This window comes from Oenanthe melanoleuca, chromosome 14 (assembly GCF_029582105.1).
Source record: "Oenanthe melanoleuca isolate GR-GAL-2019-014 chromosome 14, OMel1.0, whole genome shotgun sequence".
NCBI classification, from domain to species: Eukaryota; Metazoa; Chordata; class Aves; order Passeriformes; family Muscicapidae; genus Oenanthe; species Oenanthe melanoleuca.
In genome coordinates, this window is record NC_079348.1 from 15302186 (window position 1) to 15567111 (window position 264926).

Genomic DNA, 264926 nt, shown 5'->3' on the forward strand with positions numbered 1-264926 from the left:
AGTATGTATCTGTGGCCTGTGTGACTCCTCCAGCTGCCTGTGCTGCTGGCTGCTTTTCTCTGCCCTTATCTCTTCCCTGCAAGCCTGAGCCAGGTTTTTATGCAGCTGTCAGGGAGCAACACCAGGGACAGCCCTGCTTTGGGAGGTTATTATCCCTGTGTGCCCATGATTTAACTGCACAGTCTGAGAGTGGGGAGAACATTTTGAAGTGGGATGAAATAACCTGGCAATTTCCATCGATCCAGGGGGTTAAAACTGGAATTGGATTTCAGGAGCATGCACATCTCATGCTGCTCCAAAAAGGGACAGATGCTGATCAGCTGCTGCAGGTGGTTTGCTGGATCAGCACTGGCATCTCTGTGCTGGGGGCTGGGGCTGCTTCTGTGCTGCCACGTTGGATTTGGTGGTGATTCCAGCTCTGCTTCCTAGGTGCTTCTCTGGGAAGGTGAATTTTCATACAATCATAGGCAGTACCCATGAGGATCATGAGTCCAGCCCCTGGGCATCCCTGGTATCCAAACAGTCCTGGAGCTCTGGCAGCCTCGGGGCTGTGCCCATTCCCTGGGGAGCCTGGGCAGTGCCAGCACCCTCTGGGGAAGAACCTTTGCTGATATCCAACCTAAACCTCCCCTGGCACAGCTCCAGCCATTCCCTGTCCCTGTCCCAGGGAGCAGGGATTGGAGCTGTCCCTCAGGAGGAGCTGCAGCCCAGGTGAGCTCTGTGCTCCATCTCCTCCAGCTGAACAAACCAAGTGCCCTCAGCCTCTGCTCCTATGGCTTCCCTTCCAAATCCTTCCCCATCCTTGCAGTGCAACAATCTCCCTATATGATTCTATGTTATTTCCAAGAAAGAGGGCATTTTAATTTAATTTGAGAATGAGAGTATTTTACCTTAATTTGGGCAGCACATCTGGGTTTGCTACTGGAATTAGAGTAGTTGTGCTAAGTGATACATTGGGTAAATCAGAAAATTGATGTGGCTGGCTTGTGGTAGGTATCAGCACAGAAGTGTGTGAGTAATGCAATAGAGCTGGCAATTACAGCAAAGTGCCTGCTTAGACTGAAATTATTGAGCCTCTTGCACACTCTGCACTTTATTACAGCTGTGTTGAGATGTAGGACTTTGCAGAGGGCTCCACAGCTCTGCCAGCAAGTATGTGTTGCTCCCAGAGCTGTGCTGTTCCCAGGAGCTGGCTCCAGGGACCTCCAGATGTGTTTCTCCAGGGCACTGGGCACCAGAGAGGACCTGCAGTGTTGTGTCACTGTGGGCTCATGTTTGCACAGAGCACAGGCACATTTAGAATCAAGATGAAATGCTTTGATGGATTCTGGGTGGAATAATTTAGATTGGAAAAGTCCTCCAAGATAATTGGGTCTGACTGTTACCTCAGCACTGCCAAGCCCACTCTATGTACACTCACAGAGAAAGATTTCTTTCCAATATCCCATCTCATTCTGCCCATGGTCAGTGGGAAGCCATTCCCCCTTGTTCTGCCATTCTAAAGTCCCTCTGCAGCTCTCCTGGAGCCCCTTTAGGCCCTGGAAGGGGCTCTGAGGTGTCCCTGGAGCCTTCTCTTCTCCAGGTGAGCACCCCCAGCTCTCCCAGCCTGGCTCCAGAGGGGCTCCAGCCCTTGGAACATCTCCATGGGCTCCTCCAAATTTGTTCCAATATCTCTTGTGCATCTGTTTCTTAAATCAGTTCATCCTTGTATTTAACATATTTCTTCACATGCACATGTTGATAATTGGTTTGGAACATCCTGTGAAATAATGTATTCCAATTTTATTTTTATAGCTATCCCAAAACATTTGATGATTCTTTGGTATGCTGGGTTAACCAGCAGTGAAAAATTTGGCCTCAGTCATTTTGGGTGTATTTAAAATAGGGTGGAAGAAGTTTACTTTCTAAACCCCAAGAAGTAGCGCTCAGAATTTTAAAAAAACATAGAGATTATTTAAATTCTTCTGAATTGGCTGAAAGATTTGACTGGGAGCTGATGTGTGTTGTCAGTGGCCAGTTTTCAGCAGTTTGGAAAATTCCTGTCCCAAAGTCCTTTGAAGTCCCCACGGTGCTTTCAGGTGACTTCCCAGGTAACTTGGAGAGGCCAGTCCCTCCCCAGCTACCACTAGGAGAAGGGTAGTAAGAAATTCTCCTTCACCTGACCTGAGCACACAGGTGTTCTTGGGGGATTAGGAAGCTTTCTCTCACCCAGTTTTGGGAATCTCAGCAGGTATTTTTCCCTTGTGGGGAGAGGGACTCTGATGACAACAGAATGGGAACTGGGTTACCAGGACTCCCATGGTGGAATGACCCCTCTGGCACAGGACAGCCTGGGATGAGCAGGCAGCAGTGCCTCCTGCTCCAGGCTCTGCTCCTGATGAGCTGCTCAGGCTCCAGCTCCTCCTTTGGCCCACCTGGCAGCTTTTCTAGACTGTTCTGCTGTTGTCACTGCTCCATGTCACACCTCCAGTCTAGGACTCCACCCTGCATCCTGCACTCCGTTCTCTGCTCCAGAACTCTGCGTGGAGTTCTGCTCTCCAGGTACCAGCCAGCCTGGAAAGGGACAAAGAGAAAGGGAGCCTTAAACCAGCCAAGGTTTTGCTTGTAGAGATGCTCCCACAATGGCTTAAAGCTGTTTTAATTGCTTCCCCAAACACTGGGAGGTCAGGTACTGGTGAGCATCCCTGGTGCTGTTCTGGAGGAGGGATGAGCTATGGAAGTGGGGCTGAAGGAGGAGCAGGATGGGCTCTGCATCAGCTACTGAGTGAGTGGCTTTTAGGGATGCAGCTCACAGAAGAGCCAGGGCTGGAAAATGGATGTTTTTAACTGGTGTTGAGTGGTCTAGGTGTGGAGTGAAACGGGAGAAATACAGTGAGGGTCCTCTTGGACTGTAGGAGTGGATGGAGGAGCTGTCAGCTCAGAAGAACCCCCTTTTCCTCTTTCCCTGCTGCTGCCTATCCATATTTAAGAAGTGTAATTGGAGCAAAAGCTGCCTGGGGAAGCCACAGAGACGTAACCAGATCTGGTTTGCTCACCATGGGCTCAGCAGCTTCGGGACTGGGGGCTGCAAGGCATCTCTGGGAATGGTGCAAGGGCCACCTCCAGGGCTGTCTGGCTTGTCCCACTGTGCTGGCTGGCCACAGGACCTGGAGGAGAAGCTTCCTGGTTCACACTTAGGGTGTCTGAGGTGCTGGGATGTAGCTGTGATGATTTCTGCCTGAAAAAGCATTGTGGTTGTTTGCAAGCTGGGACTGGTGCTGGTTCCCACATCTGTGATGGCTTCACTGTGTTTGGAGGATTTTGAAATGGGGAATGTTGGTCTCTAGGGCCCAAAGCAGTACGTGCACAGGAATGTGTGAGGTGACCCAGACAACCAGGCTGTATTTGACTTGTGGGTATTTTCTCCTCCCAAATGCTGCAGCCAGAGGTGTGAGATGCTGTGCCAGGGTTGGGTGATGGCTGTGCAGCCGTGCTCAGCATCTCCAGGTCCCAGCGCCGTGTGGGTTTGATTCCTGCTTTAACATCTCCTCCAAAGCTCCTCTTAAAAATCAGTTTATGTCTCTGCAAATTAAACCACTGTTCGCTTATGAAGTGTTTCATTCCACTGATAAGTGGAAGTGGAAGCTGTGGCATCGCTGAGTTCGTGGCTGCAAACCCCAGCACAGCAGATTGTTAATGTGACATTAGAGTTCAGCAGTATCTTGGCAATTGCCTCTGCTGCCTAATAGGAGGCACCGTGCTCCTCTGGGAGCCAGCTGGTGTGACAGCCCTGTCTGAAGGGCTGGCCACTCATTCTTTGAGCCTGAGGGCTGTTCCACGTCCCTGGGGCAAAGGAGACAGCCCTTCCCTTGCCCCAAGGCACCAGCACCAAAGCAGAGGAGTGATGTGGGAGCTTGTGGTGCCTCTGCACCAGCACTGGTTGTGCTTTCAGCCACATGGGTCCCAGTCAGCCGGGTCCAAGTGACTGGGGTAGCTGGGGGGGCTGTGGGGCTGAAATCTGCTTTTTGAGCACAGATGGAGGTGTTTATGAGCTGTCAGGCTTTGGTACCTTCGATGCCAGCATCCCCAGCTTCCCCAGCGGTTTCAGAAGGTAGCATTTCCTCCTGTTTGTTTTCCAGGTGAGCACTGTTGGGCTCCCGGACTGAGCTCTGCAGCCTTGCTGGGAGCCTGACTCCCTGCCAGGAGCTGTGGCTCCTACCTACCCCCACCGCAGGGAACTGCAGATGTGTGCTGTCCCTGCCTGTAGGGTGTCCCCCGTGCAGCTGGAATGCTGGGGAAGCCTGGCTTGTTCCTTGGATTTTGTGTCTGTTGAATGCTCCCGCTTTGCCCTTTCGTCCCCAAACAGTTTTGCTTTGCAAATGCCAAAGGAGGATCCCTGGGGCAGCGTCGCTGCTCCTCTGCCCTCCCAACAGGTGATGAGAGGAAGAGGAAAGAGAGGGATTCAAATGAACAGCGCTCTTCCTCTCCGCTCTTGCTGCTGCCCTGTCCAGCCCCCTGTGCTGTTGCCTTGGCTTAGGCAGCAGCAGTGCCATCCCCGCTGCCGGGTGACCCCGCTGACACTCCAAGGTGTGTGTGCCTCAGCCCAGTTTCCTCCGGGAGGGCCGTGCTGTGCCTTCTTCCATGGCAGGGAAAGAGGAGTTTGTCCCCCTCTGCTCCGATCTCCCCCTCGGCTGCTCCCCGCTGCCTCCCGCCAGCCCCTCTGCTCTCCCCCGGCTGCTCCGCTCCGCTCCGGCTCATCTGACCTCCTCTGGCGTGTTGCATTTCACCGCGCTCGGTAACGGGGAGCCGATGGCAGATAAGAGGGGTGACCGTGCCAGTGTTCGCGGCTCCCGCTGCGCGCCGCAGCCGGCGGATGCTCTGCCCTCCGCTCAAGCCCACCGAGCGCCCCGGACCGTCCCCAGCCGCGGCGGAGCCCCTCGCAGGGAGCAGGTGGGAGCCGGGGGAGGGTGGCTGTGCGGGAGCAGCTTTATTTCCCAGCTGCCAGAGGGGAGCAGCCCCGCTCTCCCTCCCCGTGTGTGCCGGGGGAGCTCCCGGTGTGCCTGCCCGTGGAGGGTCCCCGCGGGCACGGAGCCCCCGAGCATCGCCAGCCCCCTGCTTTGTGTGCAGGGCTGCGCTTGCGGGATGAACGGCAGCGCCCGGAGCGGGGAGCCGGGGTGGGGATGCTGCCGACAAATTCTGCCCCCTCAAAAAGCGCGGACGGGCACCGTGGCTGTGCCGGTCACAGAGTGTCCCTGGGCCGTGCTCCGCGGGGCGCACCCGGCTGCTCAGGCGTTTCATTCCCAGGGGAAAGCTGAGCCGGAGTCTACAGGAAAAGAAAGAAAATAAGGGAGGAGGGAAGCGAAGGTCAGGAAGGGCTTTCGGCGGCAGATGGCTGTCCCTGGTGGCGAGGGGGCTGCTTGCAGGGGGTGGCTCTGAGCAGGGAAATAGCAATGAATGCAGGTTGTTTATTTTTTAACATGGCATCCACACCGGAGGGATAAAAGGGTGTTCAGGCAGCTTGGGGCTCTGCCAGCTGAGTTACCACCAGTTTTTCTTGCTGTTTCCTCTCTTGGCATGGCTGAGAGTCGCCTCAGACACCCCTTCCCCTGATACGCTTCACTGACTTGATCTGGCTTTGCTCCGTGGGGCTGGAGCAAGGTTTGGGTGGTTTTTTTCCGAAGCCCTTGTTTTTTCTCCGCCCAGCTAGCGTCAGGCGCTGAGGATGCAGAGACAAGTGCTCCTGACTAGGGGAGGGCTGGCAGGAGGATTTCCCTTCGGGTTCGCAGCATTCCCGTGTCTGCTGTCTGCTGTGGAGAGGCTTTGTGCTGGAGCGTGGGGAGCAGAGCTCACAGGTGACCTCTACCTGGATCAACCTCGCTTGCTTTAAATGCCTGTCCCTCTCCTTAGGCTCAGGTGTTTGGTGACAGGCTGGAAAGTCATGGTAGGTAGGTGCTGCTGGCAGCTGAGGGTGCCTTCGGCTCTGGAAAACAGGGAGGGAGGAAAACTGGTGGACTCTGAATAGCCTTGGGAAGAGCAAGTGGGCATCCTCTCCACGCTGTAAGAGCAGACCCTTTGGAAATTCATCGAGCAGCCGATTTCTTGAGGTTTCTCATCGCCACTGAGATCAGACCTCATCCCCTTCCTCATCTGAGGGCCACCACAGCCACGCTGAGCCGCCTGCTCAGAGGGCAGCTCCTCCAGCCTGCCCAGTGCCACTCAGCCTGGGGGCTCGCAGAGGTCTGCCAGCGCCACCGAGGGACCCTTTCCAGCGAGCTCTTTTAAATTTTTTCCTCTTCCTCCTTCACTCAGCTCTGCAGCATCACATGAAATACATGTGCAGCCACCAGCTGCCCTGAGCTGGGACCCGTGCTTGGCTCAGGGAGAAGGGCTTAGCACCCTCCATCTGAGGGCTCACTGGAACATGCTGTGGACTGTCCAAGTCACTGGTGGCTGAGCTGCTCCTGCCCTGTGCTGGTCCCGCAGCCCTGCTCCCTCCGGTGCCAGGGGCTGGCAGCAGGCACGGCCGGCGTGTAGCATGCACCAGTGTGCCCAGGGACACAGGGACACCGGGAGCCATGGCCTCGTTTGGGAAGCTGACGGAGTATTTCAGCCTGAGGAAGTCGAGGCCGGAGCTGCGCTCCCGGCGCTGGGGCCGGCGCAGCGGGAGCTGCTGCTGTAGTGTCACCGAGTGCAGGTACGGGCTGGCAGTGACCGACTGTCCTGGTGCCTCCGTGTGTGCCTGGGGCTGTGGGATGGGATGTGCAATCCTCGCTGCTTTGCTTTGTGTTTATCTCTCTTGGGGCTGGGAGGGGGCTGGGAGCGAGCCAAGGGCTCTGGAAGCATCACCCCGTTTCTGTCTGGGGGTCCCACATCCCTCAGTGCTGCGGGATGACTCTGACACGCTCTGTCACCTGGCATCCCTGCCCAGGGCAGGTCCCAGGTGTTGGTGCCACATCCTGGGTGTCTGCTGGGTGACCACGTGCACCTCTGCCTGGTGCTCCCTGCTGTGCCACTGCACTGTCCCCTCATCAGAGGAGCGAGGTCATTGCACCAAAATCACCCTTCCTTCCACCTGCCCCGTGCAGAAGCCTCTCTGCAGGGGCAGCAAGAAGTGCCTTCTCAGGGGAAGTGGAATCTGGATGTACGAGGTGCTGATGGAGCCTCCTGTCATGTAGGAAGGGTCTGGGCAGTGGAGAGGGGAGCTCCTCTGGGCAGACAGGCACACGGTTCATCAGCGCTTGTTTGGGGTATGGATTGAAGAGGGGATCACAGAGGGGATGGGGAGGGCGGCATTTGGGCTGACTGGAAATGCTCTAGGAGTGTGTGAGCGCTCAGAGTTGTGTTGGGGGGCTTGCACACATCCTTGTTTTGCATGTAAACACAGTTACTGCAATTAAGAAAATTGCTCTGTTCCTGTGTGGCTTCTCCTCGGATGTTTCATGCAGCCTGTAGGACAGGGCTAGCACTCAGTGCTGCCCTTCCCCATTTGTGTGGGCTCAGCCTGAGCAGCGTGTCCCCAGATCTCCTGCTGACCTGCAGACAGTGCCCCCCTGCTGCTGTGGGGTGTAGGTCTGTGTAGGGACACACAGAGCAAAAAAACCCGCCGAGGTACCACCAAGGAAGGTACACTTGCCTTCCTCCCTGCTCGTTGAGCAGTTTGTTCTCTGTCAGGTAATTAAAATATCTCCAGATTCGGATGCAGCTGGAGCCCTGGTGCTGGTGTTGCTGTGAGGTGTGCACAGCCACCACTGTCTCCCTTCCTCCCTGGGGCTTGAACAGGAGTCGCCTCTTCCCCACTCACTCGTTTCTCCAGAAACATTCTTGGTGGAGCCAGGAGCTTTGTTCTGCTCCTTTTTGGGGTTGTGGACAGAAACCCTGGTTTCTGCCCTCAGGTTTTGGCTGTGCTGGTGTGGAGCTGGGTGTGAGGAAGGTGTGTAGTCCAGGTGCTGCTGAGCACAGTACATGCTGGGGTTTGCTGTGTGCCAGTGCCTGGCCCCAGGGAGAGGAGGTGGTGCTGCCCCATGCAGGGTGCTACAGTCCTGGACCTGGGGGTTTGGGGTCGTTGAGTTGGGTGGTTTCCTCTGTAATGGGAGATGTCATGGTGCCTTCCTAGCTCTGGGACATGAGCCACATGTGAGCCACACAGAAGTGGCATTGATGGTGTGTAGCTCATGTACCAAATTTTCCAGGAGATGCTGGCTATGGATGTGGACTCTGAGCATCCTGCTCTGGTGGAAGGCATTCCTGGTATCATCATGGCAGGGAGTGGGATGGGATGAGCTTTAAGGTCCCTTCATCCCAAACCATTCTGTGTCCGAGTTGTCCCTCGTGCAGGACTGTGGCTCAGTGTGGATCAGATGTGGCCACCAGGGCCACTGCCTGCCAGGGCTTAGTTCTGGGGCTGGTGATTCTTTTCCCCCAGCAGAGATCCTGTGCATGCCCAGGTGCTCTGCCGTGGCCAAGCTGGAGTTGCACAGAGCTGTTTTGCCCCCTGGGCCGTGCAGCTGCTCCAGGGCAGCTCCCCTGGGCTGGATCACAGTGTGTGGACAGATTTCCTGGTGTCCCTGACCCCAAGTGACAGGGCTCATGCACCTGTGGATGCTGAGCCCGTTGCCTTGATTGCCACGGTTGATAATGAAAGTAAAACTAAGTGTTGATTGAAGTGTGGGGTGCTTTGAAATCAGTGTCACTTGTCACCCCAGCTGCTGGAGCTTCTGCCTGTCCCCCTCCCCCCCAGTGTGTGTACCTTGAGGAGCCCCAGGAAATCTCCAGGGCTGGGATCCAAAAGCCAATGCAATGCAGCTGCTGCAATGTCTGGCCCTGCCCTTGCTCTAGATGGTGCTCCTTCCAGCTCTGCTGATCAACTTTCTGCTTTTACTTCACTTCTTCACTCTGTTGTGGGCCAGCGAAGCTTGGAGATAAGATCCTCAGCTCCCACTTTCCACAAGCATGAAGGTACCAGAGATCCTGCAGCAGGGTTCAGCCCTCAGCACAGCCCTGCCCTGGTCCTGCTCAGGGCTGCCAGGCTCCCACCATGCTTCCCAAGGCTGCATAATCCTCTGGGACCACAGGAACAGACGTAGGCAGGCACTCAGTCAAGAGCATGCACTGACTGGAGTTATTAAATTCTAAATATAGTGGTCCCACGCATTCTCATAGGACCTCACAGAAATCAGCAGGTGTGCAGTTACGGTTTTAAATAATATTCCTGCATTTTTAAACTACGCCTCCAGATAAAGCAACATGAGTGAGCTGGGATGAGTAAGTCTGCTGGGCTTGAGAATTTGTGGGCTCCAACTTGTGTGCAGAAGGGGAGCCCAGCAGGAGATCATCTCACTCGAGGTGCTTTTGGGCAAAGGCTCTGCTTGCAGGAGCTCTTCTGCCCCCACCTGTGGCACAGAGTGTCCTGGTTTGTCCCTCTGTGCTGTGTCAGCCTGAGCCCTGTGCTGCAGGTGGGGCTGTGCCACAGCTGCCTCCTCCTTAAATCGATCACCTGGATGGTTGTCCCTGGGAGGCCCCAGTGACAAGGTGGGGATCAGGGTGTCCCCTGTGCAGCTCTGCTGGGGCAGGGGCTGCCAGTGGGAGTGAGCTCCCCAGCCAAGCCCAGCCCAAGGGTACAGCTGATTTACTTGCAGCAATTTTTTTTCGGTCTAGCAGGGGCAGTGATGGATGAAGGAGAAGCTCCAGGTGACAGCTCTGGAGCAGGAGGGTTTGGTGAGGGATGCAAGCTGGGAGCATCGCAGGGCTGTGAGGGTTTGTCTGCAGAGCTGGCTGCAGGGCCTGTGGCTGAAGCACAGGAGGGGCTGGGGGTGCTTGCTGAGCTCTGGGGGGTTGTTTTTGTGTTATCTTGTGGTGCCAGCCTTTGAGGTGCTTGTGCCCAGCTCTGTGTTGTCAGGAAGGGCACAGGAGATCTGCTCTGGGATGGAGGAGAAATGGAAGGGAAAGGCAAATTGCACTCAGTGGCTCTTCTTTTGGTGAGCTATTTGTAAACTGGAAGGTCTGGACAACTGACTTTGGGTTCCTGAAGCTTTTGCCAAGTGGATCAGAATGTCCCTGTTGTGTTGTTGTGCTGTCACTGGGCTGAGAGAGGGCCCTGCCCTGCTGTGAACGAGCCAGGGAGGCTCCGGGGGAATGGAACTCTCTGGAGCTTGGTGGCACTTCCCAGGCTGCTGTTGGCTGTCAGGTAGCAGTGAACCAACCTGGCAGAGCACTGGGCTGGGCCCCTGGGGCCTGCAGTGATTCTGGGAGGACAGGGATCCCCTATCAGAGTTAGCAGGTGTGGGAGAATTTCTCAAGGACGCTCTTGGAGCTGCTGTCAGTCTGGGTGCAATGCAGGAAAGCAGAACTGCCTGAGAATGCCAGTTCTACCACCACAGAGGTGACCTGCAACAGTAGCTAATTCATTAAAAAATCATTAAAAATCCCAATTGAAAGTTGCTAAAAATCCCAAGTCCTGTCCAGCGGTGGCATTTGATAGAAATTTTCTCCTCTAGGCAGGAACTTGTGAAGTGACTCAGTGGCTTTCACTGTTGACCCAGGACTGTTCTGAGATAGATCCCTTCCCTGGCTTTAGGAAGTCGATGCCTATTCCCTCTTTGACCTGTCCCCTTCTCTGTGGTCCCTGAGGCCCCACAGAGTCCCCACAGAGGGGCTTTGATGAGTTCCTCAGGGGATCACTGCCTAGCTATGGAAAAGAAGATATGGGGGAGATTAGTGCCTAGGTTTGGATCCTGCATCCTGCTCCTGGGGGGCACCTTCAGCCCTGGAGGCAGCAGAGCTGACACCCCCCAAAACCCTGGGGGTGAAACCATGTGTGCTCAGTGGCTGCAGGAGAGGAGCTTCCTCTGCCTTGGGGTGGCCTCTGGTGAAAGCCAGGGAAGCTCAGCGTGGGGAAGGGGGAGGAGAGGAGTTTGGCTCTTCTGGGCCTGCAGGGTGGCAGCTTTAGGGTTCTGCTGCCTTTTCTCTCAAAGTACCCGAGCTGGAAGTTGGTGTTAATTAACAATGAATTAGATTATGTAAGAATTGAATTACATAAAAATTCCAACCTGCTGGACCTGTTTTTTGCCATGCCATTAGATAATCTCCAGCTGAAGAAGGGGTGCTTGGGGTGATGCTCCATCTGTGCACTCCTGGGGGGCAGAGGCAGGTCCAAGCATTCCTGTTGCTCCCAGGGTCAGAGCCTGTCCCAAGCCTTGTAGGAAGCTGGACCAAGAGCTGCTTTTTGCCATGGGGAGCTGTTACCCCCACTCCTTCAGGTTTCTTTACCACATTGATACCCTGATCCATGTCCTCAGTGTGCAGTGTGATGGGCTGTGAGGTGGGGAGGGGTGGTGGGGAATGTTTTCCTGGCAGGATTGTGCTTAGTTGTTTTTGGGTGCTTAAAAATATCTCCTCAGCTCTGACAGCACGTCTGTGTTCAAGCACACAATTGTGGTGGGGGACAGAAGGAACTGGCAAGTTTTGGACTGGGGAAATTGCACCGAGGGAACAGCTCCTGTGTTAGCAGCACACAGGGTGAGACAGGTAAAGATGGCACATAAAGATGCCCAAAGGGGTGACTCCTACATGGCTGAGAGTTTGACTGACTTTTCCTGCTTTGTTTTTGGCACGTTTTGAACAAAACCCTTCTGCTTCCAAGTGACATGTCCATATGGAAAGATATCTGCATTTTAAAGGGAGAAAACTAGCAAGGAACTTGGAAGTGTTTTGGGTTAAGTGGGAAGTTTCCACTTAGAATTAGTCAATAAGGTGCTTGTGACACTTGTACTCCAAACTTCCCAGTGCTCACACCTCCCTTGCCTGCTGAAACACCAGCAGGAAAACGTGTGGCTGCATGGATTCCCATCTTTTGCTGCAACAGACCATTGTAACCTGTTAACAAATGGATGTCCATCACCAGTGCATGGAAGTGGTCAGTGCTTGTGCTGGAAGTCCTAACTCCGGTGTGGGTGACTCAGCCCATGCCTGTTTCACAGAGCATCCATTAATCCTCTTAACTGGAACAGGCAGCCGAGCCTCAGCACTTTCACAGTTTGGCTGGGCAACAATGAGGGAAAGAGCTTCAGGAGCTGGAGCTGGGAACTTCAGCCTCATTCAGCTGGAGGCTGGAAGTGTGGTGACAGGTTTTGGGGTGCCTGGGGCTGCACAGCTCTGTGGGGCTGTCTTCAAAGGCAGCCTGTGTCCTCTTGGGTGAGGCTTGTTTGGAATGATGCTCCAAAGACTGGAGACCTTTTGCCATGGAGACAGGCTGAGAGCTGGAGAAAAGAAGGCTCTGAGGAGACCTTAGAGCCCCTTCCAGTGCCTAAAGGGAGATTATAAAAAGAGGGAGAGTGACTTTTTACATGGGCAGACAGTGCTAGGACAAGGGGGTGATGGTTTTAAACTACAAGAGGGGAGATTTAGATATTGGGAAGGAATTGTTCCATGTGAGGATGCTGAGGCCCTGGCACAGGGTGCCCAGAGCAGCTGTGGCTGCCCCTGGATCCCTGGCAGTGCCCAAGGCCAGGTTGGATGGGGCTTGGAGCAGCCTGGGACAGTGGGAGGTGTCCCTGCCCATGGCAGGGGTGGGATGGGATGAGCTTTAAGGTCCCTTCCACCCCAAACCATTGCATGGTTCTGTGCTGTTTCCCACCTGCCCTGTGTGGTTGTGCCTGCTGGGGTCCCTTGTTCCCTTCAGCTCACAGAGGTGCTGGTGTCTCTGGGTGCTGGTGTCTGTGGTGAGCTGCAGGACTGACCCTTCCTCCCCTCTGCTGTGCCACCCTCCCCAGGCTGTGTCCCCGGTGTCTCATGACAATGACAAGCTGTCAGACATGAACAACTGTGAGCAGAGTGGCAGTGTCACGGGAGGAAGTGACATTTAGCTTTTGTTGCTTGATTGAGCTGCCTGGGTTTTGTAAATTAAACCTGAAGAAGCCTTTTGGCTTTGTTCTCCCTGCTGTTGGCAGCACCGTGCCTGGGATCTGTCAGGAACAGAGCAAGAAGTGTGTCTCCCCAACAGAGCTGTCCTGGCAAGGGGCCTCTCCCCCAGACCTTGGCTGCTCTTGGTTCTCTGTGCTTCCTGTGCACAGGGGGACACCTGGGTGCATTCCCAGCTCCAGCTCCCCTGGCTGTGGTCTCAGCTGCACAGAGCTCCTGCTGTCTGTGGGCTGTGGCTCTGTCCCCTCCTGTGCTGTTGGGGTGCAGGGGGAGGTGATGTGGACAGAGCCAGGGATGCTCTGGGCCTCTGCCTCTTCCTGCTCCTCAAAAACCTGCTCCCATGGCAGTGTGTAGAGGGATGTTAAAGATCTGTCCCATAAAAGTGTGGCCTGGGAGCTGGCAGGGAAAGCCTCCTGAACCTGACAGACCACATCTGAGCTCTCAAGGTCATCTTTTTGGGGTTCAGGGCCGTATTTTAGCTAAAAACAAGGATTGCACCCAGTGTTCTCCCTTTCTGCCTGGCTTCCAGTCTCCTTTGAAGGCCAGTCTTTGGGATGGGAGATGAGCTTGGGAGCTGCCTAATTTCTGCACAAGCTGAAGCTCATCTTTGCCTGAATTAGGCAGAAAAAGATGAATGGGTATCCTTTATTTTGGAGTGGTAGCTGGATGGGGTAGTGGGAGGAAGAGAATGGAACTGGTATTAGGAGGAATTACAGAGCGTGACTGCAGGAGCTGGCTCCTTCAGCAGAAAGCCTTGGCCTGTGAGTCACACTTTGCTGGAAAGGCTGTTGGATTCCTAATTCCCACTGGTTTGGCACTGAGTCACAGCTGGGTGGAGGCGCAGGTAGGAAACAGAAGCCCCAGCAATGACACCGGGAGAGAAGGGAGGAAGTGATTCCAGACAGCAGTGGGAATGTTAGCAGCTTCTGAGAGAAGGGGTGGCTGCTGGGGAAAATTCTGAATGGGATTGCTCTGGGTGCCCTCCTCTGCCTGCTCCTGACTGCACAGGGCAGCCCCCGGGGTGTGGGGGGACACTGGGCAGCCCCCGGGATGTGGGGGGACACTGGGCAGCCCCCAGAATTTGGGGGGACACTGGGCAGCCCCCGGGGTGTGGGGGGACACTGGGCAGTCCCAGGATGTGGTGGGGGGACACCTGTGAGCCCCTGGGTGCAAGGGAACACTGGGCAGCCCAGGTCCTGGCTGGGTGGCAGGGTGGCTTTGTCACTCTGCTCCAGGTGGGAGTTGGGGGCCCTGGCGGGCACAGGGAAGCTGTGGGTGCTCCTGCCCCATAGCACCTGGGAAATGTCCCCCTGCAGTGGCATCACCTGGGGGTGGAGGGAGGGGGTTGGTGTCTGTGTCACACTGAGCTGAGTGGCAGCGGGGACAGGGGAAGGATGAAAGTGTCAGAGCTGTGGGTGCCTGTGGGATGGTGGCAGAGCCTGGAAGCAGGGAGGAGATGCCACTGGGATTTGGAGGTGTCTGGGCACAGAATATCCTCTGCCCATGCCCCTGGTGCAGGAGCCCAGCACGCTCCTGCAGGGAAGTTTGGGGATGTTCTGTCCTTCAAGCAGCCCCTTGGTGGGGGAGAGCCCCCCCCCTGGGAGGAGAGGGCTGCTCCAGGGACAGCTCCAGGTGATGCTGTCCTGCAGGAGGTGGGCTCAGCCAGCTCAGGGGGAGCTGGGGAGGAAGGGAGAGGAGATATATCAACAAAAGAGATTTTCTCTGGACCCACGAAGAAGCATTTCAAAGAGGAAAGGAAAAAAGGACACTACTGTTGGGAATATTTCAAATGGGAAAACTAGAATACTTACTTTAATAATTAAAACATTTTTTCCCCACAAAAATTCTGTGGTTTTTTTCCTGTAGGAATAGTTGGCAATTATACAAATTAATGCAAGATATTTTTAGTTTTAATTTTTGGATTTTTTTGTGATGGAAAGAAGGCAGGTGGAAATAAGCAGCTCCTCCTGGTTCCCTGGTGGGGGGGGGAGCAGAGCAGAGCCCCCACCCCAGGCAGCCCCTTCAGTGGGGTGTGGGTGCTGCTGCCTGGAGCATCCATGTGCTTCCAGAGGTGTTTGGAAGCCCCTTGAGCTGGTTTTTGTTCCTGTTGGCTGCCTGGATGCTTCAGGCCCTCTGCTGCCTGCCCTGTGTGCAGGATTTGTGTGCCTGTCCTTGGTACATCAATGTTTTGGCTGCAAATCCATGTTTGTAGAAAAACTGGAAAGCTCCAGTGCATTTTATGTTGCTTTAAAGAACAAATAGATAAAATTTATCTCAGAATCCCAGGATGGTTTAAGCTGGAATGGAGCTTTCAGCTCACCTTGTTCTGACCCCATGGGCAGGGACACCTTCCACTATCCCATCCAAGCTGGCCTTGGACACCTCCAGGGATGGGGCAGGCACAAATTCCTGACTGGGAGAGTGGGTGGCTATTCCAGCTGAGGATTTTAGGGGATGTTTTTCCTGCAGCAGGGATGTGTTTCCCCTGGCAGAACCTGGCTCTGCCTTCCTCTGTGGGTGCTGAGCTGCAGCTGCTCACAGAAGTGCAGAGTCCCCATCCCTGGAAGCACTAAAAAAATGTGTGGATGTGGCACTTGAGGACATGGAAAATTATGGTGGTGCTGGGTTGGTTGTTGGATTTTAGAATCTTAGAGGTCTTTTCCAACCTTGATGATTCTGTCATTCTCCAGACAGCCTGGCAGCTGAAGCTGTGTCTGGAATAGGAAGTTTTTGGGCTTTGCTTCCTTGCACCCCGTGGGCAGCCCCCAGCCCAGCCCCATGGGTCAGTCCCTGCTCTGCAGTGGGGCCCTGGGGCTGGCTGGGACCCAGACCTGGTTCTGCCCTGGAGGAATCCTGTCCTGAGTGCTGCTGCCCAGGCTGCCCTTCCTCTGGGCTGTTTTGGGGCTGCTTGCTCCTGTTCTTCCCCTCACAAGACAGATAAACTCCATTTTCCTGGCCATGAGCATCTGCTGGTCTTTGCCAGAGCTCTGCTGCCAGCTCCCCTCAACCCTCATTAATCCTGCACTGAAAACCCTCTTTTTAAGGAATTTTACTGTGATACACTGGGAGCATAACAATTTTTTCCTGTTCATTGAGCTTGCCTCTCTGACCATGGTGGTGACCTGCCTCTTGTGCTTCAGAGGAAAATGAAAAGCAGCCTAAGGCTCTGGTTGAAAGGTGGTACCCAGGAAGGTTTAAAACAACAACATAACCTGTGATTGATTATAAATCTGCTTTTTTACCAAAACATATATGAGTAGTTATTTTTGCCAGGGATTAATAGTCAGAGATGGATCAGCACCTCCAGTGCTGGCAAACTTGGTCCTGCTGCAGAAATTATAGGATTTCAAGCAAACCAAGCAGCTCCACCAGCTGTCTGGAGTGTCTTTCTGTGCTGGAGCACATCAAATTCAGGCCTGAAGCATCTCCCCTGTGGTTGTCAGGAGCAGCAGTATCCTTTCCAAATGATCTCAGCAGCTTTTTGTCTCCTCTGTCGTGTGACTTGGATTTTGAAGCAACAGGGGAGACCAGTCCTGTGTCATGAGACTGGGAATGGGACCAGCAGCTGGGGGTTGTGGTGCAGGAGCCTCTGGGCTCCAGCCCTGCTCCAGGGATTCTGTTGGGAATGGGGGGCAATGGGAGGACGGCAGGAGGTGGGTGCTGGAGGTGACTGTGATGCTGAACCCCTTCACATCCAGCCTGCAAGGTGTTTGTAAATGCAAAGCAGGCAGTTGTGTTACGTTATATATCTTGTAAATGAGCCAACCTTTAAATAACAGAGCCGGATGTTTGTCATCCATTCCTTGTTCTTCATTAGCTTTTGTCTCAAAAATGTTTCAGACGAGACAAGGGATACATAAACACCACAGAACAAAAGAGAGGAGCCAGGGCACAATGTCTGTGGCCTGATCTGGGGAACCTGGGGAATGGGAGGCATTTGCTCTGTCCTGGCCTTGCAGGTCACCGGAGTGTGGTGGGTCCTGCTGAGGTGGCAGTGAGCCTCTGTCCTTCCTCCTTCCTGTGCTCTGTCCTTCCTTCCTTCCCGTGCTCTGTCCTTCCTTCCTGTGCTCTGTCTTTCATTCCTTCCTTCCTTCCCGTGCTCTGTCCTTCCTTTCTGTTCTCTGTCCTTCCTTCCTGTGCTCTGTCCTTCCTTCCTGCGCTCTGTCCTTCCTTCCTGTCCTCTGTCCTTCCTCCTTCCTGTCCTCTGTCCTTCCTTTCTGCGCTCTGTCCTTCCTTCCTTCCTGCACTCTGTCCTTCCTTCCCATGCTCTGTCCTTCCTTCCCGCGCTCTGTCCTTCCTTCCCGCGCTCTGTCCTTCCTTCCTTCCTGCGCTCTGTCCTTCCTTCCCGTGCTCTGTCCTTCCTTCCTGCGCTCTGTCCTTCCTTCCTGCGCTCTGTCCTTCCTTCCTGCGCTCTGTCCTTCCTTCCCGTGCTCTGTCCTTCCTTCCTGTCCTCTGTCCTTCCTTCCTTCCCGCGCTCTGTCCTTCCTTCCTTCGCTCTATCCTTCATTTCCGTGCTCCTTCCTTCCGTCCTTCCTGCCCTCCGTCCTTCCCTCCCAGGCGCTGCTCCTGCTCTGCTCACTCTGCCCCTGCTGTGTTCCCAGCCAGGCTTTTCTGTGCCCCTCAGGGCTGGCCAGGCCCTGCTATCCCCGGGGTCACATCCTGCTCTTGAGCTGACTTTCAGCATGGAAGGAGCTTCCTTCTGCATCTCAAACACCCTTCTTTGTAATCCTCAGCCCTACTCCTGGAGAGCGATCCCTGAGCCTGGGACATCCCAGATGCCTTTGGGGCCATCCTGTCTGCTTCCTCTGGACTGCATAGCCTGGCTATAAGCACGGGGACACGGGGACAGTCACCACACTGCTCCCTGAGGATGCAGGTCACGCTCTGGAGCTGCCAGGAGGGAGGATGCTCCTCTGCTTCACTGTTGTGCTGAGATTCATTTCACCTTTGTCTGCCATCTCTCCCCATTTATCAGAGAACTACGTGAGCAGGATTAAAGTTCATGTTCCATGAATCTTCCTGCTTCTTTCCCTGGCCCTAGGGAATTTTTGTTTTTGGACTTTTTGTAGTTCAGGAGCTGCTCCAGCAGGTCTGAGCTGGGCTCTGCCAGAGCCTTCCCACGCACCTGGTCCCTGCTCTGCCCCTGTTAATGGGGTGTGATCAGGGCAGCAGGAGGGCGGGGAGTGCCCAGGGCTCCTCTCCCCTGCAGGATGTGGAGGGGATGGTCTGGTGGCACCACAGGGACAGAGAGGGCAGGGTGACCACCAGCAAGGACCCCGTGGGGTGCTCCAGGGCTGGGGGAGGAGGGAGCATCACCCTGCCTGGGGATGTCATTCACTGCCTGCGACAGAGCTGGAAAAAAGGTTCTTTTAACAAAAAAACCAACATACTTTTGAATGAATGAATGGCAGTGTCTGGCTCCAATGTATTTCCTTATCCGTTCAACAATTGGATTCCAGTGAATGGTGAAATGGAGGCGTTGCTACAAAACACAGCCCCAGCTCACAGTTTGTGAGTGCTGACGTGAAGGGTTTGTGTTTTTTCACCTTGTTTCCCTGGGGATGGCTTTGCCCAGCTTGGTGTGCCAGGATGTCGTGGTGCCAGGGGTGAGTAGCAGCAGCAGCTCTTTAGCACTGGGGAAATACCTGGTGGGAGAGAGGCTGTGGGCAGTGACACTGGCTGTCACACACCCAGGAGCTCAGGGCTTTTCAGACAGCATCTGCCACAAAATGAACTCCTGGTCCTTTTCAGGGCTCCCAACCCCCTGGGTGCTGGGAGCAGGGCTGGGCTTCAGGCACAGGGGCTCATAGCAGGGAGTGGTGCTGAATCCTCCTCCAGGCAGCTCTGAAATGTTTTCCTGAGGAATGCCCTTGGCACCAGGAGTGTGTGACCCCCTGTCCTGCCCTCCCACATCCCTCCAAATCAAAATGCAGTTTGTAGGGACAGGAGCCATTGTTCCCTGGATGCTGGCAGTGTTTAGTTCAGTGCTCGGGCAATGGCCCCGCTGCAGAGATGCTCTGCAAGTTGGAAAGGTGGCAGGAGAAAAAGCTTTTGGAAACCAGCTGGTGGAAATCATGGTATTTACCAGCTCACAGCTGAGCCTGGGAAGGTATTTTTATAGCTTCACATGGTTGGTTTTCTCCTTTTCTGAACTTGCACACTGAATGCTGTTCTGGGTTTTGTTTTGCTTTGAAACTGTCTCACAGTCAGATGTAAGATGCTCTGTTTCAGCTCTCATTTTCTACTCTTCACACACATAAAACAGCCAGCTAGAAAGGAAGGTGTTTTGTTTGGGTGTTTTTTGAATGCAAAGGGAAGATTTCTCAGTGATTTTCTCTGGCTTTGTCATCCACAGGGTCACTGGAAATAGTGCCAGTGACTCATGGGTTTGCTCACAGCCGATAAGGTTTGCAGAGCAAACTGGTGATTTGAACAGGTAAGGATGCTCTGTGAAGGCTCAGCTCTGCCAAAATCCTCAGGCTTTGGTTTCCAAGGCTACTCTGTGTGTTAGCACTTGACTTCTTCCTCTCACACTCCTTCCCTAGGCTTCACCACTGCTGTGTGATCCCCTTAAACCACACTCCCTGCCCTCCAGGGGGTCCTGCCACTGCTTTAGGTGTTGGACTGCCCTGAGCTGCATCCCAGGGGCTGCTGCCCCTGCTGCCCCTTCTTCTGTCCAGAAAGAGCTTCTGGGGCACAGCAGCCTCCTGTGCTTCCCCTCTCCCTCACTGCTGCTTCTCCTTCAGAGCCCTTTTGCAGAAAGCAGCTGCAGGTAGATGTTGGCTTGTCTCCTGCTGTCAGGGTGGGGATGGAGGAGATCCTTGCTGAAATCTCTGCTCAGCCCCAGGCTCACAGCAGAGCTTACACCCAGTGTGCATGCCTGGGGTGTCAGAGGCACAGTGGTGCCTTGCCTGGGGCTTTGGGAGCTGGGCTGGCCTGGTTCAGCCCAGCCTGGTGGGGTATCCCAGCTGCTTCCTGCAGGAGCAAGTTCTGTGTCTGGGCAGGGACACAAAGTGAGCTGAGGCACCATGGCAGGACAGGAGGAATCCTGTGCCATGGAGCTGAGCACTGTGGGGAAACCTCACAATCCCAGAAGGGTTTGGGTTGGAAGGAGCCTTAAAGCTCATCTTGTTATACCCCTGCCATGGGAAGGGACACCTTCCACTGCCCCAGGTGGCTCCAGGCTCTGTCCAGCCTGGTCTGGGACACTTCAGGGATGCAGGGGCAGCCACAGCTTCGCTGGGCACCCTGTGCCAGGGCCTCAACAGCCCTCAGCCAAGAATTCCTTCCCAGTATCCCATCCATCCCTGCCCTCTGGCAGTGGGAAGCCATTCCTTGTGTCCTGTCACTCCACAGGAGTGACACAGCTCGTCTCCAGCTCTCCTGGAGCCCCTTTAGGCCCTGGAAGGGGCTCTGAGGTGTCCCTGGAGCCTTCTCTTCTCCAGGTGAGCACCCCCAGCTCTCCCAGCCTGGCTCCAGAGCAGAGGGGCTCCAGCCCTCAAAACAGCTTTGTGGTCTCCTCTGGACTTGTTCCAGCAGTCCCACTTCCATGTCATGCTGAGGCCCCAGAGCTGGATGCAGTGCTCCTCCTGCCCTGGCTGTTTAACACCCTTGTTTGCCTTTGGGACTGTGACCCTTTGGGACCTGTGTTCTCCCCCATACCTGTCACACCCAGCTGCATCTCCACCAGCTGTTTCAGGAATGGATGTGGGTATTTTGTTGATTTGTTTCCATTTTGCAGCCGTTGTTTGTGCACCCCCTCTCCCCACACCCTGCTTTGAGAGGGGGTTTGGTGGGTAATGGCTCCTCCTGCTTTGTAACATCTCCCATTTTCCTGAATCCAGCTGGAACCCTTGCCGAGTTTTTAAGGTCAGGTTGCTAAGTTACACCTCCTTGGAGGAGCGGGCTGAGAAGTGAGTGAGCAGCCACGGGCTGGTGTCCCTGTGCAATAACTGAGCTCTCCTGGCCCCTGTTCCTGCCACCCTCTCAGCATGTACCCCAAACCTTCTGCTTTATCACTTCCTTTGCTCGGTAGATTTAGTGAATTTATTACCTGGGGGGGTAGGGGAGCCCCCTCCAGTTACCTGTGGGATGTGGTGATGCAGGAGGAGGGGCAGCCCTCTCTGTCTATTTTTGGGTTGAGTTTTGGGGCTGTGAACTCTTTGGGACACGTGTTGTCCCCCTTGGATCTTGGAAGTAGCCTCACATGTTCCTCACAGGGCAGTCACCAAGCCACAGCTCTGGAGCAGGTGGGCAAGGTCTGGAGTTGCTGCTGCCCTGCTGCTCTTTCCCTCCTTAGTCTTCCTGCCCAGATTAACTCCTCTTCTCCTTGCTGTGTTCCACCAGCAGCCTGCCTCTGGGAATGGATTAGCACAGAGGCTGCCCAGGTTTGTGTCAGAGCTGCTGGCACTGGGTGCTGTGGCAGGATGAAGGCTTCCCTGTTCCCAGGAGTGGGACTCTCTGGAGAGTCACCATCCTCGGGCATTTCCAGGACACGTGCAGGAGGTGTCCTTGCTTTGTTCCTGGGCAAATCATACAAATCAGTGAGGCTTATTGGGGTCCTTTTTGGCTTGTGTGAGCAGTGGGTTTAGGGGTATTTTCCCCTTCTGCTGCCCTTTCTGGTCTGCTGGGGTTCTGCTGGGGCTGCTGTGGTAGCTCCCCTATCCTGCCCTGGGAAGCTGCAGACTCCACACTCTCTGGGTTGGGCTGGAAGTGCCCTCTGGAGAGCAGCTTCTCCCACACAGAAATGAGCAGGAGCTGGCTTTTAATTTGCAGTAAACTTTTCTTTCTCCCTCCCTTCCCCTCTGAGCCCTTCCCCTCTCTTTCCTGGGTTGGAGAAGGATGTCACCATGGGGAAGGTGCTGGACACAGTACAGCTTTGGAGATGAGTTCTCCTCTTCCCGTGCTGCTGGGTGTCAGGGGCTGCTGGAGCAGCCTGGCACGGTCACTGCTGCCCCACAGCTGTCCCTGGGGCTGGGGCAGGGACCTGCCCCTGCTGATGTTCCCACATTTCCCCATCTGGCTGCAGATTGGGGCTGACAGAGCTGTCACTGGGCTCCTGCCTGAGCTCTCACAGCCAGCCAGGAGGATTTTTCCACCCGTGTCATGACTCGATTATGTGCTCTCCTTCCTACCCAAATGCTGAACGCAGCTAAATATACACTGTAACAGTGTTGATTGTGGCTTTTCTAATTGAGCTTTACACTCCATCAGGGATCTTTACTAATGGGATGTAGCATCCTTGATAGCACCCAGCTGGGATGCCTGCTTGGGAAGCAGACGGAGATGCAATGTGACTTCCTGGTGCTGTCAGGTCCCGCCTGGCGCTGGCTGCTGAGCCTCTGAGCTGTGCACCAGCTCTGCTTTGGGCTGGGATAGGCTGAATTTTCTCCCCCTCACTGGTCCAGGGCTGTGTTTTAGATTCAGGATGAGAACAGTAGATAACACACTGGTGGTTTTGTTGTTGCTGGAGAATGCTCCCCCTAACTCCAGGACTTTTGCATTTCCCATGCTCTTCCATTGGGGAAGTGACAAGAACTGGGAGGGATCGTGGCCAAGACAGAGGGATATTCCAGACCATGGAATGTCATACCCAGTGTGGAAACTGGGGGGTTGGCTGGGAGAGGTTTACTGCTGCTGAGGAACAGACTGGGGTTTTTGGGTGGTGAGAGACTGTATTGGGCACCACTTATCTATCTGGGATTATATTCCTCTCTCTCTTTTTCTTATTTTCATTGCAGTAATAACAATGACAACAATAATAATGATAATAATAATAAACACCACCACCAACTCTATTTCAATCATTACCTCAGCTCATGGGTTTTACCTTTTCCATGGGGGATTGGGATGAATGAGGGGCTGTGTGGTGCTTATGTGCCAGCTGTGGTTCAACAGTAGCAAGTGGGATAGTAAATCCATGGAGCTGAATTGTGCTTGGGAATTTGAGTTCAGATTTCAGAGCTGAAAAGGTTTCTAGCTGCTTTGCTTTTTCTGACAATATAAATTGCTGCCTGAAGATACATAGCTTGAAAATTGCTTCTCTAACAGAGTGAATTCTTTTGGTTTTTTTCCCCCATGTGACTGTTGTGAGTGGCCCTGTGAGCACAAAAGGAACGGGAGCACTAAAATGCTAATGAGGTTCTGCAGGTGATGGAGCTGCACACAGGTATCCTGGGATTTACATGCACAGAAAAAGGAATGTTTTGAACTCATTTATGCAGCACAGCGATGTGTTAAGCTCTGTCCCTGTTGCCTTGTGCCAGTGAAATATGTTAGGATGAGAGATACAAATGTTCTGCTGGAATGGAAACTGCTTGGGAAGCTAATTCTGGCTTTGTATCTCCTGGCACAGCTTGTTTCCATGCTGATCCCACTGAAGCGTGGGGCCTGGGGTGGCAGGATGGTGCTGAGTGCCTGGCATGGCTGTGGCACTGCTGTCCCTGCCCCAACCCCAGAGAGCAGCAGAGCAGCAGCAGCTGGGAATTGAGAGAGAATGTGATTGATTTATCTCCATTTTCATTGCAATAATAGCAATAACAAAAATAATAATGATAATAATATACACCACCAACAACTCTATTTCAATTATTACCTCAACTCATGGCTCTTACCTTTTCCTGATTCTCCTCTACAGCAGAGCAGCAGCACGTGGGAAATGAGAGAGAATGTGGTTGATTTATACCAACAAACTGCTGACCTCATGTCACAATGTGCTGCCCAGCCCTGCTGTGGGGGATGTGCTGTGTCTGAGGGCTTGGTGTGACCTGTGTCCCTGGAGGTGGCACTGCTCTGGGTGTGACCTGTGTCCCTGGAGGTGGCACTGCTCTGGGTGTGACCTGTGTCCCTGGAGGTGGCTGCATGGCACTGTGGCACCGCTCTGGGTGTGCTGTGTCCCTGGAGGTGGCACTGCTCTGGGTGTGACCTGTGTCCCTGGAGGTGGCACTGCTCTGGGTGTGACCTGTGTCCCTGGAGGTGGCACCGCTCTGGGTGTGCTGTGTCCCTGGAGGTGGCACTGCTCTGGGTGTGACCTGTGTCCCTGGAGGTGGCACTGCTCTGGGTGTGACCTGTGTCCCTGGAGGTGGCACCGCTCTGGGTGTGCTGTGTCCCTGGAGGTGGCACCGCTCTGGGTGTGCTGTGTCCCTGGAGGTGGCACTGCTCTGGGTGTGACCTGTGTCCCTGGAGGTGGCACCGCTCTGGGTGTGCTGTGTCCCTGGAGGTGGCACTGCTCTGGGTGTGACCTGTGTCCCTGGAGGTGGCACTGCTCTGGGTGTGACCTGTGTCCCTGGAGGTGGCACCGCTCTGGGTGTGCTGTGTCCCTGGAGGTGGCACCGCTCTGGGTGTGCTGTGTCCCTGGAGGTGGCACTGCTCTGGGTGTGCTGTGTCCCTGGAGGTGGCTGCATGGCACCACCATGGCACCACTCTGGCCCTGTGCCTGCTCTCCTGAGTGATATTGGACTGGCACCACTTGGGAGCTGCTGCCATCTGGAGTGGGAGTGAGGACCCATGGTGACACAGTGACAGTTGGGAGCTTTGGCAAGATAGACTCTGCCTGTGTGACCCTGAGCACTGGAGTGTGAAATGGAGTAAAATTTAGTGGTGGAAATGCAGGGAGGCAGAGGAATTGCCCTGCTGTCTGCACCAGGAGCTCAAGTCTGCATCATCATCAGGAGCCCCTCTGCTCTGGAGCCAGGCTGGGAGAGCTGGGGGTGCTCACCTGGAGAAGAGAAGGCTCCAGGGACACCTCAGAGCCCCTTCCAGGGCCTAAAGGGGCTCTAGGAGAGCTGCAGAGGGACTGGGGACAAGGGATGGAGGGACAGGACACAGGGAATGGCTCCCACTGCCAGAGGGCAGGGCTGGATGGGATATTGGGAAGGAATTGTTCCCTGGGAGGGTGGGCAGGCCCTGGCACAGGGTGCCCAGAGCAGCTGTGGCTGCCCCTGGATCCCTGGCAGTGCCCAAGGCCAGGCTGGATGGGGCTTGGAGCAGCCTGGGACAGTGGGAGGTGTCCCTGGACATGGCTGGGGTGGAATGGGATGAGCTTTAAGGTTCCCTCCAACCCAGACCATTTGGGGATTCTGTGGTGCTCCAGGATGGGTGGGGAAAGCTCAGTCCAAGATAGAGGGAGGGCAGTGAGGGGTGTGGAAACATCCATAGGGAAATGAAAGCTAATTTTGTGAGAGGAGACTGAAAGAACTTGCGTTAATCAGCCTTGAAAAATGCAGGCAGAAAGGGGCTGGAACTTCATTATGATGAAAATTAATCATGGGAGCAAACACCATTGAGGAGGGATAATTATTTAAGCTAAAGGTTAATATTGGCACGAGAACAAATGAGCATAAGCGGTGAAGAATTGAGTTTTAGATGGGAATTTGAAGGATCTGTACCATTCATTATGAGATTTGCCCATGGCAGGGGGTTGGAATATGATCTTTAAGGTCCCAACCCATACCACTCTGTGGTTCTGTGATTTTTTGGAACAGCCTTGTAGTGTGCTGGGAAGCTCTTTTGGGCTCAGCTGTGGATTCTGTGAAAGCAGTGGAACAAGGGACAGCCTTGGGGTGACCCTCAGCACAGGACACCCTCCAACAGTGCTGGGCTCTGCTCCTTTTTATTGCATTTCTGGGATCCCTGGAGCATGGCCTGGGCCAGTGTCATCCCTGAGGGGTCACCTGAGGACCATCCCCTGGCTCTGGCTGGAGCAGGAGGAGGGGGCTGTGCTCTCATGCCCCTGCAGGCCTGGGCTGCCTCTGGGCTTTGGGAAGAGGAAGCATGTGGCCATGCTGACACATGGATGTGTGTCCTGGTCACCCCTGCAGATCTGGAGCCCCATCATCAAACTCAGTTGTATTAATTTATGTTTCTCCATGTTCCATGACCATGTGTTCCTGGGGACCTCTGCAGTCCCTGCTGTGTGAGTCTGGCTTTCTGGAGTCTGGACCTTCCCTAGTACCTGTCCAGTGACCTGTTTTCTACCTCAAATCCCTTTCTGGTGTTGTGGGTTTCACTGTCCCAAGGGAAATCTTTATCCCTTCAGTCTTGAACAGTCTGGTTTCTTTATTTGGTTAATTCAGGTTATCTGGGAGTTTTGAGGTGGGCTGAGGGCTTGAATTCTTTTTGTGCTGGTTGTGCCTTGCAGCTCAAGATGCAAATCCTAACTACAGTACATGGCCAGGGGAGAAGGCTTTGCTGGCAGAGGGTGCAGTGTGGTGCAGAGTCAGCTGTGCCCAGGTGGGCAACAGGCTGGTGGGACCTGGCCTCTACCAGCCATGGTGTGGCCACAGGCCCAGGACAGTGACCAGCCCCTGTGCTGGGCACTGCTGAGGCACCTCCAGTCCTGGGGTGCTGATCATGGAGAGCTTTTGCAACTGGAACAATTCCATGATTCCATGAACGGTGCTATACTGCGTGTGTGTCACAGAGGGGTCCTGGCTGAGGGACCTCTCCCACCTCCTGAACAGCCCCTTCCCTGTGTCCTGTCCCTCCTGAACACCCCCTTCCCTGTGTCCTGTCCCTCCTGAACAGCCCCTGCCCTGTGCTCTGTCCCCCCTCCTGAAGCTGTGCCCTGTGCTCTGTCCCCCCTCCTGAAGCTGTGCCCTGTGCTCTGTCCCCCCGAAGCCGTGCCCTGTGCTCTGTGCCCCCTGAAGCTGTGCCCTGTGCTCTGTGCCCCCTGAAGCTGTTCTCTGTCCCTCCTGAAGCCGTGCCCTGTTCTCTCTCCCCCCTGAAGCTGTTCTCTGTCCCCTGAAGCCGTGCCCTGTTCTCTCTCCCCCCTGAAGCTGTTCTCTGTCCCCTGAAGCCGTGCCCTGTTCTCTCTCCCCCCTGAAGCTGTTCTCTGTCCCCCTGAAGCCGTGCCCTGTGCTCTGTGCCCCCTGAAGCTGTTCTCTGTCCCCCCTGAAGCCGTGCCCTGTGCTCTGTCCCCCCTGAAGCCGTGCCCTGTGCTCTGTGCCCCCTGAAGCTGTTCTCTGTCCCCCCTGAAGCCGTGCCCTGTGCTCTGTGCCCCCTGAAGCTGTTCTCTGTCCCCCCTGAAGCCGTGCCCTGTGCTCTGTCCCCCCTGAAGCCGTGCCCTGTGCTCTGTGCCCCCTGAAGCTGTTCTCTGTCCCCCTGAAGCCGTGCCCTGTTCTCTCTCCCCCCTGAAGCTGTTCTCTGTCCCCCTGAAGCCGTGCCCTGTGCTCTGTCCCGCAGGTCCCTGGACAGGAGGCCGCAGCGGCCGCTGCTGGGGAAGTCCCGGACGCTGCCCAGCATCCCGCAGTCGCCGGTGCTGAGCCGGCTGCCCCTGCTGGAGCCCGCAGCCTGCAGGGACGAGATGCCCGAGCAGAAGCCCTACAAGAAGCCCTCGGCCTCTGAGCACCAGAAGGGCTGCACGGTCCCTTCTGCCGGTGAGTGCAGGGCGGGCGCCCACACCTCTGTGGCTGCAGGATCCCAGCAAAGCTTTCCTGCTTCTCCAGGGCACAAATCCAGCTCCAGCCCGCCTGGGGTTCATTCTGCTCTGAAAATAGCCCTTCTTGGTCTGGGGGTTTTGCCCCTGGTTGAGTCTGTCTTTGAGCTTGATACATGCACTTCCCCATCGTTCATACTGTGCTGGTGAAAAAGAAGAGTTGGTTGTTGGAGGCCACCCCAGGTGGGGAGGTGACACTTGGAGCCTTCTGCCCGAGGGTGCTGGGGTGAGCTGCTACCCTGGGGCCTCCTTGGTCAATGCAACAGGCGCAGGTGCCTCTTTTCTGTGTCACAAAGCAGCTTCAGGGCACTTGTGGCTGGTCTCCACCAGCAGTGGTGGCAGGAACACCATCGCTGTGCTCTTCCCACAGCCCTGGCCCTGGAGATATTCAAATGCTCCCAGCCTAACACTGTGTGTTGCCCTTTGAGCCCTGAGGATTTTTGTCATGTTCTCCTACTCTCATGCTGATCCTGATGAAATACTAATATGGCTGGGCCAGCTGCTCTGAGCAAGTTTATTGGCAAAGCTGCTGATGGCCAAAGTGTTTCAGTGCTGTTGGTGCCAGCAGAACCACGCTGGGACTATAAAAGTGACGGGAAAGGGGATTATTAACACTGAAACAAAGATAAGGCCTGGAAGCCAGGGCTGACAGTCCAGTGCTGAATAAAATCCTTATAAAACAACTCCCTTCAAACAGCACCCTTGGATTTTTTTTTATTTTTATGGTTTTTTTTTAAATTATCCCTCTCACAGTCAGATCCCTGTGTTGCTCAGCAGAGCAGCTGTCCAAACCCTGGATTAATTTTGATGCTTTGCAGGCTGCATTTCATTTCCTGGCGCTACTAATTCTCCCAAAAGTTGTGCACAGAGCAGATCTTTGCACATCACTGAGCCAGTTTGGTGAGGATCACCCTTGGGCACACCAGGGAGCAGCTGCTTCTGGTCCAGCTCCTGGCCTGTGCTGGAGAATGCAGCTCCTGTAGATGAGAAACGAGACCAAAAGCAGCAAAATCCTTGGGGAACTGGGATCAGTGAGAGCAGATGTGGCCCAGCTGCTCTGTAGGATTTGAAACTCAGCTCCTCATGCCTGGCTGAGGTGCCATGCACAGAGGTGTGGGTGCAGCAGGTGAATCCTTCCCCTCCTTCAGCACATGGCCTTGGCCCTCCCTTGCTCAGGGCAGCAGAGCAGTGGGGGCTGTCTCTGGGTGAGCTGTGGGGCTGGCAGGGGACAGTCCCAAGGGCACAGAGTGGCACAGGCAGTGGCTGGGCCATCTCAGGTGAGCGTGGGGGCAGGTTCCTCTTTTCACGTGCCAGTTCCCTGCGTGTCCCCTGTGTCTCCTGTGTCAGTGTTCCCTGCTGCGCTCCCAGAGCGATGCTGTCTCACAATGGCAGTCAGGATCTGCCTCCGATTGATGTGTTTGTGCATGGAATAATCACAGCTTTCAAACAGCACTTCCTGTGTTGTGTGAGGTGACATTTGGAGAGGAGCAGCAGCAGCTTATTAAGTTGAAAGTAGGGGAGGAAAAATCTACACGATGCTTGAAGTGCTGTGCTCTGGGTTGCCTCTTTCATGGAATGGTTTGGGTTTGAGTTTGGGTTGGAAGGGACCTTCCAGATAATCTTGTTCCAACCCCTGTCATGAGCAGAGACACCTTCCACTATCCCAGGTTGCTCCAAGACTCATCCAGTCTGGCCTTGGAAACTGCCAGGGATCCAGGGGCAGCCACAGCTGCTCTGGGCACCCTGTGCCAGGGCCTGCCCACCCTCCCAGGGAACAATTCCTTCCTAATGTCCAATCTAGTCCTGCCCTTCTGACAATGTATGTAGGTGGTTCCTCCTCTGGTGGCTTGTAGTCCAGCCTGTGTCTCATCATATTCCATGTAATCCCCACAGGCTTTCTGGGTAAACTGGACTGCACTGCTGAATTGGGGCTTAGGGCCATTATCTGCTTTAAATCCCAGAAGTGTTCTGCTCCTTAGCCCTGGTATAGTGGGATCAGGGTCGTTCAGAGGCTGGGTTTTTCAGAAATGAGAGATAAAGGATGTTGCCTTGGTAAGAGGCTGCAGGAGGGGGAGAACCCCTGGAGGCAGTCCTGTGAGATGCCCTTTTGGGTTAATAATTGAGAAAAGGCTTTTATTGATTGTTTGTCATGGCTTGAGCAGTGATTTTTGCTGAGGGGAGGAGGGAGGGCAAGTTCCAGATGTAAAGAGGAGACTGGCGACAAAAAGCAGGCAGCAGTCTGAGCCGAAGGCAGAAGAGCGCAGCAGTGATATTGTGGAAACATCTCCTGTTGCTTTGTTGTTTTTCCCTTTTGTTGCAATGAAATGTGGCCAGTCCTTCCCTGGGATGGTGCCAGCTGTCCTCTGCCACTGCTGCCACTGTCTCAGTGCTAGTGAGGTTTGTCCCCGGGGCTCAGCCCTGCACTGCTGCATCCTGTTGCTGCTTGTGTTGGCGGGTTGAGAAGGGAGGTCTGCCTTCTGTCCTTCATGGGGCTGTTGATTTGCTCCTGGTTGTGCCATAAAGGGTTTTGTTCTTTTTTTCTGCAGGAGGAGATAGCAGTAAATCCTTTTGTAATCTGTAACACTTGTGATGCCTCATTTTTCCCATTCACAAAGCAAGATTTCAAGGCCAGGTTGGACAGGGCTTGGAGCAACCTGATGAAGTGGAAGGTGTCCCTGCCCATGGCAGGAACTTGGAAGGAGATGAGCTTTAAGCTTCCTTCCAACAAAAAGCATTCCATGATTGTGACTGTATTTGGATGATTCCTGCCAGGAAGATTGTGGGGCTGTGGGTACCTGGGGTGGGCAGGTTGGGTACAGGGGCTGTTGTCTGGGATTTGTGGGAGGGACCTGTGCTCTGAGTGAGTTCCCAGCATCTGTGGGGTGGCCAGAGGGGATCCAGGGATGCCCACGGAGCATCCCCAGAGCTGGCTGGGGGGGTAGGACACGTGTGGTCATGCTCTGAGGGGAGGCCTGTCCTTGTCCTCGGCAGGGGAGGCCTGGCGGCTGGAGGATGACTGCTCGGAGCCCCCCAGGGCCGCCCAGCTGGGCACGGCCGTGCAGGACGCCCCCTTCAGCCACTTCCGCAGCCGCTCGTGCTACATGAGGAAGAGCCTGTCCGTGGACAACCACCTGGGCTCCCTGAGCTGCGCCGTGCACCCGGCCGAGAGCAAGGCCGAGCGCGTCCGGACCAAGCTGCGGCGGCAGTTCGTGAGTATCGGGCCCTGGGCCCCACGTGCACGCGCTGCTTCCCAAAAACACTGACATCTTGGGGAGCTGTTTTTGTGCCCAGCGTTAGTAAAACAACAGAAAGAGAGGCTGCTCCAGAGTGGCGCAGCAGATGGAGGCGGCAGCTCGGCTTTGCCCAGCCCGTGACGGGGTCCTGTGCCCCTGCTCCCCATGGGCTCCCACAGCTCTGGGCAGCGCTGCTCGGCTGGGGGAGGCCTGGGACGAGGCCTGCGCTCTGGGCACTGCTGTCCAAAGCACAGGACAAGGCTGAAAGTGGGTAATGAGTTTTCCTGTCCTCAGCTTTGTGTCCTTGAGGAACTGCACCTTCCCAAAGGTTTGCAGGGGCCACTGGTGAGGGGCTGGGGAAACGATGAGCCAGCACCAAGTCCCTGGGGCAGCTCAGACCTTCCTGGCCCTTGGGAGCTCTGGGAGGACAGCAGGGATGCGACAGGGCTGCCCTGCCGCTCTGGGAGCCTCTGATCAATGTTTAATGGGCTCTGCCTCTTCCCCTTCCCAGAGACACCCAACTCCGGGGTTCAGATGTCCTTCCCCCGCCTCTTTGCCCACTCAGGGTTGTAATGAGGGCTCAGGTGTCGCTGTGGTGAGAAGCACTCGGTGTTGATTGGCAATGGCTGAGAGAGTCGGCACAATGGGAATGGGGCAGGGAACGGGCTGAGGCAGCACAGCTCACCCTGCCCCAGGCACAGACTTCTGTGTCCCGGGAGAAGGGCTGCTCCCTCTGGGCTCACATGCACTGGGGGTTTCTCCTGGTGTAGCTGGGCAGTGTGGCTCTGGGGGCTCACCCTCCCAGCTTGTGTCTGCATTGTTGGATGTAGGCAGCACTTTTGTCCCAGGAGGGCAGCTCCGGTCCTGCAGCGTGCTGGGGCAGCAGTGGGTGCAGGGGTGAGTGTGTGGGAGCTGCTCACAGTCCCAGCACTGCCAGTGAACCTTCTGTGTGGGAACTGCTGCCTCAGGCTCAGGAAGCACTTGGAACTTCAGCAATGGAGATCAGCACAAGCAGGATGGGGCACCTGATAAGCAGCTGAAAGATGCTGGAGATGTTTAAGACGAGGCGGCCCTGCTGTGGGGTAAGGAACTGCTTTTTCTGCCTGCCTGGATCTGTGGCTCCAAGCTGTACACAAAAGAGCAGGAGGGTGCTGAGATGTTTGGGATCATTGTCTTTCAGAGAAGTTTTTCCAGTATCTCTGTTGGACCTGTTCCCCACAGCCTCTGTGCTGCCCTGGAGATGGGCAAAAGGTGTGGAAGCACTTGTGTTTTAAGCACAGTGTCCTGGTACCTACAGAGAACTGGCTTCTGCCCTTCCAGTGGGGCAGCTCCCTGCCCCTCCCTGCTTGGTGCCGTGCCAGCACCTCTCTGTGCTGTCTGTGGCCAGTTTGATTTGGCCTTCGACTTACTCAGATTTTGGGGACCTTTAGTTTTCTTTGGTGTAACCACAGAGCTGACTGTCAAGGAACAGAGCAGGTTTTTTGTAGAACGTGGAGATGTGGGGTTGTTTTTTCCTTGCTAAATTATTTCTGGCTCATTCTGATATAAGAATTGTTGCTGTAGTCTCAGCCATGGGCTTTGACCTTGTGAGACCTGCTGAGAAAAGCAGACTCATCCTACATGGAAAGGGCTTCCAGAGGGCCCTTCAGCAGAGGCAGAAAGTGTGGAGGAAGGTGTACTGGCTGAGGCTTGGGCCAGTACAGCACGAGCATTCCCAACACAGCCCCAGAGCCTGGTTTGTAAGTTCAAAGTACAGATCCTGCCAAGCTGGGGAAGTTATTTCCAGGAACAGTTCTGGGCTCTGTGTTCTCCAGGGCTGGGTTAGTTGCTTTCCATCTTTGTGCTGGAGGTGTTGCAGCTTCCCCTGGGTATGTGTTGTGCCCTGACACTGGCTCTGCCCAGCCCTGCTGGGGGAGGAGTTGCTGCTGGGTCTGCTCTCCTCATGCATGGCACAGCACACACAGGAGAGAGCACGATTTGCTGTATCACAGTGGCTCATCTTTTAGGAAGAAGCCAGATTCATTTTTCTGAGCTGTTGCAGTTCCCCAGCCTGTAATGTCGATTTCTGGTTTTGCTGTTTCCATGCTGACAGTCTAAGCCACCTTTGCTGTGTGATGCAGCTGCTTGGCTTGGTTTTAAAATTCCCCAAAACCAGGATTTTGGGAATTGCTGGAAGAGGGGAGAGGCTGTTGAGGCTTTGGGTGGGCCCCTGCCGTGGCAGGGGGGATGGTGATGGGGCAGAGCTATTGCCCGTGTGCACCCAGTGCTGTGTGGCCACCTCACACCTGTGTGATCAGGTGCTGCCTAACCAAGGCTTCCTGCTGGCTATGGGCACCTGAGCTTGTCCAAGGGAGAATTTGCTATAATTTATATGAGAGCATTGGAGTGTGGCTTCCCTGCTCCCCATGCTCTGACGTGCTGGATGCTGCCAGGGCTGCTGAAGCATCTTTCAGCGCAGGGGGAGTACCTGCAAATCCTGCCTGGCCCCACTGTCCTGGAACAGCTGCTCTTCTTGTGCCTGCCAGAGGCCAGCACACCTGCCTTCCTCCTAGAGCACTGGGGAGGGTGGAATTTCTCCAGCCATGTCACTAGTGGCAGGTGTCTGCAGTCCCACTCTGCTGTCTGATGGATCTGCACGTACAGATTACTGGAATTTGCATAATTTGAATTTTAAATGAATTCCAATTTTTGTGATTGTCAGAACGAGTTTTCTTTCTAATAAGCCTTTCCTTTTAACTCCTCCAAGGCCTGTAGTGCTGTCAGCATTCCTGCCTTGGAGACAGGGGAGCAGCTGATTGCTTTTGACATCTGTCTCTCACTTGGATCCCCTGCCTTGTCCCAGTCACTCCAGCTGTGACAGAGACAGCGACCATGGCCAGGCTGAGACTGTGCTCTGTGACTTTGGGCATGTTGTTTGGGGTCACTGGGTGATGGCCAAGGGACTGTTTTGGTTTTGTGCCCAGCTGGCTCCTGATATGGGCAGCAGGAGTAGGGATGGGACCTTCTGCAATATCCCTTGCTGGGGGAGGAGAAGTGAGACACAGCTGAGTTGCAGACTGTGCTGATCTCCTTGTCTTCACTGGAAAACTGGTCATTAAAGGTAGAGTTAACCCTGTTAAACTCAGCATTAACCTTACAGAGCATTAAAAGAGGTCACCAGGGCTGAGTCACTCTCTGTGGTGGCTGCTGGGAGAGTCCATGCAGACTGCAGCAGGGCTCTGAGGGAATTGTGCTCTTCCCTTTTCCCCATGGGAATTTCAAGTTCTTTATATCTAGGCTAGTCATTCTGGCATTGCCCACTCATTTTGTGATGTTATGGCACAGATCTTGCTGCCTCTGAAGAGGAGGAGCCAGCAGTGCCTGGGGTCCCACATGCTGACCCAGCTTGGTTTGAGGGCTCTGCCCTGACCCCTCTGCAGCTGCTCTCTGAGCATCGTGCAGGAGTAGCCCAGTTTGTGCAGTGGAGGTGGAGGAGAGCAGCCCTTGGCATTGCCATGGTGTCCCTGGTGCTGCCCCAGCTGCCCTGGCACTTCTGCTTGCTGTAGTTCCTGCAAGTTTCAAGTAGGTGACTCAAGGTTGTGTTGCTTTTCTGCCTCTGCACTAATTAATTTTACTCGGTGCTCTCATGCACTAATTTATTTTTTAATTATTATTATTATTTGTGTGTGGTATTTTTCCAGGCAGTGATTCTCATATGAAATGTCTGTGCCCTACAGGAAACACTTTGACTCTGTTTGTCTTGGGAGTTCTACAGATGAGCTGAGCAGAGGAAATCCCTGCCTGACAAAGTGATGATGACAGAGACAAGGTGAATTGGGGTAGCAGAGCCTGAGAAGGGAGGCAGTGAGGGGAGGAGCTCACTGTGTGGCAGAGACCTGGTTACACCTGGTGCTCACTGACAGCATCTGGGCTGGCACCAGCTGACAGGTACCTTGTCCAGGTTTTCCTATTCCAGTGATCAACCCAGAAATGCCACCTGTTGCTGGAGGTCACTGCAATGATGTTGGGGAGTGCAGGAACTGCCTCAGCCCAGAGCAGCACCAGTCCAAGGGGTGTGATTATCCTGCTCTGGGTTTTCGGTGCCAGGTGAGCTGGAGACAAGGTAGGACCTTGGTAGAACCCATCTGTGTGTTATCCCAGTGGTTTGGTCTGGTTCCTAAGTGTGCAGGGACCTTCCCAAGTTGGCTGGGTGATTTCAGAAAAGATCAGCAAGCAGGCAGAGGATTCCTGGCTGTGTCTGTAGTTCATTGTGATAAAAATAAAGGAATATATAAAAGTAGAATCACAGGGTAGTTTGGTTAAAACTACCTACTACTACTCCCAACCCCTGTCATGAGCAGGGACACCTTCCACGGTCCCAGGTTGCTCCAAGCCCCATCCAACTTGGCCTTGGACATTTCCAGGGATGGGCAGCCACAGCTTCTCTGGGTTGGAGAAATGGCCATGTGAGAGGCAGGTCAGCTGTTCTTGGTGAGGAGGTGGAGCAGAGAGATCATCCTGGAGAGAGTCATCCTGGACCTCCACACGACTGCCTCAGCTCCCAGAGCAGAGTGGCAGTGCCTGCCTGAGGGAGGTTATTGCAAAGGCAGGTGATGTTTGAGCTCTGTGTATCACTCCTGTGCCCTGCCCCTCCTCCCCACACTGCTCACTTGCCGACTGTTGTTCACTGAGTGCTGAACAGAGAAACCCAAAGCTGATAAATGATGTGTTTGGAGCCAGAGAGCGACTCGTTCCCTGGAGAGCAGTCCCTGGGAGCTGGGAAGAGGCTCCCTGTGAATCACCCCACTTTGCAAATTAGTGTGGGAGTCAGCAGGCACAGCAAGGCTGGAAACCCGGCTCATTTCTCTGGTGAACGTGGTTTTATTTATATCAGCAGCTTGTGACGTCCCAGCTGGCGCTTCGTGTGCCTGTAGTAAAGCAGGGATGCTCAGGAAGAGCCCAGCGTGCTGTGGGACTGCTCTCAGCATTCCCACACTAAGGGAGGTGTCTCCTGTGGGAGGAATTCCAAAGTAGAGCAGCAGTTTGTGGGGAATGCTGGTAGAGAGGGGCCTCTGGTGGGGTTGGGGACAGTGTGAGACATCCCACTTTGTCAAAGCCAGGCTGAGAGCAGGCATCTGTGACAGTCCGTGTGAACTGGGGTGGGTGAGGCCTCTCCTGTTTGCTGAGAGAAAGGTGGGCCCAGTGCTGGGAAGGTTGAGGGCACAGGAATCTAAAACTAACATACAGAAGATGTGGGATACTGAGCTTGAAACTGGAAGGGATTTGTTGCTGAGGACCAGACTTTGGTGTTGCAGGGCAGGTACTAGTTACACTGACATGCCATTTTCCAAGAAAATATGAAGGCTGGCTTTGATCCTAACCTGGGCCTTTCCAAATAACTTATGCAAACTCCCACGAGATAACCTCTGGATTGAAAATATAGCAACCACAGTGAGAAACCAGCAGGCTGTCCCTGCAGAGCCGCAGTGTTTGCTCCCTCTGCTGGCTTTGCTCTGGTGAGGAGAGCTGGATCCACCTGCAGGGTGGCAGGGCTGTGGAGCAGGGGGCAGCCCACAGCTGGCAGAGACAAGAGCAGCAGCTCCAGCGAGCCCCTGTGCAACATCCTGCACCCAAACCGGCTGCACAAGCACAGGCTGGGCAGGGAATGGATCAAGGGAAGCCCTGAGTGGGACTTACAGGTGTTGTTAGATGAGGGTTGGACCTGCCCTGGCTGTGAGCACCCAGAACCCTCCAAGCCTGGGCTGATCCCCCAGCATGGGCAGCAGGGGAGGGAAGGATTCTGCCCCACTCAGGTGAGACCCCACCCCAGAGCTGCCCCAGCCCTGGGCCAACAGCACAAGGCTGTGTGTTGGAGCTAGTGAGTTAGGGGATTTTCTGAATTCTTTAGAGAGAAATTAGAGTGTAGGGATTGAATTAAAGCTTTTGGATGTATTGAAGTACATTAAGTTACTCACACATAAGGCAGAAGTGTAAGTTTAAGTTTTAGGATAAGTGAGTCAGTAAGTAAGTTTTAGTATGAGCTTTAGTGCTTTTAGTAAGTAAAAAGCTTTAAATGTTAAGAAGTGCAAGTTCTAGTGAAAGTTAGAAAACATACTGATATTTTCAGTAGAGGCTTTAAGACTGTAGTTGTCGACAGTACTTAAACATAATAAAGCTATAGTGAGAATATTGCTTACATTTTTTAGTTAAAACAAGGTAGGTTGTATGTGTAGTCTGTAGCTGCTGGAGAGAATCCAGGGGAGCCATGGAGATGCTCCAAGGGCTGGAGCCCCTCTTCTCTGGAGTCAGGCTGGGAGAGCTGGGGGTGCTCACCTGGAGAAGGCTCCAGGGACACCTCAGAGCCCCTTCCAGGGCCTAAAGGGGCTCCAGGAGAGCTGCAGAGGGACTGGGGACAAGGGATGGAGGGACAGGACACAGGGAATGGCTCCCACTGCCAGAGGGCAGGGCTGGATGGGATATTGGGAAGGAATTGTTCCCTGGGAGGGTGGGGAGGCCCACGGAAGCTGTGGCTGCCCCTGGATCCCTGGAAGTGTCCAAGGCCAGGGTGGACAGGGCTTGGAGCAGCCTGGGACAGTGGAAGGTGTCCCTGCCATGGCAGGGGGTTGGGATGAGTTTTAAAAGGCCTTCCAATCCAATCCATTCTATGATTCTATGAAGTTTTCAGCTTCTGATGTGTTACTATTTATATTTCTGCACAAGGAACATCAACTGCTCAGTGAGCAGCAGGGCTGAGGAGGAGGAGAGCAGAGTAGTTTGCCAACTTCCAATTTTACTCTGCTTCTACAAGCGAGACTCACCAAAAATGTGCACTGTGTCCTTTGGTATGTGAAGTTTGTGTGAAAAAAGAAAATTACTGCAGTGATTTAAAATAAGTGAGACACTATTTTGTGAGCTGGAGTATTCTTCTTCTGTGGTAGGACTGGAGTCTTAGTGAAAGTCAGAAGATTTTTTGGGTTGGAACTGCAGCCCTGTCTGGGCTCTTGGCAGTGCAGGGTGGGCTGGGGATGCTTTGGGCTGCAGCCAGCAATGGTCCAGCTGTGTGGAAAACCAAATGCTTTTGGCTCCATCCTCCATGCTGAGCATGAGGGCTTGTGCTGGCACGACCCAGATCGGTGTCTGGGTGGTACGAGGGGATGCTTCACCTTCTCCATCTGCCTTTGACTGGTTGTCCCCTCCCAGCAGCTGGCTGTGATGGTGACAGTGGCCACATGTCTGCTGCCCAGGCCCTTCCTGGCCTTCCCATCCAGCAAGAGAGGTCCTGGCTGCTGGGGCTGTTCCTGTTAGTCCCAAAGTTCCTGGATGCAGGCAGGTCACTGGTCACTGCTCAGATCAGGTGTACTAAATCCCATCCTCTGCTGCCCATGGGGCCTCTTAGTCCACCTGCAGTCCTTCCTTTTGTTTCCTGGGAGATATATGCCTCAACTTTTCCTCCTGAGCCTGTTGCAGTCGTTTCCTAGATCTCAGAAAGGAAATCTGCCTGTTGTAGTGTGTCCTCTTACAGCTCAGACCCACAGTCTGCAGCTCTTCAGGTCCTCTTGGTGTGAGGGAGCCAGGTGTCCCAGGTCTGTGAGCAAATAGTGCAATCCCCATGTGCCTTGCCTGCACAGCTGGAGCGTGCCAGTGAAGAAAGTGCTTTGACAGCCTGAGGTTTAAATCCTTCAGAGCACTTTCCTTACAAGCACATTCCTGCAGGGAAGTGCTGGTGCCTGAATGAGCCCTTTGGGACACAGCTGTGGCTTCATAGAGATTCAGGTGGATTCAGCTGCAGGACTGGGTGCAGTGGTTGTGTGGAGGTGGCACTTCGTGTGTGCAGGGTGCCATCAGCTGCTGCTGCAGAGCCTCTCTGGGTGCAGCCTGCCTGGGATGCTCTGGAGAATTCCCCAGAGGGCTGTGAGGCAGTTTTTGCATGAGGAACCTTGGAGCTCTGAGCTGCTCGGCAGCACTGGAGCTTGGCTGCATTAATAGCAGTGTGCTGCAGCAGCAGCAGTGGTTGCAGCAGTAGCAGTGTGTTGAAGCAGCAGCAGCAGTGTGCAGCAGTAGCAGTGTGCAGCAGCAGCAGTGTGCAGCAGCAGCAGTGTGCAGCAGCAGCAGTGTGCAGCAGCAGTGTGCTGCAGTAGCAGTGTGCTGCAGTAGCAGTGTGCAACAGCAGCAGTGTGCTGCAGCAGCAGCAGTGTACAGCAGCAGCAGTGTGCAGCAGCAGCAGTGTGCAGCAGCAGTGTGCAGCAGCAGCAGTGTGCTGCAGCAGCAGTGTGCAGCAGCAGCAGTGTGCAGCAGCAGCAGTGTGCAGCAGCAGCAGTGTGCTGCAGTAGCAGTGTGCAGCAGCAGCAGTGTGCAGCAGCAGCAGCAGTGTGCTGCAGTAGCAGTGTGCAGCAGCAGCAGTGTGCAGCAGCAGCAGTGTGCAGCAGCAGCAGTGTGCTGCAGTAGCAGTGTGCAGCAGCAGTAGCAGTGTGCAGCAGCAACAGCAGTGTGCTGCAGCAGTAGCAGTATGCAGCAGTAGCAGTGTGCAGCAGCAGCAGTGTGCAGCAGCAGCAGTGTGCTGCAGTAGCAGTGTGCAGCAGCAGTGTGCAGCAGTAGCAGCAGTGTGCAGCAGTAGCAGTGTGCAGCAGTAGCAGCAGTGTGCAGCAGCAGTAGCAGTGTGCAGCAGTAGCAGCAGTGTGCAGCAGTAGCAGTGTGCAGCAACAGCAGTGTGCAGTAGCAGTGTGCAGCAGCAGCAGTGTGCAGCAGTAGCAGCAGTGTGTTGCTGCAGCAGTAGCAGTGTGTTGCTGCAGCAGTAGCAGTGTGTTTCTGCAGCAGTAGCAGTGTGTTGCTGCAGCAGTAGCAGTGTGTTGCTGCAGCAGTAGCAGCAGTGTGTTGCTGCAGCAGCAGTAGCAGTGTGTTGCTGCAGTAGCAGCAGTGTGCTGCCAGAGGTCTCTGCAGCACCACGCTTCACACATCCAGCCCACACATGCTGCTCCCTGGCTGCTCCAACTTTCCTTACTTCCTCTGGCTCAAGTGCTAGATTTTACCTGAGTTCTCAGCCTCTGAATCATGGGATTCCAGACTGGTTTGAATTGGAATGGACATTAAAGCTCATCCCATCCCACCCCTGCAGGAACACCTTCCACGATCCCAGGTTGCTCCAAGCCCTGTCCAACCTGTCCGTGGATACTACCAGGAGCCCAGGGGCAGCCACAGCTTCTCTGGGCACCCTGCACCAGGACCTGCCCACTCACAGCTGAGAATTCCTGACCAATTTATCATTGATCCCTGCCCTCTTGCAGTAGAAAACCATTCCCTGTGTCCTGTCACTCCAAGTCCTTGCCTAAAGCCCTCTCCTGCTGTCTTGTACCTCACAATTTCCCCATTCCTTATGCCTTGAAGTCTGTGGGAACCTCCCAAGGCTCCTCACAGCACTGGGAGGTCACTGTGTCAGCAGCCAGTGGTCACATCTGACTGTCCATCATTAGTGAGCACTGTCAGGACTCTGTGCTGTCCCTGCCCATGGAGCCAGGGCTCAGCTCTTTGCTGCTGCCCACTCTCCAGGGTGACCTGTGAGCAGGTGAGTGGTGGGACATGACACTGGTGCTCCTGGAACGTGCTTGTCCTGCTGCAGGTCCCAGCACCTCATGCAGGGTTTGCTGCTGGCTGCGTATTGCTGATCTCAGCTGGGGCAGGAGGGACTTTGGGAGGCTGTCGTTACAGACCAGAACTCGATGTGGCCATAGCTTTTGTGGCACACAGGTAGCCTTAGCTGCCCCTCCTGCCCTGCATCTCCCATGGGGCTCACAGTGACAGAGCCAACATTCAGCTGTCCCCTGGCAGGGGGGTGTGGCAGGACAGTGGCACCCTGCTCCATGGGACACTGGCAGGTACAGGGCAGAGCTGTCTGTCCCACTGGGGTTTCCACGTGTTTGCTTTCCCCCTTTGTTGCATGGTACCCACCCTGGCACACAGGAACCCGTGGGCACCGTGGGTTGGGACACAAGCTGGAGCTGGTTCAGCTTCTTGGGGGAGGCTGACAGTGGAAGGTCTGGTGGGGATTGGGGCTGGAGAGAGCTCTCTGCATCCCAGGGTCCCTGGCAGGGCCCCCACAGCTTCTCTCCCTCTCCAAGAGGCTTGTGGGGATGGCTGACCCTTCCTGAGGAGCATAGCTCAGGAAGGAGCTGGCAGTGATCTCAAAGGGACCTGGAGGTTGGAGATTATGTGGAGCATTTCCTGTGGGAACAGGCTGATGTCTGGGGTCAGGTGTCACCCTGCTCTGACTGCAGCAGCAGCCTCGGTGCACTTGGGAAAGATGGAAAAAGAAAGGATCCTGAAACCTAAGAGCTACTTAGGTTCTGGTTTTACTCCAAGAATAGAAACAAAGACGATGGATTTGCATCACCAGGAGCAACTTGAGGAGGGAGGAGGAAGTGATGGGACCTCACTAGTGACAGGAATGTGCTGGCAAGAGGAGGGCCCCAGTGACAGGGAGGCGGTTTGACCTGGGGGCTCCTATTAGCATTTTGTTCATCTCACTTGTGTTTTATTTTTTAATGCTGAGTTGCTGAGGTTCAGCAACTGCACCTTATCTCTGTAAGGGAGCACTTGCAGTGGCAGAGGGTGACCAGGCTGCTGCACAGAGGAAGGTGCCTTTGCAGGTGCCCCATTTGCATAGTCAGGTCTTGATCTCCCAGAAAAAAAACAGGACATTTATCTGTCTCTGCACTGGCTATTTACATGTCACATGTAAAGCTGTTTTTCCTCCTTCCTGCTGCTGCAGTCACCTCTCCAGTCAGCCCAGTCCCACAGAGGACTGAGAACAGCCACAGTGGGGTGGTAGAGGGATTTCTGTGAGACCCTCAGACCCTCACCCTGAGGGAGGAGGGCTGGGATGAGGAGGGAAGGGATGGATGCTTTGTCTGTGGAGCTCTTGACACTTGTTTAGTGGCAAGGGGTGTGTTTGTTGCTGGCCTGCTGAACCTGTCCTTGCTGAAGCCTCTGGGCAGCCCAGGAGAAGAGGACCTGACACCCAGGAGCAACTGGCAGGGGAGCAAGAAGGCTGAGAGATGTTTTTGGAGAAACCTGTTTCTTTGGCTGTTACAGAGGTGACTTTCCAAGGTGGAGAGGAACTTTTCTGAGATGTCTGGCTCAGCATGACAGCATTTGCCTTCTGGATGTCCCTGTTCCCTGACAGCAGAAATGCCCAGCCTTGTGATAAGTTTCAGCACTTCTGGACACTTTGAGGAAAGCAGGATGAAACAGCTGTCCCAGAATCACCCTATATGCTCACAGTGCCCCTGTAGGGGTGGTGGGATCCTGGAAAGACCCCAGTTTCAACTTGGGGTGTTGGGGTCTTGACACTCTTGTCCAGGCCCCTGTTACCTCCTGGGGAGAGAGGGAGGAAACATTGCTGGAGCAGGTCAGGGATGGAGCTTCATGCTAGGAAGCTCCAAGGGACATTGATGGGTCCCTGCTGGGCCTGGGCCCTGGTTCAGCCCCTGCTGCATTCCCCTCTGGCAGTAACTGGGGCCAGGGAGGAGCCACACACTGGGCTGTGGCACCTGGGCTGGGAGGGAGCTCGTGCCCACCCTGGTTGGGGTTTGTGCTGATTCCCTATTTGTGGAGGTCATTCTCTTTCAGTCATTGGCCTCTGCATCTTTGGGTTCCCCTTTCAGGCTTGAAAGTCAGTATCAAACCCTATAGCTCTGCTGATCAGCCAGTTTTTGTCCAAGTGACCATTCACTGTTCCTTGTGGCCACCAGGTATTCTGGTGACATCTGCAGCATTGGCTCTGCAACAGTTTGTTGTATAGTGGTGGAAGGATGGAGCACTGGCTGCCCCAAAAGTAGAGAAAATAGAGTCCTAGTGCCTAGGAGGGGGTTTGTTCTGACTGCAGCCCTTTGCTTGCTGTGAAAAGGCAACAAGTCCTTTGTCCTGGGATTGAGCCTTGTGATGCTCCAAAAGGAGCACACAGACCACAGTTGCTGGAAGCCTTTCTGTTGTTGAGCCAATGGGAAGGATTTTTGCAGAAAGCAGGAGGTGTGCCTGGAGAGTCCAGGGGACTTTGGGTGAATCCAACCTTTCCCCCAGAGCTCTGGCTGGTCTGGGGTTCTGTGTGCTTTTACCAAGAGCCTCAGGGTGATGCTTTGTTCATCTCACTTCTGGAAAGCACCAAAGAGACTGCCCAGAGAATTTGCAGAGTTTCCCTCACTGGGGATATTCAAAACCCACCTGGACACAATCCTGGGCTGTGTGCTCTGGGATGACTCTGCTTGAGCAGGGAGGTGGGATCAGATGACCCCTCCTGTGGTCTTTCCAACCTGAACTATTCTGGCATTCTGTAACAATACTGGTGGTCTGATCCAGATTTCCTAACCTTTCTGCATTGAGCCTGTGAGGAGGCACCTCCTCAGGGAGGTGCAGCCCTTCTGCCATTTTTCATCTTCTTCCTGAGATGGCATTGCCACCAGAGAGCCTTTGGATGTGATTATGCATGGCCTGGTACAACAGCAATGTACCACGTACAAAGCAATGTTCTGGCATCTGGGAAGCCAAGAGAGCAAACTGCAAATCTTCAGCTTGAGTGCTGCTGTGAGTGAATCAATAACTGCAGCAGCCCTGGACATTGCCTGCTCTGAGTCCTACAGGACACAGGGAGCTGGAGCAGCTGAACATGGCATGAGCAAAGCTCTGTCAGCTGGGCATGTTCTCCTGCAGGTGTCAAAGCAACCAACCAACCAACCAACCAGCTAACCAGCCAACCAACCAATCTGGGTTTAACTCCTGCCACATTCAGAAGATCAGAGTGTTTTCCGTACCTACCCTGGCACAGGCATCCCCAGATGATGTCACTGAGCTCCTTCTGGGGGGTGTCTGTCCTGCCTCCAGGTGGGTGTTTGTCCAGCCAGGGTTCTGCTTCTGGGTGGCCAGTTCTTGCTTACAGTGGTGGCTGGGAGCTGCAGCCATCTGTGCGTTTGAGCCAGATTTTCATGGGAATCCTCAGGAACTGCGGTGTGGTGAAACAGATCTGCCCCAGCAGATGTGCCTGGGGGTATGGATGGATCTGTTTGTTCTTGCGGAGCTCCTTTCAGCTTTGCCAGGATGAGCCTGCTCCTGTCAGGCCTGCAGTGCTTGAGACAGCAGCAGGCATGGCTTGCTCTGGGGCCAGGCTTTGTCCTGCATTGTGGGAGCTCTCCTGGGAGCATTCTGAGATCTGCCAGGCAGGATGGGCACTGCTGGGCATGCAGAGCCTCTGCTGCTTTTCCATCCCACAGTTGCTTTCAGTTCACTCTTTTTTTCTGTGTGTGGGTCTAACTAAAGCCCAGTTGCCTCCCTTAGGAGAGCATTGGGGAAGCCATGAGAGGCACCAAGTGTGCTGCAAAGTCCTTATTGAAGGAATCAGTGCCCTTGCTGAGGAAAGACAGGTTTCTCATCCTGGCGAGGAAATAGATAACAAAATTACTGTCACAGAGTGGTGGTGCAAAATATCCTGCATTTGGAGACCTCTCCCAAACAGTGATAAGCCACCTCTTTTTTGTGCAGGCCTCCTTGGCCACAAAAAGGCATTTAGATCAGCAGCAAAGCCAAATTTTGGTCCAGGAACGTGAAGGGTTTTACTTTTCAGGTTCTTCTTGCAGAGGGTAGACCTTTATTTAGTCTTGGTTTTGTTTAGCAGTTCCCATCACACACAGACTTGCACCCTCACACCCTTGGACATGTCTCCTTTCTCCAGGACCATCCAACACCCCCACAGGCATCACTCCCCCTTCCCAAAAAGTTATTGTTCCTAGAAAACAGAGCAGCTCTGCTGGAATGTTAATTGGGGGAAGTGAATAACCAGGGCTCCCCTCTGCCTAACCTTCCCCAGCCCCCTCTTAACAAGCAAATTGCATTTATTTAGGCATTGTAGGTCCTGTCTCTCCTCCCCTGGGCAGACTGAAGTGTCCATTGTGCAGCTCTGCCTTGGGATTTGCTGCCATTTGTTCAAGGAATGTTTTTTCAAAGAAAGGCAATTTTAAGGAGGATGGGGGGTACAACTCCCTATTCTCTCTTGCTGCTGGGACAGATGAGTTATGGTGGGCAGAGGTGGGCACAGGAGTGGGTTTGTCACTGCTGCTGTTCCCAGGGTCACTCAGGCTTCATGCATGGGAGAGAATGTGAGTGTTTCCCTGTCTTTCCTTGTTGAGGCTGTGGAGGAGACAGGGAATGTGAAATCTAGCCCGTGTCTGTAGTGGGTAGCAAATGGATCATGTGTGGGTGCTCAGGGGACTGCTCCCTGCCAGCTGTGGGGCCTGGGTCCCCATCCCACCTCCTGCCAGCCCAGAGTGGCACTGCAGGGCTGGGACCAAGCCTGTGCCTGTGGGGAGAGGTTTTCCCAGCGAGGATGTGGTTTGAGGCCATCCCTGAAAAGCCACTAACCCATCCCAGGGGGACTGTGGGTTCATGTCTGTGTTTGTCAGTGGTGAATGCTCCATGGAGTGCAGCCCTGACAGCTCCTCCCAGCCCCAGGCTGTGGGTTGTGGCAGAGGTGGCAATTCCCACAGGTGTGCACAGCTGGCTGGGGAGCCCCAGCTGTGGGGCTGGGCTGGGGGCAGCTGCCCCTCGTCAGAGCTCAGACATCCCATGGTGAAAAGGCTGCAGGGCAAGTTTGCAGGCTTGGAGGTGTGTTTATTCATGCAGGCATCAATATTTTTGTTTTCCTGCTCACTGGGCTTTGGATTCACCTGTTGAACCAGTGGGAGGGGCTTTAGAATCACAGAACCACAGAATGGTTTGGGTTGAAAGGGACTTTAAATCTCATCTCATTCCACCCCTGCCATGGGCAGGGACCCCTGCCACTATCCCAGGCTGCTCCAGGCCCCATCCAAGCTGGCTATGGGCACATCCAGGGATCCAGGGGCAGCTACAGCTTCTCTGGGCACCCTGTGCCAGGGCCTGCCCACCCTCACAGGAAAGGATTTTGTCCCAATATCCCATCCATCCCTGCCCTCTGGCAGTGGGAAGCTTTTCCCCCTTGTGCTGTCCCTCCATCCAAAGCCCTTCTCCATCTTTCCAGTGCCCCTTGAAGTTACTGGAAGGGGCTCTGAGGTCTCCTTTTGATGGTGACTGGAGATGTGGATGCCCTTGGCTCCCCACCTCGTGCTGGTTACATCACAACTGTCCCAGATGTCACAGCCCAGCTGGGCTTGGACTCACCACATGTGGAGCAAGTTCTTTGCTTAGATGAAACCCTGAAATTTTAGTTACAAATGGGATTGGCTGGTGGGGCATCTCTGGTGCTGTTTATTTTGACACTGAATTTGTCATGCAGGATGTTTGCACAGGTAATTCCAGTCCCACAGCAGCCTCCTGTGGTACCATGCAGGTGTGGGGCTTGCTGGGAGGCTTTTGGCAGAAAGGGGGGTCCTGGCTTTGCAGAAGGACAAAGGCTGATGAGCTATGGAATCCTAGAGGCTCCAGATTGGTGGTAGTGGAGAGGAGAGGTTATTCCTGATTCTTTCCATAATAGGGAACTGGCCCTTTTTTTAATGTACAGTGGTTTTTATTGTGTCAGCATTCTGCATTTGGTGATGTTAAGTGGCCCCAGGATTGATGTGGGAACCTGATGCAGTGTTTGAAGGGAGCTTTGTCTTGTGGTCCTGTGGTGGAGATAGAGGGGAGGCAAGGGGATGTCAGGAGTGGGCTGGCCTTGGAGGTGCTCCCTGGAGCTGGGCGAGGGAGAGCACCAGGAACGGTGCTCTGGGGGTCTTGGGAACCTCAAAACTCAAATGTCCCCAGAGAAATATCAAATATTGTGGGGGAATCTGTAGAAGGGGATACAGAGAGTTTGCAAGTTTGAGGGCTCAAGCAAACCCTCGGAACACCTGTCTCCCTCCATGTGCAAACCTGTTTGGGGATCATGGAATGATAAAGATTGGAAAAACTCTTCAAGATCGAGTCCAACTGTTAACCCAGCACCACTGTGTTCACCACTAACCATGTCCCCATGTGTCACATCCACAGGTATTTAAAATTGCCCAAGGGATGGTGACTTCACCACTGTCCTGGACAGCCTGAGCCAGTGCCTAACTGCTCATTCCATGAATAAATTATCCCCAATATCCAATCTAAACTTCCCCTGGCACAATTTGAGGCCATTTCCTCTCATCCTTGTTCCCTGGGATCAAAGCCTGACCCTCACCTGGTTGCACCCTCCTGTCAGGGAGCTGTGGAGAGCCAGAAAATCCCTGTGCAAGAGAAGAGGATGGAGCCCTTCCCAGTGTGGGGCAGCTGGGTCCCTCCCTTCTGGAGCCTGATGGATGTAGATGCTCTGTTGGGATCCAAGTACTGCACTGCAGTGGGCAGCAAAATGGATTTGATTCCCACTGAGAGTATAAGCACCATGTAACTTTGAAGCTTGATGTGCAACAGTTTGTTATGACACAGGAAGGTGTTGCTGGAACTGACTGCTGGAGCCATGCCTCTCACAGATTTTGGTCTCCAAGGCTGTCAGGACTGTCCATGTGTCCACCCTGATGTTCCACCCACAACTGTGGCAGCCTGGAGCCCAAAGGAGAGGCTGGCTGTGCTCTGGGAGGCTCAAAAACCACTTTTTCCCCTGACTGGTTTGGTTATTTTTATTTCTGAAGCTTACACTTTGGAAGCACATTATCCTCATCCCATCACTTCTAGGCAAGCGATAATTCCACAAAGTAATTAAAATTAAAGCAGGTAATTCTGCAGAAATAGCATTGGATTTAAAACTGAGACTTCAGTCCAGATCTCTGACACAATGTCCTACAGGATCTCAAGCCCTTGGAAAGAAAATTCCTTGTGATGTGTGCTGAGTTTTGGCAAGCAGGCCTGGGAGGTGGCGAGCACTGCACAGCTCCCAGCAGCACGAGGGACGAGGTTTGTGCTGGCCTGGTGCTCAGCCCAGTCTTGTACTCAGTCACAAAGTACAAAACAGAATCACAGAGTATCTTGAGTAGGACCCAAAAGATCACTGAGTCCAGCTCCTGCTCCTGCACAGACACACCAACAATCCCACCCTGTGCATCCCCAAACACTCCTGGAGCTCTGGCAGCCTCAGGGCTGTGCCCATTCCCTGGGCAGCCTGGGCAGTGCCAGCACCCTCTGGGGAGGAAGAGCCTTTCCTGATATCCAACCTGAACCTCCCCTGGCACAGCTCCAGCCATTCCCTGGTCCTGTCCCTGGTCACAGGGAGCAGAGATTGGAGCTGCAGCCCCAGTGCTCCTCCTGGGAAAGCTTTAGACCTGATGAGATTCCTTCTGCAAAGCAAGCCTCTGGAAGCTCTGGATGGCTCCTGCTTTCCAGTTCTCTTTCCCACGTGGCACACAGTGCTTTGCACTGATGGGTATCACTGCCTGCTCCGTGTGCAGTTGCTTGGAGCATCTGAGTGTGCAGAAAACACCTGAGAGGCAGCAGAGGCAAGTGTTGGACACTTGGGAAGGGTCCTTAGCCTGCTTGGCAGCAGCAGCCCCTGCAGAGCCCCTCTTTAACAGGGCTGGTGTTTGATGTTGAGTGTAGCAACAGCAGTGCTGCATGGGGACTTGCACCCCTCCCTGGGAACCCCTGCCCTGTGGTGCCACCCCTGCATTCAGGTTGCACAAAGCGAGCAGTTCCATCCTCTGCACGGATCAAACCCCACAGATTTCCTTCAGCTCGAGTGTCTGTGCGGCTCCAGCCCCTCTCTGTCACCCAGCCTGTCCTTCCCTCTAGCCCTTGTCTCTGCCCTCCATCCCTCACCTCTACCTCTCCTGTCCCCTTTGCTCCCCCGCTGCTCAGTGCTGGGCATGCTTTGGCAGAGCAGGGAGAGGTGCAGGCAGCATTCCCATGGCTGGGATTCAGTGGGAGAGGCACTGTGCTGGCAGGAGGAGGAGGCAGGTCCTGGCTGTACTCATCCCCTCCTTTTTTCAGTGCAAAGGAGGGAGAGCAGCAGCTGAACCAGACCGAATTCTAGGCCTTGTCTTCTGCAGTAGGAGACTCTTTGTTGTTCATGTGCTGCTGATTTGTATATTCATGATTAAACCTGCAGCTGTCCAGTGCTGGGAGGATTTGGGATGAATTAGAATGACAAGAGACATGGTCTTTACAAATAAAGTAATCATTTCTCCCTGCACTTCACATTCATCCCCTTTCAAAGGGTCCCTGTGTGACGCAGATTTGCTGCACTTTGATGCCGGGACTGCTGGGAGATGTCTGGATCTTGCAGTGCTCTTTATTCCCGTGGCAGCCGTGGGTGCAGTGACGTGGGAGGAAGGGGCAGTGTGTTAAATGGTCTGATAGTTTCTAATGGTGTCAAATTCTGCCATTTTAATTGGGACTTTCATGCTGGAGAAGAATTGAAAGGGGAAGATGGGCGTGAAAATCGCTGCCGTGGGCCTCTGTTCCTCCTCAGCGTTCCTGTCGGGTGCTTGTTGATCAAGCTCCCTCCCCATGGTCCTGCTTCCCCTCCCACCAGAGCTTAATCCTCTGCCATGGCATCCCTGTGTTGCCATGGAAATTGCCATCTGCTGGCTTGGGTGCTTCACCTCTCCCTGCTGGAGCCTTGGAGCTGGGGGTGACCATGGGGAGGTGACATGGTTCCTGCTGGACCTGTGACATGGTTCCTGCTGGGGGAGGTGACATGGTTCCTGTTGGAGAGGTGACATGGTTCCTGCTGGGGAGGTGACATTGTTCCTGTTGGAGAGGTGACATTGTTCCTGCTGGAGAGTGACATTGTTCCTGCTGGGAGGTGACATTGTTCCTGTTGGGGAGGTGACATTGTTCCTGTTGGAGAGGTGACATGGTTCCTGTTGGGGAGGTGACATTGTTCCTGTTGGAGAGGTGACATGGTTCCTCCTGGGAGGTGACATTGTTCCTGCTGGGAGGTGACATTGTTCCTGCTGGGAGGTGACATGGTTCCTGCTGGACCTGTGACTGGTACTTTGTGGCTGGAGGCCAGCATGTGCCCTGCAGCAGCAGGGGGCTTGGACACGGGTGGCATCAGCAGCACTCCCATCTGGCACATTATAGTTGTGCCTTTGACTTTTTATTGGTGTCTGAAGTTTGACAGTCAGGAGAAGTGGTGGTCTGCGCTGCTGGTGGCAGTGTGGGTGGTTGGTCACTCCCTAGCCCCTGTTTTCCATGACCAAACAGTTGTGCTCCTCCTGTTCCCAGGAGCAGTAGCCTACATCCACACTGCCATTGCCTTAGGGTGAGGTTCTTCCTCACCCACAGCTCATGCTAAAGGTTCCTGCAGTGACTGCAGCTTCTGGTCCTCACCCTCCTGGAGTCTGAGAGTGTGAGGTGTTTGCTCATTTAAAGTTCCCCAGGGATGCCTGGTCCCTTCCCGAGGTGGTGATAGGAGCAGTTGATCCATTCCTGGCATGGCATGAAGGGTTTGTGGAAATTGGGGTGAGCCCTGGCCCAAGGCCATATGGGTGGCATAGGAACCCAGTTTCCAGGCTGTGGGACCTGCCTGACTGGGGCAGCAGAGCAGTGTGCATGTGATGGTATTGAATGCTTTTCCCAAGCTCCACTGAGGAGCATTGAAGGCCCAAGCCAAGAATTCCAGCATGAGAGGAAGGCTCAGTGGGGCACTTGAGGTTTCTCTGGGTCCCTGTGTGGGGATGGTGGTGTCTGGGAGCTCTCAGGGTGATCTCTGACTGGCTTCTGCTGCACAGTGGTGGTCAGGGGCTCGTGGGCACATCTTGCAGGAGGTTGGTGGTCATGCCCAAAGGGCTGGGCAAGGGCAGCTCTACCATGGCTGGCACAGGCTGTTGTGGCAGTGGTGGGTGACAGATATGTGGTGCAGCATTGTCTTCAGCACCAGGACTAGATGGAAGGTGATCCACTGGATCCTGGTCTTACTGGTACCCAAGGCCAGGCTGGATGGGGCTTGGAGCAGCCTGGGATAGTGGAAGGTGTCCCTGCCCGTGGCAGGGGTTGGAATGGGATGGGCTTTAAGGTCCCTTCCAACCCAAACTATCCTAAGATTCTAAAGCAAAAATTGATAGGGCTACATGGAAAAGCTGGAAGTCATGTAGTAGGTAGAAAGTGTTTTTATTTCTGTGTTTTCTAATCAAAAGCCAAACAGACTATAGTTTTACAGTCATCTATGTGATTTAAATGAAACCATAAAACATCACCATTTCCCAATAAAAAGCTTTTGACATAGTAGCTGCAAAGCTCCCAGGAACAAAAATTCTCTTTGAATAAAATGCAGGGCACACATTTTGGAAGAGTGGGTTGAGTAAGCCCACAAGCTGGTTTTTTTCCCCTTTAAATAGCACATTTGGAAGATAAGAAAGTAGAAGAAACATTATTTGATAGTAGGTCTGTTCCTGGAGGGAAGCACATGGAGCACGTGGGGTGTTTGCTGTGCCTGTGGTATATAGAGCTGGAAGGATGTGTGGTGGGGAGGGCTGGGCAAGGCCGAGATCTTCATCCCCCTTTTTAGGCAGCACATGTGTTGTTATTAGAAGCTGGCTTGGGAAGCCATAAACAGAGCAAAGTTTGCTTCGTTGCCAACCCAGATGAGATAAAATAGTTTTATAGAGATTTATGGGGATAATAAACTATGTAGGGAAGTTTATGACACGTCTAGCTGTGATCAGTGAACCTTTAAAGGGTTTATTGGGCAGGGATGTTGTCTGCCATGGATAAGCCTTGTGTGGTGTTAGAATAGTTGGAATTGTGCTGTTGGTGTAAAATACTTTTATTTAAATCATATATTTGTCTCTTCCCAGAGCCTCTCCATAAATGAGCCTGGCAGAAACTGTGCGCCAGGGGGAGGATTGGTGATCAGTCACCTCCAAATTTTTGTCCAAACAAGAGATGAAGCTGAGGGAGATCAGCTGCAGGAACACATCACCGAGCACCTTGTGCAGTACAAGGTTGTGTCAGCTTCTAGTGCTTAAAACTGGGATAAACTGAATTTCTGACCCTTAGCCATTCATTCAGGGTTTCTGATTGCCTAGATAAGCATGTGTCTTCCTGCAAGTAACCAAATAATACCAGTATTCAGTACTGCCTGTACTGAATAAAAAGGACAGTGGTGGAAAATGTGCAGATTGGAGTGCAGGACAGGTCTGCTGTGGGAGGATGCTGAACTGACCATCTCCTGCCTGTGCCAAGGGAGCTCAGATGTGAGAACAGTCTGGGATTCTCCATGTAGGAACCTGGACCAGCACAGGAGAGCTGAGAGTGAAACCACAGACTCTGGCAAATCTGAGATGACAGAAGTGCATGGCTGTGGGAGAAATCCCAACTCCCATTCTAGCAGAGTACCACCTGGATACTCTGGCTTTGCACAGACTTGGTCTACTAAATGGTCTCTGAAATCTTGAAGTAAAGGCAGCCTGTGTTGGGTTTTAGGCAAGTTCTGTGTAGAAGCAACCGCTTTACAGTTAAGTGAAGTGACCACAGGAGATGAGAGGTGGCTTTGGAATGGGTCTGTGTCCTGAGGTTGTCCCAGCTCACTCTTTGCTGCTCACCAGCAAAGTCCCAGTGGGACCCCTGGGCTCTGCAGCAGCCTGGCCACATCAGCTCTTGCCTTCCTCACTCATGTTCCATATCCAACAAGCATTAGGTGTCATTAACTGCTTTGATTCTTGCCCACAGCTGGGGGATTTTATGGGGAATTATGTTCCTTTCCATCTCTTGCTGTTAGTCTGTGTGGAGCAGAAGGGAACTGGGAAGAGGCTGCAAGGGAGTGACAGGGCTGTCATAGTCATTGAGCTGGGCACCTGAGCACTTCCCCCAGTGCAGAGGGGGTGAGCAAGTCGTGAGGATGGAGTCCCCATGTTGTGTTCCCCATCCCCAAATGCAGATATAGCCTCCAGATCTCCCTGTACTACTTCACCTCACTTTTCCTTATGCTTGGTACCTTAGGAAACCTTTTTCTTCTTTCTGTGTATTTTTAAAGCAAGGGAAAGCTGGCTCTGATGTTCCCAGGCTAGGGCAGTGATTTTAGATCACATTGTCATTTCTGCAGGGGGGTTTTGTCCCTCTTGCACCCACTGCTCACACAGGGTGCAGGTCTCCACAGACAGTGATAATCTGGTCAGTGCTGCCTTCCCACCAGCTGGAGCTTCCCTGCCCTCTCACTGTGCTGCTGGTGCTTGCTGATCTGTAGCTCTGCAGAATTTGTGCTGCCTGGTTGTCCTGGCTTGAAGGACAGGTGTCTACTGATAAAGGCAGAAGCTTTTACTTTGAAATAGAGACCTTAATTCAACTCCCCCCAAGTATTATAATTGTTTGAATCAAGGACTCTCAGGCAGAGATAAGGGGGTAGGAATAACAGCTCTTTTACTAATATATCTAACCGTACAAGCAGAAACAACAGCAGTTGTTAAAATTACCAACAGAACAGAACAGATAACTGGGTTCCAGCCCTTTGTTTAGCTGCAGGCACACTCTCTCTCACTCGGTCCCGGTGCTGCAGCCGCAGCAAAGCCCGGCAGCTGCAGAGAGCAGGCGGGAGCGGAGGCGGGAGGGGCGGCAGCGGCCGCGCCGGTCTCGGGTGGGAGCGGCTGGAGAGGGCAGCTCCTCGCTCACCGTTGGGTTCTGGTGCTCAGCTGTGTCCGCAGAGGCAGGAGGCTGGAACGGGGCAGATGCAGGGCAGGTGATCGCAGAGGGTCTGGCTCTCCGGCCTTCGGCCGCGTGGCTCCAGACCGGGGGATCCTCCTCCGAGCTCCCAGAAACACGAGTCCCCTCCGGAAGCACGAGTGCCCTCTGGAAGCTGCTCCCACCTACCCCTTTGTCTAGAGTCCTCAAAAGTCCTGGGTGTAACCAGGCCAGCTCCATTGGCATGATAATGGGAATAATTCTTTAAATTGACACAGTAATAGAAAAACACTCAACCCCCAACATTATCCACCCCAAATTTTTCCCATGCCAACATGCTACAGAAAATTAAAACTTTTAAATCATATACATACATGCAGTTACAGGCAGAGTATCATAGATAGTTCACCCTAGAACAAGGTCTCCTTGGGGTATGCATCAGGTTTCTCCATCCTTTTGCATCACCCAACAAGTGCAACCTGGTCCTTGAGCGAAAACCACCCCACGAACAGGATTGTCTTTGCTGGAGGCAGAGTTCACCCAAACAGTTTTTCCTAACTTGCCTCTCAGGTGTACCACTGGGACCTTATCTCCATCTGGTGTTCCCAAGGGCTCAGACTGGGCAGGGCCTGCTCGGTTAGTGGAACCTTGGGTATTCACTAACCATGGGGCCTTTGGTAGATTGATCTCCCAGTTCTTGAAAGTCCCCCCACCAAGTGCCTTTAAGGTGGTTTTAAGCAGGCCATTGCACCGTTCGACTTTCCCAGCTGCTGGTGCATGGTAGGGAATATGATACACCCACTCAATGCCGTGTTCTCTAGCCCAGGTGCTTATAAGGCTATTTTTGAAATAAGTCCCGATGTCTGACTCAATTCTCTCAGGGGATACCATGCCTCCAGAGGACTTGCTTTTCCAGGCCCAGGATGGTGTTCCGAGCAGGGGCGTGAGGCACAGGGTCGGTCTCCAAGCACCCGGTGGTGGTTTCCACCATGGTCAGCATGTAGCGCCTGCCCTGGCGGGTCTGAGGCAGTGTGATGTAGTCCATCTGCCAGGCCTCTCCGTACTTGTACTTGGACCACCGCCCCCCATACCAGAGGGGCTTCACCTGCTTGGCTTGCTGTTGCTGCTGTTCAAGGGGAATAAGGTATCTTTAGTTTTCTAAGCACAAAATTGATTTACATGAGATTTTCCCTGTAGCTCTGGGAGGTGATCTCCACTTGTGATCTGCAGAGTGCCTGGAGGTGGGAGCAGAGCTTGCCTGTGGGGGGATTGACAGTGCAGGGATGGAGCCACATCCTCTGAGCCTGGCAGGGCTGAAGCAGGATGGGCTCCATAGGAATGGTCCAGTGGGACCTGAGCATTGGCCAAGGAAGACAGAATTATAGAATGGATTGGGTTGGAAGGGACCTTAAAGCTCATCTCATCCAATCCCCTGCCATGGGGACACCTTCCACTATCCCAGGTTGCTCCAAGCCCCATCCAACCTGCCTTGGACAATTCCAGGGGTCCAGGGGCAGCCACAGCTGCTCTGGGCATCCTGTGCCAGGGCCTGCCCACCCTCCCAGGAACAATTCCTTCCCAATATCCCATCCAGCCCTGCCCTCTGGCAGTAGGAAGTCATTCCCCTCGATCCTGTCACTGTCTACTTGCATGGAAAGCCTCTCTCCCTTCTTTTTATAACCCCCTTTAGGTACTGAAAGGGGTCTGTGGTGTCCCTGGAACCTTCTCCAGGTGAGCACCCCCAGCTCTCCCAGCCTGGCTCCAGATCAGAGGGGCTCCAGCCCTTGGAGCATCTCCCTGGCTCCCCTGAACTGGCTCCAACAAGTCCCACACATGGGTGCTGAAGGTCTGGCTGGAAAGTCTCTGGACTAGACTGATTCTCCCTCTAAACTCTGCTTTATTTTGTTTTTTTAATGAGCTTGTCCTTTTTTTTGCAATGCACAAGGATTGTATGAAATGCCTCCTCTGTGGTGGTCCCTGCAGAGGTTCAGTGTGTGCCCTGTGAGGAAGTGTGGTGGTGGTGGTGGTGGTTTGCTTCGCTCATGTTGTCACGTCTTCCTTCAGTTATAGGATAAATATTAATACCACAACCACCCACTAACTAGGCACTGCCTGCCATGGCTTATCATCCCAGCCCTGGGTTCTTGGAAAAACTTTACAACACCCTTAAGTTTAAAACAAACACACGTGAAACCCAGTCCCTCTGGGTCTATTAGGGCTGACCAGCAAATGTGTATTTCATTACCCAAAATATGCTGGTAGACCCAGCAGAGTGAGTGAGCCAAGGGGAAGTAGACCTGCAAAACAATTTGGATAAAATACAAAATGTGATTTTTATTTTTCCACCCCTCCAGTTTCTCTTCTTGATTTCTCCTGCCATGAATTCCTGGGTAAAGACTTGCATTTCTGAGGGAAGCTCGGGCGCCAAGCTGGGAGACGAATTGCACAGCCCGGGCCCAGGAATGGCAGGAGTGAACCAGTGGGCGGTCACAGAACACTGTGTGTTTATTTTTATTTATTTTTTCTTCTCAATGGTGTCAGTGCTTGGCTCCAGGTGCCTTGAGGACAGAGTTTTGTCCCTTCATGGTGTTGTCCCTCCATGGTTGAGAGTCCTGTTGGGGTGCTGCCATGGGAGCAGAGCTTTTCTGGACTGGCATCCTGGGGGAGGAGAGCCAGGACAAGGGTGTTCCTGCTCTGGCACAGCAGAGACCTGCATGGCTGGGGACCATGGAGCTTGGCTGTGCCTGGGTCTGGCTCATCCACCAAAAAGAGAAGAGATTTAGACGAGATACTGGGAAGAAATTCTTGGTTGGGTGGGTGGTGAGGCCCTGCCACAGGTTGCTCAGGGAACCTTGGAAGTGTCCAAGGCCAGCTTGGATGGGGCTTGGAGCACCCTGGGATAGTGGGAGGTGTCCCTGCCAATGGCAGAGGGTTGGAGTGAGATGAGTTTTGGGGTCTTTTCCAACCCAAACCATTCTGGGATTCTGTGACTCGCATATGATCAGCAGGTGTGGCTCCAAGGTCGGCCCCATCCATGCAGAGTATCTGGGATGAGAACTGGTAACACCCAGCCCTCCATTTATCCAGCCTGGTGCAAATTACAGCCATCAGGGCTCCCCTTTCATCCCTTCTTGGTGGGCTTGGCAGCGAAAGCGCCTGCCTTTTCCAGTGGGATTTTCAAGGCGTTCATTACTTTGCAGTGTTGATGATATCTCCTGGTGCTTGGAAGGATTTGGTCATCCAGGCTGTGCTGCACAAGGATCCTGTGTTGGCCTGATGTGCAGGGGAGGCCGAGGCCCAGCCCATTTCCATGGGCTTCGAAGAGCCACACAGCAAAATGTGCCTAAAGAGTTATCTGCCTTTTTGGGGGAAATATTTTGCCTTTGGATGACTGGCTCATTGTTCATGTGGAGCAATGATTTTTTATTCAGTAATGTCCACATATCCCACTGCTCTCCCTCCAAGAAAAACACAGTGAGCTGTGTCACCAGCTCCACCAGACTGGTCTCACGGAGCGGAGCCGGCTGGTGGCTCCACGCAGGGAGTGTTATTGCATGTGAGAAGGTGAGTCACCAGCAGGGCTTTGGGCAGCAGCAGCTCAGGGCATTTTCTCTGCCTGCTTTGGGACAATTTAACAGAGATATGTCAACTGCACCCCATTTTTCACATGGGAAAATAGGTGGGGAACCAATAGTTCACCAAATTAAAGAAAATTCCTCCATTCCAAGTAATATGAAGAATGGTAGTGGCCACACTTGTGAGCTCTACCATCTGTTGTTTATTTTGGTGGTGCTGGGAAAGGGGGAATTTGGTCACAATTGGGGAAAACCTGCAGAAGAGATCAGTGATGGGAGAGTGGGAGAGCACTGGGAATGGCTTCAGGAGAGGCAAAGCAAAAACCACCCCCCAGGTGTGCAAACATCATGGAGGGGTCAAAGAGCTGAGAATCCCAGTCCCTTCCCATCCTGGCTGCATGGGCCTTGGAGCAGCATGGTCTGTGGAAGGTGTCCCTGCCCGTGGCAGGAGTTTGGAATGAGATGAGTTTCAAGGTCTCTTTCAGTCCAGACCAGTCTGGGGTTCTGTGATTTGTGGCTTTACCCTTTGCTCTGGGGATGAAGGAGATGCTGAGCAGCACCAAGGCAGAAAAGCCTGTCCCTGTGGTGAGATTTAGCTCAGGCCTTTGTCTTCCTCCACAGCGGATGACTCTGGACAGAGAGACTGGCCTGCCAGAGTTCTGAGCCCCTGGGGATGAGCAGGATGGGCAGGATCTGTGTGAGCATCACTGGGCTGGGCTGTGGGAGAAGACCACCCTCTGCATCTCACCTTGCAGTCCTGCATGGCTGCTGTGAATGGCCCAACCCAAGCACTGGGAGCTGTGCAGGAATCTGTGTGTTCAGCTGGGTGAGCAGGGTGTGTTTTATTGGCTCTGGATGGACCCACTGCTGCCCTGGGAGTTGCTGCGGTGGCTGAGCACTGGGACACTGATTTTTCAGTGGGTTGCAAAGGGGCTGTGATTCAGCACTGGCTGCATTTGTTAAAATGAACCAGTTTAACTCAGGATGCAGAATTCCTGACAAACTGCTTTTCAGTATTCGTCTGCAGTGTGTGATAAGGTGGTGACCTGCGTACCTTAGCAGGTTTCTTTACAAATTAATTCATTAGACTCACAGTTCACCTTTCAGTATCTACCTCAGTCTAAACCCTCCACACTTCCAGTGCAGCGATGTGTGACCTGGTGCAGCTGCTGGGCTTGGGTGGCCCCATGTGCTCCTGGTGGTGGCTCCTGCTGTCCCCAAGCCACACCAGGGCTTTGCTGGTGGCAGCAGGAGGTGCTGTGCTCTTCCTTTTGCTTTTAGAATTTTCGGATTTCTAGTGCAGGAATGTTAAGAAGAAGATTTTGTGGTTATTTTTCTCCTGTGTGTGAAGTAGCTGTGCCCAAGTGTATTGGGTGGAAGTGGGAGGAAGAATGGAGACTGGGATCCTTCCCTGAGTTAATGTAGATGGAGACCAGAGCCCAGGGATGGAGGATGTGCTTTGCCTTCCTCTGGAGTGGAGCAGAGGAGCTCTGCCGTGGTGGGACTGGGGGAGGAGAACAAGTGCAAGGGCCTGTGGGGCCAGTGGGGTCCCCCAGCAGGGGCTGTGGGTGCTGGGCCTGCAGCCTCAGCTCTGGGACCAGTGTTGGTGCAGGAGGGAATGACTTGTGCTGTGGGGGGGGGGGAAGAGGTTCTGGAAGTTCCACCTGGCTGGTGAAAGCCCTTGCCTTGGCTTTGGACTTTTTCTGTGCCTGTTCCTTCCCTTACTGTTTTCACTCCACTTGTGCTGGCACCAAGTTTCTCCATGCTGGCAGAGCCTCCTGGTCATGTTCCCAATGTCCAGCTTTCCTGTGGCCTTTTGCCCTTTTCTGGTCTGCTAAGAAGGGAAGGGTTTAACCCCCTAACCCAGACTGTGCAGCAGGTGGTCCTTCTTTTTTCTTCTTCTCTCTTTTCACATCCTTCAGACCTCCAGTGAGCACCTCCCCTGTGCCAGCCCCTTCTGGAGTGCTGGGCTGATCCCTATGCTGGGAGGAAGTTGCCTGTGTTGGGAGCACAATCCCAGGATGGTTTGGGTTGGAAGGGACCTTAAAGCCCATCCTGTTCCACCACCCTACCATGGGCAGGGACACCTTCCACTAGACAGATTGCTCTAGAGCCTTACACTGACAAGGCTTCCCAGTGGTGGAAGAGCATCACTGCAGTGATGGCTGGGCTGGCTGAGGGCAGAAGACCCTGCCCTGTGTGACCAGAGGGCTCAGCAGCACAGCTCTGGGGCTCGTGTGCCTCCTGGGCTCACCGACTGGCATCCTGCCCCTGTCCATGTCAGCAGGTCAGGGACTTGGAATTGACTTCTGGAAGCTGGATTCTCCTTTGAGGAGAACACAGCAGCACAGATCTTGATGGCTTCAGTACATGTTTCTTGGAGAAGCACACAGGCTGCCTGGGCACACAGGCTGCTATCCCACCAATTTTTTTTTAAGCGTTTTTTCTGTTAGGAACAAAGTGCCTGACTCTAGAGCCTTCTTAAATTTTCTATTGGGATCAGGAGCCTGTGTTTCCTCTTTTAGAAGCAGAAGGGATGTCATTTTTCATGGGCAGAACCACAAAATCTGTCCCTGCACAAGGTGGTGTCTGGGAAGTTTCTTCCTGGTCTCTTCCCCAGTGCTGCTGCTTTTCATATTTTAACCTGGCGGCATCTCCTGCCATTATCTGCTCCTCCCTGCTCAGTGTGAAGAAAATGGGCCTGTAAGTGCAACCACAGCAAGGAAAGGTTGTGCTGTGGTCTGACCTGGTTTTTGGGCTTTTCCCAAAGCAAGCAATCCTGCATGTTGGGTACTGGGTGCCCTGTTACAGTTGCACAAGCTGGGGCAAGATAAAGGAGGGATTTCCTCAGGGGTTTTTCTGGGGATAGCTGTGGGAAGGAGCCTGGAGCCTGTGTCCCACTCTGAACTGCCCAGATGTTGTCATTCCTTGTGGGGGAACATGAGCTCAGTATCTGCCCAAGACCACATGCACAGAGAGTCCAGACTCAGAGTCTCCAGGTGCTCAAGATCCAAGTTTACTCAGCAGCCTGTGCTACCTGGGGGGTTCCCTGTGTGAGTCCAGAGTGGGTTTAGTTAAACACCCTCCCGTAGGAGCTGTGTATGTGGCTGCTTCTGTGAGCCAGGAGTGTCTGAGCAGGGTGGCTGTGTCTGCAGGGCTGTTACCCTGCAGAAATAGTTTCCTATAAATAAACAAACAGAGAAAGGAGTTGCTGCTGCAGGGTGTCCCTGCACACAGGCTCTGGTGTGTCTGCAAACCCTCGTGTGTAAATAAGCTCACTGACAAGAACAGGGTGAAGTGGCCTGTCTGGGGAGGGGTCTTTGAAGGGAGGATGGGATGGTGGAGCAGGTTGATTCCTCCAGAGCCCACAGCAGGTATTGAGCCTCCCTCCTCTCCTTGGGTGGATGGAGGGTTTATCCATGGTGGGGGTGGGCTCCAGTAGTGGCCCATGGTGACACCATGGCTCAGACAGAGCCAGAAATGGAGAAGGGACTCCTGGTGTCCTGCTTCACTGGTAAGGAGCTGGTTTGCTGGGAGCTGCTCTGCTCCAGCTGGCCCTCCCAAGGGATGTGGCCATGACTCAGAGCAGGGTCAGGTCTGGGGGGAGTGGGGCTGGGGCTTCCTGGGGACAGGGGCAGCTGTGCTCCCAACTGTGACCATGGCTGTTGGATCAGGAGAGACACAGTGCCCAAAGGGAAACCTGCTTTGGCTTTGGGAAGCACTGCTGGACTTGAAGAGATCATGGAAACATGGAATGGTTTGGTTTGGAGAGGACCTTAAAGACCATCTCATTTCAGCCCCTGCCATGGGCAGGGACACCTTCCACTGTCCCAGGCTGCTCCAACCCCATCCAGCCTGGCCTTGGGCACTGCCAGGGATCCAGGGGCAGCCACAGCTGCTCTGGGCCTCCCCACCCTCCCAGGGAACAATTCCTTCCCAATATCCCATCCAGCCCTGCCCTCTGGCAGTGGGAGCCATTCCCTGTGTCCTGTCCCTCCATCCCTTGTCCCCAGTCCCTGTGCAGCTCTCCTGGAGCCCCTTTAGGCCCTGGAAGGGGCTCTGAGGTGTCCCTGGAGCCTTTTCTTCTCCAGGTGAGCACCCCCAGCTCTCCCAGCCTGGCTCCAGAGCAGAGGGGCTCCAGCCCTTGGAGCATCTCCCTGGCCCCCCTGGACTCTCTCCAGCAGCTCCATGTCCCCTTAGTGCTGGTGTCCCCAGAGCTGGAGGCAGCTCTGCAGGTGAGGTCCTTCCAGATGGAGCAGAGGCACAGAACCCCCCTCTGTGCCTGCTGCCCACACTGGGGAAATGCTGTGTGGAGCTGCTTCCAGAAGGTGTAATGCAGATTCCTGGATCTGGAACCAGTCTGCTCCTGTGCTTCCCCTGCCCCGTGCAGGTGCTTGTGCCACTGCTAAATGAAAATGGTGTCTTTGCCTGTACCTGTGGGCAGTGCCAGGGCACAGGTGCAGGAGAGCTCTTTCCCAGCCTGGAGCCCAGAGAGCTGTGATGTCCTGGTGGCTCCTCCCAACAGGGCATGTAATTGCTCTTCCTCGTAGAACTGCTGAGTGAACCCAAGCAGCTGTTTGGCTAAGCTGGGCTGCAGAGGGCACAGCCCTTTGGGAGGCTCTGGGCTCTGCTGGTGGAGTTGGAGAGGGGTTTGGAGGAGTAAAGGTGGGAGGAGAAAGGAGAAAGGGTGGGAAGGGAGAAAGGGGGTTGAGACAGCAGGAGTCCCTGGGGCAGGAGGAGGACAGGGGCAGAGGGGCTTGAGATGAGTAGGAGGAGCACCCCACATTTGGAAACCCCAGGGAGGGGCTCCCATCTTTTCTCTAGTGCCACTTGTTACTGCATCATCCTTAAGGGGCTCATAAAAATGAGGGAGAGGGACTTTTTGTATGGGTAGGGAGGATGCTCTTAAACTGCCAGAGGGCAGGGATAGCTGTGATGTAGGAAAGAAATCCTTCCCTGTGAGGGTGGGGAGGTTGCCCAGAGAAGCTGTGTCTGCCTCTGGATCCTCCAGGCCACGTTGGATGGGGCTTGGAGCATCCTGGTCTAGTGGAAGGTGTCCCTGCCCATGGCAGGGGGTGGGATGAGATGAGGTTTTAAAGTCTTTTCCAACCCAAACCATTCCATGATTCTATCTCAGGTGTTGGGAGCTGGCAGCTCCAAGGTGCCCCATCCCCTCCCAGCTGGTTCAGCCCCTGCTCAGTGAGTGGAGCTGTCACAGCAGCCCAGCCCCTCTGCTGGCACAGGGACACAGCTGGGCTCTCTCTCAGCTCCAGGCTCCCTGCAGAGTCCTTTGTCCTTTATTCCCATTTGCCACTTGTGTGTCTGTACTCTGGGGAGCACTCTTGCCTCTCCCTGCACATCCCACACAGGATGCTTAGAGCATGTGCAGCTCACTCTGGAGGCACAGGAACACTTTCCCATCAGTGGTGCTCCTTTTCTCCTGCCCTTCACCAACTTGGTTAGAAGCAATTTTGTGGACAAGCCACAATTTCAGTTTGTAATTTGTTTGTCAGTGGCTCTGGGATGGAATTCCTCCATTGAATGCTTTTCCCTGGCTACCTGTGTGTGTTTCAGGGCAGAAGGAGGCACTGATGCTCAGGTGTGCTGGGAGCTGTGCACCTGTGTGCTCACAGGGGTGTTGAAGATCCCTTACCCAGAGCAACTGCTTGATTTCAAGGCTCCACGTGCTCAGTGGGAACAAGTGAAGAGACACTTTGACTGTCCTGCTTTTTCTTTTCCCTTTCTCAAGAGAGATTGAAAGGAGAGATTTAGATGACCACAAGTGTGCTCAAGTGGTTGTGGAGCAAAAGCATCCCTTAGGAAGAGCTGACACAGATTTTCTTTGCTGGAGCTGCAGAGCCTGGCAGTGCTCAGGTGCCTCAACACAGCAAAGCTCTCCCTGATTTTCATCCTGCCCCTTCCTGAGCTGCCCCAGCACCCTCTTCCAGAGGTGACCATCTTCATCCCCATCAAGTGTGAATATATGAGCTGGATTTTGGCTGGCAATGCCCCCTTGCAAAAGGCTGCATTGTCCAGACTGCTCCCAGCCCAGAGGATGCTCCAGGCTTGTTTTCCTTTCATGGCTCTACTTTTCTGCCACAGTGGAGGGAGGAATGCTACCTTACAGCCTCCATGGGTTGTGCTGGTTGGCTTGGCTCAGCAGGGACATGTTTCTCAAGCTGGGTGCTGCTTTGGTCCAGGGGACTGTGACCTGTCCTCCTCTGTGCCTGTGTGGGTGTGTGGCAGCTGCTTGAGCCTGGTTCAGATAAAGGCATGGGATGAAAGGGCTCTGAGCTGCTGGCAGTGAGATGGGATGAAAGCAGTGGCTGCAGCCTGGCGTGCCAGAGCTGCCATCTGAGCCACCAAAAACCTTACCTTGGAGCACCAGGAGTGGGGCAGGTTGCTCTTTTCGATGTGTTTCTTCTAAGCACATGCCTTGCAGAGTCCTGGACAGTGGGGAGAAGGGAGTGGAGTGTTTTTCCCTTTGCCAGTGCCACTGGTGACAGAAGGGCCACATTCTGTGCCCAGCTGCTGGTGCCAGCAGTCTGTGGAGGAGCCATGTTTATGCTGCCCTGAGTGGGATCCAGGGGTTTGGAGATGTGATGCTCTCTGTTCCTGGAGTTTTCCAAATACCATTCAGCTTTCTGGGCTATTTGGGGAGAGGAGCAGCTTTCCCAGTATCAGCACAGCCAGCCAGGGTGCTTGCTTGGAGAGGAGGGGTCTCTTTGGGAGAGGTGTCCTTGGCAAGGCCTTGGCTCTCCTGTGCTTCCCAAGGTCTGGCTGCCCTTTCTCTTTCCAGCTCATTCACTGCTTGCTGCATTTGAATCTCGTTATTCAGCCCCTCCTTTGTGGGAACACCCAGTGATGGGGTCCTGGACAGGGCTGGGGGCACAGGATGCCGTGGGGCTCAGTGAAAGCTGAGTGTGGATGTGTGGGACACAAAACACGCTGCAAGCCCTGAGAGCTCCAGCTGTGATGCTCAGAGCTGTCATAAGCTGATCGAAACCAGATTATCGGCATCCATCACAGATCTTAAAGGGTCCTTCTCACTTCTTGGGACTTGTGAGGCTGTGACCGCCACATCCTTGTCTGGTCCAGGAGGAGGAAACTCTGAGCTGAGGGGATCCAGGGGTGGGAATGAGAGCCATGGGAGAAGCGCTGGTGGTCCCGCTGTGAGGGCAGTGGAATGGTGTTAAATGTCATTTTAATGGGGACAGCAGCCCCCTAAATGGAGCAAAATGCAACATGAGATGAACCAAAGCCGTGTTAATGGTGGAAAATGTCTATGGCTTTTAAAAACAAATACTGCTGTGGGATTTGGGCTGTGTGTCACAGGAGACCCTGAAAGGTTGGCCCTTGGCTTGGCCCAAGAAAACAGGAGAAAAGCTCCTGGCTACTGGAATGTCTCTGTTGAACATTGGGTGGTGGGACAGAGGAGGGAGGGAGAGGAACACTTACACAGGATTTGCCTCAGATCAGCAACGATGGAGAAAAGGGAGCAGGGAGAGGGGAGGGAGAATTTTTCTATCATTGTAGTTGTGGGGGGTAAAGGGAAAGCCAGACCTTCCCCCTCTAGAGTACCCCATCCTGTGGATTTAAACTCTGGCTTTAAAAGGAGAATAAAAAATAATGAGGACATGGATAGATGGTTTCTTTTTATCTCTACAACTGAAGAGATAAATGTGACATTAATTATGTGACACAGCTTTGAAAATCATTATGTATCTCTGGTTTTTTTTTTAAGGGGTTTCAGATTTCTGTCTGGGAATAATAAAGAAGGACAATTTGAAAAAAAAACCCAACAACTTTAAAGATGATCTGTAGGGAGAGTTGATTGTCTTAATTTTCCCTTCTGTGCATGAAGCTTGTTCAGCTCTCCCGTCTCTTGCATTGAGTGGGTGCGGGTGTGCAGGAGCTGTGAGGAGGGAGAGCCAGGAGGGTTTAACAGGACAAAATGTGCTTTGGGACAGTGGGGGTGAGATGGGACCATGGAGGGGGAGGCACTGAGCTCTGCACCCCTCTGCCCCCAGGAGAGATGACAGCAGCACTGGGTAAGCAGCTTGTGATGCTCCTGCAGGCAGCTGCCTCCTGAGCTGGGGTGGGATGGGCAGGGAGACCATCAGGTGGGTGAGCTTTGTGATGGCATTTGAAGTGCTGGTTGTAGGATCATTTAGGTTGGAAAAGCCCTTTAATTTCAAGTCTAGCCAGAAACAGGGGACTGCAAGGCCACTACTAAAATATGTCCCCAAGTGCCACCTTATCATGGAATAATCACAGAATCCCAGGATAGTTTGGGAAGAGACCTTAAAGCTTGTCTTGTTCCACCCCCTGCCATGGACAGGGACACCTCCCACTGTCCCAGGCTGCTCCAAGCCCCATCCAGCCTGGCCTTGGACACTGCCAGGGATCCAGGGGCAGCCACAGCTGCTCTGGGCACCCTGTGCCAGGGCCTGCCCACCCTCCCAGGAACAATTCCTTCCCAATATCTCATCCAGCCCTGCCCTCTGGCAGTAGGAAGCCATTCCCTGTGTCCTGTCCCTCCATCCCTTGTCCCCAGTCCCTCTCCAGCTCTCCTGGAGCCCCTTTAGGCCCTGGAAGGGGCTCTGAGGTGTCCCTGGATCCTTCTCTTCTCCAGGTGAGCACCCCCAGCTCTCCCAGCCTGGCTCCAGAGCAGAGGGGCTCCAGCCCTTGGAGCATCTCCATGGGCTCCCCTGAACTCACTTTCCTGTGCTGGGGGCCCTGAGCTAGAGGCAGCTCTGCAGGTGGGGTCTCACCTGAGTGGGGCAGAATTCCCCCCCCCCTGCTGCCCGTGCTCTGGGATCAGCCCAGCACACACAGGGTTTCTGGGTGCACACAGCTGGGCCATGCCTGCTTTCTCATCCATCAGCACCCCCACTCCTCCTGCTCAGGGCTTCTCTTGATCCATTCTCCTGTTCTTGTGCTGGGGATTGCCCTGACCCTTGCCATGGGCACTGTAGCTGCACAGTGCCAGGGGTTCAGGCTGCAGGGATCAGCATATTTCACGAGCTGGAGCTCAGGAGCTGTGACCTGTGGGTCTGCAGGGCTCAAGCTTGCACAGCATGATGCTGCCTAAAAACCAGCCTGCCCCGTGGCTTACCATAACTTCATTGAGGTTGAGCTTGGATCCCTCTGTATCCTGCTCTGATCAGCCTCTACAGGGGGAATTTTTGTTTCAGAGGGCAAAGATTCCCGAAGTGTGGTGTTGGCTTGATATCTTACCCATCTGCTGTTTTGGTGAGGAACCTGCTGCCCTGGGCTCCCTGTATGGGGGACAGTGCAGGTTCTGCTCCACTGCCAGGGGACATGGGAGCTCTGACTCTCCTGCCCAGGGTGCACCAGGCCCCCATAGCCCTGCACCACTGCTCACCCATGCAGCCAGTGCCACTCTTCAGTTTGGCATGAGCTCTGCTGTGAACCTGTCCTGGTGGGACCTTCCTGTCCCATTTCTCAGTCTCTCCGTGGATGGGCATTTCTACTGGGCAAGCAGACACCTGGGTGAGGAGCAGAGAGGGCTCCCTGCTGCCCATCAAAGCCCACCCCAGTGGCAAAGAGTCACTGTGCTTTGCAGGTGATGGGGACACAGACAGGACAATGCCATGGTCACAGCAGGGAAAGGCAGCAGGGAAACACTCTTGTGAGAAAACAGGGAGGTTCCTGCTGGTGTCAGTGCCCTCCCCTCCAGCACCAAATAAATTCTGGGAACATGTCCCAAAGAAACACCCCCCTGAGTTTGGGTGGTTTGGGTGTCTAGAGTCCACAGTGGCTTTAGGATTTTTATAACGTTCATCTGCACTGGATGACGAAAGGCTAATAACTCCCGGCTGGGAGCTCCTGAGGGAATTCCATCTTGCTGCCAGAGATGGGCTCCAGGGAAAAGCCAGGCAGCTCAGCTCCCTTCTCCAGGGGGGATTTTTCTCCTGCCTCATGCCTGGTGGCTGCGAGTCTGATGCAGCTGAGCCTGTTCCACCTCGGCATCTTCCCAAGGCAGGATGGTGCCGTGTCTCCCTCCTGCTCCCGCCGATGGGTGGTGGCCGGGCCGCCGCAGGAGCTGCAGGATTATGTCACCTCTGCGGTGGCTCCCGCTGTGCCCTGGCTGCTCTCGGCCCCGGTGGCCCCGCGTCACCTCCCGCACAGGCCCTGCTAATATTTGCTTTATGACACATCCCTGATAGTGCTTAGTGTGTGCTCAGCCAGTGCCTAGAACTCAGCAGCGCCGGCAGGACGTCAGACCAACAATAACAAAAAGAAATCACTCCCCCCTTTCCGTCGGGGGTGTATTTAGTGGTTGCTGTGCAGGAGCCCCCAGGAGAAGCCGAGGTGTTTATTGGGGCCAGCCCTGTCCCCCCGGGGCTGCCCACAGGCTGGTGCTGCTGTTCCCCCCGGGCTCGGTCACGGCGGCTGCAGAGCCCCGGTCACCCTCCGGCTGCTTGTCAGCAGCTCCCTAAATCCTGCCCTCTAAATCCTGGGCTCTCCTGCCCTCGCCCAGCGTGGACTTGAACTTTCCTTGGAACGCAGGGAGCGAGCGGAGCCCACCCAGAAGGTTTTGATGAGGGGAAGGGGGAGGCCGAGGGATGCCCCCCTTGTGGTGCTCCCCCTCCAGCCTCAAACACTGGCTCTCATTTATCTCGGGAGCGATGGCACTTGTCCCGTGCTGCCTCCCCAGCCTCCTCCCAGATGGAATTTTAAACACTCCAACCTCAGCCACCACCTTTCAGCTCCAAAGTTTTCTGAAGAAACAGAAGTGTGTGAGCTGTGGGGTCATTCTTCCTGCTGCCCTTTCCTGCACGTGCTGTCTCCAGCCTGTGTTCTATGGCAGTACCTGCTGCTCAGCTTAAAAACCTCAGCCCTTGTCCTTGTCCTTGTCACTGGGACAGAGGGGGTTCCAGGGCCCATCTCCTGCTGAAGGATGCTCTCTGGTTTGCAGCATCGTTGGGCAGGTGCTGTGCAAATGGACGAGGGAAGAGATTCCTTCACTCATCTTACACTCAGCTGAGCAAAATCCCTGTTCCCAGTGTGCCAGTCTGGCACTCTTTTAAAGGATCTGGTGGTGTATTTCTTTTTCCCAGTAGAACTGGGCATGGTGGGAGGTGATAGAACCCCCCTGAAATGCAGAAACCTCTGTGCCCTAACTCTTCTGTTGCTTTGGGATATGTGGATGGGGAAGTGTGGGAGAAGAGGTAAGACATGGCCATTTCTGTGGGCAGCACCTCCACTGGGAAAGGCTCTGGCCTCTCCTAGGGGGGAGCTTACCTGTGCTTGGGCTGCAGGGATTGAACCCTTCCAAATGGTGACAGGGGTTTCTCTGTTAATAAGATCTGATGTGGTTTTTTTTCTCCCAGTAGGATACAGATAAAATTGTTCTTTAGTTTCTCTCCCAGGCATGGGACAAGTCTCAGTGCTTACACCAATTCTCTACCCTGTTTCTTCTTGGCTAAAGCCCATATTGCCAGCTCTTGGTCTGGCGCTTCTAATACCCAATTGTTTGACTAGTGGTGTCATGTCAAGTAATGTGTTTCTGATGAAGTAATCTCCAGGTGGCTGTGTGTCCTGGCACACCTGGCTGTGATCTGCAGGCACACCTGGGGCTGTGATCTGCAGGCACACCTGGCTCTGATCTCCAGGCACACCTGGGGCTGTGATCTCCAGGCACACCTGGGGCTGTGACCCCCATGGCACACCTGGCTGTGATCTGCAGGCACACCTGGCTGTGATCTCCAGGCACACCTGGGGCTGTGATCTCCAGGCACACCTGGCTGTGATCTCCAGGCACACCTGGGGCTGTGATCTCCAGGCACACCTGGCTGTGATCTCCAGGCACATCTCTCTTTTCCTTCTTGCCCAGAGACCAAGGTGTTACTCTGGGCTTGAGTTCTGCTGCTCACACTGCTCTGAGCTGCTGGCATGCTGGAGGAGACTGCAAAGGCCTTTTTGCTCTCCATTCCCCTCATGTCTTCCCCACTGGGGCTGAGGAGGGGGCAGCCCCAGCCCTGACAAAGCTCTCAAGCTGTTGTTGGTACCTGTGCTCATGCCCAGCACTGCCTGAAGACAGGATTTATCCCTTTTGGTTTCCAGCTGGGTATGGGTGAACCCCTGTGTCACCAGAGGGAATTCCCACCAGCTCCCAGCTGGGCAGCTGCAGCAGAGGGTAGGTAAACAAACCAATGCTGGGTTCTGGGCTCTGACTCCTTTCTGCATACTGGTTCCCTGGTGGGCACTGATGGAGCTGGGCACAGGCAAATCCCTGGTGCTTGCACGGCAGGCCAGGGCTCAGCCAGGCTCTGCTTCATCCCACCATGGCCCCAAACATCACCTGAGCCTGGGAGAGCATGGAGGGCTGGGGACAGCCTGGAGGGAGCCCATGGCCCCAGGGACGTGGGGAGGTTTGAAGCCCACAGCCCCAGGGTGTGTGGGAGGTTTGAAGCCCACAGCCCCAGGGTGTGTGGGAGGTTTGAAGCCCACAGCCCCAGGGACGTGGGGAGGTTTGAAGCCCACAGCCCCAGGGTGTGTGGGAGGTTTGAAGCCCACAGCCCCAGGGACGTGGGGAGGTTTGAAGCCCACAGCCCCAGGGACGTGGGGAGGAAGCAGCAGCTGATGCCTGCAGGAGACATGGCCAGCTCAGAGCAGCTCTGCTGGTGGCCCTGGCAGCCACTTGGCTGCTGCTGGTGCAGAGCTGTCTCCACACTCCCACGCTAAGCCATGGCAGCTGCCTGGCTGTGCTCATGTCCAGCCTCGAGCTGCTGCACGCTTTGCTGGGGTGGAGCAGAGCTGGAGCCTGAGTAATGATCCAAACCAAACCAGCACTTGGCTTTGCTGCCTGCAGGGAGTCTCTGGCCTGATCTTGCTCTGCCTTTTTTCCACTAGGACACCCATCAGGACAGAATACAGGAGTGCTTTGCACCATTTTAAGCTCAGTACAGCGTTAGGACCAGACTTACTGCACAACTTTTGAGGATGTTTTACTCACCATGCCATCAGCTGATCTTCTGAGTAAAAATCTTTGTCCCACTGCTAACCTGCTTCACAGTGGAGATTGTCACCTGCCTTCCTTGACCCCCAATGAGACCTTGCTGTAAGATCTTGATTTAAGGTACACTGGCAGGACAGGGGGGAATGGCTTTAAGCTGAAGCAGGAGTGATTTAGACCAGATCTTAGAGTAAATTCTTCCTTGTGAGAGTGGGGAGGCCCTGGGTGCCCAGAGCAGCTGTGGCTGCCCCTGGATCCCTGGCAGTGCCCAATTCCAGGTTGGACAGGGCTTGGAGCAGCTTGGGACAGTGGAAGGTGTCCCTGCCATGGCAGTGGGTGGAATGGGGTGGGCTTTAAGGTCCCTTCTGACCCCAACCATGCTGGGATTCTGTGATCTCGTGAGGGTCCAGCAGAGCAGAGAGGGACATGAACAGGGCCCATTCCCCTGGGCAGGGCAGTCTTTGCTGTGGGCAGCTGCCAGGCAGGACACCTCCCCCTGGGTGGGACCAGCTCAAGGACAGCAAACACACCCTAAGGAGGATTTGCTTGCTCATCTTGCTCTGAGCTCAGGGCAGAGGCTGCCTCAGGAGCCCAGGGGATGAGGAGGTGGCTGTAGCCTCCAAAGCCCCCCAGAGCCCCATGGAGTCACCTTTGGAAGTGGCTAGTCCTTGCTTGCCTTGGGCCTGGCTGTCCACACCAGTGATGTGTTTTCAAGCATCTCTTCTCTAGGCAGCTCAGCTGGATCATGGCCTGGGCTGGCCCTGCCCTGCTGCTTACATGGATCATGTGCCTTTGGTCCAAGGCCTTAGCAGGGTGGGCAGAGGCTTTTCCCCAGCAGCCCGTGGAAGCCAGTGTCAAGGTTTCTCTTGGCATCAGTGCATTTCAGATAAGAGCTGGAATTGCTGCTCAGCACTGTAAACCTCAGCTCTGCTCCCCAGCCTGAGCCTGCCTGCCTTGGACTGGGAATGCTGTGGAGCAGAAGAACATCTGCATGTCCTGTTGGCTGCAGGGCTGCTCCTGAGCACTGCAGTCAGGTTTCATTAAATCAGCACAGTCCCAGCCTGCCAGCAGCGAGGCTGCTTGGCTCTGGAAGCAGTCTGTGCCCTGGGATCTGGCAGTGCAGCTGCTTGCAGCCACTGAGTGGGTCCTTCACCCCTGGAGTGGGCAGAGCCAATGCCAAGGGGCAGGAGGCTGGAGTGGTTCTTTTACTCCCCATCATTTGTATGAATGTGGCAGTGACAGGTAGGAAGGTTTGGTTCCCTCAGGAGCAGATCTTCCCAATGGCACAAGTGCTGATCAAGGAGCAGGGAGGAAATCAGTTGCTGCAGTTCTGCCTCTGTGGGAAGGAATCAATGAATTTGTGCCTCTGGCATGACAACAGAGCCCCCAAAGCCCCAGAGGCACCCTTGTGCTCTGCCACACACACTGTGCTAGGGGCTGCACTTGCACATACAGGTCACTAATCTGTCAGAGGGTTGGGTTGGTTCATGTGTGTGTACACACTTGCTTTTACACTAGAAACATGGATTTTTGCCTCTTTTTTTTTTCCTTTGTTCCCCCCCCCCAATAACTGAGAAAGATCCAGAAGATGTTTTTTCTGAGTTTTGTTTCTAGGTTTAAAAAATGAAAAGTAATAATTGTTAAATGTCTCTAATTCCTAAAATTAGCTTCTTTAAGTGTTGAAGAAAGATTCAAAGGGTCAGGTTTTCCCTCTTACTCAGTGTCCCATCCAGCTGGGATGTTGCACCTGTTGGTTCTTAGGAATCTTTGTGGTTTTGAAGTGCTCCATTGCCCAGGATTAAGCCAGGAGTGGAGCTGGAGGCAGTTAAAAGAATCTCAGCTGTGGGAAGGTTCAGCAGGTGGGTTGTCTTTCAGCCAGGCAGGGACTCTCACACCCCTGTGTGTTTCCTGGTCCAGGACTTTGACCAAAGACCTGCAAGTGGTGGATTCTGGTTTCCAAAGGCACAGGAGAAGGATTTCTCCCTTCAACTGCTCTGTTGCTGCAGGACACAGCAACCCTGTGGTCCCAGCACTCCTGGCGTGGGGCTGGACCCTTGGGGTCACTGCTGTCCTCAGCCAGCTGAACAAGGCTGGCTCTTGCTTTGTTCTCAGGACCAGGAAGCTTTACCTGGGGAGAGGTGGTATTTTAAACCACCTGTGCTCATCCAGAGATTTCTGGGAGCAGCAGGTGGAAGTATCCCCTCTAGGTGAGAGGAGGAGAGATGTCTCTCACCTGCCAGAATCCACCCGAGGGCTTCTCTGTTCATGCTGGGATGTGTTCTCTGGCTGCCTCGTGGTGCTCCTTGTGTGAGGGATGGAGAGCCCCTGGCTGGCACAGACCACAGCTCCCATCTGTGCTCCAGTCCTGACTGCAGGGGTCACTTCTGTGTTTATGGGCTTTTCTGACATTTCCATGCTGGGTTTCATGGCCTTTGGCTGCTGTGTTGGAGGAAGCTCCTGTGGGCTCTTCTCAGTACAGCCCAAGCACTTTCTGCCTCCTTCCCCCAGCCAAGAGCTGGCCATTTCCAGACACCTTCATCCAACAGGAAAGGCCTCCCTCTCAACCCCTGGGGGTTTTCCTGCCCTTACTCCTTTCTCAGGTGCCTTTCTCAGCAGACAGGCTCTGCTCCACCCAGCTGGCTTACCTGTGGGACAAGCAGAGAGCAGTTTTTTGGGAATGCCAGCTGAAGCCAGAGGCTGTGTGCTTGAGTCACCTCTTTCCTGGTGGGGGACAAGGTCTGCTCTGGATGCAGCTGTCTCATAGCATCCTCTCTGCACCCCTGGGATTTTTTATTTTGGACTTGTAAAGGCCCTTGGGGCACCCTAGCTGTTAACCATTATCTGCATTTGGGCAGGGATGAGTTGCCACCCTGAAGATGCCTTGGCTCCTAAGGCTGAGATACAGCAGCTCAGGCAAGCTGGGATTGCCAGTTCCTACATTTCTTTAGCATTTGGCCCAGTGAGAACCAGATTTTAATTTAGGCACATCACCTCAACTTGCTGAACCCTGCAGGGCTGTCATCTCACCCTCCCCTACATGTGGTGATGACTCTGCCTGGGTCCTCATTGCTCATGCAGAAGATTTGCTCTGCAATTTGTTTTGTTGCAGTAGCTCTTGCTCTTAATTACAGAGAACCTGCAATCAAAGTGAAAGTGTCACAAGCCTTGTTGCTTTTCTTGCCTGTGACAAGTAGCAATGGCAGCAAGGCAGCTTCTATGTCCCATGCCTGGAAGTGTCCAAGGCTAGGCTGGATAGGGTTTGGGGCAATGTGGAAGGTGTCCCTGCTATTGGTAGGGGATAGAATAAGATGAGCTTTAAGGTCCTTCCAACCCAAACCAGTCTGTGATTCTGTTTCCACTTTCCTTTGCTGGTCAATGAAAAGTGCAGGAAGATTCCTTGTCCTCCAGGTTCTTCTGGATCTGGTCACTGGGACCAGCTGGAAACCAGGTACACAACTTTCCAAGGGTGCTCTTACCTATTGCCTTCACAGGGGCTTACACAGCAGCTGGGTGAGAAGAAAATGCCATTTCCCTGTAAAAAGGAGCATTCAGATGTGTGAGTGCAGATGCTGCATGTCCTGCTGCGTGTCCTGCAGCTTCCCGAGATTTGGGGTTGGAGTGACTGATGGGTTTAATTCAGCCTGGAGTTCCCATCCAAATCTCAGCTGCTGGATTTCTCAGTGCTAACCACAACGTGTGGGGACACCCGAAGCCATCTTGCTTGAAGGTGGAGAACAAAATTTATGCAGACAACCTAAGTCTGGTGTGTGAAAGCAGTGTGTACTTAGCTATGCTCTGCTTGCTGCCCCTGGCTATCAGCCTGTCTTGCCTTCCTCTGATGATGCCTCCCACTGGGGGGAAAATGGGAATGGGAGTAATGGCTCAGTACCAGTTCTGCACAAACAAAACTTGACTGCTGGGTAGCTGCAAGGTAATGACCAACATTTGGTGGTGGTATCATGTGGGAGCATCTTGCTCTTGAGATAAGGATCTCAGACAGCACCTCCCTGCCTCTGGCACTGGGATCTCTTCAGCTCAGCTTGTGAGGTACAAGGCTTATCTCAATATTAAAACTGATAACAATGAGTGTTTCTTAAATCCTTCCAACTGCAAACACATTCATGGTTTGTGATGCTGTAGTGCCTTTCAGCTGAGCCAGCTCCAAGCTGTCAGCAAGGGGGGAGGCAGAGAGTCCTTGTGCTCCTTGGGACAGGAGGCAGCTCTACAGCAGGATTTGGATGTGCTCAGCAAACCCACACAGGGCTGGGGATGGGATCCCTCTCCTCTTGCCATGTATGGCTCGAGTATTCCCCACTTGTAACACAGCAGGAGTGGAGTCATTGAATAGAGCAGATGAAGTGATTCCATGTTGAAGTAGGAATTATGAGTGCAGCCCTCAGGTACTCAGGTACAGTGGCTCCAAGAGAGCTGGAGAAGGACTTTGGACAAGAGCCTGGAGTCACAGGGGGGAATGGCTTCCCACTGCCAGAGGGCAGGGCTGGATGGGATATTGGGAAGGAATTGTTCCCTGGGAGGGTGGGCAGGCCCTGGGGTGTGGCTGCCCCTGGATCCCTGGCAGTGTCCAAGGCCATGAAGAGCCTATTCTAGTGGGAGGTGTCCCTTCAATGGGGTTGGAGCCAGATGATCTTGAAGGTCCCTTTCAACTCACCCTATTCTGTGATAGATGTTATGCTCTGGGTGTAGGTTTATCCTTGCTTCCCAGAGGTCAAGCTGCTCAGGAAAAGGCTCCTGAGGATGCTCTGCTCTCTCCCCAGTGCCAGGGCTGAGGCTCAGGGGCTGTCACTGCTTGGGAGGGTGTCTGCAGGCACTTGTTCATCCCTCCTTACCCCCAGGCTGCCTCCCTCCTGGGGATGCTGTGTGGGGGTAATGAGGTGGAGGTGGATCAGAGTTAAGCCCTGCCTGGCTTCCCTGTTGCAGGCAAGTGGATTTTCAACTCCAAACACTTTGTCGTGACTGCTGGGACACCCCCATACTTTCTCCTGCTCTGTGGGTGCCAGAAAAATCTTTGTCTAAAACAGCTTCCCATCAGGGAAGGATGGGTTTCAGCATGGCCTCAAGCACCAGTCTGCAACAGGACTGAATTTTGCATTTATTTTTCATCTTCACTGAGCATCTGCTCAGACCCTTCTCTGAGATTATCAGACAGTAACTGCTGCCTTCTCCAAAATGGGATCACATCCCTGCCTTGAATGTCACAGAATATCTGGGGGTTCCAGCCTGTTCCACCCCTGCAGCTGCTGGGAGTCCCAAAATGAAAGGGGACAGGATGACAGAGCTGATTATGGAAGGGAACTCTCCTCCTGTAAATAAGTGCTTTGAAACCCAGGCTGGATACCAAGAAATTCCTCACCTCCCTCAGTCAGGTCTTTATAAAAGCAGGTGATGGTTTTTCTCCCCAGGGAACACCTGCAGCCAGCAGGGTTGGGGCTGTCCCTGCAGCAGCCATGAGTCCTGGCTGGCTGCAATGTCCCCAAGGCACTGGGGCTGGAGCTGTGCAGTGTTTTCCCTGTGTGCAGAGTTTTCCCAGCCAGTGCCCTGTGCTGTGCTGCAAGGGGCTGGCAGCAGGGCTTGGGGCCAGTGAGGTGCCTGGGAATGGCCTGGGATAGGGCCAGACCATTGCTTTGGACATAAAAACAGGGAAATGTGCTGCTGCCTGCTGGACACCCACCCTTCCTGCCCAAATACCCCCAAAAATGAGCTGTCCTCAGTGCTCAGGATGGGGGTGGAACAGTGCTGCAGCACCCAGCCTGGAGCCTGGATAATTTCAGGCTTATTTTGTGTTTCCCAAATACTTTTCAGCACAGGTTCCCAAAGCACATTTCAAATAATAGGCAGTTTTTCTTTTTACTGCCCCTTTCAGGCTACTAAATGCTATTTTCCTTTTCCACAGAAGCAATTTTGGGCACACAGGAGCTGCTTGGCCTCTGCAGACACACACAGTGCAGCCTGGGAGAGGATTCTCTCCCAGAGAGAGGATTCATTTAAGAGTCTCTGGCTTGAGTTCTCCTTTTTATGCTACTTCTGCCAGATTTGGGTCTATGATTATCCACAAAAGGTAGCCAAGGCAAAATAAAAGTGGAATTAGATGGTACATGGAAGCAGACGGGATGATGGGTCCCAGCCAAGTTCCAAATCTGCTCCTGATGCCAGGGTTTATGGATTGCTGTTAATCTGAGAGGTAGCTTTGTACACTTAATAGGTGTGTGACTGATCCTGGTGCCAGGAGATTGGCCATTCTCATCAGGTCATTCTTTATTTATAACCTAAAGCAGCTGGAAGTTTCCTCTTGGAGGGAGCGGAGGTCCTGGAGCCAGCCTGGCAGGGACGTGGCAGGGTCAGTCCTTCTGCTGTCAGCAGCCTGCTGTGAGCTCCAGGGTGAGTCCTGGAGCTGGGATCTCCCCCCTCTGGCATGGGGAAGGAGCAGAGAAGCAGCTCTGGAGAGGGACCTGCAGCTCCTCTCAGCCCACAGGAGAGGCTGTGCTAAGTGAGACAGTGCTGAGGATAGAGAGGGACTCCCCTCCCTCTCTCACCCAGCCCCTTCCCACCCATCCATCAGTATAAAAATAGCTGCTGGGGGGCTTTTTAATCCCCAAAGCCTCAGATTGGAGGTGAGACTGCTTGGGAAGGGGAGGGAGCGATGTGCCCGAGAGTGCACTCAGTTCAATTAAGCAGCACCGTGTCAAACACCACCAAGCCCCCCGTGCCCCTGCCCAGGCTCAATTAGCTCACCCTTTAATGGGAGCCTGCCTCTTGCCTCGCTCAGCTAATTAAAGAGCCCATGCCAGTAAGCTGTGGCACCAGGTTGCCGGTGAGGAGCTTTTCTGAGCAGGATGTGAAGGGAAGAGGGATCACGCTGGCAGCAGCTGCTTGGCTGGGGGCCCTGTGGATTCAGCTCACCCCCACCGAGCTACTGGAAATGGAATATCAGGTTTTAAACCCTGGTTATAAATACGAGTGCGGGAGCTGATGCAACCCTGGCAGACGAGAGCGAGGTGTTTGGAAACAGGAGACTGTGGCAGGGAAGGCAGAGCTGCCCCACTCCCCCCCACCAGCTGGGAAAGCTGCTGAGGAGGTGCCTGCCCCCTCCCACCACCCAGACCGACCTGGGGCTTCACTGAGGAAATTAGCCGGGGTAATCAGTGGGCTCCATTGGCTCCTCAATAACTCCCTCTAATGGGTTATTCAGCCTGGATATGAGAAATCTCTGGTGAGACCTTAGGGACTCTTCCAGTCCCTAAAGGAGCCACAAGAGAGCTGGTGAGGAGCTTTGGACAAGGAAAAGGTGCTGGCAGTGACAAGATAAGTTTCTGAAGCATTTGGGACATCTTGGTTCCCCCCTCCGAGAGCAGATCTGTGCTGAGGTGTGTCAGAGAGGAGCTGGATGGGAAGCTGAGGGAAGGGTGTCCACAGAATCCCAGAATGGTTTGGATTGAAAGGTATCTTCAAGACCATCTCGTGCCATCCCCCTGCCATGGGCAGGGACACCTTCCACCAGAACAGGTTGCTCTAAGCCCTGTCAGCCTTTCCCCATAGGAGAGGAGTTCCATCCCTCAGCTGTTTCAGGACATGCTGAGCCCTGGCAGCACCCACGGGTGTTTTCTGGCTGAGGCCTGGTGTCAGAGCTCTGTCTGCAGCCGACTTGCCACCTGCAGGGATTTGGGAGTGGAAGTACCAAGCCAAAACCACCTCTGCTCCCTTCATCTGTGGCTGCTTCAAAAATCCTGTTCCCATTAAAAGAAAAAATGTCCTGCTCTGAGTGGGGCAAATGGGGATCCCAGTGATTTCGCTGCGGTGAGGCCCTTGCATTGCAATCTCTCAGCTGCTTCATAGAATGACTGTAATTTGTTAGGAATAGACCTTTGTTTGGAATTCAGGAAAGAATTTTGCACCTGCTGAGGAATATTTCGAGCTGATATAGAAGAAGCCCAGCAAAGACTCTCGAGAACAATAAACTGTAGGTTTCAAAGGCATGTCTTGAACAGCATAATGGTTTGATACCTGTGAAGTTCCTTACAGGACTTTGCCACCAGGCATTTAGCAGGTGTCAGAGAGTGATGGGAAGCAGGGGAGGGCAGGGCAGGCAGAATCAGAAGTTTTGGGTGTGGGGGCTGTTCTTGTCTCTGTGCCCACACCTGCTGTGTTCTGCACCTTTCCATCTTGCTGATTTTCCTTTTCAGCACTAGTTTTGTTCCTTGCCTGAACTGAGAGTGTGGCACCAGCCCACGGCTCTGTAGAGGATAAAAGGCAGCCCCCGCTCCGCTCCTGCAGCCTGAGCCCTGCTCCTCACCTTCCAAAGCATCCTGCACCACCATCCATAAGCTCTGGGATGCTCTGGCCAGGTTTGGCTGTGTCTGCGAGGGAAGACGAGGAGACGCTGGTGCATCCCTGCAGCCCCCGCACCCTCGCTCCCTGTGGGGCTGAAAACCCGTGTTGTTATGGGGTAGATGTGCCGTCACGGCGGGATTTGAACCCCAGCACGGCACCACTGTGCTCCGAGCGTGGGGCTTCAGGCGCGGCGCAGCGGTGCGTGCAGCCGGAGGGATGCGGAGCGAGCGGGGATGCGGCGGGGGAATCCTTCCCGTGCAGCCGCCTGCGGAGCCCTTTAGATGTCGCGCTGGAGCAGCGAGTGCCCCGTGAGCCCTCGGCCTCCTCCTCCTCCTCCTCCTGCTGCTGCTCCAGCCCTGCCGCGGCCGCTCCGGTAACTCTGTCTGCTGGCGCCTGGCTGCGGGCGGTCACGCGGAGCCGTGACTGCCACATCGCCTGGCACGCACCGAAAGGGCTGGCAGGACTCTGGGCTGCGGCTTGGAAACAGCTTGGAGACCTCTTGGGGATCTCACGGGGTCTCCGGGTGCTGCCTGCTGCCGTTCCCCCTCCGCGCTCTCCCTGGTTTCAGTCCCTGTCCCCGCAGGGTGTCCGTGCGCTCCGCGGCACCTCCAGCCGGCCGGGCTGTCACACGCCAGTGCTTTGCTCAGGGCTCTTGGCCAGCTCTGGGGAAAATCTCAGTCCGTGGCGCTTTTGGGGAATGTTGGGAACTCCGGGACTGGAGCACTCATCTCCTGTTGCTCCATGGCCCGTGCACTGGAGATCAAGCAGAAATCCAGCTCTAGGGTGGGATTCAGGGTTGGAAGGGGTCAAAACGAGAAGCTACCCCCACTCTACATCTGTTACCCCAGGGCAGGCTGGCTGTGACCTCTCCCATGTCTCTCTCCCCCTGGGATTTTTGCCACACTGTTGTGTTACCTCTCAGCTTTCCATTTTCTAATTTTTCATTTTCTTGTTCCTTTTGCAGTCTGAGCCTTGGTCCCTTCTCCTCCCACTGCTAGCTCTCTGCCCACCCCTGGGTCCTGAGCCACCTCCTGCTGCCCCATGGAAGGGGAGAGCCCTGCCTGGAGGGGAAAATGGAAGCTGCAGGGGAATGGGGGTGGGGAGGAGGTCTCCAAGAGACCCACAGCCCAGTGTGGCACCTCTTTGAACAGAGCTGTCCAGGTGTAAAGTATCCTTCTGCTGGCACATTAAATTGCATTTCCAGTCCTCTTTGGGAGCCTGTCCAACCAACAGGTTGTAGACCCAAACTCTCATGTGCTGCCTGCATTTTGTCTTGGCCAAGCTGTTTTTGGGCTGGCTCCTTTTGTTCCTGCCCTGCCATTTCCAGGGTGAGTGACATCAGAGACTCCAGAGCTGAGCCACTGGAGAGGGGGGGATTGGTTGTGAAAAGATTGGATTATTCAGTTCAAAGGTAGAAGATCCTGCTTCTCCAAAGGTATTTCAAAAAAGCCTGGAATTGCTTCCAAAACTCCGATTATCTGACTTTGGGCATGAATGCTGTGCCCCCTCCAAGACACCCCTGCCAGGCTCTGGAAGGGACCTCATCCTAGCATGATGCAGCCCAGCCCTCAGGACATGCTGGGGTGGTGTTTGAGGAGCTGAATCTGGTCCCCCTGACCCGATGGCTCTTGGAGCTCCCTAGTTTGCAGCACTCTCTGTGCCAGGTACAATGCAGCTTGAATTCCTTCCAAGTAGGAGCTCAGGCTCTTCCTCCACCCGGGGTGGCTTTGTCTGTCCTTGGCTCCCACCAGGAGATGGATACAGGGAAGCTGCTTTCTGGAGGAGACATCTTGAGGTGTGGAAGGGGCAGGCATCTGACTTTCACTTGTAGGTGGTCCCCAGAAAAGCCACCCTGGGCAGGAGGTGTTAGTGCCTGAGCGGTGACAGACGTGTCTTCTGTGAGCCAAGCTGGCTTTGCAGACCAGACCACCTGGATGTCTGCCCTGTGGAGTGCAGCTAATCCTCCACCAAAGGTCAAGTCCTGCTCCTGCTCCATGAGACTTTCACCATCCCTTTCAGCAGACAGAAAGTTCTGGGCTGATGCATTTGAGAGGGGGAGGAACAGAATAAGCAAATATTATTTATGGTTCTTCTGTGGGTCATTTGCTGCTTGCAAGAAGGAAGCTGTGTTGGTTGCTGGATGGTTCCCAGGGAGAGGGGACCTCCATGGATTCCAGCTTCTTTCCACAAGGCTGACTGTGGTGAAAGGGGAAGGCAGAGGCAAGGAGATGAGTTGCATGGATGCAGTGCTGTGAGGATTGGTACAGCACCTAAGCTCCCAGGGCTGGAGCACGATCCCTCCCAGTGCTGCTGGGCCCTGCTGGGTGCATGAAGCAGCAGCAGCCAGGATGTGGGTGAAAGAGGGGATATTCTCATTGCCTTTCGCAGCAGGCTGGAGGAACAGAAAGAAGCAAGTTCAGTGCTAGGAATGTGGGATCACAGATGCCTCTCCCCTCCTTTTCTTTCCCCCGACTTTACAGTGGTTTGTGGGGTCCGTGGCAGCCCCTCTGCAGCCCTGCAGAGCACCAGGCATGCCCACAGGGCTCTGGGACCCGCGCGCTCCCAGGGTGCAGTGTGCTGTCCGTGGGAAACGTGGGGTGGTGGCAGGAGGGCAAGAGGAAAGGAGCAGGAGGAGAAGGGTGTCCCCCTGAGCCCCCCCGAGCACTGAGCGTGCAGAGAATTCCTGCTGGCTGGGCTCATGTGAGAGCATTATCCCCAGGATGAGCTCATGCGCCAAGCGCGCGGGTTATCCGTGTGATTCCGGGTGCTGGGGCACCGCTGGCGGATTCCCTGCAGTTATGTGCAGTTGCCATTTCCACGCATTCCTGGGTTAACAGCCGATCAGGTTTCACTGTTCACATCCCATTGAGCGCTCAGGGCCGTGGCTCCAACGCTGGTGATGGAGCACAATCCCTGGGCTGTCTGGCTTCTGCTTTCCCAAACCTGGCCTTCCCTCTTCCTCTTCCTTGATCTACTCCAGGCCCTCCCTCCTCTTTCCCATGGCATTGACCACACTGCAGGTTCTCCATCCCCTTCCTCAGTTCAAGCTGAGCTTTAATTTGTGATGATGCTAGAGGTTGGTTGGGGCCATCTCTCTGTGGGACTCTTGGAGAGCTCCTGTCCTCTTGCTGGAGTGTGGATCAGGATGAGCCACCACATCCATCAGAACCCTTGCTCTGCTCCAGCAGGGTGTCCTGGGAGAAAACCAGAGTCTGGAGCAGGGTAATTCTCCCCATCCCTTGTTCTCTGTTGCCTCAATCATAGGAGGACCTCAGGAAAGGTGGACAGTTGAGGAAGGAGACCTGGCTGTGTTCGACCGAGAGACTTGGCTCTCTGTTTGTCATTCAGTCTCTGGTGGGTCAGTGATGGAACCAGCCTGTAAGGGTGTTTGTGACTACAGTGGAGGGTCAGGTCATCTCAACCACTCCACCCAGGCCATGAGAGGGTCTGCCAGGCTCTGGGGCATCTGCAGGTTGGGTACCTGTGGCAAAGGACACTCTTTGACTTGCTCATCTCTTGGCTCTTTCCCTGGTGAAGAAGGGGTGAGGGAACCAGGACAGCCATAAATTGCAGAAAATGAGCTCTTCTAGGTTTGGTGGGTGTCCATGTGCTGTAGGAGGCTCAGGGCTGGCACAGGCTGGGCTGTGTCCCAGCTCACAGCTCACTGTCAGGGTTGTGGCTCCTCACCTACACCATCCAAGGGAGAATTCTGGGAGAGCCCAGGTGTATCTCCAAAGGATGAAGCCAATGCACGTAGATCAATGTCCATCTCATTAGCATCATTGCAGAAGTGGCTGGAGCCTGTTCCTCTGCTTCTCAAGGTCACCCCAGCTTTGAGAGGGAGCATCTGCATGAAAGGTCATGGCTATTCTGGCCTGTAACTTCAGGGCGTGAATTTGCTGCCAGTCCATAGCACAGACAGCTCCTCAAGCCTTGGAGTGGCTTTAAAGCCAGGGCCAGGCATGGAGAGCAGGGAGGTGATGATGGGAGATACCACTGCTTAGATTTCCCTGGTCCCAAGTCAGGGAATGAGGTGGGTGAGGAACCCAAAATGGGTTTCCTCACTGAATCCAAGGGCTCACAATGCCAGAGTGGAATCAGCTCATCCCTTGGGACTCTGCAGGGGAGTGCTGGGAAAGAGAACGGTGGAAAGGCTGGACCATCTGGAGACCAGGTGAATTTTCTGCTCTGCTGAAAGCTGGAGGCGTTGGCTGAGCCTCGGGGAGTCGGGCAGGTACTCAGCAAGGCTAAGTGTTGGTGCTGGCTCCCATCCCTGCTCTCCTGCTCACTTCTGCAAGGATGGGGACTGCATCCCACTACAGCAGGGAAGAGCTGCTTTGGATGCCCTAGGAAGTAGCCTTTTAAAAGAAAAATAATGCATGAATCACCCTTTTCTGGAGAGTTCTGTGCTGCCAGTTTGTTAGGACGTGAGCAAGAGGCATTTATGACAGCAGCCTCAAATAAATTGCTGAAACTGTCTGTGCAAATGGGGCAGAGGACTAAACTCAGAGACTGATTTTATTGTTTTTCCATCTTCTGTGCCCTAAAAAGCAAAAGATGGAGTGACGTGAATAGATATAAAACATGGTAATGGCCAAATTTGGAAAAATCTTAGAAAAAACTGGAAGGACACGGCTGTGATCACAGCAAATGTGTGTCCTGCCTTCTCCTGCGCTGATCCTGTGCTCGTGGATATGGGCACTGGCATGGTTCTGCCCTTCTGGGGAGGGGCTGGACTCCCCAGAAGTTCTTTTAGAAGGTATTTTATATACATCCTAGCTGTGCATTGCAGCTCTGTTACTGTTGTTACAAGAACATTTTTAATTTCCTGCCTTTTTTTTTCCCCCCCTGTGAAACGTTAGGATGCTGTAAGCGAAGTTCTCTTTGTCGGTGTGTGGGGAAACAGGGAGGGATGAACGTGAATGGTTGGAGGGGAGATGCTCCCCCTCTCGGGGAGAGGGGCTCGGGGAGATGGGGGTGCACTGGGCTCCCAGCCTGGAGCGATGGAGGGGAGCGAGGTGGGAAGGAAACCCAGCCGAGGAACAAACACAGGAGTGTGCACTGAACTGTGCTGGTTCAAACCTTGTTCAGCAGCAGTGAGGTGAAGGGTGTTGACATATTAAGTGGTGGCAATTAGGCCGGGAGTTAACACCTTATTAAGCGGGACTGGGGGCAGTTGGCACCTCCAAGCCTCCGTGTTTGCAGGCTGGGCAGGGACACAGCAGCGTGAGACTTGTTCCCGACCATTGGGGCTGTGCCAGTCCTTTCTGAGATCCAGAAAACTCTTCTCTGGCTTAAGGACCAGGCAGCAAGCCCTCGGCAAACCCAAGGGCAGAATAGAAGTCTCTGGGAGTCAGAGGAGCCAGTCCAGCTCCGCAGCCGTGGCACTTGCACCCTCCCTCTGGCCAGTTCTGCCGTGGCAGCTCAGGGCCGGTGCTGCTTCGGCTCGGGTTTGCTATCAGGATTGCCAGCACCATTCCCAGATCCTGTGCCCACTGAAACCTGGGGCTCAGGGTTCCTGGGGGCTGAATGGGGGACCTGGCAGTGTGACCCCTTCTTACCCTGTGTGACTCCAGCTGCCCTGCTCCTCCGTCCTCAGGTGCAGGGATGCTGCTGTAGCAGCAGCAGGCGCTGGGGATGTCCATTCCCCTGCCCCACTGCAGCTGCTCAGCCCAGGCAGAGGAGCTGGCTGGGTCAGGGCTTTGTGCTTCAGAGCCCTTCGCTACCAACTTTGCCACGACACCACAACCAGCTGGGAGCTGCTTCCCAGCCCACCAACCATTCCTGGGCTTGCTGTGGGGGGCAGCCTGGAGGAAGAGCTCATTCCTCAGTGATTCTAAGAGGGAGAGGAGACACCAGTCCTTGAAATGCAATAAATCCTGTCATGTTGCACTTTTTATTGTGGTTACTGGGATGCATATCCATAAGGGCCTTTCATGAGACCCAGACCCTGCCCTTTCATGAGACCCAGTTATTATACAAATAGCTGTATTTGCCAGTTGGCATTTACTGGCATTTACTGCTCCTGATTCAGCCCATCGGAGAAATTCCAGGAATGCTGTTGGGCTTTCTTGGGTTTTTCATCATCCCGTGTGGATGGTGAAACCCCAGCCAGTCTCAGGGGTGGCAGTGGGGATGCCCTTGAAGCCCCTTGGCGTGGGACAAGACATGGCTCGTGGGACTGGGGATAATTTTGAGCTGGCCTCTCTTCCAGCAGGGCATGGTGCAGGAGGAATCGTGCATGCTAAGATATCCCAGGCCATGGCAAGGGGAGCTGATTTTCCTACACTGGTGTTGGCTGGCATTCCCAGATGCAGCTGGGGAATGCTCATCTGACTTCCAGGATTCTTCCAACCCATTTCCCTGCAGGTTCCTCCAATGGAATGACTGCATGGCCTGGGGATGGGGGGAGGTCAGTTCCTGCTTGGACAGCCTGGGTGCTGCTCTGCTCCAGCCTCTGCTGACATTGCTGGTGGAGTCAGCATCCCTGGAATTGTTCACAAAAGGTGTGGATATGGCATTTGGGGACAAAGTTCAGTGGGGCACCTGGCAGTCCTTGGTAAGTGGTAGGACTTGATGATCTTGGAGGGCTTTTCCAATGGTAATGATTTCATGATTCTGTGATGTCCACACCATCCTCTGCCCCTCCCTCTGCTCTCTGCCCTTCTCCCCATGCTTGGGAAGGGGGTAGATTTGCTGGCCTCTGTGAGCTGTGATGTCACTGCTGTCACCGGGGTGGCAGGGTGATGTCACAGTGCCGTGATCCCAAGGAGGAGGCTCCTGGCAGGCACAAACAGGCGGGAGGGGCTGCGGGGGAACCCCTGAACTGAACCGGGATGGAGCAGCGTCAAAGGCGAGCGGGCATCAGCGTGCTCCCTGTCAGTGCGATCGCTTTCAGTGTTTGCTTTGATGTGACAGCTGCTTCCAAAGGCTGGCGGCTCTCCAGGAGCCCGGGTGGGGTGAGCGGTGTGGCCGCTCCTCCGGCAGCTTGCCCTGCCCTTCAGAGACACAGGCTCTGTGCTGTGGACAAGAGGCATTTTTGTGGTTCTTGTGGTTCCCTGTGTTTTTTGTGAGAAGGGAGGAGGCAACTGGAGCGCAGAGTCTGGGCTGGAGCGGCTCCGGGTCAGGCGAGTGGCCCCAGGGGTTAGCAGTGCCTGGCACGGTGCCCCCAGCCCAGGGCTGGCAGGGAGGTGTGTGCTCCCCAGTGCCAGACCCGGGGCTTGTGTGCCCACCCTGTGAGCAGCGGCACGGGGTGATGGCCCCTGCCTTGCCCGCTGGGCCAGGGAAGAGCCCAGGGTAGCCCAGGACATTGGTGCTTTGCTGCGGCCTGGGGTTTCCATGTCTGCTGCTTTGGCACAGGGCTGTGTGAAGGCATCTTTTACGCTGACAGCAAACCCATGGTGACAGCTACCGCGAGGGGTGAGATTAAAACCAGATGCACCCCTCTATCTCAAACGCCAGCGAAGCCAGAAGCAGCCCTCTGGGGACGGGCAGTCTGGGAAGGCTTGGATGTGCTCTTTGCCCCTGCTCGGCCTGGCAGCCCAGGGGCAGTGCTCAGCCCAGCCCAGGCAGTGCCCAGCCGGTGCTGGGGCAGGCCTGGGCACCGTGGGGCCCTCAGCCAAGAGGCAGCGGGGCCCGGAGCACGCGCGGCCGTGGCTAATGAGAAAAGACATCGTTAATTAGAACAAGGCAGCGCGTCGTATGTGTGGCGCCGGCTTTGAAAGGGCTTTGCGTGTTGTCTTCGTTAGGGGTGTGAGAATGCAGCTCACTCGCTTTTTCTTTCTGAACAAATTAAGGACACATTTCACCCATCAGGAGATGAAATAAAATACGAGCAGGGAGGGAGCGTGCCTGGCAAGCCCCCTGTGTCCATCCAGCCTGCTCTGCCCTGTGCATGGCTGGCCCTGTGGTGTGCAGGTGCTGCTGGACCCTACCTGCCATCACCTGGGGCCCCATGCCCTTCCCAGCTCACCTGGGGTGGGCAAAGGCACAAGGTGCAGTTTGGAGCTCCTCTAGGCTTGGCAGGGTGGAGATGCCCATGGCTGGAGCAGCTGGTGGAACCTGAAGCCCTCAGGATGCTCTGGCCTCGAGGTCTGTACCACAGTTGGATTCCTCTCCTCACTATTGGCCATACGCATGACACTCCTTAAATTATTTTAAAATTTTCTTTTCCTGCTGCTGGACTTGACCTCCCGAGAAAAGCACCATCACCATCGTGGGGTCTGGAGTGTGGATGAGGTGTGGGCTGGAGGAAGAGACAGGGAATAAAAAACAGCTGTTCCTGTGAACCATCGTGATGTTGGTGTTCTGCAATTGATGGTTCCAAGGCCCATAAAGATGCTCTGAGAGCTGGAGCCCCTCTGCTGTGGAGGCTGGGAGAGCTGGGGGTGCTCACCTGGAGAACAGAAGGCTCCAGGGACACCTCAGAGCCCCTTCCAGGTCCTGAAGGATCTCCAAAAGAACTGCAGAGGGACTTTGGATAAGGGCATGAAATGGTAGGACAAGGGGGAATGGCTTCCCACTGCCAAATATAGATGGGATATTGCGAAGGAATTGTTCCTGGGAGGGTGGGCAGGCCCTGGCACAGGGTGCCCAGAGCAGCTGTGGCTGCCCCTGGATCCCTGGCAGTGTCCAAGGCCAGGCTGGACAGGTCTTGGAGCAACCTGGGATAGTGGGAGGTGTCCCTGCCATGGCAGGGGGTGGAATGACATGGACTTTTAGGTTCCCTTCCAACACAAACCATCCTGGGATTCTATGAAATTGGCACAGACAGCTGCCAGCCCCGGCTCCGTGGGAACCTCAGTGCTCAGAGCCGGCAGGGGTGTGCTGGGCAGAGCCCCTGGGCTCTGCTGGGAGAGGCTCTGCAGCCAGCACAGCTGGGAGGTCAGTCCAGTCTGGGGACACAGGTCTGGCCAAGCAGCCAGGAAGGGACTTCAGTCCCCAGCACCCCTGTCCCACTCCTCATTTCAACTTCAGAGCATCAGAACTGCTGAAGCCTGAGAAAAAAACCCCAGAGCAGCCATCCCTCCCCCTCAGTAATCCATTCCCTGAGCTGGATTTAGGGATTCACTGTGGCATTAAATGCAAATAACAGACGAGTCGGCTTCGCCCCAAATGGGGGAGGAAAACGAGTCTGGGAAAGGAGTTTGTGTGTGGTAACATAACCGTAGCTCGGAGGGGCCCACGGCTCCGTGCTCTGTGTGTCTGCGTGCCTCTGCCTTACCCCTAATACTCGTGGACTGCTGGCTTGTAATGTGACGACTTTTCAACGTCAATAATGTATTGAATAACACTGTCAGAAATGGGGGAAGCGTTAACTCTTTCCCTAGGCTGCAGCTCACTGTGGGAGCCTCTGCAGAGGAGCTGCTGTCCCATGGGCAGGGCTGGGGGTTTTCAAACCCAGCCCTGGGGGATCTCTCATCCCAAGATTGGCACAGGGACAAGAACGGTGGGAACGTGGTCTCTCCCCATCTGATAGTAGCCTGTCTGAGGGGTGCAGAGTGTGGCACATTTTACCACAGAACTTTTGAATTAGTTAGGAATTTACCAATTAAGTCATGTTAACTGACAAGGCATTGCTTGCTGTTAAATTTGGCACATCTCTGATTTTTTCTGTGTCCTGGTGACTGAGGAGCAGCTTTTAGCATTTCCAGAGTGGGTGTTCCCCACATGGGAAGTGCGTCTGCCTCTTGGCTGTACCAGCCCAGCTGGGAGCACTTCCTACCTCACACTGGTATGTACTCGTGCCCTGTCCTTGGTGACATCTCCTGCTCACCAGAACAGCATTTCCTTTCTCCCATTCCTTGGTGAATGTAATTTTTTTCCCTCCGTGAAGACTCCCCTGCTATGGCCAGCAGCAGCAGTTGCTTTCTAAGCCATTAAACACAGAATCATAGAGTCACAGAATCACTGAGTTCAGAAAAGAACCTTAAGATAATCAAGTCCCACCATTAACCCAGCACTGCCAAGCCACAAGTGGCACATCCACACAGCCTTTAAATCCCTCAAGGGATGGGGACTCCACCCCTGCCTGACCACCCTTACTGTTAAGAAAGTTTCCCAGTATCCAATCTAAACCTCTCCTGGTGTAAGCTGAGGCCGTTTCCCCTTGTCCTGTCCCTGTTCCCTGGGAGCAGAGCCCAACCCCCCCGGCTGTCCCCTCCTGTCAGGGAGTTGTGCAGAGCCAGAAGGTTCCCCCTGAGCCTCCTTCTCTCCAGGCTGAGCCCCTTTCCAGCTCCCTCAGCCTCTCCTGGGGCTCCAGCCCCTCCCCAGCTCTGTTCCCTTCCCTGGACACACTCCAGCCCCTTAAGGTCTTTCTTGTCATGAGGGGCAAGAATCAAGGTGGCTCAGCAGCATCCAGCAGAGGGGATGGTCTCTGTGCTGGGCCTGTGGCCACTCTATGGCTGATCCAGGCCAGGTGACATTGACCTTCTTACCCACCTGGGCACACCTGGGCTCAGGTTCAGCTGCTGTCACCAGCAGCCCTATGGCCTTTCCTGCTGGCCACTTTCCAGCCACCCTGCCCAGGTCTGGAGCTGGAGAGCGTTGTGGTGACCCAAGAGCAGGACTTGGCACTGAGCCTTGCTAAACCTCACATGATGGGCTTGACCCACTGCTCCAACTGTTACAATTGTTGAATCTGTGCTTCTCTAATGGAAGTAGAGAATTTCAGCTTGGAGTTGGCAACAGACACCCAGGCAGGACGATACCCAGGCTGGCAGCCCCTGCTCACCCTGCTCTCACCCCATTCTCACTGAGTACCACTCAGTGTCCTGGGGAGATCAAAGTTCAATTTCACAGCTCTGCCCACTGTGTGTGGGTCTGAAAACCACCTGTTATGGTGAGGGCACTGTGCTCACACTCCTCTGCTGCCATCCCCAGAGCTCCTTGGCACAATGGGCTAATGTGCCCACATTGCTCAGCCCTTGCTCTGTGTGGGACAGCCCAGCACTGTCTCCTTTGCCCTGTCCAGGCTGGCACCTTTGCCTGGTGCCTCAGCACCAAGGGCCTGTGGGCTTTGAGCTTTGCTTTACTGAACCAAGCAGCTTCCCAAGCCAGCTCAGAGAGATTTGGGATTTGCAGCTCTGGGACTGCTGCTGAGGAGAGGGAATGAGAGACCAGTCTGGGGGATGTTGAGCAGCAAGCCATGGTAAACTCCAGCCATCCCTGGCAGGTGAGGCTCCTCACTGCTCCCTGCTCCTTTTCCTGCCTGGGGACAGGGCTCAGCATGCCTTTGTGCCCCAGTGTTTTGGAGAGTGAGCCTGCCTTCCAGCTGCATTTCACTGTGCTCTGTAGCAAAGTGGGATGCATGGGATGGTGGATTTGGATGCTTGGTGACAGCAGAGAAGCTGTGCCAGCCCTGCTGTGGGATGGTGTGGATAGCAGGAATCTCTGAAGGTGACAGGGAAGCCACTGGTCATGGGACTGGCACAAACAGGGCTCTCTTCAGTCCCCATGTGGGCCATTTATTTAAGAGTTGGACTCAATAACCCCTGTGGGTCCCTTCCAGCTCAGAATATTGGGTGAATCTGTGTCTACTCTGCAGCCTTGAGGTGTGATTCCCTCCTTTCTATGGCGGCCACACTTGCTGTGCTCACACCACGTAGGGGACAGCCTCCAGATAATTTTTCATGTTCCTTGGGAAGCCTCACAGCTCTGGATGTGGCCAAGTGTCACATGAACATGGCTGGTGTTATCCCTGGAGCTGCACTGTCCCTCCCTCGCTCGCCGTTCTCGGGGGGTTTCCAGAGGGACACCCTGGATCCCTGTGGCTGGAACCCGGCCGTGCTTCCCCAGCTCCTGCATGAGCAGCAGGGATTTCCATCAGCCAGGAGCAGATGGTGTCCCTGTGTGCCCACTGCGTGTCCTGGTGCCACAGCATTGCTCCACAGTGTCACCCCCCAGGCCCTGCTTGCCCAAGGGCTGCTGTGGGGACAGGGCTGCAGGAACACGGCTGGAAGCAGGGAACAGACTGGGAATAGCTGCTTTCCAGCCAATGAAACTTTGGCTAAGTGCAGTGGGGGACCCCCTCCTCCTGTTTGGCCTCAAGGAGAAGAGGGAATTAAAAGGAAAAAAAAGGAAAATGTTGGTTTTGTTTTGGCTGGGGAGCTGGAGCCACAAGGAATGTCGGGAAGCCACAGCTCGGGTTACCCTGTTCCAGCACACAGCATGGTGCTCTGCAGAGACGGCACAAGGGGCTTCTCCCTCCCTGCCTCGCTGAGAGCACAAAGCCCAGTCCTGGCCTGCAGGAGCTCTGTGGGAAGAGGGATGGCTGCTGGGAAGTGGCAGCACACAGGCAGGTGGGGGTACTCTCTCCAGGTGCAAACAGGGCTCTCTGGGAGAAGAAACCAGTGCAGGTGGCACTGGGACAGCAGTGCCCTCCCCACTGTCTGATGTGACACACACCCTAAAGAGGCCAGGGCTCTCTCTTGACTCGTGGTTTTGAGGGATTTGGTCACAGGTCAAGCCTCCCCAGGAAACCAGAGCTACATGGAGGAGCACTCAGGCAGGGATGTTCTCCAATGGATGTTTATGTGATCTGAGCCTCCCAAAGAACCACCTTGTGGTCAGTGGTTCCTGGAGTGAGGGTTGTGCTTCTGCACACCCTGTGCCAGGCTGCCTGACCTGAGCCAGAGCTTGTACTGATCAGGACCCTTGGAGATGGCACAGGTGGACACTGGTACCACAGTACATGGGAACCTTCACCTTTGGGTGTAGTTGCCCATGGTGCAGGGACCTCACCTGGCCAAACAAAGGGTGAAGACACTTGGTCTGTTCAGCTGGAGGGGACTGAGGTCAGACCTCATCAGTGGCTGCAGCTTCATCCTGAGGGGCAGCTCCAGCTCTCTGTCATAGGGACAGGGAATGGCTGAAGCTGTGCCAGGGGAGGTTCAGGTTGGATATCAGGAAAGGTTCTTCCCCAGAGGGTGCTGGCACTGCCCAGGCTGCCCAGGGAATGGGCACAGCCCCGAGGCTGCCAGAGCTCCAGGAGAGTTTGGGCAGCGCTGCCAGGGATGCACAGGGTGGGATTGTTGGGGTGTCTGTGCAGGGCCAGGAGCTGGACTCATGATCCTTGTAAGTCTCTTCCCAGTCAGGATATTCTGTGATTCTGTGATTTTATGGAACACTCAGAGACCAGCTACATGCAGGATTAATGAGAGCTTGTGCAAAGCTTTAGATATCCCACTGAGTCTTTCCTGTTGAAGAACCAGTATTTGAGGCAAGAAATAACAAGAAACCTGTTTTTCTGGAGTGTGTCTGAACACAGAGACTCTGGGGAGCAGTAGCTGTCCCTGGTCCAGAGCCCTGTGTGTTCACCATGCAGAGCCTTGAGTTGAGGGGCTGGTTCAGTGCCAGAGGTTAGAGGAGGGTTTTACACTAAATACCATAGGTTTCCTCCATCCTGATAACCTTAATCCAGTGCACGTCACCTCTGGCATGCCTCTGGGGCAGGTGAGGTTTTAAGGTCACAGCAGCTGTGTGACCTAGGGCAGGAGAAGCACTGAATTCTTGTGCTGACATGCAGGCAGTGTGTCTCCATCCACACTGTGATGTGGAGAGGACCCTGGTGCTGCAGGTCTGGACTGTGTCACACACGGAACATGGTGTGACACGTCAGGTGGCAGCAGTAAGCTGTGGGACAGCTCTCACTGTGCAGTGCATTGCTGGGGGGCAAGAGGAGTTTGCAGACAGGAACAGGACCCCATCCTCTGCTGCCCATGGTGGTGGAGCAGGATGGGGGGAGGTGGAAGCACTGCCAGGGGCCAGGAAACTGCTGAGCTGTGGGATGTGTCAGCTGCCCTGGGAATGCCCAACCCAGCCCTTGTGCCACTGAGAGCTTTCAGAGCATGACAGCAGGGACCTGAAAGCTCCTTTTCAGGAACAGAGAAGCAAATTGTTTTATCCTTTGGTCTCCAAAACCATCCACTTCAGAGGGGACAGCTTGAGAGGAAGGAAGGAAGAAAGAGCTGAAACCAGAGCAGGAAGTTCCTGAAAGGTGAGACCAGCCTTCATCCTGGTGTGCTGAGCTCTCCTCCTCAGGGTCATTGCCTGAGCGCTGAGAGGTGCTAAATCTTAACTGCAAACTCTCCTGAAGTTCACATCCTCCCTGCTGGTAATAAATCCAACCGTGGCCGTTGCTGAGTTCTTATGTGGCTCCTCTGAGCTGACCTTTGTTTCTGTGGCTCTGTCCTGACTCTGCACCACTGCGTGGTCCCCACGGATGTGCTGGTGATGTCCCCCTGAAGGGGAGGCAGAAGGTGCAGGATGGAAGCACAGAAGCTGTGAGCTCCTGGGGGAGCAGAGCACTTGGGGGCTGAGTGAGTCCTGCAGGCTCTCTTGGCTCCTCAGGTGCTGTGTCTGAGCATGTCCCTGCTGTGGGGCAGGGGACACTGGGGATACAGGGAACACTGGGGACACAGGGGACACTGGGGACACTGGGGACACTGGGGACACTGGGGACAGAGGGGACACAGGGGACACTGGGGATACAGGGGACACTGGGGACACAGGGGACACAGGGGATACAGGGGACACTGGGGACAGAGGGGACACAGGGGACACTGGGGATACAGGGGACACTGGGGACACGGGACACTGGGGACACTGGGGACACGGGACACCGGGGATACAGGGGACACTGGGGACACAGGGAGACACTGGGGATACAGGGGACACTGGGGACACTGGGGACACAGGGGACACATGGGGACACTGGGGACACTGGGGACACAGGGGACACTGGGGACAGAGGGGACACTGGGGATACAGGGGACACTGGGGACAGAGGGGACACAGGGGACACTGGGGATACAGGGGACACTGGGGACAGACGGGACACTGGGGATACAGGGGACACTGGGGACACTGGGGACACAGGGGACACTGGGGACACGGGACACTGGGGACAGAGGGGACACTGGGGATACAGGGGACACTGGGGACAGAGGGGACACAGGGGACACGGGACACTGGGGACACAGGGGACACTGGGGACACAGGGGACAGGCTCCTGCATCCCTGACCTATCAGCACCAGACGTGGCTGGGAGCCAGCAGGACTTAGTGCAGAGCCCCTGTGCCCAGGGCTTGGGCTGTGCTCTGGGATGGGCCCTGTGGGGAGAGGGGCACACCAGTGCCCTGCAGGGAGGACAGGGTGGCATTCACAGTGCCCATGGATAAGAGGGCCTTTTGGCCACCCAAGTGAGGTGTGGCAGGATGGCACCATGGGCAGTGTCCCCAGGGCCAGTGTCCCCTCCCCTGGCACCGGCAGGGAGCTGAGCTGAGCTGGGGCTCCAGGCTGGCCAGTGCCTCACAGCGTTTCCTGCTGATTCAAGGGCAGGCAGGCAGGGGGACTGGGGGAGGTGGGACGTTTTGATAAAGATAGCATGGTTTCCAGTCCATGGATTAGGCTGGGGCTGGATGTGCTCCATGTAAGTGCTGCTGAGCCCTTCCCAGTATTTCCCAAGGCCGGCGCTACTGTTGAGTGACTGTGGAATTAAAGTATCGCTTGCAGTCTCTGCATTCCAGAGCGGTGTCGGGTTCTGACAGAGGGCAGCTCGTGTGTGCCTGTGCTCCCCTGCCCTGCGAGCTCCCAAACCTCCCGGGGCCGTGCACACTGCCCGGTGCTCGTGAGCTGCTGCTCGGGAGCTGTGGGACAGCCAAAGGAGCGAGCCCAAGCTCCCAGCAGCTTGGCTGCACAGCCAGTCACCTCCAGTCTAACACTTCCAAACCAAAAACTTCACCTCATCAGCATCAATTCATTTTCCCAGGATTTTGAGCAACAGCAAGATTGGAATCCAAACACACACGGAGTGCCCGAGGTTTCAGACAGCTCTCCCCAGCATCAGGCGGGTGGATGTCTCCAGAAAGGCTGCCCACAAATGTAACTGAAATCCCAGTCTAAACCCAGTTAACTCCAGCAAAAAGAAAGAAGGAAGTTGTTGTTTCACAGCAACCCATCCATGTGCTGCCCCTTGGCGGACCCGTGGGGCTGTGGAAAGGCAGTGGGGCTGTGGGAAGGTTTTGGGGCTGTGGGAGGCAGTGGGGCTGTGGGAAGGTTTTGGGGCTGTGAGAAGGTTTTGGGGCTGTGGGAGGCAGTGGGGCTGTGGGAAGGTTTTGGGGCTGTGGGAAGGTTTTGGGGCTGTGGGAAGGTTTTGAGGCTGTGGGAAAGTAGTGGGGCTGTGAGAAGGTTTTGGGGCTGTGGGAGGCAGTGGGGCTGTGGGAAGGTTTTGGGGCTGTGGGAAAGTAGTGGGGTTGTGAGAAGGTTTTGGGGCTGTGGGAAGGCTGTGGGGCTGTGGGTTTGGGTGCCTGCCTCCATCTGCACACTGAGGTTAAACAAACAGCAGCTTGGGATTTCCGTGGTGCTGCAGGATTCAGGGAGTTTTCAGGCTGGGGTGAATTGGGCCCTGCAGTGTTGCTGGGGCTGGGCTGGGATGGCACCCACAGGTTGGTTTGCTTCTCCCACAGGGGGAAACTAAGTCATGGGAAGAGGAGGGATGAGATTTGGCTGTGCAAATAGAGAGGTGGTGGTGTCTGGGCTGGGCGTCTGGAGTGCCATGGAAGGTGGTGGAGGGAATTGGGATCACCAGAGTGCCCACTTGTGTGGGTGGGGGTGTGGAGCAGGAGAGGAGCACATCTGGATCCCTGTGTTGGCACTGGCTGGGGAAGGTGCCTCTGCTGCAGGCATGGGCAGGAGGATGAGCCTGGTGATGTTTCACAGGTGATGTGAGGGCGTGCAGCAGAAACTGGAGTGGGACTTGGCCCTGTGTGTGTTTAGCTGTCTGCCTCCATGAGGGCTTGGCTGGCCCCACCTCAGCTTTGGACAGGAGTGTCTGTTATGAAAGGAAACGTGCAAGGGGGCTCCTACAGCCCATCTCTCTTTCCTTAACCCACACATCCACAATGCCACCTGGGCCCTCCTCTGTTCATCTCTGAAGTTTTTCCTGGAAACACTCAAACTCAACAGGATGAGGCCTGGAGCCTTGGCTGGAGGGCTGGGTTGGTGGAAAAGGTTTTCCTTTCCTTCTTGGGAGCCTTGGGGTTGCAAGGATGCAAAGAGAAAATGTGAAGCAGGCAAACCCTGTGTTGGTGCTGGGATGGCTCCCGAGGCCTCCCCTACCTCGTGGGAGTCATTTGCAGACACCAAAGTGCAGTTGTAATGGTGAGGCTTTTGTGAAGAGCTGATCAAAAGTGAGATTAGCTCACTCTAAATGAGCAGTAGTTTCTGTCTGAAGAAGGGGAAGGAAAAACGTGCAGCCCTGTCCAGTGGAGATGGATGTGTTGGGAGCAGATGTCTTGCTCTCTTCCACTGGACAAGAGAGCCATCTCCAGAGGCTTCCTCCTCACTCCTCATATCCTGACTTCTCCAGAGTAAGACAGGACACATCAGGTGTGGAGCTGCTCCCGTGGCATTGTGGGGCACTAGTCAATATTCCAGCAAAGTCTCCAAGGCTGATTGGAGATGGAGACATCCTTCATCACCATATCCCCCAGACAGGCTCCTCTGCTATTTCCCTAATCAACTGTGTGGCTTTGAAGCAGCCCAGATGGTATCTGGTATCCAGATGGTATCTCCTGGGCCTGCCCGGCCTGGTGCTGAGGCTCCTGCACGGGAGGGACGTGCTGAGGGTGAGGAGGCAGTTTGTGTATTTGTGTGTATACAAATGACACAGCAGTGCTTGGGGAAGGAAGTGAAACCCAGCTGAACTTTCCTCCTGGTCCTCAAATTTGGGAAGTGATAGAGTATTTTTGATGACAAGGTTACTCCATGAGTGTCCTCCCAAAAGATTCATGTCCTCTCCATGGGGCCTCCAGCTGCCCTGCCCAGAGCCAACAGCCAGCTCTGCTCTGAACTGCTTCCCTCTGCTTGAGCTTCTTGGTGCTTGGACTCCCTTGGACTTCTCTGGTGAACAAAAAGAAAATAAAGACTTGTTCTTCTTCCCCAGAGCAGCTGTGGCTGCCCCATCCCTGGCAGTGTCCAAGGCCAGCTTGGACAGGGCTTGGAGCTGGGGCAGAGGAAGGTGTCCCTGCCCATAGGAGGGGGTGGCACTTGATGGGCTCTAAGGTCCCCTGCAACACAAACCATCCTGGGATTCCATGGCTCCCAGAGACTCTTGTTTTTAGAAACACTGAATAGCAGCGAGGTTTTCCTCCAGAAACATCTTTTCCATGTGGATATTTGGAACCCCCCTCATGCATAACACAGTGTCTTGTCAGACATTGGGAATGTTTTCTTATCCCTTTGGTATGTCATTCATGGCAGGATGATGATTCACTCTTGGGACATGACTTTGGGGAAGAGCTTTGTTTATCTCCAAGCCCATCTAGCAGTTCCCTTGGGATGCTCCATCTGTGCCTCTCCCTGGAGTACCACAAGCCCAGGTCTGGCCCACCAGGGTCCCTCCAAGGAAGCTCAGGAGCCCACAGCCCAGGGCTGCCCGGCTGAGCCTGGTGCTGAGCACATGTTCCAGGCTCTTGACTCATTTCCCAGGACTGAAGCACGCAGTCCATGGTCTAACCCCAATTTCCTCAGCGTTCCTGAGGCTGTGAGGGGAACAACAGAAAGAAAGGACCCTCTTGGCTTCCCTCTCTTGGTATTTTTCTCAGTATTTGTAGACATTCTTGCTGTTTCTATTCTGAAATTATTTTCCTCTACAATCCATGTGGGTCTGTACTGCTTTATTTAATACTTTGCTAGTATCAGATTTTGCTTTCAAGGTCTTTCAAAACAAAACCAATAAAAATAAATCCTCTTGCAGGAGGTCACTGAGGTGGAATGGCTTTTTCCCAAGCGCTGACATGCTTTGGACTTTTCCCTGCTCCCTGTCCAAGTTTATTCCCCCTTGCTTAGAGGCTCTTTTCCCCCATCAGCTGTCCCTGTGCCCAGGGGTGAAGCAAGCATGTGATGTGTGGTGCTGTGTGTGTTCAGGGTTGCCTGTAGTGGAGGGCATGGAGGACACTTGTGCAGGGCAGTGACAGAAACATCTGTGCTTAGTCTGCTGCTGCTGCAGCACTTAGGATTCCAGGGCCCTTGGTTCTGGGAGCTCACTGGTCCCTTGGCCTGAAAACATCTCTTTGTTTCTAACATCGAAGTTTTGGCCCATTGTGCAGACAGGTTGCCCAGAGATGCTGTGGCTGGCCCATTCCTGGAAGTGGCCCAGGTCAGGTTGGATGGGGCTTGGAGCAGCCTGGTCTGTGGAAGGGGTCTTGGCCTGTGGGAGGGAGTTGGAATAGGATGAGTTTTAAGGTCCTTCCAACTCAGATCATTACATGATTCTATGAAATCTGTCTCAAGCTTCTTCCAGGCACTCTTGTTTCTGCTGGGGAAGCTGGTGGGTGTGATGGACCACTGAGCTGCCCCAGCTGGCCAGCCCAAGCAGAAAGGATGCCATTCACAGTCCCAACTGGAACTGTCCCATCAGGAGTCCTCTGGCTCACTGCTCCAGAGCTTCTGCCTTGAAGCTGGGGCAGAGCAGCTCTGGAAAGGTCCTGCTGATGTCCTGGCCTGCAGGAATGCACCTGTGGTACCCAGGTCTCTGGGAGGAGGCTGGTGATCTCGGCTCCCCACGTGGCTGTGCAAGTTGCTGGGCACTGTGGAGCAACTGTGCTGTATTCTGAATTTCCCAATGTTGGGTGATGTAGGAACAGAGGCTCCCACTGCTCTGTTTTATTTCTATTAGCCAAACCATTTAACCAGCAGAATTGTTTGCAGAAGCAAAGCACTTTGGTCCCTGAATCGTTGAGCTTCCGCTTTCCATCCGCTCTCAGTAGGACAGCAATCGTGTGCTAAATCCCAATTAATCATTAAGGAGATATTTGAGGTTTAACAGCTATGTTATAAGATACAGTTTTTACTGGTTTTGACCTCAGTTAAATATGTTTTTAATAGTGGATGGTATTTAATTAAACATAAAATAACAGAGGCTTATTAAATCTAGAGAGACCTTTCCTAGTGATGGATATTGAATGTTAAGTAAATATCACTTGGTCATTAGAAGCGTATTCAGAGTGGTTTCACAGCCATGTAATAGGCAGGTATCTGATTACCCATCTGCCCAGGTCCAATGAATAAGCTCTTAATAATCAATTGCCACTCATTTAATATATCATAATAACTGTCCTATTAGACCTGAATTAGATCCTTGTAAGAGCAAACAGAGGCAACCTGGCGCTCGCTGGGATTTTGAGCAGATTTTGTTTTATTTCAGGTTGATGGTTCATTGGGATTGAGGTGGCTGGAGATTGGATGACAGTGGGCTGGATGGTGGACAAGGAGGTTTCACGTTGTGTTCATGTGGGACCTGCAGCGCCACCAGCACTGTGGTCAGCCCGAAATGGGGCACAGGGGTGCAGGGCTGCTGGCAGCACTCAGGCTGGGACCATCCACCTGGGATGCAGAGGCTCCCAGAGCTGCTCTGGGGGTTGCTGGCTGTGGGGTGATGCCATGACTCCTGGTGTGTCCTTTGGGCACTTGGTCTTTCTGTAGGGCAGGACATCACAGCAGGCTGGAAGGAAGGAGATGCAGCACTGCCACACGTTCCCATTAACCTGCAGAACTTGCTGCCATACAGCACCTTCAAAGCCCAGTCATTAGCTGGTGTCAGGGGAGACTGAGACTCGTCTGGGGGTGATAGGATCAGAAAGAGGCACTTAGGGCACAGTGATGTTTGTAATTCAGAGCTGTGTTTAAGGACAGACCAGCAGCTGACCCTGTTTCTCAAGCTGATTCCCATCTCTCTGCTCCATTAATCCATTTCTAGTCACTTATTTCTCCAAGATTTTATGTCCTATGTGTCAGCAAAGTACTTTCCGGGTTGCCAGGTGTGTGGCTTGTGGGTGGACAAGGACCCTAAGAGGACTTGAGACCCTCCCTCCCAACCTCAGGAAGCAGGATGTTGAGTGAAGGAGGCTTTTGCTTCATTTTGAGGTGAAATATGATTTATTTTGCAAGGCCCAGCGAGTGGTGGCTGTTCACACAGCTGTGTGGCAGGAGCTATTCTGGGGTGGCAAAAAGGGGCTGGCACACCTGGCTGGAGTGGGACTTTCTCCTTACCTGGGAGAGATGGAGAACTCTGGCAGCCTGGCAGCTAAAGATGATCAGGAGAGTTTGAGAAGTATGGTTGTCACCTGCTCTGAGACAACATTTTCTTCAGGAATTACTCTTTTGCTCATCCTTCAAAATTCCATCTTGTACTTCAGGACAAAGTGATAGACCAGGACTGTGAGTTTGGGAGCTGTGGGAATAGCATAGGTTTGGGTTGGAAAGGACCTTAAAGCTCATCCCATCCTACCCCTGCCGTGGGCAGGGACACCTCCCACTGTCCCAGGGTGCTCCAAGCCCCAGTGTCCAGCCTGGCCTTGGGCACTGCCAGGGATGGGAAAGGTTTGGGATGATATCTGTGTGCAGCGCACGCACAGCCCAGCCGGGGTGGGAGGAACAACCAGACCGCGTCATCCAATTAAGGCTGAACACAAAAAATGATAAATACAGAGGTGGCAGCGTTTAAGCAGAAGGAAAGCTGCTGCTGCCAAGCACAGTGCCCCTGTGAGAGGCTGGGGGTTTGGATTTCTGGGGGGGAAGCTGGACCCCAGAGCACTGCTTTTCTGGGGCTCTGTGGGTAGTCCTATTAGCTTGCTTACAGCAACATTTGTTTAATTTCTCTGTGTTGCTGCATTTCACAGGCCACAAGTTGTGCTGGCTGCGTTGCTGCCCAGCGCAGCAGCACTGACTCAGCGCTGGAACAATGCGCAAGGCAGCCGCGCCGGTGATTCAGCTGCGGCTCAGGGGATGAGCCCGGCTCCTCTGCTGCTTATTAATCTCTGCTAGTGCGTGAGTCAGGCTCTCCTCGCCCCCGGGCAGGAAAGCAGCCGTGGTGGGATTTAAGCAGGAGCCGGGAAGGGGCCCAGGGGAGGGTGGCAGGCAGGGGCTGCTGCTGCAGCCAGCCCGCTGGCGGTGCCGCGGCTCTGAGCCAGCGTGCACAGGGGACATGGCTGTGCCAGCACCAGGGCATCTCCTGGCAGTTCCATCCTAACCACTGCCTGTCTCGCCAGCTTGGGGGTCTTGCTGCCTTCCCGTGGATTTCCCCGGGTGGTTTGCAAGGTGGGCTCATGGCCAAACCTGCTTTGTGCATCCTGTGCCCTCCTGGTGCTTGTCACAGGTTTGGAGGCAGAGAGGTGGTGGTGCCCTGCTCATCCCTCTTGGGTCCTTTTCCCACCCTGGACCCCTCCACCAGCCTGCAGGTGTGTGTTTGGACGTGTTCCCTGCATGCTGTATCCCTTGGCACAAGCCATGGGAGCTGTAGGACAGTACTGACACCAGGCAGGTTCATCACGTCCAGCAGTATTACAGCGTGGGGATCCTTGTGTCCCAGCAGGACCCAGGCCTGGATTGCTGCAGGATACCAGACCTCCAGGATCAGCCCTGGCCCCAGGACAGCCCAGTTACACCTTTTTCTTGGTGCAAATTACCAGTAGCACAGGCCTATGAAAGCAGGCAGACTCCAGCCTGGCAGGAGGTGAAGCTGGGAGAGCAAAGGGAGCACCCAGGTGCTGCCTGGGCGTGGCTCTTGCCAGGCAGGCAGTGGAGAACCTGAAGGAATTCCTGCAGCCTCTGACAGGACAGAAACACACCTGGGGCTGGGAGACAGTAAAGTCACCATGGCTGTTGTGCCACCCCTCCTCATCCATAGGGTGGGTGCCAGGGCTGCCATACCCATCCAGCAGCTGTGGGGTGGGCTGGGGGCACAGGGGGCAGCCCCACATTGCAAGCCCCGGACGAGGGCCACCCCAGCCTGATCCTGGGGCTTCACTCTGCCTCCTCACTTGGCTCTCCACCCTCCTCACAGAGCCCTGAGCCGACCCAGCCGCCTTGGCCGGGCTCCCCAGGGCCAGCACAGCCATAAAAGCCTCTAATCCGAACGGGCTGGGGCAGAGGCGCCCGCTGCCATCGGGACAGCTCTCTGTGTGTGGTTCCTATTTAGTGCAGATTTATTTCCTCTGGGTCGCCGGCTCTGCCGTTGCTCACTCCTTGGCTCTGCTTCTGGGAGCATCCAGCATTTACCTTCCTGCAGCAAGGGGCTTTGGGGGACTGTAACTTCATTGTACGTGTCAATTAGGAAAACACCCTCAGGAATTTCCTTTCTGATGCTGCCTGGCTCTACAATAACCTCTGTCTCCGTGGCTGCCGGCTCCCCCGAGCCCGTCCCGCCAGAGCAAACCGATGGGAGCTGGGAGCGGGCTCAGCTCCGCAGACGCCTCCAGCTCCCGTTCCAGCTCCCTCCGAGCGCCCAGCCCCATCTCCTCTCCACTTCCCTGCACTCCTCGCTCCCTCTCAGGGCGCTGGAGTTTGGAGTTGTTTTGGAAACCGCTGCGACTCCGGCATGACGTCACCAGGGTTCTGTAGTATCTCTGTCTCCATCCTAGTTAGGCGCTTCCTGCTCCCTGGCTCTCACTCCAGCTCGCCTGGCGTGTCTGTGCTCTTTCTTCTTCTCCACAATTCCTCAGGGATTTCTTTTCAGCTTTCCCCCCCCTTCCCTTCATCTCTTACACAGCGCTTTTGTCTTTTCCTTTCCCTTTTCTTTCTTTTTTCTTTTTTTTTTTTAAATTATTTTCTTTTCTCCCCTCCTCTCCAAAAACAGCCCTTTTGCCCCAAAACTGGCTTTCCCAATTCATTTTTTTGTAGCAGGCACTATGCCCACTCTGCTGCTGCTGGGAATCCCGAGGTGTTGGGATGCCCCTGGCCAGCTCATTCCCAAGGTCAGGGGACAGGCAGGGGAGCAGGTGATCCCCAGCCCCAGCAGTGCCATGGTGGCATCAGGCAGAGTCTATCCTGTGATGGGGGTTTTCTGCTGCCCCTCTTGTGCCAGCTGCAGGGCTCAGGCTGCACCTTCCCTCTCCTCCCTCAGCTCCTCTCCCACCATCCCATCTCAGCCCAGCTTTTCAGACATAGCAAATCCATTGCTCTACCCTACAGCTCCAGCTGTAGCTCCCTGTGCTCTGACACCTCCTTCCCTGTCAGCATCCATCCTGTTCCTGCTGTGAGTACCCACATCCCTGTGCCACCCCGGGACCAGCCTGTGATTCCAAGCACCGCTGTCTCCTGCCTGGAAAAGCATATGTGTGGTTTCATCATGACTCTCTAGTGAGTGTTCACCAAGCACGAACAAAATACAATTTATTTCTTTAATTTCTTCCCTCACCACTGCTGAAATGCTGCCTGATTGCAGGCAGACCCCCCCAGGGCCGTGGCTTTCCTCCCTCCTCTTGCTTATTCATCCCAACCCCCAGCCAAAGCAGTATGGGGCTGTGCTTCCCATGGGAGCAGTCCTGGGAACAGCACTATTAAACATAAAATACAAATACATATATAATATGTGTGGGTGGGAGTGTGTGCATGTGTGTGTGGGGGTGTGTGTATGTATATATATATATATATATTTGCAAGGGCATGTAGTGATAGGACACAGGGGAATGGCTTTGAACTGAGAGAGTACGATTAGGTGGGATATGGGGAAGGAATTGTTCTCTGTGAGGGTGGGCAGGCCCTGGCACAGGGTGCCCAGAGCAGCTGTGGCTGCCCCTGATTCCTGGCAGTGCCCAAGGCCAGGCTGGACACTGGGGCTTGGAGCAGCCTGGGACAGTGTCCCTGCCCATGGCTGGGGTGGGATGAGATGGGTTTTGAGATCCTTTCCAACCCGAACCATTCCATGATTCCGTGATATGCTCCTGGCAACTCCCTGCCTTGCAGGAGCTGGGCAGTGCTGCACCTGCCCATAATGACTGGGTGAACTGAGGCACACGGGGTGAGTGCCAGGAGGGCCGTGTGATCACAGCCCTGTTGTGACACACACCAGTAGTTTTCTGTCCCTGGGTGTGCCGGTAGCTTGTCAGGTCACTTAATCCCTGGAGTATCTTTTTAATGCTATTTGGATTAAAGTTGAATTTGGGCAGTGGCTGTCCCTGGCTGTGTGAACATGTGGTGCTCAGGGGTGAAACCCCAGTGAAGATCAGAGGCTTTAACACAAACTCCTGTTAAGGTTTTGGATCTTTCTGCAGAGAAATGGGGTCTGGATGCAGGAGTTTCTTTATCCGAGTTCAGCAAGTTCTTCCTCAGCGTTTTTCCTCTTCACCCTTGCCAAAGATCTATCTTCCTATTTATTTCTAAGTCACTCTCTCCACCTGTGGTCAGCAAGATTTGTCACAAGCTTGTGCAGGACCAGAGGCCCCTACATCCTCCCTGGTGTGCCCATGTGCCACATGTCCCTAAAACACACAGGTAGACCAGCAGGAAGTGCCCGAGGCACTGCTTGCAGTGCTGCTGCCTCTGGGCAGAGGATGGACAGGACTGGGCGTCCTGCTTGTCCTGCTTAGTGGGGAGATGTGAGGGCTTTTATGGGACAGACTGTGGGAGTGGGAAACATGAGACCCTGGTGAGGGCACAAACCCCTCCTGAGGCCAGAGGCTGTTGTTTTCAAAGCACAGGGAAGCTGGGGTGAGTCTGTGCTGAGCCTTAATCTGGGAGGGCCAGTGCTGCTGGGCAGGGCTGGGAGTCACACGGGGATAAGGCAAAGGGAGTGATGCCTTCAGTGGCTCCTGTGGGGCAGGACAGGGGGAGCAATGCTGTTTGTTGCTTGTGGAGTATGGAGGGATTTGTGGGGAGAGAAGCTGTGAGTTTGCTGTACCTTGTATCAGCAGTGTGGGCTTGGTGTCTGCTGCAGTTGGGAATTCCCAGCTTTGCCCTTTGAATGGGGGCTCTGGACTTTCATGGTGATCACACCCAGGAAGTCAGAGGTGAAGTGAGTGTTTGGTGAGAGCCACAGCCCATCACCTCTGTGCCCCAATGCCACCCCTGGCTGTGCCTCCTGGGGAATGGCTGCACCCTGAGCTCAGGGGTTGAGGCATCTCCTGCAGTCACTGCCCAGGGCACTTCCCTGCACTGCCCAGTGCCCCAGCACCCAGCACATTTCCAGTATGGCTGCCAAAGATTGTCCTGTGGGTTTTCACCAATAACCTTTGGATGTGGATGTGGCCTTAAAGGATCACTTTGACTTTGCAAATACTGGGCTCGGGCAAGCTTTGGGTATGGGCACCCCAGCCCCACAGACCTGTCTGTGCTTGGAAGAAGCCGTGGGACTGGGGGTGGGGCCACTGAATGATGCAGGGATCCTAGGAAATGCTTATACCTTGTTTTCTAAGGACAGGTTGGTGTAATTTCCTGTCCCTCCATCCAGTCGTTTGGGATGGTCACGCTGCCAGGGTGTGCAGGATGCTTCTTTTCAGGCAGGAGCTGGCAGAGACAGGTAACCCTGCCTCTGAACAGACATTTCCATGAAGTTGCCTCGAGGTCTGTCATTGCTGCTTACCTGGGACAGCCGCAGAGGCCTGTAATTGTTGGGAGAGGCTGTGGGCGGCCGGATAGGAATCTTGGAATAGGCTGCTGCCCTCCCGGCAGGGAGAGCCTGGCCACCCAGGAGGGAGAGGAGGACGACAAGGAGAGAAGGAAGAAGACAAGAACAGTAGGCAAGAAGCAGGGACGTCTGTGCAGCTCTGAGTACTGCAGAGATGGTGAGTGATTTCACATCAGACTAGGGGGGTACCAAAGAGATTGACTGGGAAAAAGCAAAAATGCATTCAAGGCAGTTGTTTTTTTCACAAGGTTCATGAAGACTTTGTGGCTCTGGCTGTGGTGAAGGCCAGGTGGGCTCAGCAAGCATCTTGGGGGATTGCTGCCCTGTGCAGAGCAGAGGTGAGCTCTGCCCAGACTCCTGTGTGTGGGAGGATGTGCCAGAGGAGGGGCTGTGCCTGACAGGGGACATGCCAGAGGAGCCCAGTGGCACTGCAGCAGCCAGCCCTGAGCTGCCTGGCTCTGAGCTATGGCTGAGTGAGGTGTGGGTTTGGCCCAATCCTTACCCCACTTCTGGAGGGTTCCCGTGCCCCCCTAGCCGGAGCTGGGCAGGAGGGGTGGGATGGGGTGAGCATGAGGACACGGCAGAGCTGCAGGGTGGGACCGGAGTAGGTGCCACAAGGAAGGGCTGTGGCCGGCAGCGGGAGGAGCAGGAGCCCTGCCCAGCCCTGGAAGCCCCAGCAGGTTGGAGATGTGCCCTTGGCACGCAGGATGTGTCACCTGCCTCCCGAGCAGCCGCTGCCTCTCAGCACAGCCCTCGCGACACCTCGGCTGCCGCGGGAGGATGCCCTGCCTCGATGTAAGAGCCCCTCTCTGTGAGTGTTGCCTTCTCTGGGGATGCTGGGCTGGGCTGCTCTCCTGCAGCAACCCAGCTCAGCTGGAGACCAGGTGTGTCCTGTCTCTCTGGTTTCCGTGTCCAGGGGGTGTGAGGACTGTGTGTGCTGTCCCTCAAGTGACGGCGTGCTGCCACCAAGGTCCTTCGTAGAGCTCGGCCTCTCTGGGCTTCCCCATCACACCACTGTCCCACAGACATTCCTAAGGCTTGTTTGGCTATGGACTAAACCTAGTTCCCAGGTCCTGAGTGGTGGAGGAGAAGGGTTCCAAAGGGGCCAGGCAGCAGTGTGTGGTACAAGCTCATGCTGGGTGGCCACAGGGAGGTGGATTTGGAGCTCTGGCAGAGTTGGTTGGGAATTTTTCAGGAGAGGAGTGCTGGGGCTGAAAGCTCTGCACAGCTCTGACCTGACCTACTGTGAGACAGTACATGGTTTTGTAAGACAAGATGTGGGTATGACGTGTTCTGAGCTCTCTGGCAGGATTTACTGAGGCTGTATCATGTCATGGGCATCCCTTCTGCTCCATCTGCGGACGGAGTTGGACGCGAGCACTGTGGCAGTGTTTGTTTAGAGCTCTGGTGTTCTGCACTTGGCTGACAGCATCAAATCTCCTCTGCCTGCAGGAACAACTGCTTTGTAATGGTGTGGGGCATCCCAGGGATCCTGTGGTGCCCATGGCCTGCAGCCTTAGCCCAGGGACAGAAGGGCACTGGTGGGCCTGGGAATGCCTCTCCCTGGGCACAGCTGCCACCATCTTGGCATGATGTTGGATGAATCTCTGAGCCCAGCCATTGGAAACACCATTTTGTGGATGCCCTAAAAGGCAAAAATTAATACAAGGCTGTTGTGTGATAGGTTCTGGTGATACCCAACCCTCTGTGTGGTGCTGGGGTCACTGGGCCCTGCAGTGAGGCATTGGGCTGCTGTCCCTTCACCTGGGCACACGGGTCCCTCCCTGCCCCTGGCATGGAGGTGCTGCCCTGTACCTGCTGTGATGTGGGGAGTGTCCCAACCAGGCAGTGCAACAGGCACAGGTGCTGCAGCAGGTTGTCAAATACTGAATAAATTTGGAAGGGCTTTCAAGCTCCAAAGGGTTTGTTAGTTGTGTTCTCAGTCTCACGTCCCTGGTAAAGCTCCCAGGAGCCTTCACGTTGAGTCCAGAAAGGGGTGGAAGGTGGATGCTCCCTCACACACACTTCATTCTCTGTGCTGACAGCAGGACTGCCAATAAAACAACTTTTTGTTGTCTGTGCTGGTTTGATGTGCTGCACTAAGAGCATGTGGAGCTCGTCCAGCCCCACCTCCCTGGAGCGCTGTGTGAACATGACATGCGGCTTCTAGCGACCAGTAAATAGCATTTGGGGAATGAAAAGAAAAACAGAAAGGTTGGTTTGTTATTCTTAGTGATATATGAAAGAGCTGTCAACTCCATCTTGAAATCATGAATCCCTGGGTATTCCTGGGACAGGGCAAAGGAATGCATCCTGCAGTATTTTTTCACTTGGAACGACCATTTGGCTCTTCTTGGTCTGAAAAGTTAAACTTGGGCTGAGTAACAAATTAATGCCGTCTCTTAGTCACTGTCTGGCTGGGATGGAAACATTTCTGTGACCTGGTTTATCTGCATATCCATCCTGATGGCTTGGACAGGGCTGGCTGCTGGCTGCCGGCTCCTTTCCAGGGCGCTGCCGGCGCCGGTGCCGCGCGGTGCCGATGGCGCGGGGGGAGCTCGGCCCTGGTGCTGCTGCTCCTCATCAGGGCCTCAGGGCATGAGGAGAGGTGCTTTCTAGAAGGTTCTTATTTTTCAGGTTTTATTTTTTTTTTTTTCGTTTTATTTTGTAATGATTTTTCTTAGATGGGTAGAGCTGGAGAAAATAATTTATTCTTTAGGTTGCTTCTTAGTAGAATGATGGAATGGTTTGGGTTGGAAAAGCTCATGTTGTACCAACGCCCTGCCATGGGCAGGGACACTTTCCATCATACCATGCTTCTCCAAGCCCCATCCAACCTGTCCTTGAACACTTCCAGGGAGTGGGACCTGACACTTCAGACCAGTGACAAGGGGACTCTGTGCCCAGTCCTTGACTGGTTTAAAAACTGATAAAAGATGGGCTGTAGCCCTCATTTCCATCTCCTGGCCCAGATTTCCATCTCCTAGCCATTCTTTCTGTCTTCTCACCTCCTGCTGTGAGCAGTGGCTCCACAGGTCTGGTAGGAGGAATATGAAGGAGTTGGGGCACTCCCTGGGTCTTCTGCACAGGAATTCCAAACAGGAAAGAAAACTTGGAAAGATACTACCTGCACATTATGTATTGTTTGTGTAGTTCAGGTGAGGAACCAGCTTATTGTGCTGTTTCAAACATGACAACACATTCCTGGGGGCTCGGGAGTGTGTGGCCAGATTCAGGGTCACATTCTACCTCCCGTATTTGTGTCACCTGGCCTGTGCTGCTGTGCCCCAGCCCACACCAGTGCCTTGTGCTCATGCTAACAGCATCCCCAGGGCTGTGTTGCATCTGCAGAAATCCAGGAAAATGGAGGATTTGTATCAATCTCAGATCCAGTGCAGGGTGAGGGGGAGCTGCTCGTGTGGGGGTTCTCGTGTTTGAGTGCTGTGGTCAGCACCCACATATCAGGCTGGGACTGGAGCACCTCTGCAGGCTTCAGGCAGAGAGGACCCTGCCCTGCCCTGAGGCATCCTCACTCCTCTGCTGCTCAGGAGAGCCGGGGCAAGATGGGCTGAAAATTAATTAAAAAACCCCCAAGGAAGAGATGATTTCCTAGTGCTGGCCAAGAAACGTGACACTGAGCAAATAGTAGAAAATAAAGCAAAAATAAAGTTCACGTTGGATCTGGGAACGGACATTTAATTTGCAGCATGGATGGTGTCTGCGTGCAGAAATCTCGATTTCAGCTGGGGTCTCACAATGCAAGAGTCCCTGTAAATGATATTCCTGTGTGCACGTTCTGGAGCCCTGTGCCATGTCGTTAACAGAGCACTCCTTCTGGGAGTACATTCTTCCCTCATTTTCTATCCCCATACATTAAATTGATAGTTTGGGGGATTACTGCTCTTTCCAAGCTCACTTGGGTGGAGTCCCCTTTATATGGCCATGCTGGTATGTAGTGAATTTGAATTGGCGCAGCAGAAAACTGGAAAATTTGGAACAGATAACTGTCTCCTATCTTTATATGGGAACATCAGAGTTCCTAGCTTTATTCTGGGGTTCTTGCCATTCCAAATATAATTTATTCTTTTATATAACTGTTTTCATATGATACACTCTGAAGAGCGGATAATGGTTTGGGGAGGATATAATCATTTCCCCCCCCCTCCAAGGCTGTCTTCCCAATTAATGAGATTGAGAACACATTCCAAAAATCTATTTTTCCTCTCTGGGTTTTTTCTAATGTACTCAATTTATTCTGTAGTGTGTCTTGTGCTTCCTTTATGGAGTCTGATTCCTAAATATTTGGTGGTGGTTGTCTGGCTGGAGCCTGTGTAAATGCTCAGGGTATGGATGCAGTTGTGGGAGCAGTGGGGGACTGGCTGTCCCAGTCCCTTTCCACTTGGGAAGGTGGACTTGGGGACACAGCAAGGTCATCATTGTCCCCACCTTACTGCTGACCTCAATCTGACTACCAGATGGGGTGGCTCTGTGGGAAGTTGTGTGCTTTGTGGGGATGGAGGGACATCCTCATCCCCTGGCTCCTTCTTCCCTCCTGTCTGGTGGCCAGGACTGAACCAGTGCCCCCATCCCTCAGGAAAGGCTGTTCCAAGAGAAATGTTCAAAGCTCCAGGGGCTCCTTCTTCTTAAAGCCCCACCTGTAATCAAAATAGATTAAGTTCTTAGAAGTTTTTCTCTGCTCACATTGGTGATGCTCCCAAAAACCTGTGCCATATTATCCTAGAATCACGGGGTGGTTTGGAATGGAAGGGATCCATCTCAAAGGGACCTTAAAGGCCATGTCATCCACCCCTTCCATGGGCAGGGATGCCTTCCACAATCTGAGGTTGCTCCAAGCGCTGTCCAACCTGGCACTTCCAGGGATGGGGCAGACACAGCTTCATATGAATTTCAGAGAGCTTGCTGCTCCAAAATGGATTGGTTGACAGGTTACAAGCCCTATTTAACAAACAAACAAACAAACAAACAAGCACTTTTAAGTTGAGAGTAAAAGTGAATTTTTAGGCCTAGAGGAGTTACCCTGAGCCAGTGATGGTGGCAAATGGGTGCTCAGAACAGACCTTTCAGTGTGACCCAGGCAGTGAAGTGGTTCCTGCCACATCTAAGCAGTGGCTTTGCTCTGTATTGGTAGAGCTCAGGTGCTCCCTCCAAGTCACATCTGTCCCTATCCTGACCAAACCCTGTGTTAGCTCCTGTTGGCTTGAGATAAAGCTGAGGCAGCACCCCAGGAGTGTGCTGGAGCCTTCTGTAGCACCCAGCTTGCCCAGCCCCATCAGCTCCCTGGGGATGAGCAGTGCAGGAGGAGCAGGCTTCCCGTGCATTGGGCTCAGTGCTGGGTACTGAGGAGGAAGAGGAGGATGATAAAGAGGCCAGCTGTGAGGAGCATCCTTGTTTTATGGGAGGCATGTCATTCTGCAAACAGCCCTCCTCTTCCTCCAGAGCTAGGAGCAGTTAAAGTCATTTTGTGGTGCCAGCCACACACCTGGGAGTGGAGACTCACTTTTACACTGATTGGGTCAGATGTTGTGTGACCCTGGGGAGCCACTTCCAGGGCCAAAAGCAGAGAGAACTGCTCTCTCTAATGGTGTTTTGAGCTCTGGGTGGATGCTGTTGTTCACAGAAGCCATGGCTGCCTCTGGATCCCTGGAAGTGTTGTAGGCCAGGTAGGACAGAGCTAGAACCCCATGGCAGGGGGTGAAATGAGATGAGATTTTGAGGTCACTTCCAACCATTCCAGCCCTGTAGGGTTCTGTGTCTCGTGCGAGCCTGGGCTCTGTTCATGTCTCCTGTGGGACAGCAAACCCCAGGCAGTGGAGGTGGGACACCCCACTGGGGTCCACTTATATCTGCTGCCTTGTCCCTGTCCAGGGGCTGAGGCTGCTGGAGGAGAGGGACATTCCCATGAACTTGGTTTTCCAGGCAGACTGGAGGGGTTCCCCCCAAGCTGGTGCCAGGGGTGTGTGAAGGCAGCAGGAGAGACAAGGGAGATGCAGGGCTCTGTGCAAGGAGAGGTGGGGTGGGATGGGACCAGCAGCCTGGCTCTGCAGTGGGGTAGGGTGAGGATGGGGGTGTGGTGGATGACTCCCTGCCCAGGTACCCCTGGAGGTGTCCCTGCCCTAGGACACCCCCTGGCACAGTCTTCTGGAGACTCTCATCCTTGTGCTGCTCATTGGTCCCCCTGGGTGCCTCAGGGAAAGTCTTTCCCTGCAGCCTGAGCTGCAGCCCTGGATCCCAGTGGAGCAACCAGCAGGGAGGGGAGGGGAGGGAGGAGAGGGGAAGCAAGGGAAGAGGAGGGCAGGGAGGGCACCCTCATTTGCTCCCCACACTATAATTAGCTGGGCTGGTGGGCAGAGCTGCTGTCAGGCTGCTGACACCCAGCCAGGCTGCAGGCACGCAGGGCCACGTGTGAAGTGCACGCTGCAGGACAGGGTGTAATTAATTAGCTGCAGGCCCTGGGAGCTGAGAGCTTACTACTCGGCTCCAGCTTCTTCTCCTGCCTTTTTTGTTTTTTTGATCAGTGATGAAAGATAGAACTTCACCTATAAACCAGTATAAATATGTAGGAAGATGGAAGTGTTCAAGGCCAGAGTGAATGGGGCTTGGAGTAACCTAGGGTGGTGGAAGGTGTTCCTGCCAATGGCAGGGGGTGGAATGGGATGAGCTTTACGGTCTCTTCCAACCCACACCGCTCTGTGATTCTATGACTTGGTGTTCCCAAAGATTAAAAAATAACAAAACCATTTGTAAATACCAGGCAGCACACGAATGCAATTCATGATCAGGCAGCTGACATCCCCGAGATGAGGCAAAATAAAAAACCCACCAGGTTTTAGCAGGAACACAGGCCCGGCCATGCTCCTCTCCAGCGTGTGCAGTGCTCAGGGCTTCCCTCTATAAATAGCAGCGAGTTCAGCTCCACAGCTCAGCCCTGATCCTGCAAACACTTAAGCCCAAGCACAGCTCCTTCCCGATGTGCTCCAAGCTGCTGTAATGGTTTACAGGCTGCAGTCATGAAAAAAGGAAGAAGAAGGTGGAGAAGGGAGGATGTGAGCCCAGCACCGGCATTACTGGCGATGTGTGACCGTGCACCCTGTGCCTGCTGCTCCCCCGGCACATCCCTGCTGCTCCCGAGGCTTGGATGTATGACAACGGGGAGCCAAGGTGCCCAGGCCTGCGTCTGCATGTCCCTCTGGCTGCTGTGGGGCTGGCAGGTTTACAAGCCCCCGTGGTTTTGCCAGCAATTTGACAAGTCCTTCCATCCTAGAACAGCAAGTGCAGGGTCTGGCTGTGCCGGCCCCGGCAGGCTCCGGGAGCTCCTTGCACAGGGAGACTGCAGCACAGAGCTGTGCGTGCCTGCGTGGCTGTCTGAGCATGAATGAATTCCTACAGGCATGCAGCACTACAATAGCACTGGGGAAAGCAAAGTTTCCTGGATGAGCTCTCAGTAAAGAAATGCTTTGAAGCTTGGGTCATCCTTAGCGTGGTGTGAGCTTCGAGGGGTTTGTGGGTGAGCTCCCCTTGGCACGGGGAGCGTGGCTGGGAAGAGGCTCAGCTGGGGAAAGCAGGGCTGGGAAGATGCTGCAAGGGGTGGGAAGGCAAGGAGGGAGTGCAAAGGGACTTGTTTAATGGGGGTGCTGGCAGATGCTCATGAGCAGAATCACTTTTCCTCCTGCAGGGTGGCAGGGGAGCCTGGGCAGCGCCCTGGGGAGCCTGGGCAGCGCCCCGCCATGCTCTGGTGGTCACCTCATTTTCCCAAGAACCAGGTTTATGTTTGTGTTTCAGACCCCAGAAAAACATCAAGGCCTTCCCTCCTGGGTCCCAGCTGTGAGGGTGGGTGAGCAGCCAGTGTTGCCATTGAGCCTGAGATGAGCTGAGTGAGCTGAGCTGGAGCAGGGTGGTGCCCACCTCATCACAGAAGGATGTCCTGGCATTGTCAGGGGCTGGGGTCAGGTTAGTGTCTGAGCAAGGCTGTGGCATCAGGGAGACACTGAAACACCTCTTCCCTGGTGGGTCTGTGGTGTCTGGAGGACACCAGGAGCTGCCCAGCTCCTGAGTGTGGGGTTTGCTGCCCTGCTGCAGGGCCTTGGTTCTGTTCTCTGTATTACTTCAGTGTACCGTGTGTGCACAGCCATGTTTCCCTTCTCCTTCCCCCCTCAGTGGCCCAAACCCCCTTTTCTCTGGTTTCCAGCTTGTTTTTCACCTTCTATTGGACTCAAAGCTCAACTTGGATGTGCATCACTGCTCCATGTGCATGCACAGGGTCAGGGCTGTTTGCAGGCAAGTGTGAGAGCAGGGTCAGAGAGCTGGGATGAGGCAGCTATGAAAGAATGAAAGTGCTGGAGCCATTGGCATCCTCCCCTGGCTGGGTTGGGTCTGAGGGGGATCACCACCCCCTCCTCGGGTCCTTTGCAGTGGAGGCAGTATCATGGGGGTGAGAGGCTGGGGGTGATGGCTCACACCCCTCCACCCCGGGTCCCACAGGTGCTTTGGCCCTGCCAAAATACCATCCTCCCATAAAGACCCTTCTGTGACTCCCAGTGGGTTGTGTTCTCTTCTCTCCTTTCCTTGAGGCAGTCATTCTCATCTGGACAGCACTACCTGCCCCACCTGACCCTTCCACTGTCACCAGATTTGTTTTGCTGCATTGCCCATCCTTTATTAGAAACTCCTTGTTCTCCATTCCTTGTTCCTCACTCCTTGTTCACCACTCCTTGTTCTCCATTCCTTGTTCTCCATACATCAGCACACAGGTAGGATCTGTTCTCCATCAGGATGGCCTTAGGGAATCTGGGGTGCCCCCAGCTTGGTGGCCTGGAGCTCCCTCCATGCTAGGACCCACACTGAAGGCAGGAGTTACCTCTGTGATTTTCAGCTCTGCAATCTGGTTCATCCAGCCTGAAATTCAAGTTTTAGGATTTGAGGGTTCATCTGGCCTCAGCTGATGTTTTGGGGCTGCTTGGGGCTCTAGTAGCTCGGGGCCCTGGCAGTGCTGGGGCTGTTTGAGGAGTGCAGTGGTGGGGCCAGGTGATGGCAGGTGACTCTGCTGGAGTCCACAGAGGGGAGGCAGCATTCCCAGAGCCCTTTGGCTCCTCAGCCAGTCCTTGCCGGAGGGCTGGAGGGAGACGGGGTGCATGGAGTACCCAGCCTGGTCCTGCTCCAGCCTTTGCTTGGAGGGATGCTGTGAGCTGCCATCTCCTTCCTCCTCCTCCTCCCAAACAACCACTCACATCCCAGGCTCTGAATTTTATTCCCCTTTCGACAGTCAGGCATCACCTCCCGATTACTCATAACTGCAGCATGTTGCAGATACACGGAGTCTAAGGAATGGCTGTGCCTGGGAGCAGAACCACCAGGATCCAGGGGACAGCCAGGATGGGAGGGACAGGCTGTGCAGCCCTGGTCCCCAAATCCTGCCCTGGGGGACAAGCACCTCTTACTCGTGCCCAAATCTCCTGCAATCTGTCCAGCCCAGCTCCAAGTACAGCTCAGGGACACTTAGGTCCTGGCAGGTGAGCAGGTGACAATGGCAGTGTGGCAGCTCAGCCTGTAGTCAGCCATGGCTAGAGAGTTTGTTTTGCAGAATCCTCTTCTAGCATGGAAAAATCACTCATCCCTCAGTTTTCCTCTGGTTTGTTTGTGTGGGCATTGATTACACTGGGAGTTACCGAGCCAGATTTTATTGGAATGACTTAGAAAGCTGCCACCTGTGAGCAGCCACCAGTCTTTGGGGATTATTTTAGTGTAGCTGCTAAATAATTGCATGAGGCTTCTTCAGCCTTGCTAATAACTTTGTTCTCCCAGGGACACTGCCTAGAAAAAGAGATGAACCAAGATTATGCTTGGCAACATTTACGAGAGGAAAAAGTACAACAGGATTGATGTGTGCTGGTGGGAAGAAATAAATAAAACAATACTTCTGTCTTAGCCCCTCCGTGAACATCCTTGTTTCCAACCCCAGATCTGTTATCTCCCCAGCATGTTTGAATTTTGGAATTCAGCACACTCCTTTAAATCACTCATCATTTCTGTCTGCAGCATGTTGTGCTAATTCTGACTAGGGACCAGCAGGGCTGGCTCTGGAGATGAGCTGGCCTAGGGAACCTGGGCTGCTATCTTACCTACATTGTGTAGTTCACAAAATTATTTAGTTAGTGCCTGAAAAGTGAAATTAAACTAACAAATTCAAGCGTTCCTGTTGGCCCAGATTCATAGAATCAAGGAGTAGTTTGGGTTGGAAAGGACTTGAAAGCTCATCTTGTCCCACCCCTTGCCATGAGCACCTACCACTATCCCAGGTTTCTCCAACCCCATCCAGCCTGGCCTCGGAGACTTCCAGGGATGGGGCATTCATCATCTGGGACAGCAGCCTTGTGTCCCACCTTCCTCTGCTGGCCCTGCTGGGGGGATGGAGCACATCTCCTGGGAGGTTTTGGTGCTGCCCTGCCCAGTGCCACATGCCAGGGCAGCAGGGGCTGCCCCTGCCCCACAGGTGCCTCTGCGCTGCCCACGCCCACAGTCCCTTTGCCTCAGGAGGAAAGGGTGGAGATGGGTGCAAGCCTCGCTTGAGGTGTTTGTTTTAGAAAGACAAGCTAATAATAATTATTTCATTAAGGGCCTTAAACTGTGCTTCCTCAGCCCTGAGTCATCAGTGAAGTGAGCAAGCGAGGAGCAGCAGTGGGTCCTGCTGGAGGGTGACTCACACTGCGGCGTGGGGCTCACAGGGACTCGGAACGGGGGATGCTCCTCTCCCTCTGTCTCAGGATGGCTGGGGGCTCCCAGTAGGATTGATTCAGGAGCTGCACCTCTTTGCCCTCCAAGCTCTGCCTGGATGCACAGCAGCCATGAGCAGTCCCTCCCCCCAAGCCTGGAGACCATCCAGGAGCAGAGTGTGCACACATGCAGTGCTTGAGCCTTTATTGTTTATTTGCATCGATAGAAGCCTGCAGATCCCTCTCAGTCCAGGAGGAATTGATCTTTCCTCCCAGAAGGCACAGGAAAACAGCAGGCCACTTTTTGCTCCTCTGCCTCTTTCAGTTCCCAGGCTTCAGGCACAGGCTGGAAAAGAAAAGCCAGTCCCAGCTCCCAATAAGGTCAGGACCTGTCCCCTCTACACCGGTTTGTTTAGTGAGTGCTGTAAGACCTGCTCTATCCCTCCCATTTGGAGGTGTTGAAACTCTGTTCAAGCCCAGTGACAGAACATTTTTCCTAAGATCCAGGATGTGTGCTCCCTTTGCCTGACCCTGCTTCCTTACATCCCACCCTTCCCTTGGCCACTTTTTGACCTGTGCATCTGCCTGCTGGGCATGGTCCTGTTCTCCTCTGGAAAGAGAGTAAGGAGGCAAAGGGCTGAGCATGGGCAATATGGGGAAACTGAGGCACGAATTGGGAAGAAATGGCTCAAGGCCAGACCTTGGGCTGGTGATACAGCCACCAGCTGATTCAAAGCACCTGGTCTTACTCCAGGCCCAATTCCTTGTACATGTTGCTGAAATTCTGGTTTTCTCCTTATTTACTATTTTCTTCATGAGCTTTAAAATTAGTAATTTTGGCTCATCATTGCTGTGATCACCACCCAGTTTATTGCTGAGGGTTTTTTTTGTTTGTTTGTTTGTTTTTTTATCTCTCTGCAAAGTTAGTTCCTCATTGTTTTCTTAGTTTTCCACTGGCTATGGCATTGATGGGAGCTTTTCCCATGGACCTCAGGTGTGGCTGGATGGAGGGTCTGGCTCTGTGAGGTGCAGGTTTTCCAGATGTTGTTTCAATAGCATTGAGAACATTGTAAGTGTTTTCTCCTTAAATATCAGTTCTTCATGATCCCCACTAGCACAGAGAGCAGAAGGAGCTGAATTTGTTGTGGCTCATGAAGTTTGTTGACATTGATCCATAGTTTGGGAAGTACCACTTTGGGTTTTGGGTGCAGGTTTAAGGAAGTAAGGAAATACCACCTGGGAATGCTGTGCTGGAAGGAGTGGAGCTGTTCCTGAGTGTGCTGTGGGCTTGCAGCTCAGCTCCCATTGCTCAGGTCCCATCATTCACCCTGAGCAGATACTTCTGTGCTCATTTTTCTGCTACCTCGGGAATGCATGGAGTGATTTGGGAGATCTGGGGATCTCCTGGAGATCTCTCAGCCCAATCAGTGCAGGATCACCCACCCTGGATTATCCTGGACACCCAGACCATGTCCAGTGGGACCTGGATGTCTCCAAGGATGGAGACTCCACCACCTATCTGGACAGGTAGTGCCAGTGTTGGATCAGCCCAGTTTGGTGCCTGGCCATGGAGCTTTGCTGTAGCTTCGGGATCAGAGGAGCAGCAGACAGCCAGGGGCTGCTCAGAGCTCTTACACACTGACAGTCAGCACCAGGGCAGGTGACATCACAGAATCACAAGCTGAGCTGGAAGGGGCCCACGAGGATCACTGAGTCCAACCCCTGTCCCTGCACAGACACCCCAACAATCCCACCCTGGGCATCCCTGGTGTCCAAACTCTCCTGGAGTTCTGGCAGCCTCAGGGCTGTGCCCATTCCCTGGGCAGCCTGGGCAGTGCCAGCACTTCTGGGGAAGAACCTTTCCTGAAATCCAACCTGAACCTCCCCTGGCACAGCTCCAGCCATTCCCAATGAGCTTCCCACCCAGAGGGAAGCTACTCCTGGAGTGCTCCCAGCTGTGCCCCCGAGCTCGGTGTGCCCCGGCACACGAGGATGTCACACAGGGCTGACGTGCCCTGTGCCTGCAGCCTCCCTGCTCTGCTGGTGGCCAGCCCATGTCCTGGGAGGGTCACCCACCACAGAACCACATCCCCATCTTGCTGGCTTGGCCAGAGCTCCCTTTTGCTTGTGTTTTGGTGATAGTGGATCCCTGCCTGCTTAAAAGCAGGGGTCCTCCTCTCCCAGCTGGCTTTGGTGGGAGCTCTCTTTGACTTTGGCTGCCAAGGGGAGGCTCTGGGATCACTCTTGCAGGCCTGATTAGCATTCGGCCCCTCTGCTCCCGGTGCTTCCAGTCGGAGCTCGCCATTGCCTGGCAACCACGAAGCAAAACTACAACAGCAGCCCCGAGCCCGAGCCCTGCCCGCCAGGCAGCGGCACAGGGGACAGGGGACAGGGGACAGGGGCCACCCCACTGCTGCTCACTGCCCCCACGGCAAGGTGCACGACAAGGATCATCCCCAGGACGAGGAGAAAGAGAACGAGGAGGAGGAGAGGGCTGTGGCCATGCAACAGCTTTGGTGATACGCAGGTGTGGTGGGTCTGTGTCTGTCTGTCCTGGGCTGCCTGCCATGAGCATCCCCCAGTGCTGGCACAGCCTGCCCTGCACAGCCCTTGGTGCAGGTACCATTGTGTGCTCAGGGAGCTCATGTCATGTGCTGGGGGCCAGCCCTGCTGTGGGAGCCTCTGGGCCAAGCTGTGCTGGAGGAGACTGGGATGTGTGTGGGGCACAGGGCCCTGTCCTGCTGTGAGGAGCTGTGCACACGCTCTCCTGTGTGCCATGCACACACCTGGCCATGCCCCCAGGTGGGCTCTGTGCAGTACCCATTGCCCCCAGGGCCTTGGGGGGCTTCCCTCACTGGGGTCTTGCAGGGTACCGTGGCACAGCCCAGCTGTGCTGCTCTCAGACTTCTACTCCATCATGCTGGGAGACGAGTTGAGGGACAGGAACCTGAGTGAGCACTGGGGCTGTGTCTGCTTCCCAGTTTTGCACGTGCTTGGGGCCTGGTGTGGTTTTCTTGGCAGAAGAGTTTTATTGTCCTGCTCCTGGCAGGAACTGTGTGCCTGGGGCTCAGCCCCTGACCTGGTCTTTGCAGTGGTGGTGGCTCAGCTCCTCCACCTATGCACTTTGTCCTCTTTCCAGACTTGAAAGGACTTGAGTCCCCTCCTGACACAAGGTGCCCACTTCTGCAGGGGACACATGCCTTAGTACATTGAGTCCAGATCTAATGCATCCTCTCACCTCTAATTTAACTCTCAGTTTTTACATCTTTGGCTGCTGTGGGTTCTGCCTATGGCTGGAGGTCCAAGCTATCCTGTCAGCTAGCACACTAAGACCCATCAGGCAGGAAAATAACAGATGTGCCTTTCAGTGCTTCCCCACACATCCTCATCAGTGATACTTGCTTGGCAAAGGGTTAAAAAAATAAATACATCTGTCTTTTGTGTCTTGCAGAGCCTGGGGTCGGCGGACAAGAAGGACTTTTACCAGCCAAAGTAAGTGCCAGTAGCAGTAGTGAGTAATTGCATGGAAATTCCTGGCTGGTCCATATTACCCAGCAGCTCCATGGCTTGCTAAGATTAGACATTTCAGTGTACAAGAATAGCTGCTGCAATTACACAAGTGAGGATAACAGTGGAAGGGCTGTCAGTCATGCTGGCTTCGGGGCATATGCAAATCCTTCCATCAGGTCAGAAGGAACAGTGACAGCTTGACTGAGCCTGGGGGACAGAGCTGGGAGAAGGAGGTGTACAGGTGACCTTTCCCACCTCTGGCTCCCTCTGCTCCTGGTTTGCACGGCTGAGCTCAGCTGCCACAGCTGAGTATGGACGCTGTGCCCATTGTCTTCACCTGCTGTGCTCAGTACAGCACTGTGAGCTGCAGGGGGAGAGGGGGCAAGGGGGTTTCTGAGAGCTATGGATATGAGAAAGTTACTGCAAACCACTCCACCACACAAGCAGTTGGTTACTTGGTGTGTGGATTAGGTAACAGACCCTTGCCACTGCATGGCACCTTCCAGGTAAAAAGGTTGTGCTTGCTGGAAGGACAGGTTTGTTCCCATCAGCATTTGGATAATGGCAAACTCTATTAAAAGTCCTGCTGAGAGGCTGGGTTTTGCCCTGGCACTGAATTATGTGTTGTGCTGCTGAGCACGTTGCCTGTGGGACGTTGCTTTGCTTGGGGAAGTGAAGGTCTTCAGGTTATCACCTTTCTTCTGAAAAAAACCCCAAAAAGCATAGGTGGATTTGAAGCTGTGGGACAGTGCTCTGGTGGGCAGGATTGTCAGAGGAGCATGGCATTGGAAAATTCAGAAGGGATTGGGCTGAGGATATTTCTCCTCCAAGCTCACTGTCCTTCTGCTCTTGCTCACTCTTTGCTGCTTTCCCAAGCATTCCTGCAGAGCTACATCCCAGAAGTGCAAGCAGCGTGCAGCATCCCTGGTCTGAGCCAGGCCTGGCCCAGAGGGGGCAGCTCAGGGGTGACAGGCTGTGCCAGGGAATGCTGTACAGATCTGCCTGCTCACTGTCCATGGTGAGAGAGCAAGTGTGGTGTGTGTATATGTTCTTCAGTTACCTGCTGATTCCTCTTTAGGCCACCAAGAGTTTTTAAAACTAGGTGCTGGTTTCTAGGTCTATACTGAAAGTCTGATTTGAGGGAGCTCCTCTGCCTGTTCACCCCAAGCTAGTGTGGCTCATTACCCTTCCAAGACTTCAAGCAGATAAAGACTTCTGGAAATACAGAATATCTGTTTAATGCCTCATGGCTTTCTGTGAGCTCAGAGGAATATCACAGGAGGTTATGGAATCATTGTGGATTTCCACAACATCATGAACACACATTTGGCAAGGAGCTCATGGCTGTGTTGTTGTGACCTTTCCCAACAGCTGTCCAAGATTTCGGTGCTCCTGAGTGTAGTGCTGTGTTTATGAGGAGTCTGTTTTGACAAGCAGGTTTAGAACAGATGGAAGCATCTCCTGTGTCTCAGTTCCAGCTGAAGCTTTGGGGAGGCTTGGAGTAGGAGATTTGGAGGAATTCTGTAAAGTGCTCTTACTGTTCAGATTTCCTGTCGTTTCCTGTGGTTTTGGCGGTTGGTAGCAACAATTTGTGGTGCTGGATTTATAACTCATCTCCTCTGAGAAATGAGGAATGTTTCTCTACCTTGAATGGGAGAACATGGTCTTCCCATCTTGCTGAAGGTGTGGAGCTGCTGGGTCAGAGCGGGGGGTGCTGGTGCAGGAGCTCTTGTGGATGCAGATATATCTTGTTTTATGGGTGTTTGTTTCTCTGTACCACAAGGCCAAGGCACCTCCACGCTTTGGCCCAGCAGCTGTGACTTGGCTGGTTATAACACTGTGACTCCAGCCCATTTACACTCCTCAGTGGCTGTTTTGGGGTTGTGATGGGCAAGTTTGTGGTACCACTGCCCCCATCCTTTCTGGCTTTTTGATCTACCAGCTAATGCCAAACTGTGTCTGTTGGAACCTGTCTGCAAGGCTGGACCAGGTGCTCTCTATGGAGCCCTTCAGTTTGCTGGCAGGGCTGGAGCTGGTCTTCCTCAGCAGAGAAAGGTTGCTGGAAAATGCCAGGGGTCGGGTGGCCCTGCCAAGGACAGCTCAGCTCTTCTGCAGCAGCTGCACAGCCCAGATTCACAGTTCCCTGAGCCTTGGGCAACGTGGTGGCGAGCAGCCAGAGCAGGGGAAGAGCTGGTTCCCAGAGCTGAGCTGAGCTGTGGTGGTTCCTGGACACATCTGTGCAATGAGGCTGGTGAGCTGAGAGAAGTCTGGCAGTGTGTAGCTGGTCCTGCAGCTCCCATGTGCCAGAGCAAACTTGACTGTGCTTCTGCTTTTCCTTTTCTGGCATGTGAGGCATTGGCTCACCTGCCACCAAAGCCTTGAGCTGTGGAAGCAGGGTGGGAGCCACCCTGCTCTTGTGTCAGGCTTTGGGGCTCTCCCACAAGTGTTGGTCCTGAAAGCAGAAAAAGAAGAGACACGTGCCAGAAATCTCAGCAGTGAGTTTTGTCACTGCTTGTCCCAGGAGTGACTCCTGCTCCATTCCTGCTGTGTTCAGCTTTCTCTAATCAGGTGCTCTCATTCTCAATGGACATCACATTGTCCATCTGCTGAATTTCTTTGTGTCTCCTGGAGTCACTCCTTTCCTTCCTGTGTTGCCTCTTCCCTTCAGAAATGGAAATGCTGTCCTCACCCCACAGTTCCCATCAGCCAGCAGGTGGGTGTTTCCTAAGCTCCTGGATCAGTGCTGACCAAGGGCATGGAGACGTGTCCACCCTCACCCATCAGCCCCTGATGGCCCTTGCCCTCCTCCCAGTCCAGCCATGAGGTTTTGAGGTACAGATGTCCCACTGGGTTGCCCCAGGATGGAGCAGAAAGCACACAGAGAGGTGTAGTGCAGGTGGAGCTCAGCTGTAGGAAGTCAGAGGTGCCCAGAATGGAGCTACTGGAGCTGAAACGCTGCTGCTGCTGCTGCTGCTGCCTGCTCTGGGGACTCCCTTCTATTTGCAAGGGCTTCAGTGATGGTGCCTATGGATATTCCTGCAAGGCTGGCCCATGTCAGGAGCTGGGTCTCCTGGTTTTCAGTCTGGGAGGTAATGCTTCCTGTGTTAAGTGGAAGGATCCAGCAGGAAGGAGTCGAGAAGGCTGAAGCATTAATCTTAACAAAATTCACATCAGCTGAGAACTGAAAGGGATGGAGACCAGCTAAGAAAGGAGCAGCACAGGTACATAACGAGCTGAAATACCTGAGAGAGGAATCTGGCACGTTGGGAATGGCCACATGTCCAGCTGTTAGTCAACACCTGCACAGGTGTGCTCCTGCACTGACTGCTCCAGCTGTCCCACATGAACAGGTACAAGTGTCTTCCTGTGTTTTCAAAACAGTGTGTTCCAATGTCAGACTGGTTTATCCTGGCCTAGCAACTCTCACCTGATGCAGTGTGGGCACATGCCTCCCCCAGTGCAGAACTCTGCTCTGTCTGGGGTCTGACCAGAGTTTGTGGGGATCGGGGAAGAAGCACTGGGTGGTATCAGTCCAGCCCCTGAGCTGCTCACTGCTTTGTCACCCCACTTTTGGAAGGTTCTGGTACAACTGTAATGCTGTCAGAATATCCAGGCTTCCAGAGGTCCTTCCAGATTTCTAACACAGGGCCTTACTTCTCTGTCAAGGCAGCAAGGAGCCACTGGCTGAGGACCCAAGGGCAAGGACACCATGCTCAGAGACAGGAATAGGCTTTCCTGGGACAGGAGGTAATAGCTGTCCTGGCAGGGCTGGGTGGAAGCGTCTTGACAGGAGCTGAGGTTGTCCAGTGTGTTTGCTAATTGCCCCTGGCATATATTTGCTCTTCGGTGTCAGGAACTAATTTTCTTTAAAACAGAAAGAAATGTTGGTAGTAATGACACTCACAAACCCCCTAGCAAGTGCAGGCTGAAGTACCTGGTTTAATAAAGTGTCAGTGCTGTGCATTGGGAGCTGCCCGGGTGCCTCCCCCGCGCTGCCGAGGGCGATGCTCAGCTGTCAGGGCTGTCACTCGGAGCAGGCACTACCTGCAGGCACTGCGAGTGTCACAGACACACAGCTGGAGTGACACCAGCGCTCCCCACTGATCTCTCCTCCCGTCCCGGGAGGGCTGGGCTGTCTCGGAGCAGCAGCTCCCACTGCCCTCTCGGGCAGGCACCTCGTGCCTCTGTCTCCATCTGGGATTAAAGGCTGCCCCCGCCCTCTGTCCTCCAGCTCAGATGTGCAAACACGCGAGGAACCTTTGAAACCACCTCCCAGAAAGCAGCAGCTCCTGTTTGTTTTGCCTCAAAGTCATTACACGGAGCTGTCTCCGCAGCTAATTCTTTGTCACCTGGCCCTTACAGCAGAACATTTCATCTCCCAGATTCCAATCTTGCCATGCAAGCACTTAGATGAAAGTATTTCCTTGCTGAATCATTATCTCATAAAACGTTGGTGGTTTTAAGGCTCTGAAAATCGGTATTTACATTTTGGAAGCATTAAGGACCATCATAATAAGCGCAATGTGTTCCTAAGCCAGGTTTTCATTTCAGTACCTCCTTCCCTCAGACATTAGTGCTGTAGTAATGGTGATAATCACACACATACAGGCTGTGCTTGACTTCTTCTGTGGTGGCTGAGAGTTGTTCAGCTGTGAGCTCAGGTTCCAAGCGCTGAGGAGAGGGAGGAGGACACACATGGGAAGTGGGGAGGAAGAGGTGGTGACACCAGGGAGCTGTGGGGTAGGAGAAGCAATGCCAAGACCATCTCTCTGTGCTGAAGGATACTCACTGGGGTACTCAGTGATGCAAGAAACTGTCTCCAAACCACCTGCACTGGTTTGGAGAATGCTGCCAGCTTTGGTTGTAGGAAAGGATGAAACACCCTCACCAACATCTCTGGTGGCTGTGGGATGGCAGAGCTGTGGAGAGTGGAAGAGCAGTGTTGGGGTCTGTGGGGTGGGTGCTCTCAGGGCTGAAGCTGAAGGGGAGTGTAGCCCTCCAGAAGGGATCAGGAGCACGGTCTCCTCCCTTCCAACCCCAGATCCTGGCCAAGGCAGATACCTGGAGAGTCGAGGAGTGATCTCCTTTACACACAACACAATGAAAGAAGATTCTGGTGCTGGTTGGGTTATCCTGGCAGTGGAGCTGAGCCTTTGAAACTGTGCAGGAAACTTATAAACTATTTCCCCTGGAGTTTGGCCAGTGGATTCAGTCTGAGCTCCAGGCAGGTGGAGGGGCTTTAATACCCTGGATTGCAGAGAAAGGAAGGAATCCTGGAAAGGCACTTCAGACAAATCTCATCATTCAACAAATGCCAGTTTGGGGATGGAGAGCAGAGCTGACCCTGAGCAGCCTGGGAGTGGGAAGTTAGGAGAAGCAGGAATGAGCAGTGGGAATCTGCAGGGAGCTGGGAATTAGCAGAAGTGGGAATGAACTGGGGGGTTTCTCATGGCATGGCAGAGGATTACTCTGGATCTTTGCGGTGGGTGCAGGAGTTCAGCTGATCTCCTGCCAGTTCAGAATAGCCAGGCCCAGACTGCTCCTCCGGGCTGTGGAGGGAATGGGGCAGGGCCCCAAGGAGCAGTGGTGCTGGCAGGGATCTGACAGGAGCTCAGGCGTGGAGGAGCCATCACCCTGCTGGGTTGCACTGTGGCCTCTGGGCTCCCTGCCCAGGCTAACATTGCTGTTTGCTTGGGAAGCTGGAAACTGGGACCAGTTTGTACCTGGGGATGAGAGCAGGGCCTGGCTGTCCTGCTCGTGCCCCCTCTCCACAGCAGCCTGGGAGCACTGGCAGCACTGCAGTTTGTGCCTAGCAGGTCCTGCTGCAGACCATGCTTCTGGTGAAGTCTGCATGAGCACAGCTCTTACTCATCTCCTTTTTCATTCATTTCCTTTTTTATTGCTCCTTGGGTGAGAGTGCTCGCCCTGGGCTTCTGTGCCCTCTGGACTGGAGGGTCATGGTGGGATGCTCTGCACAAAGAATGGGTCCAGAGGAGGCCACAAAGATGCTTCCAGGGCTGGGCCCTCTGCTCTGGAGACAGGCTGGGAGAGCTGGGGTGTTCAGCCTGGAGAAGAAAATGCTTCAAGTGGCACCTCATTTCAGCCTTCCAGTACTTAAAGGAGCTTATTAAAGAGAGGGAGAGTGACATTTTTTACATGGACAGACAGTGATAGGACAAAGGGGAAGGGTTTTTAAGTAAAATAAGAGACTTTGATTTGGTATTGTGGAGAAATTCTTTCCTGTGAGGGTGGGCAGGCCCTGGCACAGGGTGCCCAGAGCAGCTGTGGCTGCTCCTGGATCCCTGGCAGTGTCCAAGGCCAGGTTGGCTGGGACTTGGAGCAACCTGGGACAGTGGAAGGTGTCCCTGCTCATGGCAGGGGTGGGATGGGATGAATTTTAAGATTCCTTCCAACCCAAACCATTCTGGATCCATGGTTTTCAGGACACAGATGCCCTGGCTGGGATCAGGACTCTTGATAATCAGAATTAAATATGTTGGCCCAAGAAAGGTTTGGACAAGGATTTGGTTTTAGTGGTCCCTGGAGCCCAAGGGACAGCAGGAGGAGTTGTTGGAGCTGGCTGAGCTGATTTCTCTCTGCACTGGGTGCACAGGCCACAGGACCACTGGACCACCCCCAGGCCCTGTGCCCACTCTCCTGCACCTGGTATAAAGTAAAGTTTTGGGTTTCATTGTTTCTCTGCAGCTTTTAACGTGTTAAGTGAGGTTGCAGTGTAGGCTCTCACTGTGCCAGTTGTCATAGAAACTTGTAGGACTTTTTTCCCTGATCCCCCCCAGCCCCTTTCTTTACACCAAAACAGGGTTGGATTTTGTCCCCCCTGTAATTTCAATTCCATTCCAATTAAAAACCTGCCTGGGCCTGATTCCCTGTCTCCAGCACTGCCACACAAAGACTCAGAGTCTTTCTGTTGTCCCAGCTGAAGGGCATGTGTTCCCCTGCACTGTGCACTGGGGGGATTCTGTCCCCATGACATGCCAGCAGGGGTTGGGGCTCAGCCCTTGTCCCCCTGCCGTGCCCCTGGGCAGCACAAGACTCCTGGCTCACGATGGGGTCCCTCTCCCTGCTGCTTCCTCCAGGAGGGAGCAGAGTGGGCACAGCCCCTCTGTGCCTGGTGGGGACACTGGGATGGCATCTGCCTGCCCTGCTGCTCTGAGCCCGGGCTGCCTTCCCCTGGGTGCTGTGAGGATGCTGCCAGCTCAGCACTCAGGCTGGCACAGGAGCCACCTAAGCACCAGCTGCAGCCCTGCCACCCCTGCGGCGCCTGGCATTCATCATGGAAAGGGAACTGAGCGTAGGAAGGTGGACAGTTTTTAACAAATAACCAAGCCTGCATTCTCCCCTAAGCAAGAGAGCAAAATGTTTGCTGCAGTGAGTCAACACAGAGAGGCTTCAGCCACGGGAGCTGCTGCTTCTACCCACAGCAGCCGTCGGTACAACAACCGGGTACAGCAGGGACGAGTGGGGAGACATGGTTCCTGAGCTGCTGAGCCAGCAATCCCTGCTGGGCTTTCTCCAAGACAGAGGGAGCCTTCCCCTCATGCTTTGCTTCTGGCTCAAGGCTTGATGGGGACTCCTCAGAGGTAGCTGGACTTGTAACTCAGAAGTGCTTTGAGGAGCTTGGTGCCACCCCAGTTCTTCATTGCTCCAAGGCCAGGACTATCTCATAGGATCCCAGGGTGCTTTGGGTTGAAAGGAACTTGAAAACCCATCTTATTCCACCCCCTGCTGTGGGCAGGGACACCTCCATTGTCCCAGGTTGGTCCAAGCTCTGTCCAACCTGGCCTTGGAATTTCCAGGGATGAGGCAGCCACAGCTTCTCTGGGCACCCTGTGCCAGGGTCTCACCACCCTCACAGGGGACAATTCCTTCCCAGGAATGTTCTCTGTCAGTTCAAAGCCATGAAACACCCCTCCTGAGCCTTCCTCCTGTGCATGCCAGGAGCCAGCCCTGGAGCTCCAGCTGGGATTCCTTTGGATGGGATTTAGGTCCATTAGATCCCTCCATCTGCTGCAGGGATATGAATTGCCCACAAGCTCCTGGAGAGGTTTCGATTGCCATCTGAGAGTTACCTAATTCTTTAAGCATTTCCTGAGATGTACCTAATCCTGACCCAAAACTTGCTGGAATTTGCTGGGCTCCACTTCCCAGTCCCTGTCTCCTGGCACGTCTCACTGATAAAAGCAGTTGGCACCACTCTGTTTTTTGGTGGGTGGCAGATTTTTATCAATAAACTCAGTATAGCTCAAATCTTTTGCAGCATGATATTTTCTCCAGCCGTCAGGTCAATTTTATGACTCATCCCTCCAGGCTCTGCTGTTTTAGTGTCCCCTTTAAACGTGGACACCTTAATTGCAGGACTGGCAGTGGCAGTCCCAGCAGTGCAGTATGTGCAGCTCTCCTGCTCTCCCCCAAGAACTGCATCAGCCTTTTTCATCACAGCATCACATCAGAGCCTTGTGCTGGGCTGCTCACCCGTGGTGACCCCTGACCCATTCTGGGGGCTCCCTCTTGTCTGGGATCCAGTCCCTGTTCAAAAATACGGCCTGAAATCCCTCCCAGGATCTGCGTTATCCCGTGCTGGGCTGCATTAGCATCTACAGTGTTTGAATGGGCTCTGCATTACCAGGCAGCCCACATTTCCTTCTCTCCTCATCAATATTTACCATTGCATCAATCTTCCTGTCATCCACTAATTTTTTGAATGAGGATTTTGTATTTTCGTCGTGATCATTGATGGAAATATCGACTGGCACGTTCCCCATGGAGCCTCACTAATGATTCCCCATTGACACCTCCTGTGTGAGACCTGTCAGCCGGCTCTAAATCTATTTAAAGTACTTGGTTTGGGCTGCACAGCCCCATTTTCTGAGATCAGAACATCAAGGAGCACTGAGAGCTCTGCCTGTGCACAGGGCTTTTCCTGCAAGGGAGTGTTCATTACAGAGTGACACCAGGCTCATTTGATAAGATCTCTTCCACCAAGACACAGTGACTGACTTTAATTAGAACTTACATCCTTTAATTATTCTTAATTTAATTCCAGATGAGCCCTGCCTTCTGGGTCCTCCATCAGGCTGACCATTCAGTTTTTAACTAGGTCACCCTTACTGCCGGGTGGGAATGTTGGGGGGAAGGAGCCATTTCCATCTGGATGTGGAAACCTGAACTATGCTCAAAACAAGCAGCAGAGCCCAAAAACCTCTCCCCGGCTTTTGAGTATGTGTTGGCTGTGCTGGCTGCTTGGTGCTATTTGGCCATATTTGATACACATGGATGCTAATGATTTAGGAGAGCTCCATCTCTCCTAGGAATTAGTTTACTCACATATACTTCCCAAACACAGAATAAATATGGACTGTGTTTTCTTTTTCTGCATCATTTTGAGCATCCTACAGACTCTGCTTTAACGTAGCCCCAGTGCTCCTTAAAACCAGATCTATTGCTAGCCTTTGTTTGGCTTCCAATACCAGATTTTCCATGTCCAGCCATGCATTTCCCCCTTCTTTAGTTTCCCTAATAATTTTCCTGTATCTTGTAATATTTCATTTATATTGACCACTCTATTCTGCACTCCATGGCAGGAGGTTGGAACCCAACCCCTCCCATGACTCCATGTGTTACTGCTGGCTCTGCGAGTCTCCCAGTGTGCTAACACGTTATTCCTTATCCATTGGGAACACGCATTTAGGGCTGAGCTCCTGCAGCTGGCTTAGGTATGATGTGCTGTGCCTTGTCCCAGCACTTGGTGGGAAGGTAAATATGTGTTTATTCAAGCACTGACTGCTAAAAGATCTGTAATTGCAAAGGAAAGCATATAATGGTGTGTATTGTAAGTGTGCAGTGCCCTCCTCTTCACTCCCTGCCACCCTCCCACGCAGGCACCGCCGATCACGTACAGCAGCAGAGCAGTTCCACGAGTGTGGAGTGCCTTCAGTTTCTGCTCGTGAGGGAGAATTCCCATTCCTCATTCTCCGTTCTCCACCTTGCTGCCTCACATCATCTCAACAGCTTTGTCCCTCAGCAGCACAAGCCGAGCTCTGATATGGTTTCTTGGAACAGCCACAGATTAATCTGGTTTTTATTCAAATGCCATTGTGGTGCTTTCTCTCCATGCTTCCACCTGCAGTGCCAGATTGACAGCTGGGCCACTGGAAAACCACACAAGGGTTCTACACATGTAATTCTACCCCTCTGCCACAGGCAGGGAATCTTCCACTGTCCCAGGGTGCTCCAGGCCCCATTCTTGGGCACTTCCAGGGACGGGGCAGCCCCAGGTTCTGTGAGCAGTCAGCCGGATCTCCAGGAGCTCCCCCGGCTCTCTCTGGGAGGATGATCAGTGGGACTGGACTGTGCTTGGCACATGTCTCCATGTGGGGACACATGGAGATAGTGTGATTTGCTGAGGTAAAAGTGCCAGTAAGAGTGTTGAAGGAGGAAATGCAGTGTCCTTCCTGCATCCTGGCAAAGCCATGTGCATGGAGGCTGAACAAGGATTTCAGCTTTCTTACAGGTTTCTGGCATTGACACAAGATTTAGGGTAGTGTGGTGGCTGTGCAGTGGAAGAGATGAGGGTGAGGGTGCTTATTTGTCTCTTCAGGCTTAGGAATCATGTGAAAGGGCATCACGACCAGCATTCCATCTAATTTATGAGGAAATTAATTCTTACCTCCCCATGGACTGCACAGGGAGCTGGGCAGACAGTGCAGAGCTCTGCCATCAGGTGCTGCCACTGGTGGCTTCAACACATCCTGAACACAGGATAAGCTGGTAATAATCACTGAAAAATCATGGAATCTCAGAATGCTTTGGGTTGGAAGGGACCTTAAATCTCATCCCATCCCACCCCTGCCATGGGCAGGGACACCTCCCACTGTCCCAGGCTGCTCCCAGCCCCATCCAGCCTGGCCTTGGGCACTGCCAGGGATCCAGGGGCAGCCACAGCTGCTCTGGGCACCCTATGCCAGGGCCTGGAACAATGAATAATGGCATTTACACCTAAATTAAAGACTTGACTGAATCAAGCTGTGGACAGCCCAGGCAGGCTGACTTCAGGCAGACTTTACTAAGGGATTGTAAGAGATCAGCTTCACCCCCAGCCACAGGAAAACATCACCTTGTCCCACAGTAAATGGAAATGTGTGTGGTGCTCTGAGGAAATGGGCTGCAGAAGCACATGAAACAAACTCTAAGACATGCAAATTCTCATTTTTAGAGTTGAGATAGAAACGCCTTCCCAGCGAATGCTTCAAGAACACCTCTGGAGCTGACAATTCTCCAGTGGGGTTTCTTGGAGATTTTCCTTTGCAGTTTGAGGTAGGAAGGAAAATGCACCCAGGGAGAGAAAGCTCAGCTGCACTCATTGTCCCCTTGGATGTCAGAAGTGCTTTGTTTTCCAGAAGTACTTATTATTCATGAAGTGTCTCACCAGGCAGCTGGAACACAGCTCCAGCATGGGGCTGGTCCTGGCATGGGCTCTGCCATGGAGCTCTGCTGTGGCTTTTCCCTCCTCGTGGGACATCCCACCAGAGCCAGCAGTGGTGCTTGGTACCTGCCTTTGACACCACTGCTAGGGGTGGTTGGGTCATCTTTTCCCCATGGTGTTCCTCTTTTGTCCCTCTGCATCCCAGGCCATCATCTGGCAGATGCTGGGACTGAGTTTTGCTGGTCCTGAGGGTGCTCCCAGCAGAGATGTTCCCGAAGGAGGCACAGCACAAGAGCTGCTGTCTCAGATGTGCCCAGGCAGCCCCTTCACTGCCTGCCCTGGGTCTCAGTTGTGCCAGATCCCTATTGTGCCATTTGCCCACTTGGCTTTGCCATTTCCATCCCAGCTGAGGATGACTCTGCTTCTGGGCTTCTATCAGGTTTCTCTGTTTCTCTCTCACCTCCCCTCAGCTGGAGTGTTGCTGAAAACTCTGGTGTGAACCAGACACCAGACTCAGTCTCCCAACCACTTTCTAGCCATCTCAGACTGGTTTCCAGCAGTCTTAGACTGGTTTCTAGCTGTCTCAGACTGGTTTCCAGCAGTCTCAGACTGGTCTCTCACCATCTTAGCTTTCCTGCTGTAAATCAATGGTTTCATGAGCCATGAAGCGGATCTCTGAAGGCTGGGAGGAGGAGCATGGCTGCTTCTGCAGACATTGGCTCTGCTTCATCAGCAGTGCCCTGTGGAGTCAATCCCACCTTTCTTTGGGGTTTTGTTGGCTGGCTGGAGCCCCCAGTGCTGTCCCCAGAAGGGGCACGTGCATCCTGGCAGCGTGATGGATCCCACCTTCTCCCAGCAGAGCGGAGCGTGGCCCTGGGGGATCTCCTGCCCCACAGGGACCCTGCAGGGCTGGCAGCCACAGCCAGTGAGACACTGTCAATATTTGTACACAAAGGCCACGCTGAAATCCCTGTCCCAGTCTAGACATCAGAGGTGTCAGTTTTGATTTCCCAAACATAGAGAGAGCCCTTTCAGCCCCAGCCTGCTCAGACACTGCAGCTTTAATGTCCAAGCACCCAGCGTGTTTCCACTCCCCTCAAATGCATCAATCAGGTCTCGGTGAGGCTCTGAAAGAGCCAGTTTGTTAAACAAACACACTTAGTGTAAAAAGTTTATTCCAGTTAATTGGGACTTCATTGCAATGGAAACAAATTACCCAGCTGTCATCTGCCAAGGCAAACAGCAGCGGGGGAGCGGGGGTCCTGGCCAGGCAGGAGACAAACAGCCATCTCAGGCAACCTTATTTATGGCCTTTTTATGTATTTCTGTATTTATTTGGACATTCCTGAGCTGGAAAGCTGGGCTATTGCCGAGCTGCATGCCCCAGCACTTGCACAGTGCAGGTTGTCTGCCTCTGGGGCTCCACTGGCCCGGGTGGGCGCTGCCATGGGGACCCTGGGCTGGGCTCGGTGTCCCTGGGCAGATCCCTCCAGCCATGTCCAGGGCCCTTGCTTCACAGGGAGGAGGGGCTGGATGAGAATGCCAGGGCGAGCTGCTGGTCCCTGGAGCTCAGGGATGTGAGGGATCTGGGGTCCCTGCAGGGAACAGTGGGGTGGGGAGGCACCCAGGAGGGCAGGGGCTGGTGGCCACTGGGAACTTTGCTCCTGTGCTTCCACAGTTCCTTGCCCAGCACTAAACCTGCTACACCCTCACAGGGTCGGCAAGTCCCCAGCCCCACTCCCAGCCCAGGGAGGGACTTTGTGGCAGGAGAGCTGGGAGCACTGCCTGGTGAGGCTCCTACTCATTCCCAGCTCATTTGATTTAACAAACACCCTGTCAACACCCTTTTCCCCCCGGCGGAGTGTGTGTGGCAGAGGAGCAAGCGAGGAGCTGGGATGGGGAGCAGGCAGGGAGCGGAGCTGGGCGAGCCCAGCAGCAGCCCGGGAGCCAGGCAGGATGTGACAGATCAAGGCGTGGGATTAGCAGCGGGTACCGTGTCAGGACAGCAGCATCCCCTTTCCTGCAGCACTGTCACCCGAGCTCAGCCGGGCTGGGCAAGGCAAGGGCAAGACATCAGATCACCTCCTTCAGGCTCCTGTCCCTGCTCCTGGGTGGCCTGTCCTTGCCTCACACCCCCTTCGGATCCGGGGCAGCTGTGCCGCGGCTGGGGTGGGGACAGACCGAGGACATTGTCCCAGACCATGGATGGGATGTGTCCCCACGGCACATCTCTGCTTGGCTGTGGACATGGACACGCCATCCTGCTGTGGATGGCAGCGTGGGGGCTCTCCCTGGGAGCCATTCCTCCCTTCTGGCCTTTGTGGAGGACAGGAGCAGCTCTCTGCCCAGCTGCTGGGACCTTCCATCAGGTTGGGAATTCTACTGTGTGCCTGGTGAACAAACCCAGGGCTCTTCCACCCTGCTCACTTACCACATCAGATTCTTCTGATCCTGTGGAGTCCTAAAATTCACATTTGAATTTCACATTGCAACTGAGTTGCCATTCAGAGCCTTTTATCCACTTTCCAAGAGTTACTTTACAGCTGTGTGATCATGGTGACCCACACTCTGAGGTTTCTGTCTGTGATAGCACATGTTCAGTGGTGGAAGGCCTGGATTGGGATGTGCATCTTTGGAGGGGTTTGGGAGGGGGAAAATAGCAGAGTCAAGCACTGATAGATACAGAGATGAGTCCTAAGATCAGACTGATCTTAGCAGAGAGATGTGGGAAAGATGTTGACCAGAACTGGAAAGGACACAAGGTTTGGCTCCATTTCTGGAGCTTGGAAGGGAGTGGAGGAGGGAGTGGGGAGTTTGGCTGAAGCACCTTGGTTCCTTGGAGTCAGCTGGCCCATCTCAAGGGACAATCTGAAAACACAAAGGTAAGAAACAACAGGGAAACCATGCCACCCTTCCCTGGATGGGAGCTGGTGTCTGTTGGAGGCAGAGGCCCTCAGTCCCACATTCCTGTGCCCCTACTCTCTGCAGGATCTGTGGTAGGCAGAGCCAGGGTGCAGGGTGCCAGGCATCTCCCTCCTCCACCTGGCAACCCTCTATTATTAGGGATTTTAGCTTTCTGTTTCTAGATTGATTTGTTGGTGGTGGTTATTTTTAGCTCCTCCAGTGCCTTGCAGATTCCTCGAGGGATTCTTTCTTTGCCTCTCCCTCCCACAGGTTTGTTTGTAATGGAGCCACGTTGATTTGAGCCACAAGCAAGAGGTTCCAGCACAGCGGGGGCTGTGCTGCTGTGCCCAGGGAGCAGATCTCCCTCTGTGCTTTAACTCAGCTTTTGTGTCCATGGGGTGCTCAGGGAGCAGATCTCCCTCTGTGCTTTAACTCAGCTTCATGTGTCCATGGGGTGCTCAGGGAGCAGATCTCCCTCTGTGCTTTAACTCAGCTTCATGTGTCCATGGGGTGCTCAGGGAGCAGATCTCCCTCTGTGCTTTAACTCAGCTTCATGTGTCCATGGGGTGCTTCCCTATGCTGGGAAGGAGCCTCGATCCCCCCTACAGCCACTGGTGTGGGTACTGTGCAGTCCCACCCAAAGTCACTGCCAGAGCACACTGGGTGGCTGCTTGTCCCCTTGCTCCTCTCAGCACTGCCCTCCCTGAGAGTTCTCTCTTTTCACCACACATGGGGAGAAATTCAGATCAGCATCACTGCATGTGGAAACAAACCCCAGGCTCCTCCTGCCGCTCCACAGCCAGGCTGGATGGAAATTTTTCAGCATATTTTAAAGCCCAGCACAAAATAATTCAAAACAAGTTGTGGGTATATTTTGGACTCTGGCAGGGCTGTTGTTATCACCTCACTTTGCCCGCTGGCCATCCCAGACAAGGGCTCACTTTGAGTGTGCCCTCCTGCTGAGCAGGGGGCAATGTTTGCATTCCTAATTTAGAGCATCCATCCCACGAGGTCCAGCTTCATCTCCCACTGAGCCCAGCACAGCCAGGAGCCCGGCTCACCTGTCACCACCAGCTCCAGGGCTGCATTAATGTTCCGAGAAAATGTGACTCTTTGGACTCAGATGCTTCTGCTCACTCTGTGTTGACACTTGGTGGGGCATGTGTGAAGGTACAGTTTGTGCTCTGTTCTTTCCAGGATTTTTGTTATTTTGTAGAGCAGAGTAAGTTGTGCTTGTTTTTAAACACCTAAAGTGTAGGTTGATACTGAATATAGGTTTGCTGTTTTTCCTAGGGAGAGGCAGCCCTGGGAGGTCTCACTGAGGTAGGGCTTTGGTGGTGGCATCTCCATCACATCCAGGAAAGTGTTTTTCAGGAGCACTGATCTCCACAGGCTCCTCTTACCTGGGAGATGAGCACATGTTGAAGTGTTTTGTTGGACTTGCTTCTGTAAAAGCAGTCCAAGGAGCAGTGGCCAGTGAGACAAAGCCTGAAAACCACTCAAGTTTTCAAGCAAACCATTCAAGCAAACCTGAAATCCACTTGCTAGGCCACAAATATCATTCCTCTCTGTGGATTAACAAGCTCCAAGGAGGCGTGAGGAGAGAGGACACCAGGGCTGCTCCACTTGTCCCCAAGGAATCTGCTGAAGAAAATACAGGGATCCATGCCTGCATGGTGCTCTTAGTGGCTTGCAAAGCCCTGCTTCAGCTATCACCTAACTGCTTTCCATCAGGTGGCTGGCTGGAATCATACCCAGAATTAGCAGAGGGCCTTGGGATACGTTTGTGACTAATGCCAGACTCTGCTTTAATGGAGCAACCTGGTGCTGGAGGTGAAAGTTCTGGAATGTGGACCCAGAATCCACAGTGAACTTTCTTCTTTCTTGGCTGTTTTCCTTGGGGTTGAATGGCAGCTTTTCTAGGGCTGAAGTTGTCATTGAGGTTTTCCTGATCTTTAATTCTATAATGTTCATTAGCACAGTTCCTGTCAAAGAACAGCACGTTCCCTCCCTGTGCTCGCTGTCTCCCTGGTTAATAACCCTTAGCTGCTTTGGCTTCTTTGGAAAAAGATACAGGAGCTTTGGGAACGACTTCTGGTATAATAGACAGACGTCAGCATTGTCAGTCAGATCTGAAAAGCAGTGTTAATTCAAAGGGAAATGACTGCAGAAGGCCCGGGGTACGTGTTGGGGAGCACTGAGCCAACCCGTCTCACACCACGGCAGTGTCTGTGTGTTCCTCCTGCTGCTGAGAGGTGCTCTAAACCCAGACAGTTGCTTTTCCTTTCAAGAATGGCCTGCAACAGCAGCTTCCTGCTCCTCCCTTCTCTCCCTGAGGTTCTGCTTTGAAGATGTCCATTCTTGAGGCTCATGGTGCAATGAAAAGGCTCAGTCAGGGTTGGGCAGTGCAGGAGAGGACCTGCAGTGCAGGAGTAGGAGGCACCTGCTGTGCTTTGGCTGGGCTTGGCTGGGAGCTAGTCCTGGTTTCTGGGCACCTGCTCTGCTCCTGCAGCCCCCATTATCTTCCTCAGTTGGGTTTTATCAGCTCTGAGGAGCAGGACGAGGGCTCCAAACTGAGGTTTGAAGTGAGCAGGGACAACCATTGCAAGAGCAAGGTGCAGATTTCCTGCCTTGGGAGTGGTGGAGCAGACGTTGGCCCACAGCCTGTGAGTATTGCCTGGAGTTTGGGAGCCTCAGAACAGGGAACTGGCTGTGTCCACTGGGCCAATTCAGCCCATCTGGATTTAGTTCCAGGGGAGAGCAGGGTTGCTGTGCGAGTTTGGGGTCAAGGAAAAGGAAGCAAGAGGCACCAGCATCATGTCCTAATCTTGATAGGTCTTCAGCTGATGTGCCCTGCCTTTGACCGTTTCAGGGGGCCCTTTCCACTGCCTGTGAAGACACAGCTGGCCCAGAAACATTCCAGCCACTCTTCTCCTGAGCAGAGGGCTCAGCTCTGCAAAACCAAGGTGTCTGTCTGCAGAACTTCCAGAAACTCAACTCTGGGCTGCAGTGGCTGTGGACCTGCTGACTTGTCACACCAGAGTGGTGCTGAGGAGTTGAAAGCCCCTGCTCTGTGACAGCCGGGATGGAGTGGCAGTGAGGTGTGAAGATGTTGTGTCCTGGGGACCTGCCTCCTGTGTGTTCCCAGCCCATGGGCAGTGTTTGGCGAGCACAACGTGTGGTTTTGGCAGCAACGTGCACTGTGCTCTGCTCTGGAGCGGGAAGATGCCACAGCTGGAGACCGGCCATGGAATAGCATCTATGCTGCTATTGCCAGTGTGAACGCTCCTCCTCTTCTTTGTTCTCCAGGGCTGCAGGTTTTCCCCAGGGACAAACTCTCCTGTGGTTTATCTTTGCTTTCCAAGTGTTGGAAATCGCTCTTGAGGCCTTCAGGTTCACAGCAGCCAGCAGAGCACACCAGGCTGGGGCTGGTTGTGCCAGCTGATGCAAAGTCTGACACTGTGGGTTTGTCCCTGCAGTTCTGTGTCGTGGTGATTGGTGGGCAAGCGTTGTCCTGTGTCAGAGGGCCTTGCACAGCCACAGGGGGGTCGTATGCTCTGCCTGTGAAGCCCAAGCCCACAGTAAAAAGCAGGTAGTGAGGAGGTCTCCTGCCTGGCTCGTGTCTCCAGTCCTGGCTTTACCCATGTTGTGGTCTTTGCTTGGCTGGAAATGAAAGTGTCTCCTGCATCACTCCTGCTCAGTCCAGGATGATACACAGCCTGTCACATCTCTGTCCCCTGCCATTGCCCCTGCACCCCAGGGCATTTCAGGTGTGGCAGTTCTGCTGATAGGCACTGCCTCATCTGGAAGGTGTCACATCACATGCTGCTGGTTCTCCTGCTAGGAGGTGTCTCTTGCATGAAGAGTGTCTTGTGTGGGAATAAGTTCAGCAGCCTGGCTGGTACAGCTATCCTTCATGGGCTCAGAGAAAATGGGCCTGGAGGTGATTTAATACTGCTGGTGCAGTGTGAACAGCTGCCTTCTGAGGAGCTCAGCTCCCCATGAGGGTTCAAACAGCAAAGGCCAATCCTCATAGCCCTTGGGAATAGGGGGATACTAAGAGCTTGTGGGGAAACTGAGGCACAGAAGTTTTAGCTCACAGGTGAGGCCATGCTCCAGCCAGGTTCCCAGCCCTGGAAATGGCTTTGGTCTATCCCTCTTAGCATCTGCTGCAGTGCATCCCTCTTCCCAGTCATCACTGCCTGGTTTTTGGGTTGCCCTTCCCTGAGTGCCTCTCACTCTCCCTCACTGTGGTGCTGGAGTCCCTTGTGCCCCAGGCGCCAAGGAGCTCTCCTCTCACTTGGCTGCAGAAACGGGCTCAGCATCCCAGAAATTCAGGCTTTGGTGCGGGAGCCAATAGTCACACAACCTCCATCCAGAAACCATCATTATCGGCTGCTTGCTTTTTCTTGGTTTCTTTGAACTACAGCTCCCAGGATGCCTGAAGATATGCAGACATCCTGAAGACAGTGGTTTCCCATAAACTTTTGGGGTTTCATGCTTTGCAAGCAGGAATGTTTTTATTGCGTCGCAAATCCCTTCAAGTCCCTCAAACGTCCGTGGCAGCGGCGGGGCCGGAGCAGCTGCGGGGGAGGCACACCAAGGGCTTTTCTCTCCTGCATTTCCCCCTTCCTGCAAGAGGGACTTTGCAACTCCCTGTCATGCCTTTTCAAGGGAAATTTTGGACTGGGAGGAGGTTTGAAGAAGCCATAGTATGCCTGTAGGGATGTGTTTCCCATTCTCCTGGTTCCCATTATTTCAAGGGCTGCTAAGCAGCATCCTGCACCCCTATGTGTGTTGAAGTGCCTTGAGAAAGGTGTGGTGGGGTTTTCACTGAATTTGGAAGAATTGGGACACAGGGAAGAGAAAAAGATGCAGATTCCTGCGGCAGTGCAATGAGCCCAGAAGAGTGGAGTTTAATTCCTGGCGTGCTTACAAGTCCTGAGGGAAAACCAGAGAGGGAGGTTTTTGTTTAGCATGGACAAATGCGGTTGGAACTGTAGCCTGGAGGGGCTCCATCTCCCAGCCCCCACCCAGATCCACCCAGGGGCCAGGGCACAAGTTCCACAGGTGCCCCAGCTCTGCATCTTCCTGCAGCCCATCTTGGGACCAGGAGGTGCTGGCAGCAAAGTGGGTTCTGTGGTGTGGGCCCAGCTGTCCCTAATAATCACTTACTCTCTGTAGGAGAGGAGCCTTAGAGGGCAGAATAGTGCTGTGGTAATACAGTGGCATTTTATGGTCGTGTTCTTCTGACCATTAAAATACTTCAGTGAATTTTTCCTCTTTGGTGCTGGTGAACACCAGTGTTACATCTCATAATCAGACTTGTGGAATTTTGCCATTGTCCCTTTTCCCTCTGATTGCCCAGTATCCTCCACAGGCTGGGGTTTAATAGGTCTTAATTTCTTTGATAGGTCTTTACCAGCTTGAGGAACTTTGTGAGTGAAACACAGAGATACTGAGTTTCAGAACCCAAACTACCCAGATCTTGCACAGGCAGCAGAACCGTGGGTGAGGCTGTGTGTGCCGTGGGATCAGGGAGTGGTTGGGGTTGGAAGACAGTTCTGGAGATCATCTTGTCCAACCTCTGCTAAAGAACAGCGTCACCTACAGCAGGTGGCTCAGGAACGTGCCCAGGTGTGTTTTTGTTATATCTGGGGAAGGAGACTCCCAGCCCCCCTGGGCAGGCTGTTGCAGTGCTCCAGCACCCGAAGGGAGATGTCCTGGCCCTGCTTTGTACCATTGCTGAGCACTGAGGCCAGTGGGATGCTGAGGGGTCCATTTCTGGGCAGCTGTCCTGGTGCCGTTGGGGTCTGGGCTTGTTGCCTGTTACCCTTCTCCCACCCTGCCCGCTCCCTGGGGCACAGCTGGGCGCGAGAGCCGCAGCGTGCCCGGCACACGGCCCGTGCCGCCTGCCTGTGGCAGGGCTCTGCTGGGACGCGGGTCCAGCCAGCAGCTGGGGCCAGCCCGCCCTAACCACATCAGTGCTCCGTGCTCTTGGAAGGGCTGGCGGCCCGGCAGCCCAGAATAACAAGGTTTTCCATTGCGGGGCCATGGAAAACAAGCGGCGGCTGCAGCGCCAGGGCTGCGCACAGACCGAGCAGTGGCACGTCCCGGGGCGCCCGTCCCCGCTCTGTGCCAGGACAGCAGCCTGCGGGCACCCGGGGGCTGGGGTGGCACCGAGGGGCTGCTCACCCTGCGTGGGGCTGCTCACCCTGCGTGGGCTCGGCTGGTGGGACTGCAGGGAGGTGAAGGTCTCACAAGGCCTGAGCCCCTCAGGAACTGCCTCACCCATCCTCGCCGATTGCACGTGAGCAAAGGCATTGGTTGGATTTCATCTTCTTCTTTATTTTCCCTGGTATCTTTTTAATTAGAATAAAAACTGTAATTGGGAGTAGGGGAATTCTGAAAACCTGGCTCCTGGCAAGACAGGAGCAAGTCTGCACGTTGCTCTGACTTGGCACGTGGACAACCCATCATGCTCACAGAGCCCGCTTGGAAGAGCCCAAGTGCTCCATCCTGCTGCTCAGGAAGAAGTGATAGATATCTTCATTAAAAACAGTCACAGAGGGAAATGATAGAATTCTTAAAAACAAGTGAAGTGACGGGGATTTTGCCCAAGGAAAGGAATTTTTTACCGTGCTATTTTGTAGGTTTTATTTATTTGTTGTCTGTATATGGATAGATTTTTGGGTTTAAAGTAGAACCAAATTTAATTTTGAGAGTGAAGCACACTGGCATCTGCCAACTATGAAATGATCCTTGTCAAGGATGTGGTTCATGGTTGGGAGTCAGAAAAAGATCTTTGCATACAATCATAGGATCATGGAACAGTTTGCATTGAAAAGGACCTTAAAGTCCTTCTTGTTCCACCCCTGCCATAGGCAGGGACATCTTCCACTAGCCCAGGTTGCTCCAAATCCGGTTCAACCTGGCCTGGAACACTTCCAGGGATGCAGGGGCAGCCACAGCTTCTCTGGGTACCCTGTGCCAGGGCCTCAGCACCCTCACAGCCAGGAATTCTTTCCTATCCATCCCTGCCCTCTGGCAGTAGGAATCCATTCACCTTTGTCCTGTCCCTCCATCCCTTGTTCTCTGGCTCTCTTGGAGCCCCTTTAGGCCCTGGAAGGGGCTCTGAGGTGTCCCTGGAGCCTTCTCTTCTCCAGGTGAGCACCCCCAGCTCTCCCAGCCTGGCTCCAGAGCAGAGGGGCTCCAGCCCTTGGAGCATCTCCATGGGCTCCTCTGGATTCACTCCAGCAGCTCCATGTCTTTCCTGGCTGGGCACCAGGGCTGGGGCAGCTCTGTAGGTGGCAGCTCTCACCTTAGAGGACAGAATTCCCCCCTCCCCTGTTGCCCACACTGGGGCTCAGCCCTGACTCGGGGGGTTCTTGGTGCACACGGCCAGGGCATGTCCAGCTGTCAGCCAGCAGCACCCCCAAACCCTTCACCAAATGGTGCCAACAGGATCCCCATGTGACAGTGGCACAGGTCTGCAGATCCCAGCCTAAATATTGCTTAGTCTGGAGAGAGAGGAAACTTGCTGATTGTCTTACATTGTCTTCAGCATCCCACCTCTCCCAAGTCCTGTTTCATTCATACCCCTCAGCAGCACGTCCTGCTGCCTCCTTGCTGTGCCACCCTCGGGATGCTTCCTGAGGGATGGGTTTCCAGCTGGAAGGTGGCTGCTCTGGAGGAGATGATGCTGCTGCAGGTCCAGTCCCCCAAGTGGCACAGGCACACTGGGGTGCAGAATGACTCACCAGGCTGTGGCAGATGTGCCCAGCATCTCTGTCACAGCACAGATGTTGGTCAGAGAGGGGACAATTGTTATTGTCAAAATGCAAATGAGTAAAATTATTGTTTTGAGAGAGAATTTTTAGGGGAAGGACATGCAAATTTACCTTCCATTCAGATTGTGCATTAGTATTAAAATGCAATGTTTGAAAGCCAAAACAAGGGAACATTTTAATTTGGGACTCATCAGATGGTTCCTTCTGCTTCGATTAGCATCATATACTTTGCATCAAATGCTCCAAGTTTGACAAAGCTCTGGTTTTCAAAGGAAACAAAAAGATGTTCTGAAAATGCCAGCCATTTCCAGGGATTCTGGCTGCTGTTATTAAGTTACTGGTCTGGTGCTGAACACTGGACAGTCTGATGGGAATAGACTTTGTGGAGTTCAAGTAGGATGTGTGGTTGGGTTCCCTCCTGGATGCTTCTTTAATCTGGCTTCTAAATATCTTAGAAAAGATTGGATGTTAAGGAATATTTCTTCACTGGAGGAAATGGAGGCATTGGAAGGGTGGCCAGGCACTGGAAAAGGCTGTCCCAGGGCAGGGGTGGAGCCACCATTTCCAGAAGGATTTAAAAATTGTGTGGGTGTGTCACCTGGGATCATGGTTCAGTGGTTGCCTTGGCAGTGCTGTAGGAATGGTTGGGTTTCATGATCTGAGAGGACTTTCCCAACCCTAACAATTCCATGAAAAGCTGGGCCATGATTCTGCTCTGAGGCACAGGACCCCAGAGGTGTGGTGGGACCCCGAGCTCATCTGGAGGTGCAGACAGCCCTCACCTTGCGGGGAATGAGTGGATGCAGGCTCAGGAGCTGCCTGCAGATGACTGATGGAGGCTGTGCTGAAGGGATGGCTTGTGTTTCTCTCCTTGGCTTTCCATATAAACCCTCTCCAAATAAAACTCGTATTTCCACAGCACTCGGAAGCAGCTGTGCTTCTTATTTAAACACACTTTGAGGTATCTCCATCCTGCTCCCCCTGCTTCCCTTCTCCTTCTTCCTTGGAATACTGACCTGCCTCGTGTTGCAGACCAGAAATAGAGACTGGCCACTGACTTGCTAATTGTAATGCAGCCTGATAATGCCAGCTATAATTAGATCAAGGTATCCAAGTGCTTTTGCTGGCAGACATTTCTGTGACCCTGTTATCATACTTTAAATAGAGGATCCCTTCTGCTCTGCCTGGCTTCTGGCTGCAGAGACAGGTCCTGCAGAGTCCAGCTTGGCCCTTCCAAGGGAAGCCAGCCCAGCATCAGTCCTGGTGCCTGCATCTGCTCGGCTTGTGAAGAGCCAGGCTTGGCACAGCAGTGCTCACTGGCAGGCTTTAAGCACTGATTATGCCCCCCCAATATCTGGCAAATGTTAGTGACCACTGAGATTTTTGTTGTTACAAAAATCCCTTCCTCAAGTCCCCAGTGACCACAGCTGTGTTGGGCCAATGAAAGGGGCTGCCTGGACCGTGAGTTTCAGGGGGTTGCACTCTGACCCATCTTTCCTTTACTCTTTTAGGGTAATCAAAGCAGTGGCTCATGGTGGGGTGAGCTGTGGCAGGGGTAGGAATGGTTCAAGGTCTCAGGATCAACTTGTCTGGAGCTTCAGCCTCATATGCCAGGGCTGTCAGACATCTCTCCTTGTTCCCTTTTGATGAACCCTCTACATTCATTCTTTGCTCTCTCGTGCAAGTCCTGTTACTCCTTCCCCATCTGCAGCATCACCAGGGTCCCTCTCCCTGGCCTTGGGAAGCCTCGGGCTGCTGCCAGCCATCCTGTCCCTGAGCACCTCCTCTCTGGGTCAGAACAGGCATCCCCAGCTCTGCTGCAGCCCAGCCATCCTGTCCCTGAGCACCTCCTCTCTGGGTGAGAGCAGACATCCCAGCTCTGCTGCAGCCCAGCCATCCTGTCCCTGAGCACCTCCTCTCTGGGTCAGAACAGGCATCCCCAGCTCTGCTGCAGCCCAGCCATCCTGTCCCTGAGCACCTCCTCTCTGGGTGAGAGCAGACATCCCAGCTCTGCTGCAGCCCAGCCATCCTGTCCCTGAGCACCTCCTCTCTGGGTGAGAGCAGACATCCCAGCTCTGCTGCAGCCCAGCCATCCTGTCCCTGAGCACCTCCTCTCTGGGTCAGAACAGGCATCCCCAGCTCTGCTGCAGCCCAGCCATCCTGTCCCTGAGCACCTCCTCTCTGGGTGAGAGCAGACATCCCAGCTCTGCTGCAGCCCAGCCATCCTGTCCCTGAGCACCTCCTCTCTGGGTGAGAGCAGACATCCCAGCTCTGCTGCAGCCCAGCCATCCTGTCCCTGAGCACCTCCTCTCTGGGTCAGAACAGGCATCCCCAGCTCTGCTGGTTCCCACCAGACAGGGTGGTTTGGGTGTGAAGCTGTCCTCAGCAGGTGGGTGAGCCAGGGCCCTCACAGAGCTCATCCCCCCAGCACTGCATGAGCCTTTGGCTCCTTCTCTGCAGCACCACCCAACCTCAGCACTTCACACAGATCCACAGCTCTCTTGGGATGGAAACGTTTGGTTGGGTGGATCTGAATTCATCACTTGCTCTCAGTGTGGCTGCCCACAGCTGCTCTGACATGTCTGATCTGTCCTGAGCTTGTCAGGGAGGGAACTGAGACCCCCTTGAAAACCAGTGTGCCCTGTGGGGGAAGAGGTTTCCTAATGTCATATCCTGGAGGCAGGCCTGGGGCTGGCACAGCAGCAGAGTTCACCAGCTAATCACAGCTGAGTCAGCCTGAGAAGTGGGACAATGAAATCCCAAAGGAAAACCAGGAACTTGGAGAAACTGGGTAAGCCAATGCCCTGTCCTTTGGGTAGGAGCCAAACCTCCTGAGATGTTCTGTTGCCTTGCTAGCCCAGCTGAGCTCCTGTGCTGTCCCATGGGAAAGGGACACTGCTGTGTTCTGGCAGGACATCATCCTAGATTCCCATTTCATAGAATCCTAGAAATCATGGAATGGTTTGGGTTGGAAGGCACCTTCATGATAATCTTTTACCACCCCTCTACTATGGGCAGGGACACCTTCCACTATCCCAGGCTGCTCCAAGTTCTGGCCTTGGACACTTCCAGCGATCCAGGGGCAGCCACAGCTTCTCTGGGCACCCTGTGCCAGGGCCTCATCACACTATAGGCAAAGAATTTCTTCCAAACATCTAATCTAAATCTCCCCTCTTTAAAACTGCTTCTCCTTGTCCTATCACTATAAAAAGTACCCAAGTAAAAGGGCATGCTGCCTCTTTTTCAGTCCTGGGCAGTACCTGAAGGACTGTGGGAGGTGAGTGGGGGCTCAGCCTCTGGAGGTGCAGCAGAAGGGCAGTGTCCCATGCAGACACAGGAGTTCATCAGCAGAAGCCTTTGGTAAGTCACCCTGGCAGGCAGCGTGTGCAGGCTTTGTGCAGTCAACATCCGTCCCCAGGCTAAGAAAACACATGGGGCTCCTGAGGCAGGGTGCTCAGCACTTCCCAGCTCACCTGGAGCTAAGGTTTGGGCTTCACACGTCCCTTTGGGCAGTGTCCTGTGTCCGTCCCCAGAACAGTGATGGAAGAGTTCAGTCCATGGTTTGTGCGCCCCAGCCATGGGCACTGCTCACAGATTTGGGAGATTGAGTAGGAGGAATGTCAGCAGAGGAATATGTGGCTGCCAGCAGCTCACCAGATTGCCTGCATGGTCACCCATGAGCCCATGAAGGTTGCGGCCCAAAGCACTTTCCCGAGTGCTGAGGGCAGGGGCAGGTCAGCCTGGCAGCTTGGGGGGTCTTGGGGCTTCCTCCTCCAAAGCTCACCTGGCGACTCCAGAGATTTTGGTGGGACTCAGAGTAGTTTTCAGCACCCCTGCCTCTGCTCTGTCCCCTTGTGAGGCAGGGCTATTCACGTGAGGCTCATGGGGGTGCCACCAGGGTTTGGTGTCATGTCGTTGCATCAGGGGTGTCACAGCAAACGCAAAGCAAGTGGAGGTGAGGCATCACTGCCTTCTGCCAGGTAGTGCTTTCAGAGCTGAGCCCCATACTCATCACCTGAGCCTGATCCCGCTCTCCTGAGCCTGGTTCTCCCTGGCTGAGCCCTGTGTCCCTGGTCCCAGCCCAGCAGAGCCCGCACAGGCTCCTGGTTATGTAAAGCCCCGGCGAGCGCAACCAGGAGATCTCTTCAGTGTCGGAATCTGAGTCACATGGGGCTGTTTTATTTCCCCCTCTGCTAATCTCGTTTCTATAGAAACAAGATTGGGAGGAAAAAAAATAAAAGAAAAAAAGAGCCGAGCACAGAGCAAACGAGAAACCTGAGGTGATGGGTGAGGGAAGCGGAGGTGGCAGCTGAGGAGGTCAGGCGACGCGGATGGGAGCAGGGACCCCGCTGAGGATGGGAGCGTGCACAGAGGGGACAGGGACTCTCCTGAGGAGACACTCTGGGATGAGCTGCTGCTGTGGCAGCGGGTGAGCCGAGCACCGGGAGCACGGGGAGCAGAGGCTGTGCAGGTGAGTGAGCATCGCTCGCGCGGCTCGCGGGCGCCTGTCCCTGTCCCTGTCCCTGTCCCTGTCCCTGCCGGGCACAGCTGGGCATGGCTCGCTGGGCTCCTGCCCTGCAGGGACGGGCTGTGCTTTGGAGACACTCTGGTGACTGGGACCGTGGTGCCGCCGGTGAGCGGGGCTTGCCGGAGCGGTGTGCGCAGCCAGCGCTCGCCTGGAGGTGGCTGCGTGCTCGTGGCCATGAATCTGTCCTTTCCAAACCCTTTCTCTCCCTTTTGTCCCTGCTTGGGACAAACTTTGCCAGATTTGGTTATTTTCCCTCTATTTTATCCTGACTGTACCTGTGCAAATAAGCCACTGGCAGCAAGCGAACCACAGCTACAGGGAGTGCAGGGTTGTGTGCCCCCAGCACTGCCACCTTCCCAGAGTGGCTGTGTGCCCCCAGAACTGCTCACCCCGGGCACTGCCACCTTCCCAGAGCGGCTGTGTGCCCCCAGCACTGCCACCTTCCCAGAGTGGCTGTGTGCCCCCAGAACTGCTTACCCCGGGCACTGCCACCTTCCCAGAGCGGCTGTGTGCCCCCAGCACTGCCACCTTCCCAGAGTGGCTGTGTGCCCCCAGAACTGCTCACCCCGGGCACTGCCACCTTCCCAGAGTGGCTGTGTGCTCCCAGCACTGCTCACCCCGGGCACTGCCACCTTCCCAGAGCTGCTGTCGCCAGGATGCCCCTGGGTATAAGCCCAGCTCAGAGCTGTTCGTGCAGGGGCTGCTCCCCAAGGAGGAGGACCAGCTGAAACACTGCTTGTCTGCCCGGGCTGCCTGCAGCCCATGGCTCATCCCAGGACTGTTGCCTGTGCTGATGGAGGAGGCTGAGAGCTGCCTGCCCACGACTGGGTTAGTTCAGAGCCACAGGCACGTGCTGGCTCCCGAGTCTCAGGCTGAGGAGTGTGCAACAAGTGGGAGCTTTTCGTGCCTGGGTGTGATACCTCGCGGGATGGGTGGCTGGTGCCTGTGGTGCTGAGGGCTTTGGAATTGCTGGTGCTGGTCGTCCCGTGCCAGTGCCTGGGTCACTCTCGTGACCTTGGCCATCCCTCTCCCGTGGCTCTGGTGCCCCTGCAGCTCTGGCCATGGCAGAGTGGTGCTGAGCTAGCAGGGCTGAGGCACCCCGGCTCCTCTGGCACACGCTCACCCCGGCGGCTGCAAACTGCCAGAAGGCTTTTAGCAGATCGCCACAGGGGAGCGAGGGAGGGAGAGAGAGATCAGGATTTTGCTTGTCATCACTTCCCAGTTGTGGTGTGGGGAATGCGGTGGTGATTGCAAGCCCCCGGCCGGATTCACACCTGTGTGTGGCAGGTGAAGCCGGAGGGATGAATCCAGTGCCTGTGTATTTCTGTCCTGAGCTTTGGGAAATGTCACTGCAGTGAGGGGGTGGAGAGCAGCATTTCAGCCTCTTGTCCTCGTCTCGCAGGGCAGCTGAGGGATTTGTGTGCTGGGGTGCCATGTCTGGTGATGGCTCAGAAGCTGCCGGAGGCACAGGCAGGATGGGGACAGGCTGCCAGCCCACCACATCCGTGCTCTGCCTGCCTTCCCACTGCCTCAGCAGGCTGGGGGCTTTGGCAGTCACCCCTGTGGGGTTGGGCTCCCAGAAAACCTGTGATGAAGGGATGGGTACAGATCATGTCACACAGCGCATCGTGCCCTGCGCTTCGCTGGACTCTCTCCCCTTGGCCAGGCTGGGGTCTGAGTGCTGCTCTGGGCATTCTGCTCATCCTGGTTGGACACTCCAGGGCTCGCAGCACACACCAGGCTGGGGACAGCACTGTCCCTGTCTCCCTTTAGCAGCAGCCTCTGCCTCTGCCTATCCCTGCCTGCTCTGTTCAGGGTGCTGGGTGCCACAGTTGATGCCAGGGGGAATTTGCCATGCCAGACCCTGCCCTTCCCTGTGCCTGAAGCAGTGGCTTAGGGGGGACAGGTCACATGGAGGCTGTGCATTGCTGTGCCACAGTGGTGGTCCTGCTCTCTGGGAATGCCAGCTCTCTTCTGTCCAGAGCTTTGGAGAGAAGGGCTGAGGATGGATATTGCTGCAGGAGCCTTCAGCACTGATAATTATTTCTGGGAAAAGATGCTATGTTCTGACTTAAATGCTGACATGGGACTCTGAACACGTGTAATCTGGCTGACAGATGGCATGTCATAGAGGTGTGATTTATGATACAGCACAGTAGCTGAACAACCTTCTCTGGTTGTCAGGAGACAATTCTTCCCGGTGCTGCGGTTGACATTCCAATTGATGGCTTTTCCCACGTGTCCCCTTGGTGTGTGGGGACTGCCTTGGCAGGTGTCAGCCCTGGCTGCTCCAGTGCTGAGCTGCTGCAGGGATGCTGCCTCTGCTGGAGGGCTGGGCAGGTGAGCCCAGATCCTGCCCGGGTGGACCTGGAGCAGTGCCGTGCAGCGGCAAGGCTGGGGGAGCAGTGCTGGCCTTGTCCCCATCCCATGGCTGGGATGGAGCTGGCTCAAGGTGACAGTGGCACCTGGAGCTGCCTGTTCCCCAGACCAGCACTTGTGGGGCTGAGTGTGTGGTCCTGATGGGGGAAGGCACCAAAATCATACCCATCAGATAAGTGTAGAAGGATGCTGACAACCACAGAGTCTGTCTTACCTGCATGTCCTCTCTGTGCCTCAGTTTCTCTGCTTCTACCGTAAAATCCCTAATGCTGATCCTTCATAAGGGGCAGGGACATGTATTATTGTTTGGAGAGCACTTGGGAAGTAACAGTGTGGTCTTCACAGCATCCTCCCTGTGCTAGAGGCTCACCCCCAGTGCCACCTGCAGAGCCCAGACCCGGTACAGTGCCCAGTGCTGGGGGAGCACCCCAACCCTGGGAGAGCAGCCCAGCCCTGGGAGAACACCCCAGCCCTGGGAGAGCACCCCAGCACTGGGAGAGCACCCCAGCCCTGGCACACCGTGCCTGGGGGAGCACCCCAGCCCAGCCCTGGGAGCACTCTGGCCCTGGGGGGCCGGAGCAGCTCAGCACAGGAGCCTGGAGGAGCTGAGGCAGCAGCAGGGCCCTGCTGGGGCGAGGGGCAGTGGCTCAGCTGTGCTCCCAGCACAGCCACGGCACAGCAGGTATGATTCATTCCCCCTTCTGCAGCACGGTTTATGTAAAGCAGCTCTGGATAAATCACCAGATGATCTGTAATGTGCTCCTATCTTCTAATTACTGGTGCTTCTGCTGGAGCTTTGGGGTCTGGCAGAGGTGAGGGAGGCTGGCTCATGCCTGGATGAGCTGCTGACAGCTCTCAGGGGGAGGTGTTGGGCTGTCAGAGCTGTCACTGCCATTTCTTTACCTGGGCTGTAGCAGCTGGTGGTTGTGGCCAGAAGGTCTAGGGGGTGAAATCAGCACCCCAAGATTCTTGGTCAACTTCTGACTCTTACATGGACTGGCTTTGGCTTGCCTGGCCTGCATCAGGCAGATCTGGGCAGCACCTGCCTTGGCCTGGAGAGCATCCATCTCCTGTCTCCCTGTGCCTTCCCCCTGATGCCTTGTCTAGCGACTCACAGCAAGGCCACATGTTCCCGAGCACCCAGGTGGCTTCTCCAGCCCCACCAGCACACCCTGCTCCCAGGACTAGCTCTCCTTCATCCCTAACCCTCATGACATGTGGCCTGTTTTCACCCACAAGCTCTTCTTGACAGATGCTGTTGACTTTATCCAATCTGAGGGATGCAGTGGCTGTTCCTGCCCTGCTTGGGAAGGTGGATACATCCAGATAAAGCTCCTGGGTGTGTAATTGTCCCTGTGGTGGTCATGCAAGGGCCATGTACTGGCATCACAGAGGCTCTTGTCGCAGGGGCTGCTGCCACCCTGCATCTGCAGAGCATCCAGGATTTCCCAGCCCCTCATCCCTGCTGGGGATCAGTTTGGGAGGGGTGGCTGTAATGGTGCAGGGAGTGTGGTGGAGGTGGGGTTGGCACAGCAGACAGGACAGGATTCTCCAGGCAGTCCCCAGATCTCAGATGAGTACCCCCAGCATCCTTTCAGCTGGGGCTGGAGCCCTCCTTCCTGCAGGGTGGCAGGAGCTTCTCCTGGGCAGGTGGGAAGGGGCAGGAACAGCCAAATGCCACTGAGGAGGTGCTATAGGAAGCCAGCAGCACCTGTTCCCACTGCCCAGCCCCATTCTGGGGTCAGCCCTGCTCATCCTGGTGCCCACACCATGCCTGGGGCTGCTGCAGAGCACTGGCTGGCAATGCCCACCTCTCACCCCTCCCAAAATGCATCCACTCCATTCCAGCTGAGCTTGACACCGGATCAAAGAACAGTGAGGTGGTGGGAAAGGTGTTGGTGCTGGGCTCTGCTCTCTGGGCACCAGGATCACTCTTCATCGCCTCTTCCTCCAGCTGTGGGCGGGGAAAGCTGGGGTTTGGGTTTCTTGGTGGGTTTCTTTTAAGGCAAACCTCATCCTTTACATCAAAGTAGGATTTTTTCTCAAGAATGTAAAGAATGACCCTGGAAGGTCTGAACAGCTCTTTGCTGTCGGGGACTGGAGAGACGAGAGCCCTCTCCAGAAAGCTGTCTCCACCCCATGCCCAGCAACAGCAATTCATAAGCTGAAAAATAAATCAATAACCAGTTAATGAATTGAAGATGTCTGTGTTTAAAATGTATTGGGGGGAAAAAAATCTGTTAGCTGGTCGGGGCTGGTCTAACTACTGTGAGGAAAAGCAGGGAGCTCTCAGTTCTGGGGAGCAGCTTCTCTTTTCCTCTTACTTTGGAGGAATTTTGTGAGGTAAAGGAGAGAGGAGAGGAGAGGAGAGGAGAGGAGAGGAGAGGAGAGGAGAGGAGAGGAGAGGAGAGGAGAGGAGAGGAGAGGAGAGGAGAGGAGAGGAGAGGAGAGGAGAGGAGAGGAGAGGAGAGGAGAGGGAGAGGAGAGGGAGAGGAGAGGGAGAGGAGAGGGAGAGGAGAGGGAGAGGAGAGGGAGAGGAGAGGGAGAGGAGAGGGAGAGGAGAGGGAGAGGAGAGGGAGAGGAGAGGGAGAGGAGAGGGAGAGGAGAGGGAGAGGAGAGGGAGAGGAGAGGGAGAGGAGAGGGAGAGGAGAGGAGAGGAGAGGAGAGGAGAGGAGAGGAGAGGAGAGGAGAGGAGAGGAGAGGAGAGGAGAGGAGAGGAGAGGAGAGGAGAGGAGAGGAGAGGAGAGAGGATTGGCTTTAGCAATATGTGTAGGTTCAAAGTTGCCCCCATATCTGTCCTTCATCCCCTAGGACCTGTCAAATCCCTGCTGTGCCCTTCCATGCCCAGCCTGGGGCTGGCTGAGCAGTGGGAGCAGGTTGTGCTGGCTCATTAAAGGAGGACGAGAGGCAGTGGCTGTGACAGTGTGTGTGGCAGGGCTGGCACACAGCCCCAGTGCCTGGTCGTGTGCCCAAGTCTGGGTGTCCCAGCTCCCCAGGCTTGTCCCCCGTGCTCCAGCAGGGACAGGCTGTGGTGCCATGTCCAGCCCCAGGCTGGGGGTGCCAGCCTTGGCACAGGGGGCTGTGGGGCAGAGGGCTGAGGGTCTCCTCAGCCAATCTCAGCCTGTGTGCCCGTGTGCCGCTGGGCTTGCAGACGGGGCAGGTGTGCCCTGTGCCAGCAGCTCTCCCCGGGCAGGGCTGGGATGGATTGGAATGTGCAGCACATTCCCAGAGCCTTTGGATGTGCTTTGCTCGGTCCCAGGGGCTGGGAGCGACACTGGAGCCCCACACCTGATGGGGAGGGGCTTTGGCAGCACAGACGGGTCCTTCAGTTGAATCCATTTGCTCCCAGACATTTCTGTTTCCTTCTCCAAAACCTCTCCGATGTGGGCTGATTTCCATGTCCATCCTTCTCAGGGAAGCGATTCCAGTGTTTGGGAGCCCCAGCTGGGAGGCCACAGGGTTTCTCTGAAGAAGTGTGTGGCCTTTGATTCAGTCTGCTCTGGTTCCCTCCACTGTGTCCCTCTTTGTTCGGCGCTGGCTGTCACCAGGTGGAGTTTGGGGAAGAGATTTTGCTGCACAGGGAGCAGGACTTGGCTCTCTCAACCTGGCAGGCTGCAGCTCCAGTTTGTCAAACATGGACCTGTGCTGGTCCTGCCCTGCTGAGCACTACCAAACCCACTGCTGCTCCTCCACTTCCCAGCCCCAGCACTGGTGTCCTGCCCCGCTGGGAGCCGCCTCCTTTCAGCCCTGAGCACTCCAGGTGCTGTGCCCCGGCTGTGTGCTGCTGGAGCCGGGGCTGCAGTGCCATTAACACCTTTCCTCTCCCCTCCCCAGGTCGGAGAGCAGCCTCGCTAGGTTTGCCCACCGCTTGTCGGTGAAGCAGAAGCAGGAGAAGAGAAGGAAAGCTGAGTATGGCTCTGCCGAGCTGTCTGCCTTCCGGCCCAGGTCTCTGAGCATTGAATGGTAAGAGCTGCAGGACAGGCCTGGGGGATGAAGCTTCTACCTCTGCAGTTGCCCTCCTGTCCCCTTTTCCCACTGCTGCCATTGTTGAAGCAATGGGACAGCACCCTGCAAACCTCTCCACCTGCTGCAGAGGCTCCCCGAGGGGTCAAACCAGAGCATTCCCCAGCTGAAGGTCTTCAGGGCTCATGTGGATAATGGGAGTGTCTGCTGAGCTGGGGCACGTGAGCACACAGCCTCTGGCAGCCCCCACCACTGCCTGCTTCCCTTCCCTTCCCTGAAACTTCCCTGAAACTTCCCTGAAACTTACTTCCCTGAAACTTCCCTTCCCTTCCCTGAAACTTCCCTGAAACTTACTTCCCTGAAACTTCCTTCCCTGAAACTTCCCTTCCCTTCCCTGAAACTTCCCTTCCCTTAAACTTCCCTTCCCTGAAACTTCCCTGAAACTTCCCGAAACTTCTTTTCCCCAGGAGCAGGAATAAGGGAAGGTGCTGAGGCTGCATCCCATGGTCCCTCACTAGCCAGTGCTCCTCTGTGGGATCAGCCAGAGCTGAGAGCTGCAGTGGGGTGGCCTCAGCCACTGTTGGATCTGTGGGATGTGCAGGGATGCTTTCAGGGTCTCTGGCTGCCCTGTGTCCCCACTCCCAGAGTGAGCAGTGAGAGGGTCCCAGGCTGTTCCAGCCCCATGGCCCAGAGGGACCCAGTGCTCCCTCCTTGCCCTCTGCTGCACTGCCTGGGGCCCCTGGTGTGAGCACAGGTCTCAAAGGGCTGTCCCCACTTGGGCAGGGAGCCATTCATGCTGGGCTTCTGAGCTCTGATGCAGCAGCCTTGGAAGCAGATCACAGCCAGCCATCGCAGCCTTAGAGGTGACCTGCTAAGGATATTTAAAAGAGCTGGAAATTGCACTGCTTTCTGCTTCCTTAGATGGATAAATGAGGGTAAAACTCAAATAAAGAACAGAAAAAAGTAAAGAGAAAAATGCTTAGAAATTGCAAGAATGTTGAGTTTGGTTTTCAATTTCCCTGCTTTTTTTGGAGGTCTTTCTGGCATTTATTGTATGTTCTAACACTTCAGTGTGAGGCTGTGGAACCCTCCCCAAAGGCTTCCTCTATCTGTGAGGTTCCTTGAGCATCAAAGCTCACCAGGCATTAATGAACCAGACAAAGAATTCTGGATATTTGGGGACAGACTGCTTTCTTGTCCACTTACACAACTTTCATCCCTTTGCTAAGATGATGTATTGAGGAAACCTGGTCTGCAATTACTCTCAGTCTCCCAAGGAGACAAATATGTGAATTCGTAATGTAGCAAATAGGGAAACGACAAAGAGCTCATTAAAAACAATCAGAGTTTGTCTTTATTCATAACAAAGAAGCATGAGAAGCCAGCAAATCTCTTTCCTCTCTAAATGTGTCTTTGAAGCCCCCGGGTCCCAGTTTAGCCGTGTTGGGGGATATTTGTGGTACATTTTCCCCCACTCCATAGCGTTTTCCTGGGGGAAACCATCTGTCTTGCATTTGGCAAAGCACCTTGTGCAGCAGCGCCTCGCAGCAGTGGCAGACGATGCTCTTTTGGAGGGGTTTTGTGAAGCAGCCTGGAGAGGAGCTCTGGAGGAGGAACTGCCTTTGCCTCTGCTTTGCCATCGTGCCCGAGCTCGGGCTGGGAGGCTGAGGGAGACAGACCTGATGTCCCCATCCTGCAGGGACACAGGCATGGCCAGGCAGGACTCCCACTCTGTACTGGGGGCTTTATCCACAGCTTGGAGACGTCTTGAGCTGGGTCAGACATCACCCTGGCAGCCAGGATTGGGTGGGTTGGGCTGCTGGAGCTCAGGTGCTGGCAGGGCACAGAGGGTCACAATGATGAAGGGTGGCAGTGGGCTGGGGACCCTGCCTGCTGCCTGCTCCCATCCATCTCACATGCACAGGTTCTCAGAGGGGCATTTGGAGATTTTTCCAGCCTTCTCTGCGGCCATGACCTGCTAAGGGATGTCCTGGCCTTTTCCTTGGTGTGAAACAGCTTTTCTCTGTGTTCCCTGTACATCACCAGAGATCTCTGCTCATCACAGCAGGATCAGCACCCTCAGTCACTCCAAACCATCCTGGGCTGCAGGTGAGGCTGCTCCTCAGTGCTCTGGCTGATGAGAAACTTGGCTCATATTCTGGCAAATCTACAGATGCCTAATTTGTCTTCCAGAGCAAATACTTACCCACATCAAATCTGTCTGTATTTACAGCCCAGGGTTACCACTTCATCCTTTCACCTGCCTCTGCACAGAGGTGAGCACCCACACTGTGTGACAGGTTCAGCTCATCCCTCATGGGTAGGAGTGGCATGGAAGAGAATGGACCATGTTTTCCCAATTCAGCAGCTTCTGAGAATCCTGCCCCTCTTGAACTCCAAGGCTTGAAGGCAGAGGACAGCTTCTCAACCTGCTCTTGCCTGTTGCCAAGCAGGAGGTAGAAGAGCATGACATCATCCGTGCTCTTTGCTTTGAAAAGCTGGGTGTCAGTCTGGGGCAGGGATTAGAGTTTCCTGCTTGAAATTCCTACCAAAGCATTGTTGGTACAACCCATCCCCACATAGGGCAAGCTGAGGCAGTGTTTCCAGTGCTATTCAGGTGCTCAGGGAGGGGTGGATGGAGCTGAGGTAGAAGAGAAGGAGCTGCACAGGGTCACAGAGTCTGCTTGGCACTGTGTTCCTGCACTGAGCACAGCCAGGCAGGACAGGACAGAGATACCTTCACCTCCACTGGGCCAGGAGCCCTGGGCCAGGAGGTGCAGTCTCTGTGCCCTGGTGAGTGAGGGGCTGGATGTCCCGTGATGCTGCCAAGCACAGGGATGCTCCCAAGGCAGGTCTCCCAGTGTGTGTGTCCATCAGAGCACATCTCCCTGGCTCGGTGGCTAGGACACCTGGTGGTCGTGCTGCCCCAGGCACAAGGCAGCTCTATCCCCATGGCACGTGTTCCTGTGCTGCAGGAACAGCAGCAGCACGGCCCTGCTCCCCTGCCAGGCCAGCAGCGAGCGAAGCCCTGTTAGTTCCACTTATTAAAAACAAAATTGCTGGGGGAAGGGAGAGAAGGAAGAGAAAAAGTGAAGTATTGAGAAAACACTTCTTTCATTCATACGTTGTTTACTGAAATAAATACTTCATTATTAGGCCTTTTTTAGGGTATTTTTTTAAAGCCAGCGCCACAAAGTCCCCAGTGTTCGGGCCTGTGAATGTGCTGGATCACCTCAGCCCATGGCTCCTTGTGCTCATGTCCTGCTGCTGGGAGGTGCTGGAGAGGAGCTTTCTCAGTCTGTGGGAGAAACCTGAGGGGCTGCACAGGTCTGGTTTTGCCCAGGTTTGCTGATTCCCTTCTCCTCTATGCTGGATGGTATGTGCTGGGTCATCAAGGCAGCTTGTGCTCCAAATGAGGCAAATCCTGGTAACTGAGGCAAGGAAGGGTTTGGGATTTTGTTTATATTAAAGTTCTGCTTTCTGTGGTCTCTGGTCCTAATCTAGCTCCCAAGCCTAAACAGCACAAGGCTACTAAAGCACTCTTGACTTGAAGCCCACCACATTCTGCTGTTGGGATGAAGAGGGGGAAAGCTGGTGATTCCCATGGAGACCTCACACTGTCCTTCAGCAATGCCAAAACTCCAGCAATCCCTGTTCTCTGCACTTAGAGTGAGCTGAGGCTTCCTCTCCTCCAGTGCCTGTTACCTGAGATATGCACCACATTTATCTTCCCTCTTAAGAGAAGCTTAATCCAATGGAAGGGGTGTGATCCCTGGTTTGCTCTTGTGTGAGCAGAGCTGGGAGCCTCTGTTCCCTCTCACATCCTTTCTTCTCCATTGCTCATTGGGAGCTTCAGCCCTAGCAGGTTTGTCCTTCTGAAATCTTTTTGTCTTCTCCTTCTCCTTCTCCTTCTCCTTCTCCTTCTCCTTCTCCTTCTCCTTCTCCTTCTCCTTCTCCTTCTCCTTCTCCTTCTCCTTCTCTTCTCCTTCCCTTTTCCTTTTCCTTTTCCTAGCTCTAGCTCTGGTTTTCCTTCTCCTGTTTTGTTCCTGGGTTTGCTTTTCCCCCCACACTCCTTTTCCTATACTCACCACTTGTTCACTCTGATTTCCCTCTGTTTTCTTCTTCATTGCTTGCTCACTGCTTTTTCTCTTTGGGCTCCTCTCATTTTCCCTGTCAGACAGGCTCCTTGTGATCCATGGTCGGAATAGCCTATTCCCATGGCAGCTCAGGAAAAATGCAGCACATTCCTGTCTCTCCCCATGCCGTTATCTCGGTTCTGCTCCTTGGCTGCCCACCACGAGGCTGAAGCCGTGCTGGCAGCAGTGTCTGTTCTTGGCTACAGGCTGCTGCCTGGGGCTCAGCCCTGCCTGCAGCTTGTTTTCCTGCCTGACCCCTGGCATGGTGCTGGAGCCTGGCTCCTCGGGGCTGAAAGATGTGCCTGGAGCTGCCTGCCCAGCAGCACTGTGCAGACCACACAGGCCAGGGTGAAAGGTGAGCAGGAGCCACCGGACATGGCAACCTCGCTGGCACCATCTGCTTGGTGGAGGTGGCACGTGGGATGCTGCTGCACTCTGCCTCATGCTTTGGGCTTGGTTAAGTTTTTTGAGGGAACTGTTTTCGTGAACGTTATTTGAAGTGTCATAGTGTTTGTTTCCCCTTTAAGTGGTCTGGGGTGGTGTGGAGGTTCTCCCTGTGTGGCTGGGCATGGAGTCCCTGCTGTAGAAGTGCCTCCTAACATGGGTGCTGCTGCTGTGGGCAAGCAGCCAGATGACCTGTCCCCATCCGTGGGGTCCTCACCTCTGGCACCAAGTGCTGTGGTGCTGGTGGAGCTGCAGGGCTTGGGGGAGGTGCTGAGCTGACTGATCCATCTTACTGTTCTGATCCAGTGCATGGCAGTGCTGCTGCTGCACAGCTCGCCGAGAGTCTGGTGCTGTTCCCACAGCTGTCCACAGTCATGTGGGGCTGTCCCCAGGACTCTCTGTGTGACATCTGTCACTTTGTCAGCCAGCACAAAGTGAGTTGTCATCAACTTTTTGGGAGGCAAAGAGTAGCAGCACACCATGAAGACAGTGGGCTCAAAGATCCTCCAGGTTTCACAGCCCTACTCAAGTTGTCTCACTCCAGAGAATCCTGCAGCTCTTTCTCTTCCCAGACCAGGAATCTCTTAGCCTAAGTGAGGGAGAACAAGGAGAATGAGGCCCTGAGCCTTGCAGTGGAAGGGGAGTAGAGCCTGGGAGCTGGGGGCGTGTGCAGGACGAGGAGATGCTCTGGGCAGGCTGAGCAGCGGGCACAGCGTTGGCAGCGATTCTGTGGGTGACCGGCCCTGAGGGGAAGCACAGCCCCAGCCTGGGTGTGATCCCAGGTGAATGAAGCACAGCCCCATTCCAGGTGTGATCCCGGGGGAATGAAGCACAGCCCCATTCCAGGTGTGATCCCAGGTTAATGAAGCACAGCCCCATTCCAGGTGTGATCCTGGGGGAATGAAGCACAGCCCCATTCCAGGTGTGATCCCGGGGGAATGAAGCACAGCCCCATTCCAGGTGTGATCCCAGGTGGATGAAGCACAGCCCCATTCCAGGTGTGATCCCGGGGGAATGAAGCACAGCCCCATTCCAGGTGTGATCCCAGGTGGATGAAGCACAGCCCCATTCCAGGTGTGATCCCTGGGGAATGAAGCACAGCCCCATTCCAGGTGTGATCCCAGGTTAATGACGCACAGCCTCATTCCAGGTGTGATCCTGGGGGAATGAAGCACAGCCCCATTCCAGGTGTGATCCCAGGTTAATGAAGCACAGCCCCATTCCAGGTGTGATCCTGGGGGAGTGAAGCACAGCCCCATTCCAGGTGTGATCCCAGGTGGATGAAGCACAGCCCCATTCCAGGTGTGATCCTGGGGGAATGAAGCACAGCCCCATTCCAGGTGTGATCCCGGGGGAGTGAAGCACAGCCCCATTCCAGGTGTGATTCCAGGTGGATGAAGCACAGCCCCATTCCAGGTGTGATCCCTGGGGAATGAAGCACAGCCCCATTCCAGGTGTGATCCCATGTTAATGAAGCACAGCCCCATTCCAGGTGTGATCCTGGGGGAGTGAAGCACAGCCCCATTCCAGGTGTGACCCCAGGTGGATGAAGCACAGCCCCATTCCAGGTGTGATTCCTGGGGAATGAAGCACAGCCCCATTCCAGGTGTGATTCCTGGGGAATGAAGCACAGCCCCATTCCAGGTGTGATCCCAGGTGGATGAAGCACAGCCCCATTCCAGGTGTGATCCCTGGGGAATGAAGCACAGCCCATTTTGGGTGTGCCGAGCGCAGGTCCCGGCCGGGCCAGGCGGCGCTGAAACGAAACGCGAGGCGCTTTGTCTCAAGTGGGAGCGCTTTAAGCCCTCGCTCGGGAACAATGGCCAAGCTATGGGGTCATTTGTTCTGGTATTTCAGCAGCTCCTCATGATTTATGGGATGTTTTGTTCTGCTGCTTGTTTTAGCTTCCCCCTCTCCACCCTCCCCGTCTCCATCCCTTCTCCATTTCAGCTCCTCCTCCCCCTGCTCCCAATTCCCCTAATAGCTGTGGAGCCGCTGTGCCTTATGAAGTCATGGTATCTGTGACTTATTGAATTAGCCGGATGGGAGCTGGACTTCCACCCCGCGCCGGGCTCTGCCGGGTGTCCGGGATGTCCGGGGTGTCCGGGATGTCCGGGATGTTCGGGGTGTCCGGGGTCCGGGACGTCCGGGATGTCCGGGTGTCGGGTGTCCGGGGTGTCCGGGATGTCCGGAGTGTCCGGGATGTCCCGGGTGTCCGGGGTGTCCGGTGTCCGGGATGTCCGGGTGTCCGGGTGTCCGGGTGTCCGGGTGTCCTGAGGATCGGGTGTCCGGGATGTCCCGGGTGTCCGGGGTGTCCGGGTGTCCGGGATGTACGGAGTGTCCGGGTGTCCGGGATGTCCGGGTGTCCGGGTGTCCCTGCTCCCGGAGCCGTGTGGCACACGGACCTTGCCATCAGCAGGACGCTGCACACTTGGTTTAAAGGCAATAAACGTGGTCAAGAGGAGCTGCAGCCCCTGGACAAGGGGGGCTCTGTCTGCAGAGCCGCTCCTGTGCCGGGGGCTGTGCCGCTGTCCTGGTGCTGCCATCCCCAGCTGATCTCTGCCAGTGAGGTGGGTGCCAGGCAGGGAGCCCCAGAGGTCCTGGTGTTGAACTACACGTCAGGCAGTGCGGTTCAAGAGCTTGGTGGTGTCCCCAGCAGCCTGGGAATGGCCATGGCCAGTGCCTCTGGATGTACTGGGAGAGCAGGGGGTCACACCCTCCCCAGGGCTGGAGGGACAGTGATTTAACAGTGACTGTGGGGGACATGCTGAGGGGGGTGGGGAGGAGCGAGCTCTCCAAACATCTCCCTGAAAGTCGAGTCAATCTCAGGAAAGCTTTGCAAAGGAATAATGCACTTGTGAACGATCACTTTTTATCCTCATTTTCTGAGTTGCCTGCAGGCAGGCAGGGGCTGCAGGGCAGCTGCTGGTCCCAGTGGGACTGACACGGTGCTACAGCCAGTCCTTAGCCCAGGGGCAGCTTTGGCAGAGGAGCCACGGTCCTGCAGCTCTGCTTCTGCTGCCTGGTGCTGCCAGCAGGGAGCTGGGAGCATCCTGACCTATGGTGCAATGGAAAAGAGAGATTTTGTGCCTCCCCTCCTAATGCCACAAGCCTCTGGGAGCCCAGTTTTTCTCCTCAGGAGAGGCAGCTCAGCTTGTGATTACAATGAGACTGGAGAGCAGAGTGAGGCCTGGACCCTCTCTGTGCTGCTGCAGGCTCCAGCAGGTCCAGCACTCTCATCTCCATTTGTTTCTCTTGTCACTGCAGTGAGAGAAATTGAGCCCTCTGGGGAAGCAACAGAAGGAAAATATTCAGAGAAGACTGATGTCCAGGTTCTCCCTGTCTGGGACCTGAGCCCTCAGCCAGATCCCTTCCTCTCTGAGAGCACAGACAACAAATAACATTTAAAAGACAAATATAAAATATTGTGCTGATTTGGTGCTCTGTCCACTTCCCTCTGCTGGTAGCTGATACCTCCAATAAGATTATTTTTCAGTCCATTACCCTCAGCACACTTTAATTTCTCTCAAATAGCCCAATTGCCTGATTTGTTTTGTTTTATTGTCATCATCCCTCTGCCATTTCCCATGGCCAGGATCTGCAAAGCAAGATCCAAAGCAAGCTTGGTCCCTGCTGAAGAGTGTGGAGGATGCTCTGCAGGATCTCCACTGGGTCTTCTCCATGTTCACGCCTCTGCCTGGAAGATGCCAGTGGATTTCCACAGTAGGCAGCCCAAGCCACATGGATATACTGGGGAAATTGCAGAGATGTCACAGTCCTTGCTATGTGAAAGGGAAACCTCGTGGGTATCTAAATCTCAGTGCAAGTCAAGCCTTTCCACACCACCTGCTATTCCCATGGAATCATAGAGAGGTCTAGGTTTGAACAGACCTTAAACCTCATCTTGTTCCAACCCCTGCCATGGCAAGGACACCTTCCATTTTCCCAGGCTGCTCCAAGCCCTGTCCAGCCTGGCCTTGGGCACTGCCAGGGATCCAGGGGCAGCCACAGCTGCTCTGGGCACCCTGTGCCAGGGCCTGCCCACCCTCCCAGGGAACAATTCCTTCCCAATATCCAGCCTAAACCTTTTGGTGTGAAGCCATCCCCCCTTATTCATCATTGCATAGTGCCAGTGTGCTGGATTTGGAAGGTCTCTGCTCTCCCATTCCCCTTATCCAGCACACAAAATTATCTCAGTATGTTTCTTTTAATGGGAATGTTCGTAATAGTCTTGGTTTCCTGCTACTGGTCAGGTCTTGAGCTCTCCAGCCATGGACTTCCTTCTCCATGGGCCAGTTTGGACTTGGGGAAGAGCAGTGTGGAAGAGTTGCATGTCTAGAGCAGCTCCAGCAAGGGCAGCAGCTCAGTCCATTCTGGAATGCCAGGCTGCACTCCCTCCATCCCTGGGAGCAGAAGGGATCACTGGTCCTGCTGCTGATGCTTCTGGAGACACTGGCTCAGGCAACACAGAAACATGGACATATGCAGATAGTCCTGACAACTGGCACTTCCAAGGTATTCCAGTACTTCTAATCCTTCCTTGTCCCTTGAGCAGTGGCAGTCACTGTTGGGCAGGGTTCCTCTGCTCTTGGATAGTTTCCTCTGGCAGAGACAATTCTGCCTGCCAGGGCTTCAGGAACCTCCTGTTTATCTTCCTGGAGAGTGTCTCACAGTGCCAGGTTGATATTGGATCTCCTGGCTTGGATGCTGGCAGGATGGGCAGCGCTCTCTGGGGAGGCCAAATGGGAGGGAGGAGTTGCCCAGGACACTGAGACAAGGAGGACCATGTCCTTGGATGTGCTGGGACCTCTTTCCACCTTTGATGGAGTCCTACTGAACACTGACTCTTCCCCATCCCACATACTCATCCTTCCTCCTGTGTGAGCTGCATCTTTTCAGGGAAGTTGGGAGCCCAAGTGGCCTCTACATCATGCCTGGTGGAGGTCAGAGAGGGAAGTTATGTTCCCTTCCATTCCTGGCTTCCACATTTCCTCCCTTTCTCCTCAAAATTAAGCTATTCATCCATCTACCCCAGCAGTTCCCTCCCCAGGAACATTCCTCTCCATCTCACTTTGCCTTTGCTGTCTTTATTTTTCTGGTAACAGGGAAGGTCAGTCAGGGATGAAGATCTTGTGCCACAAGGAACTGTTGGGCAGTGTGGACGAAAATTTTCCACATAGGCAGTGCCAGGTAGTGCAGATCTGATAGATTTCAGGCCAGGAAAAGGCAGGGTTCATGCTTGGCTGTGTCCAAAGTGGAACTGTGCACTTGGCAGCAGCTGCCAGTGTCATCCTGAGAACCTGCATTTGGTCTTCACCCTGCCCACAGTGCTGAGGTTCACCTGAGCCCCCTTCAGATCTGCTCAGAGTCTGGTTTCCATCCAAGCAGTGTCCCAACAGGGCCTGCCAGGGATCATCAGGCCGTAACTGGGAGACAAATCTCCTGCCTGTAGTCAGGGCAAGGTTCTTACTAATGGTTTCATACAATCACAGAATCATGGAGTGCGCTTTGTTTTGCCCATCCCTTCCCTGGAGAGGTCTGAGCTCTCCTTAGCCTTCAGTCATAAAATCATGGAATGGTTTGAGTTGGAAGGGGCCTTCAAGATCACCTCATTCCACCCCTTGCCATGGGCAGGGACAGCTTCCACTATCCCAGGTTACTCCAAGCCCCATCCAACCTGGCCTTGGACACTTCCAGGGATCCAGGGGCAGCCACAGCTGCTCTGGACACCCTGTGCCAGGGCCTCCATTGCAGGGAAGAAATTCCTCCCAATGCCCAATCTAAATTTGCCCTCCTTCAGCCTAAAGCCATTCCTCCTTGTCCTATCACTGCCTGCCCTTCCAAAAATTGCCTCTGCAGCAGAGGTCTCCAAGGAGTCTTCTCCAGGCTGAGCACTCCCAGCTCTCTCAGTCTCCAGGGCAGAGGGGCTTCAGCCCTTGGAGCATCTTCATGGCCTCCTCTGGAATCTCTCCAGCAAGTCTGCATCTTTCTTGTGCTGAGTTCTTGATTTGCTGTAAAAAGCAGGTTTTCATGAGCTTTGAAAAATGAACATGTGACATTACATAGGGTTTGTTAAGCATGGCTGCAGAACAGATGCTGAGGTGAGCAGAGCTCTGAGGAACATCTCCTCTTGGTGTTGTCAGGATGGGCTCTGGCCCATGCCCCAAAAGGAGCCACAGTCACCTTGGGTGGGACTCAGGCTTGTTGAGCTGTGGTCTCCATACAAACCCTGCAGGTTTCCTAGTGCGGGGTTGTTGAGGGCCCTGGGAGGGCAGGGACTGCAGGATGACCTGGCACAATGGTTACTCACCTCTTCCCCTGGTCTTGCTTCTCCTCTCCATCCCCAGACTCCACATTTAAGGTCAGAACCCAAACTGACCTACCAGAGCTTCTGAGCTTCACCCAGTGCAGAGAGCACTGGGGTACCTGTGGTACCTGTGGCTTCTCCTGGCCCACTGAGCAGCTGAGGACAAGAGCTGGCCCTCCTTGCCCTTCAGCTTCTCACTCTTTAAAAGAAGCATGGCAATGCTCCCTTTTCAGGCATTCCTGCTCATGGAGAGGGACTGGAACAAGATGATCCTTCAGGTTCTTTCCAAACCATTCCAGGATCCAGGATTCTGTGAGAGCTGCTGGTGAAGGAGCTGCTGTTGCTCTAGGACACCTGGCATCTGGTGCTGGCCATCCCCCAGACCTGACTTGTGGGCATGCTCTGAGCTCCAGACTGGCAGGCCAAGTTTTCCTGGTAGTCTTTGTACATCAGCTTGTGCTGGCACTGTAGCTAAGACCACCAGGGTCAGGGTTTGTGTACTGGAAGTGGTGTCCAGAGAGGCTCAAACTTCTGCCCAGGGAGCAGGGTCTAAAAAAAGTGTCTTTTTTTTCATTCCCAAGCAGTGTTCTCATTCCTAAGCATCATCACTGGGGAGGAGAGGGCAGTTACTATGGTCAGAGGCAGTGACAGGACCAGAGGTAATCTGGGGGGATCCAGCAGGTATGACCTTAACCCGGATTCTTTTGGGTTTAAATGTCACTGTGCACCAGGGCCTGGAGTCATAGGGTGCTCACTCTCCCTGTGTGCTGGGGCCATCAGCCTCTGCAAGCCTGGCCTGTGTCAGAGGACACAAGTCCTGGAGGAGTGACCCATCAGAGACTCCTGGGGGATCAGTCCCTGCTGTCCCATGCTGGGGACCAGCCTCAATGCAGAGGCACCTGGTGAGGCTAGGCTGGGCTGTGCTTCCCCCAGAGCAGACTGCTCTGTCTCTGGATATCCTTGGGAAGTGGGACCAGGCAAAGGCAAGGTTTTGCTGGTGCAGGTTCTTAGAGCTCTGACATGTGCCTGTGCCCCCATCCTCCTGCTCATCCTCCTGCACGAGCCAGGCTCAGAGCCAAGTCCTGCTGTGCCCATGGGTCTGCCCGGGCTGGGTTTCCTGTGCCCTGAAATCCCACACAGATAAGCTCCTGTGGCATTTATTCTGATCTCCTGCTTTCCCTGTGCCTCCTGTCTGTGCCTGGTGTCCTGCTGCTGTCCAGCTGGGGTCTCAGCAGTGAGCACACTCCTGGAGCTCTGGGAGCCGGGAGGTGGAACTCCTGCCTGATCTCTGCAAGTGGAAGTGGATTCTGCCAGGAGATCCTATCCTCCCAGCACAGTCCTGGCCCTGCTCTGCCCCGGTCATGAGCTCTGGAAGGCTCGTGGCAGGCAGGAAAGTTTTGCTTCTGGAGCAGAGCTCAAGCGGGTGAACTTCACATGAACTCAAAGTTTCTTTGGCTGTTTTCTTTCCTGATGATGCAGGCAGGTCAGGATCGGGATCCTGCTCTGCACAGGGACCCAAGGCTGCCTTCCTCGTGCACCAGCATGATCACCTCATCCTTCTGAAGGACAGGGGCAGCTTCAGCCTCTGCTCTCTGTGACCAGGGACAGGACCAGGGAATGGCTGGAGCTGTGCCAGAGCAGAGTTAGGCTGGATCTCTCACAAAGGTTCTTCTCCAGAGGGTGCTGTTACTGCCCAGGCTCCCCAGGGAATGGGCACAGCCCCGAGGCTGCCAGAGCTCCAGGAGTGTCTGGACAATGATCTCAGGCCCAGGATGGGATTGTGGGAGTGTCTGTGCAGGTAAAGCAGCTGGACTTGTGACCTTTGTGGGTCCCTTCCAGCTCTGGCAACTGCAGGATCCTGTAATTCTTGGTGTCCAGGCAGGAGCACCAGCAGACAGGTGGAGCTGTTCCTATGTTACACTGGGACTATGTTGTTGTAACTTTTGCTCTCCCTGGTCCCAGGGGATGGTGGGCACCCCATCGCAGCACCAGGGCCTCACTGGCCTGCTCAGGGTCACCCAGGTGGTCTGTGACAGAGTTAAATCCCCCCCCTCATGATGCTCCCACACTTTACCTGGAGATCACTCTTGCTACCTCCCTTGTCTGCATTCAGACCACAGAAAAATTGAGGTAATGGAGCAAGGGAGGCCCTCAGGGCTGAGGGCTTGTAGGGCCAGTGAGGGGAAGGTGTGATTGCAGCATGAGCCACCCGCCTGAGCACGGGGACAAGCTGTGGCACCCTAGGCCAGCCTGGGGCTTTCCCAGACCCGTGAGCATCCTGGTCCTGAGGAAGCAGCATGAGTGAAAAGCACAGTGAGGAGCATGGTGGGAAGAGCTGGTGTCTGAGGAGCACGAGGGTGTCCCCATCCCTCACCTCACTGCTCAGGGGATGAGGAGTGGGAGGAAGGAGGCAGCAGCACCCACCATGGTTGGGGCCACCAGCTCTGGAGATGTTTCCCAGCCTCTTGGTGCTGGAGAGGCCCAAGCTGGCCGTGTGTGCTCAAAGGTCCTGCTTGGTGTAGCTGTGTGAGCAGGGATGCCCCAAGGCTTTGGGAGATCTTGGAGGTGCTGTCTCCTCTCACCCCCCTGCCACCTCCCATCTCCAGGGCCACCTGCAGCCATTGGCCCCTGCCATCCTTTCTCTTTTGAGCTGCAGGGAGTCATCCCTGTGAGCTGCATGGAGGGGCAAGCTTACCCTTGGTAGGGCTCTACAGCACTTCCCAGTGGAAATTTGTTTGCTTTAACTTTGCCAGGCTTTAACTGTTTGGGTTGAATTGTTCCATGCTTTTCTGCCTCAGGCTGAATGTTCTCCTTTTTTTTTCCCTCTGTGTATCCCATTTTTCAGCAGAAGGTTGGGGGGAAATGTTAGCTTTGCCAGTTTCTTTTTTTTCCCTCCTGTCTCTTTGTTTTAGGGCTTCTGGTGTCTCCACTCTTCAAAAAAGAGACGTGAAATTTGGCAGAGATGATGCATTCCTGCTGGAGATCAACATGGGTTTGGTCAAATTGTTAGCTACTGGAAAGCATGGCTGAGCATGCCTGGAGGAGCTCTTCAGGGGCAGCAACTGGTGTCCCCATTTGCAATGGGACTCTGGCCACTCTGTGCCCTCCTGTCCCTTTCTCTAGGGACACCTCCTTGCCCACAAAAGTCTGGGAGGAGCTGTTTCCCAATAACAAGTCTCAAAAGCAGTTTACCCAATGTCCTGATTTCAAGGACAAGTGTCTGCCAATAAAGGCAGAAGTTTTTCTTTGAAATAGACACTTTAATTCCACTCCCCCCAAGTATTATAATTGTTTGACTCAAGGACTCTCAGGCAGAGATAAGGGGGTAGGAATAACAGCTCTTTTACTAATATATCTAACCGTACAAGCAGAAACAACAGCAGTTGTTAAAATTACCAACAGAACAGAACAGATAACTGGGTTCCAGCCCTTTGTTTAGCTGCAGGCACACTCTCTCTCACTCGGTCCCGGTGCTGCAGCCGCAGCAAAGCCCGGCAGCTGCAGAGAGCAGGCGGGAGCGGAGGCGGGAGGGGCGGCAGCGGCCGCGCCGGTCTCGGGTGGGAGCGGCTGGAGAGGGCAGCTCCTCGCTCACCGTTGGGTTCTGGTGCTCAGCTGTGTCCGCAGAGGCAGGAGGCTGGAACGGGGCAGATGCAGGGCAGGTGATCGCAGAGGGTCTGGCTCTCCTGCCTTCGGCCGCGTGGCTCCAGACCGGGGGATCCTCCTCCAAGCTCCCAGAAACACGAGTCCCCTCCGGAAGCACGAGTGCCCTCTGGAAGCTGCTCCCACCTACCCCTTTGTCTAGAGTCCTCAAAAGTCCTGGGTGTAACCAGGCCAGCTCCATTGGCATGATAATGGGAATAATTCTTTAAATTGACACAGTAATAGAAAACCACTCAACCCCCAATATTATCCACTCCAAATTTTTTCCATGCCAACATGCTACAGCAAATTAAAACTTTTAAATCATATACATACATGCAGTTACAGGCACAGTATCATAGATAATTCACCCTAGAAAAAGGTCTCCTTGGCATATGCATTGGGTCTCTCCGTCCTTTTGCATCACCCACCAAGTGCAACCTGGTCCTTGAGCGAAAACCAGCCCACGAACAGGATTGTCTTTGCTGGAGGCAGAGTTCACCCAAACAGTTTTTCCTAACTTGCCTCTCAGGTGTACCACTGGGACCTTATCTCCATCTGGTGTTCCCAAGGGCTCAGATTGGGCAGGGCCTGCTCGGTTAGTGGAACCTCAGGTATTAACTAACCATGTGGCCTTTGGTAGATTGATCTCCCAGTTCTTGAAAGTCCCCCCACCAAGTGCCTTTAAGGTGGTTTTAAGCAGGCCATTGCACCGTTTGACTTTCCCAGCTGCTGGTGCATGGTAGGGAATAAGGTACACCCACTCAATGCCGTGTTCTCTAGCCCAGGTGCTTATAAGGCTATTTTTGAAATGAGTCCCGTTGTCTGACTCAATTCTCTCAGGGGTACCATGCCTCCAGAGGACTTGCTTTTCCAGGCCCAGGATGGTGTTCCGAGCAGTGGCGTGAGGCACAGGGTAGGTCTCCAAGCACCCGGTGGTGGTTTCCACCATGGTCAGCACGTAGCGCCTGCCCTGGCGGGTCTGAGGCAGTGTGATATAGTCAATCTGCCAGGCCTCTCTGTACTTATATTTGGACCATCACCCACCATACCAGAGGGGCTTCACCCACTTGGCTTGCTTGATGGCAGCGCACGTGTCACAGTCATGGGTAACCTTAGAGATGCTGTCCATGGTTAAATCCATCCCTCGGTCTTGTGCCCACTTGTAGGTGGCATCTCTGCCCTGATGACTGAGGCATCGTGGGCCATCAAGCTAGGAACAATTCTCCCTTGTGTTCCTAATCTATCTTTGAGACCTCTATCTGTGCAGCCTGATCTACCTGCTCGTTATGCCGGTGTTCTTCATTAGCCCGACTCTTGGGAACATGGGCATCCACATGACGGACTTTCACAGGTAGCTTCTCTACCCAAGTGGCGATGTCTTTCCACTCATTAGCAGCCCAGATTGGTTTTCCTCTACGTTGCCAGTCAGCCTTTTTCCACCTTTCCAGCCACCCCCACAGAGCATTGATCCATGAATCAGTGTAAAGGTAGAGCTTTGGCCATTTCTCTCTCTCAGCAATGTCCAAGGCCAGCTGAACGGCTTTGAGCTCAGCAAGTTGACTTGATCCACCTTCTCCTTCGGTAGCTTGTGCAACCTGTCGTGTGGGGCTCCATACGGCTGCTTTCCACTTCCGGTTCATCCCCACAATGCGACAGGAACCGTCGGTGAAAAGGGCGTAGCATTTTTCATCTGCTGGCAGTTGGTTGTATGGTGGGGCTTCCTCAGCCCAGGCCACTTGCTTCTGCTCCTCTTCATCAGCAAGACAAAAAACTTCACCTCCTGGCCTGTTTGTAATTATCTCCAAAATCCCAGGGCGATTCGGGTTGCCAATACGGGCGCGCTGTGTGATGAGGGCAATCCACTTGCTCCATATGGCAATGGTGGCGTGGTGGGTAGAGGGAACCTTTCCTTTGAACATCCACCCCAGCACTGGCAGTCGGGGTGCCAGGAGAAGCTGTGCTTCCGTGCCAATTACCTCTGAGGCAGCTTGAACTCCTTCATAGGCAGCCAGGATTTCTTTCTCTGTGGGAGTGTAATTAGCTTCAGACCATCTGTAACTTCTGCTCCAGAATCCCAGAGGTCGGCCTCGTGTCTCACCAGGCACCTTCTGCCAAAGGCTCCAGGACAGACCATGGTTCCCGGCTGCAGAGTAGAGCACATTCTTTACCTCTGGTCCCGTCCTGACTGGGCCAAGGGCCACTGCATGAGCGATCTCCTGTTTGATCTGGGCGAAGGCTTGCTGCTGCTCAGGGCCCCAGTGGAAATCGTTCTTCTTGTGGGTGACCAGGTAGAGAGGACTCACAATCTGGCTGTACTCAGGGATGTGCATACTCCAAAAGCCTATGGCACCTAGGAAAGCCTGTGTTTCCTTCTTGCTTGTTGGTGGAGACATTGCAGTGATCTTATTGATGACCTCAGTGGGGACCTGGTGCCGTCCATCTTGCCACTTCACCCCCAGGAACTGGATCTCTCGGGCAGGTCCTTTTACTTTGCTCTTTTTAAGGGCAAAACTGGCTCCCAGCAAAATTTGGATGATCTCTCCCTTCTCAAATTCCTCCATTGCCGTGTTCCCCCACACAATGATGTCATCGATGTACTGCAAATGTTCTGGAGCCTCACCCTTTTCCAGTGCAGCCTGGATCAGTCCGTGGCAGATGGTGGGGCTGTGTTTCCACCCCTGGGGCAGTCGGTTCCAGGTGTACTGCACGCCCCTCCAGGTGAAAGCAAACTGAGGCCTGCACTCTGCTGCCAAAGAAATGGAGAAAAATGCATTGGCAGTGTCAGTGGTGGTGTAACACTTTGCTGCCTTGGACTCCAGCTCATACTGCAGCTCCAGCATGTCCGGCACGGCAGCGCTCAGCGGTGGAGTCACTTCATTCAAGGCACGATAGTCCAGAGTCAATCTCCATTCTCCTTCACATTTGTGCACAGGCCAGATGGGGCTGTTGAAGGGTGAGTGGGTTTTGCTGACCACCCCTTGGCTCTCTAGCTCACAGATCATCTTGTGGATGGGGATCACAGCATCTCAATTTGTTCAGTACTGCCAGCGGTGCACTGTCATGGTGGCAATTGGTACCTGTTGCTCTGTCACTTTCAGGAGTCCCACTGCAGATGGGTTTTCTGATAGTCCAGGCAAGGTGTTCAACTGCTTAATGCTCTCGGTCGCTACAGCAGCTATTCCAAAAGCCCACCTGAACCCCTTTGGGTCTTTGTAGTGGCCATTCCTGAGGAAGTCTATGCCTAGAATGCTTGGTGTCCTTGGGCCAGTCACAATAGGATGTTTCTGCCACCCCTTCCCTGTCAGGCTAATCTCAGCTTCCAGCAAAGTGAGTTCCTGTGATCCCCCTGTCATCCCAACAATGGAAACAAGTTCCTTCTCCACATGTTCTGATGGTATCAGGGTGCATTGTGAACCAGTATCAACTAGCACTCTATGTTCCTGTGGCTTTGATGTGCCAGGCCTTTTCACCCACGCTATCCAATAGATCCTGTCATCCCATGCCTCTCCCTGGCTAGACGCAGGGCCCCTCTAGCCCTGGTTATTATTTCTTTCCTGGGCATACATAGTGGAGATTCCTTCCAGGGGATCTGACACATCATCCTCCCTTCTGTGATACCCTGCACCTTTACCATGGGAGGTTGGGGCTACCTTCATTTTAGCACGGTTCCCTCGGTTAGCATTTCCCTCCCTGAGTTGATGCACCCGTGCTGCCAGGACAGAAGTGGGTTTCCCATCCCATTTTCCCATGTCTTCACCACGGTCTTGCAGGAAGAACCACAGGTCAGCTCGTGGGGTGTACCCTCTCTCCCTAGCTGGGGAGCGTTGGGTTCTAGATTTGGAGCCTGTGACTCGTACTGGTGCTGCACTGATCTTCCTCACCTCCTCCCTCACCTCCCTCATCTCCTCCCTCATCTCTTCCCTCATATCCCTCATCTCACCTCTCAACCCTCTCATTCCCTTCACCTTCTCTTGGATCTCTTGGAGGTCCTTGACCACGGCAGTACATTGGCCTGCAATGGGCCATTCATCATACTCTCAGAATTTCTGAGTTTGTTGGCAACAGAACCCACTGTCTCTTGGTGATTATCAGCATTGATCATTGCAATAAAAGTGGTATATTGACATGGCCCCAGGGTCGCCAGATTCCACAGCATCTGCCCTGTGCACCTGACCTTGTCAGGGTCATTGTCATGCTGTCCATCCCCTCCCAAAGAGGACCTCTAATACTGCCACTTCTCTCAGCTGCTGGATCCTTTCCTCAAGGGTGTTCCAGTGCATTCTACTAGTGGTACTCCTGCATTCTCTCTTTGTGGACAAACCTTTCTCTTACACTCATTAAAAGCCAGACCCAGAGGGAAAGGAGGCCTTGTTCCCTTATGAATATCTGGTCCACACCTGAGTCCTGGGCCAAGGATCCCAAATTCCTGGCCTCAGTTCCATCCAGTTGCACACCTGTTCCCGTAAGGTCCCAGACCCGGAGTAACCAAGTTGTAAAAGGCTCACGGCCTCGCCGTGCAATGTCTTTACGCAGGTTACGGAGACTGTCGTATGAGAGGGACTCTGTGGCAATCTCAATCTCTGGCTCCCTTGCTGGTTGTGAGGACCCTCCTTGCTGATTCCCATTATCTAGGTGCCTTGTTTTAATCTTAGATTTTCTAGTTTCCACAAGGGCAACTGCTGCTGGCTGTGGCTGCCCCTGTGATCCAGCTGGAACCTGGACAGATACAACATCTACGGGTTCCACTGCAGCACCATCTGACTCTCCCTCTTTAGGGCAGGGGGAGTGTTTCTCACCAGCTGAAGAAAAGTGCTCCTTCAACATCTGGCTTTGCTCCTTCAACATCTGGCTTTGCTCCTTCAACACCTGGCCTATCTCCTTCACTAGAGCCCCCACCCAATCTGGATGGTTCATTTCTGTGATGGGCTCTGGGGCAGCATCTCTAGCCCCTGGGGCAGGGTCAGGCTCTTGGGCAGCATCCCTAGTCCCTGGGGCGGGGTCATGTTCTGGGGCAACATCCCTAGTCCCTGGGGCAGGGTCAGGCTCTGGAGCAGTATCCCCAGTCCCTGGGGCAGGGGCAGATTCTGGGGCAACATCCCTAGTGCCTGGGGCAGGTATCAGAGTTGTTATCCAAGCCAATATTCCCTTGTTTCTGAATGCTAAGTAGAGCAGGCCTATCAGCAACGCCAGCCACTGTATAATAACACAAGCAATTAAAGCAGATATGAAATCCTTGAAAACTGGTGGGGTAGCCTCAAAAAACTGGGTGATGGGTTGGGAGAAAATTCCCCTTGCACTCATTACCTCACAGGAAGTACCATTTTTAAAATAACCCCAGAAACACGCAGTTGGAGTACAATCGCTCTAGATCCATGTGGCCACTTCCCAGAGAAAATTCAAAAACTATGAATTCCTGACATAATTAATCCAACAAACAAATCGGATAATAGCTACAGTAACTTTGGTGAGGGAGCCCATATTCAAATAAGGGCTTGCAAATGGGAGAGAGATATCTGTGGCCACATGGAGCCCAAACCAGGTTAAACCGGACAGGATGTTGCCAATTATGAGAGTTGTTACTCCTGTCTTATCTCTCCACTAAATGCCCTGTGCCCCACGTTGGGCGGCAAAATCTGTCCTGGTTTCAAGGACAGGTGTCTGCTGATAAAGGCAGAAGTTTTCCTTTGAAATAGACACTTTAATTCCACTCCCCCCAAGTATTATAATTGTTTGAATCAAGGACTCTGAGGCAGAGATAAGGGGGTAGGAATAACAGCTCTTTTACTAATATATCTAACCGTACAAGCAGAAACAACAGCAGTTGTTAAAATTACCAACAGAACAGAACAGATAACTGGGTTCCAGCCCTTTGTTTAGCTGCAGGCACACTCTCTCTCACTCGGTCCCGGTGCTGCAGCCGCAGCAAAGCCCGGCAGCTGCAGAGAGCAGGCGGGAGCGGAGGCGGGAGGGGCGGCAGCGGCCGCGCCGGTCTCGGGTGGGAGCGGCTGGAGAGGGCAGCTCCTCGCTCACCGTTGGGTTCTGGTGCTCAGCTGTGTCCGCAGAGGCAGGAGGCTGGAACGGGGCAGATGCAGGGCAGGTGATTGCAGAGGGTCTGGCTCTCCGGCCTTCGGCCGCGTGGCTCCAGACCGGGGGATCCTCCTCCGAGCTCCCAGAAACACGAGTCCCCTCCGGAAGCACGAGTGCCCTCTGGAAGCTGCTCCCACCTACCCCTTTGTCTAGAGTCCTCAAAGGTCCTGGGTGTGACCAGGCCAGTTCCATTGGCATGATAATGGGAATAATTCTTTAAATTGACACAGTAATAGAAAAACACTCAACCCCCAACACCCAAACCAATGTTGTCCTTCTGCCTATTTCCCATGCATGGCACTCACTGTAGGTATCACCTGCCTCTCTCCCTCAGCAAAGAGAGGGAACAGAGCTCACATCAGCTTGGGCAATGCCTTGTGAGTGGAGGAGATGCTGAGGAAATGCTCCTGTCATGTGAGACCTGGGAAAGGCTGTTTGTAGACCTGCCTGTCCCATGGGTGAGCTCAGCAGCATCGCATCCGTGCACAGAGGGACAGAATCACAGGATTATTACAGCTGGGAAAGACCTTCAAGGCCATCAAGTCCAGGCGGAGCTGGTCCTGGTAGCTAGAGGTTTGACCAGATGATCCCTATGGTTTTAAAAGTTGCTCTTTATATTTATTTTATAAATATATGCTATTTATATATATATATATGTATGTATAAAAGTGGAAACTTTTTCTAATTGCTGTCCTGGGGGCTTTGGAAATTCCTCCACAGACTCCCTTATCTTCAGCTGGGGTTTCTCTACTTGATGGTACCTCAAAGCTTTCTGCAGAGAGAGGAATGACACATGAGCTGGGAAATCTCTGGTCTGATGAAGGAGCAGGCAAGCCCCAGCTGGGAGGAGGCCCTGCTGGTGGTTACTGTCCCCTGTTAGTGTGGTTACAAGAGTGCTTGGGCACTCATAGGGTGTTTTCTGGCAAAATGGTGGAAAAAAGCCAAACAACTGGCGTCTCCTCTTGGGCTGCAGGCTTTGGACCCTGACTCCATGGAGATGCTGTTGGAGTTGGGTGGCAGTGGCCCAGCCCCTCTGGTGTTGCTCATGAGTTGGGTGGTGATGGCATGAGACCAGCCCCAGGGCAGCGTGGTGGGGTGGCCAGAGAAGATCCCGGTGGGTGCTGGGCAGGGAGCTGGTCTGGGAGCAAATCCCGGCACGAAGCTGTGCCAGGCGAGGGGTTTGCCAGGCTGGGACATGCCAGTCCAGGGAGATCCCAGGGGGGAGTCTGTCCTTGGCAGCCGTGCCAGGGACAGTCTGTGGGCAGTGGCCGGCGTGCTCAGCACTGCTGGCTGGCTCCTGCTGGGTGCCTTCCAGCGGGAAGCGGGTTTCTGACTCCAGTAACATTTACCAGCTGGGCAGCAGCTCTGGAGCCGGGTGTGTGCATTTGTCTGCTCTTCCATTGTGACTTGGACGATGTCTCCTCCTCCCTGCCGAGATCAATGGCTGTGGGCTCCCTTTTGTAACCCCTTTGGGTGCAGCTCTGGAAGTCTTCAGCCTGGTTTCCATCAGAGTGCTGGTCCCATCTGACTGGATGTCTTGTGTGGGACAATGGAATGGAGGTGGGTTTCCACCAGAAGAAACATCCCAGTGATGGACTGGAGGACTGGGAAGTACAGGTGGGATGTAGGTGGCTGAGGATGGAGCTCGGCCATAGGCATGGGGAAGCGAGTTCAGGGGACCTCCAGAAGATCTTCTTGGGCCATTTTTCTACCATTTGGTGGCTCTGGAGAAAAGGTGGCTCCCGCCGGGTGGCGGATCCCGGTGGCACGTCCTTGCCTGCGGCACCAGGTGGCGCAGGAGGTTAAAGGATTTGGTTCTCTGCAGGGCTGGGTGCAGATGGATTGCCTCCCACTGCTGTGATGAGTCTGCAGGTCTCAGCCCCCAGCATGCAGAGCTGTGCCCCCATGCCAGGCCAGCCTCAGTCCCAGGGCAAGGCAGTGGTGATGGGGCTCTCTGGAGCCCTGTTTCCAGCAGAACCAGGAGCTGACCCAATCTTTGAACTGTAATGGGGGCTCTGAGTGTGGACCCCACCATGCCAGGGAAAGGCACAGTGATGTGGAGGAGCCACACTTGGAGGGAGAGCCCTGGTGATGTCGGGGGAGTGAGGAGACAGTAGAACCTTACCCTGGAGTGAGGCTATGACAAAACACATGATATCCCTCTGGCATATCCCTCTGGCACAATCTCAAGCTTGGGCACAGACAGGTAAGTGCTTCTTCCTGGCTCCTGGAAGGTGCCGGGCTTTTTGGTGGGGTGCAGGTACATGGCAGCAGCCTTCACAGCAGCTGGGACATTGCCGTCCTGGCCCCCTTCCTTCTGCCATTGGAACAGCCACTGGCCCATGGGCTCTGCCAGTGCTTCCTCCCCAGAAGTGTGCGTCAGGACCCAAGGAAGGGGACAGGACTAGGCTTGGGTGCGTGTGACCTTGCATCCCTTCTCACTCCTCCCGGTATGCCAGCCGTGCCCTGGGCATCTCTGTGCTGAGCATTTCCCTCCTGCTCCTGTTGGATCCAAAGTGGGCCCCTGTGAACCCACAGGGATACTTTTTCTCCCTTCATTTGCCTTCAGTGATCTTTGATTTCAGTTGTCGTATGACTCAGCTCCTGCATTTGATCCCCTGGAGCAGGGTTTGCTCTCATGCAGCTGTGCAGCTCCTGGCAGAGCAGGCGGGATAGGGTTTCCTCCTGACAGAGGGGCAGCCAGTCCCAGGGCTCATCTGCTTCCCCGTGTGGAAGTCTTGTTTGACCAGGGTGGTGGTAGTGGCTTGGAGGTATCTCTGAGGGCTCTGCTGACCCGGGCTTGTGAGATCCTGGCAGGACAGGAGTGGAGCAGAGCAGGTGCTCTCTGGTCCCTCTGCCTGCCTGTCCACCCATCCCTACCTGCGAACGTTTGGCTGGTTGCTGGTGCTGGAAGCATCAGGTGCATTTGAGTGTGGGGCTGAACACGTGAGTGTGGGACATGGTCACAGGAAAGAGACACCACACAGTTCCCATGAGGGGCAATCTGAGTGCCCCTTCTTGCTGCCTGTTCCCTGCTAGCAGCTCCGGTCTGGAGCAGCTCCTGACTCAGCAAGGAGCAGTCAGCAGTGGTGCTGAGCTCCCTCTGGGGTGCTGGGCTCCTGTTCTTAGGGGGCCAGGCAAGCACAAGGTCACAAACCCCTGCAGAGATTTGCAGGAAATAGGGGTTTACAACGTGCATGGATTTGCTGGGCACATATATTTGTAGAACATGGATTTACAGGGGACAGCATTTTTCAGGGGACAGGGTTTTTCAGGAGACAGAGATTTGCAGGGGACAGAGATTTGCAGGGGACAGAGATTTACAGGGGACAGGGGTTTGCAGGGGACAGGGGTTCACAGGGGACAGGGGTTCACAGGGGACAGGGGTTTGCAGGGGACAGGGGTTTGCAGGGTGGCTGCAAGCTTCCACCAAGCCAGGCCCCAGGGCTGTGTGCTTGGCTCTTGGCACCAGAGTTCTGTCTCTTTCTGCCTCCTCCCTGCCGGTGCCAGGGTTTTTGGGTGGTCACAGGGCTGTGATCACAACCAACACTGCCTGTTGTGTCGTGGGTACCTGGCACCGGGCTGACCACACTGGACTTCCCCAGGAACTTTGATCATGACTCAGGGCAGCCTGTCCTGCTCTGTCCTGTCTCCATCAGGTTCCAGTTAAAACCAAATGCATTCTCCAGCCTAAGCTGCACAGCCGTTTGAGCTCTTCCAAAAATGAAACAAATACCCACGGACTGCAATTCGAATTGCAGCTCAATTAGGGCTTGTTCCCAGTGCGATCATAAAACCTCCAGTACGAAAACAAACAACCCAACCAAACCACATCCAAGCCTGACAGCATCCTCTGGAATGCCTTTAAAATAACAAGGAGGGCAGAGGAAGATGAAAGCGGTGTGGCCAGTGGGAAGAAGGCTCTTTGACCCTGGGGGGAGCCGGGAGGTGGGCTGAGCAGGTGTGGGGCAGTTTGGGACGGGGAGAGCGCAGAAGTGACGGATGGGATGGACACAGGCTCGATGGGTACCGTGGAGATGTGACCCAGCATGAAGTGATGAGCACAACAGAAACGGAGCAGCCTGAGGCCCAGGACTGGGCTGCTCACAGGAGGATTTCACAGGGCGAGGAAGAGGAAGCTGTAGAGGTGGTTTGGAGCGTGGTGGTTGTTCCAGAGAGGCTCCGATGTGTGAGCAGGGCGGGGGGACCGGCGGCTGGAATGCGTGTCCCGCGTAACCCTGGCTTGCACCGCGTCCAGCCAGTCTGGTGCCGCGGTTCGGGTTTCACGGCGGACTTTAAACCCGGCCTTATTTAGCGTGAGCCTCGCTGGTCTGTCAGGGAGGGGAAGCCGCAGCACAACTAATAAAAAAAAGCCAAACAAAAACAATGTAATTAAAGAGACTCAGCACTGTGTGTTCCCATAGCAAGAACATTTACCCAAGATTTCCTTGCTCAGATACTTAATGTCAAGCAGCAATTAAAGGCTGGCTTTGTGGCGAGGCAGCGAGAAAGGTTTGCCCTGGCTGGGAGATGGGAGCCCGGGGCTGAGCCACCCCCGGTGCTGTGCCGGTGGGGAGGGACCGCTTTTGGCACGTGGAGGGGCCCCGGGGACACGGGCGGGTCACACGGGGATGCTGCATCCTGAGCTGCAGCTCCTGAGCCCCTCCAGTCAGGGATGCCCTCAGTCTGTAATGACAGACCCACTCAGCTCCATCCCCACACAAGTTTGGCAGCACAGAAGCAGAAAAGTGAATTTTCTGTGCATTTTCTAGGTAGGAACCTCTGGGCAGGACATGCAGGAGCTCTGCTGAGGTAAATCCTTGTGAAAACAGTAAAATCAGTAGAGTGGACTGGGTATAGAAGCTTCCAGCATCTCCTTCCTGACATAGATCTGTGGATGGAGACTGAAATGTTGAATCTCCTCCCTCGAGGGGTGGTTTGGGGTGCTGGAGCCAGGCTAGGATGCCAAGAGCCAGACTGTGCCCATTGGTGCCCTGTCACTGCAGCCCCAGGTGGTGCTGCTGGGCTGCTGTTGCTGCCTTGGCCGGTGAGGCAGTCATTGTGCCATGTCCCTGAGCACAGTCCCAGGGAGAGCTGCCCCCACGCCCTGGCAGGGCTGCAGGGGGTGCCCGTGCATGGCACGGCCGGGACAGTGGCACTTTGTGATGGCAGCACCCACCTGGCAGCAGTCCTGTCTGTGATGGCAGATGTCACAGGGACACTGCAAGTGAAAGTCATCTGGGGTACGTTTCAATGGGCATTGAACCACAAGATCCTTCTGGTCTCACTTTTAAGCAGTGATCAGGAGGTCTAATTAAAAAAATAAAGAAAAGCAAGAAGTGGCAGCATTATTGTGTTGCAGCAGAGTTTGCTCAAGCATCTCTGATCCCTTTCTCCCCAAAGGCACTGCTGGGCCTGCAGCAGTGGGGTGTTTTATGGGACACTGTCAGCAAGTGATCTATTTGGTTGGCTCTGGGCTTCTCTCGGAGTCCTGAAGTCTCTGTCTTTCCCAAATTCAGCCTGTGATTTAAGAGGGAGATGCAGTGGGGGTGAGACATTTGGGCAGGCTCCTTTGTGCTGTGCCAGGGGACATGTCTGTGCCTCAGGCAGACACTGCTGACCCCCAGCTGGCCCTGTGGTGTGGGATCTCGTGTGTCCAGCCTGTGTGAGTCCCTTCTGCCATAGCTGAGTAAGGACTGGGCTCAGGAGGGGGAATGGGGGGGTTCCTTGCTGTGTGCTCCCAGCACAAGTGCTCCCCAAAGGGTGCAAAACCCTTCTGATTTGGGGAGTAGCCTGGATGGCGCAGGGGGAATGCTCAGAGGGGAAGTGCTCCAAGGGGGAATGCTCCTTTTCATCCCCTGGAGAGCTGCAGGGCGCTGGGCACTGCTGGGTATTGCAGATCTCAGCCAGGATGTGCTTTTCTTGTGGGTACCGAGCTGCTGGGAGTCAGCTCTCCACTTCAGAGCCCTGCTGCACCAGGGTGGGCTCTGTGTGCAGGGGATGTTCTCTGCTGCCACGGGCCATGAGCTCCTCAGGCAGCACAGACACACCACAGTGTGACAGCAGGCTGCTCAGGAAGTTCTGCACTGACCCAGGGGCCTGAGCTCCTCTGAGCATTGGGGTCTAATAGCACTGGGCTTCTGGAGCCATAAAAATGTCCTGGCAGGAGCAGCATCCATATAAGTTAGTTGTTATTGCTAAACAAAAGAGGCATGCTCGCTTCAGCTCCACTCAAGACAAAACCCAGCAGGTTTGCCAAGTGAGGAGAAAAGAGAAAAGCTGGGGGAAACAAACAAACAAACAAACAAACAAACAAAGTCTGCTTTGGTGCCTTTCCCTGAAGCCAGGTTTCAATAAGCAAGTGCATTTTCTAGGCACACAGATGTTTCCATGGAGCAGGAGTGTATTGCTCCATGTCTGCATGGCCAGGTCACTGCACAGCACCTAAATGCCTTGGTGGTCTGCACAGCCCAGGGTGGGTAACTGCTGTGCCTGCTGCTCCATGAGCTCTGCTGCCTTGCAGGGATGCTGACCATGGCATTTGGTCCTAGTTCTGAGCATGCTTTTTGGTGGGTTATGAAATCCCACTCTTTGGAAGGGCTCTGCTACTCATGTTCCATTTTTAATCCAGCCTCTATTTTGCCAGTCATGAAAAATTCGTTATGCTTGGGCAAAAAGAGTGGAAAATGCAAATGCATCAGCAGCTCCTCTTCATGTCAGATGTGCACTTATTTTTCCTGTCCCCATGGCTGTAGAAGAGCTGCTCAGTGTTGGTCTCTGCTGTAGAGTGTTGGTGTCTGTCCATGGCCATAGTTGTGAATTCCTGCTGCATGTCCCTGGACTGGGGTCAAGTATGTTCAGGTGTGGAGAGACCTCTCACACTCAGATTTTTTTCACTCAGGAAACACTTGTGTGTTGATCTTACTACTTGCTTTTGCAGGATCATAGTCATGGAACAGCTCAGCTTGGAAGGAACCCTAAAGCCCATCCAATTCCACCCCTGCCATGGGCAGGGATACCTTCCAGTACCCCAGGTGGCTCCAGACTCTGTCCAGCCTGGCCCTGGGCACTGCCAGGGATCCAGGGGCAGCCACAGCTGCTCTGGGCACCCTGTGCCAGGGCCTGCCCACCCTCCCAGGGAACAATTCCTTCCCAATATCCCATCCAGCCCTGCCCTCTGGCAGTGGGAGCCATTCCCTGTGTCCTGTCCCTCCATCCCTTGTCCCCAGTCCCTCTGCAGCTCTCCTGGAGCCCCTTTAGGCCCTGGAAGGGGCTCTGAGGTGTCCCTGGAGCCTTCTCTTCTCCAGGTGAGCACCCCCAGCTCTCCCAGCCTGGTTCCAGAGCAGAGGGGCTCCAGCCCTTGGGGCATGGCTCAGGAGAGCATCCCTGGCATCTTGTGCTAATGCACCACTGACATCCACGTGGCTGATCCCAATCCCTCTTCTGCTCCCTGTACCACCTCTTGTCCTTTGAAAGCCATCAACACCTTTCATCCCCCATCCTTCAGGCTCCCTTTTTCTCATACATGGAGCCCTGCTGCTTCCTTGTGTGCTGCATCAGGCTGGGAGTGCTGGGAGCAGCCCCTGGAGTGACTGACCCCTGGGACTGGAGCGCAGTGCTGTGCTCATGTCAGTGCTGTGCCTGGAGCTGCCCTCTCCCTGCCCCTGGGCAAGCACCCGGGGCTTTTCCTTCCCCAGCCAGCCTGGGGGCAGCAGGGACCAGGGGTGTGCCTGGAGGGTCCCTGCTGCCACACGAGCTGCTCACAGCCCAGCTCCCGGTGGTGACAGGGCTGTGGGGTGGCCACCACGGTCCCCACCAGCCACAGCACAGAATCGTGGGCTGCTCTGGCTTGGAAGGGACCTTAAAGATCATTTATCTCATCCCACCCCCTGCCATGTCCCAGTTGTCCCCAGCCCCATCCAGCCTGGCCCTGGGCACTGCCAGGGATCCAGGGGCAGCCACAGCTGCTCTGGGCACCCTGTGCCAGGGCCTGCCCACCCTCATGGTAAAAAGTTTCTTCCTTATGTCTGGTCTCTGACCTGTTGGCAGGGTGGCCATTCCCAGATACCCTCTGGGCTCTGTGAGGGACACAGCAGCCCTGTCTGTCAGGGAATCTTCTCAGCTGGAGATTTAGAGGGGCTACGCCCTTCAACAAAATGCACTTAAAATCAAGGAATTGCAACAATTATTAACACTTTTTACTAGGCCAAGATCTGCAGTGTTGCAAACATTAACATTCAGAATATCCATAAACCATATTATAAACTACCCAGTGGATTTGTTTGTGTTTGATGCTGAAGGGAAAAAATGAATGTGCCTTATGCTCATCCATCCTCATGTGCTTTTAAAAAAAAAACCCAAAAACCACCTCTATTGCATTGGTTTCCTGAGACAGAATCATAGTTAGAATCACTAAGGTTGGAAAAAACATTTAAGATCATTAAATCCAACAATTAACCCAACACTGCCAAGGCCACCACTAAACAGTGTCCCCAAGTGCCACGTCCACATGGCTTTTAAATCCCTCAAGAGAGGGTGACTCCACCACTGCCCTGGATAGCTGTGCCAGTGCCTGACCACCCTTTGAGGGGTGAAATTTCCCCGATACCCAACCTGACCCTCCCCTGGCACAGCCTGAGGCCGTTCCCTCTCATCCCATCCCTGTTCCCTGGGAGCAGAGCCCGACCCCCCGGCTGTCCCCTCCTGTCAGGGAGTTGTGCAGAGCCAGAAGGTTCCCCCTGAGCCTCCTTCTCTCCAGGCTGAGCCCCTTTCCAGCTCCCTCAGCCTCTCCTGGTGCTCCAGCCCCTTCCCCAGCTCTGTTCCCTTCCCTAGACACTCTCCAGCCCCTCAAGGCTTTTCTTGTCATGAGAGGCCTAGAGCTGACCCAGACAGTTCTCACCAGTCCCTGTTCATCCTTCCACAGAACCTCAGCCTCTTCCATGAAGAAGGTGATGGAGTTTGCTGGTGTGTGGGTTTCTGGCACTGCAGACCTGATGTCCACATCACCTCCCTGATGGTCACAAACACGTCCCCCATGGCCTGAGAGCTGAACTGCTGGGCAGGCAAAGCACTCGTCCCCTCCTTGCAAACTGCAGGACAATAATTAGCAACAAGAACCAATTGTGGCTGGGATAAATTTAGTTTGGCTGCACTGAGACTCTTCGGGCAGGGGAGGTGGGATGTCCTCCCACACCTCCCTGCAGGATGGGCTTTGCTGTGGGTGAGCTGGTGTTGGCTGGTCAGCCCCTTCGGGCAGGACATCTGTAGGTGTTGTTTACAGCTATCAGTTGCTCCAGGGCAAAGTTTAGCTCTAGATAAATCAAGACCATTTCACTGAGTCCAGATGACTCATAACCACAGGGCAGGAAACTCTTTTATCTTGAGGGCAGCCGGTTTAATATACATAGATGTTCACTCCTGAGCACTGAATAATTTCCATCTCTTTACTTCTCATTAAAAGCAAATCAGAGAAGGGAAAACAGTGAGAAATTTCTCCCTGTCTCTGTTTCTGCCATCGATGAGAGAGCTTCCTCCCAGCTGTGCAGTCTGCCTGCACTGGGTCATTTGTTGTGTATTTTAATTGGCAGAACAAAGGACTTTCTCTCCAAAGCACCACTCCATTTTAAACCCTGATTCTGCAGACACAAATGGAGCAGGGATCTGTTACAACAGGGTCTGCTCCAGCTTCTGTAGAGGGAAGAGCATTCTGTGTGGGAGAGCATTGTTGTCTCCTTTGAAGAAGGGGAGCTGCAGTGGAATTTCCACATCTTGTTGATGAGCCTGCTGAAAGAGCCACCTTCACCTCTGAGCAGCAGCTGGAGGTGGAGAGGAGAGAGAAGAACTTGGGCAGCAGGGAAAACACAAGAGAAGGGGCAGGGTTTTGCTGGAGAACCTCTTGAGTGAGTTCTCTATCCTACATATGCCAGGCAGTGCTTTGCATCTCAGGCTTCACCTGAGGGTCAGGACCCGCCTTCCTGTCTCTTCCTGCCAGACCAGCTCTGCTCAGGCACACTGGTTTTCTCTCATCTCTGGGCACCAGTGACAGCAGAGCTCTGCTGCAGTGCCCCTGTGCCCTCTGGGATGCTGTCCCTGCCCTCTGCACTAGGCTGTGTGTGCTGTGTGAGCCCTTGGCATGAGGAGCTCTCGGGAGGAGCCGTGCCAGGAGCTGCTCCCTGCCCATGGTGACACATGGTGTGCACAGGCTGGGGACTCCTGAGCCTGGAGCACCCCATGGAGCTCTCCAGAGCCAGGCAGGTCCTGGAGACCGCAGGACTGGTGTTCCAGCCCTTCCTTGATTTATGCAGGTCTCTCCCAGCATGGTGACATGTTCTGGGTGCAGATCCCTTCTTCCACACTAGAACCAGACTCTGCTGCTCAAACTCACCCACTCCCACGTGGCTGTTCAGGGTATTTTGCCACCTGAAGTGATGAAACACCTGTCTGCTTTTGCAAATGGGCCTTTGTTGGTGTGCTTGGTGCTCAGTGTCTGATCCAGTAAACCCTGTGTTCAGATAATCCCCATTCCTGGAGCAGCCCAGGGCAGCAACTTGACACCGTGGCTTGGGCCATGCTGGAGACCTCTAAATGCTCAGGCTGAAGCTGGTGAGATGAATGATTGCCAGGAGCCAACCTCTGCAGCATTTTCCACTCTTAAATTTCACAGTAATAAAAGGTAAAATCATTACAATCCTTCTGCAGCCCACTGTGCCTCATCTGAAATGAGGACGACACAGAGCACAGAGCGAGGGGTTATTAATATCCTGCCTCCCAATTATGGCTTTATAAACATTCTTACCACAGGCACAGCCTTGCTGCAGTGTTTGGGCATGACCTTCAGCCAAATGTCATGCTTTTATCACACTTGATATTTAACCAATAAAGCAAGGGAGGAAGACCTTGCCCCTAAATACCTGACCTTATACACAGGGGGATGGAGTCAAAAGTGAGAGAAACTGTGTTAAGTGTAGCCATGCTGAATTCTCCTTAGACCTGGTGCTCCTCTCTGGGAACTGTGCCAGAGCTCCAGCAAGAAGGGGATCAGATGTTTGACACAGTGGAAACCCCCCATGCCATAGGGGATGACTCAGGGGCAAAAGCCCCACACAGCAACAAGGCCACACTCACACCAAAGCAGGGGATTTTGACTGGTGGGATGAGGTCTTGATGGAGACAGGAATGTCATGGCTGCAGGGAGAGGGACAGCTTTTGCTCTGGAGGGCCCCAGAAAAGACACCAGCTTTCCTTGTGACTTGTAGATATTGAAAATAAGAATCAAAATCATATCCCAAGGGGCATTGGAACTCAATGGTCTTCAAGGTCCCTTCCAACCCAAACTAGTCTGTGGTGCTATAATCAGAGAGGAGAAAAGGTTTTGTAGGTTAATGGATGGAGAAGGTAAGGAGCAGCTGTAGAGCCTGAATCTCTTGGTGAGCAGAAGACTGGGGTCACTGGTCCCCATCAGGACCTGGATGCCCTTAGAAATGGCCCTTAATGCTCCCTGCTCCCAGTTCACTTCCAGAGAGTGCCCTTTGCTGCAATGACAGCTCTGAGTACCAAAAGAGGCTGAGGGATGGTGCTAAGTGCAGGACACAGGTTCCTGTAGAAGGGTGGGTGTGGGGAGGGTACATGAGGCTGTCCCCAGCCAGCAGTGATGGACAGCACTCACCCAGGCTCTGGGGGCTGCCAGGCCCTGCAACCTGCACTACTGAGGGGGCTGGGCATCCCTGCATGGGGCAGCCCAGCTCTGCAGGGGCTGGATGGTGGAGACTGGTGTGGAGACATTGCCCTGGTGAGATGGATCCAGACCAGCTGTAAAGCTGAGCAGCCTGAGGTTGCTTTGGGCATCCCAGCTTGTGTCTGGAAGGAAATTACTTACCTGCAGGGATCATATGAGCCCCTTGGCACCCCTGCAGGGCCAGCAGCAGTGGTGAGGAGAAGGAGCAGATGTGTGAGGGCACTGCAGGCACCTTGCCCAGGAGCAACAGGTTTTTGTGATTCCTGCCTTGGTCCTGACAAAACAGATGTGCCTCTGCCTTTCTGGCACATCCTCCATGCCTCATTTCCCTCCTGGCTTTTTCCCAGGTCATCCTCGCCTAAAATGACACAGCAGATGCGGGACCTGCAGCTGGCACAGGCCAGGAAGCCACCAGGCCCTTCCTCACCAAACGCAGCCAAGAGGCTCTACCGAAACCTGTCCGGGAAATTCCGCGTCAACTACACCTCCTTCGATGAGGGCAGCCTGGTGGGGCGCGGCGAGAAGGAGAAGCTCCGCAAGTCTTACCTGGTCAGTGCCTGCTGGTCCTGCCAGATGGGGACACAGGGACCTGGTCAGTGCCTGCTGATCCTGCCCAGATGGGGACACAGGGACCTGGTTAGTGCCTGCTGGCCCTGCCCAGGTGGGGACACAGGGACCTGGTCAGTGCCTGCTGGTCCTGCCAGATGGGAACACAGGGACCTGGTCAGTGCCTGCTGGCCCTGCCCAGATGGGGACACAGGGACCTGGTCAGTGCCTGCTGGTCCTGCCAGATGGGGACACAGGGACCTGGTCAGTGCCTGCTGGCCCTGCCAGATGGGGACAGAGGTTCTGCGTGGGCTGAGGGTCCCTGTGCGTGGGAGCTGGATCCTGGGTGGGAGCACAAGAGTGCATTGAGTGAAGCTGTAGCAAGTTCATCTGGAGTTGGTCCAGGTGTTTGCTTGGCATCATCCAGATGTGTCAGCAAAGAGCTGATGCTCCCAGGCGTTTGGAACGAGGGCACTCTCTCCCTGACTGGGTTCATTGGAAGCTAGTGAGGTCCAGGGTTTTTGGTGGGATGGAGGAGGGTGCCCTGTGCTCAGCCCAGCTGCGTTTCTCCTTTCACCCAGTTCCAGAGCAATGCTGCCCTCTTTGAGGCCGTGGAGCTGCAGGATCTTGACAGGGTGCAGGAGATGCTGAAGCACTACAGCCCTGAGGAGCTGGACCTCAACACCCCCAACAGCGAGGGGCTCCTGCCCCTGGACATCGCCATCATGACCAACAACGCTCCCATCGCCAGGGCCCTGCTGCAGGCGGGGGCGAAGGAGAGCCCACACTGTGAGTTGGGATGGGGAGCTGTGCTGTGCCCATCCCCTGGGCACGGGGCAGTGGGGAAGACATGCTCTGGATGCAGGTGGGGAGATCACTGGGCACTCGGAGACTGGTGCAGGCTGCAGCAGGGCTCGAAGGGAATCGTGCACTCCAGTGGAGCCCAGGACCAGGACGTGGAGGAGAGGATGGGGTCTCAGGGCGGGGATTCATTGTGGCAATGAATCTTGAATCTCAGAGCTTACCCTAACCTCCTTCTCCTCCCTTTGCCCGGCCCTCCCGCAGTCGTGAGCCTGGAGAGCCGCTCGCTGCACCTCTCCACTCTGGTGCGGGAGGCGGAGCAGCGCGTCAACGAGCTGATGGCACAGGTGGTGAACGAGGCGCCCAGCGCTGACTGCTCCGAGAAGGAGAAGCAGCTCAAGGCCTGGGAGTGGCGGTTCCGGCTTTACAAGCGCATGAAGGCAGGGTTTGAGCATGCCCGTGAGTGACCGCAGCCGGGCTGGGGGCTGCCCCTGCGCCGCGGGGACTGGGGCTGTGCGTGGCACCAGCGCCCCGCAGAGGGTCCCTGCACCTTCTGGCCAGGGCTTGCGGTGTGGGTGCCTGCAGGGGAGAACTTGTTCCATCAGGGAATATGTCCCTGGGGCCGGGGAAGGGCCCAAGAGGGACACGGGGAGGTTCAGAGTAACCATCTTCACTGCAGCAGTCCCTGCACTCTCTGTCCCCAGGAGTGCCAGATGCCCCCAGCAGCGTCCAGCTCTCTGTGGCCAGCAGCTCCTCATTGCAGGTGTCCTTCTGGGAGCCCCTGAGTGTCAACTCGGCTGTTGTCACCAAGTACAAGGGTAAGGACCAGGATCCCTGCAGCAGGGCAGCATCACACAGCCCCAGCAGGTGCCTTGCACCCCTTGCACCCCATGTCAACACAACAGAGCCATGGGCAGTGCTGCCAAGCCTCAGCCAGGCCACTTTTATGCTGGAGCACAGAAGAAGCCAGGGCTGCTGGACACCCTGGCCACCACTCAAATGCTCTGAGCTAGACCAAATATCGTCCTCCACCAAGGCAAAACTTGGAGTGTTGTTTGTTGGCTGCCCCCTCATCCTGCACACCGGGAAGACTTTGTTGTCCTGCACCCCTCACTCACTTAAACTAAATATTTTTGGTTACTGGAAGAATTTCTTCCATCCTCCACTTCTGAGCCACAAATTAAAGGTGCTGACCCCATCTGATGTGGCTTGGTGAAGACAGCAGCACCCCATGATCTTCCCCCCACTATGAATCACCTTTTCCCCTGCCTTCACTCCACTGCCTCCACCTCCTGTGCTGTCTGTGACTGCTGTCTGCAGTCCCCCTGCAACTGCTGTCTGTGACATGCTGCCCCAGCCCTGGTGGCCTGTCCCCAGTGCAGGGCCTCATGGCACCTTGGGGTCTCTCTCCTTGCAGTGGAGTGGAGCTGCTCCCCCAGCTTCTCGCCCCTGCTGGGAGAAGCCGTGATTGACAAGCTGAAGGAGCTGCACTTCACCATCCAGGGGCTGGTGTCGGTGAGTGCCGGGGTGCCCACGGTGGGCAGGGCTCAGCAGGGAGAGTCCACAGCTGGGAAAAGCCACAGGCCATAGTGCAGCCCGTGGGGCGGGGATCAGGCACTAGCACAGGCTGCCCAGGGCAGTGGTGGAGTCATCATCCCTGGAAATGTTCAAAAGATGTGCATTTGGTACTTGAGGACAGGATTTAGTGATGGCCTTGGCAGTGGTTGGACTCAGTGATCTTAGATGCCTTTGCCAGCCTTAATGATTCTTTGTTGCTATGATCGTTCTGAGCAGGAACAATAGGATTGTGCCACGCTGCGTGCCATGGGCACAGCCTGGGCAGAGCCAAGAGCGGGGGCTGGGAGAGGCGTCGGTCTGTCCCTGCACGGCCGCAGCCACTGACGGGACCCTCCCTGACAGGGCTCGGCAGTGACAGGCAGAACGGGCTCCTTCACCCAGTGCCTGGTTTATCCTCCGTCCCCCGCCCCACTCCCTTCTCCACCCAGACTCTTCCTGGGCAATAAATCAGTGGCTCATTCCTCTGCCACCTGCACAGTCCAACCCCTCGCCCCAGCCCCAGTGCTGGAGGGGGCACCAGCCCCATCTCATCTTCGGCAGCTCGGCAAGGTCATAGCTGGTGGCACTGTGGCTCCCTGCTGGTTTATCTCCCTGAGAACCACAAGAGCCATGCCTGGGCCAGCACTGGGGACACGGGGACTGTGGTGGGATGGAGCTCAGGATGGGAGCACAGGCAGATGCTGGGATAAGTGGGTCACCCTTACCAGGGGTAGGCAGGCAGGGAGCACTGATTCGAGGAGCAGAGAACACCCTTGATGAGGTGAGGGGCTTAGACACAGCAGCAGTGCAGAGCCCAGGAGCACAGTCGAGGCAGGAACTGTGCTTAGTGTGGCAGGAGGGGCTCAAGCAGAGCCTGGAGCAGCGTCGCTGCAAGGAACTGCTCCAGGCCCATCAATCACACTCTCAGAGCTGCCTCACAGGCTCCTGTCGCCTTCATAAGTGCCTGGAGGCCTGGCAACATCTGTCAGCTTGACTGAGCTTTAATCAGAGGCTTTAATCACTGTCACTGTGCTACAAGCCCTTGACAGTGCTGGGCCAGCTCCCTATCTCCAGGGGATCACCAACATCCCAATCCACAGAAGCACTGAGTCAGGCTGGAGCATCTCTGGTGATGGGCATTTGCAATGTCCAGTTCTTCCTCTGGGTGCCCCAAACCCACCCAGCAGAGCCACAGGGATTCTCTAGTATCTCATAACAAGGACTTTGTGCAGGAGGGGGGTGAAGAGCCAGTGACCCGGGCTGTGGGCTCCCAGCTGAGTGTTCCTCATGGTATACTGGAGCAGTGGCCTGGGAGAATCCTCCTTGCCTCACCTGCCACGCCAGGAGAGGCAGGGGCGTGCTGAGTGTGCTGTCTCCTTGCAGGGCACGGCGTACCACGTCCGCGTGTCTGCCTACAACATGAAGGGCTGGGGTCCCCCGCAAGCCTCCACACCCCCCTTCGCCATCCCTTCCAGTGAGTACCCCAGGACACTGCCACGGCAGCCAGCACAGGGCAGGTGGGCGGCCAGCAGCTCCCTGTGCCATCCAGGGGTCCCTCCCACTGCTGGCATGGGGACCAGCAGCTCCCTGTGCCATCCAGGGGTCCCTCTCACTGCTGGCATGGGGACCAGCAGCTCCCTGTGCCACCCAGGGGTCCCTCTCACTGCTGGCATGGGGACCAGCAGCTCCCTGTGCCATCCAGGGGTCCCTCTCACTGCTGGCATGGGGACCAGCAGCTCCCTGTGGACCCAGGGGCAGAGGCAGAATTTGGAGTCTCAGGCCAGGCAGGGAGGCTGTGCCTGGGAGTCTGTGATGCTGCCTCCAGCCAACAGCTGCTTTGCCAAATAGAGATTTTTCAGCCTTGAATTGTCCTTGCCCCCTGGGAAAGGCTGAGCCATTTCAGGCCACATGGACCAGCTCATCCCATGGAGGAAGCTGGGAGGTGGCCAAGAGCCAAGACTCAGAGTGATCCTGGGTGGCAGGGGCCTCCAACTGTGCCACCACATGGTCTCTTCCATCCAGCCCAGACCCAAGGACCTGCATTCCCTGGAGGAAGCTGGGATGGGGTCACGAGCCCCAGCAGAGACCAGCTCTGGGCTGTCAGCACTCTCCTCACGATGCTGGCCCCAGGAAGAGTGTCAGGAAACAGCCACCCAATGTCACACAAGGCACCCCAGGGTGCTGGGTGAAGGGCCAGGAGGACTAGGCTGGAAGAACAGTCCAAAGGGTGGAGTTCAGGACTGAGGGGGCTCCAGAATGGCCTCTGCCACTTGTCACCAGTTCCAAAACAGGTGCCTGTGTGGTGTCCCTTGGGATTGGTGCTGTGAATGAGTAAGGAGCAGCCCCATGGGAGGCTGAGCTTGTCCCAAGGATCAGGCCATGGAAGCACATGCTGTACCACCATGCTGCATGCACCCAGGGAGCAGGGAGGGCACCAGGGACAGGCAGAGGTGATCAGTGATGGGTCAGAGATGTGCAGCACCATGCACAGCTCTGGCTGCAGATCCACAGAGCACTGAAATCACCAAAAATCCATTTTCATGTCTAGGAATTCACATAGCAAGGGCACAGCTGTCCACTGTCCTGGCTTTATCTTGTCCCTGTCATGTTTGTGTCCACTTTAAAGCTCATTTGCCATCTCACACAGGTCACATTCCCTGTGACCAAGATCCAGGTGGCATCAATTGAGTGTGGCTGAAGTGAATCAGACAGGAGTGGAGTTTATTTATTTTTATTGCCGGTAATATTTCTCCCTTCAGTAGAGATCCCTCCCTGGCCCAGCAGAATATAGTCAGGCACCTCCCTGGGTGTTTTTAAAGCGACTAAAAATAGCGGCAAGTTCTAGCCAAAGTTAACAGAGCTGAACTTTCCATGGAAAACAGCAGCGGGCAGGACACGGGGTGGTTAAAGCAATTAATATAAAGCTGAGGGAGAAGAGCCTGCAGGTCTCCAGCCCTGCTCATGGTCCTGCTGCTGTCCCACAGCGGGTGGAGCTGGCAGGAGTTTATTTATGTGTTTGTCGAGGTAAGCCTAGCTCCCAGTGCTCATCTGGAGTAACTGGGGAAGACCTGGAGGAAGAGACTGGAAAGAATTTTATTTTTTTAAGGCCAGTGAAGTGCAGCAGCAACAGACAGAACCTTGTTGCTTCCCCCTGGTGTGTCCCTGCCACGCTGTGGGGTGGCCATGGGGCGCTCAGCGGAGCTGGGTGTTCCTGGGAAGAGTGGCACAAAAGCAGGCATCTCCCAGCACACCCAGAGGTGCCCAGCACCCACCACTGCTGCCAGGCATGGGGGGATGTGGGAGGAGGGCTGGGAACCCCTTTTCCCCCAGGCCAAGGGGTGCAGGGGTGATGCTGCTGTGTCCCCACAGACTGGCGGGAGTTGGACGGCCGGGTGCCGCGGCGCAGGGGACAGGCTGAGGCTCTGGACCATCTGCTGGGCCAGGTGAAGACTGTCCACCAGCACTGCATTTGCCACGGTGAGCCCACAGGACAGCGCTCCAGGGAGGCTGGGTGGGGGACAGCTGAGTCCTGCAGAGCTGGGATGGTGTGCAGGAGCAGGGCTGTGCCATGGATGAGCAGAGCAGGGAGGCAGCTCAGGCAGTGGAGATCTCAGCAGAGCCCTCCCAACGGGTTGGCAGCAGCTCTTCATCTCCTGCTCCAGCATCCTCTGCTCTCTGCTCCACAGAACCCTGCAAGAACCAGCCTCAGAGCAGAAAGCATTCGGTCTCCAAGAGCCTGAAGCACCTCTTCCACCCTGGCAGCAAGTTTCTCAAGACCCTGAAGCGGTGAGAGGCTGGTGCACGGGGTTGGTGAGAGCCCCTGTCCCAGCAGGGCCACAGAGCTGCCCATCCCAAGAGCTAAGAGTGCACACTAGGGGCTGGGGGTGCTCAGAGCAGGGTCTGCACTGGGAGTGAGCTGATAGTGTCCGTGGAGATGAGTCCCATGGCCCAGAGATAAAAGGTTCTCTTGGTGTCTCCATTTGGACTGGCCAAGCTGTGCTGGTACCCAGATCCCTGCACCACCTTTGAGAGTCACCTGGCACCCCACCTTGTCCAGACCAGTGTCCCCTGCACAGTCTGCCCCATCTCTGTCCCATGTGCTGCAGGGTCATGGGCCATGGTATCTGCTGGGACACGCTGCGTTCCTGTTCCTGCTTCCTGTACCAGCCACAAGCCTCTTCTGCCACAGGCTGTTGGAGACAAGTGGAGATCTGGGGCAGGGCATCTCATCTTCCCTCAGGAAACAGAGCCCTTGGGAGATGGAGTTGGCAGCTGGGGATAGCACTGAAGCCTGTTCTCCCTCTCATGCAGGGGCCTCTATCTGACAGCCATCTTCTACAAGGATGACAACATCCTGGTCACCCATGAAGACCAGATCCCTGTTGTGGAGATTGATGACACCTACTCCTGCCTGCTCATGCAGGACTTCCTCTGGCTTACCAAGGTGAGTGGCTGAAGGACCCTGGGCCTGGGCAGAGGGCTAGGAGTGCCAGGGTGACCCAGGCAGGCATCAGGAAACACTGCTGCCCCTCCAGCCCGGACACTGGGGCTTGGCAGTGCAGGCAGCCCGTGGACTTGCTGCTTGCTGGGGTTCAGCATGGACCAGGAAACTTCCAGAGAATGGCATTTCATCCCAGCCCCTGGAAGCCCAAAGATGGGTGACAGACCAGTGTCACACTGGGCAGGCTGTGTGCCAGGGTGAGTGGGCACTGCCTTTCCAAGTGATGTCAGTGGCTGTTGAACTGCTTCCCCTCAGCATCCTGCCATGGCACCTCTGCCTCTGCTGTAGAATGCACAGGGAGGTGCTGCCAGCTCCTCCAATGTCAGCAGACTTAGGGAAAGGACAGGTGGGCAGCTCAGTGCCAAAATAATTTGATGGGTGTTCCTTACCTACTGATGGAGAGTGCTTTCTTCTCCCTCCCCACCTTGGCCAACTTGTATTAAAACTTGAGGTTTTAGTCCTAGATGAAGATGGATATCTGAGTGGACAGCCCAGGGCTGCCCTCAGGTACAGATTCTGGAGGCATCTCAGAGCCTGTGGCACAGGGTTTGTTTGCACCCAGCTGAGGGGTGCTGCATGCCCACACACATCCCAAATGATTTCCCCAAAACCCCCTGGTGTGACCCAGCTGCAGCAGTGACGCTCTGTGGTGCGTGCAGGTGTCATGTATGTGGGATGAGATCCTGTGGCTGCGGCAGTGTGTCACCGTGTCCCAGTCCTCCTGCTCCTGCATCCTGCAGACACGCTTCAAGATGCTGCTGGCCATCTCGCAGATGCAGGTGAGGGGCAGCCTGGGAGGGGAACAACACCTTTAGTGGGATGCTGGGGGCTGAGCTCTCTTGGGAGCAGCATGCAGACAGTCAGGGTAAACCCAGGATCTGCTGGCCATGACTGTGTGTCCTGCCTCATCCTCCCTGGCAGGACTCTGGCCAGGGGACAGTGAGGTGCCAGGTGTCATGGCAGTCTCATGCAGAGGGGCTGGGTGCTTTTCTGGGCAGACTGGTTTCCAGCAGGCAGCTGCAGGCACATCCCAGCTGCCCAGGATATCCCCGACCCTCTGCTTCCTCCTGCCTTCCCACCCTGTCGCACAGGGGCTACTGGGCATCCAGGACCTGGGGCAGGTCTTCTTCGAGCCCATCAAAGACAAACAGGGCAACATCCTCATCGTCACCCTGAAGGAGGTGAAGACCAGCCAGACCTTTGAGAGCGTCCGCTGGGTGCCCATCTGCAAGCTGCAGAGCAGCCGCAAGTCCGTGTCGTCCCCAGAGGAGCCCACTGCTCTGGACATGCTGCTCATCTCCGTCCAGGTCTGTGCTGGGCTCTCGGGGCAGGGATTGCACTGGGCTCCCCTGGGAAACACCAGAGCTCCCTGCTCCCCCTCGGCCGGGAAAGGTCACAGCAGAGGGGGAGCAGAGCCCAGCCAGCCTCCAAAAGTCCTCTTGTTTCAAGGGGAGGCATCAAGTTGGTGCCAAATTCACCCTGGCAGCACCAGGTTGTCTTCCTGTGCTGCTGCCCTTCTCCAGCTGGTCTGGCTGTGCTACAGCATCAGCACGAACCCTCTGTGAGGACTTGCTGAGTCCAGCAGTGCCTTTGTTCCCAGGACAAGCTGGCTTACCACCAGCGGAGCAGCCATGCCCTCTCCCCAGGCCTCTACCTGGGCTACTTGAAGCTGTGCAGTGCCGTGGATCAGATCCGAGTGCTGGTGCCAGAGCAGCTCCCCAACATCCTGTGCCACGTCAAGATTCGCTCCAACCCCAACATCTCCAGGTGGGATTTGCAGGGCTGCTCAGCCAGGGCAGGCTGCTCTGTCCCACCCAGGCTAACAGCATCCATCACCTCCTGCTTCAGCAGCAGCAAAATATTCCCTCTTATCCCTGGCATGCAGCGCCCTCAGGCACAGGGTGGGATTGTTGGGGCGTCCTTTGTGGGGTCAGGACAGTCCCTGTGGGTCCCATCCAGCTCAGCATATTCTATGATTCTGATTCAACCTAGAGCAAACTAAGTTCTCTCTCTACCTTCACCTCTCCCACATCTCTGGGGATGCTACAATGTCTGGGAGAGGAGCAGCCAAGCAAGCACAGCTCTCAGAGTAATTGTGTCCATGTTCACCTGAGCTGCTCCCTCCTTCATCTGTCTGTCTCTGGCCTTCTGCAGGGAGGAGTGGGAGTGGCTGCAGAAGATGGCCAGCGTGGAGGAGCCTGTTCCCACAGAGACAGAGGCTGACAGGTCCCAGAACTCCTTTTTTCAGGAACTCCAAGTGGCCATCAAGGAGCTGATGACCCTGGTGAACATCCCGTTGCAGGAGGTAGAGGCAGGAGCCAGGGTCTGGGGCAGAGGGGGGGAATGGGGCTGTGAGTATGGTGCTGGTGGTTGCAGCAGGCAGGGAACTGCATGTCTGGCCTTCCTTGTGGGGCTGGAACACCCAGATTCTAGTTCTGTGCGAACAGAAGGTGAGTGGTGAGTCTGCCTGCCCAAGGGACAGGGGCTGTTTGTCCTTCCCACACTGTACCCCGAAAGCAGCAACAGCAAATCTGGGTCTGTTACCACTGCCAGTGGTTTGGTCCCAGGCAGCAGGAGACCAGCCCAACTCTGCCCCTCCAAAGGAGTGCTGGGCTGGAGCTGCAGCCCCTGGGGCCACACTGCATGGGGACAAACCTTCTTCCACCACGCCAGGTGTCTGCTGGGAAGCAACCCACCAGCCCCAGTCACAGGCACGTGCTTCTGGCTGGGCAGCTGTGAGGGCACCTCCCTGCACATGGCTGAGCCATCACGGGTGGCACATTTTTGACACCCTGCCATGGTGACTTCGGCCAGAAGTTTCGAGACTTTTAGGAAAAATGAGAGAAGAGGTGATGAGATGATGCAGATGATGCCAGAAGCAAGGAGCCTATGGTTGTGTGCTGAAGCTGCAGTGTCCCCTGGCTGCAGGTGGTCCCTGAGGACTGGGCAGAGGCCCCACCAGGTCATGTGTGCAGCTGTTACCTCCACCGTCTTCTTGCAGGCCAAAGACTTCCGTCTGTACAGCCAAGAGGTGCTGGACTTTGGGGATCAGGTCTCCTTCCTGCTGCTGCTGCCTCCATCCGACGACGTCTGCACTGCTCCAGGCCAGAACAACCCCTACACCCCTCGCTCTGGTTTCCTCACACTGCCACTGCAGATCTTCGAGCTGGGTGAGGACAGGCAATGCCAAAACCCAACCCTGCTGGTCCCTTGTCCTCTGAGGCCTCCTGAGATCTGGGCTGGGAGTGGGGTGGCTAGAGTTCCCTCACTCCCTGGGGAGGAGGGATGGAGGGGTGCACTGTCCACATGGACAGTGTTGCCTCTTCATCTTGGGTGACAGGGAGGAGCCTGTAGGGCATCCACAGCATGGGACCTCATGTTTTTATCCCCTCACCCTCTCTTGTTTCCTCTCCCAGTTCACTTCTTCACGTACGACCGGGAGTTCATCATGCAGTACTGCCAGGTGTCCGCCCTGCTGGAGCTGGAGTCGCTCCTCTCCCAGCAGAGCCTCAGGGAGGCTTTCTCAGATGCTGAGCTCTCCACTGCCAAGCAGAGGCACCAGCAGGTTCAGGACTACATCCAGGTATGGGATGGCTTCTGGTGGGAGCCAGGCTCAACAGTGCCCTTGATGTGCCAGGACTCAGGCAGCAGCATCTGCACCAGAGGTGTTCCCTGGTTTGGTGGCTCTGGGGGGTTCCTTTGATGTGGCTGGTGGGCAGCAGCAGGCTGGTCTTTCATAGATTCATGGAATGGTTTGAGTTGAAACAGACATTAAAGCTCATCCAGTTCCACTTTCCACTATTCCAGGTTGCTCCAAGCCCCATCCAGTCTGGCCTTGGACACTGCCAGGATCCAGGGACAGCCACAGCTTCTCTGGGCATCCTGTGCCAGGGCCGCATCTCCCTCACAGCCAAGAATTCCTTACCCATATCTCATCTAACCCTGCCCTCTGGCAGTTAGAAGCAATTCACCTTTGTCCTGTCACTCCAGCCCCTTGTCCTGCCCATCCAGCAGGCCCTTGTCCCATCACTCTTGGCCCTTGTCCCAAGGCCCTCTTCATCTCTCTTGGAGCCCTTTTAGGCACTGGAAGTGGCACTGAAGTCTCCCTGGAGCCTTTTCTTCTCCAGCCTGTAGTTGCTTTATCAAGCAGCTTCTTACTGCAATGATCACATTAAAAATCCCAAGGAGACACCCAAAAGCTTCTGCAGTGGACGTGCCCTCCTAGCTAGAAAAGGGCCTGCAAGTGCATTTTGGATGGATTTGCAAAAGAGCTTCCCACACTGCCCTGTCCCAGCAGCCCTGCTGAACCAGCAGCTGCATCCTCCTCCTACCTGAGAGCACTTTGCATTTCCCGGCTCAGGGATTCCCCCAAAGCTCTGGGGAGAGGTGTGTGTACAGACTCCGTGTTTTGCCGTGGGACTTTCTTGTTTGCTGTGTGAAAGGGCTCCTCCATTTCCTCTGTTGGCAGCAAATGGAGGAGATCTGGCGAGAGATGCGCTGGATCATGGATGTCCTGCAGCACGCCCGCTACAAGCAGCCCTCCTGTGGGGTCTCTCTCAGTGGCTTCCTCAGCGAGGCCTGGGGGCCAACGAAGGAGAAAACTCGATCCTCCTCATCCCACCTTGACTACCTTCCATCCCCAGTGCCCTCCCCAGAGACCAGCCGCAAGCTCAACTCAGGTAAGGACCGGGCTGTGCCAGGCTCCTGCTCGGGGGCTGCCCGCAGCCGGTGGGTCAGGGCGGGCGGGGCAGTCGGGCTTAGCCGAGGCAAGCGCAGCTCAGGTGCGCGACAAGGGGCTGAACCTCAGAGGCTTCCTTGGATTCCGCCCCGGCGAGGGTCGTTCACACTCAGGCTGAGCCCCTCTTTGCTCCTCCCTTCCCTCGCAGACTCGCACGGGCTGTCGGATGAGGAAGGCTCCTCGGAGGTGTTCCTGGCCACCGATAGCGACTACGACTCCAGCCGGGCGCAGAGCCCGAAGGAGCTCGACCTGGTGTCCTCCTCCTCGGGGCCCGAGTGCTGCGGCCGGAGGGCGGTCCGCAGCCTGCGGGACAGTGCCCCCGATGTCCTGCAGAGCCACGAGCTCAAGACGCCACCGCCAGTGCCGCCCCCGCCCGAGGAGCCGCGGCCGCCGCCCGCGCTCTACGACAGTGACTTCGTCCTGCCCAGCCGGCAGATCGAGCTGCTGCGCATCACGGAGAAGCGGCAGGCGTACTGCGTCCGCACCAGCAGCCTGGACTTCCCCAAGCCCCACTGTCCCGCCCCGAGAAAGTCCTGCCCCGGCTCTGTGGACAGCTCCCCGGTCGAGAGCAGGACCCCGGGCCACTGCGGCCAGCTCAGGCTGGGGACTGGCTCGACAGCCAGCCCCGAGCGCCACCGGGGCGGGCCGGGCTCAGAGCCCGTCTGCCGGACACGCTCAGATGAACGGACTCAGAACTCGCCAGAGCAGCAGCCAGAGCAGCCCGGGGGCTTGGCTGACCAAGGGAAGAAGCTGGGCTCTGTCACCTTGAGGGTTTGCCCTCAGTATGAAACGGGACTCTCCAAAGAGACCAGTGTCAAGGTACCAGAGCCTGTAAGAGGTGGCAGAGCGGCTCTGCCGTGCCTGGAGGGACAGGGCTGGCAGGATGAGGACACAGGCAGCAGGGCTGATGTGCCCCATACCTGGCAGTGCCCTCCCCATCCTCCACCGCCCCAGGGGGGAGGTCGCCTGCAGACCCGCAGCACTCCTGCCCTGACTCCCGCTGTCCCTGCTGTGGTGGTGAGGGTCATGGTAGGACAGGGGTGTTTGTGCAGGAGCGATGGCTGCTGCTGCAGAAGGAGTGAGCCAGGGCCACAGAAAGTAAATTCTGGGGACAAGGTGGTGGGGCTGAAGTTCAGCTCTTGCTCTGTGGTTCAGTAGGTGACAGGAGGTTGCTGCCACCCAGTGTGGGCAGGCAGAGCAAAGGACACACTGCCACGTCCTTGCCACATCCTTGCCACGTCCTTGCCACGTCCTGGTGTTCAAACACATCATCCTTCTGGGCCAAAATTCAGCCACCACCCCTGCCCTGGCCGTGCTCCTCCTACAGCCTCCCCTTCCCAGGTGTGTGATCTCTGCTCCAGCCTTCCCCATTAGGGAAGGGCCTTTTGTCTCCAGCCTGTGGCAATTCCAGTGGCAGAACCCACTCCAATTCCAGCTGGGGCAGCAGGCAGAGCTCCTTCCATACTCCTTCAGACTATGCTGGAGCAGATGTGTGACCTGACTCCTCTCCATGAGGGCTTTGCTGCCAAGAGCTGACCTCCCAGCTCTGATCACTCACATCTGCTCCAGGTGGGATCCCCACAGAGGACATCCCCCAGGATGCACACCTTGGGCAGGTCCCCCTCTGGCTTTGGAGCCTCCTTTGGTCCCAGCCATGGAGAGCCTTCCCATGTTGAAATTCCCCTTCTGAGACATTCCTGGTGTCCAGGGCTGAGGATGATGGAGCAGAAAATCATTGAATCATGCACTGGTTTGGGTTGAAAGCAATCCTAAGGGAATGGCAGAGGAACAACAGAGCCAACAGGCTGATTACTTTATTGCTGTGGAGCTTTGATAGCCAGTGTCTCTGCGCCCAGCCAGAACATCCTAGCAGAGACAACTCTGCCTCACCAGATTATTTTCCATTTGAGGAATGTCCATAGATTTCCATGGAACTGAAGCACAACGCTCGGGTTCTTGGCAGGCTGCCCATGTGGCTTTTGAAGTTGCAAAGCTCTGGACACGCCTGCTTGAAAGCGTTTTACGATGTTCTCCTTGAAGAAAGGCGAGTTCAAAGGCACAGCTCCTCGGCTGGTGTAAATCAGCTGAGCCCTGCCACGGCTGTTCAGGGCTGGCAGTGCTCACGTGGGCCCAGGGCTGGGACCACCCTGCCAAGGCAGCACTCCTGGTGCTCCGCAAGCCCTCACAGATGTGCCAAAGGAAACGTTGTCTTGCCTGGGCGAGGATGGATGTCCTGCCTTTGGGGCTTTGAAGCCAAGCAGCGGCTCCCAGTGTTAGCAGGCAGAGCCCTGATGAGCTCATTTTCTTGACAGGATTTGGGATTCACAGGGCTATCCCCAGGGAAGCTGCTAGTGGGGGAACCCCAAGCTTGTGCGTGGGATGAAATTTAGTGCTGTGTTCCAAAGAGGTTTCAGTTGTAGTTTGGCAGGGCTGTTGTGGTCCAGCTGATCTGAGGGTGTGGAGCCCGCTCACAGAAGGGACTTCACACAGATCCCTCCATGGTACCAGGAGCAGGACAGGGACTATCCCTCTCCAGCTCCAGGTGATGAGATAGTGGGGCAGCCTCAGCAGAGCTGTAGGTGACACGTGCAAGGGTTGTGTGGCAAGGGCTTCAAGAGAGGAGTGGAGGCAGGAAAGCAGTCCATGAGTTTGGGCCCTGGCATGCTGGGGCATCCCTTGGGCATTCCCTGGGCACAGTGTGCCCATGGCTCTGTGCCAGGCTGCTGCCACCTGCTCACGGACACCACTGGGGCAGCCGTTCCTCCACCCTTGCCATTCCTCCACCCTCGCCATTCCTACATGCTGCGTGCTGCCCTCCGTTCCTCCTCATTCCTCCCCCTTACCATCCATCTCTCCCGCCCCTCTCTCTCTCCACAGCTGCACATCACCAGCCAGACGCCTGCCAGGGAGGTGGTGAAGCTGGTGGTGCTGGAGATGAACGACGTCTCGCAGGACGTGCTGGGCTCGGCCGCCATCCGCTACGGCGAGGAGCAGCTGGAGCACTTCGCACTGGTGTTCGCTGCCGACGAGAGCGAGCGCTGGCTCCCCGACGACTCCCTGCCTCTGTCCCTCCACACCAGCCAGCCCCAGGGCCGCTTCTACGTCCGCATCAAGGAGACGTCCCCTCTGGTGCTCCAGTTCGGGCCAGCGACCACCGTATGAGAGGAGCGGAGACCTCGGTTCCAGAGAGCAGACAGCTCGTCTCTGATGCTTCCTTCTTCCACAGACACCCTCTCATCAGCCGTCCGCGGGGTGGGATGGGATCATATTGGGTTGTGTGTTATTTGTTTGTGCTGGTTTTTTAGATTTTTTTTTTTTTTTAACCAAAGAGACATCGAGACTCAGTTTTTCTGACTGGAGAAGAGGAGGGTGGAGTCCAGAGACCTCAGAGCTCAGGAGGAATCTCTGCAGGAATGGAATTTTTGAAAGTAAACATTTTTAAGAAGAAAGAGGGGGGAGAGAGAGAGAAGAAAAATATTACAAGAAGAAGCAGCAATACTTTTTTTTTCCCTTTCTCTTTTTTTCTGAAAAGCCTTGTTTGGGATTCACTGAAGGCAAAGCCACAGAGGATTGCTCGGGAGGGCTGTGGTGTCAGTGAGAAGAGGGCATGAGCCACAAGGACAACCCTGGGAAGGGTGTGTTTTCCTATCTGCCCTCCTTTCACTGCACCTGGAGAAATGATTCTTGCACACAGTTTGTGGAACAAAATTATATTAGTATTTTTATTCTGAAAAAAAGTCAATAATCATTGTGCCAGAGCCACTGGAGTTGGGTAAAGGTGAGGACCTTTTGACTTGTGTCCAAGACTAAAGGAACCCATGCAGCCAGCTCCCTGCACTCGCAGACGTGTCAATACCACACTAGAGATTTGCTATAGGGCATCTCCTGCAACCCCCTGGGCTTCCCTGTCCCCCCTGGGTGCCGTTTTGTTCTGGTGATTGTGCTTCTCTAGTACATCCTACAGCATGACATTTTGTTAGCCACTAGGTCTCCTGTTAACAAGGTTACTTTTCTGATCTCCTGTGGTCCATAGTAAAGACGACTGCTGCTGACCAGATGTCACTTGTCCTTCTTGGGCTTGGTGCATAGCATTCCATCATCCATCCCTGTCCCAAACCAGCCCTGATTCTGAGGGCTGGGCTCCTCTTTCCCAGGAGTGTTCAGTGGGATGCTTTCCATGCTGTGCAGCATTACATTAACACACAAATCACACGTGTGGGAGCAAAGTACAAGTCAAAAATGCTCTTTGAGATTGATTGCTCTGGAAGGCAGCAAGATAAGCTTGGGCGTGCCAAGGCATCACCTTCCACAGGGTGGTGAAACCCCAGAGCTATAGGGCTGGATGCCTAGGTCTGGTCCTGCAGCCTCCACTGAGGGAAGAACACCTGGAGAGGAGCAGGGATGGAAGTGAGCTCACAGCTGTATCACAGCTGGCACAAACTGCCAGCAAGGTGCCGGTCTGGCACCCCTTGGCAAGGCGAGGCTCCCAGTGCTGCTGCACCTGCAGCAGCCACCTCACTGCCCTTCCCGTGGCACAGAGGGACCAGGGCAGGAGCAGCCCCCATGGCTTGGTGCCAGGGTGCAGGAGGGGCTCTGTGGGCAGCCACGGGTGTCCTCTGCGTCTCCACAGAGGTTCCTCATTCGTCGCCTTGCGGCAGCCAGTGTGGCACAGGCAGGAATATATCCCAGCACGAGCCCTTCCTGCCCCACGTCAGAGCCCTGGGGAGGGGAGGATCCTGCGCCAGCCCCTCAGCTGGTGCAAATCAGCAGCACCGCACTGACGTCAGCGCAGGCACCGCCATGGCATGCGCAGGCCAGCGGCAAAGCAACTTTCTAAAAGGCATTCTCCCATCTCCTCTCTCCTTTGCTTGTCTTCTGCCACAAGTTAAAACCAACCCCACTCTCCCAGGTTAAGGAAGAAGTGGGTTGGTAAGTGCAGAGGCTCCCATGGTGTTTGTCGTTGTTGGGCATCCACAGGCATTGACATCCCAGAGAGGCAGGAGCTGCAGGGTGGCCCTTCCCTTTGCATGTGTCACCTAGCCATGCTCAGAGCCTGAGGCAAGGCAGAGGGAGGGCACAACTGGTGGAAAACTAAGTGCCTTTTTGGAAGTCACAGAGTGAATTCAGCGTTAGATCAGGGCTGTGTACAGAGAGCTACATCTGTGTCCCTGATGCTCCTCAGCATGGAGCCGTGCAACTCCTGATGCCCTTTTATTTGACCCCAGAAGGGGAAAAGGAATTCTTTCCTTATGAATTTGTTCTCCCTTGCTAGAAGCCCTGTTCCATCAAGAGAGACAGAGCCATGACCCAAAGTCAGGCACTGGTCTTTGGGGCGGACCTGGGCCAATGTCTGCAGCTGGAGCTGGGACTCTGCAGCTGGGAGCTGGTTGCCCACACCTCTGCCCCTGGGAGGGTCTCACTGGCCCTGCAGAGCTTTCCTGCAGGAGCTGCTCTGGTCACACAGCAGCTTGGATCACTTGGCTGCAGGGAACAATATGTGACCTCCTCCCATTGCCTGGGACAGGAAGAGGGAAGGGGCAGGGGCCTGTCCTTCTGTCACCAGGAGCTCAGAACTGACCCCAGCACTCACCAGTGGCCTCACCAGTGGCCCAGCACAGAGACATTGTCACCACCCGGGTCCCACACACTGACACCACCCCAACATCTGCACACACTATCCCCACCTGGGTTTGGAACCAACTCCCCCTGGACAATCCCACATCCTGGAGATGTGTGTCCTTAAAAATCCTATCTGGGCTGGGGTAGGTATGAGCAGTGCTCATCTGGGAGGTGGAAGAAGCAGGATTTGAGGGCAGCAGTGGACACCACAGGGGGATGCCAGCTTCCCTTGGAGGCAGCTGACATTCTACTCTTCCAGGTGCTGTGGAGCACCAGGAGATAATGCTGCAGAACAATTTATATTTTTGGAGGGCTTTTTGTCTCTTTGTCGTTGTCATTTAACCACTAATGGCATAAAAATGCAGATCAAAGTATGAACCTGTCTGGGTGGACAAACAGGTCTTCTCCCTTCGCTTGGAGGTGGGCCCAGGTCCAGAATCACAGCAGGGGAAAACCAGAGAACTTCCATGCAGCTTAATGGGAATGTGTTCATTTCCATTGCCAAAGGAGCCATGCCTCAGTGGTATTCTGCTCACATCATATGAATTCATAGAAATAAACCTGAATCGTGGCACTGAATTTCCTCCCCAAAATCAGGAACTTGTTGGTGGCAATTCTGAAGTATCTTTTTTATGTATTTTCTCCTGTCCAAAGGGAGTTGCTCAGTTTATTAGACAGGAATCCAAGTTCATGCTTCTCAAAGTCTGCTCTCCGGGTCTGAGACATGGAGGTGTTTTGTTTTTCCTTCTTATTTTCTCCTCACCTCACTTTTTCTATTTTTTTTTTTTTTTCCTGGGACACTTCTTTCTTTAGCTCTGGCTGTAGGGGACGGCTGAGGAGCTGCTGCAATGGCTGCAGAGGTGAGATGCTCTGAGCCTGCCCTTTGAAGGCAGTGAAAGCCTTTCTCCCCTCAAACAGGAGGCGAGAACACAAGCAAGACCCATCCCATCCATCCAAAACAGCGTGGAAGTTCCAGGGCTGTCCCAGCACATGCAATTACAAAGTTAATTAGTTGTCTGTCATCTGTAGGAGCTCCGTGGCACACTGTGCAGTGACAGGGACTGTTTACCCGTGGAGCTCATGAATAGTGCTGCTGTGTAATTGAAAGGCTGTGATGGGGTTCATGCTGCTCAGTCGAGGGGTGCCCACACTTTCCATCCCCTGCCCAGATGCCCACAGAAGATGCAGCTCTGCTGAGCAAACCCCGTTTGAGGCTCAGGATCCCAGTCTTCCTGGGAAGCCACACACTGCTCTGCTCTGTGCGCTGTGGGCAAAACCACTTCCCATGTGCAGGCGGGCTGGGCAGCATGGATTTAGAGCAAGATTGCAATTTCCCAACCACAAAGACACTTGGGCTGGAGGAGAGGAGAGCCCGGGTAACATTAGCACCATCGGGAAGCCCCGGATGACTTTGGTGTGTCTAGGATTTTTTGGCTTGAGGTTCTCCAAACCCATGTACTGACCAGGCAGGAAACAGCTCTTTCCATCCCAAGAAAATTCCTGGGACACAGGGAAGTCTTCTGTTCCCAAAGCAACCTGAAAAATAAAATATTATGAAAACAGGAACTGAGAATACAAAGATATAAATTCATGAGGAAGCGGCAGTGCATTATTTTATTTTATTTCCACTTAAAAAGGAAAAGCAAATTGGGGTTTTTTTAACCAAACTCACTCTCATTGAAAAACCAAAACATAGAAACAAACCAGTGACTATCTACAAGTTTATTTTAAATCAGGAATTTTGGAAGAAATCTTCTGTTGAAACCAAGAATCCTTTATGAACATTAATATTATGGATCAAATTGTATTTTTGGTGGGAAGCAAAAAAACAAACACAACAGATGATGTGTTAAGACAAGGCCTAGCTTAATGCCATAGATCATAAACCACATGCCCAAAGCTGAGTGTGCACTTTGCTGTCTCAGGCTTCAAAGAACGTTTGAAGATGCAAATGTGCTTGTCCTGAAGAAGTTTAATTTGATCTACACATGAAGATAGCAACAAATTATGATTCTGCTCTTCTTTCTTTGATGGTTTTTAAGTGGATTGACTGCAGTCCTCGACTTCACAGATTCACAGAATGGTTTGGGTTGGAAGGAACCTGCAAGATCACACCCTTCCACCCCAGCCATGTCAGGGACACCTCCCACTGTCCCAGGCTGCTCCAAGCCCCATCCAGCCTGGCCTTGGGCACTGCCAGGGATCCAGGGGCAGCCACAGCTGCTCTGGGCACCCTGTGCCAGGGCCTGCCCACCCTCCCAGGGAACAATTCCTTCCCAATATCCCATCCAGCCCTGCCCTCTGGCAGTGGGAGCCATTCCCTGTGTCCTGTCCCTCCATCCCTTGTCCCCAGTCCCTCTGCAGCTCTCCTGGAGTCCCTTTAGGCCCTGGAAGGGGCTCTGAGGTGTCCCTGGAGCCTTCTCTTCTCCAGGTGAGCACCCCCAGCTCTCCCAGCCTGGTTCCATAGCAGAGGGGCTCCAGCTCTAATAGCATCTCTGTGTCCTCTCTGGAGTTGTTCCAGCAGCTCCATGTCCTTCTTATGCCAAGGACCCCAGATCTGCTGGCAGCCCTGCAGAGGGGGTCTCACCTGAATGGAGCTGAAGATGCAGCCCAGGACACAGATGACTTTCTGGGCTGTCAGCACATGTCCAGCCTCTCAATCACCAGTTTCCCCACCTTGCAGCTGTCAGCCCCCAGGACATCCCAGGTTGGAAGTGGCTGCCCAGCCTGCTGTGGCAGGAGTAGCTGTGCATGCTGCTCTGGACCCTCCTTTGGTGCTGTCCCTGCCAGAGCCCCGTGTGGAGCCAGCCAAAGCCAAACCACAACAGAGCACTCTGCAAACAAATGTCACCACTCCTGTTTGTAGTTGTACAGGACCCATCACCTCGCTGGTCTCAGTTAACTCTGGTGACTCCCGGCGTTCTCCCTTAACACAGCTGGTTTCCAGCCATGCCTCAGCACTGGAAAACAAATGCACTGGGTGCCAGGTCATGGAAATCTATCCCACTTAGCACCTGGCCACACTGCTTGGAGAAGGAGGCAGAGAAAGGTGAAGAGTTCTGGACAGGGTCGGAGTGTGTGCTGTGCTTCACTCGAGGGATGGGGTGGGACAGAGTACTGGGAGGTGTTATGGCCCCAAGTGTTCTGATATTCTCTGCTTCCAGTCCAGAACTGCTGTTCTTGCTCCTCCATGAGCAGCACACTCAGTAAATGATCCATATTAAGAACAAACCTGGCCTGGTGCCATCCACTGATGCAAAGCTCAGCAGGTCACAGATAGAGGTTTCTTACAAAGAGCACGGCAGAGGTGAGGTCCATGCTGGTTTGTCACTCTCACAAAGGTTTGCCCTGCAATGTCACCATCAAACTGGAACCAGGTGCCAAATTCTGCTAAATTTATCTTAAAGGATGTGGGAAATCAACTGCTAATTATAGATCCATGTATCTGGACCTGTGGTGAGGCCCTGGCACAGGGTGCCCAGAGAAGCTGTGGCTGCCCCTGGATCCCTGGCAGTGCCCAAGGCCAGGTTGGACATTGGGGCTTGGAGCAGCCTGGGACAGTGGGAGGTCTCCTTGCCCATGGCAGGGAGGTGGAACAGAATGAGCTTTAAGGTCCCTTTCAACCCAAACCAATCTGTGGTTCCATGACTTTATGGTATCTTTAAAGAATAGGTCCCTTGGGTAACATTTAGTAGAACAGCCCCAAATACCATATGTGTTTGGGCACAGAATCAAGGGAGGGAGAATATTCCCTCTTATCCCTGTAAAACATGACTGTGGATCCCACTCCCAGGCTAGCCTCTGGCCATTCCCAGTTCATCCTCTTGCAAGAGCTGCCTGGTCCTGCCACCCTGGCTGTTGCAAGCACCAAGTGGGAAACCACAGTGAGGTGGTGGTGCCAGTGCATCCTGACCACGAAGGAGGATGGGAAGAGAGGTGGATGGGCTGCCTGCATGGCGGGACCCACTGCTGCCAGGTTTCACCAGTGGATTCAGATTTCCTGATGTCTAACAAAGGGGAAGAGCCTATGATGGGGTCAGCAGTCTAGGCTGAGCACTCAGTATGGATTATCGGTGCACCCAAATTCTCATAGGGATTTCAATCCCAAATTTCATTGTTTTGACTGAAAATGGAAACATACCTTTTTGTGCCAGGCTGAAATACAAATATTTGTACCAAGTCCAGGATGTGGGAGTGGCTGGCTGAGCTGGTGCCATGCAAGCAGAGATGGAGCCCTGCTAGCAGAAGGCTGTGGTCCTTTCTGGTCACTCCTGGGGACACAAGGCTGTTCATGGGGGTGCAGACAGGCAGTTCGTACACTGCCAGCAGCTGGGATTCCTGGATGCCCACAGGTAAAGTAAATTAAAGGGAGAACATACAATGGAAAGTCTCTAAGGAACACCAGTCTGGATAATTTTGTAGTGGTGTTTCTTTCCAGATGGCTTTCCCAACCTTCCTGCTTTGCTGGGTTAACTGAAGGTCAAATCTCAGCAAAGTCAACTGGAGAGTTGCCCTTGGCACCAGTGGGACCAGGGCTCTGGCCTGGGAGCCTGCCAGGCCAGGGGAGGTGATTTGCCACTGCAGCCAATTCCTCTCCCAGCCAGTGCACAGACAGCAGGTCCCTCCCATGGCTTGGGTGCTGTTTTCGGGTCTTGATGGCGATGAGGAGCTGAGCAGGGACAGTCACTCCCTCTCCCTTTTGCACGAGTGGCTGGTACAGGACAAACCAAGCCCTTTTGATTTGTCATCGATTCTGGGTGACTTCATGAAGCTGAGCTCTGTTGCGCTGTCATGCTCTGGCTGGAAGTGGCTTTGAATGGGTGTTTAATGAAGATGTTAATTGAAAGCACGTGGGGAGGAATTTGAGCTGCTCAGCTGTCTCAGAGCTCCTCAGATCCCAGAGCCATCATCCCCTTCAAAACAGAACAGAAGAAGAGTTATTACAAAACAAATCATGTTTGTATAGGAGCTTAAAAAAATAGTCCTCTCCAGCTCTGTTAAGCTCATGTTACTGGCAGGGCTGAACTGGAGAGACCATGTGGGCCATTGAATGCCTTCAGCAAATCAAACCAGCATCCAAAGGAGAAACAAGGCACTGCTGTCCAGACCCTGTCCAGACTGCAGCAAGACACAGCACAACGCCCAGCAGCCACAGGTCCTGCTCTGCTTGGCCAGGGGCCCACTCCTGGGAATGCCCAGAAGGACATTCTGCCCAGTGGAAGCCTTTGCCCTCAGCCCCTTGGGGGAGCTGGAGGATGTTCAGCACCCAGCCCCACGTGTTCTGGCAGCCATAGCTTGTGCAGACTTCGTCTTCTTCGGACGTGAGGGAAGGAGCTGGAGCTCTGTCCTTCCAGGCACACACTTTCCCTCAGCTGAGGGTGCTCATCTGGCTCTGGCCACAGCTAGAGAGGTCCTCTTCCCAACAGGGCTGGGGCTGCCTACTGGCCACCAACTGTGACCCTACTGCTCTTCTCCATGACTTGTGTAGAAGGTGCTCATTCTCCTCACCTGGTCCGAGTTTCCTGCACCCCATTTTGCCACCCAGCACACTGCAGGGAGACTGGGCAGGATGCAATATTTTGAGACCTCTCCCTGTCCGACAAATTGGATTGGAATTGGCTGGTGGACTGAGAAGTTATTAGGAACAGACACCCCCAGACAATGTGATTGCACAAGCTTCATTTCCTTAGAAAAGCAGGCCAACAGCGCAGGAGTCTGTCAGTAAACATGTTGATCCCAGGGTCTTTTGGGCGCTGCTCTAGGAAAGGAGCACAGCGCTGGCGCCTGGCTGCACCTCCAAGCGCTGCCTCTCGCTGGGGACGCCTGCACACGGCTCATCTGCCGCAGCATGAGCTGTCGGAGGCGGTGCTGGACACAGGATGTGTTACCGTGGCTCTTGGCAACTGCCAGCACCCCAAACCTCTCTCAAGGCAGGCAGGGTGAGTCACTGACTGCTCCAGGCTACCCTGGGTGCAGGGTGGGCACCAGTGGGGCTGGACTCCACCACTGCCCAGAACGGGCTGAGAACATCATGGTGTTGGTATCCAGAGCCCTCACACTCAGAAAGGTGCAGGAGGATGAGATGTCCTCATGGTGTATGGTCCCTACGACCCAGTTTGCCTTCTGGATGGACTCTGCTGGGTACCTTGTGGCTTTCCTTCTCCCTTTCTTTCACCCAGATACTTATCCCTCTGCTTCCCAGCCCCTGGAGTTAACAGCTTCTCTGAAGCTAGGCTGGAGGAAGATCTCTTGCAACACTGGAATGCTCTGCAGTCATTACCTCCCTCCCTAGAAATTTTTGGGGTCAGAGGACAAAAGTCTCAGTAATCGTCCAACAACGTCAATGGAGCTCCGTTGATTTACACCAGCTGAGGATCAAACCCCTCCCTTTCCTCTCTCATATTTAAGATATTTTCCAGACTTCAGACATATACAGAGGAGGGAGTTGATGGCTCCTGGGCTGTTGAAGAGGTTCCAGCTTTGGTCCTGGCCTGGAGTAACAGGAATAAGGTGTCTGTCTCTGCATGGAAAGGCCATGCTCCTGCAGTGTGCTGGCCCTCGAGCTGGCAAACTGGCTGGGGCAGGCCAGTGTGAGCCCACACATCTTGAAGGTCTCTTCAAGCTGAGATGTGGGTCTTTCATGGCCAGCACAAGCATGGTCAGCACAAAATGCCATCGCTGCTCCGTAGTGTGCTGTGGACCCCACATTTTCAGTTCCTCATTTCTGCAGTCGCAACAAAATCCAGCACACTGAAACCTTGCACAGTCCACCTTGGGGCTCACCAAATCCCTCCTCAAACCTTTGCCAAGCAGGACATCACTGCCACAGAGCCACAGATTTGGAGCTCAGGATACACCACCAGGGACCTTGAGCACAGCCCTGTCTAACTGCAAGAAAAAAAACACCCATGAGTCTTGAGGCAGCATCAGTTTCAATAACAGTGAAAGTTCATTCTGAGCCCAATGTTTTGGTCTGGGCAGCTGGGCCAGTCCTGAGGGGAAGTGCCTTTAATATTGCTGATAGCTGGATCCAATTTATAAGGCGCTCAGCAGAGACAATCATCAGGGAAGGAGACAAATAATCTTCAGGCAATTAAATTTAATTGTTCCATCTGAAGATTATTTATCTCCCTGCCTGATGAATGTCTCCTCGAAGCGCCTAATAAATTGGATCCAGCTATCACTGATAGTGGCTGCTTTTCCCTTGCAGGGTGAAGGGTGTGGAGAGCAGAGTAGTGCTCAGCTCTGTGTGTTGCTTAAGATCTGTCACCTCAGGACATCTTTTTAGCAGACTTGAAAGTGTCTGCAGGCCTTATCAATACCCTGCTCTGGTGCAGAGAGCTTGGCAGTCCTGGGTCATGTGAAAGCTCCCAGACCAAGGTGGAATGAGATCCTGTTCAGACCTCATGTATTGGACTATAATGTGAGACATCCATGAAGGTTTGTAAGTCTCTCTGTCTGCCTGTCTGTGCTTCATCAGCTTCTGGTCTGGCTGTTTCTGGAAAGGGATGTGGAGGAGGCAGGGGAGGAAGCCCCACCGGCAGGAGGTGGGTGAGAGGTGCTATGTGCTACAGCCCAGGATTTTGGACAAGGGTCTCCCGTGGGGTCGTGGAGCATGGCATCACTCCTGGAAACCCCCCCAGCTTCTCCATCCCTGCCAGGGAACACCCTAAGCCTGGAGCAGGTCAGTTCAGAGCTGGCACAAGGCTTTTCCTTTATCCAGCTTCCCTTCCCATTGCAAACACTGGACGTGCCTTTTAAGTCAGCCCTTTCTCATGTCTTTTCTTGTTTGTAACCCACATGGAAATGGGTCTGCACTGCATGGAGGGCCCAAGACATACACCCATCAGACCCAGGTGAATTAAAGTGAAGGAAGTCTCAGAAAACAGTGTGGTCAGGAAATCACACCAGGAAGGGGAAAGAGTCACCAGTGAGGAGCATGTGGAGCTCTTCTCTCCAGAGACAGAGAGCAGCAGTGGAGCAGGTTTCACTCTGGCCTGGTCTGATTCCAGGAGACAGGACGAGTAAACTTTGTTTACCATCATTACCCACCTGGACAGCGAATTACATCTGTGCTCAGAGAATCATAGAAGTGTTAAGATGGGAAAAGCCCTCTATGATCATCAAGTCCAGCCCTCAACCCAGCACTGCCAAGTCCAACACTAAACCATGTTCCCATGCTGCCAGAGCTCCTTACAGATAGGTCACTGGAGCTGTGAATCCCTGTCCTGCTTGCAGCCCATTATCAGAATGGATTGCAGGCTGGGAATGACAGTAAAATCTTGGGAGTCTGTGGGTGTTTTGAGGGACTGTGCATTTCTGAAATTGTGTCTCTATTCACCATCCAAACGTCAAATAGTTCAGTAGTATTTAATTAGCATACAATAACTGTCCCATTGAATTTGATGGAATACATAATTTTGGAATGCTATTTACAGTGCTAGTTTTCTTACAGAAATCCATGTGTCAGAGCTTTATCCATTATTACAGTCTTTAAAATAGGCAGATGTGCCTTTCATGGCCAACTGCATGTTTTATTAATGGGCTAGAACTATCAGATGGATTGTAAATCACAGGACACAGCCACCAGTCTGCTGCTTCTCTGCTCCAGGGTCCCAAGGCAAGGAGATTAATTGCCTGAGCAGCCGTACCGAGCAGTGGGGCACGTGCTCACTTCCCTGCTCTCAGAGCAGGTTGTCCTGACACTGGTAGCCCTCCCTGCCCCATCACCACTGCCTCTCCTCCCAGCTGCAAACCTCCAGTTGGCATGTGCAAAGCTTCACATATATATACAGATACTAAAGTTAACAGGGGCTGCTCAGCTCCTTCAATTCCCTCTTTCCACCTTCCAAAGCCAAGGGCAGGAGCAGGCCACCTGGGAGCTCTCCAACAGATCCAAATTCCCCAGGCTGCTTTTTTATCAAAGTTCTCACACGTTGCACACACTGAACACAAACACTTCCTGTCTCATTGAAGCCAACAGAACAGTATCTCTCTTCATTAGAATATTCATCAACAATTCAAATTACCTCTTTTGGAGGGATTGAAAATACTGCATGGGTGATTGCTCCATAGGAAATAACCTGGAAAGGCAGGGGAGGGACATGCCAAAAGTGGAAGTTGGAGTCAGGTTTAGTTGAAAAGCTCTTGGTAAAGCCACAGCCAGACCCACCCAGGGACTCCCAGGTGTGTGACAGGGCTAATGAGGGCCCATCATCTGAGTGACAGGACTGTGCCCAAGGACATCCTATTAGTAGGCTCAGTACAACATTTCCATCTTCCTGGCAGGGCTGGGTCTTGGCAGGAACAGCCTCCTGCCCTCCACAAGCTCCCTAGGGATGTTCTCAGCAGCCATTCCCAAGCCAGTGGCTCTGCCGCTCTGCTCCAGTTTGAGTTATCCCTGTGGAAACACCAGCAGAGCACCCAGATTCTCTTTGGCAGACCAGCCTGGCATGTTTGTCACTGGGCTGTGACAAAAATTCCCTCTTGCTGCTATCAGGGAGCACAGCCAGCTCACCAAAGGGACAAGCTGCAGCACCACACACATCTAGCCCTTGGCAGGAGGCTGTCTGTGATCACATTTTATCTAGATGAGTCCAGCCTTTGAGGGCTGTCCCTGAATCAGGCTTGGAGACCCTCATTCGGCCCAGGAAGGTGTTCTCCTTTGGAGAGGTGTGAAGGAGCAGCCTTTGGCTCCTGCCTGTAGCTTCCCCAAAGCATCCATGGGCAGGAAAAGGGATGGGAGAAGGCTGGAGGAGGCTGGAGAGCACTCAAAGGTTTGGGAATAGCAAGACCATGGGCAGTGGGATGGTGGATGCAGACAAGGCAGACAGCAAGGAGGAGGGAACACAGGGTTGTGCATGACCATCTCTGCTTTGTGCATCTGTAATGACAGCACTGGACATGAGCACAGTGCTAAAATCCTGGACCTGTGCGTAATACTCCACTGGGGACAGATGTCCTCCCTTGTTTTGTACACTGCAAATGCAGTACTGGTCCCAAACCCAATGATCCCCCCATCCAGCATCATCCTCTCTCCGATTAGCTGCAAGTGGCACAGACGGCTAGAAAAAAAGAATAGTTATTTAAAACAAACAAACAAACAAACCCAACCCACCCCCCCCCAAAAAAAAAAAAAAAATAGAACACAGGAAAAAAAAAAAAAAAAAAAAAAAAAAAAACCAACAAAAAAAACCAACAAAAAAACCACCCACCCGAACCCTGTTATTTCTGCATTTTTTCAGTGTGAGGACACTTCCTTCCAGGAGAAATCAATCCAGTACCAAAGTGTTAACCGCTTCCCAGCCGTCTCCAAGCAAGGGGAAGTTGTGCTGGTCCCTGGCAAGCATGGCACCTTGCCAGACCCCCAAGCTGCCCCCTGGCTCCTGAGTGAGCCCCTGCTGCTGAGGGGATGGCTGGAGATGGAGGGGGCTGTGTCACAGCCGGAGCCAGGGGCTGCAGGAGGCCGCGGGTGGCTGGAGGTGCTGCCTGGGGAAGGCTCCAGCAGAGCAGGACAGGGTGATGGAGCTCAGCCCGGCTGTCTGAGCAGCTGACGTCCCAGTGGATCAGGAGCAGGATGAGTCCTTGGCCAGGACAGCTCAGGAGCAGCTTGGAGGGACTGGAGACCAGCAGACCATGTCCTTGTGGAACTGCAGTTCACTGGAAGGACAAACCTGCTCCAGCCTGGGGGCTCCTCTGTGGCCTCCTCACCCACACAGTAGATCCTGAGACAGATTCTGGGGCCTCCTGCTGGATATGCTTAGGAGCTGGGGAAGGGATGTGGGGTGCAGAGCAGGCTTGGATGCTCTGTGCCCAGTGCTTGCTGGTACAAGTCCAAAGCAAAGGTTGTGCTGCTCACTGGGGTCTCACAGTCCCTCTGGCCATACCCCAAGAAATTTCAACTCTCTGCTGGACATTCAGTCTGCCACCTGTAGAAGAGCCCCCAACAAGGATCCCTGGCCTTGGACAACTAGATTTCCATGCATGGAGGAAGCCCAGATGTCCAGACCTTGCAGGCTGTTCTGCAGATCCTGCAGCCCTGGCGTTGTGGTTTAACCCCAGTCAAGATCTGGCACCCAGGCAGGGCCAGGAGTGCACAGGAGGGATGAGATGATGTGATGCCATGGGTAAGCAAGGCCAAGGGGCAGTCAGAGGAACTGGCACACCAGGGGCAGAGAGATGCAGCAGCATGTGTGGGCAATGCCAGCAGTGCTGTGCTGAGGGGTCTCCTGCACAGAGAGGAGCAGGAAGGAACCAGCAAAGGTCCATCAACACACAAAGCACATCCAACATCAATTCCAAACTTCTCCATTTGAAGAGCAGCGTGTAAACAAAGTGTTCCCTCAGGCTTTAAAGAGGGGGAAACTCTCTTTCCATGATTCAGGGGAGAAGAACAGATCCCCTTGTCATCCTGGAGCTGTGGGGAAGTGGAGAGAGGATCTCAGCCCTTAGGTCCCCCTTGGATTGCCCACGGTGGGGATGGGGTCCCTCAGCATCCAAATAACAAGCAATTTGCTTCCACGGGGCTCTGGAGGTGGTGCTGCTTGGGGAGCAGAAGTGACCCCAAGCCCAAGAGCTGCTGCTCCCCACTGCAGAGGGCATGTTCCTCCCAAATGTCTCCAGACATTGTTCCACAGGAAACTCCAAGAAAATACTTGAATTTTGCTGATGGAAGAGCAGGTGTCAAAGGGCTGCTGCCTGCAGAGCCCCTGCCCTGCCTTCAGGAGGCTGCACATGGGAAACCCACGGTGGCAGAGATCCAGGTGGGAGGAAACCCCCACTGAGCTTCCTCTGGTGCCCAGAAGGAGCCAAGGGATGCACAGGGGAGGATCAGGGCAGAGGGTGGGAATGGAGAGTGCTGCAGGACTCTCCTCCATCTGGCCATGTGCAGCTCCCTTGGTGACATCCCTGTGCAAGGAGAGCTCCCTCAGCAGGACCATGTCCTGTCCCTCTCCAGCTGCCTTGCAGCACTGCCTTGGCCACAGGGATGGTGCCTGTGGCTGGCTGTCCCCTTGGAAGGTTGTGGGAAACGGGAGAGGACAGGGAGCTTGGGAGGAGCAGCCTGGCTGTGGGATGAGGGGGGATCAGGCGGAAGGGATGGGGTGGCTGGGAGGAGTGGAGGCAGGGCTGTGTGATCCAAGCTGAGCAGGGGCTCTGGACCACGGGACAGAGCCAAGGGGTCATGAGCTGGAGCTGCTGAGGGGCTGTGTGGGGGCTGGGGGACAGCCCGAGGTGCTCTCAGGGGCTTTGTGTGCACAGCCCGCACAACAGCTGCCGACAGTATGGTTGGCTCCAAAGCTGGTGTTGACAGTCCTTCACTTTTATGGGAACTAAATTTACCCAGACACACGCAAAATAAAAAAAAAAAAAAAGAAAAAAAAAAGAAAAAAAAAAAAAAAAAAAAAAGGAAGAAAAAGATGCAGGGGTTGGAATTAAAATAAATTGCAGCAGTGCCAGCATCTGCTACTTTGTGGTGCAGTCTGGGTTACGGAGAGGGGAGGAGAAGTCCCCAAAAGGGAGTAGCACTGGTGTTTACTGCAGCCCCAAAACATCCCCCATTTGTGAGCTGAGTCTGTTTTCACTGTGCTGCCTCAAGAATGTTTGATATCCAAGATGCCAAAGAAGTGTACCTGCTGGGTGGAAAATGAAAGCCCAGGGGTTTTCCATCAGTGGGTTAGTGGGTGCTTGCCATTGTATAGGGGCAATTTTGCTCTGTGTTTTTATCAGAGAGGAGCTCTACAGAAGAAGATGTGAGGGTACTTGAAGATTTCCTTTTCAGATGCCCTACAGCTTTTGCTTAAATGTTTGATTATTCTTTCATGTCTTTTCTCTTATTCTTTCATGTCTTTTCTCTTATTCTTTCATGTCTTTTTCCTCCTATCCTCTCAGGCCACAGGTGTACATAGTGGTGTTGGTGTTTTCCTTTGTATGATGTGGTTCTTGTATTTGGTGTCTCATCTCCTCCAGATGTGAGGCAGCAGACCTAACACAAAAGATGGTACTGTCGTTTGGTTGGCTGCAAAGAATGCCCTGTTGGGCTTCCAAGGGGATTATTTAAAGGTGGAGATGCTCTGGAAGATGCTTTACAAATTAAAAGTGTGCTGTGCCATGTGGGCACATCTGCAACACTGTGAGTGCAGAAAGAGCTGCACCCTCCTGACTCCACCAGCAAGGATGGCAGCATGGCCAAACTGTGGGTGCCACCAAACCTGTGTTCCCAAGGCACGCTCAGCCCAGCTGAGGTATGTCCTTTATCCAGAGAGCTTTGGAAGAGAAGGGATGCAGTCAGGTCACAATGGGTCTGCTGCTGGCTTGGCACAGCCAGAAGCTCCTGGCATGAACATCATCCTTCCCCACTGCAGGAGCTGCTGCAGCATCACCTAGCTCATGAGGGGCTGCAACAACACAGGCCAGGCCAGGCTCTCTTCAGAAGATAAAGAAAAATCCTTATTTTTAAATATCACTGCCACTTTCATGGGTGTTTAACACTGTGACCAAACTCTGCAGCCAGGGTTTGCAGAGGCTGCTTGCCAGCAGGGCTCGGCTGCCAGCCCCCAGCAGCTGCCAGCCCCTGCTCCTGGGCTCTGGATTAAACTGCTGCCCAAACACTGCAGCCGAGAAAAGGTTTTGATGGCTTCACGTGTGTAGCTGGAGCAGAAGAAAACCAGCACAAATGAGCACAGATTTTCAAAGTTCAGGAGAACACTATTTTTAGATGCCTGCTGTCTCATTTTTCTGGATGACAAGTGCATTGCTCTCTCTAAAAATTGAATTCTTCTCGTGTGTTTTTGGGTTGATCCCTAATTTTTTAATTAAAAAGAAGATGCTGAAAACAATTACTCACTTTTTAAAAATTGGAGCCAACAGTTTCTTTTGCTTTGTTCAGCTGTGATGTGACCAAGGCCAGAAGTTATGCTCTGGGTGGAGTTTGGAAACCTGGTGGTTGGCACTAATGTGGCATTTAGTGGGTGTGTAAAATGAGTGAAAATTATACCAATCAGTGAGTTATTTTCTGAGGAGGAGGTGCAGCCTCTGAGATGAGCTCTGAAGTCAATAGGAAATGCTGTCCACCCCACCAGCACAGAACTCTGCTGGGGACACAGCTCTCAATGCATGAGAGCTTGTCCAGCCTGCAGTCCCTGCTCCTGCTCCATGTGCTCCTCTTGCAGGCCTGAGCAGCTCCTCACAGCTCTTCTGTTCAGCTTTCTGAGGCACCACAGCTCATCTTACTGCTTTGGGGCACCAAAGCTCTGGCCCAAGCTGCCCCATGGGGATTTCATGTGTTTTTCCTCTTGCAGTAGCCAGCTGGAAGGATCCAGGTGACTCCAGTAATGCCATCAGTGCAGCAATGTTGGCTTGAAGGGAGAGCAAGGCAGATGGGCTATAGGGTAATGTGTGCTACATGTTCCTTTTGTGGGTGGGAACCACTGCTCTGCACAGCCAGGGAAAAAAATTGCTGGCAAAGCCAGTCACTGGTACATATAGTCCATAGCATTTTAATATTCCCCATATTCTTCACAAGTTGCTGAAGTGGTCACGCACCAGGCTCGGTTATGGCAGCAGTCAGCATAGGCAGCACTCAGATGATGTCTTCCCACCAAATCCTCTGCTCTTACAAGGAAATGCTGGAGGAGCCTCAGGAAGAGATGTCTGAGAGGGGCCTCATCCATGTCTATCCCTGCCTGCAGGGAGGGCTCTGGGCAGGGTCCAGGCTCTGCTCCAGGGCCAGCAATGGTGCCAGAGGCCAAGGCACAAACTGATGCACGGGAAGTTTCACCTGAGCATGAGGAAGAACTTTGCACGGACCAAGCACTGAAGAGGCTGCCCAGAGGTTCCAGAACCATCTGGACACAATCCTGTGTCATGGGCTCTGGGATGACCCTGCTTGAGCAGGGAGGTGGGATCAGATGAGCCACTGTGGGCCCTTCCAACCTGGCCCATTCTGTCAGTCTGTGATTCTGTGATGCAACACCCATTTCTGCTTTCACTGGATCATCTCCCAAGCCCGCCAGTTGGGGAGAAAACTGGTTCATCAGGAAAGAAATGCACAGAACCCAAGGGTGGTTAATTACTGTCTAAAACTGGAGCCCTGTTTCTGGGGGGGTCAAGTGAATCCCTGTCACTGCTGGTAGCTCCCCTGCCAGCCCAGAGCAACTCCCAAAACCCAGAGTGGCTCCTGGGGGAATGCTGGGGGTCCCTGGACGTCCCTCGGGCCATGGGAAGGCTGGCTTGGCATCCACAGCCCCGGGCACAGACTGCAGAGCTCGGGCAGGAGCCGGGCTGTGGTGAGAGCACAGAACTGGAGCCTCCACTCCCTTCACACCCTGGGAGCACAGTGCATACTCAGGGGCTCCAGGGGCCAGTGTGGCCGCCCCGGCAGCCCCGCGCTGGCTGTGCCGTGCTGTGCCATGCTGTGCCGTGCCAGGCCGTGCTGTGCCGTGCTGTGCCATGCCAGGCTGTGCCGTGCTATGCTGTGCCGTGCTGTGCCGGGCCATGCCGGGCTGTGATGTGCCATGCCAAGCTGGGCCGTGCCGTGCCGGGCCGTGCCGGGCCCGTTCACACACGGCCGTGGCCCGAGCTCTGGGAGGTTCGGGCAGCCCAGAGGCGCAGGCACGCTCCTTCGCGGGACTTCAAAGCGGGCTCCTTTGTGTGTGTGCGTGTTTGTTCCCCTCCCCTCGGTACGGCTGCTCTGATCGATGTGACATCACCTAGAGACGACGCGGGGGGACCAGACCCCGCCATTGTCCCCGGGCTGGGAGGCGATGTCCGTCTCCTAGGAGGTGGGAGCTGGGGCTCGCAGGCATGCTTTCATCTCCCTGACCTGCCCCGCTGGCGAGAGGGCTCTTCCCAAGGCACCGGCCTGGGGAGAGGCGTCCCCACTGCACAGCAGAAGGGACACGAGTGAGAGACAGACACGCTCACAATGTTTAAAGACATCATTAAACGGCACCGCCCTGGAAGCCCGCACTTGCCAGCTATACCCATCTGTTGCTTACCATTAAAGAGAGCCCGATCTTCTCGGACAGGGGTGTGCAGGGCTGTGGGGCTGTGCTGGCCACCCTCCGAGGAGGAGGGCGGGGGGCAGCGGGGCTGGGAGCCATCGCAGGCACACAGGGACAGAGACACCAGAGCCTCCGAGTTAGCCGAGCGTGAAAGGGAGGAGGTGGCCATCCTGCTGGGGTCCCACATCCAGTACACTGGCACCTTCCCAACTGTAGAGAGAAGGCTGGATCCCGAGACTGGACGGCAGCAAGCACTCTCTGCCCCACAGACAGGAGGAGAGGACACAGACACGATCCTTCCCGCACGTTGGTGACAGCCACGGCCCAGCAAGACACCAGCGAGGCACAGGCAAAGTGGCTTTTAAAAGCCTGGCCCTTTCCTTGGCTGTTCCCCACTGATGGCTCACAGGGAGCAGCTGGCCAGGACAGCCCCCAGCTGAACCGAGACACAACACCACCCGTGCAGTGCCTGGAAGGTGTTGGGGCAGGGACCACCCCCTGAGAGCAGGGCACCCAGTGATGCCACCAGTCCTAATTCTGAGCAAAGAGAGTGAGGAGGGGATGAAACTGGGCTTCCTGGTGCCCCTGCAGGCTCCCACCCAGGTGCAGCTAGCAGCAGGCAGCTGGTGGCAGGAACTCTCCTACAATGTCACAGCACTCCTCTTTTGTGCTCCACAACCCCAAGGAGAGGGAGAACCTTTCAAGGCAACCGGGGATCCCTGCCCGTGTTTGAGCCTGGGGCTTTGCATAGCACATCTCTGGCTGTAGTGAGACACTCCTGTCCTCACCCTTTCTGACACAATGCAGAAGGTGTCTCCAGGAGAACATTTGTCACCGAGGTTGGAGCCAGGGACAAGTGACTGGTGCTGTCTGCCTTCTGAAGATGCTGGGTGCTGAAGGGCCCCTACTAATAGGGCAGAGCCAAATGCCCCCCTTGTACCCACGGAGGCCCTGCTGCTGTGGGGCTGTGCTGTGTGAAATGGGGACAGACAGCCCACACAGCATCTCAGGACACTGTCCCCAGTGCAAGGAACAAGTAGTGGGTCTGGGATCTGCTCTGGGCAAGAGCCCAGGGTTCTATTGTTAAAATGGGTGCACAGGAGGAGATGGATGAAAAGATGAGAAGGACAGTGGTTTGAAATCGCCAATGCAAAGGGATTCCTGTTCTTGCCATGGTTATCTGGGACCATCCTTAAACACCTGCTACCACTGCTGGTACCTTTCCCCATTTGCCCCACCTGACTTGCCACAGCATCTTCACTAAGGGCAGGAAGACGGGGTGTCTTTGGATCAAAACTCCCCTTGACACTAAGCCATGAACACATAATGATGGGATTAATGATAATGACGAAGGCCATCTCCTGGGGGCACCAGGGCTCACCTGAGGACAGCTCTTCACGCTGGTGCCCAGTGCTGAAGGAGCAGAGCAGGGTGGCAGCAGCTGAATTGCTCCTCTGGCCAGTCTCTCCCATCAGTGCTTGCTGCCCCATGGAGAGCAGGGCACAGCCTGGGGCCTCTCTGATCTTCCACCCTGGGTCTGCCTTCCTGGACCATCCCAAAACACTCACTTTGCACCCACATGGTGAGCTGGGGCTGCTCCCCCAGCCACCACCTTGTGAGGGGTGCCCAAGCCCAGCTGAGCTCGCGCCTCACTGAGGCATTTTGCACCTACTCCCCACCCAGACAGACCCCGGGGTGCAGGGGGACCCCTCGTCAGAGGACAGCAGGGAGCTCTTGGAACAGAGCAGTCCTGCATTTACAGACCAAGGCAAAGTCAATCAGCATTATTTGCTGTTGGGATTAACTGGTAGGGGAAGCTGATTGGGAAAGGACTGGACTTAATTATCAGCCCATCGTTAGCTGGCAGGCTATCTCCTCAGCTGGGAAGCACCGGGCTGCTGCCATCGGGCACTTCTAACGAGATGGGCTGGAGCTTAAAGATTTACACTTTCTGATGGGCAGTGCAATTCTCCATGGTGTGAGGGAATTGAGCAATTGCTGTTAGGTGATCTGGCAAGAAAAAGAGAGAGGGCACCTGAATGTGGCACTGGAGAGGCTGCTGCACGGAGGAGGTGATCTGGGCTTAATGTGCATTGTCCACGGAAGGGAATGGAGCTGGGGAAGGGTATGGAGCACAGGTTTGATAAGGAGCAGCTGAGGGAGCTGGGAAAGGGGCTCAGCCTGGAGAGAAGGAGGCTCAGGGGGAACCTTCTGGCTCTGCACAACTCCCTGACAGGAGGGGACAGCTGGGGGGGTCGGGCTCTGCTCCCAGGGAACGGGGACAGGACAAGAGGAAAGAGCCAAGATGTGCCAGGGAAGGTTTAGATTTAGGTACCAGGGAAATTTCTTCATGAAAAGGGTGGTCAGGCACTGGCACAGCTGCCCAGGACATTGGGGGTGTCCCCACCCCTGAAGGTATTTGAAAGCTGTGTGGATGTAGCACCTGGGGATATGTGTTGGTGGTGGCCTTGGCAGTGCCCATCCTGGAAGGAGTGGGCTGTGTGAACACTGTTTCCCACTGGTGGCCTCACTTGCACTCTCTGGGCACACACCAGCAGCAAGCCCAGGTGATTTGTCATCTTCTGAAGGCCTGGCTTGAGAGTCTCAGAAGCTTTGAACCATTGCCTTGGACCTGCTGCAGCCCTTTGGCTGCCTCCCCCAGCTCTGCTCATCCTGGCATGCACAGGATGAGGTCTGCTCCCAGCTAGGAGTCTGTGGGACACAGCAGATCACCCCTGGAGCTGGAGCACCAAGCTTGACACTGGGCTCCCTGGGGACTTTCTGTGAGTTGCTTGGAGGAAGGAAGCATTTTTTCTGTCCTTCCTCAAAGGAAACAAGGCTATGGAGATGTGGGGACCTTTCAGTGGTAGCAGCATGAGAGCCTGAGTGAAATGCCTCAGGGCTGGACCCTGCTGGTAAAGGCACAGAGAAGAACTTCCAGCCTGATTTACCATGGCAGCAGCAAGGAACAGCTTGTGAAGATCCAGTCTGGAACAAGGTCAAGCATGGGCCAGGCCTGGCAGCCTGAATGAGTATGTCTGGGCCAGCATGAGCCAGGCCAGGGCTTTGTAGATCACTGGACTCCAGAGCAGCAGCAGCTGATGCAAAATGGTCCCATGACAGTGTGGGCTCTTCCCAGCTGGTCAGCAGTCTCCCATGAGGTCCCACACCTGGATAACTGGCAGGGCTGGTGATCTGATGTTGCAAAGATGCCAAAATAATGAGCTTAATCCTCATGAGTTTGTACCAATTTACAGGCTTCTGATATGGCTTCTGTGAGAAAATTACTGTGAATGGCTGATTTCTGGGGCCTTGCCTTCTTTTTTTTTCAAGCCAGAAGAACGTAAGTGAGACTCAGGCTCTGGGGAGCACCTGAGCATCCCTGACATGCTGTCTTTCTGAAACGTTGGGGTTTCTCAGCATTTGCTGTCACTGGGACATGTGCTGTGCTGTGCCATTCCCCTCTCTTCTGTGCAGCAGGAGTTTAGCAGGCAGGGACTGGAAGAAGTCTCTTGTTTTGCTTGGCTTGAAGAAGGAGGCCTTGTAATGAGGGAAATGAGAGTGGTGGAATGACTGCTTGAGCAGAGAGGGTGGCACACAGGTCAAGGACCTGATGTCAAAGCACTAGGGGCTATGGGATCTTCCTCCAGCTTGGCTGGGCTTTGATGGAGGGGCAGATGGGTGGCCAGGGGCACTGGCAGAGCCCAAGAGACTGTGCTGGCAGAACACAAGCTGCTGCCCTGTGAGGTGATGATGTCTCTGGGTTGTGATTCCCAGCAGTATCCAGAGCCCTGGCACTTCTACACTAGCAGTAGTCTTCTCTCCTCTCTCCTCTCCTCCTGTTTTGGACCTTTCTGTGTTTCCTGTCCTCCCTGCTCGCTCCCTGCCCTCCTGGGGCCAGAGGCAGTGTGGGGAGATTCACTGCTCCACAGCCCTAATGCAATCCAGTACTTTAATCTAGAGCTATGGCATTGCTGCCTGCCCTTACCAGACTGAATTGTATCTGCACTTCAGGAAAATACAAAAAGAAATCTTCTGTGCTGTCTCTAGAACCAGCTTTAAAAAGGATTACACATCAATACCCCGGCACCCTGCTCCCCACCCTCGCCACCATTGTTCTTTCCAAGGCGCTCCTCTCGCTTTGATGATGATCACTGGCAGAGTTTCAAAACGATGTATTATAAAATCTAAAAAAAAAAAAAAAAAGAGAGAGAGAAAAGAAATCCAGTTGCCATAACGTAATGCAGATTTTTGTCACCGCTCCACAGCTTCTGCTTTCAATTTCCAGTGAGGGGGAGAGACTCGGTCGCAGTCAGATGGAGCCCAGCTCGCATCCCTGCTCCGTGGGCCCCCAGGCAAAATCCCTGGAATTTGTTCCTTACTGTGTGAAGGCAGAGATGAGGGAGGAGAGTGCAGAGAAGAGAGGGGGAAGAAAAGAAGGTGTCAGTCCCCAAGGAAGATGGGCACAAATCCGAACTGTGCCCCAGGTGGATGTGCGTCTCTGGAGCTCACACTTGAGCAGGGATGGGAAAATTCTCAGAGAAGCAGTTTTCCATGGAGAGGCTGGGATTACCATCCTGCAAGGTTTTGAGCAGTGATGCAAGGTGTCAGCCTGGCTTTAGGTTCCTGCTGTCTGTCTGTCCATCCTGCCTTGAAAAGCATCTGACAAGGGGTTGAGCTTTGGTCCCACTGAGCACCTGCTGCTCAGAGCAGCAGAGCATGAGGCCAGTGGTGTCCTCCAGGAGCTGGGACATCCTCAGAGGCTGTGAAGGCTGCAGGCAGGACAGGCAGTGGGAGCACAGTGACACTGCTGCCCACAAAAGCCCTTGTCCTGTGCTGGGTGCAAGGGCTGAGAGAGGCCCAGCCTCCCCATTGCTGCTGTGCCTTGCTGCAGGCAGGTGAGGGAGGCCAAACCAATCTCTGCCAGGTAAAACTTCAGCTCCAGCATTTTGGACCTGTTTGTCATCTATCCTATGGACTGTCATCCTGCCCAGAGCTGCTGCCATAAGCCAAGCAGGCTCGGGGACCAATGCAAAATGCCACCAGCCTACTCCAGCACATGGCATCGTGGCATTCATTGCCCAGTTTATCCTCCATCTCCTGTCTCAAAAAAGGTTTTGCAGCTGCAGAGGTTTGGGAGGGTGCTGGGATAGTATTCCCAAGCAGAAAAGGATCTGGGACACTTCCAGAAAAGAGTGACAGCAGGGCTATAGTCCATGGGCTGCAGCCTCCCCCTCAGGTGGGCTTTCCCCAGGCTTGCAGCCCAAGCTGCCACATGTTGCCACTGCCACGGTGGGAGAGATGGAATGCAGCTCTCTAAGTGAGGCATGCCTCAAATTTTTGGAGAAAATAAGCTGTTTCTGAATAGTTGAGAAGTTTCCAGCATTTATATCACTGTGTTGTGAGAGCAGGGCTTGCTCTGGACCAGGCAGCCAGAGCCAGCTCTTGTCACAGAGCAAAAGGGATACAGGGGTGTCCACAGCTTGGCACCCTCTGCCATAGAGTGGCATACCATAGAGTGGATTTGGGTCCAGTGCATCTGGAGCTTCTTGGGCTACAAAGGTTCCCTGGGCACCAAAAGCAATGTGCCTGCTCTGTGACTTCTCTCTCACTGGTGGCAGTGTGTCCCTGAGCAGACTGGTGAAGGGAAAAAGCCCTGAAGCTTAAGGGTACCCTGAGGAACCCTCACCTCTCCTGCCCCCAGAACAGACCCCACTGGACTTCCAGCTTCCCAAATGGGAGCTGCATGCAGTAACTGGAAAAACTCGACCAGACTGAGGAGAATGGGGGAGTATTTTGGCTCCACTCTTGGAGAATGTCCAGAGGCTTCTGCTTTGGAAGGGTTGACCATCTTCCACTTAGAAATGGCAATTCAACCTTGTAGCATGTGAATGTGGGTACATGTCATCTCCAAACCCAACATCTTCATCTGTGGAAGCCTTCCACAAATTTTACTGGGGACACCAGCACAGCAGGGTCTCAGTGCTCATGAACAGCTTCAGCTTAGGAGCACCTGGGCATCCCATGATGGATTAAGTTGTGGATAGCAAGTAAATATTAAAAACCATTTGAAAACAGAATGTAATCCCTCCATCCATTACCAGAGCCAAGCAAGTTCTGACTGGAGCTATCAGTGCTCCTTGTGGGCCGGAGCGTCCCAAACTGATCCGCTCGGACTGTCACCTCTGGGGGCTGACATCTCTGAATGCTCTTGCCTGGAAGGTCAGTCTGCACTCTGGTTTACTGGGTTTCTACCAGGAACCACAGAAAACCATCCAGCCTGGCCACAACAGCTCTTCTCCCTGATCTGTGCTCCTGTGTCCCCCAGTCCCCTGCAGGCCCTCCAGCTTGCCCTCTCCCCAGTGCTGATCTCATGGGGGGTAGAGGCAACTCAGTGGGAAGTATCAGCTGCACAGTTCTGCCCCTTAGAGCTGTCCCTGTGCCTGAGCCTAAAAGGGAGCATTTTTTGGAGAGTTATGAGCCTGTGCAAACAGGGCTTTATAAGGCAGCATCACTAATATGGAGCATAACCTCCCTACCCACAAACATCCTGATCGCCTTTCTGGTGTGAGTTTGGCTTTGTAAGCCAAGCCAATCTGATCAGGAAAATCCTGGGGAGAAAACAAACAAGGAGCCCAGGGAGGAGGCTGGAAGTCGCTTTCCAGAGTCAGAGCAGATGTTGTTTAGTAGACAGTGATGCCACAGATGTGCCTTGGCTGGCTGATCTGCAAGGACTCAGCAGCCTGGCCACAGGGCAGAGGGGCTTTGTCCCCCTGGTCCTGCCTGCCTAGGCCCTGTTTCAGCCCCCCTTCCCTCAGCAGCCACTGGGACAGGCTTCAGGAGTATCAAGGAGATGGGGGAGCCCCCTGTGTCACCCTCTTCCCCCTCACCAGGCCATTAGATGGCATTTCAGGGTCAGCTGCTTCTGTCCCAGTGCTGGTGCCAAAGGTTGTGGAAAACCCTTTTTCCCCATCTTGGCAGTGCCCTGCTCCTCCCAGCCACAATGTCTGCAGCTCCTCCACAAGAGGGGAGAGGCTGAAGGCCCAGGGAAAGGACTCCTTTTTTAAAAATTGCATTTTCCCTCCATTTCTCGGTACTGCCACAGCCGTGTCTGTCCCCGTCCTGTGCCCCCCCCCCCCCCCCCCCCAATAATGAGCTGTTGTCTTGTGCAGCATTGAGAGCTAAGTAAGCATGAAAAATTGGAACAATAAAGAAGTAGTTCTGGGACAGCAAAGCCCCTTGTTTGACAAGGCTAATTCCACACCCCCCAGCCTCATTTTCTTTCAGCCACCTTCCCCCTCCTTGCTCCTCCTTTATTAAATGAACTGGCTTTTATTGGGGTGGAAACTGGGTTTCCTTTTCCCCTCTCGCCTCCCCCCTCTGTTCACATGTAATTTGGAGAGTTAATCTCCTCAGGCAGGAAATGTTGTTTCTTTCACTCTTTCTCTCCAGCAATTTCCATTTGGCTCTTTTAATTGGGGCCCAGACCAAGGAAATGGCCACACCATAGAGCCTGAGCAGGAAGAGGGCTGGTTCTCCTGAGGGGCCCTGAGCATCCCCTCCCACTGCTCCGGCTCACACGGCCCCCGTTGGCAGATGCACACTTGGGCCAGGGATGGGAGCACCCAGCTCACCTTGACCATCTGGGCACCCTGATTGGGCTGGGAAAGTTGGGCTGGAGATGCTGGTTGGCATTTCTGCTTCTTCTCTAAATTCCTCTCCCTGCTTTAGGTCAAGCCATCCAAAGGTTTCAAGATGTAACATCACCCAACATCACCCATCTGCCCCAACTCTCCACAGTATGGAGGCACTTGGCCAATGTTATTTTCCATGGAATCCCTTTGAAAGACACGACATTGTAAAACCTCATGGAAATTCTCTAGATTTTTCTTGATGCTTTCCCTCCAGCTTCTTCTAAAGAAAATAATTCAGTTTTAAAGAAAAATAGAGAGGAGGAGACCTGTGTTTCCCCCTGCATCCCTCCCTCTGTCTCAACCCTTTGGCTGAGGGAGATTTAGCATTGGTGAATATGTGGGGCATGTGGCCCAGTGTGGGCATTGTCTTGGATGGTGCCAGTGAATCCAAGCCATGGACAGGAAACAGAGATGGACAGTGCTGTGAGACCTGAGAGCTCCACACTCCCCAGGTCATGGAATGACAGAGCCATCACAGAGTCCTGGAATGGTTTGTGCTGGAAGGGACCTTGGAGACCATGTTTTTCCACACCCCCTGCCGTGGGCAGGGACACCTTCCACTGTTCCAGGTTGCTCCAAGCCCTGTCCAACCTGGCCTTAGACACTGCCAGGAGCAAGGACTTTTTTCAGAAAAGAGATGTGCAAGTGTAATCCATGCTTCACTTGAAGGCATGTTGAGCTTTTTTTAAATAAAATACCCCAGAAATCTACTGGAAACTCAAGGGGCAAACTCTTCCTAGAGCAGAGTGAAGCTGGGCAGACTAAAGTCTGCAGCAGCCTCAAGGTGCTGGGAAGCAGGAGGAGGCTTGTGATGGAAACAGCTGCTGGAGCCCTGTCTGCTGCTCAGAGCACAGTCCTGTTCCCACCATATCTTAGTGTGGTGAAGAGCACTAGGAACAAATCTTCGTGCCTTTTGCACCAGCCTGTGGCTGCTTCCAGCTCCTCTGGAAACCCAGGGCCAGGGAGATGGAGCATGGCTGCTTCCAAGCAGGGCTGAGAAGCTCTGGAGATTCCAGTCTTCTCCTAACCACAGTTTGGCCTGAATATTCCCAGCTCTCTGTCAGGAAAAAGCTTTTGGATTGCTGTCTGGCACCATTCATCACTCCCAGCAGGGCAGTGATTCATGCTTGGAGGCTCATTTTTGTTGGACACCCCTATTCCTCCACAGAAAAGCTTTGGGATGGACAGGGGCTGCCCCTTCATCACCTGCCATCACCCACGGGACTCAACCCAGCGCAGGTGGCATCAGTGTCCTGCAGCAGGGGGGACATGAAGCAGCCTGTGCACAGTGCCTGGCTCCAGCAGCCACTGGGAAGAAGCAGCTCTGTGGGCAGCACTCGGTGCTGTGGCAGGAGGAGCATCCCCCACCGTGCTGTGCCACAGCTGGAGGCCATGGGCTGCCCAAGGAGAACCAGGCACTTCTGGGTGTGCCATGCATGGCAGGGCTGGGAAAAGGGGGTGGAGTTTGGGAATACCTGACCAGCTTTTTCGCAGGAATTGCTCTGTCCTGGACAGAGCAAAGTTTTGCTGGCTCATCGTGGGTGTGTCCAGCCTCTGGAGTGGGAGGTCAGGTGGCTGAGGACAGGGATACCTGAAATGGGAATGTCCCCACTCAAATGTGAACCCAGATGTGTTCATACCCAGGGTATGTGAACCCTCCAGGAGCTGGAGGGAGGGAAGGAAGCTGACACTGCAGGCAGGCATCACTACCTGCTATTTCCTCTCTCACCCTGGAAACACTCGTAGTGCAATGAGGACCTGAGTCTCCAGGAAGCTCACCTTCCACAAGAACTCCAAAGGGACAGACTTCTGGAAGAGTTTTTTAAGCAATATGAGAAATTCTGCTCCTCTCCATGCCCTTTACCTCTGCAAGGGGACCCAGGAGCAGTGCCCAACTTTGCCTAGTGCTGTGCCTGGGCCATGGCTCGGCAATCCAGCCTTGGGGCTGGGTGGGAAGTTGGTTTTGGAGAGACAGGATGGTTTGTGCATGTATCCTGCCTGCAGGAACACTCATGGAATTCCCTGCACAGGTGCTCAGGAGTGCTGCATTTCACCTCGTGCACCTTGATGTCACCTGGGTGGACATGGTTCCTTTTATCCAAAGCAAATTAAATCCCAGCAGTATCCCTTTGGGCTGGCTAAAATTCCTGGCTCCTCTTCCAGGGAATCTTCAGCCCTTCAGCCCCAGGTAGGAGGTCTCACGGCAGGCTCAGGCCAGGCTGTGAGAAGCAGGGAAAGGCAGCATGCCCTGCTCAGAGCTCCTGTGCTGGGCAGGGTGAGGAGCAGCCTCCCGGGTTATTGCACATCCCAGGGGCTGAACCCTGCGCTCCAGGATCCACAAGCAGGTGCCTGAGCTCTTCAGGCCTGTCCCCAGCTGCCTTGGGACGTGGCTTAGGGCTCAAGGCTTGGACTGTGACAGGTAGCAGGGGGCTCACAAACACAGCACTGGGACAGCACCAGAGCCCTGTCCAGGGAAGCACAGGGGGAACACAGTGCTGCTGGGCACCAGCGAGGCCTGTGATACTGCCGTGGATGGTGGGAAGGGAAATGGGAAACGGGGGAAAAGCTGCGGCACATCTCAGAGCCTGTCTGGGATGGAGCCAGCCCTGGATGGAGGCAGCAGCAGCACTCGTGGCTGGGCATCCCTGCTGCAGAGGACCAGGGGGACATGGCACGATGGCTCTGGCCCGGCTCATGGCCCCAGAGGGCAGCGAGGAGAGGGTTAACTCTGCCCCGGCTCCTCGCTCTCGCAGAAGATGCTGCCACGCTCCCCAGCTCACCGCCTGCTGCCTTCCCCTCCCTCTCCGCTGCCCCTCAGAGCTCTGAATAGGGAATTAGCTTTGCCTGCGTTTAGACCTCTTAATTAGCTATTCTTTTTGCAGGGCTAGGGAAGAGGAGGGGCAGAGGAGACCCCAGCCCCCAGCCGAGCTCTGGTCCCGCTGCTGGAGCAGCACAAAGGGGCTCAGCGGGCAGAGCCATCGGAGGGCGCTGGGGACGCCAGGACCTGTCAAAGCTTGTTTCCCACCTTCCAGAGCCAACCTTTTCTGTCCCAGCCAGGAGACAGCCTGCCTTAATTGGGCTGAAAATCTAATCATTTGTACCTCCGGGCCTGGGAAGGGGGCAGGGGCGGGTGAGGGAGGAGAGATTGAGCCGTGGGAGGAGGGACGAGGGGGAAGCGTGTAATGAGGAAAGGCAGGATGGAGATGAGGCAGAAGAGGGGTGAGCAGAGTCGTGGAAATGTTCGTGGAGGAGGTGAGCAGGCAGAAAATTTATGTTTTTACCAGTGGATTGAAAGTTACTCCTTTGTAAAGGGAAAAATAAAAAGTGAACAACTAAAGAGTGAAAGGGGAAAAGCAACAGCATAAAAAGTGTTAGCCACTTTTCCTGACCTCCATCTGGTCTGATAATGCAACCAAGGCCCTGTAATCCTCACCTGTCCCAGGAGCATCCAGGGTCTGAGGTGTCCCTGAGCCATGGTGTGTCTGCATGGTCCTGCTTCCTTACTGTGGCTTTGGCACTGCTCTCCTGTCCCTTGGGTGCTGCAGACTTACCTCTCCCACCTGTGGGCGAGCCTTGCTCCGAAGAGAAGAGCGGGGAGCCCAGGAAAGGCTGTGTGTCCCCTGCCATTGCTCTGCCATGGGTCACCCCAGCTGCTGTGCTCCTGCTGCCCTCCAGCTATAGCTTTCCCAAAGTCCAGGATGCCTCTGGACAGGGGAGAGAGTGGGGAGGTGCCAGCCGATGTGCTGAGCTCAGCCCTGAGCCTTGGCCGCCTACCTGGCATGTACACGGCAGGTTTGTGGAGGGGGGACCAGTCCCAGATTCACTGCAAGCTGCCAGTGCTGCTCCTGTGCTTACACCTCCTGCACCCTTCCTTCAAACACCTTCATGCAGCTGCTGTGCCCTCCCTGGGGTCAGGCTGGCTGTTTTCAGGCAGAGTTGTTGGGGCAGCACTGGAGCACAAGCCTGTGAACACAAGAGGCCGTCCTGTCTCTTGTGTCTTTTCTCACGTTCTTCAGTACTGGATGTTTCACAAATACTCTCAAGCCATACCTCTCTAACCACCCTCTCTTTAAGGTGACAACATTTCATGTCTCCAAAATAATTCACACAAATTCAGATTTGGCATGTTCATGGCTCCTCTCCTGTTTTATATAAAGATAAAGTTTATCCTCAGCTGTTCCAAGCTTTGGGCCTAATTCCTCAAGAGACTGTCTTATTAATTTGAAATATTTCTTTTTCCTGATGATCTATCAAAAACAAAAACAAAAACAAAAAAAAAAAAAAAACAAAAAAAAAAAAAAAAAAAAACAAAAACAAAAACAAAAACAAAAAACAAAAAAAAAACCAAAAAAAAACAACAACAAAAAACAAAAACAAAAACAAAACAAAACAAAAAAAAAACAAACCACCAAAGTCTTTATCAGAATTTTATTCCTTTCCTTTCCATTGAGGATCCAGCCCTTCACACCTGTACCAGGGAGGGTGAAAGAAACTCCTGGGAGAGGAGACTGCACCCAGTGCCCCATCCCTGCACCAGCCTGTCCACAGGCATGGCACCATGGCCAGCCCAGCATTCTAAACCAGAGCACAGGCACCATCACAGGGGTCAGGCTACAGGGCACAACCAGATAAGCAGAAGAGACTGAGACACCAGAGCAGATCTGGATCATGCAGGGATGGAAACATTGACAAGGCATTGCTGTCTGAGATAGCATGGGCCTTGATTGTGGACTCCTTCACAGGATCACTGAGGCTGGAAATGTCGTCTAGGACCACTGAGTCCAACCATTAACCCTGCCACTGCCAAAGCCACCACTGACCATGTCTCCAGGTCCCATATCTACATAATTTTTTGACAACTTCCAGGAATGGTGAGTCCACCACTCCCGTAGGCAGCCTGCTCTAATGGCTGGCCACACTTCCAGTGAGGAAGTTTCTCCTGTTATTCAATCTAAATCTACCCTGGCACAACCTGAGGCCATTTCTTCTCATCCTGTCCTTGTTCCCTGGGAGCCCAACCTCCCCAACTGCCCTCTCCTGTCAGGGAGTTGTGCAGAGCCAGAAGGTTCCCCCTGAGCCTCCTTTTCTCCAGGCTGAGCCCCTTTCCAGCTCCTTCAGCCTCTCCTGGTGCTCCAGCCCCTCCCCAGCTCTGTTCCCTTCCCTGGACACACTCCAGTGTGTCTGTGCATCCAGGCCAAGGGATGCTGTAGAGACACAGAGAAGAAGGCATCAGGAGTGGAGACTCCAGCCTAAAGAACTGACAGCAGAGCAAGATTCCTGAAACTCACCAACTGCAGTCCTGTGAACCTGAAAAACTTCTGCTTGTATGAAAGAGGACAGAGGACAAGAAAGAAGAGAGATGAGAAATCCCTGGGGTGTGCAAAGACTGAGTCCAGTGGAGATGGAGAGGGGCACACGGTGTGGTGTGAGGTGGCTGCCCACTGCTGGGACCAGAACCCTGTTGTTAGCCCCATGGCACATCTGGAGCACCTGCCCTGGGAGCCTGCCAGGCTGGGATATGGTCCCAGCCAGACTGACAGAGCACAAGGATCAGTTCTGCACCTGCAGCACCCCAAGGCTGCTGGAGAGACACCTGAAGAGACAGAGATTTTATTTCTGGGATTTGGGAAGAGCACATACCCAGCAGTTCCAGTTTCAGTGGGGCAGGCAGCGATTTGAGTTACTGCTCATCTATTCCAAGAGCTCCCCAGAATGTAAGGATAGGACAAGCCCAAAGGGTTCATGGGCTTATGGATTTGTCAGGGCACAGAGGGCCAGGAACTCCTCACCTTGCAGCAGCAGCAGCAGCAGCATCTCTGGGTGGTTGTATGCAACAGGAGGGGTTTGAGCCCTGGTTTCAGAAGTTTGGGTGAGGCAGCTCTGAGGTAGTGCAGGAGAGCACACAGATGGGATCAGGCAGAGTGCCAAGACCCCCAAAACTGCCACTGGCATCCTCTGCACAGGGAGCAGTGTGGGCTGGGTCAGCCAGGGTAACTCAGCCCCAGCCAGCGACGGCGGCAAATTGCAGGCGGATAGAGGCAGGAGATGTGCCCTTGTGATACCCTTCCATCTCCAGCAACTGATGCCTCAGTGACTTCCTGAGCCAGGAGTGGTATGTGTGTAACAGCCACCACGAGCTGCCCTCGCTGAGTTTCTCTAATCTCATTTCAAAGCCATGTGTATTTTTAGCCCCTGTGGCATCCTGTGGCCGTGAGCTGCACAATTTAATTACACATGGCGTGATAGTAATGCCCTTGGTCTGCGTGGAACCCAGCTCCTTTCATTCATAACTTCTCCCTGTAACCCCAGCTTCCTGATTCCACTGGAAATTAGTCAGCAAAATGCTGGGACTCCTGTGACTGGCACCCTTTTAGCTGGAGGAGTCTTTGGAGGCAGGCAGCCAGGGCTGACCTCGATGGAATACATGGGGAGTTACAGAATCACAGAATCTCCAGGGTCTGAAGGGACCCACAGGAATCACTGAGTCCAGCCCCTGGCCCTGCACAGACACCCCAACAATCCCACTCTGGAGCTCTGGCAGCCTCAGGGCTGTGCCCATTCCCTGGGCAGTGCCAGCACCCTCTGGGGAAGAACCTTTCCTGATATCCAACCTGAACACATTTTGAACAACCTGGCACAGCTCCAGCCATTCCCTCAAGTTGAAGGTGAACAGGATGTTTGTGCCCAATGCAGATGGAGGGTCTTGGAGGGCCTGGGCTGGGTGACACTTCTTGCCAGCCTGCTGCAGCAGGGAATGGATATGGGAGACCTGTATGGGGCCTGGAAATGTGAAATCAAGAGTCTTGTGATTCACTGAGGTTCCTGTGGCAGCTCTGTCACCAGCTGGAGATGGGAAGCTTGGGGCAAGGAGTCAGTTGGTGTGTGACACCGGAGTGAGGCCTTGGGGAAAGCAGGATCACAGAAAGAAGACAGGCAGACAGGCTGCAGCTGGGCTGGAAGCTGAGCTGGAGCATCTGCTGCCATGCTTTCCTGGAGTGGAGCTGCCTGGAAGAGGGCAGCAATGTGTACCCTCAGGGCTTGTTCTCCCATTGCTGACAGTCTGGTCCAGGTGGTTGCTTTGGGACCTCCAGACAGTGCATGTGTTCATGTGAGATTGATTGTTGATAGCTGAGAACCAGAGAAGCTGGGGCTGCCCCATCCCTGGAAGTGTTCATCGGGTTGGATGGGGCTTGAAGCAACCTGGGATAGTGGAAGGTGCCCATGTCCATGACAGGGGATGAGACAAGATGAGTTTTAAGGCTCCTTCCAACCCAAGCCGGTCTGGGCTGGAAGTGATTCTGTGATTAGCACAGATGTAAACACCCCTCCTTAACACCACTACTGGTGTATCTTACTGTCATTTCTTGTGAGCCAAGGGGACATGCCAACATTCAAACAGTGCTGCTTGAATAACCAGCATCCAAATCTTCCCAGCTAAGCTGAAGAGTTACAAAACGAGACAGACAAGGTGATGAGCTGCAGAATAAGACACTTAATTTAGTACATTATCCCATTCAACACACCCACAAAGCCTGGCTCCAGCCAGCTCCAGCACAGCCAGTCTCTAGCCAGGTCCAGTCAGTGCTCCTGGCATGGGAACAAGCATCATGGTTTGTGCTGTCTCTTACTTGTGCTACTATCTGGCTTGGTGCAGCAGTCAAGAGTGCAAGAACACAGCAGGAACCCTGGTGGTGACCAGGAGGGGATGGGATGAGGACTGTGGATGTCTGAAGGCACTGAGAAGCAGGACTGTAAGTTTGACTTGGTTAATTGAAGTTGGCTTGAATAACAAGGAATGTCCTTTGGTGCAGAACATCAACAAATGACTTCTCACTGGAAAAAACCTGCCAAGCCCCTGCTGTGACCTGGAGTAGCTTCAAGTCTGAGCTGTGTATCAGCATGGAGGGAAGGGCAGGATGTGCTCCTGCAGCAAGTGCTGCCTTCCTCACTCTTCTTCAGCAAGGAACTCACATCCTCTCTGTCTGCATCACCCTGCCTTCCAAGCCCTCAGATGCCACATGCTGCAAGGGGTCACCTTTCATATCCCTTCCTCACCTCCACTCTCCAAATCATATTCCCTGTAGGGGGCCAGAGCTGCAGCAGGAAAGTCTAGACGATGCTGAATCAAAAATTTTAAAGGAATATTATATCACTCTTTTTTCTGAATGCAGGTTCAGGCAACCAAGACTTGTCCTGAATTTTGATCAAATTAAGGAGAGAGTTTCCTCTGTTCCTGACCAGCTGGGGAAGCAGAGCTAGAGACTCCATGCATATGCCAAGGGAAAGCCCAGTTTTAAAGCTGTAGGTGCAGTTATCTGTCCCCAGTTCACTTCCTACCTGTTGCAACCAGTGCATGTGTCCTCTCTCCTGTAGCACCTGTCCTGCCCCCATGGCATCCCTCAGTGGCTGGTTCCATGTGTAGGGGCTGCTCAAGAGTCCCTCCCACTGCTTGCTGAAACAGGGGGTGCAGAGGCAGCCTTGCCTGCCAAGGAATTCAGCAGGATCCAGCCAGTGCTGGGACTTCTCCCCTCCTCTGGCCACCTTACAGGCAGGCACTGTCCCCAGACGACAGCCCTGGTCTCAGAGGGCTCTGAGGGAGATGATGCAGCGTTTTGTGAGAAGCTCACTGTTCCTCCTGGAGACCCTACGGCCCACAGAGGGGCCATTCAGGGTGGTGTGAACAGAAGGGATTTCTTTCCTGGGTGGGAAGGCATTGAAGAGTCCATTCTCACATCGAAGCAAACATTTCACAGCTCTTCTCAGCTTGATGTTGCTCCTTCTCATGTTATTCCCTCCCTCTGCTCCTCCTTTGCTGATGCCCTCTGAAATGTCCGTCAGGACAAAGACCCACGAGCTTCTGGGTGTGAATCATCATCTTTTGCAACCATTTGCATAGCTATCAGAGGGCAGAGCAGCAGCTCCACGCACCCACCAAGGGCTGGAGCCAGGCTCAGCTTCACTGCTCCTGCAACTGAGCTCCTTTGCCGCCAGCTTCCCAGCCAGGGCGAATGACTGACAGAGACTGATGGTGTCTCTGCCTGTGTGTAATCTTAGAGCCGCCTGGATTTGGGAAATCTCTTTCATTGCTTTAAAAAAGCAAGTGACTAGACTGAAGGGTCCCGATTAACTGGGAAAATCTGGGCTAAAATGCAAATGCCTTCTCAGGTTCTGGCCCTGTGAGCTGCGCCGGCTGTCCCAGCGAGGCCAGCAAAGCCCATCTCAGGCTGGCAGCACCCCAGGCACAGGCCAAACCCTGACCTCTGCCAGCCAACAGACCTGAATGCAGAGCTGGAGCTCCATTCCCGGGGAATGGGGAGCACTGGGTGGGCACTGGGATGTGCTGCTGCGAGCGCTCGCTGTGCTCCGGCCGTGCCCAGGGTGCCCGTTCCCCTGCTCCACAACAGCTGCTCTGCTCCGCTCCTCAGGCTCTGAGGGACAGCTAGAACCACTCTGAGATGACCTCATTACATGGAATTGTTATCCACAGGCAGACTTTCCCAAACAGGGAGGATTTGGCACCCACCCCCACGCTGTGCCACGTCCCTGAGTCACCTGGCTCCGTGTTTATCTCCCTACATCTCCACAGCATCTCACGGACAAGTGTGCTGGTTAAACCATGACAACAAACACAGCTGAGAGGAGGCTGCATGGGTGCAATATAAATTCCCCCAGTGATTTGACCAAAGCCCAAGGAAAGCTGGAAATCTGTAATTCCCACAGATTTTGAAGCAGGTAGCAGGACTTCCAGCCTGCACACAGGAGAACTGGGATGCTGCTCTGTGTCTTGAGTTAGAATGATCTTTGTCAAATGTATAACCTTGTCTCCTGCAGCTGAAATAAATTGAATTTTCAGATTGAAGGAAAAAGTTCCAGATGAACCATTGGCAACAGGCAAGATTCCTATTCTTTTTCTGGGAACAAGGCTGTGGGAGAAAACAAAAGGTAGAAGGTTACTCAGAGCTGGTGTGACCCCCAGCACTGGGCTGCAGAGGATGCTCTGAGTTGGTATCAGTTTCCCTCCTTAGACTGCAAAAAGGGTAAAAAAGAAATCTCTTCTATGACAAGAATCTCCTGAACACCAGCAGTCCTGCTCTGCTCCTCCTGGCTTTGGGATGGGCTTTGTTGTGGGATGAGGTGGTTCAGTGCAAATCACTCTCAGGGGCACAGCCAGATTCCCTGGGATTTAAACATAAAAGGAATTTTCCCTCCAGCTGCTAGTGTGGAGTCAACTCTGCCAGCATTGTGGAACAGAAGGAAAGGACCAGAGGGAGATGTGATTGGAGATCAGGGAAAGGTTCTTCCCCAGAGGGTGTTGGCACTGCCCAGGCTCCCCAGGGAATGGGCACAGCCCCGAGGCTGCCAGAGCTCCAGGAGTGTTTGGACACCAGGGATGCCCAGGGTGGGATTGTTGGGGTGTCTGTGCAGGAACAGGAGCTGGACTGGATGATCCCTATGGGTCTCTTCCCATTTAGGAGATTCCATGATTCTATGAAAAGTGACGTCCTCAGGGACAGCACGAGGCCACATGCTGACATAGGATCCTGTTTTCCATCCTGTGTCAGCTCATGCCTCCTGCTGCTTTCCATTAGCTTCTCCTGGGCAGGGACCCATGTCACTGCAGTGAGAAATGTCCCTCCTGGAGCAACATGAAACAGGAGGACGCAAATGCAGGTACCCCAGAACTGACCTTTGCCCCTTGTACAGGAGAGGGATTTGCAGGACTAAACCCTGAACACACTCTCCCAGGATTACTCCACAGATTTTGATTTAGTGGGCACTGGGCTCAGCTCCTCAAAGTCACTGAGGTTCTCTGACTCCTGGTGATTTCAGCTGTTAGACCCTCCTAACCTTGCCCTCCTCTGATGCTTTGATGATGGAGAAGAGCAGTGCTGGAAGGAGGAGATGCCTCTCCTTGAGAGAATCTCTGGGATGTAGCTTCTCAAAGCTAGTCAGTAGGTTGGAGTGGCTCTGTTGGAAGGACCCAGCAAAGGCTGTGCATGTGTGTGACCTTGGAGCAAGGTGCTCTGAGACCCCACAACGTCCTGGAGAAAGGGGCACATGTCACCCACTGCGTCAGCTGGCAAGGCATTCCCACAGGCAGCACCCCAGCATGGTTTTGGGCACCTCTCTGCCTTCTGAGGCTACCCACCAGGGCAATATTTGAAGAAGGAAAAAAATCAAAGAAGATAAAAAAATCCTTAAAGGTTAAAATACCTTGAAGAGGAAAAAAAAAAAAAAAATGTAAAAAATTCCCATGCACATTTGCCTTCAGTGCAACTCCCAAGACACAGCCAGGGGAAGATGGGTGTGTGTGGGGTGCCAGACTGGGGAGCAGGTGCAGTTTCAGAGGCAGATGAAGCGTGGCAGGTCTCCCAGGTGCTGTGGAACCTCAGCATGAGGTGTCCTGGGTAGCAGTGCACTAGGGGTGCAAGGGCAGTAGGGTTGAGTGCAGGTGACTAAACCTCTGGATGTTCCCAGTGCAGCCTGTCCTTCTGTCAGCTGAGCTGGAGCGTGCTGAGGTCCCTCCAACACACTCAGTCCCAGCCCTGCCCTCCATCCCACACTGGTTACAGCCACAGCCTGGTGTCCCTGGCAGCATCTTCGCTGGTGCTGCTTTAGCCTCCAGCTGGTTGGGATGGAATCACTGGGGTGGGATCAGTGTAAGGGGATCCCTGTGGTGGGACATGGTCCTGCACCACCTTGGGCATCACCTCTCTCAGTTGTCCAGGATACAAACCATAGTAAATTGGATGTAACAAACTCCAAGCTCTAAGAGAGGAGGGAGGAAACCACCACCTTGGTCTCCTTCCCATGTAATGGTGATAGGGCAGGTTCTTAAAAAGCATTCATAACATCATTTATAACTACTAAAATTGTGTCAGAAATAGGGTATGGTAGATGCAGGTGCTGCTGCCAGCGCAGAGAGGGGGAATCACAGTGTGAATGCTGAAGGACCAGCTCAAGGCGGTTGAAGGGAAATGGAAGGTACATCTCCACAGAAAAAAAAGGAGATACCAGGCCTGGTTTATGGCAAGAAATAAGTTTGGACACAAGTGATAGAATCATCGATTCCTTTAGGTTGGAAAAGCCTTCTAGGATAATCGAGTCCAACCATTACCCTAGCACTGCCAAGGCCACCCCTAAACCACGTCTCCAAGTGCCATATCCATACATCTTTTGAACATCTCCAGGGATAGTGACCACTGGAAAGGGGTGAGGCAGGGAGGGATGTGGCACAAAATCATGATGCCAAGAGGGAGAAAGTCACAAGGAGCTTGGAAAACAGAAAAATGTGTCATGATAGGGGCAAAAAAAATGATGCCAGGAAGCTCAGAATAGCAGAAACACCCTATTTGATACAGAGAAAATGTATTTCTGAGGTTAGTGTTAGGGTTAATCACCTAACCTCCAAGTAATCTCTTCCTTGGAACTTCAGGGGTGATTTTTTTCCCCATGATCTTTTTGGAACATCTGAACTCAGCGCAGGGTGAGTGCTGACCTCCCAGGCATGGCTGGAGGGTTCCACTGGGACGCTGTTAGCTTGACTTTCAGAGGACACCTTTGCCAGATGCTCCTTCCTGGTCCCACTGGGGAAGGGCAGCACTGAGCAGCTGGGGGGTATTGCTGGAGCTGGTGGCCCAGGGTTGAGGATCACACAGTGGGGGTGAACAGAGCAGGTCCAGACCTAAACAGATTTTAGCAGGTGACTGGGGCCACCTTCTTGCTATCCCATATGTTATCCCAACACCTTCTTCTGAAGAGAAACATGGGAGCTGGTAGGTTCATTACAACCAGGATTATTGAACTGCTTACATGAAATGAACTTCAGTAGCTCTGTGATGAGCAGAGGGAACCTCCGTGTGTCTGTGTGTCCATGTCTCATTCATCTGACCCTTATGGTGGCCTTTTTTCCCTGGGAGAGTTTGGCCAGTTAAAGACACATTGCGCAGAGGTGCCAAGTGACCGCCAGCCCCAGAGCCTGTGTGGCCTTTGCTGTCCCTGTCACCTTCACCAGGAACTGGGGCCAGCCAGCTGCTCTCAGGCCCTGAATGTGTCCTGCTCACTGCAGACAGCAGGAGCCAGCCAGCCCCTGAGCTGCTGCTGAGGCTGCCCGTGGAGCCCTGCCAGCCACTTTGAGAACTGCTCCTTTAGACTCAGTGACAAGAGCAGGGTAATGTATTTCTACTGCAAAATAAACATATCTCTAATGAAAACCTGGTGCACCATTGGGGTGGGGGTTTTTTTTGGTTCTTTAAGAGAAAATTAGGGCTTTTGTCTTGTCACACCCAAGCCTTTCCTCATATTTACCATGCCAGCCCATCACCACTATTTCTCAAGCATAAAGAGATCCTGGAAAACTTAAGCATACAGAAAGCAGCATGAAAAGTACAACCAAAAGAGACAAAATACATTTGGCTAGGAGTTGTGTTCTCATCTTCTATTTTCCTCTTCTCTTTTCTTCTTCTCTTTTTCTCTTCTCTCCCTCTCTTCAATTCTCTCCAATTCTCTCCTCTCAGTCTCATCTTCCCAAGTGGGCTTCCTGTGCTGATTTTGACAAGAGACTTTCCCAAGGTTGCAGGTGTGGATATGAAGCTTCTGTGCCTACAGCTGAAGGAATAGGAACACCTTTGTAACAAACACAGTTTCTCTCGGTATCTCTACATCTGGCTTTGAGTTCCATTGGTGCTGACAGCACTAAAGCTAAAAGATAAAACATTTTGTCAGATGAAAAACTTTGTTGGTACAGACACCATCACTGATGCTTTGCTGCTGCTTTGGAGCTCCTACTGTAAGAAGGTAGCTACACTCTTCCAGGGAAAACAAAGTTTCAAACATGAACTAAAAATGGCCTTTTACTAGTCACAAAATTGTCCATGTCTTCTTTAGCTGGCAAAAGGATGCCAGATAAGGAAAAGAAGCAAAAATAAGCAGCTGGTAACCATTTTAGCCTTTCAGAAAGTGCCTTTAACATCACATCTTTCTTCCTACATAGAATTATATTGATAATGTTTTTCTGTATAGAATATGTACTCTTTCCAACTTGAAATCCTTTAATTAAGGGCTAGACTGGGAGCAGAGTGTGTGCTCACAGGGAGCAGGAAGAGGGAAGGTGTATGTGAATGCTGCTCAGCCTCTTGGTCCATGCAGGCAGAAGGGAAGTTTCAGGGAAGTTTCAGGGAAGGGAAGTTTCAGGGAAGGGAAGTTTCAGGGAAGGGAAGGGAAGTTTCAGGGAAGGGAAGGGAAGGGAAGGGAAGGGAAGTTTCAGGGAAGGGAAGTTTCAGGGAAGTTTCAGGGAAGTTTCAGGGAAGTTTCAGGGAAGGGAAGGGAAGTTTCAGGGAAGTTTCAGGGAAGTTTCAGGGAAGTTTCAGGGAAGGGAAGTTTCAGGGAAGGGAAGTTTCAGGGAAGTTTCAGGGAAGGGAAGTTTCAGGGAAGTTTCAGGGAAGTTTCAGGGAAGGGAAGGGAAGTTTCAGGGAAGGGAAGGGAAGTTTCAGGGAGGGAAGTTTCAGGGAAGTTTCAGAGAAGTTTCAGGGAAGGGAAGTTTCAGGGAAGTTTCAGGGAAGTTTCAGGGAAGGGAAGGGAAGGGAAGGGAAGTTTCAGGGAAGTTTCAGGGAAGTTTCAGGGAAGTTTCAGGGAAGTTTCAGGGAAGTTTCAGGGAAGGGAAGGGAAGGGAAGGGAAGGGAAGGGAAGGGAAGGGAAGGGAAGGGAAGGGAAGGGAAGGGAAGGGAAGGGAAGGGAAGGGAAGGGAAGGGAAGGGAAGGGAAGGGAAGGGAAGGGAAGGGAAGGGAAGGGAAGGGAAGGGAAGGGAAGGGAAGGGAAGGGAAGGGAAGGGAAGGGAAGGGAAGGGAAGGGAAGGGAAGGGAAGGGAAGGGAAGGGAAGGGAAGGGAAGGGAAGGGAAGGGAAGGGAAGGGAAGGGAAGGGAAGGGAAGGGAAGGGAAGGGAAGGGAAGGGAAGGGAAGGGAAGGGAAGGGAAGGGAAGGGAAGGGAAGGGAAGGGAAGGGAAGGGAAGGGAAGGGAAGGGAAGGGAAGGGAAGGGAAGGGAAGGGAAGGGAAGGTTGAAGGTGCCTTTGACTGTCGTGGTGGGCCTTGCAGACAGAATGAAGCCTTAAATTTCCTGCCTAGGGTCTTGTCTTTTTCTTGCCATCAGAAGGGGAAAGCTTCTCCAGCCCACCTTGGAGAGCCTCTCCTCTCCCACAGGGGTCCTGTCGAAGCAAGGTGAGGGTGGCCAGAGCAAACACATCTTTGCCTGGGGAGAGATGATTAAGAAGCATTTTTATAAAGTCCAGGAGACAGCTGAAGGAGTTAAGTTACTTGAGTGCTTTGGGATCCTTCAGGGTGAAAAATGCTGTATACATGTCGGATTTTATTATTACAATTACAGTCAGATGTTAATCACCCCACCAGGATTCACTCAGGCAGCAGTGCCAACAGCAGTACATCTTGCTGAGTAATTGCCCCCTTCCTGACTCTTGGGTGTCTCTGCCCTGAGCTGCTTCTCATTTCTGTGTTTGCTTTAGCTCTGACAGTGCTGAGAGCACTGTGTTTTCCCACCCAGCAGCGAGCGATAGCAGAGCACATCTTGCACATTCAGGTTGCTTTCGCTTCAAGCACTGCATGTGCATCAGGGTAGGAAAATAGCTAATGAGAATGTTTTACAGATAATATTCAGCCTCAGGGGATAGTAATACCCCTCTCTTTTGCAAATTGTTGAGTGCTAGTGCTGAAAAAGCTGGGAAACTGTGCAGTTTCATGGGTCTAATTGCAGAGTAAGTGTGAGCCAAATGAATGAAGAAAAGCTCCAAGTTCAGCAAATCAAATTGGGATCATGAAAGCAGAAACAGAGAGTGAGGGAAGAAAGGCTAGATGCATTTAGACCCCTACACACAGTAAATTACTGGGATGCACTGGGATCAGCTCCTGCGCTGGCGCTGCAGCTCTGTCTCCCCGATGTCCAGCAGATGCTCTATGCAGACTCAGGGCTGGATGTCCAGCCTCTCTGCTTTAGGGGGGTTTGGCTTTGATTCCTGTCTGAACCCAACATTTGGCATTTCTGGGATGATGAAGAGATAGAAGCCAGGGGAGATGCTCTGTTACTTAGTCTAGTAAGTGAAGCCAGCTCTGTACAACCCCCAGCATGTTCTAGAAGGATGCTCTGGGCTGACCTGTCACTGCAGCCCCTCACTTTGCCAGGTGAGAAGTACACTGCAGTGAGAAACTGGCCCCACAATCCACCTCAGTTCCTCTGCACCCTGCCTTGGCTCCATTGGGTAACTGGTTATCTCATGGCTTTGGGAGAGAGTGACTGGCATGGGCAGGAATGTTCTTGCACACTGACAGCCTGGAGGAACCAGCTGTGTGTCCAATTTCTGGATATGGTTCAAGTGTGAGCTCAGTGCTCAGTAATGTGGAGGTATAGGAGGTGAGGAGGGTTTGAGGTTTTGCACTGTTGACACACACCAGTGTCTGTGCCTCAAAGGCTGTGGGTCCAGCTCCTCTCAAAAAAAAAAAAAAAAAAAAAAAAAGCAGCCCCACATCGTTGAGGAGGTAGGGGAAGAGCCAGTGTTTTAACCTGACTGGTTATCACACCGTGTTGCACTGAGGGATGCAGGATGCCTTCTCTCAAGTGAGAGTGATGCTCCTGGAAGACTGCAGGCTCCCTTGCAGAGGATGCCGAGATGCTGGAGCAGTCCCACCCTGATGTGCTGTCCCAGAGGAGCTCTAAGGACATGGTACCCTGTTCTACTAAAGTTCTGTGGAAAGCTGGAAGGTGGTTTGATGGCGGCTGGGCTCCTGTGGAGAAGCAGACACGGGGCAGCAAAGCAGCTGCGGAAGGCAGAGGCAGAGTGAGGGTCCCGCTCCCCGCGCGGTGCCCGGCCCGTGGCTGGCGCAGTGCAGTGCAGTGCCCGCCGCTGGGGTGACGGGCCGGGGCCGCAGGTGGGACGGACGCGGCTCCGCGGAGGGGGGTGGGCGGCTCCGGGGGTGGCGGCAGGACCCGGCTGTCACTCAGCGCGCGGTGAAAGTGACAGGGGGGGCGGGGCGGTCGCGCCGGGCGCGTATTTAACTTGGGCGGCAGCGGCGGCGCGGCAGAGCGCGGCGGGCGGGCGGGCGGCGGCGGGTGGGACATCGCGACACCGGGCGACACCGGCGACACCGAGCCGAGCCTCTCCGGGCCGGGCTGCACCGCACCGCACCGAGCCGAGCCGAGCCGGCAGCGCAGGGCAGGGCAGGGAGCGGAGCCGCGGCTGGATGCGCTGAGCGCGGTGGGGACGACCGGCTCCCGGAGCAGCGGCAGCGGCAGCGGCAGCGGCATGGGTTGCTGGGGCTGCTGAGCGGCGGCCGAGCCCGCCTCTGCTCGTCCCCGCCGAGGAGTCGCCAGGGAATCGGGACGCGCCGCCTCGCCGGTGCCGGGGACACCCTCCGGCCCCCCAGCCCCATCAGCCGAGGATGCCCCGGGGGCCCGCGGGCCGCCCCCGCCGCTCGCCATGAGGAAGAACCCGGCCGGGCCGCGGGCGCTGCCGCCGCCGCCCGCCGCCGCCTGAGCCCCGTGCCCCGGCCGTGCCCGTGCAGGGGCCACCCGAGCGCCCCGGCGCCGTGACCCTCCTCCCGCCCCCTCGCCCGGCGCGCCCGGCTATAAAGGAGGGTTTTATTCTCGGGCTCCGGTCTCACGCCAAACCCTGTCACACCGTCTAGACGAGCTGTCGTGGGGCTCGGCCCAGCTGTCACCATGGCGATGGAGACGAGTCCGCTGTGAATTTTGGGGGGGAGCGAGCGAGCGAGAGCGGCGGCGGCGGCAGAGGAGGAGGAGGAGGAAGGCTCGGCCGCCGCCGTGCCCTGCCCTCCCCCGCGGGGGAGGCTCGGACCCCCCGGCGCTGCCGACCGCGGCTGGAGCCGGCCCGGCGGGGAGCCCCGGGAGCCAGCGGCCGCGGGCGCGGGGCGAGCCTCAGATGCGGCTGTCACACAACCCCGGCCGCGCTATTTAAAGTAACGGGCCCCGCCGGACACTGGTGTCTCTGCCTATTTATGAGCCCCCGGGAGCCGGCGGGCGCCGCCGGGCAGCGCTAAGAGCCGAGGCCGCCGGGAGCAGCGCCGGGGCCCGCCCGGAGCATGACGGCGATCCGGGCGCTGCTGCTCTGCCTCTGCCTGGGGCTGCGGGCCGGCGGGCAGCCCTTCCTGCGCCTGCGACCCTCGCCCAGTGACAACCTGCCCGTCAAGGACATCGTGGAGCACCCGGACCCCGAGTACGACCCCAAGGAGCAGGACCTGGACGAGAGGACGCTGAGGAAGAAGCTGGGCAGCCATTTCGACCCCGGCTTCATGGCCGTGGCCGTGCCGGGGCCGGCCAACGCCTCGGGCGCCGCGGCGGCGGCGGGGCGGGGGCGGGCGGCGCTGCCGGCCGAGCTGCGGCGGCTGGAGCTGGGGCCGCCCCGGGGCCCGCGCCTGCGGCTGGGCAAGAAGGCGCGGCGGAAGGTGCTGCAGTGGCTCTGGGCGCACACCCACTGCCCCGTGCTCTACGCCTGGAAGGACCTGGGGGTGCGCTTCTGGCCGCGCTACATCAAGGAGGGCAACTGCCTGGCCGAGAAGTCCTGCTCGCTGCCCGAGGGCATGTTCTGCAAGCCCGTCAAGTCGGTCACCAAGACCTTCCTGCGCTGGCACTGCCAGGGCTGGTCCAGTCAGAAGTACTGCACCTGGATCCCCGTGCAGTACCCGCTCATCTCCGAGTGCAAGTGCTCCTGCTAAGCCTTCCCGGCCCCTTGCACTGCCGCCCTCCTCCTCCGGATCACTTTGGGGAGGGAGGTTTTTCGGGTGGGTTTTTTTGGAGGGGGTGGGGTTTTTTGGGATAGTTTTTGGGGGGATTTTTTTTTCTCCGCCTCCTGCCCCCCAGAGCGAAGTGGGAGAAGATGAACCTCTTTGGGGTTTTTGCTGGATATTTTTTTGTTGTTGTTTTGGGGTTTTTTTGTTAATTTTTGGGGGGGTTGTTCGATTTTTTTTTTTTTTTTTTTTTTTTTTTGTTAATTTTTTTTTCTTTAGACTTCTTTTAATGTTATTTTATTCAAATGGGGGAAAAGCGAACCCAGGAACTGCAGGGCAGGCCAAAGGCACAGTAAAGCACTACAATCAGATGTCTATTTTTATACGTATATAGCCTTCTAACAAAAGGAAAATTAAAAAAAAAAAAACTTTAAAAAAAAAGGAAAAAAAAAAAAACTACCAGCCGTGTAAATAGAGAGATTTTAAAGGAAAAGGAGGGGTGGGGGAAATTGCAGCTGTTTTTTTTTTATTATTATTATAATTATTATTGTTATTATTATTATTTTAAAGACACAGGACCACATTTTAAACCCATCCCCACAGAACCCAAGCACTTCCCTGTCGAAGGGAAGGGCAGAAATTTCTTGTAAAGATATTTTTATCAAAAGGAGAAAAGGGGCGGGGGGTGTAAAAAAAGAAAAACAAGAACTGCAGCATCCCTGAACGGTTGTTTCTCTGTGCTGTATTTTTTTTGTCTTCTTCAGACCTTGTCACTGATGTTTGAACTAATTTACCAAGATCTCTAGGGTTTTTTTAAAAGTGTATAACAATTAATTAAGAAGGAAATTTTAAAGAAAAGTACAAATCTATGAAAGAGTGGAATTGCTTTGTTGTGTGGGAATACATATAGTCGTGTAGAGATGTTAAAGGAAATTTTCTGTGTACAGTTTATTTATTTTTATCGTTTGTGTATAGGAAAAAAAAAATGCTAGAGATTATGCCAGAAACTATTGGAAATGTTTACTTGAATATTCCTTTTAAAACATATCAATGTAAATATGAGCTATCACTGATCAAAACATTTTTAGCAATAAACTCTATCGTTGAAGAAAAAACCCGGTGCTGCACTCCAGCTTCCTGGAAGACCAGCGGAGACTCGGATTCTTGCTCAGAGCAGGTGATGAGTAAAGGGCTTTGTCTGGTCCACGCTGGTGTAAATCACGAGATGCCCCAAAAGTCGGGACAGCTCCACCGGTTTCTGTCTCTCCGGGATCCCAAAAATCCCGAAATCTTTGGGACTTCTTTGCGTGTATAACCTGTTGGGGAAAGAGAAAAACACCGACGGGAGAGAAATGGCTCGTAACGCATAAAAGAGCTGCGATGTCCCGGGCTGGAGGTGTCATCTGAAGTCCTCGGGAGGTTCTATGCTCTGCGGCTCTTGGATTCGGCTCTCCCGTTGGCAGAGGAAGCGGTCGAGGTTACTGCCCCGGCCATCAAAGCGCCTGACACAGCTTAGCAACCCCGCGTGTGTCGGAACAAATGTTTTTACTCGGCTGCCGCTACTAGCGAAGGACGGAAGGATGTAGACGAGCCCTGCGCCCTGCCCTGCCCTGCTGCCGCGCCGGAGCCCCGGGTCCCGCATCCCTGCCCGGGTGTGTGCGGGGCTCAGCACAGCCTGGGTCCCGCATCCCTGCCCGGTGTGTGCGGGACTCAGCACAGCCCGGGTCCCGCATCCCTGCCCGGGTGTGTGCGGGGCTCAGCACAGCCCGGGTCCCGCATCACTGCCCGGTGTGTGCGGGACTCAGCACAGCCCGGGTCCCGCATCCCTGCCCGGGTGTGTGCGGGGCTCAGCACAGCCCGGGTCCCGCATCACTGCCCGGTGTGTGCGGGGCTCAGCACAGCCCGGGTCCCGCATCCCTGCCCGGTGTGTGCGGGGCTCAGCACAGCCCGGGTCCCGCATCCCTGCCGGGGTGTGTGCGGGGCTCAGCACAGCCCGGGTCCCGCATCCCTGTCCGGGTGTGTGCGGGGCTCAGCACAGCCCGGGTCCCGCATCCCTGCCCGGTGTGTGCGGGGCTCAGCACAGCCCGGGTCCCGCATCCCTGCCGGGGTGTGTGCGGGGCTCAGCACAGCCCGGGTCCCGCATCCCTGTCCGGGTGTGTGCGGGGCTCAGCACAGCCCGAGTCCCGCATCCCTGCCCGGGTGTGTGCGGGGCTCAGCAGAGCCCACGAGGCGCGGGGTGCCCGTAGCTCCTGTGCTGTGCCAGGCCCATCCCCATCTCCCATGGAGCCAGGGCAAGGCAGAAACGGGACGGCTCCGCACGGGCAGGCACCGACACTGGAGAGCGAGAGCACCAGCAGTGCGAGCCTGCAGCCGACAGAGATCTGTCTGTCTGTCTGTCTGTCGGCCACAGGGCTTGGAGCATAGCCCTGACGGGCTGCCAGGCCATTTTCCTGTGTATTCTGCGTGGGCTGCTGGTGCTGGAGGGGAAGGTCTCGCCACTCCCACTGGTAAAACATGCCCAGCATCCCTGAGGAACAAACTGCTGCCAAAGGCCCTGGCCAGTGAGGAGATGCTCTCCTCCAAGGTGACCATGGAGCAGCAAGGAGACCCTGCCCCCCTTCAGCTGGGCATGCAGCACAGGAGAGCAGTAGTACACCAAGCCCATGGGAAGGCACCAGGACCCTCCATGGAAAGGCACCAGACTCAAGGGGTCTGGCTTGTATCCTTCCATCATCATCTGAGGGGACTGAGGTCCAGCAAGTCCCGTGAAGCAGGCCTGCAGAGCCTGGAGGTTACAGATTGAAGCTTAAACAGGGAGAGTGTTATTGAGATGGGCACGGTGGGGGCAAGGCAAGAGGGACAGTGACACCCAGTCGCCCAGATCCCTGCAGAGCCCTGCAGCCATCCCATCATCCCCGCCTGAGGAGGCAGGTTGGCCTTTCCACACATTTGTCAGTGAGGGATGGGGAAAGCAGGGGATGCAGAGGGCAGGGTGAAAACGAGACTTCGGCGAAGACAATGTGCAAAACATCAGGGGCATTTCAGAAAGAAAGGGGAAAGCTCATTTTGCAAGAGGAACAACATCTGTGGTGTGGGGGCCGAACATCTGTAGGAGGGAGCATGGGGGGAAGGCATTCTGGGAAAATATTTCTGACATAATCCCAACAGTATCTGGTGTGTTGGGATTTGGTTACAAATGGCCCTCTAACGTCTTTGTGCGTTTTGTTCTGCTGGTTCCAGGGGCACACAGAGACCCCTGCTTTGTGCTAACCTGGGAAATAAACCATTCGCTGGGCTCAATGGCTGAGTTCAGTTGTGCGGGGAAGGGGGGGTTGGGAAGGGGGAAGGCGAGATTTGTGTGAACTCAGTGAAAACCAGCCTAAAAGCCTCCATGCCATGTGCTGGAGGGAGGAGGGGGGCAGCCTCCATCTCTGGGGAGAACTCAGTGGTCCTGCTTGAGATGATGGCTTGTCTGGAGGTGAAAGCATGAGAGCTGAGAGCCAAGGTGCTTGGTGAGGGCCAGGGCTGGGGAGAAGAGGGGCAGCCCCGTGGGGTGTGTGCCAGCCCGGCCGGCCCTGCCTTGGCAATCTGCGATGGACCACAGGCACCTGGTGCTGCTGTGTACCTGGAGCTGATGTGCACCTGGAGCTGATGTGCACCTGGAGCTGATGTGTACCTGGTCCTGATGTGTACCTGGAGCTGATGTGCACCTGGAGCTGATGTGTACCTGGTGCTGCTGTGCACATGGTGCTGCTGTGTACCTGGTGCTGATGTGCACCTGGAGCTGATGTGTACCTGGTGCTGCTGTGCACATGGTGCTGCTGTGCACCTGGTGCTGATGTATTCCTGGTGCTGATGCTCACATGGTGCTGCTGTGTACCTGGTGCTGATGTGCACCTGGTGCTGCTGTGTACCTGGTGCTGATGTGCACCTGGTGCTGATGTGTACCATGTGCTGATGTATTCCTGATGCTGATGTGCACCTGGTGCTGATGTATTCCTGGTGCTGATGCTCACATGGTGCTGCTGTGCACCTGGTGCTGATGTGCAGTGCCCTTGTGCCCAGGAGCCTGGCTGCCCCGGGAGGGGTGAGCCAGACATGTGACGGCAGGGCCATGGGCATGATGGCTTGCCTCAGCTGCTGAGCCTCAAAGCAGAAGAAGACAAAGGGGAACAAGCCTGGTTCTTTGGTGCGGTTATTGCATTGTCTCCCCAAGCTGCTTGTGATTAAGGGATGAGCTGCAGGGGGAAAGGGGCAGAACGGGCAGAACCCCGAGATTTGGTGGGTGCCAACTTCTGAAGACATGGGCCTTTCCCAGTGTGTTCCGGTGCCATGGCCTGGGAAAAGGGCTGGAGCTGCGGGTGGATGCCATCCTCTAACCCAGATCCTGCCTGTCATTACATTGTCAAAAGCCATGCACAGCCGTGGGCACTCACTGACAGGGCTGTGCACCCCCATTCCCAGCTTGCCCCGAGCTGGCAGGGGAACCAAGCCCGTGCCCTGTGGAGCCACAGTGAGCCCCACACTTTGCAGTGTGCAGTGTACACTTCTCCACACTAAGTCTCCACACTTAAGCAGAAGGTGGTTGTCTGGAGGATCAGCCCTTTAAACACTTCTTCCTTCAGGCAGGGCAGAGGAAATTCCACAGGACCCAATGGATGTTCCATTCCCTGCAGGCACATGTCCCTTGACATGACGGGAGAACAAAAGCAGCTTTCCTCTCCACGGGCAGCACTGGCCAGAGCTCACCTACTCCAACACCACGTGCTGCTCAGGGGCAGCTCTTTGCTAGATCACAGCTGCATCTCTTCCTTGTAGTCCCTACAAAGCCTGGCTGAAGCAAAGAGCCCCTCTCTCAGGTCTGCAGAGGTCTCCATCTCTTCCTTTTGCATGTCAAGGCCCTTCTGTCACTCAGTGAATTGCTTTCCTATGCATGAACCCCAGATTTAGATTATCCTGTTTCTCTTGGGAGAGAGGATGAGTTCAGGATGGCTTCTGACATTTGACTTGATGGGATGAAGTCACCTTTCCATTCCTCTTTTACATCCCAGTTGGTTTTGACAGCAGTAGCAGGTTAACTCTTCTGTCTCATAGGCAAATGATATTTCATCCCCATTTTCTGCCCTGTCTCTCCCTGTTTAGCTCATGTCCCCTCAACTAAGGCCAGTGTCCAGGAACTCAGTTTCTGTCAGCACGCCGGCTCTGCCAGGGTAACTCAGATTCTCGGGGCCAGAGCTCCCAGATGTTTAGTGCCAGCTCTTTGAGATATCTGACTCAGGCCCAGGGGATGATCTAAGCCCATCACTCATCATTCCTAGAAAGGCAGACGAATGGACTGGAGGAAGTAATTGCCCTCCTCAAACTTTAAAGGCCAGGTTAAACATTTTCCCAACATGCAAAATTGTGTTTATCTCCTCCTCCAGCCCGAGCATTTGTTGTGAATTGCCTTCACAGCCTGTCATGGCAACCAGGAGCTATTGGAAAGCTGTCTCTCTGAAAACCTGCTTGGTCTAGCAGCAGGTCCCTGGTGAGCTCATCCTGCTGATCACTGCAGGTCAGGAGCTCCAGCTGAGCTGAACCCACTTCCTCAGGCACCCCAGCTCCTCATTCATCACTTCAATGAAAATCAAGCCACACTGCTGAGGTTAACAGTGCCAGGATGCCAGGGTACACTATGCTCAGTGATCTCAGGTCTTTTCCAACCTCAGTGATCCTGTGCTGACCACGGGTGTGCCCTGCAGGGTGGGCAGAGTTGGGCTCATCCCACCATCTCCTCGGGGCTACTGGCTACAAGGGTGGGGGTTCTGCTTTCTCTGCACAAGACATGCCCCAGGATGCCTTTCCACCCCTGGGCAGTTCTCCCTCGCTGTGTCCATGCACAGCAAACCCCACCCCGTGCCCAGCTGCTGCTTGGCAGAGCAGGACCCAGCCCCTCTCCAGGAGGGACTGTAAGGCTTTACTCACTGACACTCCGGAGGTGTCAGGAGGGCTGCTGGCTCATCTGCAAGAGCCTCCCCTCCCCCTCAGTGATTAAAACCAAACATTAACAGCAGCAGCATCCCAGGGACATGGCTGCTCTTCGATGTTAGCTGTTTGGTATTCAGCCTAAAAGTGTCAGACACGCCGTCAAGGAGAAGGGACAGCGTCATATGGCACCGGGAGCCCAATCAGAGAGGCAGAGCCACGGAGAGCAAATCACGGGGAGCTGGGAGGCAGCGCTTGCAAACCGGCCATTGGCTAAAATGGCCCTTTCAGGAGGACGGTGAATGAATCCATTCACAAAAAAAAAAAAAAAAAAAAAAAAAAAAAAAAAAAAAAAAAAAAAAAAAAAAAAAAAAAAAAGCACGGCCTGTTTGCAAACAGCAAAACAGACTACATATTTTACTTTTTTCGTCTAGATGAGTCTGACCCAAACCCTGAAACAGATGTGTGGGATGTGGCTGTTGCAACCATGTTCAAGCCCATCAGTGAATTTCAGTACACTGGTGCTGCCCATCTTTTTGCAGGCCTCATCATTCCTCCCAAGGAGTTTCAATGACCTGCCCAAAGAACCTTGGCCTTCTACTGGGCACCCTGGAGTGGGACACAGACCACCAGGGGCCCGTGGGCCACTGCTGGGATATGGTGGGAGACCCTGCTCTCCAGCATGACACTGATATCCTAAAAAGGGAGAGGAGTCCTCAGAGAAGCCCATGGTCCCAGCAATATGAAACAGCATGTAATAGGGAAAGGTTCTTTCTTGTATCTGGAAGCAGGGAGTGAAGGGTAGCCAGATATGGGACATAGTTGCTCATAAACGACCTGACCTGACCATGTCCTGTGCTTTGTCACCTGTGAACATGGTCCATGGAAACTAGTGATCTCTCTGTGCTGGAGAATAAGAGCAAGGTGCCCAGCCAAGCTCACTGATTCCCCACATTTTTGGTAAGATCTGGACCTTTCCCCAGGGGAGAGTCTTGCCACTAAAAGAAGCTGAGGCTTTGGAGCCAGTGCTGCCAGAGCTGCTGGGGGTCCACAGCAGGGACCCTGGAGTACCCAGCATGCTGATTCCACCCACTGAGCAGCAGCATGTCCAGTGCTCCTTGTAGCTCCTCTGTCTCAGCATCGGGTGCTTTGGAGGCAGCCTTTGAGGAGGTAGCAGGAGGCAGAGTGGAGCAGAGGAAGGCTGAGAAGGGAAGTAAAGTCTGTATCCCTGGTGCCGTGGCAGGACAGCCTTTGGAGAGCCAGCTCTGAGTCTGGGGTGGGAAATGGAACAGCAGTGCCAGAGAAAAAAGTTCCTTGTCATGGATGCTGGGTCATGTACAGGTGTTTGAGTCCATAAGCTTCTTGGAGGGTCGTGCAAAAGCCATCAGATCCCCTCTGAGGCTGGCTGTGTCCTAAAGCATTGTCCAGTCTTTTTCCATCACATTTGCTGCCAAAAGACACTCTCTCTCCAGGAGGTGTTACTAACAAAGACTGGGCCTCCAGCCTTGGCTCAGTTTATCTACTTTATTGGGACAGAGACCGTATTTCATCCTGGAGCTGAGATACAAGCTGCACTTGATGTTCTGCTCTTCGACCATATTTTAGGAAAGAGCCAGCATTTGTCTCCCCCCTTCCCACCCAGGAACTGCAGCCAGCAATCCTCTTGGACAGCTCTTGGAGCCAGCAAAGACAGCGTGTGGGTCAGTGCGTAGCCGTGAAGCTGGATAAAGAAGGACACTAAGAAAGGACGTGGTGATGAGAGCCCTGGGCTGAACCGGCCCGGGAGGTGCCCTCTGCCCAGGCAGCTGAACCGGGCATGGACGCGGCTTTCCAGCAGGACCACGGGAGCTTTGTCTGCACCCGGGCACTGCCTGGGGGTCCCAACGGGGGCTGGTGAAGGGACCGCCGGCCAGACACGGCACGACAGTGTCCTCTGTCCTCACGGAGCACCACGGCGGGGCTGTCGCTGTCGCTGTCGCTGTCCCTGTCGCTGTCTCTGTAGCTGTCCCTGTCCCTGTCCCTGTACCGATCGCTGTCGCTGTCCCTGTCGCTCACCCTGACCGTCACCGAGTCCCTGTCCCTGTCCCTGTCCCTGTCCCTGTCCCGGTCCGGCCCCGGCCCCGCGCTGACTCGGGAGGGCGGCGCCACCTGGCGGCCGCGAGGGGCAGGAGCGACCCGATGGGTCCGGCGGGGTCCCGGTACCGGCACAGGGCTCGGAGCCCCGAGGGTCCCGGGACCGGCACAGGGCTGGGAGCCCCGAGAGTCCCGGTACCGGCACAGGGCTGGGAGCCCCGAGGGTCCCGGTACCGGCACAGGGCTCGGAGCCCCGAGGGTCCCGGGACCGGCACAGGGCTGGGAGCCCCGAGGGTCCCGGTACCGGCACAGGGCTCGGAGCCCCGAGGGTCCCGGGACCGGCACAGGGCTGGGAGCCCCGAGGGTCCCGGTACCGGCACAGGGCTCGGAGCCCCGAGGGTCCCGGGACCGGCACAGGGCTGGGAGCCCCGAGGGTCCCGGTACCGGCACAGGGCTCGGAGCCCCGAGGGTCCCGGGACCGGCACAGGGCTGGGAGCCCCGAGGGTCCCGGGACCGGCACAGGGCTGGGAGCCCCGAGAGTCCCGGTACCGGCACAGGGCTGGGAGCCCCGAGAGTCCCGGTACCGGCACAGGGCTGGGAGCCCCGAGGGTCCCGGTACCGGCACAGGGCTCGGAACACCTCGTGGGGTCTCCATAGGAGGTGGGGGAATGCACCACCTAAAGCATCCGGCCATGGGGCGTGGAAGAGCCTTGCCAAGTGCCCTGAAGGAGTCGCAGCGCGCTGGTGCCGGGGAGGAGTTCGTCCCTCCGGGGGAGCGATGCCGTCCTGGGGAGCAGCCGGGGCTTGCCGTGCCGAAGCTCAGTGCCCCGGTGGGATGGCACATGTTGGGCACGCAGTGGCTTTCCGGGAATTCCAGCTTCACACCAGCCACGGCTGACCCTGGGGTCCCGTTAGGGCCATTCCCAGGGTGGCAGGAGCCCCTTTTTCCTCTGGAGGCTGCAGCAACAGCAGCCAGACACAAGAAGTCCAAAGTCCTCCAGGACTCTCCTCTGGGCTAAAGCAAATTTGTTCTTCATGGGGAGTTTTAGCATGCCAGGAATATAAAGGCTGCCCACGGGGGCTGACAGAGCATCCCTCCATCCTCCCGAAGGGAGCAGTGGAAGAAGCACAACCAAAGATATCCTGCATAGAAGAAAGGACATATCCTCCATGAGTGCTCCGAATAAAGTGGGATTCATCCAGGCCCCTCTCTCCCTGTTCCATACAGGCTTAGTGTCTTGCACAGTTGTTGTCCTGGGCCAGATCCAATCCTGTTGTCCAGCTCAGTTACTTCAATAAGACTTCAAATTGCTTAACAAATACCACACAAATGTTTAAACTCTGAGAATTTGTACTATGGGTTCAAAATGTGATTTATCTTCATTTGTGCCCACGAGATTTATCAGCCCAAATTAAGGGAATGGCTGTTCTCTTTAAAGAGTGGTTCTAGTCAGAAAAACCAACTGGAGTCTCCTCATGGCCAAACCAGAAGGGAAAAATTGAGAAACGTTTTTCTAAAAACATCCTTATGTTTTTTGGTCAGAAATTTTTGAAGTGTAGCTGAATTTAGAAACATTCAACCAACTGTAGTGAGACAGGAATCAGGAAAGGAATTGTGAAAATTCAGCCAGGTTTTTTTCCCTCTGTTCTTCATCAAAAATTTATATTTTTATGCCATTTTTCATCAAATAGTGCTGGCAAGGACTATGTGGCACATCTGCCTAAGAAAGACCATTTGCAAACCTCCCCCCATTTAGCACGGACAGGAGGTGACCCTGTGGATGCCTACATAGGAGAATAAGAGCTCTTGTTCATGTACTCTGGGCAAGCCTGCTGAAACAGGGGATTTGAGGACTTCATCCTGGGCATAGAGGAGAGCACTGGTAAATAAGGCACTAATTCCTGCAAACAAACCCTGTGGACTTATAGTTCCAGTCATGGCTTCCCTGCTTCTTCCTTTCCTCTTCTGTGACACTGAGCTCCAAGGGGGAGGATGGATGGCTCTGCCCTGCCCAGAGAGCTGTTGGAGCACAGCCAGGGAATCCCCAGGACAAGGATTCAGAGAATATGGAGTTCTTTCTCCTCTCTTAAAAGCTCTTCAATTTGATCTCTGAGGTACAGACCATGATCAGAAGGACAAGTGAAAAAAACCCAACCTCCAACAAGGTAAAACCTCAAACAAGGCAGAGCAGATGGAGAAACACACAAAGATAAGCCATTGAGTAGCTGCCACTGGGATCCAGAGAGACTAGCTTTGGCACCATCTGTCATCAAGCCAGTGCCATACTGTTGGAAGTACCACATCTGGAGATAAGAAGGATGAAATATGGGTGCAGAGAAAATGCTAGAAGGAAACAGCCCCAAGAACTGTATTTGGTATTGGCAGGAAGCTTTTTTAGACCAAACTTACCTTGAAACTGTATTATTTTTCTGACTATGCAATTTCCCAACAAATTAAATTGTAGGGAAAAAGGCATGATGGGGATTTTAGAGGTTTAATCCAGACAGCACCAGAGCCTTTTGACCCAGTTTGAACCCATTGACTCTGTGCATTCAGATAAGGGTGACAAAAAACAACCAGAAGTTCCTTCCTGCCAGATGGTGAATGTTATCCTTTTTCTAGTAAGTGTGAGGAGAATGTTTTAATCTTTGTTACCTTGCCTGGGTCAGTATGTATTTCTCTCTGCAAAAAAAAATTTGTACTTAAGCCTTTTCTGTTCAGTACTTCAGGGCACATAACAAAAGAATTTTCCTGGCTGGAACACTGGCCTGTTAGACAGATCTGGCTATAGCTCTCACCTGGGACGTACAGTAAAGAAATCTGACCTTTTATGCTCACTGTCTTTGAAGCTAGGAGAGTCCTGATTTCAATCTCAGCAGCAAGGGGCACATCTAAGTCTTGATTTAAAAGGTCTGAAATTACTCTCATCATCTCCCCTGGCTGCTTGTCTCATCCAGCCAGTCTCACCTCATCCCACCTCACCTGGAGTCAGGCACAGGCAGCTGGATCCCATATGCTGGGCTGTCCTGGCACTCCACCAGTGATCATCAGGGCCAGATGTCCTGGGCTGGGGGCTTGAGGGGCACTGTCCCCATGTCACATAGCATGACCATGGTCATGCTGTGTGGGGTGCCCCTGATCCAGCCTGGCTGTCATTCACCCCAGCTGTGCAGGAAGGCACACAGGAGGAGCAGGAAGCCCCAGGAATGACTTTCCCAAGCCTGAGCCAGACCCATGAGGAGACATGAACCCCAGGAAACACCCTGGTTTCCTCTGACACCACCAGCAATACATTCTGCAGCCAAAGAGCTGAGGGCACCCCAGCCCCACCTGTGTGTCACCAGTGACCTCTGCTAGCAGCCCTGTCTGTACTTGGCTGCACCACAGAGGATGCTCAGCCACTGGCACCACTGTCTCTGCCCTACAGGCCACTTGGCAGGCAGGCAGGGAAGATGTGCAGGGAGCAGTCTGCAGGGTGAGATCCCAAACCCTTTGGAGGAGCTGATAACCTGTCGACTGGCAGTGAGCAGAGTCCCTGAACTATCAATGCCCCTGGCATTTGGAGTGCAATCTGCTCTCCACCAGACAGCATTAGCTGATGGTGTGGGAGTTTTTTTCCCATGAGAGAAGACAGTTTATAACTGCTAAAGTTGCTCCTGGTGCCGCCAGCATCTTTGATAGACCAGGTGAAGAAAAAAAAAGTAGGGTCACAGTATCTCAAGATCTGTCCTGTGCAGGCAGGCACATCCAGATAGATGGGAATTATTTTGATCTTACCAAACAAAGATATTTCCTCCTATGGGATGCATCAGCTTGGCTACTGCTCAGTGGGCTCTGGGATCACTTCAGTATCACAGCCCTGTGCCTCCAGTCAGGCTCAGGCACCTCCCCAGGACTCCTGGGGCTTGTCATAGGCCTGTCCCTGGGGTGGCTCTTTGCCCTTGGCTTTGCTTAGCATCTCTGGGCCTCTCCTATAAAATGAACTGCTGGAAGTGTGAATTTCCATGCCTCAGGACTGCCAACTAGAGCACATGAACTTCTAGAACCGGTGGGAAAAGGCACAAGGTCCTATCCCTTGTAGGTGCAAACCCTTCCACCTCCTTGCAGTGCTGTGCTGTGGCAATCTGCAGCTCTCCCATGCCTCCTGCTTAGGAGTAGAGCTGTGGGGCCATGAGCTCTTTTGCTTTCACCTCCATGAACAGGCAGGCTTTTCTCCTGTCTGCACTGGTTCTGCCTCTGGAGCAGACTGGGGACTGCCTGATGAGCTGTTTGGGTGTTCAAGGCCAAAGCCTGATCCTGGACCACAACTTTCCCAGGTCTGAGCCGCTTCTGAGACATCTGCCTCCCAGGGCTGAGGAGAGGTTCTCAGGCCTGCTCAGAAAAGCGGCTCTGCCTGCTTGGCACCAGAGCTTGGACGGGAATTCTCTTGTTTTCCACGAGCAGGCTGAGCGGTCAGCACATACCATGAGCAACAGTCAGAGGAGCAATAAATAGCCAGACCAGAAGGAGACAACCTGTTCAGACTGGACCGCTCATCCCCTGCTCTGCGTCAGGACTCGTGAGAGCTGGGCACAGAGAGCAGCCCAGCCTGCCCAGTGCTCCCCAGCAGCAGCCGTGCCCACTGCTCCAACCAGCGTGTCCCAGGACATGGTAGGCAGCATCAGGGCTGTCTGTGGGGACACTCCTGCTCCCAGAACTGTGCTAGAAGGAGATGTCATCAGTGCAGGCTGGCAGTATTGACCCTCCAGGGCTGGTTCCCTTTTGGGATCACACCCAAACTTATTCCTGAGTCTCAGTGAAAGTCCCAGTTTTTCTTGTTCTCCAGGAAAAGGAGCACTTTGTAAACATTAATGTTCAGCAACACATCCCAGAAAACTCTGTTTTCCCCAATGATGTTCCTTTGTGATCTTATACCACCCCATGACTGTGGAGCACAGGAGAGGTCCCAAATAGCCAGTGAAAGCCCATTGCTTGGCATTTTCCTTTTTCCCCTTTAAGCTCTGCAAGAGGAGCGGACATGAAGGTTCTTCCTACTACTCCAGGTCACCTCATGCCAAGCATGCAGTATGGAATAGCCAGGGGTTGTAAAGTGCTCTGAACCTGAAAAGTGCTAACTAAGAAAATGAAGCCCAACATGAGTGTTATTAATAAATGCCAGCCACTGTTATATAACTCCTAATCATGAACCGCGTCTTTCGGCCCCCATTGTTCCATTGTCAGGCCCTATTATCTGGGAACTCTTACCCACCGACCACAAGAAATAGCCTGGGCTCTGCGGGTTTGCAAACTTTGTTGTTGGAAAGCTTTTCATGCAATTGTTTTTGCTTTGCGCCGTTGCCTTCCTCATTGTACAGATGTGGGTGTGTATCACAGCCCACACCCTCTGCCTTTTGCCTCAGGATAGCTTCGAAAATGAGCTGATCCGTCTCAGCAGCGTTTTTCCTAAGAATTCTCTTTAAAAACAACAACATTCAAACAAAAAACCCCCTCATTTTCCTGAAGTGAAGCTTGTGCTGGGGAAAGACACTGGCCTGCAATCCCAGCAGAATAAGGAGTGCACTGTCTGCTCAGAAGAGTCTCCCTGAGAACAGCAGTGCTTGAGCCCAGGCCTGAAGGAAGGAGGAGTGTGGGCTGCCTGGGTCTCTAGAGCTCAGTTGGAGCAGGGCAGATTGGGGCTTGCAGAGCTGGACCATTGGTCCCCCCAACGCCAGACCCTGAGCTTTCAGCCACCCCACTTCAGTGCTCCTCGTCCTCTTCACCACAGCCCAGTTCAAGATGGGTTTCTATGTGATGGTTCTACCTGGAAATCCACATGAAGCTCATCTGGCACTAGTGCAAGCTTGAAAAGAAGTCTCAGCTCTCCTTCTGAGCTGCTTCAGGCCTTTGCAGAGGTTCCCATGACCCAGTAAGTGTGGATCTTCAAGGCACTTTCCCACTGCTCAGTGTAAGGTACAGCAGCATGGGAAGCTCTGCAAGGCTGCTCACAGCTTCCCAGTGTAAAGCACTGTCATTCATAGAGCCCAGGCTAGGACCAACCACTCTGAAAAATGCCTTTCAAAAGGCAAAATATAGCAGTTTACTGAACTTTGTCTCATTTGGAAGAGAAATTTTAAATGAAAACCAGAAAATGCCAGGCAAAGGGCTTTTGGTGTCCAGTTTTAGAGGCCTGTATTTTCTCTACCAATGGGTTTTTAAAATCTGTGAGACTTTTTCTTTCTTTCACTGGAAAGTCTGAAATGACACAGAAAGCTAAAAATAGCAACAATACCCAACCAAGTCCTTGGTGTTTTTCAGTAAACTCTGACGCTAACTGATGCTGTCCTGAGCAGGTTTTGTTACTTTTCTGACCAGGGCCTATTATTAGGGTTGTAAATATTCCAAATCAAGATGGTTTGGAAGCCACCAACCTGTTGCTGAATGTTTTTTCCTGTAGTTCATGTAGCGCCTTGCACCTCTGAGCAGTGACAACGTGTAAGTGCAGTGATGCTCTTTGGGGGGGATGGGGGTGAGGAGCACCCAGGGCAGTGCTGCAGTATGATCTCAGCATGGTCCCCAAGCTGGGACTGTGGCCTTGGGGCCCCCTCCCTCACCATCTGCAGAGATGGGCTCTGGGACACTGGTCATAGGACCATCCTTGGTGGCTGGATGTTCTCCCCACAGCAGCCTGAGCTCTCCCATTTGTCCCTCCTCTGGTCCACCCTGGGCTTTGCAGCGAAGGGCAGGCACAGAACATCCATGGCCACCACTGGGCATCCTTCTGTCCAGCCATTCCAGTGCTCTCCCTTTAAGAGGGAACAAGATACAGAGGTTGTGTGTGCTGTGCAGGGAGCTGGGGCAGCCCAGGAGACCACTCTCCTGGGATCTCTGCATGACACAGAGACATCTACCTAACAATTGAGGGAATACTTTCCATCCAAAAAATCCATCTCGTGGTCCCCTCTTCATTTGTGACACAAGGGAAAATGTGAAGCAGCCAAGATGCATGAATCACTGTCCCAAACAACATATAATGAACTCATAAAATCAAAGGCAGGGTTAGTTTCAACCCGTGCTGCCAGGGCTCCTTGGACATTGTCTGGAATGAATTTAAGTTGTTACAAAACTCTCTGTGTGTTTCTTTTTCCCCCAACCCCCTAAACTGTCTTTCTTCTCTCCCTCTTCACACCATGTTTTCCTATGAGCTTCTTTCCCTTCTCTCCCTGCTATCTCTCCTCTCCTGCCTTCCTCCTCTCGCTGTTCACCCTGGTGCCTCCTTCCCAGCCCTTAGTCCCAGCCCTTCTTCTCAGTATCACTTCTTCCCCCAACCATCTGGCTGCCAGTCATGTACCACCACACCTTTCAGAAAGACTCATTTTCAGGATAGCTTCAGGCAAATCTCTTTAGTTGATTCAGCAAGGCCCATGCCAGCTGCTTGGTCTGACAGAGCTTCACCAGGGGACTCCTGGGTCTCATCCCTTCCTGGGATCTCAGCCCCAGATCATCAGCAGAGGCAGTGGAGGGATGACCTCCCCAGACAGGAGGACTGGAGAAGTGTGGCTGCATGCATTTGACCATATGCTCACACTTCTGCTACCTCACAGGAATTCACAGGATCTCCTGAGCTGGAAGTGGCCCCCAGACATGGAGCCCAACTCCTGGCCTTGCACAGGACACCCCAACATTCCCACCACGTGGCTGAGAGCATTGCCTAAACACTTCTGGGCAAGTTTTGGGGCTATGAATTGCCTTCATCCCTACAGGCCTGCTCATGCACCAGCACTCCCAAAGGGGACAAGGAATCAGACACTCCAATCCCACCAACCACTTCAAAAACCAGAGACTTCTTTATATCACAGTAGCTGCTGCTCCTTGCAAGTGAGCAGGCTCTGGAGCCACAGGAGCTACTCGAGGCAAGTTTGAGCAGCAATAGGCCCTGCTGCCTTGGAGACCTGGGCTGGCATCTCTGTGCTGCAGCTCCTGGTCCCGGCTGCACAGAGATGGGACTGGGGCCCCAGCCCTTGGGCAGCCAAGGCCCCCTGTACCATACCCAGCTAAGCAGCACAGACACTGCCCAAGCTGCTGAGGCTCTCTGGAATCCCAACTCAAACCTACCCAAACACTGAATTGGTTTGGAGCAAACACAACACAAGTCAAACCTCAACCCCAGCCATGCCAGAGGCAGCCTAGCAAGCTGCTCCCGGCTCACACAGGACAGCCTCCATCTGCCAGGCAGGTTTGTGGTTGGTGTCTCGCTGGGAACACTCCTGGAGCACCAGGCACATGCTGTGCTCCGATTGCAACATCGTTCTGCAGTGGCCGCCTGCTCGTCCAACGCTGCGGACGAGGAGTTAGTTATCTGCCAGGGCAGGGCTCGCATTCCTCCGGGGCGAGACAGCGCCGCCCGGCTCCTTCCGATCCCTGCGCAAGGCTGGGAGCAGGGAAACCGGAGCAGTCCGGAGCGGCGTCCCCAGCACATGGAGATGCTGAGGTAGCTGATGAGGTTTATTAAAACAGCCCCTTGTGCTAAAGCTAAGCTTTGCTTCTGACTTCAGGCCCGTGAACAGCATTTGGAATAAGGCTCTTAAAATTCAGGTGAGACTTTTCCCAGGAGAAACCCTCACTGCATCCGCATAATCCTGCTAGCAGAGATGCTGCTGGCAGGCAGCTGTGCATCCTCGAGAGGCCCCAGTTACCCAGAGAGCATCCCGAGGCTCCTGCCGTGGCACAAGGGGTGCAAGACGCACAGCACAGCGTCCTCCCACTTGTTACAATTCCAGCGTCCTTCCCCTGTGGCAAGAGGACAGGCACAGCATCCTGCCGACGGGAACACACAGTCCGGCCAGTGCCCGGTTTGTGGCAGCCGCCGCAGCCGCCGGAGCCCGGTCCCGGCGCGCCCCGAGCTGCGGGGGAACGGCTCCATCTCGCGGCCGCCGGGCCGGGCTCGCACCCGCCGCTCCCCCGGGGCTGCACGGACCCGCGGCTGCTGCCACCGCGCCCCTGGGGACGTGCGTGTCCCTTTGCCTGCCGTGGAGGAAGAACATGCCGCTGCCATGCGGGCGCTGCAGAGCAGGGGGACGCAGACAGGAGTGTAAGGCATGGGGGTGACATCCTTGAGTGGTCTGCACAGACAGCTGTGGCAGTCATGCAGGGATGGAATTAGTCAAAGATGAACCAAAGCATGTTCAGGAAAGGACCAGGCACAGGCCTTGCAGCTCAGGAAGCTGATGAGAAAGAAGCACAAATCAATTCCTGACCCCAGCTGCTTGCTGAATAGGGGGACCTGGGAAACACTCATCACATTCAGCGTTGTCCCAGAATGTTTTCACTGTGAGCAGGGCCATGGATGTGCTTTTGACATGGGCTAAAAGTAGCCACAGCAGGATAACAAAGAGCTAAAGATGTGCTAGAAGAGCAGGACCTGGAGTGCCTGCAGAACTGCCACCTCCTAGGGGCATGGAGCGTTTGAGGGCTGTGTTGCACATTGTCCCCAGCTCCTGCAGCATCCTTCCACAGCATCCCCCAGTCCAAGACTGGGAATGGCAATGGCACTGAACATGGCCTCAGCACACTGCTGCAGGTTCAACATCTCTCCAGCCTTGCTAGCAGACTGCAGCCCCTTGGGCTGCCCCAGCTTGGCCTGGGGCTGTGAGCAGAAGCTCCAGCACTGTGCAATGTTCATGCTGGGGTGAGCAGGGGCAGGGCAGGGCAGAGTTCACATAATGTCACTGAGGTGGATATTTGTGTTATATGGAGTTATATGCTGGGTTTGTTGTTGGTATTGCACAGGATTCCTTTTCCCCAAGCCACGCTCACTGCACACCTTCCAACAAAAAAACCCTGTCTCCACCAGGGTGAACTGCCCCTACTGACCTTTCTGAATGGCAGAGAAAGCTGTTGTGGCCCAGAGCAGGGCTGTGGTCCCCAGGGAAGGCCTATTGGAGCTGCCCCCATATCCCCACAGTGCTCAAACCCAGGGTGCTGCCAGAACCTGGACCCCAGCTAGGCAGACAGCCCAGGGCATCTCTGTTCCCCAGCAGTGCAGAGCAAGAGGAAGGACCCAAATGAACTGTGGATGCACTGGGCCTGCAGGAAGGCTGATGGTGAAGAGAGTCGGGGTGGAGGGAACAGAATCCCAAGGGCTGCTGAGCCTCGGGTGAGTGCCAAGCCACTGGTGTGGGAGCATGGCAGGATGCCTTGGGCAAATCACACCCCACGAGCAGGGTGTCTGTACATCCTTGCAAGGTCACATTTCAGTTCCTGGCAGCAGCTCCTGTGACCTGCACTCCAGAAAATACCATGTGTGGGGACAGACTCTGAGCACAGGGTGGGAAGGTAGATGTGTCTGTCAGGAGACTGATAGTCCCAAAAGGGAGGCAGATAAGGTGCCCTTGGAAGATTAATAGCATAGAAAGAACGGAAACAGGAGAATTATGGAGTCCTGAAGATCCCAAAGATTCCTTATTAAATCCTCAAGAGTACCCAGTAGCTGAAATGGGATCCTCCTCTCTTACTGCAATGGGAGAGGGGCCTGTGGAACCAGTCAGAGGAAGGAGTCCTCCCTTCTGGCAGTAAACCTCTTCCTTCTCCAGTGAGGAGGTTAAAGAAGGACGTGGCCAGGCTTTAGGTAGGGTCCCTTCCCTGCTTGAGCCTCCACCTCAAGGAGCCGTTCCGGCACGCCGGGATGGGGCTGGGGCTGCCCACTGTGACATGCTCTCCTTCCTCGGTGGGGCTGGGCGCGGGATTACAGCCGGGCTCATGTGGCAAGTGAGCCAGCGGGGGCGCCGGGCCCCGGCCACGCCGACACCGAGCACCCCGGTCCCGGTGCCGGTGCCTGCGCTCCTCCTGCGCCGCGGGGCCGGCAGGGGGCGCGCGAACGCCGCGCACCGACCTGCGGCGGCTCAAGGAATCTGTCCGGGTCTGTCCGGGTCTGTCCGGGGTCTGTCCGGGGTCTGTCCAAGGTTCAGCGTCTTTCCGGGGTCTGTCCGGGTCTGTCCGGGGTTCTGTCCGGGGTCTGTCCAAGGTTCAGCGTCTTTCCGGGGTCCAGGGTCTGTCCGGGTTCTGTCCGGGGTCTGTCGGGGGTCTAGTGTCTGTCCAGTGTCTGTCCGGGGTCCAGTGTCTGTTCGGGGTCTGTCGGGGGTCCAGTTTCTTTCCGGGATCTGTCCGGGGTCCAGTGTCTGTCCAGGGTCTGGTGCTGGGACCGAGCCGCTCTATGGGTTCAGGGCAATGGCCAGGGCAGTCCTCTGCAGGGCTTGGCTGGCTTTGAGCGTGTGCTGCAGGGGAAGGGAGGCAGAGGGGGCGAGGCAGAGAGGGCAGAAAAGGGCATCAGCCTGGGGGTCAGATGGCTCCTTGGGCACTTTAGAGCCCTTCCAATTCCTAAAGCGGCTCCAGCTGGAGTTGGAGAGGTACTTTGCAGTGATAGGACAAGGGGGAATGGCTTCCCACTGCCCGAGGGCAGGGTTTGATGGGATACTGGGAAGGAATTCTTCCCTGTGCGGGTGGTGAGGGCCTGGCACACGGTGCGCAGAGAAGCTGTGGTTGCCTATTCCTGAAAGTGCTCAAGGATAGGGTTGAATGAGCAATTCAACCTAGTGAAAGATATCCCTGCTGTGCAATTGGACTGGATGATCTTTCAATGTCCCTCCGACCCATTGGACAATTCTGTATCTGCCCTGGTGACTTGGTGCCGGCATTTTGCTCCAACAGCTTCTGGATGTCTGTGTCCTTTCAGCAATCCTTTACTGACCGGGAAGCCTGGCTGGCACCAAATGCTGTACCTTCATGAGGCACAGGGAGCAGGAATGAATGCAGAATGGGAGCATGCAATGGACAGAGCTTCCTGCAGACTGCAGGGTGACAAACAACCCAGTGTGCTTGTCCTCTCATCCTGCCAGTCCTGCCAGATCTGCCCAGGAAGGCAGCAAACACTGGGTGATGTCAGCATGCTGAGGAACAGCAACAGGATCTCACAGTCTGATTCCTACCTCAGTGAGTGTTCCACCCCTGCTGATGTCTGTAGAACTGCCATTTGCCAAATTCAGATTCACATCTTTCTCACAGGTTCTCCATCCTACAAAGAGGGAACAGGGGAAACAGGCATTCAGGAAACAGGTTTGGCCCATCTCAACTGGGCTTTCACTGATGCGAGACCTGTGGACAGTAGTCGCAAAACTTTTCTATTTGGTGGCCAGCAATTCTAACATCATGTTTGAGTCACAGGATGGTGGGGCTCCAATGGGTGTGAAAACAGCAGCACTGAGGTTGTGCTGATGCAGCCCCCCAGCTCAGCACCACCCTGAAACAGCCAGGCCAGGCTGGCTCAGTATCACAGCTCATGTTCATGGTTGTCCTTCTGTTTCCTGACGAGGAAAATGCTTTCAGGTCAGTCCCGTGCTTTGTGTCACTTCAGGATCTTCTAACCATGTCCCATTTTGCCCTATTGCCTTCATCATCCCAGCCTGTCCCTGGTGCCACACTGTCCTGACAAACCTGGGCCTTGCTCTGCCCCACAGTCTGATCTGATCCCACACAATGCAAACACTGGTCCTGCACTAGCCTCTCATCTGGGATCTGCATCGGGGCTGCTTTTGTGGCTTCTGGCTTGACTGCCCAGCTCTCCAAATGCACAAATGTCCCTGAGAGAGACGGGGGGGCTACAAGATACCTACAGCATTGGACTTAGAGCCCTGAAATTCCCCTGCTCATGCCCCAGGTCTCCTCTGTCCTCTCA

The 264926-nt window shown here is 54.4% G+C and overlaps 2 protein-coding genes across 4 annotated transcripts; both read left to right on the forward strand.

The window, feature by feature from the left end:
- The first annotated feature begins 5736 nt into the window (after nucleotides 1–5736).
- LOC130259209 (ankyrin repeat and fibronectin type-III domain-containing protein 1-like) lies at nucleotides 5737–200172 on the forward strand. 3 transcript variants are annotated; one of them, XM_056503262.1, is made up of 23 exons: nucleotides 5737–6673; nucleotides 27076–27269; nucleotides 30320–30537; nucleotides 118562–118602; nucleotides 151499–151627; nucleotides 184325–184526; nucleotides 185105–185312; nucleotides 185589–185783; nucleotides 186029–186142; nucleotides 186742–186839; nucleotides 188265–188355; nucleotides 190251–190358; nucleotides 190568–190667; nucleotides 191193–191325; nucleotides 192042–192161; nucleotides 192474–192689; nucleotides 192983–193149; nucleotides 193537–193687; nucleotides 194384–194552; nucleotides 194799–194965; nucleotides 195851–196061; nucleotides 196269–196939; nucleotides 198998–200172. In XM_056503262.1, the coding sequence occupies exons 1-23, from the start codon at nucleotides 6555–6557 to the stop codon at nucleotides 199280–199282; spliced, it is 4107 nt and encodes a 1368-aa protein (XP_056359237.1). In that variant the 5' UTR covers nucleotides 5737–6554; the 3' UTR covers nucleotides 199283–200172. The 3 variants fall into 3 exon arrangements, with proteins under 3 accessions (XP_056359237.1, XP_056359238.1, XP_056359239.1); XM_056503263.1 differs by lacking the exon at nucleotides 151499–151627; XM_056503264.1 differs by lacking the exons at nucleotides 5737–6673; nucleotides 27076–27269; nucleotides 30320–30537 and adding an exon at nucleotides 117455–117637.
- Nucleotides 200173–242564: 42392 nt separating this feature from the next.
- Nucleotides 242565–245892, forward strand: LOC130259210 (noggin-2-like). Its single transcript, XM_056503265.1, has one exon. It carries the CDS (start codon nucleotides 243538–243540, stop codon nucleotides 244168–244170), a length of 633 nt encoding a protein of 210 aa, XP_056359240.1. The 5' UTR covers nucleotides 242565–243537; the 3' UTR covers nucleotides 244171–245892.
- The last annotated feature ends 19034 nt before the right edge of the window (nucleotides 245893–264926 follow it).

Excerpts from the sequence above, each read along its gene's own strand:
- LOC130259209 (XM_056503262.1), top strand. The coding sequence starts at position 6,555 with ATGGCCTCGTTTGGGAAGCTGACGGAGTATTTCAGCCTGAGGAAGTCG. Across the intron at positions 185,313-185,588 it reads GGCGAAGGAGAGCCCACACT|TCGTGAGCCTGGAGAGCCGC; the intron begins GTGAGTTGGGAT and ends GCCCTCCCGCAG. Across the intron at positions 196,062-196,268 it reads CAGCCGCAAGCTCAACTCAG|ACTCGCACGGGCTGTCGGAT; the intron begins GTAAGGACCGGG and ends CTTCCCTCGCAG.
- LOC130259210 (XM_056503265.1), top strand. The coding sequence starts at position 243,538 with ATGACGGCGATCCGGGCGCTGCTGCTCTGCCTCTGCCTGGGGCTGCGG.